Source organism: Heptranchias perlo, chromosome 10 (assembly GCF_035084215.1).
Source record: "Heptranchias perlo isolate sHepPer1 chromosome 10, sHepPer1.hap1, whole genome shotgun sequence".
NCBI classification, from domain to species: domain Eukaryota; kingdom Metazoa; phylum Chordata; class Chondrichthyes; order Hexanchiformes; family Hexanchidae; genus Heptranchias; species Heptranchias perlo.
In genome coordinates, this window is record NC_090334.1 from 59,210,007 (window position 1) to 59,493,826 (window position 283,820).

Genomic DNA, 283,820 nt, shown 5'->3' on the forward strand with positions numbered 1-283,820 from the left:
CAGTGCCTCCAATTTAAAATTTTCATCCTCATGTCTAAATCCCTACATGGCTTTGCCCCTCCATATCTCTTCTCCAACCTAACAACCCTCTCCAGAACTCATCATTCCTCTGACTCTGGTCTTTTGTGCATGCCCCCTCCATTTGCCCCCATCATTGGCGGCCGCGCCTTTAGCCGTCTAGGCCCCAACCTCGGCAATTCCCTCCCCTTCCTTCTCCTGATTTAAGACTCTCCTTAAAACCCACCTCTTTGACCAAGTTTTTGCTCACCCCTCCTAATATCTCCTTATTTGAGTTGCCCCGTCATTTTTCGATTGGGCTTCTGTGAAGTGCCTTGTGATGTTTTTATACATTAAAAGGCGCTATGTAAATGGAAGTTGTTGTTGTAATAGCTGTGAATTATGTCAGAAGTCTTTACATTGATGAGAGCAACCCTTTAAAAATGGACATCCTGCAAGAACCCCTTAAAGTGCTCTCCTGCTTCTCAGCAAAGATGGTAGAAAAGGGATAAAACAGGTGACCAAACTAGAACCAAAAGATTAAAAATAATTGAGAAAAATAAAGAGCAAAAAGAGAGATGGCAACTGAGCTGGAAGCAAGGACAAGCCAGAAAATAAATATCTGGCAGTTGATAATACATTATAGCTGTAAAAGCGGAACAAAACTAGATTTCCAAGGCTTTTTTTAAAATCAGGTTGCAAAATATAAACAAAGCACACATAATTAATTCACTCCAAACTCAGTTCAGAGAAAATAACTATATTGCCAGATACTGGTTTGAACTGGTTCTAAAGCAAATCGATCCAATTTAGGCTACTATAATCAGACTGACTTGCAATCTTATTGGTCTGCCAAGCAGATGAGAATATCAGGACAAGTGCTCTGACATTGTGCAATGTAGGTTATTGTTAATTACAACGCTAAGTGTAAATGATTTTTGGCTTACACAAATGTAATTCATATTTCTCAGAATACATTTACACACAAATAGTGGGGTTTAATTTTGTAAAGATATTTTTCAAATTGTTTCTAATTACTATATATATTAAAGATATGTTGCTGTCTTTTAAGTTTTTCTTCCCCCCATGAACAAAAATTATAATCAATTAAACACAATGGGGCAGGAATTGCTCGGAGCGGCGAACCAACACAGCTCGCCGCTCCATAGATTTACACTAACCCAGTAACTTACTCTTTTCGTCGGCTACTTCTGGGAATAGGAAGCAGAGAAGAGCCCTGCGTCAGCTCAAGTGAAGCTAGGACCCTGGGAGAAGGGAGAGGAGCGATCTCTCCCCTCGACCAATCAGATCGCAGCATTTTTGACCGCTGCGTTCACTGTCTCTGCAGGCTTGAATTGTTAAACCAGGAAGTGAAAGGTACAACATTAAAATCAATGTAAAAACAGTTACAGATTGCGAAAAAAAAAAATTTGAATTAATAATAGAGGCAAGAACTCCAGGTGCCACATGCTAGGCCAGTTAGGGAGAAACAATTTAGAATGTCAATACGTGGCTCGACCGATGATATCTAGATCATGTGTGTTTGTTACAAATTTAATTTTGAGGTACGTTATAGTCCAGTAGATGGGGAACAAATGTGGTCAGCCAAAAACTATTAAAAAGAGCAACGAGACTCCACATTTTTAAAAGTTAATTTTTAGTTGTTTGGCAATCATTAAGACTTACCACGCTGTTAAAACTTAATTTAGACCTGTATTTTTAAGCGTACCTGTGTTTTGCGGCGTAATTAGTTACTTTTCAGCTGGGCAGATAAGCAAGTTTGCACTTTTTCAATGATTTCTCTGATTGCAGTGTGTGATATACTTTTACTTCGAAGCTGTCATATCACCGGTGAACCAATGGGAGCTAGTTCCGGATTTCCGCAGCGCGAATGCCGGAACTTGCTCCTCCATTTCACCACTAACAGAGTGTGCTGTTGAGCTCTCCGTTATTTCACGAGTGATTTCTGCCCCAATACTAGGTAGGAAACTGCATTCATATTGCAGTGGAAGTGGGAGGTTACCTTTTGCATTTAGGTTCTGATTCAGGAAAGGATGTCCAACTAGAAAAAAGGTGAAGATATTCAGTCAGTAAAACAGTTATATGTGACTAAACATTAATTTTTGTCCACGGTTTCTCCTGTTTACATTTACTTTTAAATAGCAGATTTAACACCACACTCAAAATGGAGATTATACCTACATAAAAAGTCAACAAGTTTGCTTGAATACTAGATGTCTGCATAGAATGCAGGGTCAGGAGACACTTCTCCAATTCAATTATTTCCAGCAGGCATGTGTGCCACTGTAGGTGCATCTTGGGTGCCTACCAGAGCAGGGAGGGGCGGGGGGGTTAAGGATGAAAATAGCAACAGAGATAAATGTGTCCAGAAGACTCAGGCCAGCAGTCTTTGAAATGTGGCCTACTGACCCACTTGTAAAGGGAGCCAATTTCTAAATAATGCCAGCCTGAGTCTTTGGGGATCCAAGCTAAAGCACAGGCCTGGACACACAGATGGGCTCCATTTCACTGCCGGCAAGGCCAGTACCTCTTTCTTTCAGCGTAACAGCCACCCAGTGGATCCCAGGCCAGGTCCAAAGAAACTCCCACCAGCCACATCCCCAAGGTGACTTGGTTTGGGGCGCCCAGATGCTTTGCCCCAACCAAAGTGATGAAGGTCAGGACCTGGATACGCCGGGTTCCAGCCTACGTCCCAGGCCTTTCACCTCAGTCCCGCCCAATTTACGGTTGGAAAGCCCAGAGAAATTTATTTTTGAGAATTCATCTGAAGTTCTGCAACAATGTCTGACTATTTTGTTTGATTAGTCCCTTGTGAACTGCTTCCATTCCTCTTGACAGTGTTCGTTACTCCAGAAGTTCATACTGTAAATAGAATTTTATCTTAGACAATTCATGTCATAGTTGTTAAATTTAAAGTATAATTTACCATGTTGCACATTGGGAATAATCTTATTATCCGAGTACTTTTTCAATATATTTAATAATAATAAGCTAATCGTGAGCCAACCCACTTGGAACTTGTCCAGCAATCCTCAACAGTCTCTTGGGATGTATCTCCAAACTGTGTTCCATTCATGACCAAGAACAGAACAAAATGTCTGAAAGGAGCCTGGAAACCAGTCCTAGGCTGACCACTAAGGAACGAGGAAAGGCAAGGGGTATGGAGTCAGACCCTAAACATGACCAAATGCAGCAAAACGCATGAAGGCCAACTGAAACTCATATCCCATATACCGCACCTGGCACAGATTTCACTCCCCCCACATCAGGGCCTGTGGTTGAAAGGGCACGCTCTTCACATATTCTAGTCATAGAATCATAGAAATTTATGGCACAGAAGGAGGCCATTCGGCCCATCTTGTCCGTGCTGGCCAAAGAAAAGCTATCCATCCTAATCCCACTTTCCAGCACTTGCTCCGTAGCCTTGTAGGTTAAGGCAGTTCAAGTGCATAACCAAGTACTTTTTAAAATGTGATGAGGGTTTCTGCCTCTACCACCCATTCAGGCAGCGAGTTCCAGACCCCTACCACCCCCTGGGTGAAAAAAATTCTCCTCAGCTCCCGTCTAATCCTTCTTCCAATTACTTTCAATCTATGCCCCCTGGTTATTGGCCACTCTGCCAAGGGAAATAGGTCCTTCCTATCCCCTCTAGAAAGGCCCCTCATAATTTTATACACCTCAATTAAATCTCCCCTCAGCCTCCTCTGTTCCAAAGAAAACAATCCCAGCCTATCCAATCTTTCCTCATAGTTAGAATTCTCTAGTCCTGGCAACATCCTCGTAAACCTCCTCTGTACCATCTCCAGTGCAATTGCATCTTTCTTGTAATGTGGTGACCAGAACTGTACGCAGTACTCAAGCTGTGGCCTGACTAGTGTTTTATACAGTTTTAGCATAACCTCCCTGCTCTTTTATTCTATGCCTTGGCTAATAAAGGAAAGTATCCCGTATGCCTTCTTAACAACTTTATCTACCTGTCCTGCTACTTTCAGGGATCTGTGGACATGCACCACCAAGGATCCTCTGTTCCTCTACACTTCTCAGTATCCTACTATTTATTGTGTATTCCCTTGCCTTGTTTGTCCTCCCCAAATGCATTACCTCACACTTCTCCAGAGTGAATTCCATTTGCCACTTTTTGCCCACCTGACCAGTCCATTGATATCTTCCTGTAGTCTACAGCTTTCCTCCTCACTATCAACTACTTGGCCAATTTTTGTATCATCTGCAAACTTCTTAATCGTGACCCCTATATTTAAGTCTAAATCATTGATATATACCACAAAAAGCAAGGGACCTAGTACTGAGCCCTGCGGAACTCCACTGGAAACAGCCTTCCAGTCACAAAAACACCCGTCGACCATTACCCTTTGCTTCCTGCTACTGAGCCAATTTTGGATCCAACTTGCCATTTTCCCTTGGGTCCCATGGGCTTTTATTTTTTTGACCAGTTTGCCATGTGAGACCTTGTCAAAAGTCTTGCTAAAATCCATGTTGAGACTAAGTCAAATGCAGTACCCTCATCGACCCTCCTTGTTACTTTCTCAAAAAATGCAATCAAGTTAATCTGACACGACCTACCCTTAACAAATCCATGCTGACTGTCCTTGATTAATCTGTGCCCTCACATCCAGCCATTCTGGACAGCAGTCCAGGAATTCACGAGAAACATTACCATTCTTACAGTCCCGGGGATCCAAGCTCAGTGCTTGCTGAACCTGCCCGCTGGAGAAGAAAAGGCTCCCACAATGGGCAGGCTAGCACTATTCACATTACTAGCAACAAGATGTTCTCCTCCAGGTGGGGAATTATAGCCCACCCACAACAAACATGTGGCTGAAATGCATATTAGCAATTGAGCCTAGGAGCATAGGAACAGGAGTAGGCCATTCAGCCCCTCGAGCCCGCTGCACCATTTAATAAGATCATGACTGACCTTATGGAGCAGTTTCCAATCAGAAGTGATGTTTGACCTCTGATTGGCACTGGGGAAAAAAAATCAGGCAGTCTGGGGCCCATTCTTCGAGATTAAATCCACACAAACTATCCCCTCAGTGCAGCAACCCACTCACTGGCCATGAGGGGCACCAACCTAACCAACACGACCACCAGTATGCAGGGGCCCCTCCATCAGCCCATAGCCTACAACCTCTTCGAGCCCAAGGTTGAACAAGCTATCTTTTCCCCAACCTGAGTCACTCCCAGCGCAAGTACACTCCTGTCAAGATGCCCAGATGTGGTGATACATTTATCCCGCAGGCACCATGCAATTAGAATGTACAGTGACTTCATAAATTATATGGGAAAAGTACACTCTCATAACATAAGTGTGTTAACGTACAACTAAATATACAATGACCTCTAAATATATATGTGAATGTACCCTTAAATCATAAAAAATAAGCCGAACAAGCTAAACTAGTAATGAGCAGATAAAAACAAAATACATTTAATGTCATTTTTTGAACCCGGAGATTTTTATGGTTATTAAAGCCACAATCTGCACATCCCCCTGTGTATGTCAACTTACTTTGCAACTTTTATGTTTGATAAATGAATATTTCAGGTGACTGGGTGGTATAGTAGTTATTCATCTCTGGTACCTGGATTCACATCCAGCCCAGAATGATGGGTTGAAAGTTTCCATTGTCTGCTGGCTATAACCATCCTATGTGAAACCAAGTTAGGCAATCTCAATTCAATTCCTATCGTATATAGGTGCACAGCACAGAACTGACCCTAATTTGCAATAGTCGGCATTAAATCAGCAATCTCATGCAGTGAAATGGACATGGACATGATATGGCGGATGTTCTTTTGGGTGGGCCTTTGGTACATTGTTGAGGCAGAGCAGAGGAAGCTTTACCTGACCTGAGAATGCTTCATGTTGACAGAATGGGAAAAAATGTTCCATTACATGCTCATCATGACCATCTTAAAAATTCAGACACGCATAAAATGTAAAGAGTATTTCAGTTTATTAATGTTCTTCAGAATCTTCATTTACATTTTCCTTTTGCTATCATTTTTACCACATAATGTGGGAGGTCCAGTTTCATTGCAGATTTAAGCCAAGGTTTGAAGCTTTTGATCAGCTTACCACTGCCAATGTGCAATGAAGGGGAACTGAGGTTTGACTATCTAAATAGTCAGTTGATGTATTTGAACAGCATCAGATATTTACTTATGGGCAAGAAAACTAAAATTGTTGTATTTCAACATTTTTGTATCAAAAGGACTACAAAATAATAGTTTTAGCAAGCTTGTAAACAGATACAATTTTGGTACTCACAGACCTACTATATTAGTGTCTTTGGAGTCGTCCCCAATAATTCTACAGTTCCCTGCAGATCAACAAATTGAAACTGCCAGTTAAATGAATGAATATCATGAAATATCAAGAAAATTGTAGTCAAGTTCAAATATACTGAAATAATACAGTACCATTAGCCAGTGCTTTGAAAAGCAATGACAGTTACCTCTACAATATTAGTGAACAATAGTCTTTTGTTGTATTCACTTTTTCTAAATTTACTGGAAGCAAATTACAAAGAAACAGTGAAGATGGATGCAACTGTCTATATGCTTTCAGGTTTTTAAACTCAAAAAGGAAAATGCATACTTTGAGAACGGTAGTAAAACCTTTGTATTGTATTCCATGAGGGGAAAAACAAACACACACCAAAAGTAAAATATGTCCAAGAAATAAAATAACTTTCGTATGTTCCTGCAGTGATCTAATGGAAAACAACGGGAGCAGATGGCACACCATGTTGGTCCTGTAATGTTCATGAAATGACAAGACAGTTTCATGAATTTGAAACTATCACCGAGAAACAGGTTGACTTGCTATCAATTGGAAATTGTGCTTGGTATGGAGAGGAGGAATTTAAGAGGGAGACAAAACAACATTGTTACCTATGGCAACAAGCAGAATACATAAAAGCCCATTCAATCGCTGTAATGTCAAGCAAAGCATAATTATTTGCTAAAATTAGGTCAGACCCAAACACAGTTTTGTTGTGCATTACATCAAAACCACAATCCAGCATTCAGAAATAGTCACTGTAGGATCAACCCATAACAGTGAGGTAATAAAAGGCAATTCCTGGGAAAACATTGCAGTGGTAACATGAGACATATAGTACATTTTAATTTTGAATTCTTTTGATGAGATAGCTTATTTTAGAGGCTTAGTGAAGATATACAGAATAACAGACAAGTATGCAATCCCAAGTTGTTTTTTTGCCTTACGGTAAAAACCAACACGAATCACACGTAGATCTGTACTTCATCTACTTGTCATTTCTGTTCCTCAAAAGTGACTGATGTCTCAATCAGACATGCATTTTCAGAGTTTAAGTCACTGCTCATAGTCAGTATGCAAAGTCTATTTGTTTCCAGATGATAGGTAAAGAATGTTTCACGTTATTTACGAAAGTGTTCCTGTATCAGGAACAGGAGATTTTACAACAAAATAATGAATTACGGTTAATTTTATCTTAGATATAGAAAATTATTACAGAACACTTAGATGCAGTCTTAAAAAGGAATCAAGAAATTTTTAACTCTTCAAGTGCGAGTTGTGACATTTGTTGTATGTTGCATTAACTGTCTGTGAAGTTTACATTCAGTAGTGTACTCATTTTATTCAAATCTGAATCTTATTCAGCCAGTTCAGTTATCAATTCAATTTTGTGATGATTGGTTCCATAATTAGTGCTGCTAAATACATCTATAAACCCAATGGCAAAATTCTCAAATGAAGTTCTCCCTTTAGATTCAGCAGTGACCGAAAATCACTTAATGCACGGATCTGACAGATTCCTTTTTCCTTATGAAGTGATTTCTCTATAAAAGCACACAGTAATACATTTTAGGCAGAAGCAGACCATCTAGCCAGTCCATCCAATTATCCCCCTTCTTTCCTGTGAAGTAATGGGGCAGATTTTTGACCTTTCCCCAAAATGGGCATGGAGGTGGTGGGGCAGCTGTGCTACCAGCCTGAAGCCGGCATTAAGAGGCCCAAACCATTTTCAGGTTCAAACTTTATTTGAATGCAGCTGGCAAACTGCGGATGCCAAACAGGCACTCTGCTGCAGCTCGCCGGTTGTGGGAGTGCAGGAAATTCTTTGGCTCCTACGCTGAGCCAGCCAGCAGGTCGGACCTAGGGGGGTGAAGCGAGGGGTGGTCGATCTTGGAGAGGGGCAAGGACGAGCCAGCAGCAGGCCGCAGTATTTATGTGGAGCCAGGAGAAACAAGAGTGCCATTCCTGGCTCCACAAAAATAAAAGAAAAAATGGTTTGGGGCCTTTTTGTGGAGCGGCCACCAGCAGTACCTTTAAGGACCGCTGATTAGGCCGCTCACTCCCTGGTATGTAGCATGCGCAACGCCTGAAAATTGTATCATGTGGGCCTTGGGTATCCAAGGGGTGACTGCGGTGCCCTCCCCACCCCATTTCAAACTGCCTGCCACCTATTTTTCAGGCGAGGAAAGGGTAGGGGGTGGGTGGCAGTTGAAAATTGTCTCAAAATCATTATCATTTATAAAACTTAAAATAACCATGAATCTCAAACTTGCTTGAGTACTTTACCTGTACTTGTTAAGCTACATTTTCAGATGTGCAGCACCTACTGGTATCTACGGATTTTGAAATACAATTTGAAACCATTTTATGATTTCTAACTAAGTAAAACTTACATTTAACCAGCTGAAAATAAAAGAACATGTAATAATATTTTAGAAGAACTTTGTCAGCTTACTTATTTTTAGTTAGGTCAAGTTATTATTCACTCATTCTGTAAAGGGTAAGCTAACCTAAAAGAAAAATGACCTCAATTATAGAGCCCCAAGGTCACAACATACTCTAAGGAGAGTTGCTATGATATTTAAGTTCTATGCATGAGGAAAGTAGAACATTTTACTGACAAGTTGGAGAGCTTGGAAGATCATTTTGTGTTGGAAATAGCTCTCTGCATTTTAAACAGTAAAAGAGGGAAAGCCACACATATTGCGTCATACAAGGGCAGGAGAAGATGCTTTAATTGGTAGCTGACAAAAAACATTTGAGGTGTTATAAGCAGTATTTAAAATCCAAGGAATGTACAGTGACACCCTCTGATTATATTGAATTTGTCAACTTAATCTGTGATTAAAAAAGGCAATAAATGACACTAATGGGGAAATAAACTGAGAACAAACAGTGCATGTTAACCACTTCACTCGTGAATTTCTTCCACTACAATTTATTTTTTGAAAATTGGTTCCTTGCAGCTCTGCATCATAACTGCAGGTTAAGGTAAGGACTTAAGAAAAAGGTCCTTCTGGGTACTCAGATTCTTTTGTTTATTTTACCACAAAACCACATATTTATTTTATTACATTACATTTAATTTGGAATTGATAGACATATAAGAAAGAATATCCCATTCAGATATTGAATAAACTGATATATTCTGACATAAACTGATAGTTGAAGAATATATAGACAGTGAACTCTGCGATCAGCTAGATGGTCCACAATGGTCTTTTCTGGTGCTGTACATTCCTAATATAGAACTGGGCTTGATATGATGCCCCTGTGATAAAGTAGCCTGGCGACAATCATGGTCAAGATTCACACATGGAAAGTGGCCACGAACGAACTGGCAGCCACTGAGCCATACCCCAGCAAAGAATCAACAGATTCAGAAGATGAAGTGGGGAGGGGAGATAACTGGCAGAAAAAGAAAAAGGAAAAAAAAAATTGTATTAACTGAAACAGAAACAAGGAACAAGATTCTGAAAAAAATGAGGAAAAATCATATTAAATGCAATAAATAGCTTCTTCATGTTTAATAATGGTCAGTGAAAAGGAAGTGGGCTGATTCCTGATTTGAGAGAATAAAAGGCATACATAATGTTGAGGCAACCAGAAGATTAAAATCATCTTTGTGGTAAGGACTATTCAACCTGCGGTTTTTAAATCTACTTGCTAATTTTCTTATATTCCCACCACGCTCCTCGCTGACCTAGTACAAACTTCAAACTGTATAGGCTATTTATAGCTTTATCAATGCTACTTTCTGCAAGACGAATATGGCTTTTATTTGCTACCACCTTCTGAAGACTCTATGCGGTAATAGTTTATAGGACATATATATATAAAATCATAGAAACAGAAAATACTCATCAAACCTTAATGAATCTGCCATAGTGTTGCTCGCAGATCAAAAATTAAAAATAAATAAATGTGCCCTTCCCACACCCTGGTTGGATGAAGGAATACATCTGTGCCCTGAATGACTCCAGTTACAAAACTAATTGTTTCCTTCAACGGCCATTGCATCTTGTTATTTAATTAGAAACAGAATTGAAAAATACAGAATACACAATACATCACATTACATATAAATATTAGAACTACAGACAATATTAAAAATTAGAAATATATATTTAATTTCATATATTCACCATACCTATCCACACTAATAAATTAAGTCTGGTATATGTGGCAATTTCCTATGCCACATTTACATCCTGTAACATTTTTTGGTCATCCCCATATCTGTCATGCTGTTTCCATCATGAGTAAACAAACCTATTCATTTTATTTATCTCTGATTGAGACCTCTGCAAGGTAAGTGGTGCTGTAGTGTACTTGCCTCAGACCTCCCAGCTGTGCCTCTGAGAGGTGGTGCAGTTGAATAATTATGTTGAATAAGCACAACCAGAATTGAAGCTCTCAAAACTTGACAATGGTCCGTTGCAGCCTGCTCTCCCTGCTGTCATCTCTCATAGATGCCGTTTCCTCCTGTCATGATCTGATGCTGCCTGCCATTCCCCCACCCTGCTTTGGCCAGGGTCTCCAGCCCCCAAAACCAGACCCTGAATCTGGGCTCCCCAAACCCACTCTTTGCTGGGATCAGACCAAACCCGGACTCTAAGCCTAGAGATTTTCTTCCCTTACCCCCCACGAATGTGGTTGAAGATGATTCCTTAAAAGGGTGTTCCCAGCCAGGTAAGGGCACCATTCCGAACTGAAAATGAGAAATCCGGTTGAGTGGAGACTTCAAGCAGAGATTGGATCAAGGTTGGAAATGTAGTGTAGCAGTGTGAGGGTGGTAACCAAGCAGTGAGCAAGCTATGTGCAGAGTCGGTATGCAAATAGGGAGAGGGGAGGGGGCTATAAAATTGGGCGACGAGTGAGCAGTGAGAAGACTGGTTACAGAGTTAAGTAGTAGCAGGAAAGTTGGTGTGGATGCTTTGAAATGGTCTTGAATTTGACTGGTTCACGTTCATCATTTGACCACATGAGATTTGAGCAAATCAGACTGCACAAAAAGGAGAAATATTTTTTAATAACATAGTTGACCTTGAAATCTGTTTTATAATCATCAATAGGAAGATGCCGCAGCCAGGACTAATAACTTAAAAGATAAAGACCATGAGTTACAATGTATAGAAATCATTTCTGATCACTGTGATGCATATTTGTGATTATCTTCCCTAGAAATTCATACTGGGTTTGGGCACAGACATGAGCTGAGGCTATAACATAACTGTAAGGTTGCATCATCTCATTCTATTGAGAATTAGCACTTTAAAACATGATTGAGTGCTCATCCAGATTAGGAATTAAATGGGTGAACATTTGGCTAATTATATTCTGATTCTTCCAATAGCACTTCTTCTCAAAAAACTTGGATACATGTAGAATCAGTACTAGAGAACACAAATACTCACTGTGATCAATTATTCATAAACTATTGTAATGTTTTTATTACCTTTGTAACATTTCACCAGCAGAAAACTATATATTGCATTTGGTACAAGAAGATCGATTCTTTATCCTCGAGAAAGAGCTAATTAATTAACTGATGTATCTAAGAATGTACCTCAGCAGTGCTATTTGAGACTAATAAAAATATTTTTAAAAGATAAAATTAAGGCAAACTGGGCCTTTCATCTCTGGAGCCTGAGTTGGAATTGAACTCACACTGGTAAGGTAAAACTCTTGTTGCTCTGCCAGCAGTTAGGGTTGCTATGTGAAATTAATTATTCACAGCATAATACTGCCATAAGTTAGCACAAATTGTCAATTTCATTCAGAGGACACAGGAAATAAAGTATTTATGCAGGCATAGTGGAAACATGCATTCTGGTGCAGAAGAGAGAGGCAATCCATAATGAGGAGCCATGAAATATGGTGTCTGACAGGTGGGCAGAACTAATAATTTAAGAACAACTGTCTTGAGCTATGGCCAGTGTCAGAAGTGGGATATGAGTCATATTCCATGGATCATGTACACTGTTCTTAACACAAGTAAAATATTTTAAGCGATATCCTAACATCACAATGAAATCTTTCTTCTCATTGCCAGCATCTCCATTAAATATGAAAATACAAAAAGTATTTCCCGGAGATAATGCCATCATGCCTGGGTACATAAATCTTTATTCTGCATTTGGCCTTTGCTGGTGCTTGATACAGACGTTAACTGTAGAAAGCAGACTGGTATTCCATTCTAATATTTACATTGCACATTTGAATTTTGTGTAGCAACTGACCTTCTATTTTAACAGCATTTACATTTTTTCCTCTAAAATCAAGTCAAAGGCCAAAAAAGTACATAATTTCTTGTTCTGGGACTCAATACAGCATACATTCCATTTTGGGTTCAGGGAAATCAGTAAATTTTGCTCGTCACTCAGGAAGACTGCTGATGAGCTGTGGGGTTGATGAGAAAGGGGAAATCATTTAGTTACTATTTAGGGTAGCTTTGTGGTTTTTACATATTTAGATAGATATTGGGCTGCAGGAAAGAACGTGATTATAAGTTAAACTAGTTTACGTAGGAGTTGAAAATAGTACTGGTCACAATCTTATTTCATGAGTATCCACAGAACATCTTCTAATCCATGCGTTTAAAAGGATACACAAGTTGTATAAATAGAGTTGATGATGCAAATGAGATAGCATATAAAAAATATCTGCTTCTATCTGCTGTAGAAGACTACAAAAGAAGCCACACTATAAGTTCTCATGAAATGCCTATGACTCATAGTATCATAGTAGGATACAGCACAGAGGGAGGCTGTTCGGTCCATCATGCCTGTGCTAGCTCTTTGTAAGAGCTATACAATTAGTCCTATTCCCCTCCTCTTTCCCTATAGCCCTGTAAATCTTTTCCCTTCAAGTATTTATTTAATTCCCTTTTGAAAGTTACTACTGAATCTGTTTCCACCACCCATTCAGGCAGTGCCTTCCAGATCATCACAAAGTGCTGCCTGAAAAAATGTTTCCTCATGTCACCTCTGGTTCTTTTGCCAATCACCTTAAATCCGTGTCCTTTGGTTACCGACCCTTCTGCCACTGGAAACAGTTTCTCCTTATTTACTCGATCAAAACCATTCATAATTTTGAACACCTCTATCAAATCCCCTCCTAGCCTTCTCTGCTCTAAGGAGAACAACCCCTCGAATCTCTCCGCATAACTGAGGTCCCTCATCCCTGGTATCATTCTAGTAAATCTCTTCTGCACCCTCTCCAAGGCCTTGGCATCCTTCCTAAAGTGTCGCGCCCAGAATTAGACGCAATACTCCAGCTGGGGCCTAAAACAGTGTTTTATAAAGTTTTAGCACAACTTCCTTGCTTGTGTACTCTATGCATCTATTTATAAAGCTAAAGATCCCATATGCTTTTTTAACAGCCTTCTCAACTTGTCCTGTCACCTTCAAAGATTTGTGCACATACATCCCCAGGTCTCTCTGTTCCTGCACCCCTTTTAAAATTGTACCATTTAGCTTATATTGCCTCTCCTCATTCTTCCTACCAAAATGTATCACTTCACACGTCTCTGTTAATTTTCACCTGCCATGTGTCTGCACATTTCACCAGTCTGTTTACTACATTTCCAAGTTTTGTGTCATCTGCCAACTTTGAAATAATACCCTATATACCCAAGTCCTTCTCATTAATATATATCAAAAAGAGCAGTGGTCCTAATACTGACCCCTGGGGGACACCACTGTATACTTCCCTCCAGTCTGATAAACAACCATTCACCACTATTCTCTGCTTTTTGTCCCTTAGCCAATTTTGTATCCATTCAGCCACTGTCCCTTTAATCCCATGAGTTTAATTTTGCTAACAAGTCTATGATGTGGGTACTTTATCCAATGCCTTTTGAAAGTCCATATACACGACATCAACCCTCTCCGTTACTTCATCGAAGAACTCAATCAAGTTAGTCAAACATGCATTTCCTTTAACAAATCTGTGCTGACTTTCATCTATTAGCCCATATTTTTCCAAGTGCCAATTAATTTTGTCCTGGATTATTGTCTCTAAAAATTTCCGCACCACTAACGTTAAACTGAATGGCCTGTAATTGCCAAGTTTATCACTCTCCTCTCTTTTGAATAGGGGTGTAACATTTGCAATCCTCCAGTCCTCTGGCACCGCCCCATATCGAAGGAAGATTGTGGCCAGAGCCTCCGCAATTTTCAAGTGTACTTCCCTCAGTAACCTAGGATGCATCCCATCTGGACCGGGTGACTTTTCTACTTTGAGTACTGCCAATCTTTTAAGTACCTCCTCTTTATCTATTTTTATCCTATCCAGTTTCTCTACCACATCCTTCTTTACTGCTACATTGGCAGCATCCTCTTCTCTGGTGAAGACCGATGCAAAGTATTCATTTAATACCTCAGCCTTGCCCTCTGCCTCCAAGAAGATCTCTTTTTTTGTCGTAATCGGCCCCACCCTTCTTTCGACTACCCTTTTACTATTTATATGTTTAGAAAAGACTTTTGGGTTCCCTTTTATGTTAGCCGCGAATCTATTTTCATACTCTCTCTTTGCCCCTCATTTCCTTTTTTAGATGTCCTCTGTACTTCCTGTATTCAGCTTGGTCTCTACTTATTATGAACCTTACATTTGTCATAAGCCTCCTTTTTCTGTTTCATTTTAATCTCTATATTTTTAGTCATCCAGGGAGCTCTAGCTTTGGATGCCCTTCCTTTCCCCCTTGTGGGAATGTGTCTACTCTGTACCCGAACCATCTCCTCCTTGAAGGCCTCCCATTGTTCAATTACTGTTTTGTCTGGCAATTTTTGATTCCAATCCACCTGGGCAAGATCCCTTTTTAACTCACTGAAATTTGCCCTCCTCCAGTTAAGTATTTCCACATTTGATTGTTCCTTGTCCTTTTCCATAACTATTCTAAACTTAATGATATTATGACCACAGTTCCCGAAATGCTTCCCCACTGAAACATGGTCCACTTTATTCCCCAGAACTAGATCCAGCACTGCTTCCTTCCTCATTGGGCTGGAAACACAATGATCAAGAAAGCTCTCTTGTACACATTTCAGGAATTCCTCCCCTCTTTGCCCTTTACACTGTTACTGTCCCAGTCTATATTGGGATAATTGAAGTCCCCCATTACCACTATTCTATAGTTCTTGCATCTTTCTGTAATTTGCCTGCAAATTTGCTCCTCTGTCTCCTTCCCACTATTTAGTGGCCTATCATTTAGACCCAGTAGCGTAATAGCTCTTCTATTGTTCCTTAATTCTAACCAAATAGATTCTATCTTTGACCCCTCAACTACATCATCCCTTTCCAGTGCTATAATTGTTTCTTGGATCAATACTGCCACCCCACCTTTCTTTCCTTATTACCTTATAGCCAGGAATATTAAGTACCCAATCCTCAACCCAAAATGTTAATCCGCCTTTTCTCTTTGCAGATGCTGATGGATCAGCTGTGTACTTTAAACTGTGTCTAGAATTATAATCTTCATCTCTTCCAAGTATTTTAATTGGTATATAATGTCTGTGCCTCCAGAACAGTGTGAGGTCATTCCCTCCCCCCCCACCCACCCTGCCTCACCCGGGGATTACTTTTGCCCGTCATGAACTTCCACGTGTTCAGGAGTCACACTGCTCCTATCACTCTCCTTTACAGTCAAATTTTAGAAGAGTTGAGTTTTTCTTTTAATTTAATGAAATTAAACATATGGAAAGGTCATACAAAAGTAATCTTTAAACCTCTTCAATTCTAGATTGTAGAGAACCTAAACATAACAGCAAGTGTACTGACTCCCATTGTGATCAAGTATTGTTAAATGACACCATATATATGGTTATTAAAATCTGAGCAGCATTACTTGATGTGGAGGATATATATATTTACTAGGCTCTCCACACCTAAATGTTTTTCAAATTTTAATTACTAATACTCAATGCAAAATACTCCTGGAATCTTAGTGTGATACCTTTCTTTCGCCCTCTCAATGTGTTTCTCATTGAAGGCAGTTATTCTACAAAGAACAGTTCCATGGGAACTCTTGTACCTTACTCAAGTAACTGATCTTCATATAAGATTAGACAAGTGTTAACAGGATTTTCAAGATTAAACAGCATCAAATCCAAACTCAATACTGTTCTATCCTGATGTCCACAGTCATATTTTCCCTCAGGTGAAAGTTGTAGTACCCAAGAGACGCTATAAACAGAACAGAACACATTAGCATTGCAATTAAAATTATAGAAAATATATGTGAAACAGAGGACCTTCTTTACAAAAGGAAAATAGGGGTCATGAGTCAAAGGAAATCTCTAGACACATGAAACTGTAAATCACAAATGCTTCCTTTAAAAAAGGCAAATTACAATCCTGAAGCTCTCTTTCCTGGCACAGTAATTTATCAGAGCAAGCTATTTATAAAAGTTACAGAAGAAGACATACAGACTAGTTTAAGTTCTGGGTACGAGTGCTCATCTCTAAACTGTGGAGATGCCGGTGATGGACTGGGGTTGACAATTGTAAACAATTTTACAACACCAAGTTATAGTCCAGCAATTTTATTTTAAATTCACAAGCTTTCGGAGGCTTCCTCCTTCGTCAGGTGAACGATGTGGACATCGTTCACCTGACGAAGGAGGAAGCCTCCGAAAGCTTGTGAATTTAAAATAAAATTGCTGGACTATAACTTGGTGTTGTAAAATTGTTTACAATCATCTCTAAACTGGTTACGTTCTTGTCTGTACAAGATTATATTTATTAGAAATACAGATAATTTGGTAGCCATATTGGTCAAGTAGTAGAAACTGGTTTAGAATACCTAAATTAAACTCACTTTTTTTTCAGAAAAGTCAAAACTGATTCTCCTAAATAGGTATCACTTTTAGATGAATCCCACCATGACAGCAAGCAGGAAGAAAAGAAAAAAAAATCTTTGTATAAATGACAAATGAGTTAAATGCATGTGATTCTTCATTGGTCAGGGGCTTGTTTGTACATTTATGGCATTACCATGCATACATATTCTTGCCCCAAACCAGAACTGAATATACATCGAGATTCATCCATATCTTATTTATCAGATCAGCAGTACGGAATATAGCCTAACCTTTCTAATTACCAGGGTAGTCTTAACTGAAGTACAGACATTTTTGGCTGCACATTTTCTGTTTGAGACTTCAGCAGAAACAACTGGAGAGGAACAAATGCTGCAAAATGCAAGAGTTAGTTTAGTTTATTGTAAAATTATATTTTGAAAAGCAGCAACAAATACAACCATACCCAGAGTACAACACTTCAGCTGCTTCAAGATGTTTTGCAGGAAAAAGCAGTAGTTACTACTGCAATTTGTCACTTTTAAATACAACTAAACAAGAAAATAGCTAAACAAGACAACCAGACAGAGAAAACTAATGGGCATAATAATAAATTAGTAAATAGACATAAATTTTCTATCACAATGTTATCATACAAAGTTTCCTTCCATCAGTATGAATTTTATTGCTTTCCTTCTCAGAGTGTTGTAGCTTACTTTAAATAAACCAAGTCGCCTGCCCCAACCCTTCCTTGACAATAAGGCATCAGGGGAATGGGGAAACCTCAGTCAAGATAACTTTTTTAAATGTTCCAAATTTAACTCAACATTGAAAAGTGCTTAGCAAAATTAACAGTGTAGGCTGTCTAGGATCTAAAATTAGTCTTTTGTTCCACGAGTGTTTATTCTCAAGCCCAAGCATCACAGTGGGGAAAAAGATTATGCATTGTGAATGAATGGAATATGCTGTTTTTGCTCCTTGGACTATAAAACATTTTCCCTGTGGTCAGGGCTTTCACTCTTGTGCATTAATTATGAGGGAATCAAAACAGAAAGCATGAACTAAGTAAAGATTATTCAACCTATCATGCTTGCTTCTTCTACTGACCACTTATATTTTAAGCTAGAAGAGACTCAATTCTATCAAATTAAAATTTCCTGATCACCAAAGACAATCAAGTGAACTCCAGAAAATCTATCCACCATCAGATCCCTATGATCTATCTTCTCTTTATCCAGATACTTGGTAATTTCATCCTTAATTAAAGACTCTGAATTTTTTCCCCACCACAGATGTGAAATTAACCGGCTTATAATTACCTGGATGAACTCTGTTTCCCTTTTTGAAAATGGGTACTACATTGGCCACTCTCAAGTCCTTTGGCACACATCCACATTCAATAGAGCCCTGAAATATAATATCTAGGGCATCGGCAATTTCCACCTTCATCTCCCTCAGGATCCTATGATGTATCCCGTCAGGCTCTGCTTTTTGTCTTTCTTTAGCCTAACTTATCTAAAAATTTTCCTTTTACCCATCATATCGCTCATTTTGCTCTCAATCACTTCAGGATTCACCTCTGATATCCTTCTTGGCCTATTCCTTTCTCAAAACAGTGGCCTTTTAAATTGCAAGGAATGCATAAAACTCCAGGAAAAGTGCTACAAATAGTTCATCATACAGTTTCCTCTTAAAATACACAGGGCCTTAACAATAACAAACCAATTCATATTTTAAATTTTACTAACCTGTGGTAAGTGTCCTAATTGAAGCTGTCATTGTTATTATTTTGGAGAAGTTGGGGCATGGAGAGCTAATTTGTTACTAGAGAAAAAAAATATGGCTTGTGGAGAAAGCCTGATTTTCTTAAGGATTGGTAAAGTCTTTTTTTTATTGCCAATTTGAAAAACTTTTTTTTGTTTTGGTTTTCACCTTTAGGTTTTATTTTACTAAAAAAAGAGAAAATCAGTTGGAACAAATTGGACTCAAAAAAATTTGGATAATTTTGGAAACAGTAAAAAAGTTTTTATTTTGAACATTGCTAAAACTTAAAAAAAAATCAAGGGACTTAAAAAAGGTACTGCCAAGCTGCATGAAAACCCACAATTATGTACACAGTTTACGGACACCACTTTTATGGGTCTCACCATCAGATTCTCACTTAACCCCTAGATTGTTTTATTTTTAAAAAACTGAAGAAACTATCATTTTGTTATGGCTTCAACCACTTACCTGACACTCTGATGGGGGGATAATAAAAATTGTTGGAGCGAATCCACAGGGATGGTCTTGCTTTTAAACAAACACTGCCTTGGTGTGTAACCGGTGTTTCATTGGTGATCTCAGGTTTCAGAGGATGATCAGTTTGCTAACTGTGTCAGTGCACTGTTATCCTTGCATATTTAATGCAGTATATAGAATATAGTCCTTACAACCAATGCCTAAAGAAGTTCCATGTCCCCCTTAACAAGATACAAATTGCACAGCCTTCATTTCTTTTCCTGCCCAAATCAGATCCAGAGATGCTTTCATATCATGTACATGATGTTAGTATGGCACGCAATGTGTACACTAACAATATGGATGCAATGTGCGCACACCTCTGGTCCTGATTTTTGGTAAGAAAACAAATTTTGGAGAACACTGCTTTTAATGATCGTAAGCACATTTATAGCTCAATCTGACCTGAATAGGGGAGGTAAAACCTGGGTGACAGATTTGACTGGAGTGGGCTTGGCCTGCCCCGTTAGTTCGACTTTTTCATGCAGGTTTAGGTTTTAACATTTTTTGTCCACAAAAAGTTGCTGGAAGTGCAAGCTGATAACGGCGCAGCGAGGGGAAACAGGGCATCATCCCAGCTGTAGTGCTGAAGACTTGTGCTCCAGAACTAGCCGTGCCTCTAGCTAAGCTGTTCCAGTACAGCTACAACACTGGCATCTACCCGACAATGTGGAAAATTGCCCAGGTATGTCCTGTCCATAAAAAGCAGGACAAATCCAATCTGGCCAATTACCGCCCCTTCAGTCTACTCTCAATCATCAGCAAAGTGATGGAAGGTATCGTCGACAGTGCTAACAAGCAGCACTTGCTCACCAATAACCTGCTCACCCATGCTCAGTTTGGGTTCCGCCAGGACAACTCGAGTCCAGACCTCATTATAGCCTTGATCCAAACATGGACAAAAGAGCTGAATTCCAGAGGTGAGGTGAGAGTGACTGCCCTTGACATCAAGGCAGCATTTGACAGAGTGTGGCAACAAGGAGCCCTCGTAAAATTGAAGTCAATGGGAATCAGGGGGAAAACTCTCCAGTGGCTGGAGTCATACCTAGCACAAAGGAAGATGGTAGTGGTTTTTGGAGGCCAATCATCTCAGCCCCAGGACATTGCTGCAGGAGTTCCTCAGGGCAGTGTCCTAGGTCCAACCATCTTCAGCTGCTTCATCAATGACCTTCCCTCCATCATAAGGTCAGAAATGGGGATGTTCACTGATGATTGCAGTGTTCAGTTCCATTCGCAACCCCTCAGATAATAAAGCAGTCCGTACCCGCATGCAGCAAGACCTGGACAACATCCAGGCTTGGGCCGATAAGTGGCAAGTAACATTCGTGCCAGATAAGTGCCAGGCAATGACCATCTCCCCTTGACATTCAATGGCATTACAATCGCCGAATCCCCCACCATCAACATCATGGGGGTCACCATTGATCAGAAACTTAACTGGACCAGCCATATAAATACTCTGGCTACAAGAGCAGGTCAGAGGCTGGGTATTCTGCGGCGAGTGACTCACCTCCTGACTCCCCAAAGCCTTTCCACCAGCTACAAGGCACAAGTAAGGAGTGTGATGGAATACTCTCCACTTGCTTGGATGAGTGCAGCTCCAACAACACTCAAGAAGCTCGACACCATCAAGGACAAAGCAGCCCGCTTGATTGGTACCCCATCCACCACCCTAAACATTCACTCCCTTCACCACTGGCGCACTGTGGCTGCAGTGTGAACCATCCACAGGATGCACCGCAGCAACTCGCCAAGGCTTCTTCGACAGCACCTCCCAAACCCGCGACTTCTACCGCCTAGAAGGACAAGGCCAGCAGGCACATGGGAACAACACCACCTGCACGTTTCCCTCCAAGTCACACACCAAGCAGACTCGGAAATATATCGCCGTTCCTTCATCGTCGCTGGGTCAAAATCATGGAACTCTCTACCTAACAGCACTGTGGGAGAACTTTCACCACACGGACTGCAGTGGTTCAAGAAGGCGGCTCACCACCACCTTCTCAAGGGCAATTAGGGATGGGCCAATAAATGCTGGCCTTGCCAGCGACGCCCACATCCCATGAATGAATAAAAATATTAATCTGGGACCTTGGTGAACAACGGGACAAACAGGGTATCACCTTAACCAATGAGATTAAAGGTTTTGAGAAATAAACAGAGGAAGGATTAAGAAGGAGGGTGAATTAGTGTGGGTGAATTCAATGTCAAATCAGTTTCAGAAAGAGAAATAGAGAAAGAAAGATTGGATTAAGAGAGAGAGAGAGAGAGAGAGAGAGAGAGAGGAAAAAAAGAGACAGAAAGGAAAAGAAAGTAAACTTTAAAATTTAACATTTGATATTTTTAAAATCTCCTAAAACAATTCACAATCTGAAGGAATGAGACTCCACGCTTGTAATTGTTTCCTTTCTGGGCAAGATAGGTTGATTGGCAATTAGTAACAATTATCACGTTGTTAAAAGGGTACTTACGCTATTCATTACTAGGCTTATCTTTATGTGATGAGTTTAATGGGCAATTAATGTGCAAATGCAGCAACTTCATGAAAATCACGCAATTAAGCGCAAGATGCCATTTTTTTGCAAAGCAAATCGGCTGGCAACTTGTGGCAATTCACAATTCATGGAGTATCTCTTCCTCGCTACAAGTTGCTGGCCGATTTACACATTAAAATCAGCATGCATCGTTCATACGCCGCTATTTCTTTAGCAAAATCTGGCAAAAATATATTTTTCCCCTACCCTAATCTGAAAATTTCATTTTATTTGTGTTTAGAGCAGCTAGCCACGTACAAAAATATTATATAGTGATTTTTTTTAATACCACAAAGTATGTATGAATAAATTCACCAGAGTTTGAGTAAAAATTACTCTCATTTGTAGATGTTGGAATATTAATTCATTCCCCTTTGTTCAGTTTGAAGCTTGTAGTCGACGTATATTCTGTTAAGTTGTCCTTCACTAAAGAAACTGAATACGGGAGGACTGGATTTTATTTCCAGAAATAGTTCATTAGAATTACACAGATCTTAAATTATGCTGATTTCCCTTTGGAATAGATCAGCATTTTCACATAGATGAAAATCTCTGGACACAATGAGACGAACTTATTTAATTTATTTTTGGGTGGGGGAGGGGAAGGTGGGGAGGGGGGGAAGATTTGGGTCTTTCGGCTGCTATCAGGAGAATAAAAGTAAGCATGGCTTTTAGACACAGTTAGGCAGCAAACTTTTTCTAGGTCATTCACACTACAATGTTGAATTATTTTACTTTGCAGCATCAGTAATCCTTTGACTTGGGAATATTTCAGGGAGCCCCCAGACCGATCAAGGCACTGGATCCTTAGTTTCAAGATGCCAATGGTGTGTTCAATGATGTTCCTGGTGGTCCCATAGCTATTATTGTATCTGTGATACTCGGGCATGGTGAAGCCGTGGAGGGGTATCATCAGCCAAGTATGTAGAAGGTATCCCTTGTCCCCTAGCAGCCATCCTTTGACATTCCTGGAGGGGTGGAATAATGGGGAGATGGATGCGTATCTCAGGATGAAATCATTGCGGCAGCTACCAGTAAAACTGGCATAGACTTGCATGATCTTTCAACTATGATCAGACACCAGTTGGACATTGATGGAATGATAGCCATTCCTGTTGAGAAAGGCTCCTGGCTACATGCACGCAGTGTACACGAGGGAAAGCAGCCACTGCTGAAAATCCCAGTGTTCTCTCATTCTGGCTGTTAGCTTCCAACCGGGAAACTAATGTACTCACTGGCTCTGGTTAAGAGGGCATTGGTGTCCTATTTGACCCCAAGATGAGCTTCCAACCCCATATCCGCTCCGTCACCAAGACCGCCGACTTCCACCTCCGTAACATCGTCGATCTCCGTCCCTGCCTCAGCTCATTTGCTGCCGAAACTCTTGGCCATGCCTTTGTTACTTCTAGAGTTGACTATTCCAATGCTCTTCTGGCCGGCCTCCCACCTTCCACCATCCATAAACTTGAGCTCATCCAAAACTCTGCTGCCCGTATCCTAACTCGCACTAACTCCCGTTCACCCATCACCCTTGCGCTCGCTGACCAGCATTAGCTCCCGATCTGGCAACACCTCGATTTTAAAATTCTCGGGGGTTAAGTTCGATAATCTCCGCATCCGGGTGCGGGGGTGGCAGTGCGCGATTAACCCATGCCCAGTCGTTCCAGTGCAGGCAACATGTGAGATTCGTACTGCCTGCTCATTTACTTGATTCTAGCGTGAGCAGCCAGGCCTAGCCATGTTGTTCAGTGACTTCTCACCATCAAGGGCGCCTGATATTGCGTGAGTGATTCACACCTCTTAAAAGGCAGCCTACACTTCTCATGTGTAAAATATAAGATACAGGTCCACATGGAGTCTGAATGGAGATTCGACATTGCACGTGTAAAACACAGATGCAGGTCCCATCCCTATATTTACAAACTGATGAGTCATGTTAAAACATTCAATAAAGGTTGCGCACTACTAAATCCCACATCTTCCAATCTGCACGCCAGACCTCACCAATCCTCCGATCCAAGTTTGTACCAGGCCTGCGAGAGAGTGTGCACCAAGGTTCTCTGCTGATGCACCAGAGGCCTTGGTGCAAGAGGTGGGCAAAAGGAGGGGCATCCTATATCCACAGATGGGGCAAGAGGCCCTTCAGACATATGCTCAAGAGGCAGTACGGGACAAAGTCAATGCCAGGCGCATAGCATCATGAATATGGATTCAGTGCAGGAAGAAGTTCAATGCTTTGGCACGAGTGGTCAAGGTGAGCGAGGTCAACTGTCAAGTGGCATCTCTTACCAACTGCACCACGAGCCGCATCCACTGCTCCACACACGACACCCCCATCACCCACATACCAACAAACTCTTTCAATCAGTACTCAACTCTTCCAATCAGATGCTTCCCTTCACCCTCACACATTACCTCTGTTACAACCCACACACCCACAACTCACAGGTCACTCACACTGGCAGCTGTTCAACCATGACAGGCATATCACCCAAATATCCTGCAGGACACTCACCGACACACATCCCGCTTTTTTGAAGGAAAAGGTGGCACATAATAGGAGGCAGCAAGTGGCAGTGGCATTTAGCCCCTTGAATCTGTTCTGTCATTCAACGACATCATGGTTGATCTATGACTTAAATTCATATCCCTTAATACTCTTGGTTAACAAAAATCTATCCATCTCAGACTTAAAATTAACAATTGAGCTAGCATCATCTGCCATTTGCAGAAAAGTGTTCCAAACTTCTATCACCCTTTGTGTGTAGAAGCGTTTCCTAACTTCACTCCTGCAAGTCCTGGCTCTAAATTTTAGGCTATGTCCCCAGTCCTAGCAGTCAAGTATAGGAGACCTCCAAAAACAGGTGCAAATGCATCGGCAGCCAAAAACAATAATCCAGCCACTAACCTATAAATCCTGCTTGGTCCCTTTAAATAGCGCTGGTGGGGGATCCGCCAGGCCGTCTACGACATGTTCAGCTGTTCGTGGTTAAGACAGTTCATTGGTTGGAGCGTTGAGTGCCAAAATGGTATCTATCCCTTTAAATCAGCGTTGAACACTCACCTAACACATAGGGCTCAATTTTGAAATGGTGGCGGGTTGGCAGCGGGGGCGTGAAGATGCGCGTGGCAAACCTGAATTAAAAAAAAACTTACCGTTGCCGACGCGATCACAATGTAATTGATGGTGATTAAAGTTCTTTCCGGGTTTTACACCCAGCAGCCAACCGAGGGGGGGGGGGTGGGGGGGGAGAGAAAGAAAGAGAGCGAGACTTCATCCGCGCTGGAACGGAAGATCAGAGGGGAAGATCGGGGGAGGAAGAGAAGAGAAGAGAAGGGGGAAGATCGGGGGAGGAAGAGAAGAGAAGGGGGAAGATCGGGGGAGGAAGAGAAGAGAAGGGGGAAGATCGGGGGAGGAAGAGAAGAGAAGGGGGAAGATCGGGGAGGAAGAGAAGAGAAGGGGGAAGATCGGGGAGGGAAGAAGAGAAGGGGAAGAGAAGAGAGAAGATCGGGGGGAAGAGAAGAGAAGGGGGAAGATCGGGGGAAGAGAAGAGAAGGGGAAAGAGAAGAGAAGGGGAAAAAAGAGAAGGGGGAAGATCGGGGGGGAGGAGAAGGGGAAGAGGGGTAAATCGGGTGGACGTTGTATGGGGGGAGGGGGAGAAGAGGGGGAGATCGGAGAGGGAGAATCGGACATCGGAGCAGGGTGGAAAGGTAGGTTGATTTTGTGTTTTAATTTTGTGCAATGGTTTGTTATTTAATTTATTTTGTTTCTTTTTTGCCTGATCCGACGTGAATCAGAAGCTGTAGGAAAGCCGCCCAGGTAAGTGAAAAATCGTTCTAACTACCTAATGTGTCACAAGTAAAGTGCCTTAAGTACCTTAATGCGGTATATTTGGTTCCATAACTATCATCCCACCGGCTTTAATTGCTGATGGGACTTCCGGATTTGGGACACCTGCGCGCACACACGTGCGTCTGTGGGAAACTCGGAAGTCGGCGGGATGGAGCCGGCTCCTGAACCCGCTCTGCATTTCTGCAATTTTTACAGACCACCCCCCCCCCCCCACCGCCCCCAACTTAGGTTTAAAATTGAACCCATAGTCTCCTTACTTTACATGGTACCAATGTTTGGTTGCGCAAATGCCTTTATCAAGATGGCGTCCAGTGCACGTCACGCTAGAAGCATGCATGCGTATTCCAGATGCCATTTTGGGACCTTAGGAGGCGCCTAAAAAACAGGCGCTACACAGCCCAATTTATAGCTTCTCATCTTTGTGTTCAAATCCCTCCATGGCCTTGCCCCTCCCTATCGCTGTAACCTCCTCCAGCCCTACAACCCTCTGAGATCTCTGCCCTCCAATTCTGGCCTCTTGCTTACCCCGATATTAATCATTCCACCACTGGCGGCATTGCCTTCAGCTGCCTAGGCCCTAAGCACTGGAATTCCTTTTCTAAACCTCTCTGCCTCTCTAACCTCTCTCTCCTCCTTTAAGACACTGCTTAAAACCTACCTCTGTCCTAATATCTCCTTATGTGGCTCGGTGTCAAATTTTGTTTGATAATGCTTCGGTGAAGCGCCTTGGAATGTTTTCATTACTTTAAAGACACCATATAAATGCAAGTTGTTAGTGACCTGCTTAATACACTGCAGACTGAGAGATGCGGGCGATGTCTTATGTAGCAACCTGAAAGGAGCCTGAGGTGAAAAAGCTCAAGATGATAGTGAATTTGATGGCCACTGGCAAAGCATGGCCCCCTGGTCCAGGAGACTGAAGGTCCTCTGGCAGGAAGCTAATCAGATCTGTAGCAGACTACCCTGTGAAGCGCAGTGTCCTGACTGCTCCTCAGATGTCTGGAAAAGTGACTTTAAGCCTACAGGCCCTGTGGGCTGGGTAGAGCCTTCTATCAGCAGTTCCTCTTACCTTTTGAGTTCTAACAGGCCCAGCTGCATGTATGGAGGAGGAAGTCCAAGGTTTGAAAAGTGGGACAAGGGATGTGAGAGCATTGAAGGGCCCAAGATCTGCCACCATTGGGTCAGATATGAAGGTCCGGTAGCACTAGGGAGGCTGAGGTCCAACAGTGTAAAGGGAGGGGGCAAGGGACTGGTAGGATTTGAGGAAAGACTATTTCACTGACTGGCCCATGAATATCTGGTAAGTTCTTTATGAAGAAATGTGAGCAGATTTTTGGTGAGGGGAAGACAGCTTACAAATTTGCAAAGGAGACAACAATTATGGCACCAAAAAAATGAAGGAATCACCAGTGACTCAGGAGAACATGACCAAAGGTCCAAAAAAGTTGCATGACTTAAACAGCACAAAGACAAGACATGACTATTACAGTAGCAGCATAGGGCATTTATGGACAAGAAGAAAAGTAATAGTTTTTAAAGATCTTTGTGACAGAATAAAATATTGAAGTCAGTGGAAAGGAATCCAGGTGGGCAATGTGATACCACCCGTTTTGCACCTCCACTGAAGTTGAATGTTACCCCCAGTGATTATACCTATGCACATAGGGAATCCAGGTGAATTAAAGTTTAAAAACTTAACCCCACCAAGATCAGACATCCATTGAGCTACTGTACTTGGATTGTTGCACCGCATTGTTATTTAATAGTTACTACCTCACTATTAAACTGTCCAAACAACAATTGCTCTTGCTCACTAATGGGATCTATAAAAGAGGGAAAAAACAACCTTAGATATCTTCTACAAAAACAGGCCTTTGTGGGTAATTTACAGACATTTAAGGGGCATGTAATTTTATTAATAGTGTGTAGATTTACCCAAAACCAAACTGGGTCCCACATACATCTGTAATTCACTCCCTTCTTCTGCACTATTGCTCAATATTTGATAAGGGTCCAGAATCTCTTAAATTGTGGTTAAATTTTGTCCAGATGATGGCGGATGGAAATGTTGGAAAGCCAAGAAGACTGCAATCTGTTAAATGTGCTGCTGCATGTCTTGGAAAGGCCACATATCCATCTGGTCACCAGATGTGTTCGCCAGCCAAGCAGACAGGAGCTACGATCACTATTGAGGAACATAGGTTGGCAGAGTACTGGCCCTGGCATTTAACTTGAACTTCTGTAGTTATAGTAGATGCCAACATGCTGGGACAAATTAACTAGCATAGAAGGGGAACTTTGGCACATACAATGAATGCATCAGCTGCCCAATGCCCTGGTCTTCCTGATGGGAATGGTAACAGGAAGATATGTAAACTGACTTGCACGTTTTTTAGCCTCCAGTGCAAAGAATCACTGCTTCATTCATACTGCATTTTATAAATCACTTCGAGTTGAGTAGCTTGCTTTTCATGGATCCTATAAAATCATCGAAATTTACCGCACAGAAGGAGGCCATTCAGCCCATCGTGTCTGTGCCAGCCAAAAAAGAGCTATCCATCCTAATCCCACTTTCCAGCACTTGCTCCGTAGCCTTGTAGGTTACGGCACTTCAAGTGCATATACACGTACTTTTTAAAATGAGATGAGGGTTTCTCCCTTTCAGGCAGTGAGTTCCAGACCCCCAACACCCTCTGGGTGAAAATATTTCTCCACAACTCCCTTTAATCCTTCTACCAATTACTTTAACTCTATGCCCCCTGGTCACTGACCCCTCTGCTAAGGGAAATAGGTCCTTCCTATCCACTCTATCTAGGCCCCTCATAATTTTATACACCTCAATTAAATCTCCCCTCAGCCTCCTCTGTTCCAAAGAAAACAACCCCACCCTATCCAATCTTTCCTCATAGCTAAAATTCTCCAGTCCTGGCAACATCCTCATAAATCTCCTCTGTACCCTCTCTAGTGCAATCACATCTTTCCTGTAATGCGGTGACCAGAACTGTACACAGTACTCAAGCTGTGGCCTAACCAATGTTTTATACAGTTCTAGCATAACCTCCCTGCTCTTATACTCAATTTCTCGTGATGTGGAGATGCCGGTGATGGACTGGGGTGGACAAATGTATGGAGTCTTACAACACCAGGTTATAGTCCAACAGCTTTATTTGAAATCACAAGCTTTCGGAGCTTTCACCTGACGAAGGAGGAAAGCTCCGAAAGCTTGTGATTTCAAATAAAGCTGTTGGACTATAACCTGGTGTTGTAAGACTCCTTACATTTACTCAATTTCTCGGTTAATAAGGGAAAGTATCCCATATGCTTTTCTAACCACCTTATCTGCCTATCCTGCTACCTTCAGGGATCTGTGGACATGGACTCCAAGGTCCCTTTGTTATTCTACACTTCTCAGTATCCTCCCATTTATTGTGTGCTCCCTTGCCTTGTTTGCACTCCCCGCTTCTCTGGATTGAATTCCATTTGCCACTTTTCTGCCCACCTGACCAGACCATTGATATCTTTCTGCAGTCAACAGCTTTCCTCCTTTCAACCACACGGCCAATTTTTGTATCATCTGCAGACTTCTTGATGCAGCCCCCCACATTCAAGTCCAAATCATTAATATAGCAAGGGACCTGGTTCTGAGCCTTGCAGGACACCATTGGAAACAGCCTTCCAGTCGCAAAAACACCTGTCAACCATTACCCTTTGCTTCATGCCACTGAGCCAATTTTGGATCCAACTAGCCACTTTCCCTTGGATCCCATGGGCTTTCACTTTTTTGACCAGTATGTCATGTGGGACCTTGTCAAAAGCCTTGCTAAAATCCATGCTAAAATCCACGTACACTACATCAAATGTGCTTCCCTCATCAACTCTCCTTGTTACCTGCTCAAAAAATTCAATCAAGTTAGTCAAACACGACCTTCCCTTAACAAATCCATGCTGACTATCCTTGATTTATCCGTGCCTTTCTAAATGACGATTTATGCTGTCCCTCAGATTCCAATAATTTGCCCACCGCTGAGGTTAGACGAATTGGCCAATAATTACTCAGTCTCTTTCTCCCTTTTTAAACAACGGTACAACGTTAGCAGCGTTCCAATCCTCTGGCACCACGCCTGTAGCCAGGGAGGATTGGAAAATTATGGTCAGAGCCTCTGCTATTTCCTCCCTTGCTTCTCTTGGCAGCCTGGGATACATTTCATCCGGGCCTGTGAATTATCTACTTTCAAAGATGCTAAATCCCTTAATACTTCCTCTCTCACTATGTTTATCCCATCCTATATTTCACACTCAACCCCCTCTTTTGTGAGGACAGATGCAAAGTACTCATTAAGAACCATACCCGCATCTTGCGCCTCCACACATAGATTACCTTTTTGGTCTCTAATAGGCCCTACTCTTTCCTTAGTTATCCTCTTGCTCTTTATATATTTGTAAAACATTTTTGGTTTTCCTTAATTTTACTTGCCAGTATCTTTGCTTTCCTAATTTCCTTTTTAATTTCACCTCCGCACTTTCTATACTCCTCTAGGATTTCTGCAGTATTGAGCTCTCGATGTCTGACGTAAGCTTTGCTTTTTTGCTTTATCTTGCCCTGTATGCTCCTTGTCATCCAGGGGGCTGTAGATTTGGCAGTCCCACCCTTTTTCTTTGTGGGAACATGTTTACTCTGAACTCAATGAATCTCCCCCTTGAATGCCTCCCTCTGATTTACCTTCAAGTAGCTGTTTCCCTAAATCACTTCTCAGCTTAGTAAAATTGGCCTTTCCCTAATTGAGAACTTTTACTCCTGTTCTATCTCTGTCCTTTTCCATAACTATGCTAAATCTAACTGAATTATGGTCACTATCTCCAAAATGCTCTCCCACTGATACTCCTTCCACCTGCCCAGCTTCATTCCTTAAAACTAAATCCAGAACTTCACCTCTCTTGTTGGGCTTGCTACGTACTGGCTAAAAGGTTCGAGTGCAATTTAAGAATTCTGCGCCCTCTATACTTTTTGCACTGATTGTATCCTAGTTAATATTAGTGTAGTTGAAATCCCCTACTATTACTGCCCTATTGTTTTTGCACTTCTCAGAAATTTGCCTACATAGTTGCTCTTCTATCTCCCTCTGACTGTTTGGGGGTCTATAGTACACTCCCAGTAGTGTAACTGCCCCTTTTTTGTTCTTTAGCTCAACCCATATGGCCTCATTTGATGATCCTTTCAACATATCATCCCTCCTCACAGCCGTAATTGTTTCTTTAACCAATATTGCCACCCCCCTCCTTTTTTATCCCCCCTCTCTATCTCGTTTGAGAACCGTGTAACTAGGAACGTTGAGCTGCCATTCCTGCTCGTGTTTAAGCCATGTTTCTGTAATAGCTAAGATACTGTACTTCCACATGTCTATCTGTGTCCTTAGCTCAACGTATTTTACATACCAAACTATGTTTCTTAATTGCTCATAATACAGTAATATAAAAGGACAAAGTTTGAATTTGCAATGTTAGAAGCTAATTTTCAATTGAAGTGTACCGTTATCATTATAAGATTTTGCATCAGAATCACTCAGTTCACTCTTGACCATCAAAAGACTGGAAAGCATTCAGGAAGATGCTGTAGAAAGGCACTTCTGTCCAAAACTAAAAGTTGTGTTCAACACGATCAGAAAAGAACTTGCCAAATCTTTCAGAGAGCTTTAAAAAAAAGTGATAAGGAAGCAACATGAAGGTCCATCACAGTAGTAAGGTAGCATCAAAATTAAAAACTGCAAAAATAAGGCTCAGGAAGATCTTTGACATTTCCACATGCTTAAAATGACTTTTGTCTTGTGTTTGGTGTTTCAGGTAAATGTAACTTTCTCTTGTATCATATCATTCTGCTAATGTGGTTACTGGTAAGACACAGAGTGGTTTTGAATAACTGGAAGAATCGTTCACCCATTCAACTTTTTGACTGGTGTCATTCTTCATCAGGTTACTTTTCTGGCTTCCTGCAAAAGCAGATCAGATCTGGGCAAGCTGAATAGAGCATATTGATGATCTGGAAAAATCTCCAGGTAGGTAACTATTTGATGGCTCCCTGTAAATCATTATTTACATGTATTGGATAAATAAAAAAAGCAAGAGGTAAACTACATTTTTTTTTCTAAATATATGAGAATGACGCATTGTTCTGCTGTTAACCTTAAACATTGGTAAATTCACTGTAACACTCCCTGATGTCTTAATGATAAATGCAACACATTATATCACATTGAGGCACACAGACCAGGTGCGATTTCTGGTCTGTGCTCAGTTGGAGTAGTGGTGCAGCTACTACAATTGGTTTCAGTGTTAAAAAGAAAAAGACTGACTTGCATTTATATAGCACCTTTTATGACCTCAGGATGTCCCAAAGCACTTTACAACCAATGAAGTATTTTTGAAGTGTAGACACTGTTGTAATGTAGTAAACACAGCAGCCAATTTGGACACAGCAAGCTCCAACAGCAATGAGATAATAACCAGATAAACTGTTTAAGTGATGTTAATTCAGAGATAAATATTGGCACGGTTCCGGGGAGAACTCCCCTGCTTTTCTTTGAATAGTGTCATGGGATTTTTATATCCACCTGTTAGGGCAGACAGGGCCTTGGTTTAACGTCTCAACCGAAAGATGGCACCTCCAACAGTGCAGCACTCCCTCAGTACTGCACTGTGTCAGCCTAGGTTAAGTGTTCAAGTTTCTGGAGTGGGACTTAAGCCTACAACCTTCTGACTCAGTTCAAGTAGCACTCTCGCCTCTAAGGAGGAGAATACTAGATATGGCTCTTTTACCCAATTACTGTCCAGTAAGTGCTACTTGGAAGTGCATTTTTGTAGATTTTTGACAAGAACAGAACCAAGCTTGACAACTGTGTGCTCCACGTTTGAATAGCCTACTAACGCGCACATTCTAGGCTCATTCATGAAGAATGGCCACTTGGATGAAATACTGAATGCATTCATGGAACCATAATACAGGATAAGGCACTGCCTTCACAGAGGAGTATAGTGAAGAAACTCAGTCCCTCCACCCAAAAAAAATCGTGACAAGTATACAGAAAAGCAAAATTTTCCCAGACGCTAGAATAAAATATAGAATTTGATGACCTTAAATACATTGGTCTTGAAATTATACTGTAATTCAATAGGTACAAATGATTAACATGTTCATTTGAAATTCCTGTCTCTCTGCCATTTTAGTGAAGGCGTTAAAACAATTTATTTTGAACAGGTTAATGTTTTCATTAAATAACAGACAGCAGAATTTCAGATGAATGTCTATTATCCCATGACATAATTTCAAAGCCATTCAACACTCAATTTGTTTTATTTAATTAGGTGGTTAAAATAAACACCTTCAGAACAAACAATAGTACTGGTTAAAATCTAACAGCTATGAAGCAGTTAAAGCAAAACTCTAAAAGCACTTACTTTTGTTCAATATCATTCAATCAGCAATAAAATATTCATGATCTCCTATTCCCACTTTCACAAAGTCACAGAAGCAAAAATGGAATTTGTAATGTTCATTTTGCATGCAATTTTAAAACTATAAATAGACTTAATACAGACACAAGGGGGAAACAGGTTCAATACTAAATGTATGAATACTGTACAGACATGCAATGATTCATTAAACATAATTTTCTTGATTTTTATGAAACTTGAATAAACTAAAATAGAATTCCTTTATGTAGTAACTAATGTGTGGTAGAGGAACATAAAGAATGCAATACACAAAGATGCTCCACTATAAAGGAACACATATAGGAGACAAATCAGATGTGCCATCAATATTTTGCTGTGGCAAAATAAATTGACTTCTGTGGCAGGTCATCTTCCCAGTAAAAGCTAATCAAAGAAAGCACTTTTCCATTTTAAATAGCTCAGAACTTTAATCTGTAAAATAATACTTCACTAACAAACTAATGAGAAGGCAAATGGAGACTGAAATTATAGACAAGGGACGAGCAGTTCAAAGTAACAGGAAACTTTGGTGGCAAGTCTTGATCGATACTCAGTATTTATTGTTGCTTGTAAATTGACTTTGTTAAAGAGGAAATGCACTTAAGGTGTTTTTCCCCAGTCCTTCTCCTCAGTCTGTCTTAGACTTCATTCTAATGTTCACTGATGGCTGCTGAATGTCAATGTCGGACTCTAAGGTTGGAGATGGTCTCGTGCCAGGTTAGTATGTAGCTCTATAATAGGCAGTACAGGGATTTCTATGATGGCTGCTTAGGCCAAAATACACAGCTGTAGTCATTTGAGTCTGGTAGTTGGGAGCAACAGATGTGGTATCGCTCCAAGACACATCGCCATCAATTGTGCTAGCTCCTGCCATTCTCTTATTGGTGGACACCATCATCGTGGCCAGAGATCTGTTCAAGCTCTGCATTAGCTGGTTTCCCCAACATACCACATCCAGACAAGAAATTCTGCTGCAGATTGGTACTCTGGAGATCTTGAGCTTCAATCACAGCATTCATGATGAAAACAGAGTCTATGCTCAGCACCTTGGCCAAGCGAGTTTCTGCTGCAGATAATCAGACAGTGGCCACACTCTTCACAGTGGTTTGCAACTCAGTCAAGTGGTTATGCAGCATCCTTAGGATCAGCAGCTAAAAAAGCCTTATAAATTGGTCCATTGCCAGCAGGTTACACTTAAATGCTGCAATGTTTGCCTGCGTGTGAGGATTGCACGAGTGCGTGAATAGATATATTAGCCAAGAGCTTGGGGGACCACCAACCTCACCCGTTCTATTGCTCCAACACCCATTATCTCCACAGCCCTCTCCTCATAATGAGTCAAGGATCATTTTGGCGACTCCCCTCCTGTCAGCATGCACTGCCTTTTGTTATATGCAGCCCTCTTCTACAAGCAAATAGAAAAGGAACACATGTTGGACAGGGTTTGAGAGAGTACCTATATGCCACCCAGGGCACAAACCATCTTCTGGGAGTGTATGAATATGTAGTATTTAGTATAGTTAGTGCTTGTTACTTGCCACGTGCCATATATAATGGGCCACAGGGTCAAATAATGTGATGACATTATATAGTGCCCATGAACAACATGAGTATTCCAGAGCAGTTAGAAAGATGATCAGTTGGCAAAGTGCAGTGCATTTGCCCCTTATGAAGGTGCAGCAAATTTACAGTATCATTCAGATTCAACGTAAGGCAACATTGTAAGAGTTTGTCACATGTCAGCCCACTTATCTTGGTGACCTTGTGTAACCCAGCAATTACCTTTCTCACCTGCTCCCAGGACCAGGGCACAGGTGAGACAGCATTCACTTTCTCTTTCACCCCATCCATGCTGCCCAGCTGCTGGTCTTTATTGTGGAGTGGTGCTCTCCTCCAAAATGAGGCATCCTTCTCTGTAACGCTTTTGAAGTTGTGTCACTAAGTGGTACAGTTCTCAGCCATTGTCTACCTTCAGCCAAATTCTCCCACAATTGCAGTACAACTTTTGAGGATGTACAGCAGCCCTTTGAGAGCTGTTGGCAGCCGTAATAGACTACTGACCCCAAGGTGGACCCAGTGCAACATGCACTCAGCACCCAATATTTATTTCAATGAACTGACCTTGCATTATGATGTGAGGTTAGCATTATGCCTGATGTGCTTTTTTGGGGAAGGGGAAGAGATCCTTGTGGCACACAGCTAGGTTGGGAACAACTTTACAAAGAGTCCAGGACACACAAAAGAATGTACATTCTTTAATTCAAGAAATTCACAACTTTTATCCAAAGCACAGTAAGTTGTCTGTGCCCAGACCATATCATCATAGTTAATTTATACAGGCCCTATTGCCAAAATAATTGATAGATGTTAATAACTAAATGATGTAAACAAATCATGGTGCAACAACTTTAATAAAGCTTGATTGATTGTTTTGTCTCGTATGCATAAGGATGTCTCTGACATGATTCCAACTAGCGTGGTGTTTATATCTCTAGAACAAATCTATGCAATCAATCTTAAGGGATGTTTCAGTTTTACCATTACAAGTTTACAAATCCCCCTAACCATATTTGATCCCATCCAAAAAATGTTGGCATTTATTTATCTTTGTCTCAATTAGTTTTCAACTGAATCAAGCAGAGAGGATTAAAGTTACAGGAACTAAGAACATTTGCTTGCTATTCAAGATTTTCATTGGCCTTCAAGCAGTTAAGTGTACAGATCATTTCTCCTCTACAGTAATTGCCAGTCTACCCAATTAATTAGGCAATTCCCAATGTTAATTAATACATTTTGCCATATGAGTACCCCCATCAAGAGGAAGCACAACTCTCAAAAGAGGTAACATGCCTGATCGTACTCATTTAACTGTACTTAAAACAGGTCATTTATTGCCTACCTACCAGGAGGATGACTATCTTTATAAGATATGGGGAGGGGCAATTTTGATTTGGGTGGGCTTCCGGCTGCTTACCAAGTCAATGGTAAGTCTTTTTAAATATTGTCTCGCTCTGAGAAGTGGGGCAGTACTGAGACAAAAAATCACCCCCATGGTCTCCATTACAGGACAAATCCTGGTCCACAGTTCTCCAATTTGTGTAGCTCTCCATGACAGACCTGGACCTGTGCAAACTAAATACTAGAAAAGATTAAGAGCTGTATTGTTATGTAATGCTACAGCAGATGCAGAGGAGGGGCCAAGAAAGGGTCATCTGGGGGCCAGAACATTTTTGTGGGCCCCGACGGAGCTCTACTTCTCCTCCTGGCCCCACAAAAGTTTTTGGGGTTTTTTTTTTGAAAGATTTAAGATTTGGGAGTGGCATCCAGCGGACCCCTTTGGTGCCAAATGCAACCTAGCATTCGTTACACCTAGACTTAAAAAAGGACAAATAGTGGGAATTTAAAAAGGTTCTTCTGATTAAGCAGTTCCTTGGTATAAATCAAATGCTGGTCCTTTAAGAGATGATGCTATCTTAGATTCAACAAGTGGGGTGACTTTACACAGTCCAAACAATTTAATTTCTTAGTCTTCTATGAAAATATACAGTTTTGCCTCATGTTTATACTTTGCTAAGATCTCCAGAAAATCTAAAGCCAGCCCTACTCGCAATTTATTTTGTAACAATGATAAAGAAAATAGTGACATTACTCAGCTAGATATGCAATCCGTGGTTTAGATTAGTCCTCCATAAAATTTACATTTAACCTTTACCATTTTAGTGTTCATAACACAGTAAAGTCCTGTCAGCATTACATGAAAATCACTTACATAGAATGTACAGCCCAGAAATAGGACATGTGTCACATTTGGTCCACGCTGGTGTTTATGCTCCACACAAGCCTCCTCTAACCCCATCAGCATAACTTTCTATTTATTTCTCCCTCATGTGTTTGCCTAGCTTCCCCTTAAACGCATTTACGCTATTCGACTCAACTACTTGAGGGTGCAGGTTCCAGATTCTAACCACTCTCTGGGTAAAGAAGTTAGTGTAGGGGAACTTCTAGGCAATTGCAATCACAACATAATAAGGTTTAAGATAAAGACTGAGCAGGACATAAGTAAGACAAAGACCAAAGTAATAAACTGGGAAAAAAAGCTCATTTTCAGGGGATGAGAATGGAACTAGGGAAAATAAACTGGAAAAATTCACCGATAAACAAATAAATAGAACAGCAGTGGGAAACATTTAAAACGGTGATCGAGAGTCCAGGAGAGATATATCCTACTAAAAAGCAAAAACAAGTTAGTTAGCAAGTAATGATACACCATGGATGAATAAAGAAATAAGGGCAAAATTGAAACTAAAGAAAAAAAAACATACACTGAGTACACAGACAACAAAATGGAATACGAAAAGGTTAGGAAAGAAGTTAAAAAGTTAGGAAGGAGAAGAGAAACTAGAAAATTAATTAATCAATGAATATAAAAAGAAACAGTAAAGTATTCGACAGACACATAAATAACAAAGAAAAATCAGGATAAGGACAGGGCCACTAAGGGATACACACGATAAACTCACAGGTAATGACAGCGAAATGGCAGAAATATTAAATAATTACTTTGCCTCAGTGTCTACCAGGGAAACCTTCATGGTGGGCATGACATTAGAAAAAAATTTTTTAAAAAGATAAAGACATTTAAGATAGAAAGGGAGAGATCAAACTTAGAGAGGATAAAACCCCTGGTCCAGATGGATTGCATCACACATATTAAAAGAAGTTAGGGAAGAGATAACAGAGGCACTATTACATATATATATAGAAATTCATTAGAAAAAGGGAAAAGAGCCAGAGAACTGGCAGACAGCTAATGTGAATTTGATATTTATAAATGGGAGGTAGAACCAGGGAACTATAGACCAATTAGCTTAACGTTGGTGGTGGGAAAGATAATGGAATCCTCACTCAAAAGATGTAATAAAAAAACATCCAGAATCCAAAAGTAAAGAATACTCAGCACGGATTTCAAAAGGAAAGGTCATGCTTGACCAACTTTATTGAATTCTATGAAGTAGTAACAGAAAGGGTAGACAAGGGTAGTGCAATAGATGTAATATATTTGGATTTTCAAAAGACCTTCAAAAAGTACTGCATAGCAGACCCATGATTAAGGTCAGAGTATGTAGAGTCAGGGGACTTGTAGCAGAATGGATAGATAGCAAGCTGGTTATAAAACAGAGAATAGTGGTTAAGGGTAGTTACTCGGACTGGCAAAAAAGGTAGGAACTGTGTTCCACAAGGATCAGTGCTGGGGCTACTGTTCACCGTTTACATAAAATGATTTGGACTCAGGATTCGGAAGTACAATTTCAAAATTTACGGACGACACCAAATTGGGGGGTATTGTTAATACTGAGGAGGACTGCAACAAAATACAGGAAGACATTAATAAACTTGCAGAAGGGGCATGTAATTGGCAAATGACTTTTAATGTAGAAAAAAGTGTGAGGTATTACATTTTGTTAGGAAAATTAAGGGGGCCACATACTGATTGGATAATAAGAGTTTGAATGGGGTAGAGGAGCAGAGGGATCTGGGGATACAGATACACAAATCACAAACTAGCGACGTAAGTTAATAAGGCCATTAAAAAAAAGCAAACCAAGCACTGGAGGTCATTTCTAGAGGGATAGAATTGAAAAGCAGAGAAGTTATGTTAATCTTGGATAGACCACACTGGGAGTACTGTGAACAGTTCTGGTCTTCATATTATGAAAAGGATAAAGAGGCACTGGAGAAGGTGCAAAAAAGATTTACTATGATACCACCAGAACGGAGAGGTTATACCTAGCAGGCTGGGGCTCTTCTCTCTAGAAAAAGAGAGGACTGAGGAGTAACCTGATAGAGATCTTTAAGATTATGAATGTGTTTGATAGGGTAAACGTAGAGATGATGTTTCCACTTGCAGGGGATGCCAGAACTAGGGACCATAAATATAAGATAGTCACTAATAAATCCAATAGGGAATTCAGGAGAAATTTCTTTACCCAGAGTGTGAAACTCACCACCACAAGGAGTAGTTGGAGTATTAGTGACTACCTTATATTTATGGCCCCTTGTTTTGATCTCTCCTACAAGTGAAAACATTTTTTTTACGTCTACTTAAAGACCTCTATCAGGTCACCCCTCAGCCTTCTCTTTTCTGGCGAGAAAAAAAAAGTCCCAGCCTGTTCAATCTTTCCTGATAGTTGTAAACAATTTTACAACACCAAGTTATAGTCCAACGATTTTATTTGAAATTTACAAGCTTTCGGAGGCTTCCTCCTTCCTCAGGTAAATGTCAGGAACTGATACTTGTAACCGCTTCAGTTCTGGTATCATTGTTGTAAATCTTTTTTGGGCCTTCTCCGGTGCCTCTATATCTTTACCTCAATTTAACATTTGCTTACAATACAGGTTTCAAAATGTCATCTTGCAAGAAAGCTTTTTCAAATCATCACCATTTCTTTTCAGTTGTACAATGCTGCCTGTGCTTGGCCCTTTTGATTTCACAGCACACCCAAGTTATCAATTCAAATTGTATCTGCAGTTTTTTTTAAAACAAATCCAGCAAGTTAATTGCATGGTATATTCACTTTTAGGCAATTTTAATGCATGGTTAATTTTTCTCCTTCATATGCTTCATTGTGCCATCTTAGATTTATTATAATTCTGTGCATTTTGTTAGTACATCAGAACATACCGTGCCCCTGAAAATAATGACTTCTTTCCATATTAGATTTTACCCTTTGCAACTATAATTCAATAGATCAATCTTCAAGTAGTTTTTATGATTCAAAAAAAAAATCCCCCTCTACCCCAATAAATGGCTAAGTACAAATGACTACAGCCACTTATACATTATTTTTTTAAAATCCAATTGAAACTCAATTTGAAACTCCAAATTCAGATCAAAATTTTTTTTTCCGATTGATTCAGGTCAGCAACCGCTGGATTCTGCTATAACAAGATTTGGAATATTCTCCTCGGCCTGGAGAGAGTGCTCCATTCCCCAGTACTGAAATCCCTCAATTTGATGAACATTAAAATTTGCAATCCATCCTGTACAGGGAATTAGTTACTGAGTATGTTGCATTTCAAGCCCTCTCATAACCATCTCCAAGTCAACCAGTTTGAAGAACCATTATTGGACAATCTTGCTTTATTCAATACTATTTTTATAGAACTAACTTGTTGGGGTCTACTTTTTTTGTTCTATGTCTGTGTTGACTACTTCCACACTCAAAAGGTGGGAAATCTTTTTTGTCATTCACCATTATTTGGATTCCAAAATAAATGCTTTCCACTATAAAACACCCTCCCTCACACTGTTACCTCTTGAATCCCCCAACATTCGATCCTTGGCCACCTCCTGTTCTCATCTGCATACTGCATCTCGTCGACACCATCCAAAGACATGGGCCTGGATTTTTACTGGGCAGTGGAGAGGATTTCAGGATGGAAAACCTGCAAGTATGGATGTCCCGACATCCTGGCAATTTTGACATCAGGGCATCTTAAGATTGTTCAGCATGTTTTCCGCGCGACAGCCACGTGATATGCTGGCTGTCTGTTCGAAAGCAGCCGGGGAGTGGATGCCAGGTGAGTCGGACATTGGGGTGGGGACGGCGGTGGGGAGAGTTGGAGACATGGGAGTGCAGAAAGATGGTCGGCCGATTGTGTAGGTCGGATGGCGGCAGGCAAGCTTGTTGCACCTACAGCAAACACTCCTACTCCTCGTGGCCCACAGGCAGTGCAATAAAGGCACTTAAGGGCTGATCCAGCCCTTCTCGCCTCCTAGTACGTGGTGAGAATCAGAAAGCCCGGGAATCCCGGATCCTAGGAGTTGAAAATAAAAAAAGCTAGTGAGATGGATTCACGCAGCCTCCTTAAAAGATTTTACTGACCAACCTGCCGCCTCAGAGCAGGGTGGTCGCCTGCAACCCCCCCCCCCTGCCAAAACTGGAAGACGGCTGATTGGAGGAGAGTTGGGGTCAAGTTTTACACTTTTACCTTCCCACCCATCCCCAACCCATCCGTCCTGGAGTTAAAATTACCCCCATGGAGCCAGCTTCCATACGTACCCTGCTCTACCTCTCCACCATCTATCTCGACCCTTCTAATACCTCTATTGTCAGTATTGACTGTCCAACATCCAGTTTTGGATGATTTCCTCCAGTTAAATATTCAGCAATCTGAAGCCATCGTCTTCAGCCCCCATCACAAACTCGATGGTCACCGTCTCACATTGAGCAAGATTGTTCATAACCTCATCATCCTATTTGATTCCTAGCTGAGCTGCTGACTCCATATCCTCTCCATTACAAAGACTACCTACTTCCACCTCCTTAACACCGCCCACCTCTCCCTCCACCTCAGCCCATCTGCTACTGAAACCCTCATTCATGCCTTTATCAGTTCCAGACTCAACTATTCCAATATTCTTCTGGCTGATCTCCTATCCTGCAACCTCCTTAAACTTTAGCTCATCCAAAAATGATGTCTGCTATCCTATCCTGCATCAAGTCCTGCTCACCAATCACCCTTGTCACCACTGACCTACATGGGGTACTAGTACTCCAACACCCATAATTTAAAATTCTCATCTTTGTGTTTAAATCACTTCATAGCTTTGCCACTCCCTACCTCTAATGTTCTACAACCTCTCCCCCCACCACTCTGCATTCCTTTGACTCTGGCCTCAGCTGTCTAGGCATACAATTTCCCCCCTAAAATCTCTCCGTTTCTCCATCTCACTTTCCTGCTTTAAGATCCTCTTTAAAACCCACCTCTATTACTGATCTTTTGGTCACCCCTCCGAATATCTCCTTCTTTGGCTCAGCACATGTCTGATTGCAATTTAGTGAAGCGCCTTGCGATGTTTTTCTGCGTTAAAAAGGTACTAAATAAATACAAGCTGCTGTCGTAACTCACAAACCTGAAGTTACTATTCCTGCAGGCATTCTGGAGGACACCCACAGAGTTCAGAAAGTTCACTGCTTCACTCTCCTCTATATTACATGAGAGAGAGAGAGAGAGAGAGAGACCAGATTATGATTTACTGTAGAAGATAGCCTTCACCAATGGAAGTGACTGAAGCAACATCAGAGCTGGTCAAAAAATGTCATATTAATGCATACAGGAACCAGACCTCCAAGTACAATAGTACAGTTTTATGAATGCTTGGTTGAGTTCAAGATAGTTCAAATTCATTCCTTTCTCACTGATTCTTACAGCAATTTCTGCTTACCAAAATCTAGTATAGGGAAAAACTACTGTATACTTAAACTCACTGAGCAGGAAGCATGTCATCTAACTTTAATCACCGCAAGATGGAAATAGATTTTACCTGCATTAAGACCCAATGTAAATGTCTTGATCTGCTTTTAGCACTGCAGCTTCTCAACAAAGGCAACACAGCAATAATCCACTGCACAAAATCACCAGGGAACATGTTATAAATGACAGAAGATCAAACTAATCCTAATATAAATCTTTCTAATTTATCACAAGACTTCACGACGAATCAGTAAGTAGAAAGGTCAATTATCCCAGGTAACAAATGTTTCAATACATCTTAATTTTTGTTTAGTCATTGCTTAAAAACTGAATGTCTAAAGTATTGTGCAGTACTATCAATACAAGACAGCAATGTTAACATCCACTGTACCTAAAGCCCTCTCATCAAATAAATATTGTATACAGCAGTATCCAAACACAAAATCAGTGCATTCATGAAACAGTGTGAAAGGCTCATTTTAAAATTGTTTAGATTTGTACCCTGTTGAAGTTCTCACAGTGTTTCAGCATACATTAACGAATTCCAGGGCATCTACCATAGAAACATGCAAAATTCTGCCATTCAAAAAAGGATGTTTTTGTTTCCGACTTGAAAGGCTGAATGATGAATCGAACGGCAAACAATAGGCAAAATGATTTAAACAGCAGTGTTGCCTCATTCTATGATTAAGGCCAAAACCCAAACTGCATTTTCTGGCTTCCTCCACTACTAATTTTACATAACAAAGTTCCCAGCAAAATAGGTATTTTAAGAGTATAAAGAACCATCAACATTGTACACTGAGAGCCTCTAGGTTTACATGGATTTGTCTATGTAAATAAGATCACAAGATAGATACAGATGAGAAAAATAAATTTACTCTATCTTAGCCCATCCATCTAGAACGACCCTACAGATCCCCCATCATGGCATCCAAAATTTACTCAAATGATTCCAGGGTTTTTGCCTCCATATGAAAGACATTTCTGGATAAGATATTGATCACTCTGAAAAACTTCCTGAAGTCCTATGTTGGCCTTTTACTAATTTAATAGGTGTCTGCTTGTCCTAATATCACGGTTTAGTTTGAAGTGGTGTTTCAGATCTACCTTTACTATATATCTCTAAGATCTCTTTTTAGGGCTGAACAGGCCATGTTTCCTTAGTTTCCTGTCACTGGGGATCAGCTTTGTGCATTTTCTCAACCATCTCCAGGGCTTCAGTATCTCCCTTAAGTCTTGATTGAACTAGCTGACCACAGCACTGTACAGTTTGACTATGACATCCTGACTTACAACCCTACTTGGTTGCAGCATTTAGAATTCTATTTATTTCAATTGCTGCTCCACAGTCATGTTAAGTATCAATATTATTAAAGTTCCTAGATCTCTTTCAACTCATCGTTGACTATTTCACACCACTTATGGAGTACTTTTAGGCTCCATTTTTTCTTCCCATATACAGTTCCTTACACTTGTCTGTATTAAATTTAATCTGCTATTGTTCCACGTGCTTTCCTGAACTGCCTCCTCTGTATCAGCTGTCTCTCCTAATTTGGTACCATCTGCAAATTTGACTAATTTGCATTGAGCTTCTGAATCCAAGTCTAAACGTAAATTTGAAACAGAAGCATCCAAACACCAATCCCTGGGGCACTCTGCTAGCACTTATCTCCAATGAGTAACCACAGTTTTCTACCCTTCCGCCAATGTCTTACCTATTTGCAGGTTTTGACCGAAACTGAGTTTAAATAGTAGCTTGTGTGCAGCTTTGTCAATTTTTTTGGAAGTCAAGCTACATCACATTGTAGGGCTTTCCAATCTGGAATTGGAAAATTGATCTGTAATATTGTTTTATCCCAGCATCGGACCACTAGGCACCGGACACAACAAAGGCAAACCAAGCCCAGTCGACCCTGCAAAGTCTTCCTCACTAACATCTGGGGACTTGTGCCAAAATTGGGAGAGCTGTCCCACAGACTAGTCAAGCAACAGCCTGACATAGCCGTATTCACAGAATCATACCTTTCAGCCAACATCCCAGACTCTTCCATCACCATCCCTGGGTGTGTCCTCTCCCACCGGCAGGACAGACCCACCAGAGGTGGCGGTACAGTAATATACAGTCAGGGGGCGTGGCCCTGGGAGTCCTCAATATTGACTCCGGACCCCATGGCATCAGGTCAAACATGGGCAAGGAAACCTCCTGCTGATTACCACCTACCGCCCTTCCTCTGCTGATGAATCAGTCCCCCTCCATGTTGAGCACCACTTGGAGGAAGCACTGAGGGTAGCAAGGGCACAGAATGTACTCTGGGTGGGGGACTTCAATGTCAATCACCAAGAGTGGCTCGGTAGCACCACTACTGACCGAGCTGGCCAAGTCCTGAAGGACATAGCTGCCAGACTGGGCCTGCAGCAGGTGGTGAGCGAACTAACACGAGGGAAAAACCTACTTGACCTCGTCTTCGCCAATCTACCTGCCACAAATGCATCTATCCATGACAGCATTGGTAGGAGTGACCACCGCACAGTCCTCATCTATCCATGACAGCATTGGTAGGAGTGACCACCTCACAGTCCTCTTCGTACTGAGGACACCATCCAACGTGTTGTGTGGCACTACCACCATGCTAAATGGGATAGATTCAGAACAGATCTAGCAGCTCAAAACTGGGCATCCATAAGGCGCAGTGGGCCATCGGCAGCAGCAGAATTGTATTCCAGCACAATCTGTAACCTCATGGCCCGGCATATTCCTCATTCTACCATTACCAACAAGCCAGGGGATCAACCCTGGTTCAATGAGGAGAGTAGAAGAGCATGCCAGGAGCAGCACCAGGCGTACCTAAAAATGAGGTGCCAACCTGGTGAAGCTACAACTCAGGACTACATACATGCTAAACAGCGGAAGCAACTAACGGGAGGAGGAGGCTCTGTAAAAATCCCCATCCTCAACAATGGCGGAGTCCAGCACGTGAGTGAAAAAGACAAGGCTGAAGTGTTTGCAACCATCTTCAGCCAGAAGTGCTGAGTGGATGATCCATCTCAGCCTCCTCCCGATATCCCCACCATCACAGAAGCCAGTCTTCAGCCAATTAGATTCACTTCAAGAAACGGCTGAGTGTACTGGATACAGCAAAGGCTATGGGCCCCAACAACATCCCAGCTGTAGTGCTGAAGACTTGTGCTCCAGAACTAGCCGCGCCTCTAGCCAAGCTGTTCCGGTACAGCTACAACACTGGCATCTACCCGACAATGTGGAAAATTACCCAGGTATGTCCTGTCCACAAAAAGCAGGACAAATCCAATCTGGCCAATTACCACCCCATCAGTCTAGTCTCAGTGATGGAAGGTGTCGTCAACAGTGCTATCAAGCAGCACTTACTCACCAATAACCTGCTCACCGATGCACAGTTTGGGTTCCACCAGGACCACTCTGCTCCAGACCTCATTACAGCCTTGGTCCAAACATGGACAAAAGAGCTGAATTCCAGAGGTGAGGTGAGAGTGACTGCCCTTGACATCAAGGCAGCATTTGACCAAGTGTGGCACCAAGGAGCCCTAGTAAAATTGAAGTCAATTGGAATCAGGGGGAAAACTCTCCAGTGGCTGGAGTCATACCTAACACAAAGGAAATGGTTGTTGGGGGCCAATCATCTCAGCCCCAGGACATTGCTGCAGGAGTTCCTCAGGGCAGTGTCCTTGGCCCAACCATCTTCAGCTGCTTCATCAATGACCTTCCCTCCATCATAAGGTCAGGAATGGGGATGTTCGCTGATGATTGCAGTGTTCAGTTCCATTTGCAAACCCTCAGATAATGAAGCAGTCTGAGCCCGCATGCTGCAAGACCTTGACAACATCCAGGATTGGGCTCATAAGTGGTAAGTAACATTCGCGCCAGACAAGTGTCAGGCAATGACCATCTCCAACAAGAGAGTGTCTAACTAGCTCCCCTTGACATTCAACGGCATTACCATTGCCAAATCCCCCACCATCAACATCCTGGGGGTCACCATTGACCAGAAACTTAACTGGACCAGCCATATTAATACTCTGGCTACAAGAGCAGGTCAGAGGCTAAGTATTCTGCGATAAGTGACTCACCTCCTGACTCCCCAAAGCCTTTCCACCATCTACAAGGCACAAGTACTTGCCTGGATGAGTGCAGCTCGACACCATCCAGGACAAAGCAGCCCACTTGATTGACACTCCATCCACCACCCTAAACATTCACTCCCTTCACCACCGGCGCACAGTGGCTGCAGTGTGTACCATCCACAGGATGCATTGTAGCAACTCGCCAAGGTTTCTTCGACAGTACCTCCCAAACCCACGACCTCTACCACCTAGAAGGACAAGAGCAGCAGGTACATGGGAACAACACCACCTGCATGTTCCCCTCCAAGTCACACACCATCCTGACTTGGAAATATAACACCATTCCTTCATCGTCACTGGGTCAAAATCCTGGAACTCCCTTCCTAACAACACTGTGGGAGAACCCTCACCACACAGACTGCAGCGGTTCAAGGCGGCGGCTCACCACCTTCTCAAGGGCAATTAGGGATGGGCAATAAATGCCGGCCTCGCCAGCGACGCCCACATCCCATGAACGAATAAAAAAAATAAAACCCTTCTGAAACTATATTGGCTGCTGTTTACTAAATAATAAAATACTTAACTGAAAATGCTGAAGGGTACACATTTGGTGCCAATTTCAGTTTGTTTTCTTACTGAGCCACAACATTCAAAAACTAGGAGATGACATTTTGTGAACAATGCATCTTTAAAAGTTTGCATTCGTGGTCACTTCTGTGGGACTCATTTGACACTTCAAATATTCATCCATATTTTTCTAACTAACATGATAGAACAAAGGACTCCCCCATGAATTAATGTGCCAGCTTAGCTTTACAAATAGCCTATATTGTATGTTTTACTCTCTAATCCTAGAGAGCTAAAATTACAAGTGCAAAGCAGCAATACATTCCATTAACCAACTTTATACTAGTGGCTGAATTTCAAACATTGGACATCTAAAATAAAAAGATTAAAATCCCAATATTTAATTAACTCCTATGCTGCCAGTAATACTATAAAGATTCATCAGATGCTGCAACTTAACTCCTGTTTGGAACAAGTTTTAAAGTCGACTTCAGTCTGTTGTGAAAATCTGACTGGAGGATAAATGCCAACATTTTTTGTAAACAAAGAATCCAGTGAATCCATGCCAATTTCTACACGGGGGAGGGGATACGTCTGCAATATTAAAAACCATAAATATTGCATTCTATGTATCCAAATTTTTCAGAAGTCAATACTTCAAACAAAATTAGCATTAAAGTACGATTTAGCTAAATCACTGCATTTAAAAGCGAACTGAACGACCTCATTTTAAATCTTGAGATTCACTACATAAGCGCATCTTTTTCTTAATGCGATCTCCAAAGCATCTCTGCATCTCAGTGCATTTCCACCCCCCCTTACCTGCGGATGCAGTTGCCTTGGCAACAGGCTGTCCCCTGGAGTCTGGTACAAGCGGCTGCTTCACCTCGGCTCGCCAGCTCTCGGCTGCAGCAGCTGCATCCCCGCCAACAACGCCCGCCCCCGCCTGCGGACTGCCACTAACACCAACACCACGGTCCGTCTGCTCGGGGTCCTCGCCTCCGCTCCACTGTCCCTTTGCAAATGGCTGGACGAAAGGATTGCTCGCCATGATGGATGGATTGATTGCGAGGAGATGCGTGGTTTTTTTTTTAAAAAAAGAACTTGGTTTCTTTGTGCAACTGTTTTCTCTCCTACACTCCGCTTCTCACTCTGAAGCCTGTACGCATGTGAAAATGGCTTGTTTGGTTCAGTGTTTCTACCCTGACGTCACATGTGGGAGGATGAACTAAAAAGATTGAGGAGGCTGATGGGAATCATTCCGATTACAGCTGAATGTAAATGCTTATATATTAGAAAAATCAATAAAATTATTACCTAGACAAGTTTTTGAAAAAAAAAATTTAAACGTTAAAAGCATTCACTATTTATAAAATGCATATTTTATAAACATATAATTACACCCTGGAGTCACTGCAAGAAGTTGTTTATACGTGAATTATTTAAAACCCATGTCTGATCTGTATTCACATATTGTTTCCCTAACCGAAGCCTGAGTAATAATGTTTTATTTAGCGTCCTCCCCCCCTTGGGCTGAAAAGTCGCCCTTAAGGTTACGTGTGGATGATAAAATCTATGTCCCACCCAGTGAGACTGGTGGAATTTTTGACCGGAATGAATGGTTCCATATGATACCGCCTTTCTAGTTCCTTTTGTGCATGGCAGAGTTTTTCTCATCACATATCTAGGTACAAAGTACAAAAAAAAAATGGATATCTTTTGCCTTCAGCTCGGGTAGTCTTAATTTTCATGTATATTTATAGATCTGATTATAAGCAGTAAAAACTTGAAGCAGTTTATTTGTAGTACACGCCTAGCCCCAGATTTTGGATATAATGTTTGGAGATGACGACCACAAAACCGGCAATGATACGCTGGTAAAAGTGAGAAACTGTTAATGCCAATGTCACATAACAGGTAATTTATTTTTTGCTAAAAACAAAACAAGGTACATTAGACCAGTCACATAAAATGCCTCTATTGTGGAAATAGGTTGACAAAATTCTCTCCTCCCTAAACCAGAAAGCTTTAGGTACGAAAATATAGTACTTCACAACAGTAAGGTAACTTATTAGTACAGGACCAAATGTACTCACCGAGATTATTTTTAGGTTCGCTATTTATATCAAAATGAATGAGAAGGTAGAGACATCAAATCAATTAGAATCATTTATAATGGGAACAAATGGTGCTCAAGAGCAGGCACAAGGTAAACAAGAAATATTTTTTCAGATAACTGCAGAAAGATGATTTTACAAAATTTACAAGAGACTCTGTTGATCTAAACTAGAAAGAGAAATCACCAAATACTGGCATTAAGTGGACCAGCATACAACTTTTTAAACAATACTTGTATTGTGGCAGTACATTCTCAAAAGACATTAAATCAAAGGGAAGCATCTGCTAAGGTCTGAAACTAAGTACATACTACACATTATACAAAGCCCTACATACCAAAATACTTAACAAAATGTATAATACTCCAAAAAAAATCTTTCCTGAATTGATACTCATCAAATATTGCATGGAAGTGTAAAACTGCAGTAGAATACTGCTACACCATTTAATAAAATGCCTCAAATTGCTTCCCTTCTGTCAAAGCAAAGGATGCACATACCTTATCCGCAGTGCCTTCTAAAAACATCTGACTTTGTAGTTTATTAGTAGATACTGAGTGATTTTAAAGAACTTGAAAAACAGACCACAAATAATTTTGAGTACTGCTTCCAAATCTTATTACATTGTCCTTCAGAAGAGTCAGCACAATTCTTTTGAAGGCAACACTTAGTATAGTACAGATAAAACTATCCTACCCGTCAGCTGTAATACTTAGTAGAGAACCTTGAAGAAAAAAAAATGCATTTATATTGCACCTCATCATGTACTTGGGATGGCCAAAAGCAGTTTCACAACCAATAAATTACTTTTCAAGTGCTATATAGTTATAAATACAGCAACCAATTTTGCACACATCAAGTTCCTATAAACAGCTGTTACATGTTTAGGGTTCTGCTTTAGATATTTTTCTGAGTACAGCAGCACTAGTCACTTGTTTAAATAGTCTCAGCATCTTACAAGCAGGGATGCACCTGTACTGCCTAATATCTAACTATGCTATCATGTAATCCAGAGGTGTAACATTAACCCCCCTTATTACCTTAATTGGATGTGTTCTTCACACATACCCCCAGCTGTCTCTCCAATCTCTTCAAAGCTAGACTGAAAAAACACCTTGTAAAATGAGGCCAGATATGAATTTTTAAGTGGCTTTATTTCACAGCAAGTGAACATACAGAGCAATACTTATGATTAGATTCACTTAATTCAATCAACACAACTTGTCTTTGGAAAATAATGAACACACTATGCTTCCCCACATCAGTGGGTCATTTTGCTTAATTTAAAAAACATCCTTACTACACTTCCGCACTCTCATTGAACCTAGCAAAAGTTTGACCTTACAACTTTTTATTTTAAAAAGCTGACTAACTGTGCCCCTACTCTATTTTTATCTCCCAGTGTTCACAGCCAGAAAGGAAGGCTAACTAGAGAACACCTGCTGATCAGGAACCTCCTAACACAATGACAGGCTAACAAATTAGCCTAGGGGATCATTTTAACCTAACCCACCTGATGGGAAACTGACAGGATTGGGTCAGCCACCTTTAAAAATCTATTAAACATATAAATTAACCCAAACAAGCCAAATTACCATCAAAAAATACATAAAGAAACTACAACACAAAACACTAGACAGAAATCCTTACAATTTCCAGAAGTAGTAGTAGTAGTAGTAGTAGTTGTTGTTGTTGTTGTTATTAATGATCAATGAATTCTAATCATTGCAGTTATTTATCAGAATTTTAAATAAAAATGTCTGAAGGCCATTCTCCTCGGGCTTTTCCTCTGTTGTTATCTCTGGTTCCCTTGCGGGGGAGGCAGAGGAAAGCTGGTCAGAAGGATTTATGTCATTTATGCCTTCTACTTCATGCTCCTCCTGGTCCGTTATGTCCCACAAGTTCAGAATCACAGTAGCAGCCAAGCCATCTGTTAGGAGCAGAGATAACTTTCATATTAATACTATAAATACACACATTTATCCAGGACCTCAACACGTAACATATTACATTGTTATTGTGTATTCATATTAATTGAATATATCTGTTTGATATTACAGCATGTGATCAATTCCCTACAGCTAGGTGAATATACTGCATGATGTGGTAATTGGCCAAAAAGATTCCAGATTTAGTCCCTAGTTTTTGTTCAGCTGGCTATTCTCAGTTGGGAATACCAGGGGGTTGTACTTAGCCACACTGTCCATCGGGTAGGGAAGGAAAAAAATAGCTATGTTTCACCCTTGTGATCATGATTTAATAACACTTGTATATATGAGCATGTTTGGAAAAACAGGATTGTGCTTGGCTGGGATGGCCCCATTGTTGAGTAGCCCACTAATACTTATTGTTTGGATTTATACATGAAGGGTGGCCACTTAAGCAAGGTACTAGATGGTTATTTGTATTCATGGTGTGGAACTTCGCACTTCGGCAGGAGCGTAAAATGGGCGGTAGCAGAACGGCTGCTCGTTATACACCTGCCCGATTTTCTAAACCATTGAAACACCGATCCATTGTTGCCTGTTTTATACCCAGCTGAAGTTGAAAGTTCCGCCCATGGAACTCACATGAGTCACAGCTTTCATAAGAGGGGAAAATATTGGAAAAAAGAAAACATTTGTATGTGTTTTCACTTAGCTGACCTAATTTGCTCACATTTATCTGAATATTTCAAATTCATTGAATATTGGATAAAATTTGTGATATTATTACAGAAGAATTGTTTTCCCCATTTTGTATCTTCAGATGCAATGGAAATAATCAATTTTACAGTGTGTGTAGTACAGGTTTTGGATTTGAACAGTGACCCCTGGAGGAATTTTCCAGAACTGTTTTGTTCAAACTTGAAAACTGCACCATTGTCCCTGTTGGGTTTATAACAATACATAGTTATAAGCCAGTTATGTATAATGTAAGGAAAAGCCAGAAGTGGGAATGTTGAGTATGAACAAATAGAGGGGAGTCAGTGCAGACTGCAGGGGACTGGTCATGAGGATACACCAGACTGGGGAGATGGATAGAAGCCTTAAGAAAAGGACCTCTGTATAAAGGGGGTGAATTTCAGTGGGGCTCCCGCTCGTTCCCCACAACTTCAGTAAAAGAGCCACAAAAATCCTGGAAAAACTGCACTGTCAGAGTTGTCACAAGTCTTTTGTTGAAGTCATGATGGATTTTTTAATATATTTCCAAAATAAACTTTATTCATAAAATTTGTAAAGGTATATACAAACACTTCAAACAATACAATACAGGTCATACAATTTGCAACAGTACATTCGGCACAAATCAATGGTCCCGGTACAATCAATAGTTACGCACCATACATTGTAAATACAGTTCTTGGCACCCTAGGGTGCCTCCTTGCATTACAGTCGTTACCGGTTACCGATACAGTACATTTCGTTACGTTCATTTTTCATTTTACATTCTGCTCAAGGGGGTTTTTCCCTGATTCCAGCACCTCGGTATACAATGGCGGGAGGGCTCTAAACGGTCTCCTTTCCCCATAGAGCCTTTGCGTAAGTCTCACCTCGCCTCAGTGCATCCCGCAGCATATAATCCTGTACTTTCCAGTGTGCCAGGCGGCAACACTCGGTCATGGACAGCTTCTTCAGCTGGAGGACCAGCATGTTTTGGGTGGACCAAAGGGTCTCCTTCACTGAGTTGATGGTCTTCCAGCTGCAGGTGATATCTGTTTTGGTATGCGTCCCACGGAACAGTCCGTAGAGCACAGCGTCCTGTGTTGCCGAACTGCTTGGTATGAACCGGGACAGATACCAACGCATCTCTCTTCACACCCTCTGCGAAAAGGGGCAGCCCATCAGGAGGTGGAGGACGGTCTCCTCCCTGCCACAGCCTCGAGGGCAGCTCGTGGTGGCATGAGTTTCCATGCATGTTGGAAGGACCGCACTGGGAGGGCCTTTCTCACCACCATCCAGGCTACATCCTGGTGCCTGTTGGTCAGTTCCGGCAACGAGACGTTCTGCCAAATGGCCTCGACCGTCTGGTCGGGGAAGGAACCAATCGAGTCCACCCTCTCAGCTCCTTGCAGGACTCCGAGAACGTTTCGTGTCGACCACTGTGTGACGGCCTTGTGGTCAAAGGGATTCCTCCTCAGGAAATTCTCCACCTGGGACAGGTGGAGGGGGGGGTGGAAACGGTCCAACTGGATGGGACTTCCTGTGCCTGCTCGGCCAGCGTGGCCAGACCCAGCTTTCTCAGTGTGTTGGACAGGTAGAAACCCAGCATGCAATGACACTTTGTGTTTGCATACTGGGGCTCTACACATAACCTGAGGCAGCCACACACAAAGGTGGCCAACAGGATCAGAGCGGCATTGGGGACGTTTTTCCTCACTTTGTCTGGGGTCTTGTACATGGTGGTCCTGCGGACGCATTCTACCTTAGACCTCCAGACAAAGTGGAAGAAAGCTCAGGTGACTGTGACAGCGGAGTTGTGGGGAATGGGCCAGACCCTGGCCACGTAGAGCAACACCGCGAGTACCTCACACTTATCACCAGGTTGAAGTTACGGTGGATGAGCGGGAGAACCCCCACAGAAATTCGCACCCCAAGTATTGTTGGTGTTAGAATGTTGTCCCTGAGTCTATTCTAATAGTGCCCTAACACAATATCCCCCACGATGACGGCATCGCTGCGACAGCATCAATACTCAACACCAACAACAGCCAATCTCCGGACGCCATCCTACAACTCATCCGCTTCATCCTGGATCACAATGTCTTCACCTTCGATAACCAGTTCTTTACCCAAACACACGGAACAGCCATGGGGACCAAATTCGCACCCCAATACGCCAACATTTTCATGCACAAGTTCGAGCAGGACTTCTTCACTGCACAAGACCTCCAACCAACACTATACACCAGATACATCGACGACATTTTCTTTCTATGGACCCACGGCAAGGAATCACTAAAGAGACTACACGATAACATCAACAAGTTCCATCCCACCATCAAGCTCACCATGGACTACTCCTCAGAATCAGTTTCTTTCTTGGACACACGAATCTCCATCAAAGACTGGCACCTCAGCACCTCACTCTACCGCAAGCCCACGGACAACCTCACGATGCTCCACTTTTCCAGCTTCCACCCTAACCTCGTCAAAGAGGCCATCCCCTATGGACAGGCCCTGCGAATACACAGGGTCTGCTCAGACGAGGAGGAACGCGATGGACACCTACAGACGCTGAAAGACGCCCTAGTAAGAACGGGATATGACGCTCGACTCATCGATCGACAGTTCCGACAGGCCACAGCAAAAAATCGCATAGACCTCCTCAGGAGACTAACACGGGACGCAACCAACAGAGTACCCTTTGTCGTCCAGTACTTCCCCGGAGCGGAGAAACTACGCCATGTTCTCCGCAGCCTTCAACATGTCATCAATGAGGACAAGCACCTCGCTATGGCCATCCCCACACTTCCACTACTCGCCTTTAAACAGCCACCCAACCTCAAACAGACCATCGTTCGCAGCAAATTACCTAGCTTTCAAGAGAACAGCGTCCACGACACCACACAACCCTGCCACGGTAACCTCTGCAAGACGCGCCAGATCATCGACACAGATACCACCATCACACGAGAGGACACCACCCACCAGGTGCATGGTTCATACTCCTGTGACTCGGCCAACGTTGTCTACCTCATACGTTGCAGGAAAGGATGCCCCAGAGCATGGTACATTGGCGAGACCATGCAGACGCTGCGACAACGGATGAACGGACACCGCGCAACAATCACCAAACAGGAGGGTTCCCTCCCAGTCGGGGAACACTTCAGCAGTCATGGACATTCATCCACCGACCTTCGGGTAAGCGTACTCCAAGGCGGCCTTCGAGACACACAACGCAAAATCGTCGAGCAGAAATTGATAGCCAAGTTCCGCACCCATGAGGACGGCCTCAACCGGGATCTTGGGTTCATGTCACGCTACACGTTACCCCACCAGCGAACAAATGTTATCTGTTTTTAATATAACGGGTCAGTTGCTGTCTTTTCTATGTTTCTACCTCTCTATCTCTGTTTTTTTTTGTTTGTTGTTTTTTTTGGTGATTTGTATATTCTGAGACCTGGCAGGTAACACCTGTCTGTCTACACACTGATTGCCTTGGCAACGGGCAGTTGAAAAAACTGTCTGTAATCAACAAGCATTGTTCTGTGAATTATAAATGCGATTTCATTTCGAGGATTTCATTTTCACATCGTTCACCTGACGAAGGAGGAAGCCTCCGAAAGCTTGTGAATTTAAAATAAAATTGCTGGACTATAACTTGGTGTTGTAAAATTGTTTACAATTGTCAACCCCAGTCCATCACCGGCATCTCCACATCATAACACAATATAGTGGAAGTATGCTCCCAAGCAGAACTGCATGTACTATACATATTGAGCAGTCACTGGAGAAACAAAGAACATGTGATGGAAGTGGGTGATTTCTAGAACACCCCAGACCTTCTGCAAGCATGTTCTTTTAGAAATGCAAATTGACATAATTATCAGTGCAAGGAATATTTCTAGGTGTGTACTGGAAAGCGATGGTTGTTGGAAACATTTCAGAGGAGGACAAGAACATGTACAACATTTCTGATGATAGGAAGGAAGGGAGAAAACTTGTGAACAGTAAAACCAATACTTTGATGTCTCTGTAAAAGCCAATTCACAGCATAACAAAAAAGAAATGGGACAACTAAGAAAGCCAAATAAAATCCTACGTCAATCAGGGCATGAATTAAAGGCGTGAATTTTCAGCATATTTCCAGTGTTTCCGCCAAAGTTGCAGTGAACAATCGGGAAAATCCCTGTGGAAATTCACCCCTGTAATTCTCTAGAGGTCCAAGGATGGTTCCAAAATTCCCTGTCCTAAGTTAAAAAAAAAGTGCAGCAAGAAATATATGTAGTAAGAGAGCTTAGACATGTACTACTAGGGCATCCTACTGTACAAGCCCTTGGACTTATATCCCGGATAGATACATTAAAAGTAGAAGTAGACCTCAAGGTGGAATTTCCTAATCTTTTTAAAGGCCAGGTAAGTTCTCAGGTGAGTGCCACATAAAATTCAAACCTGATGCAAAGCCCCATTTTGTATCAGATGGATTCCTATTTCATTGCAAGGATAGAGTAGTTGGTTGTGGTTTCAAGAGTGGAGGAGTCTATGGACTGATGTGCAGGAATAGCTGTAGTCCTAAAGCCAAATGCCCAAGTTTGAATTTGTGTGAACTTAACTAAATTAAACAAGCATGTAAGCTGGGAAAACCAAACAATGCCATCAGTCGTTCAGATACTCTCAGCTAGGGAAGGCAAATCATTTTCCAAATGAGATGTCAATTCTAGACTCTGGTACATCCTTCTGTCAGAATCTTCCATGTTTGCAACCTTCATCAGACCCTTTGGATGTTTCTATTTCAATTACTTCTATTTGGTATCTTTTCAATTCCAGGACATTTCCATAGGTATATGTCAACATTCTTCACCAGCAACAACAACTTGCATTTATATAGCACCTTTAATGTAGAAAAACATCACAAGATGCTTCACAGAGGCACAATCAGACAAAAATGAATCTGAGCCAAAAATTGAGATATTAGGAGTGGTGACTAAAAGCTTGTCAAAGAAATGGGTTTTAAATAGAGTCTTAATGGAAGAGAGGGAGGCAGAGGAGGTTGGATTACAATTTCCAAAGCAGCTTAAGGAAAGGCCACTAATGGGGGGGGGGGGGTGAAGGGAGAGGGGAATGCACTAAAGGCCAGTGTTAGAGAATGGAGAGGAGGGGTTGGAGGGTTGGAGGAGGTTACAGAGATGGGGAAGGGGTGGCCATGATGGGATTTCAACATGAGGATGAGAATTCTAAATTGGAGGTGTTGGGGGACCAGAGACTAATGTAGGTCAGCGAGAACAGGAAATGAAGCGTGAACGAGACTTGGTGCAGGATAGGATATGGGCAGCAGAGTTTTGGTTGAGCTGAAGTTTATGGAGGGTGTAGGATGGGAGGTCAGCCAGGAGAACATTTCTACAGTCGAGTCTGGAGGTGACAAAGACATGGATGAGAGCTTAGATGAGCTCAGGTAAGGGCAGAATCAGGAAATGGTCTTTGTACGGAGAGGGTATGGAGTTGGAAGCTCAGCCAGGGTTAAGTAGGATGCCGAGGCTGTGAACAGTCTGGTTCAGACAGAGTCAGTACCTGGGGTTGGGGATGTAATCAATGGCAAGGATACAGAGCTTGTGCCAGAGGCTGAAGATGATGGCTCGAGTCTTTCTAATATTTAGCTGGAAGAAATTGCAGCTCATCCAAGATTGCCAAAGGGACGATATCCTTATATAGGGAGAGACCCAGTTGGAACACATCAGATATCTCTGGATTGAAAGAACTACCAGAAATTACATTGAATAAGGGCAAAATCAAATTTCTGGGGCAACTAATAGATTCTGCAGAGGTGAAGGTGGACCCTGACAATCCACCCACAAATGTGAATACAGTTCATTGCTTCCTGGGAATGGTAAACTAGACAGACAAGTTTTCTTTACACTTGGCAGAGAAAATTAAACATTTGAGCAAAAACAAAACATGGATATAGAGAAGTGACCAAGAGAAACCATTCCAAGAGATAAAGAACCTTCTCAATGGCAACTAGGAATGGGCAATAAATGCTGGCCTTACTAGAGACGCCCATATCCCAAGAATGTAAAAAAAACACTCAGTACTTCCCCTTACAACATTACTCCTTTAATCAGTACCTGTTGTTTTCTACCCTTCAGCCAGTTTCTTATCCAAAACCAAGTTTAGTCCTGAATCCCCACAGCATTGCACTTAAATAGTAATCTTTTGGAAGCCCAAGTACACAATATTGTAGGGTTTACCGTGGTGGACTTGGGTTGTCACTTCCTCAAAGAAATCAAGAGGTTGGTCAGGCAGGATCTTTCTCTATCTAAAACAGTGTTGATTGCTATTTACTAGGTTGTTGTCCTGATAATCAATTCCATTATTTTACATGCATTTGAAGTAAGACTAATGGGTCTGTAGTTGCAGGTGTGCGTTTTATTTCATTTTTGAACATAGACACCGTGTCAGCCTGTATCCAATCTACTGGTACTTCCCCAGTGTCCATAGATTCCCTCATAATGATTGTCAGTGTTTTGCAAATCTCCTTGCTAGTCACTTCTGCACTGTGGATAAATACCATCCAACCTGGGGATTTATTTGTTTTAAGCCCTTTCAGTTTGTTTAGAACGTCCATCTTATTTATATATCAGTCTTGATGCCCTCTTTTGTGGGAGGGTATGTCGTTCATGTCTTCCCTTGTAAATACTTTGAGGAAATAATCATTCAGAATATTTATTATATTCTGCTCATCATCAATTTCAAGCTCATTTGCATTTTTTAATGTTCTCACCTCTTCTCTGACAGTCCTTTTTCTACTGTAGCATTGAAAGAATTTTCTAGTCATGTTTTGGCTCTGCAGCCAAACTTTTTTCTCTTAGCCACTCTGATCAATATTTTTATGTGTTTTTGCAAGCTTCTACATTTGTTCCAATGAGTTTCTTCCCACTGCTCTCTTGGACAGTCTTACTTCACCCACCCTCCATGAACTTCCGCTTAACCAAAACTCCGCTACCCTTATTCTATCCAGCACCAAGTCCTGCTCGCATATCAACCATGTCCTTACTCCTGATTGGCTCCCGTTCCCCCAATACCTCTAATTTAAAATTCTCATCCTCATGTTTAATTACTTTTATGGCCTTGCCCCTCTCTGTAACCACCTCTAGCCCTAGAACCCATCTCTGTTCCTCTGACTCTGGCCACCTGTGCATTCCCTCTCCATTCGTCCCACCATTGGTAGCTGTGTCTTCAACCACCTATCCCCTTCCTAACCTCCGCCCTCTTCCTCTCCTCCTTTAACTCTCCTTAAAACCTGCCTGTCATCCCTCTTAATATCTCCTTATTTAGCTCCGTATGTTTTTTGATTACGCCTCTGTGAAACACTTCGGGATGTTTTTGTACATTAAAGGCACTATATAAATGCAAGTTGTTATTGTTGCTTCTGCACAATTGGTAAAGTTAATTTTTCTTCGTTCTTTCACTTTTCATTTGTTTGTTAATCTATTTACGCTCACTTGTTTAGTCTGAACTTCCTGATATTAAGTACGTACTTATCTTGCATGTCCAATATTATTCTTTTAGAGGTGTCATTGTCTTCTACTAAAATGTTGACAGATATTTTAAACATTTAAAAATCTTAAATTCATTTCCAACCTCTGGATTTAGGCATCTTGGATACAGGCTGTAAAAAATGAAAGATAACTCATTTTGGTATTTCATTGTAAAAATATAACTAAAATTGTTCCTCTGTGGCACTTTTTTCCCCTTATAATGTTTTACTGATGACAATGTTACGTCCTTGGTAATTTTTTTTAAAGTTGTAAATACAAGATACTTAGCCAAGCTAAAACTAAATGGTGGTGGTGGTGGGTGAGGGGTGGGGTTTGCAGAATATCAGCTTGATTTCAGGTATTTTCTTTTCTGATGATAAAGGACTTGCATTATATAGTGCCTTTCATGACCACAGGATGTCCAAAACTGCTTCACAGCCAACTAAGTCCTTCTTTGAAGCATGGTCATTGTTGCAATGTAGAGATAACCCAGCAGCCAATATGCACACAGCAAAGTCCTACATACAGCAATGAGATAAATGACCAGATCTGATTTTGGTGGTGATGGTTGAGGGATAAATGTTGGTCAGGACACTGGGAGAACTCTCCTGCTTTTCTTCAAATAGTGCCATGGAATCTTTTACGTTCACCTGAGAGAGTAGATGGGGCTTCAGTTTAACATCTCATACAAAGATAGCACCTCTGGAATACAAATTAAAAGCCTTACTAATCTTAACAACTAAGCTCCTTAGTTGCCTTCACATTAGGAGTAGAAATAAACAATAACAGATGATTTCTATTTTTAAAACTAGACCTTTGGTGTCGAGTTATCTTTCAGAAGTTTCTACATTGGCCATCTTTAAATTTCAGGTGGCAATCCAAACAGACTGTCCAAAACAAAGGAATATTTCACAATGCACTGCCTGAAAGGGTGGTGTAAGCAGATTCAATAGTAACTTTCAAAAGGGAATTGGATTAATACTTGAAGGGAAAAAATTACAGGGCTATGGGGAAAGAGCGTAGGAGTGAGTCTAATTGTCTCTTACAAAATTGGCTCTATCAAAGAGCTGGCACAGGCACGATGGGCCAAATTACTTCCTTCTGTGCTGTATCACACTATGATGATCTGACACTGTGAATTGTCTTTTACTTTCTGATTATTGTCTGCAGGTCTGCTTCTATTAATTTTACTGCAGCAAAGATAGCTAAAAATTCAGATAGTACCATTATTTTGCTATTATATTATGCAAAGTTTATTCTTAGCTGATCCTTTAATTTTACCAAACTATCTACAGAAAGTATGCGGGGTGTAAAGAACACCAAAGAGCAAGAATTGTCTGAAAACAAAATCAGAAAAAACTGAAAGTACTCAGCAGGTCAAACAGAATTTGTCAAGAAACAGAAGTTAATCAGACGATGTTTCAGCTACCTGACTTGCTGAATATTTCCGTTTTTGTTTTCAGATTTCCAGCATCTGCTGTATTTTGCCTCTTGTTCAGCAAGGATTTGCCAACTGGCCCCATAACCTTTAACCTCTGACTTCCCCATGGAAACCAAAATGGCTCCTGGACAACAGAGACGCGCAACAAGTTAGAATGGCCGGTCGGCGAAATGGGCTGTAAACGAGGGAACCGATAAAACATCCGGGCAGGCGACAAGTGGAAATCGGGCGGGGAGGTGTGTCACAGGCGAGGTTACTTTTAATCCTCTTTAATCTTTTGATGTCGATTGAAGCGCTGGTTACTCAGGAGGGGCCGCGAACCCGACTCCGCCCGATGACCCGATACTTGCACTGCGTGTGAGGCCGCCGCCGATTACAAGTGAGAACTGAGTCCGTGCAGATTACAGCCTTGCCATTTACTGTGGGCCCGATCTCATTTGAAATGTCGTGTGGTGAGTTAATTATTCTCGCGGTAGTTTCCTTAGGCTTGAATCAGTGTTTTCAGACTTTATAAAATGGGAGTCTTTTCTGTATGGGGCCCCTCTGCACACAACTGAGCACAAACAACGCACAGACCTCCAGACACAGTGGCGCTCGTCGCCTGGCTCCGACGCCAGGATTCTTCGATGAGTGCGTTGGCCTCCTAGTATTTATTCCCTTGTGGTCTCAGACCCACCTATTCATGGTTTAAATAAAGTGACTATTTGACTTTTTAAAAACTGTCTTAAAAGCCTCATTGTTTGCCCCAAATTTCAACATGTTCGCAGGCTGCTTCCATCCTTTTCCGATTGGTTACTACTGCGGCAAATTAGTCATTTGCTAAGCCAATTGGCTCCTTGTGAGGACCCTCCTTGTGAGATACGGTCCCATAAATGAGGTTTCTGTGGTATGTCATCTCATTGTTTACAGATTGTATGTTTCTATACACATTTATGATTTAAAAAAGTTGAACTCCTGTGGCATTGTACCCATGCAATACTATATTTATTACATTTTCTATGTATTGTATTATATATGTTCCTTAATATCTATTGCTCATCTCTATGTACTACATTTCCAACAGTAGACAGGTATTTACATAATGCCTTTAACATAAGGTGCTTTTACAATGGGGGAAATTGGATACCAAGCAGAAATTGGGAGAAGGTTGGGGGAAATGATTGAAGGTGTGGTTGATGACATAAGTTTTGTTGAAGTTTGAAGGTAAGGAACAGGAAGGGTTTAGGAAGGCAATACCAGTACAGGGCAGTGATAACTGATGCTCTGGGGGAGCAGATGGAGGGGAGAATGCACAGCAATCCAAACTCAGGAGTGTTGGAGGCTGCAAGATGGTTTTAGGGCTGAAGGAGGTTGCAGAGATAGCGTGGAGTGAGACTGCGGAGGGTTTTTTAAAAGGGATGAACATTTTGAAATTGGTGCACTGGGAAACTGGGAGCCAGAGGAGGATGGCGAGGACTGAGGTGATGGTTGAACAGGAAAGAAAGTTGGTGCCATTGGCTTACATAGGGAAGCTGACCCCATGATCACAAATAATGTAACTGAGATGCAGCATTTATATGAGAAATAAGAGGCGGCAAAAAATGAAACCTTTGGGCATAGAACTCCCACTGGTAGGAATGGAATCATGAAAGGCACCGTGCCATGGAGAGGTGATAGAGCAAGATAGCGTGGTCAACTGTATTAAAGGCCATGGAAAGGTTGAGAAGGGATAATGGATTGTGGTCACAGCCATACAGAGTATTGTTGGATTTGATGTTGAGAGGTTTTGGACATGGAAAGATGGACACAGATTTAGGTGGGATGACTTGATTAAGGAGTTTAGAGAAGAAGAGGAGATTAGAAATGGGGTCGGAGTTGCAGAGCACAGAGGGATCGAGGGTGGGCTTTTAATGAAGGCAGTTTTGAAGGTAGGAAGAGCAATGCCTGAGGAAAAGGAGCAGTTCATAGTATCCAAAAGCACTGGGCAGGGACAAAGTAGTGAGTGGTCAGAACTGGAGGAGATGATTAAGGCTTTTGTGCAAAGTTTCCTGAATCGGTTTAATTGAATAGCTAATAGAAAATCAAAATGAATATTTTGATTGGTGTTTTCAATGTTTAACACATTCTATCACTTGGCCTGCAAATAAAATTATTCTAGGTATTATGAACAAAGAGAAATATACCTACAGATGCAATTATGCAAGATGGTGTCTGCTGGATGTATAGTCAGCAAACCTTTGTTATATTGCAGAATGAACTCAGTTTGACTTGACACTACGGTGTAATAACAATGGATTTTGCATGTGAATCATAGAAGTTTACAACATGGAAACAGGCCCTTCGGCCCAACATGTCCATGTCGCCCAGTTTATACCACTAAGCTAGTCCCAATTGCCTGCACTTGGCCCATATCCCTCTATACCCATCTTACCCATGTAACTGTCCAAATGCTTTTTAAAAGACAAAATTGTACCTGCCTCTACTACTGCCTCTGGCAGCTCATTCCAGACACTCACCACCCTTTGAGTGAAAAAATTGCCCCTCTGGACCCTTTTGTATCTCTCCCCTCTCACCTTAAATCTATGCCCCCTCGTTATAGACTCCCCTACCTTTGGGAAAAGATTTTGACTATCTACCTTATCTATGCCCCTCGTTATTTTATAGACTTCTATAAGATCACCCCTAAACCTCCTACTCTCCAGGGAAAAAAGTCTCAGTCTATCCAACCTCTCCCTATAAGTCAAACCATCAAGTCCCGGTAGCATCCTAGTAAATCTTTTCTGCACTCTTTCTAGTTTAATAATATCCTTTCTATAATAGGGTGACCAGAACTGTACACAGTATTCCAAGTGTGGCCTTACTAATGTCTTGTACAACTTCAACAAGACATCCCAACTCCTGTATTCAATGTTCTGACCAATGAAACCAAGCATGCTGAATGTCTTCTTCACCACCCTATCCACCTGTGACTCCACTTTCAAGGAGCTATGAACCTGTACTCCTAGATCTCTTTGTTCTATAACTCCCCCCAACGCCCTACCATTAACGGAGTAGGTCCTGTCCCGATTCGATCTACCAAAATGCATCACCTCACATTTATCTAAATTAAACTCCATCTGCCATTCATCGGCCCACTGGCCCAATTTATCAAGATCCCGTTGCAATCCTAGATAACCTTCTTCACTGTCCACAATGCCACCAATCTTGGTGTCATCTGCAAACTTACTAACCATGCATCCTAAATTCTCATCCAAATCATTAATATAAATAACAAATAACAGCGGACCCAGCACCGATCCCTGAGGCACACCGCTGGTCACAGGCCTCCAGTTTGAAAAACAACCCTCGACAACCACCCTCTGTCTTCTGCCGTCAATCCAATTTTGTATCCAATTGGCTACCTCACCTTGGATCCCGTGAGATCTAACCTTATGTAACAACCTACCATGCGGTACCTTGTCAAAGGCTTTGCTAAAGTCCATATAGACCATGTCTACTGCACAGCCCTCATCTATCTTCTTGGTTACCCCTTCAAAAAACTCAATCAAATTTGTGAGACATGATTTTCCTCTCACAAAACCATGCTGACTGTTCCTAATCAGTCCCTGCCTCTCCAAATGCCCGTAGATCCTGTCTCTCAGAATACCCTCTAACAACTTACCCACTACAGATGTCAGGTTCACCGGTCTGTAGTTCCCAGGCTTTTCCCTGCCACCCTTCTTAAACAAAGGCACAACATTTGCTACCCTCCAATCTTCAGGCACCTCACCTGTAGCTGTCGATGATTCAAATATCTCTGCTAGGGGACCCGCAATTTCCTCCCTAACCTCCCATAACGTCCTGGGATACATTTCATCAGGTCCCGGAGATTTATCTACCTTGATGCGCGTTAAGACTTCCAGCACCTCCCTCTCTGTAATATGTCCACTCCTCAAGACATATTTATTTCCCCAAGTTCCCTAACATCCATGCCTTTCTCAACCGTAAATACCGATGTGAAATATTCATTCAGGATCTCGCCCATCTCTTGTGGTTCCGCACATAGATGACCTTGTTGATCCTTAAGAGGCCCTACTCTCTCCCTAGTTACTCTTTTGCCCTTTATGTATTTGTAGAAGCTCTTTGGATTCTCCTTTGCCTTATCTGCCAAAGCAATCTCATGTCCCCTTTGTGGTTCAATGCATGCACAAATCTTTGCTCTTTTCACAGCTTATTTTTAATGTTACAGCACAGTGGGGGTATCTGCTTTGTCCTAACATTAAGGATATTGAATATGGCATTTTTAAAGTTCCCAGTAGTCCAATGGACCACTTAGGCACTTCTAAAATGTGGCATTGGAACAGGTTGGAGTTAAATTTGCAGCCAGTGCAAAGTCAGATTGATGTGTAATTGCTTCCTTGGAAAGCATCTCACTTGGCTGTGATGTGCTCAGCTGTCAGATGAGGACCCAACATGCATTACGTTGATATTTTATGCATTGAAACACACTTAAAATTGCTTTGTGTCAATGCAAAAGTGGCGGTATAAGTGCACCCTACAAATCATTTGCTTCAATATATATCTTTGTTTCGATTTCTAATTGCTAAAACATGCACAGGTCAAGCAACCATATGCTGATTTCCTTCACTGAGAACCTGCAGTAGCAATAACTTTCCTGCTCCCAGTAAGGAATTAATTGAATTCCTGAACAACACACACAGTATAGATTATCCAAAAAAATAACCAGAGAGTGAGGTAAAGATAGTTGCTTCACTTCAGGAGTTTGGATGAGGTTGTAGATAAATGTTGTGTAATGCATGTGGGTAGGGCTAATCATAGAATCACAGAAATTTACAGCACAGAAGGAGGCCATTTGGCCCATCGCGTCTGTGCCAGCCGAAAAAGAGCTATCCAGCCTAATCCAACTTTCCAGCTCTTGGTCTGTAGCCTTGTGGGTTAAGGCACTTCAAGTGCATATCCAAGCACTTTTTAAATGTGATGAGGGTTTCTGCCTCTACCACCCTTTCAGGCAGTGAGTTCCAGACCCCCACCACCCTCTGGGTGAAAAAATTTCTCCTCAGCTCCCCTCTAATCCTCTATCAATTACTTTAAATCTATGCCCCCTGATTATTGATTTCTCAGGGAAATAGATCATTCCTATCTTCTCTATTTAGGCTGCTCATAATTTTATGCACCTCAATTAAATCTCCCCTCAGCCTCTTCTGTTCCAAAGAAAACAACCCCAGCCTATCCAATCTTTCCTCATAGCCACAATTCTCCAGCCCTGGCAACACCCTCGTAAATCTCCTCTGTACTCTCTCTACTGTAATCACATCTTTCCTATAATGTGGTAACCAGAACTGTATGCAGTACTCAAGCTGTGGCCTAATTAGTGTTTTATACAGTTCTAGCATAACCTCCCTGCTCTTATATTCTATGCCTTGGCTAATAAAGGAAAGTATCCCACATGCCTTCTTAACCACCTTATCTACCTGTGACGATCCGGATTCTTTCCCCTCAGTCTGGTTCAGTAATAACTGAAGTCGAATACATTTTAAAGTTCAGCACAACTTTAATAGCAGGGTTCTTAGTCTGCAGCATTGATTTGGACTCCTGATAGAGTCCCTCTATGCTGGCAGAGCAAGAACAAAAACATACAGAAATCCACACGTTTTTATACAAATCAATAGGGTTGGAACATACTTAACGAGGGTCAACACCAATCATAAGCCGGGCACAGGTTGCCATGCGGGGTTACATTATTTCCGGCCAATCATAGATAATCATGTGCTGACCATGTTGCTGTTAGACATCAAAGGGGATACTTCCTCACTTTCCAACTTGGAATGTTCTTCCCTGTTCCTTCTGTTCACTCCAAGGCCACTCTTCCTCTACACCTCTCAGTATCCTCCTATTTATTATGTATTCCCCTGCCTTGTTTGTCCTCCCCAAATGTATTACCTCACACTTCTCTGGATTGAATTCCACTTGCCACTTTTCTGCCCACCTGACCAGTCCATTGATATCTTCCTGCAGTCTATAGCTTTCCTTCTCACTATCAACTACACAGCCAATTTTTGTATCATCTGCAAACTTCTTAATCATGCCCCAAAAAGCAAGGGACCTAGTACTGAGCCCTGCGGAACCCCACTGGAAACAGTTTTCCAGTCACAAAAACTCCCGTCGTCCATTATCCTTTGCTTCCTGCCACTGAGCCAATTTTGGATCCAACTTGCCACTTTCCCTTGGACCCCATAGGCTTTTACTTTCCTGACCAGTCTGCCATGTGGGACCTTGTCAAAAGTGTTGCTGAAATTCATGTAGACTACATCAAACCCGCTACCCTCATCGACTCTCCTTATTACCTCCTCAAAAAATTCAATCAAGTTAGTCAGACATGACCTTCCCTTAACAAATCCATGCTGACTGTGCTCGATTAATCTGTACCTTTCTAAATGACAATTAATACTGTCCCTCAGAATTGTTTCCAATAATTTGCCCACCACCGAGGTTAGGCTGACTGGCCTGTAATTACTCAGTCTATCCCTTCCTCCGTTTTTAAACAACAGTACAACGTTAGCAGTCCTCCAGTCCTCCGGCACCACGCCTGTAGCCAGAGAGGATTGGAAAATGATGGTCAGAGCCTCTGCTATTTCCTCCCTTGCTTCTCTTAACAGCTTGGGATACATTTCATCCAGGCCTGGCGATTTATCTACTTTCAAAGTTGCTAATCCCCTTAATACTTCCTCCCTCACTATGTCATACTCCTCCTTCTTAACTACAATGTCTGCATTGTCCCCCTCTGTGTGAAGACTGGCGCAAAGTATTCATTAAGAACCATACCCACGTCTCCTGTCTCCACACACAGGTTATCTTTTTGGTCTTTAATAGGCCCTACTCTTTCTGTAGTTATCCTCTTGCTCTTTATGTATTTATAAAACATTTTTGGGTTTTCCTTGATTTTACTTGCCAATATTTTTTCATGCCCTCTATTTGCTTTCCTAATTTCCTTTTTAATTTCACCCCTGCACTTTCTCTACTCCTCTAGGCTTTCTGCAGTATTGAGCTCTCTCCATCTGACATAAGTTTCCCCTTTTTGCCTTATCCTACCCTGCATGCTCGTTGACATCCAGGGAGGCTCTAAATTTGGGGGTCCCACCCTTTTTCTTTGTGGGAACATATTTGCTCTGAAACCTCACTTTCTCCTCCTTGAATGCCTCCCACTAGTATGACACTGTTTTACCTTCATGTAGCTGTTTCCAGTCCACTTTTGCCAAATCACATCTCAGCTTAGTAAAATTGGCCTTTCTATAATTGAGAACTTTTACTCCTGTTCTACCTTTGTCCTTTTCTATAACTACGCTAACTGTAACTGAATTATGATCACTACCACCAAAATGCTCTCCCACTCCTTCCACCTGCCCAGCTTCATTCCGTAAAACTAAGTCCAGAACTTCCCCCTCTCTTGTTGGCTTGCTACGTACTGGCTAAAAAAGTTCTTCTGAATGCATTTTAAGAATTCTGTGCCCTCTATACCTTTTACACTGATTCCATCCCAGTTAATATTAGGGTAGTTGAAATCCCCTACTATTACTGCTCTATTGTTTCTGCACTTCTCAGAAATTTGCCAAATATTTGCTCTTTTATCTCCCTCTGACTATTTGGGGGTCTATAGTACACTCCCAGCAATGTGATTGCCCCTTTTTTGTTCTTCAGTTCAACCCATATGGCCTCATTTGATGATCCTTCTAACATATCATCCCTCCTTATTGCTGTAATTGTTTCTTTAACCAATATTGCCGCCCACCCCCTCCCTTTTTATCCCCCTCTCTATCTCATCTGAAAACCCTGTAACCAGGAATGTTGAGCTGGCATTCCTGCCCCACTTTAAGCCATGTTTCAGTAATAGCTATAATATCATACTTCCACATGTCTATCTGTGTCCTCACTTCATTATTCTTATTCACAAGACTCCTTGCATTGAAGTATATACCACTAAGCACTGCCAAACTTCTTTGTTGTCTATTTTCTAGCCTTTGTTTCCCCTGCTTTCCAAACTCGCTTACTAATTTTCTGCCTTCCATTTCCAGCTCTGCTGCTCTCCCTTCTGAATCTATGCTCAGGTTGGCTAATGCCAATCAGAGCTCTGAGTTAAAGTCCAGTGAGAGAGAAAGAGACCTGGTTTAACTTTCTTTTGTGTTATTGGACACCACATTTAATCCAACATAATTAATGAACAAAATAGTTGTGAAGACAACATAACTAATGAACAAAATAGCTGTGTGTGAGTTATCATCTTCTCTGAAGATTAAATAAAATTGGTAACTGATACGTTCTACGACTTGGTCCTCTGTGCACTTGGAATAGAGTGTTCTGAGGGATCATTGAAACATGATAGTGAAACACAAGTAGTTAATCATATGAACATACAAAGAAGACCAGCATATCCATCAAGTCTGTCCCATTTATCCATGTTGCAACTTGGCAACACAACTCCCAATTCTACTTGCCCTCCAGCAGCATGTAGTCTTCTGGGATGCAAAAAAAATGATTTAAAAAGAAATCTAGGCCAATTCAGGGTAAAGAATTCTGGGAAATTCCTCAGTCTCCAAAGGCAATCAAAAACGAGATCCAGGAGATAACAATGACCACAAGGTACATTACCCATCATCCCACCTGTTATGATGCATGTCTCGCAAAACCCACGACCAATGCCAGAGACTAAGCAAAAGTAAATGGAGTATAAGATGTTTGGCTGGGATGATCCAATATAAAATGAAGAGCACTATAATGTCCTTGCACAAGAATTTGGTTAGGCCCCAGCTAGAATACTGAGTCCAGTTTTGGTAATGTCATATGGTGAGAGATAGATGCCCTAGGAAAGGTTCACAGGAGGGCCACTGGATTAATACCCAGTTTAAAAACCCTTAGCTATCACGATAGGCTCAGGGAGCTGGGTCGTTTCACTCTAGAAAAATGTAGACATCAGGAAGACTTAATTTTAATTTTGGTATTTAAAATGATGAAGGGACATACGAATATATGAAAATGACAGGCAGGAAAAGACCAGCTGATCCATCAAGCCTGCACCACACTTATGATGCCTGGAGCATCATGACTAAACGTTTCCTTATCCGCCCCCCGCAGCTCTGTATTCTCCTAGGAGAGGCAAAAAGTAGACCAGGAACTCGAGGCCAATAAAGGAAAAAAAAACTCTGTGTACGTGTGGAGAGAGTATTTGAATTAGATAGGTTAGGGGAGAACGAGGCAACATGCGTACAAGCTACATAAACGTAGAACTAGGTTAGATGTCAGGATGCTTTTCTTTTCCCAGAAGGTCATTGACCCTTTGGAATAGTTTTCCTGTTCGTGCAGATTAACTGCAAACATTCAAAAGGGAGCTAGACAAGTTCCTGGAGGAGGCAGATATTGCTGTGTACAAAAGGTAGGTGGGATGTTGGCGAATGCACATCGTGGTCATTTTTATCTCCTAGAACTCGTTTTTGATTGCCTTCCCTGAATTGGCCTACGGTTTTTTTTAACTGTTGTTTGCATCTAATGGACATCTGCGTGGGTCCTGGTGGGTGAGAAGTATTGGGAGGCTAATAGAATCATAGCATCTTACAGCACGGAAGGAGGCCATTCGGCCTGTCATGCCTATGCCGGCTCTTTGAAAGAGCTGTCTAATTTAGTCCCACACTCCAGCTTTTCCCCCATAATCCTCCAAATTAGTTCACTTCAAGTACATGTCCAATTGCCTTCTGAAAGTTCCTATGGAATCTGTATCCACTACCATTTCAGTTAGTGCATTCCAGATCTTAACAGCCCTCTGTGTGAAAAAAAATTCTCCTCATTTCCCCTTGGTTCTTTGGTCAATTATTTTAAATCTATGACCCCTGGTTACTGACTTGCCAGAGGAAACAGTTTCCCCCTACTTGCGCTATCAAAACCCCTCATAATTTTGAATACCTCTATAATGTCTTCCCTTAACCTTCTCTGCTCTAAGGAGAACAATCTCTCCACATAGCTGAAGTCCCTCATCCCTGGGAAGATCACAGTGCATACTTCTCTCCAGTCAGAAAAACATCCACTCACCAATACTCTTTGCCTCCTATCCTTTAGCCAATTACGTACCCAAATTACCACCATTCCTTTAATCCCATGTGCTTCTATTTTCCGAATAAGTCTGTTATGTGGTACTTTATTAAATGCCTTTTGAATGTCCATACATACAACATCTACTGCACTTCCTCCATCAACCCTCTCTGTTACTTCATCAAATAACTCAATAATAGTACAAAAGAAAATCAAGCCAAGTATTGAAAATATAGAGGGGAACCAAAAAACTTAGAAAAGCTAAGAGACGGTGTGAGGAACGACTGGCAATTAACTCAAAGGGAACTAGCAATGAATTTTATAAATGGATAAAAAACAAAAGAATTGTTAAAGAAAGAGTAGAGCCAATCAAAGATGAAACAAGCAATCTTATGGGGGATGAAAAAGTGGCAGAGATACTAAGTGAGCACTTTGCTTTGGTTTTTACAGAAGAGTACATTGGTACAGGAGGAGGATAGGATAACTATAGGAAAGGAAGTAGTGCTGAAAAAAATGGTGAAGCTCAAGGTGGAAAGGGCACCAGCCCTACTGGCATGCGTCCTAGAATGTTCAGGGAAATCAGAGAGCAAATATCAGAGGCTATGACCACAATCTTTCAAACATCCTCGAAATGGAGGTTGTGTCAGAGGACTGGAGCGTTGCCAGTATAACACTTTTGTTCATAAAGGGAGACACCAGGTAACCATAGACCAGTCAGCTTAACATTGGTTCTGGGTAAGCTTCCAGAGGCTACAATATGGGATAAAATCAGTATTCACCTACAAAGGCATAGTTAATTGAGGACAGTCAACATGGCTTTGTAAAAGGCAAGTTATGTCTGATAAATGTAATAGTTTTCTGAGGAAACAACAAAGGGGGTAATAGAAAGGAAGCAGATGGGAAGAAAAGAGGGAGATAGGAGGGGACAAGGGAAGCAAGAGAGGGTAGAAGAAAGGGCGGAGGAAAAGTGGGGTAGAGGGAGAGAGGAGGAGGATGTGAGAAGGGTGGATGGTGGAATAGGGAGCCGAGAGGAGCAGAGAACAGAGGGAAGAAGAGGATACAGGAAAATAGGAGCAAATGCTGAGAAATTATGGCATTAGCAGGGGTTGCAATGAGCTGCCCTTATCTTCCATAGGAGTAGATTTCTCTTAAGGCGGCGGGGAGAAACTTAGATTTTCATCTGTGAGGGGGATGGAGCTCTAACCAGAGGGCCTTCTTTGTTAAGTGGGGGCCAGAGGCCGAGGGGCCATTTTATTTGCTTAGGGGAGGGTCTTTTCTCTGCTATGTGTTTTTATTGCTCACAGGGTGGGGAGGGCAAGGGTTATGATGCCCTGTAACAGTCAAAGAGCCTATTGTAGGTTTGAAGAATGAGCATCAATGAAGAATATCCATTCCTAATTTTAAGCACAATACCGGAATCTGCTGTCAGTATAAGGAATTCGGTAGCTTACCTGTCCGAATTTGCACTTAATTTAAATATTGTTGAAATAATACACCCACGGTAAATTGTGCATTTGATTTTACTATGTTTCTTTTTGTCTTTAGTGGCTAATTTGCATGCTGTAACTTAACAAATGGATCATTTTTAATGAATTGGACAATGACCCAAAGGGAGAGGCAATTACAGAACGGAACGGAAGAAATTTTCAGAGAGTTGGTAAGTACTCCTCTTTCATTTCGCTCATTCTTTGACTTGTGCTGATAGTAGATGATGCCAAATTGTAAATTAGCCTTTTTCCTCTAAAGTATGTGACTTTTATTTATTATTTTCATCCATTTGTCAGAGGTTAACATGATTGATGTTCCAGAAGATACAATATGTAAAATTTTCTTTTTTAATTTAATAATGTAAATGTGCTATTAATACATGTTGGTTTACGTTAAAAAATTTTCTTACTTACCATTTGGAAGCCCAGCAATAATAGCATCCAATAGACTTTACAAAAGGATAGAACCATGGTTATGGTCTGAAGACTCCACAACTGTGCATCACCCATAAATATTGTAAAGGGACTGTTATAATAGAAAACACATTTTGGGCAGCACAAAACACAATGGAAGGAATACTCAATATCCTGAAAGAAAGGTGACATTATTTGGATCACCCCAGAGGTCCCCACCAGTATGTACATAAGAAAATTTTTGTATTATGTGTTGCATTCTCCACCGCCTACCTATATACAAGGGTGAAGTTTCTGAAGAGAGAATGGGAGTGATTTTGAATGCTGACCTGAAACATCTGTATCTATAAAAAAATGTCCAGGAACATTTTGCCTGAAAAACATGTTGAAAAACCTTTAAACATTTGCTATTGAGGACCTCTTAAATCCTGATGAGAAAAAAAACAGGTCAAAGGTGAGAAGTTTGAAAACCATCTAAAACAACACTGCAGCACGAATCTTTGACATGATTATCATAATAGAAAGAAGATTATATCCTGCTGTCCTTAGCAGCTGCTGTAGTAATTATGTGACTTTTGACAAAATGCCTTGAAATTTCTCAATGTGTGCATTGCTCGGTCGCTGTGGTGTGCAATTAAGTTGCTCCTTTAAATTGGTTTTAATACAGCTATTATAATACTTGCATTCACATCACACTTTTCACATCAAAATGTTTCAAAGCACTTTACACACTGAATTACATTTTGAAGTGCAGTGGCTGTTGTTACATGGCAGCCATTATGCACCAGCAACATCCCACGAACAGCCATTGAATGACCAATCTGTTTTTAGGTGGTATTGGTTGATGGAAGAATGTTGATCGGGTCAGTGAGGGAATTGGCTGCTTTTCTTTGAATAGTGCTGAACAATTTAACATCTCACTCAAAGGATGGAACCTCTGGCAATGTAGAATTCACTCATTCCTCCCTGGAAGGTCAGCCTAACTTATGCATTCAAACCCGAGTGGGGGCTCAAACCCACAACTTTCTGAAGAAAGCTGATACTTCACTATTTACTGGCGGTATATAATAACATTCAGAAAGTTGATTGTAACTGATAAATCCTATTGTTTAATTTAATGTACCTGTGAGCCGTTTTCATTACCTGCTCAGTTTGGTTTATCTGTCACCATACAGAATGAAAACTAGGGACTTTAATGGGACAGTGCCACTTTCTGTGGTATCTACTTCAGGGAGAGCAAAGGCTTCTGATATCTTACTAAATGGCTAAATGAATCTTGTCATGCCTTCTAATGATGTCTTTGGGTTTGACAGCATCACAGGTACTACATTTACCCTCATCCTGCTGAAATGCTTCCAAATAAAACTCTACAGGCATCTGGTGGACACTCTGACTGGATCCAGTCTGGGTAACATCTCAAATGTTTCTTGGTTCTTCACAAAGCAAATCAGATGCTTTATCTGAAGCAAACTAATAGTCACAGAGTTGAAATAAAAACAGAAAATGCTGGAAAAGCTCAGCAAGTGAGGCAGCATCTGTGGAGAAAGAAACAGTTGACGTTTCAGGTCGAAGACCTTTCGTCAGAACTGGAAGATGTTAAAGTTTTTAAGCAAGTTCAGAGCCAGGGAAAGTTGGGGAGGGGGTGAGGGGAGGAAAGAACAAAAAGGAAGGTCTGTGATAGGGTAGAGGGCAAGCGTGATTAAATGACAAACGGGATGATGGTGCAAGGCAAGGAGGGTGTTAATGGGACAAGTAAAGAAACAAAAGATGGGTCTAGAGTAGCGCTGAATAGCAATTGCAGAACCATTACCAGCACTTGCTGTCCGAAAAAATGGGAGCAGTGGTTATGGTCTGAAGTTATTGAAATCATTGTTGAGTCCGAAAGATTGTAACGTGCCGAAACGAAAGATGAGGTGCTGTTCCTCAAACTTACATTGTGCTTCATTGGAACAGTGTAAGAGGGCAAGGACAGAGAGTTCAGATTGGGAGTGGGACGGGGAATTAAAATGGCAAGCGATTAGCCAATCAGGGTCATGCTTGCGGACAGAGCGGAGATGTTCAGCAAAGCGATCACCCAATCTGCGTTTGGTCTCCCCAGTGTAGAGGAGACCACATTGTGAGCAGCGAATACAGTATACTAACTTGAAAGAAGTACAAGTAAACTGCTGTTTCACCTGGATGGAGTGTTTGGGGCTCTTTGCAGTGGGACGGGAGGAGGTGAAGGGGCAGTTGTTGCATCTCCTGCGCTTGCACAGGAAGGTGCCTTGGGGACCAGAGCGGACGTTGGGGGTGATGGAAGAGTGGACCAGGGTGTCGTGGAGGGAGCAGTCCCTTTGGAATGCTGAAAGGGAAGGGGATGGGAAGATGTGGTTGGTGGTGGGATCGCGCTGGAGGTAGCGGAAATGGCGGAGGATGATACGTTGAATGTGGAGGCTGGTGGGATGGAAGGTGAGGACAAGGGGGACCCTATCATGGTTCTGGGAGGGAAGGAAAGGGGTGAGGGCAGAAGTGTGGGAAATAGGTCGGACACGGTCGGGGGCCCTGTCATCTACAGTGGAGGGGAATCCTCGGTTGATGGAAAAGGAAGACATATCAGAATTACTGGTGTGGAAGATGGGACAGAGTTGGAGAAACTGGGAGAAGGGAATAGAGTCCTTACAGGAAGTGGGGTAGGAGGAAGTGTAATCAAGGTAGCTGTGGGAGTCGGTGAGCTTGTAATAAATATTGGTTGACAACTCATCCCCAGAAGTCGAGGAAGGGAAGAGTCGGAGATGGACCATGTGAAGGCGAGGGAAGGGTGGAAATTGGAAGCAAAGTTGATGAAATTTTCCAATTCGGGGTGAGAGCAGGAAGCAACACCAATACAGTCATCAATGTACCAGAAAAAGAGGTGAGAGAGGGGACCTGAGTAGGACTGAAACAAGGAATGTTCCACGTATCCCACAAAAAGGCAGGCATAACTGGGACCTATACGGGTTCCCATAGCGACACCTTTTATTTGGAGGAAGTGAGTGGAGTCAAAGGAGAAGTTGTTCAACGTAAGAACAAGTTCAACCAGGCAGAGGAGAGTGGTGGGGGTTGGGGACTGGTTGGGACTCCGTTCAGGGAAGAAGCGGAGGGCCCGCAGGCCGTCCTGGTGGGGGATGGAGGTGTAAAGGGACTGGACATCCATGGTGAAAAGGAGACGGTTAGGGCCAGGGAACTGGAAACTGTTAAAGTGCGGAGGGTGTCAGAAGAGTCGTGGATGTAGGTTGGAAGAGACTGGACAAGGGGAGAAAAAAAAGAGTTGAGATAAGAGGAAATAAGTTCCGTGGTGCAAGAACAGGCTGAAACGATGGGTCTCCCAGGGCAGTCCTGTTTGTGGATGTTGGGAAGGAGGTAGATGCGGGCAGTGCGGGGTTGATGGACTATGATGTTGGAGGCCGTGGAGGGGAAGATCTCCAGAGGAGATGAGGTCAGTGACAGTCTGGGAAACTATGGCTTGATGTTCGGCGGTGGGGTCATGGTCCAGGGGGAGGTAGGAGGAGGTGTCGGAGAGTTGGCATTCAGCCTCTGCAAGATAGAGGTCTGTTCGCCACACAACAAGTGAATGCATTGCAGTCTTTATGCCAGTGAAACCAGATGCAACACAGGGTGTATCAGATGCAACACAGGCTATCAGAACCAGTAGTGAGAGTCGATTCTCTCAGCCCCAATGTTGGTTATGTTAACCTATGTTGCTGGCTCCTCTTGCAGTCTTACTGCTTGGAGAAATCTGGACTGAATTCTTGAGTTTATGCCAAGTGGGAATCCGATACATTTTACAATCTAATGATTACTGTGAATCTTGCATGGATCCTCAGGATGATTCCAATGCAGATGTTGCCACTGGAATTGCTAGTGGTCTAGCATCATCTGCAGAGAGAAATAAAATGAAATTGAAGTATCTTTAGAATATAAAAATGAACACTTTTTATATATCCATCTATATATATGTGTGCTTTACACATGTGGCAACATTGTCTGCACTTTCCCCCCTCGTCGTTCTCAACTTCTCTGCAGCCTTTGACGTGCTCGACCACACCATCCTCCTCCAATGACTCTCCTCTATTGTGGAACTGCCCTTACCTGTTTCCACTTTTGCCTATCGGATAATAGCCAGAGCATGTTTAGCAATGGCCTGTCTTCTACCCCGCACAGTCACCTTGGGGGTCTCCCAAGGATCCATTGTTGTCCCCTCTTCTTCCTCTTGCCTCTTGACAATATCATCTGCATACACACAGTCAGCTTCCATATGTATTGCTCATGACATACAGCTCTACCTCTCCACCATTACCTCTGGTCAGACTGCTCATCCAACATCCAGTCTTCGATGAGCTGCAATGTCCTCCAGTTAAACATTGGGTAGACCAAAGCCATCATCTTCAATTCCCACCACAAATTCCATACCTTTGCCACTGAGTCCATGTCCCTCCCTGGCTGCTGTCTCAGGCTGAGCCAGACTGTTTGCAACCTGAGCCCAGTTTGAGCCTGTGCTGGACTTCTCCTGGGTGGCTCCCCTCCTCTTCCCTCTGTAGGCTTCAGTTCCTCCAAAATTCTGTTGCACATATCCTATTCTGCATCAAGTTGCACACCCATCAGCCCTTTTCCTGTTTAGCTACACCAGCTCCTGGTTCCCCAGTGCATCTGATTTAAAAGTCTTATCTTTGTATTTAAATCCCTGCATGGTCTTGCATCTCCCTATCCCTGTCATCTCCTTCAGCATTACACACTCAAACTCTCTGTACGTCTGGCTCTAGCCTCTCTGCATTGCTCCATCCCTACTGATGGCTGTGTTTCGATTAAGAGGGGAAAAATAGTATGAGCGTAAACTAGCAGGGAACATAAAAACTGACTGTAAAAGCTTCTATAAATATGTCAAGAGAAAAAGATTAATGAAGACAAATGTAGGTCCCTTATAGTCAGAAATGGGGGAAATTATAATGGGGAACAAAGAAATGGCAGAACAATTAAACACATACTTTGGTTCTGTCTTCACAAAGGAGGACACAAATAATCTCCTGGAAATGTTAGGGAACCAAGGGTCTAGTGAGAGGGAGGAACTGAAGGAAATCAGTATTAATAAAAAAATAGTGCTAGGGAAATTAATGGGGCTAAAGGCTGACAAATCCTCAGGGTCTGATAATCTACATATCAGAGTACCAAAGGAAGTGGCCCTGGAAATAGTGGATGCGTTGGTGGTCATCTTCCAAAATTCTATAGACTCTGGAACAGTTCCTACAGATTGGAGGGTGGCAAATGTAACCCCACTATTTAAAAAATGAGGGAGAGAAAAAAACAGGGAATTATAGTCCAGTTAGCCTAACATCAGTAGTGGGGAAAATGCTAGAGTCTATTATAAAGGAAGTGATAATAGAACATTTGGAAGGCATTAACGGGATTGGACAAAGTCAGCATGGGTTTATGAAAGGGAAATCATAATAACAAATCTACTGGAGTTTTTTGAGGATGTAACTAGGAGAATAGATAGGGGAGAACCAGTGGATGTGGTGTACTTGGATTTTCTGAAGGCTTTTGATAAGGTCCCACACAAGAGGTTAGTGTGCAAAATTAAAGCACATGGGATTGGGGGGAATATACTGGCATGGATTGAGAATTGGTTGACAGACAGGAAACAGAGAGTAGGAATAAATGGGTCTTTTTCCGGGTGGCAGGCAGTGACTAGTGGGGTACCGCAGGGATCAGTGCTTGGGCCTCAGCTATTCACAATATATATCATTGATTTGGATGAGGGAACTAAATGTAACAGTTCCAAATTTGCAGACGACACAAAGCTGGGGTTGAATGTGAGCTGTGAGGAGGATGCAAAGAGGCTCCAATGTGATTTAGACAAGTTGGGTGAGTGGGCAAGAACATGGCAGATGCAGTATAACGTGGATAAATGTGAGGTTATCCACTTTGGTTGCAAAAACAGAAAGACAGATTATTATCTGAATGGTGACAGATTGGGAAAAGGGGAGGTGCAATGAGACCTGGGTGTCCTTGTACACCAGTCACTGAAAGTGAGCATTCAGGTGCAGCAAGCAGTTAGGAAGGCGAATGGTATGTTAGCGTTCATTGCAAGAGGATTTGAGTACAGGAACAGGGATGTCTTACTGCAGTTGTACAGGGCCTTGGTGAAACCACATCTGGAGTATTGTGTGCAGTTTTGGTCTCCTTATCTGAGGAAGGATGTCCTTGCCATGGAGGGAGTGCAACGAAGGTTTACCAGACTGATTCCTGGGATGGCAGGACTGATGTATGAGGAGAGATTGGGTCGACTAGGCCTATATTCACTAGTAGCCATGATGTGGAGATGCCGGTGATGGACTGGGGTTAACAATTGTAAACAATTTTACAACACCAAGTTATAGTCCAACGATTTTATTTTTAATCCCACAAGCTTTCGGGGGCTTTCCCCTTCCTCAGGCAGTGTGGAAAAGATTTTCATTCGAAATTGTCTTTTCCACACTGCCTGAGGAAGGGGAAAGCCCCCGAAAGCTTGTGGGATTAAAAATAAAATCGTTGGACTATAACTTGGTGTTGTAAAATTGTTTACAACTATATTCACTAGAGTTTAGAAGAATGAGAGGTGATCTCATCGAAACATATAAAATTCTAACAGGACTAGACAGACTAGATGCAGGGAGGATGTTCCCGATGGATAGGGAATCCATAACCAGGGATCACAGTCTCAGGATACGGGGTATGCCATTTAGAACCGAGATGAGGAGAAATTTCTTCACTCAGAGGGTGGTGAACCTGTGGAATTCTCTACCACCAAAGGCAGTGGAGGCCAAGTCATTAAATATATTCAAGAAGGAGATAGATATATTTCTTAATGCTAAAGGGATCAAGGAATATGGGGAAAAAGCGGGAACAGGGTACTGAGTTAGACGATCAGCCATGATCATTTTGAATGGCGGAGCAGGCCCGAAGGGCCGAATGGCCTGCTCTTGCTCCTTTTTTCTATGATTCTATGAGTTGCCTCGACCCCATGCTGTGGAGCCTGTTAAAAGTGGCATCGACTGGGGATCCTGATCGCACCTTCTGCAGTGCAGTGCAGGGTGTAGTTGTGGGGTGAGTATCAGTGGGTTATAGGATTGCTACTAGTTACAGGTAGTATATATCAGGGTGTTGCACCTGTTGCTACCAGTTACATATAGGCTAACGGTGAGTTAGCTGTTGGATATGAGAAGAATATGTGTGTTACCAGTATTAATATTAGTTATCGGTGCAATTTCAGTGAGTTGCTATTAGTTACTGGTGGAATCAAAGTTCCTCCCACCTCTGGTTTTCCATGCGAATCGCGCCCCCCACCTTCGGTTTTCCTTCTTCCCCGCCCTCGGTTTCCCTTCTTTACCTGCTCATGAGTGGTCTCCTGGTTCTCGTAACTTGTTGCACAACAGCTGCTGAAACGAACCACGAGCAAAGATACTCAACTATAGGGGACCCAATATTTATAAGGTAAATGCAATAACATTGGAAACGTCATGAAGTTCGACATCGTATGTTCAGAATGTCATGTGATCAAACCTCCAGGAATGCCTCCAACAAGAGTTGGCAACCGTAAATTAAATGCATGTTTGAACATTATGCTATGAATCGTATATTATGCTTCACAGTTGGTAGATTAGGAGGTACATAAATATAGACCCCAGATTCAGTGATGGTCCTTCCTATGTCACAGTCTCTAGCTCAGAGTATTACATTGAAAAACATCCAAGATGTTTGATCCTTCAGCACGGATGGGCTTCCGCCTGTGGCAGACCAAATTAAATAGCTTACCTGCAATTTAAAGGCCATGTTGATTTGGCTCCTGCTGTTATAAACGTAACTTTGGAAATACACTACTGTGGAAGTGTTGGAAAGATATTGGGCTGGAACTTGCTCCGAGCAGCGTGGTGAGGCTCTCCATACATCCTGCAGGTAAAAAATACGAATGTACTCACTGCGTAGGCCATGACGTCCATTTGCTAAATTTTGAAATCTTCTCCCGTGGTGCGCTCCGAGATCAGTGCAGGCCATGTGCGCATGCAGAGACTGTGGGAATGCAAGCTCCGCCCACAAGCAGGTAGGTAATACACATTCATTTAAAGTGACATTCCCTATGTCAGTCTAAATAAAAATTTAACATAATAACATACCTTATTAAAAAAAGGCAAGGAGATGATTTATAATGTACAGAAATTAAAAGTTTTTAAAAAATTATTTAACATTTTTTTTAATGATCAAAATATATTAATAAGAATAATTAGACATTCCACATTTTTAAAATTTAATTTTTTGTTGTTTTGCAGTCATTATAAGTCACCGCGCTTTTAAAAAGTAGTGTAGGGCTGGTATTTTCAAGCCTACCTGCTCGTGGCGTAAGTATCTTCATTCCAGCTGGCCAGATGGGTAAGTTTACGGATGTTTGCTGATTGTATTGATTGTAGCATAGATAGCCCTTTAATTCATAATTGTCAAAACGCCGTTGAACCAATCGGATCAAGTTTGCAATTTTGGAGTTTTACTGTGCATGTGCGCATTCATGAACTTGCTCCGATGGATTCAACGGTGGTTGGAATGGACGCCATTACAGAGTGGCGTCCAAGGTAAATAAGTTCTGGGCCAATAAATATGCTGAATCTCACTTCTACTGCAATTAATATATTTTTTAAATGTTTTCTATTTGTCAGTGCACATGTAATGGATTATCATATGAGAAGATTGCTCAGGAAGGACCAGCAGTCACTGTACTGGAAATGTTTTTCTCAGGATATCCTCGAATGGTGGGACTGCTATACTTTCCAAATTTAGTTGTTCTTACATTAGTGAAGCAGAATATCAGTCGAATTGAAGGTTTGGATGCATGTCCTTTGCTTACTCAGCTATGGATTGTTGAGTCCCAATTAACAGTGAGTTGCATGTTTCAGTGGAACTAAATGAGAATTCTTGCCATTGATGGGCAGTAGACGTTTCTATCATTCTTTTCTAAATAGCCTTTTTGTTAAAATATGTCAAATACTATTAAATGAACCCTGTGAGCACTGTGAACACTGAATGGCCTTTGCAGTTTTCTAATTATATTGATTTCCCTTAACATAACATCTGTAAATTACACTTTTATCTAATTAACCAAAGATTTAGATAAGTTATAGAGACATGCAATATTTTCACAGGCTACAGCATTCTTTGAAAAAGTTAACATTATAACCTTGTTTAAGTTTTTGCTTGGTACAAAAATGTTATCCCAATCCCAAGGAATTACTCTTGACTTTATATATTTTGAAACCTCATTATCTTTGCATTTCTAAAGTCATAGCAAAGAGCTAGAGAAAGGCAAAATAAATAACATCAAAGACAAGATGGCAGCAAGTCTGCAATAGTAGTACTAAGTTGCTATTAGTGGTACTGCTGAGAATAGTATGCAGCGGCTCAACATTGCCACCAGCAGGCATTTGTAGAAGCTACAGGTGTTAAAATTTTTTTTAAAACTGGTTACAGTTTTGAAAAGTCCTGTAAATTTGTGGAGATATATAGTGCAGCATTAAGACAAATAAAAATTCTTTTCAAGGCTGTGTTACTTAAAGATTGCTAAAATATTGCGAAGATCACCTGAAGGTTCTGAATTTAAGTGGTCTTCACAATGCAATGTATTGAGTGTACCATAAGGCTGTGGAGTATGAAAATGGCATTGATTACAAAATAACTTCATTATTTTTCTAGGAGATTGAAGGATTAGACTATTGTAAGAATCTTCAAAAGCTCTACTTGTATTACAATAACATCACTAGGATTAAAAATCTGGAAAATCTGAAGAGGTTGCAGATTCTTTGGTTGAATAATAATAACATTAAAGTCATTGAAGTAAGTATGTTTCTTTGATCCTTAAAACTCACCTTTTTGACCGAGCCCCTCCTAGTACCTCCTTCTTTGGCTTTGCCTCTATGAAATGCCTTGTGACATTTTTCTACACTCAGGGTGCTATATAAATACAAATTGTTGTTTCCTCAATAGCTATGGAAGTTATCTGGTATATTATTCTCTTCAAAGATTCCAGTCAGTCATTTAAAAAATGTGACTGATAAATACCCCTGAACTTTGTGAATTGAAATACTTGTCTGATAAATGCAAAAGATTGCCAATCTGACACATATCTGAACAATTCAAACAGCATGTTTGTATTTGAATTAAATGGCTTAGTGTCTCCCTCTACCACACAGTCCTCACAATTTAATTAAGCTGGAATATAATTTCTGTGAGAAGCTTTTTTTCGGCCATCTCTTCCCCTGCCTTAGCCCATCTGTTGGTGAAACCCTCCATCCATGCCTTTGTTACTTCCAAACTTGACTATTCCAACGCTCTCCTGGCTGGTCTCCCATCTCTCACCCCCCTTAAACTTTGGCTCACCCAAAACTCTGCTGCCTGCATCCTAACTTGCACCAAGTCCCATTCACCATCACCTCTGTGCTTGCTGACTACATTGGCTCCAGTCCAGCAACGGCTCAAATTTAAAATCCTCATCCTTGTGTTCAAATCGTTCCATGACCTCTCCCCTCTCTACCTCTGTAACCTCCTCCAGCCCTACAACCCTTCAAGAACTCTGGGTTCTGTCATTTCTGGCCTCGTGCTTCGCTGATTTCCTTTGCCCCACCAATGGCGACTGTGCCTTCAGCTGTCGAGGCCCTCAGCTTTGGAATTCCCTCCCTGAACCTCTCCTCTCTCTACCTCTCTCTCTTCCTTTAAGACGCTCCTTAAAACCTACCTCTTTGACCAAGGTTTTGGTCACCTGTCCTAATCGTCGAGTCTACAGCACAGAAACAGGCCATTCGGCCCAACTGGTCGATGCCAGCGTTTATGCTCCAGAGGAGCCTCCTCACTCCCTACTTCAACTAATCCTATCAGCATGCCCTTCTATTTCTTTCTGCTTCATGTGCTTATCTAGATTCCCCTTAAATGCATCTATGCTATTTGCCTCAACTACTCCTTGTGGTAGCCCGTTGCACATTCTTACCACTCTTTGGGTAAAGAGGTTTCTCCTGAATTCCCTATTGGATTTATTAGTGACTATCTTATATTTATGACCTCTAGTTTTGGTTTCCCCCACAAGTAGAAACATTTTCTCTATGTCTACCCGATCAAACCCTTTCATAATCTTGAAGACCTCTATCAGGTCAGTCCCAGCCTTCTCTTTTCTAGAGAAAAGAGCCCCAGCTTGTTTAGTCTTTCCTGGTAAGTATATCCTCTCAGTTCTGGTATCATCCTTGTGAATCTTCTTTGCACCTTCTCTAATGCCTCAATATCCTTTTTATAATATGGAGAACAGAATTGTGCACAGTACTCATAAGTTTAGTCTGACCAAGTTCAATAGAAGTTTAACATAACTTCTCTGCTTTTCAATTCTATCATTTTAGAAATGAACCCCAGTGCTTGTTTTGCCTTTTTTATGGCCTTATTAATCTGCATTGCCACTTTTAATGATTTGTGTATCTGTACTCCGAGATCCCTTTGCTCCTCTACCCCGTGTAGACTTACTATCCAAGCAATATGTGGCCTCCTTATTCTTCTTACCAAAATGCACCACCTCACACTTATCTATATTGAAATTCATTTTGCCAATTACACGCCCATTCTGCAAGTTTATTAATGTCATCTTGCATTTTAACGCATTCTTTCCTTGTATTAACTACAGCCCCCAATTTCGTGTCGTCTGCAAATTTTGAAATTGTACTTCCGATTCTTGAGTCCAAATCGTTGATGTAAGTTGTGAACAACAGTGGTGGAACACCACTTCCCACCTTTTGCCGGTCTGAGTAGCTACCCTTAACCCCTACTCTGTTTTCTGTTTTATAGCCAGCTTGCTATCCATTCTGCTACTTGATCCCTGACTCCACATGCTCTGACCTTAGTCAAGAATCTACAATGTGGTTCGTAATCAAAGGTCTTTTGAAAATCCAAACATATTATATCTACTACATTACCCTTGTCTACTCTTTCTGTTACTTCTTCAAAGAATTCAACAAGGTTGATCAAGCATGACTTTCCCTTCTGAAATACATGCTGACTACTCTTTATTATATTTTCATTTTCTACGTGCTTTTTTATTACATCTTTGAGTAAAGATTCCATTAGCTTTCCTATCACCAATGTTAAGCTAACTGGTCTATAGTTCCTTGGACTTGTTCTATCTCCCTTTTTAAATATAGGAATAACATTAGCTGTCCGCCAGTTCTCTGGCACTATTCCCTTTCCTAATGAATTTTTATATATATGTAATAGTGCCTCTGCTATCTCTTCCCTAACTTCTTTTAATATGTGCAGATGCAATCCATCCAGACCAGGGGTTTTATCTTCTCTAAATTTGATTAGTTTATCAATTATCTCCCCCTTTTCTATCTTAAATGTCTTTATGCCTTTTTTGATCTCTTTTTTCTAATGTCATGCCCACTTTGTTAAGTCTTGCTGTTAAATACTGAGGCAAAGTAACTATTCAATATTTCTGCCATTTCGCTGTCATTACCTGTCAGATTATCTTGTGCATCCCTTAGTGGTCCTATCCCTATCCTGATTCTTCTTTTGTTATTTATGTGTCTGTAGAATACTTTACTGTTTCTTTTTATATTCCTTGATAATTTAATTTCATAGTTCCTCTTTGCGTTCCTAATTTTTTTTTGACATCCTTCTTAACCTCATCGTATTCCCTTTTGCCATCCTCTCCTTTATTGTCTATGCTTTAGAGTATGCCTTTTTCTTTAGTTTCAGTTTTACCCTTATCTCTTTATTCATCCGTGGTGTTTCATTATTGGCTAGTTTGTTCCTGTTTTTAGAGGAATATATTTCTCCTGAATTCTATTGATCATTTTAAAGATTTCCCATGCTGTTCTATCTCTTAGTTAACTTTTTCTTTCCTGTTTACCTTCCTTAGTTCTGATCTCATCCCCTTAAAATTAGCTTTTTTCCAATCTATTACTTTTTTCTTTGTCTTAATCAAGTCTTTCTCAATCATTACTTCAAACCTTTATTGTGTTATGATCATTATTGCCTAGATGTTCCCCTCTGCTTACTTCTCTTATCTGCTCTGGTTCATTTCCCCTCACTAGATCCAGCAGTGATTCCTTTCTTGTTGGGCTTCTCACATACTGGGTAAGAAAGGAGTCATGTATACACTGTAAAAACTCCATTCCCTTCTCCCTGCCCCTTGCCAGTTTATTCGGGGGTAGTTTGAGGTGAGAGTGACTGCCCTTGACATTAAGGCAGCATTTGACCGAGTGTGGCACCAAGGAGCTCTAGTAAAATTGAAGTCAATGGGAATCAGGGGGAAAACTCTCCAGTGGCTGGAGTCAAACCTAGCTCAAAGGAAGATGGTAGTGGTTGTTGGTGGCCAATCATCTCAGCCCCAGAACATTGCTGCAGGAGTTCCTCAAGGCAGTGTCCTAGGCCCAACCATCTTCAGCTGCTTCATCAATGACCTTCCCTCCATCATAAGGTCAGAAATGGGGATGTTCACTGATGATTGCACAGTGTTCAGTTCCATTAGCAACCCCTCAGATAATGAAGCAGTCCGAGCCCGCATGCAGCAAGACCTGGACAACATCCAGGCTTGGGCTCATAAGTGGCAGGTAACATTCGCGCCTAACAAGTGCCAGGCAATGACCATCTCCAAAAAGAGAGAGTCTAACCACCTCCCCTTGACATTCAACGGCATTACCATCACCGAATCCCCCACCATCAACATCCTGGGGGGGTCACCATTGATCAGAAACTTAACTGGACCAGCCATATAAATACTGTGGCTACAAGAGCAGGTCAGAGGCTGGGTATTCTGCGGTGAGTGACTCACCTCCTGACTCCCCAAAGCCTTTCCACCATCTACAAGGCACAAGTCAGGAGTGTGATGGAATACTCTCCACTTGCCTGGATGAGTGCAGCTCCAACAACACTCAAGAAGCTCGACACCATCCAGGACAAAGCAGCCTGCTTGATTGGCACCCCATCCACCACCCTAAACATTCACTCCCTTCACCACCGGCGCACAGTGACTGCAGTGTGTACCATCCACAGGATGCACTGCAGCAACTCACCCAGGCTTCTTCGACAGCACCTCCCAAACCCGTGACCTCTACCACCTAGAAGGACAAGAGCAGCAGGCACATGGGAACAATACCACCTGCACGTTCCCCTCCAAGTCACACACATCCCGACTTGGAAATATATCGCCGTTCCTTCATCGTCGCAGGGTCAAAATCCTGGAACTCCCTTCCTAACAGCACTGTGGGAGAACCTTCACCACACGGACTGCAGCGGTTCAAGAAGGCGGCTCACCACCACCTTCTCAAGGGCAATTAGGGATGGGCAATAAATGCCGGTCTCGCCAGCGACGCCCACATCCCATGAACGAATGAAAAAAAAGTTGAAATCTCCCATGATTATTATTCAATGTTTTTTATTCATTTCATAGATTTGCCTACGTGTTTCGTCCTCAATTTCCCTTCCACTATTGTGTGGTCTGTAGAATATGCTTATTAACATGATCGATCCTATCTTATCCTTTGTCTCAATCCATATGGATTCTGTTTCTAAATGTTACTTATGTCCCTTTTTTCTATTGTCATTATGTTGTCTCCAATTATTACAGCTACTCCATCCCCCTTCCTTCCCTATCCTTTCTAAATACGTATATCCTGCAACATTTAACTGCCAGTCCTGATCTTTTTGTAGCCATGTCTCAGTTATCCCAACTGCATCTGGTTCATCGCTACGAATTATTGCCTCCAGTTCCCCCGTTTTGTTTCAGATGCTATGGACATTGCTGTAAAGACAATTTAAGTTGACTTTAATAATTGTTCTCCTCACTTTATAGAATCATAGAATCAGAGAAGTTTACAACATGGAAACAGGCCCTTCGGCCCAACATGTCCATGTCGCCCAGTTTATACCACTAAGCTAGTCCCAATTGCCTGCACTTGGCCCATATCCCTCTATACCCATCTTACCCATGTAACTGTCCAAATGCTTTTTAAAAGACAAAATTGTACCCGCCTCTAATACTGCCTCTGGCAGCTCGTTCCAGACACTCACCACCCTTTGAGTGAAAAAATTGCCCCTCTGGACCCTTTTGTATCTCTCCCCTCTCACCTTAAATCTATGCCCCCTCGTTATAGACTCCCCTACCTTTGGGAAAAGATTTTGACTATCTACCTTATCTATGCCCCTCATTATTTTATAGACTTCTATAAGATCATCCCTAAACCTCCTACTCTCCAGGGAAAAAAGTCTCAGTCTATCCAACCTCTCCCTATAAATCAAACCATCAAGTCCTGGTAGCATCCTAGTAAATCTTTTCTGCACTCTTTCTAGTTTAATAATATCCTTTCTATAATAGGGTGACCAGAACAGTACACAGTGTTCCAAGTGTGGCCTTACTAATGTCTTGTACAACTTCAACAAGACATCCCAACTCCTGTATTCAATGTTCTGACCAATGAAACCAAGCATGCTGAATGCCTTTTTCACCACCCTATCCACCTGTGACTCCACTTTCAAGGAGCTATGAACCTGTACTCCTAGATCTCTTTGTTCTATAACTCCCCCCAACGCCCTACCATTAACGGAGTAGGTCCTGGCCCGATTCGATCTACCAAAATGCATCACCTCACATTTATCTAAATTAAACTCCATCTGCCATTCATCGGCCCACTGACCCAATTTATCAAGATCCCGTTGCAATCCTAGATAACCGTCTTCACTGTCCACAATGCCACCAATCTTGGTGTCATCTGCAAACTTACTAACCATGCATCCTAAATTCTCATCCAAATCATTAATATAAATAACAAATAACAGCGGACCCAGCACCGATCCCTTAGGCACACCTCTGGTCACAGGCCTTCAGTTTGAAAAACAACCCTCCACAACCACCCTCTGTCTTCTTCCGTCAATCCAATTTTGTATCCAATTGGCTACCTCACGTTGGATCCCGTGAGATCTAACCTTATGTAACAACCTACCATGTGGTACCTTGTCAAAGGCTTTGCTAAAGTCCATGTAGACCACGTCTACTGCACAGCCCTCATCTATCTTCTTGGTTACCCCTTCAAAAAACTCAATCAAATTTGTGAGACATGATTTTCCTCTCACAAAACCATGCTGACTGTTCCTAATCAGTCCCTGCCTCTCCAAATGCCCGTAGATCCTGTCTCTCAGAATACCCTCTAACAACTTACCCACTACAGATGTCAGGTTCACCGGTCTGTAGTTCCCAGGCTTTTCCCTGCCACCCTTCTTAAACAAAGGCACAACATTTGCTACCCTCCAATCTTCAGGCACCTCACCTGTAGCTGTCGATGATTCAAATATCTCTGCTAGGGGACCCGCAATTTCCTCCCTAACCTCCCATAACGTCCTGGGATACATTTCATCAGGTCCCGGAGATTTATCTACCTTGATGCGCGTTAAGACTTCCAGCACCTCCCTCTCTGTAATATGTCCACTCCTCAAGACATCACTATTTATTTCCCCAAGTTCCCTAACATCCATGCCTTTCTCAACCGTAAATACCGATGTGAAATATCCATTTAGGATCTCACCCATCTCTTGTGGTTCCGCACATAGATGACCTTGTTGATCCTTAAGAGGCCCTACTCTCTCCCTAGTTACTCTTTTGCCCTTTATGTATTTGTAGAAGCTCTTTGGATTCACCTTTGCCTTATCTGCCAAAGCAATCTCATGTCCCCTTTTTGCCCTCCTGATTTCTCTCTTAACTCTACTCCGGCAATCACTATACTCTTCAAGGGATCCACTTGATCCCAGCTGTCTATGCATGTCATATGCCTCCTTCTTCTTTCTGACTAGGGCCTCAATTTCCCGAGTCATCCAAGGTTCCCTACTTCTACCAGCCTTGCCCTTCACTTTATAAGGAATGCGCTTACCCTGAACCCTGGTTAACACACTTTTGAAGGCCTCCCACTTACCAGACGTCCCTTTGCCTGCCAACAGACTCTCCCAATCAACTTCTGAAAGTTCCTGTCTAATACCATCAAAATTGGCCTTTCCCCAATTTGGAATTTTAACTTTTGGGCCAGACCTATCATTCTCCATAGCTATTTTAAAACTAATGGAATTATGATCACTGGTCCCAAAGTGATCCCTCACTAACACTTCTGTCACCTGCCCTTCGTTATTTCCCAAGAGGAGGTCAAGTTTTGCCCCCTCTCTAGTCGGGCCATCCACATACCGAATGAGAAATTCCTCCTGAATACACACAACAAATTTCTCTCCATCCAAGCCCCTAATGCTATGGCTGTCCCAGTCAATGTTGGGAAAGTTAAAGTCCCCTACTATTACCACCCTATTTTTCTTGCAGCTGTCTGTAATCTCCTTACATATTTGCTCCTCAATTTCCCGTTGACTATTTGGGGGTCTGTAGTACAATCCTATCAAAGTGATCTCTCCCTTCTTATTTTTCAGTTCTACCCATATAGACTCCATGGGTGAACCCTCGGATATATCCTCTCTCTCTACTGCCGTAATGTTCTCCCTAATCAAGAACGCAACTCCCCCTCCTCTCTTACCTCCTGCTCTTATGTTCTTATGTTCTTATGTTCTATCTTTCCTATAGCATCTGTACCCTGGAACATTGAGCTGCCAGTCCTGCCCCTCCCTTAGCCATGTTTCAGTAATAGCTATAACATCCCAGTCCCATGTGCCCATCCATGCCCTGAGTTCATCTGCCTTGCCCATCAGACTTCTTGCATTGAAATAAATGCAGTTTAATCTAGACTTCCCTTGGTCTTTGCCCTGCTTTCTCAGACCATCTGTCCGGTCATGTTTTGTACACTCTCCCTTACTGCCTTTTGTTTCTGTCACCACTTTACTTCCCACTGACTTCCTGCATCGGTTCCCATCCCCCTGCCACTTTAGTTTAAACCCTCCCCAACAGCACTAGCAAACACTCCCCCTGGGACATTGGTTCCAGTCCTGCCCAGATGCAGACCGTCCAATTTGTACTGGTCCCACCTCCCCCAGAACCGGTTCCAATGGCCCAGGAATTTGAATCCCTCCCTCTTGCACCATCTCTCAAGCCACGTATTCATCCTAGCTATCCTGTCATTCCTACTCTGACTAGCCCGTGGCACTGGTAGCAATCCTGAGATTACTACCTTTTTAACAGTCATTTTGTACTTATGTTCTATAACTTTATTTGTTCTCTGACCGTTTATGTTGCCCTTTTTTTCCTTATCTTGGTCTGACCTTTACTTTCATCTTCTATTTTATCTTGAGACTTATGTTATTTTCACCAAATTAACAAAGATAATAACCAGCTAAATATTAGACACCAATGCTTCAATTTTGTCACAGGGAGTGGGGCGGGGGTGGGGGGGGGGGGGCGGTGGGTGGAGAAGGTTATCGGGTGACTTGAAAAGAGCTCTTCAAGATTATGACTGGTTATAATAGTGTAAGTGGTGCTAGATTGTTTCTACTGGTTGTCAAGACAATAACAATAGGGTGCAAATATAAGATGATCACAAGAAGAATTAAAGGGGAGATTAGAAAAAAAACTTTACTTACAGGGTAATAAACAAAACAGCAGCACAGTTTGGATGGGCTAAATGCTTGTTTCTGTGTCGTAATATTCTGTGATTGTGCTTGAAATTAGTTTGGGCACTGTCATAGTGGGACGAGACTGGAACGAGACGAAACTGAAGTAGCATTTCACTTGAAGAGATCACAAGGATGATGGAAGAGGTGCAATAAAAATATTTCAGGGTGATGCAGTTCAGTAGTGGATGATCATCTGAGTTGACGCATGTTTGGGGAAGAGTACAGGGAGTTTTACTCTGTCTCTAAGGGTGCATTCACATTATAACTGTAGCGTTAGTACAAAGTGGTTTTGTCTCACATTGAGGCTGCGGCTGAAGTGAAAATGCAGCTTAAATGCAGTTACAAGGCTCAATCTGACACCAGAACAAAGTAGTGTGAGATACTACTCCACTTTGCTTCTGAGTCAGTTCAGATCTTCACATCAGTTCACACTCCAAGTTTTGTGTTGGTGTGAAGCTGTTTTGTTCACAGCAATGCTAAACTTGTTGGGTGTGAATGCACCGTAGTTCTGCTATATTTTACCTGCAAGTGCTCAATGCTGATACTTAGGCTAGGATTTTAACCTGGAGTCGGGGTCAAATCGCGGACATGAAACCCGGAAGTACAGGTTTCCTGGACGTCCTTACGATTTTGACGTAAGGACATTTTTTTTGTCGGTTTTCCCATCTGACAGGCCAGCCTGATTGACAGGCTGGTCTCAGTCGGACGGGAGCAGAGCAAGGAAGAGGACGTTTTCAGGTAAGTGTTCAGGTAAGTCTTAGATTCTATGGATGGGGGGGGGACATGGGTGGGCACGGGGGCATCGGCATGGGTGGGCAGCAGGAGATGGGGGCATCGGGGGGCATGGGGATCACTGGGGGCGGGGGGGGGGTCAATCATGGGGGAGGTCAGTCATCAGAGGTCACTCATGGGGGTTGATCGGTTGATCGGGTGTCAGTCACCGGGGGGGAGGGGTTTGATGGTCATGGGGGGTGGAGGGGGTCAGTCAGTGGAGTGGGGGGTGCGATCGGGTGTCAGTCACAGGGGGTCAGTCACCGAGGTGGGGGGGGGTCGGGATCGGGGATCATCGTGAGGGTCCGCAATTGCTGGGCGTGGGGTCCGCGATTCCTGGGAGGGTCTGCGATCGTTGGAGGGGGCATCAGCAATCCTCTGGGGGAGTCGCTGCAGGTAGGCTTTTTGGGTCTGGGGAAGGACTCCCGCTCCTCTGGGCCCACAAGCTGTGCAATAAAGGTACCTATCTGCAGTTGCGGGCCTTCTTGCCTCCTCTCACGTGGCGTGAAGGAGAAGGCCCGGGAATCCCGGCCCCCAGAGATTGAAATCGCGAAACCTGAAAAAATGGAGGCCTGCAGCTTCCTTGAAAGGTTTTAGTGACCAACCCGCCTCCTGACAGTGGGTTGGTTGCCCACCCCAGTGAAAACCGGAAAACGGCGGGTTAGAGGCGGATTGGGGGCAGGTCTGAAATTGTTGCAATTTTCAATGCCCTCCCTTTTAAAATGCGTTCCCTTTTAAAATCCTGTCCTTGATCCCTGAAATGCGAATGCGTTTCATTTAAAACTATTATGAGGAACTGGAACATCACCATCACCTTAAAATGTATACTAAAATGCTGTAGCTGGCAGTTTGCCAAATAACTGTTATAATGAGGGCAATGTTGTAACTGAGGGTGCTTTCATTGAGTGCATAAGATTGTCACTGGAGCTTTAATAGGATAGATAGTCTTAGTATCACAACAATATGAGGCAAATTGGTAAGAGGTATAGAAAGGAAAAATGAGAGTAGATAAATTCCATGACAGTAGAAACAGTATAAACGTGCTTCGGACTGTAATTACTTTTTACTTTTTTACTGCAGGGACTAAATACATTGAAGCATCTGAAGGAGCTGAATCTTGCTGCTAATTTAATTGATGAGATTGGTAAGTACAAAACAATTCTATTACATCTGTTATTACGTGTAGAGACTAATTTTAAATATATTTGGCTTATTTACGGACCAAGAATCTGTTCTAAGTGATTCCATACTTCTTATGATTTTAGAACTACAAAGGTTATATGGTATCTTTTTAGAAAAGTAAACCTAGAGTAGATTCTTAGTGGAATAAAAGTAAAATCCTTACTTGGGTACCTGACATAAATATTTCATTTATTTACAATCTTGTTAGTCAGATTATTATCTTTTTTGAAACTTCAATCTGCAACCTTCCACTGGATGATAATACAATCAACTAATTAATTACTGAGCCCAGTCCATTTTAAATGGTAGGACTATGATCAAGTTTTTTTTTGTTTGATTTTGTTTTCTTTTATAATAGTGTTGCTAACCTTGTTTACTTAGTTTATTTACAATTACAGGGATAATTGTTATAGTTATGAAAAAAAGCTTGAAATTTGGGGCGTTTTTCACTGAAGGAGAGAATTAAGATGGAATCTAATAGCAGTTTTTAAATTATGAAAGACTTTGAGACAGTAAATAGTGAAAGATTGTTTCCACTGGTTGGTGAACCTGTAACAAGAGGCATAAACTCAGGATTGCCACTAGAAGATTGAAGGGGGAAGTTAGAATAATTTTTTCCACTTGGGTGTTTATAAGATTGTTGAATGATTTATCACTAGTCACTATTGAGGCACATGCTATAATTTCTGTAAAAAGAAATATATATACGGATGTAGGAAAGGGTAGGGAAATGGAATTTGAGTAGATAGCTCCAGTTCAATAGCTGCAAGTCGGTGATAGAAATTACAGCACAAAAGGGACTATGATAATTTGGCTCAGTTGTTAACGCTGTTGTTTCTGACTAAAAAGGTTGGGGGTTGAAGCCTCAAGACAGGACTTGAGTTCATAATCTTGGTTGTAACATCAAGGCAGTACTGAGAGGACTATATTGTTCTTCAGATGAGATGTTAAACTGTGATATAGCCCTCCTGTTACAGTGGATGTTAAAGATCACATGGCACTATTTGAAGAGGAGTAGGGAGTTCTCTCTGTGCCCTGGCCAAAATTCCTCCCTCAAGCAACATCACCAAAAACAGACTAACTAGTTATTTGTCTGTTTTTTGTTTGTGGGATCCTGCTGTGTGTAAAATGACTATCATGTTTGCCTACATAATAATAGCCATTAAACTTCAATGTAATTCATTGCATGTGAAGCACTTTGAGGCGCTGCATAAATGCAAGATCTGCTTTCTGTTACTATGCTGAATCCTTTTTTGTTTTCTTTTTATTTTATCAAATACAATTTTATTTTAAATGTTTCAATAAAATAATTCTTCGTGTCAACCTTTTAAAACAATGTTTTAAATTTCAGGTAACTCTTTGGACTTCAATGTTCAGCTAGAGTGGCTCAACCTCTCGGGAAACAAAATATACTCCTTTAAGGTACATATTTCACAACTTGAGCTCATTTTGAATTGATAACAGTCTCTTTCTGCTTTTAAACTTGTTGTTTGAAAGATGGGTTTTGGTAGTACAGTCCCCACCGCATATGGTGGTTCGTGCTAACACGATTTGCCCGCTATACGTGGTGGATGGTAAGTACTTCCGGCTCCTTAGTGCAAAACAAAACTGGTTATTAAGTTTCGTGTGTTCGGGTCTCTGTTAGTATCAATGGTCATGTCATTCATATCACTCTGAGAAAATTACAAGACAGAAATAGAACTAATTAACATAGCCGTAATGTAACTTTGTTTTATAGTTAACATATTACTTTGATGTATGATTTTTGAACACTGAGTCTGTTATACTTATGCTGTCCGAAATTGCAGTTTATGCCTTTTGAACATAAAGTTATCAAACTAGTACATTTCAAAGGGTGACTGTTCAATCTGTAACATAACAAGGCAAGGGATTCACTTCAACTTCTAATCAAAAATCGACTGTAATAACCCCGTAGAATTGATCAGCCGGAGTAGTGAGAAAATCATGTTGGTTTGTGAAAGTGAAATCCTTCCGGTTACAGACTATATGTAATATCGAGTATGCTTATTGGTAAAATGTATTGATTCTTTGGCCCCTCAGTTTTGGATAATGAGTTATTTAATCAACAGATCATCTGTATTTAGCGAACAGCTGATTGAAGCTGCCTGAAGTCTCCATCAGCTGTTTGCACTGTTAACAACTATGGGAGGTAATCAGAAAGTGGAGACTTCAGGGGCTCGATTTTAGGAGCGTGTTTCCGGCGGGTTCCCAGCGGGGTGGCCCCGAAAATCCCGATCTCCGGTCACGTGACCGGATCGCGACGAAATCCCGGCCACTTCCGGGTACCGCGCTGACGTGCGGGGCTGCGCGCGCAAGCCCCGCTGGTGGGAATCCCGCAGGCAATTAAAGCCAGTGGGGTTCCACTTGAGAGTACTTAACTTGCTCGTTGTGGTCAGTTAATGAGCTGAAGCAGCTGTCAAAAGAGGAAGTGTGGGATTTTAGGTTCAAGGCAGTGAGTTTCCCACACTGGGGGAAACAGTCTCCCTCCAACCAGGCGTGTTGCAGCCTGTGGCAGGTGCCAAGGTGTGCTCCACGGGGGAGAGCCCTCACCCACGCAGGAGGCCACCGCGTCACATAGGGCAACCCCTGCCCTCCACCACCCCCCGCCAAGCCAGAGGACAGACCGACACGAAACCGCAGCCCCAGTCCGAGGAACCACACACCTACCCTGCACAACCCCTCAGACCAACACCTGCCAGTTGGGTGGTGTGTGGACACCCTCGGAGGACGAAGAGCATGACCAGCACCAGCAGCCTCGCAGTCCACGCCGTCCGCCTCAGAGACGTGGATCCCCCCAACACGGTGTTGTTGCACGCCCACCTGCACAGCAGGAGGGAGGGCTACCGCAGAGAGAGACGCGTCGCAGAGGGCACTACCCTCGCCACAGGGTCCACAGACCGAGGCGCAGCTCCCCGGACCTCTCCGAGCAGCAGTGCACAGGGAGGCGCAGATTCGCTCGACATGTAGTCGTGGAGATCTGCAGCCTCTTTCATGCCGAGCTGCTCCTGGCTGGCCCCAGCACCAACTGCTTACCTGTCGCTGGCAAAGTCACCACTGCCCACCACACCTTCTCCTCCGCATCCTTCCAGGGTGCAGCCGGCTACACCGCCGATGTCTCTCAGTCGTCTGCGCGGACGAGCCCTGCAAATACACCTGCACCTACTCTGCAGTAACACGATGGGTGGCATCAGTGGTGGGTCCTCATAGTGATACCCAGGAGCGGGCATTATTGGACACAACGGACAGGATTCGCGGAGACATGGCAGTGGTGGTGTCAATATAATGTGTGCTGTTTGTTGCTCTGAAATTCAATATGGGTAACACCCATGACAAACCCTCAGACACCCTTGTGCACCCCCTTCATGCTGACGAGACGTTTGCCTTACGCTGCCTACTGCACATATGTGATGCATGCCCTGTGGCTGCAGCACAGGTGGTGGCAGGTTGAGTGAGGCTGGCCGTGAGGGAGATGCACGAGAGGGTGAGTATGGGATGGAGCCATGAGATTGTATGAGGATTGGGTTGCGTGTTAGTGGCAGGATGAGTACTGGCGAGGTGAGTAGGTGGAGGTAAGATGAGGATGGGGTGTGAGTGGGTATGAAGGGTGATGTGACAGAATAGTGTTGGCGGTGCCGAAGGAGATGTGGGGTGGGGGCAGTGTTGTGGCAGACTGAGTGTAGGGGAAAGACTTCGTGTTCTCACTGTGGCGGACCTACTGCGGTCATTGCAGCGCCTCCTGCACTGTATGCAGGTGGGCGATATGTTGGTGGCGCAGGTGACCCCCTCTGCCACCTCGAGCCAGGCCTTCTTGGTGGCAGAGGCAGGCCGCTTCCTCCCGCCCGCCGGGGGGAAGATCTGTGTCCTCCCCCTCCTCCTCACCCCATCTGATGATACCTGGGGTGAGGCATCATTAAACTGGGAGCAGCCTTCCCCCTGGGCTGCTCCATGCTGCAATTTGTCCCATTGGTTGCAGCATCTGTCAGTGGAGGACTGCCCCTTTAACTAGAGAGCCTCCAGCTGACAGATCGTACTGCGCATGCGCAGCCCGACCGACGTGCAGGCCAGCGCCGTCGACCCCGGAGGAGCAGGTAATTGATTCCTATTAGTGTGTTGCCTGCTACGATCGCGTGGGCAACCCACTAATTTCGCCGTCCGCGTTTTCGACGCTCCCGGAGGACCACCCGCTGGGAACCCAGAGGCCTGCTAAATTCGAGCCCCAGGCAACTTCAATCAGTTGTTCCTGGGGCATTAAAAACAAATAAAATGGGTGGACAGCACTTTCAATAGGCAAGATTTGTCAAATGGATTTATTTTTTGCTGAAACATTTTGCAGTACAGTGGCACTACAGTACTGAGGCACTCAGCTCCACAGGTGAATAGTTAACGGTACTTAGTCGCACTTTAATGAGGTGCGAAAAGCTTATTGAATTTCCCGATGCAGCCACTGGCTTAATGTGTTATAAGCAATGCCTTTTGAAATTGAATTCAGTGGTAATGGCAAATGGTTAGTGTCATTTGCCTGATATGGGTAGCTGTCAGCGATAAATGTGAATGATATAAGTGGTGGGGACTGTATTAGAACAAAATACAATTGAAAGCTATTAAGTGGGTGTTACAAATTCAGGTCCACCATAGAAACTTTACTGCTTCAGCGATGTCAGTTACTCCTACAAGTGGATCCCATGCCCCCTATGTGCCAGAGTAGACTCATGCTACCAAATTTTACTTATATGATAGCTTAACAGTGATGTTAGGTGAATTGGATATTCATGTCTTTTGCATTTGCCACCACATGCCTGTTCAATCTTTTCAAAGGCAAACTGAGAAAACACTTGGTAAGATGAGGCCAGAAAAAAATTATTAAGCTGCTTTATTTCACAACAAGTGAACATATAGAGCAACAGTTATGATGAGACTCAGTCCTTAAAAATAAGGACTGAATGTAAGACCTTAAGATGGGGACTGAATTATATTTGTGTGCCCTGGTCTAATTAATCCTTGCCATATAATCCTTCACCTGAAGGCTCGGTGGTTTTGCAATGCTACACAAGATTGAATAGTAACATATTACATTTGCTACCTATACTGGGCACTCCTTACTCGGCCATCATCTGTGATTCTGTGATACACAGTCATACCTGCAGCTGCACATTTCTATCACTAAATGGAGTTTATAATCGCCTTGAGACGTTTTTCTATGTTAAAGGCGCTATATAATTGCAAGTTCTTGTTGTATTTCATAGGTATATATACCACAATTTTCATGTGGTTTGTTAATATGCACAAAACATAAAACACAGAACAAAACTAAATGCATCAGAAATGTAACAATATTTGAGCCTACTTGTGGGTAAAACATAATGTTTACAATACCATGACCAGAAATTTTTTAATTTGTCAGATTCTTCAATACTCGATTTTGTATGTTGTCCTTATAAATTAATTTTTTTGTGTGTGTAAGGAGGAAGGAAAATGTTTTCATCGATCCCAACTTAAACGCATTATCTTGTCCTTGTCTCTAGTATAAATCATTATAAGTCAAGTAAGATTTTGCTGTAGTAATTCAATCATACATGGCAGTATACATTTTCTGAGAAATAATTGCCATTCTTTGTGTAGCATGGAATAACATGTGTAAGAGAAGTTATTTGACTTGGATATTGTTTACATGAGTTCACATTTAAGCTTCACTGTTATAATTTCTAGAAGGTGAAATAAATGGCACAATCTCGAAGGTTTTCCTTTCATGACCTCAGGGCATCCCAAAGCTGCCTGTCCTTTCAGTCAGGGGAATGGTGTGGGAAGGTGGAGGGAAAGAAAAGAGGAAATAACAAAGGGCAAGTTACGTAAAGAGGGAAGTTAAACTAAATGTCTGTTAATTATGGAATTGTTCATGTCACCCACCCTGTCTCACTGTTATTAAGGATTAAATTTGTAGTATACAGCTACATTTAGTAATTGGCATTGGCATCAAAATGGATGTGATTCTATGCTCCAGCCCATCTTCATTATCATTGGTCACCAGCAGAGAGATTCCCATAACTTTTTTTTTAAATGGAAGGCTTTTATAAAGTCTTAAATCTATTATGCCTTTGCTACCTTGCCTTTATCTGTCCTGGTGGCTTAAGGCTCACAAGGTCTCAAGTTTAGTCAATTCATTTAAGTTATGTATTTTGGCATTGAGATACTTGGCAGCCTAGTTACTTTGACATTAATGGTTCAAGTTTAGTGTCTATTTATACTTTCTCCTAGCTTTTCACAATATTGTGTATTTTGCTGTCTGTAAATGGTGACCAGTCTAGTCTTATTAATAAAACATTTGATTGATATTATGCTTCTCTAAACAATTACCATTTGTCATAAACCTCAAAGTATCCTAGCTCAATTTATTCAACCCAGCTGAATATAATGGCAACATGATGCCAAAAATAAAAGATCAATGTTCCAGTGAGATTAGCTGGGGTTTATTAGAAAGCTCTCTGATAGTATTACTGAATTGTGAACCCATCTGAAAAATTAGGCTTTTGTTAGCCTTGAATTCTGGCACTACAGACTTAAACACGCTTCCACAGAAAGTGCACTTATATTTCTTTAAAACATCTGGGATATTATATATTTTATTCAAAAGTAAGAACAACTCAGTTGGTCGCACCTTCGTCTTTGTGCCAAAAGTTCTGGATTCAAGCCTTGCTCCAGGAATTGGGCACGTAATCTAGGCTGATAGTATTTTGTAATACTGAAGGAATGCTGCAATGCCAGAGGTGCTGTCTTTTGGGTAAGATGTTAAACTGAATTCCCATCTGCCTGTTACGGTAGTTCAGGTGATGTTATCCCATGCCACTAATCAAACAGGAGTAAGAAGTTCTCCCAATGTCCAAGACAACATTCCTCCCTCAACTGGCACCACCAAAAAACAGATTAATTGATTGCTTACCTCATTGCCGCTTGAGGGATTTTGCCTATATTACAACAGTCACTAAACTTTAAAGTAATTCATTGTATATGTATTGATTTTAGACATTTTTTGAGAAATATGTGCTCTATACATGCACGTCTTTCTTTTATTTTATTTAATTAGTCCTATCTATTGAGCATGCAATAATAATAAGAAAGATCCCAAGTGTAATCCCCTGTCTGCGCTGAGTCACTTCATCAGCACGTGAACACTACAAATTGTCTCACTTTTCACTTTTACTGGCGGGTGGAAAACAGGCGATAGCGGATCAGCCGCCTATTTTAGACCCCGCACGATTTTGGTTTCCATTGACTTTAGTGGTGGCTAATCTGCACGTTTAATGCCCAGCAGTAAAAATGAAAATTTGCCCCAGAAAATGGTTACGACTAATTTATTTTGCCGAAGAACCTTCTGAGACTTTTAAAGCTTGTGTGCACTATAAAAATGTTAATACACAATTAACTACACCAGTGTTACATACACAGCATTAACTATAAACGTTTAACCCTGTTAAGGACATGATACAGAAGTGTTTCATTAGACCTCTTGAGAGTTTATGTTCCTCCTAATTTTTTTCTCTAGGAACTCACTAATTTAGCAAGACTACCTGAACTTCAAGTGTTAAGTCTAAAGGATCCTCAGTATGCTCCAAATCCTGTGTCTCTCCTCTGTAACTACTCTACACATGTAGTGTACCACATTCCAACGCTTTTGAGACTAGACACTTGTGATGTATCCAGTAAACATTTGAAGGACTTTGCTGAGGTAATGAAGTATTTAATAGCCTGGTTTCAGTGAGTATTTCTTCTCTTTCTCTTGGCAAGATAAGAACATTTTCAAAATAGGTGTCTATATCTGCAGGTGTGTATAACAGTTTGGTATTATACAGGAGTCTTTCTGACCATGTGGTCCTCCCAACCCCCATACACATATGGCCTCATTAAAGAAACATGTCTTCGTTCTTCTACTGTTCATTCTGTTCCAATGTACCAGAATAAAACTTCTTCATTGTTTAACGTTTCCACTTTACATTATTTGACTTTCAAGGTGGAGTAGTCCTGAGGCTGAATTCAGACTTCATCTGAAAATTGTACGTGACTTTCATACTTCTCAAGAACTTCACGTCCAAAGAAAAAATGCCATTTTGCTGATGTAAAGCTTTGAATGATATTTCAGAAATAGTCTCATAAATTGCTAAAAAAAATCTTCCGTTTGGCTCTTTAAATCTACATGTAACTATGACATCCTGTTACAATGTCAACAGGTCGTTACGGGTGCAAAAAGACGATGGAGGTGGCTGACCGGGCTCTTGAATCATTGAAATATTCAGGAGTTTTATTATCATATTTAAATCAGGAGCTTTATTCACCTACCTTCCAGCCCGCTGATAAATGGGACAGAAACCCAGCATTACGGGTTTTTGCCCCTTTTTTCTTTCCCTAATGCCCTGGGAACTTGCACACATTAGCGAGATGAAAATCAGCCTCCTGTTCTTTAGAATCATAGAATGGTTGCAGCACAGAAGGAGGCCATTCGGCCTGCCGAGCCCGTGCCGGGCTTTAGTTAAACATGTGTAATAAAGAACATCAAGTGAGACGTATATTGAGAAGATCTAGGTATATTAAGATATACCTGGAGCACATCAAAGCAGCAGATATATACTGTCATTCTGAACCCAGCCCCAACTGTACAAATACTTCTCTCTTGAGATTGTGATTCTGAAATTGCAGAATACCACAGGAAGGACCACAAGATTAGCATTGCTCCTATTTAACACCAAACTCTTAGGACAAATGTTCTTCTCTTTTATTCGAATGTATGTTTGTATATGGAAGTTAAATGATATTAAAACAAATATAGCACACTGAAGATAGATAATCTGATAATAGCATTTTGAGAAAAAATAGCAACTTAAAGCATATAATTACAAAAATTAATTATATATGTCCAATGTTTCTACAAATATCTTTATATTTTTAAATGAGAAAGGTGATAAGGGTAGGGATGTAAAAATATCATGCTTTTAAATCAATCTGTTTAACATCAGAAATCTTTTTCGGTGTCAAGATGAACATAAAGAATGATTCAGTGGATTACTTTTTTCCTTTACTGTAGTCAACTGTGATGAAAAAGACAATGTATTACAGCATGCGCGTTAAGACCATCCGTCAGCACCTAGCTGAAATTGTAGAAAGGCTGCAGAAACAACGGAGTGCCAAGCAGGAGATACCTAAGGAGCGAATAAAAACTATCAGCTTCTTCATAAAAAACGTAAGTACAAAAACTATGGACGTTGATAACCTTAAAAAAAAAATTCAGCCTCAACTAAAAGACCTTTTTGCCTATGCTCATTACTCAGTGTTACTAATGCTTAAAATTGTGCAGTCATCTTTCTTTTTTTGCTGGGGATCTTTTAAAGCTCCTGCAAGACTTTACAGTGACAGAAGTCAGGCTGTCTCGAAAACAAATTACTTGATTTAATATTGATGTACTCTTTCAAGCTCATTCAGTTAAATATCCTACTATACATGTACTTTTATATTGAGTTGACTTTCATCATAGGGCCCGTGGAGTCTTAACGCTGCAGTCAAGGTGAGTTGGGTGTACCTTTCCCCATGTTTTAAAACTGACCAATGATTCAGTCCTTGTTGGTGTAACCAAGAATGCAAATTTATAGTGGGAGAATGTGCAAGCTATCATCTTAACATCATCTCATACACCCTAAAATAAATTAGATTTTAGTTTTCCTTTTCCTCCACTCCTGTTGAATTATATATAGTGTGTATATTAAAAATCTTGCATTGAGAACATGCTCCTTTTCCACAATTCTTTCCTCCTGTTGTCACGATTTTTGGTCAGAGTTTTGTCAACTTTTCCCATTGTAAATTGTAGTATGTCAACATTTTCCAATTTTCCTATGTCAACTGACACAATGCAATTACTGTTTTTTTTTCATGAAAGTGGCTCTGTTGAGCCATTTGCAATTTCTGAAACATTTCCTCCAATTGTGTCACCACCTTGTTTTTCTCTTTTGGGTAAGTAATACGTAAGTCATTTTAAACCTTATTTTAAGCTTTTAACATATTTTAAAATGTATTTAAACTTTTAGTTTTTTTCTTAATATTAAATGTCTTGAATTTGGTGATTTTAATGATTCTCAGGTCATTCTGTATCTCTTTCTTTGCAGGCCTCATCATGCCATTCTCCTTCCCTGTGACATTCTCCTGTTTCCCAATGCCTGGCCATTGTGCTCTTCCTGCCAATGGGCTCCCTTTCCTTTCTCCCTGCTTGCAAGCCTCTTGTCTCGGTCTGCCATTGTTGTCCCCACCTCCGACCCCTTTCCTTTCTTCCTGTTTATTTTATCAATGGGCCATGGGCCACCCGAGCCCCCTCCTCATAGATCCTGTTTCTTTGGCCACTGCTGATGTATTGTTTGTTGCCCTGCCATGGCTTCCACTTCTTTCTTTGCCCACTTGCAGACCTCCTCCCAGTGCCTCCCCCACCACTGCCATCCCCACAGGTGGCCTCTTCTTTCTTTGCCCAGTCGTGTGCCTCTTCCTAATGCCTCACCCATTATCTTCATCCTGTCTCCTGCCATTATCTCCCAATGCCTCCCCTGCCATCGCTCCTTCCCTGTGACATTCTCCTGTTTCCCAATGCCTGGCCATTGTGCTCTTCCTGCCAATGGGCTCCCTTTCCTTTCTCCCTGCTTGCAAGCCTCTTGTCTCGGTCTGCCATTGTTGTCCCCACCTCCGACCCCTTTCCTTTCTTCCTGTTTATTTTATCAATGGGCCATGGGCCACCCGAGCCCCCTCCTCATAGATCCTGTTTCTTTGGCCACTGCTGATGTATTGTTTGTTGCCCTGCCATGGCTTCCACTTCTTTCTTTGCCCACTTGCAGACCTCCTCCCAGTGCCTCCCCCACCACTGCCATCCCCACAGGTGGCCTCTTCTTTCTTTGCCCAGTCGTGAGCCTCTTCCTAATGCCTCACCCATTATCTTCATCCTGTCTCCTGCCATTATCTCCCAATGCCTCCCCTGCCATCGCTGTTTCATCCTCCACCTTCACCTTCCCACTTGCACCTGAAAAACAGACGTGGCACCATTAAATTTTCTATGCCAGTGTGTTTCTTTTAGTCTCTAATAAAATCTATTTGGTTGTTTTTCAAAATTATTTTAAGAGCTAGAGGACAAATCTAAAAAGCTTTATTCAGCTAAAATTAATATTGAGTTTTTTTTTAAACTGGTGGGTGAGCGAGAAAGAGGTAAAAGAGAGACTATACTGATTACACACCTGTTGTTGATTTAGTTGCTATTCAAATTATTTGAGAGAGAGATCGACAGTCTTCATCCTAACGTGAGTTTTTTTTTAAAAATGTGATGAACTTTAAAAGCAAACAGAGCTTTTAATTATTACCTTATTATCACCTCTGTTTCATTGAAATGTTAACATTTTCTAATTACTGCTACCTGTGAGACTCAGAGAGACATGAACAACATCAACTTGCATTTATATAACCTCTTTAATGTAGAGATACGCCCTAAGGTGCTTTACAGAGGCATAATTGAACAAAAATGGAGGTCATAATTGAACAAAAAAAGTCAAAGGAGGGATGACCAAAAGCTTGGTCAAAGAGATGGGTTTTGTAGAAAGAGAGAGGCAGATAGACAGAGGAAATAAAAGAAATAAAGCCAGAGTTACATTTCCAAGAACCAATCACAAAAGACACAGTTTGCAGAGATCTCAGAGTTGTGAGTGCTGCCACACCCAGGACCTCTCCCCCTGTGTTGTCAGACCAATGCCCTCCCCACTGCTGACTAACACCAGTAATCCACCAGAGAGTCAAACCCCACATTCAAAACATTTGTGCTAAACCTCTCCACAGTTCTCCCAAACCCAGATTCCCCGTCCTCAATAACGCCAAACCAAAGGATCCTCCAGGCTGCCAAAACCCAGCTGCCCCACTGCATTGCAGCCAAACTCCAGAACCCCCATCCATAGCCCAGGACCATTACCCGGTGCTACATAAGCACAGGACTGCACCCTCCTGTAGGGAAATAGCTACTTACCCAGTGGTCTGTGGTCCTGAACAATAGCAGTCAAAGAAAGTCGCCCTTACACAGTACTTTCGTTAAACAAAAGTGATTATTTAATGATTTAAGAATTCATACAAACATGCATGAAGCGAAGCAAGCATGCATACAACCATAAAAACCAAGGATTTCAGCATCAAGGCAGTTCAGAAGTAATGAGTTTCCCGTGACTTGAGGTTCTTTGTCTTCTTCTTGATGAAGCTTCGCCTGGAAGAAGAAACTCCGTCAAGCTTCTCTGACTGCACCGCCTCCGACTGTTGACTGTTGAAGCTGCAATGATGTCCGATCTTTACATTATTTTTTGCAATTAGGGTGTGTTCGAAGTTACGAGAAGTCCCACTTTGGCCACTCACCCACGTTGCATTAATGATGGATGGTTGGCTGGACCACTTAGAAACTGTGTGATCCATACTGTATCTTCTTATCTATGTGAATCCAGGTGCAGTTATCTTTCTCAAGGATTTCTTGTTATGAAACCTGATGTACACACCTTATCTGTGTGAATAAAGGTGCAGTTATCTTTTTTAAGGATCTCTTGTTATCTCAGCACTGTTTTTCCAAGTTAATTGTTATGAGAACCAAAGTTGCTTTTGAGAGTCTTTATATTGTTGCGAGAACCAAAATTGTTTTTTTGAAGCCTCAATACAGCTGTCGTTCTTATCAGTTGTTATTGAAAACTGAAGCTTGTTGAATTTTTCTGCACATTTGCAGTTTTAAACTGATGTCCGAATGTCCAAAGGAGCAAGTTAAATTCACAATGTCCAAAAACGGGCTCAGTTAACATTTCCTTCAACTGTAATGTCCAGATACTTTGAATTCACAATATTCAAAGGGATTTTAATCACAATGTTCAAGGGGTTTTAGCCCCTGCCCTACACACACCCCCACGCCCCACCATGCAGCTAAACCCCACTTCACACACACATCAAATATCTAACTCCAACTCGTACATCTTGCAGACCACCTTGCTGTGTATTCTCAGCTTTAAAATTGGTAAGGGATAAATATTAAATGCATACAGGTAAAGATATATTTTTTTTTATATTCGTTCTTGGGATGTGGGCGTCGCTGGCGAGGCCGGCATTTATTGCCCATCCCGAATTGCCCTTGAGAAGGTGGTGGTGAGCCACCTTCTTGAACCGCTGCAGTCCGTGTGGTGAAGGTTCTCCCACAGTGCTGTAAGGAAGGGAGTTCCAGGATTTTGACCAAGCGACGATGAAGGAACGGCGATATATTTCCAAGTCGGGATGTGTGTGACTTGGAGGGAAACGTGCAGGTGGTGTTGTTCCCATGTACCTGCTGCTCTTGTCCTTCTAGGTTGTAGAGGTCGCGGGCTTGGGAGGTGCTGTCGAAGAAGCCTTGGCGAGTTGCTGCAGTGCATCCTGTGGATGGTACACACTGCAGCCACTGTGCGCCGATGGTGAAGGGAGTGAATGTTTAGGGTGGTGGATGGGGTGCCAATCAAGCGGGCTGCTTTATCTTGGATGGTGTCAAGCTTCTTGAGTGTTGTTGGAGCTGCACTCATCCAAGCAAGTGGAGAGTATTCCATCACACTCCTGACTTGTGCCTTGTAGATGGTGGAAAGGCTTTGGGGAGTAAGGAGGTGAGTCACTCACTGCAGAATACCCAGCCTCTGACCTGCTCTCGTATTAATATGGCTGGTCCAGTTAAGTTTCTGGTCATTGGTGACCCCCAGGATGTTGATGGTGGGGGATTGGGCGATGGTAATGCCGTTGAATGTCAAGGGGCGGTGGTTAGACTCTCTCTTGTTGGAGATGGTCATTGCCTGGCACTTACCTGGTGCGAATGTTACTTGCCACTTATGAGCCCAATCCTGGATGTTGTCCAGGTCTTGCTGCATGCGGGCTCGGACTGCTTCATTATTTGAGGGGTTGCGAATGGAACTGAACACTGTGCAATCATCAGCGAACATCCCCATTTCTGGCCTTATGATGGAGGGATGGTCATTGATGAAGCAGCTGAAGATGGTTGGGCCAAGGACACTGCCCTGAGGAACTCCTGCAGCAATGCCCTGGGGCTGAGATGATTGGCCTCCAACGACCACTACCATCTTCCTTTGTGCTAGGTATATATCGCGACTCATTTCAATTTGCAGAATACCCATCTTGGATGATCCATCTCGGCCTCCTCCCGAAATCCCCACCATCACAGAAGCCAGTCTTCAGCCAATTCGATTCACTCCACGTGATATCAAGGAATGGCTGAATGCACCGGATACAGCAAAGGCAATGGGCCCCGACAATATCCCGGCTGTATTGCTGAAGACTTATGCTCCAGAACTAGCCGCGCCTTTAGCCAAGCTGTTCCAATACAGCTACAACACTGGCATCTACCCGACAATGTGGAAAATTGCCCAGGTATGTCCTGTCCACAAAAAGCAGGGCCAATCCAATCCGGCCAATTACTGCCCCATCAGTCTACTCTCAATTATCAGCAAAGTGATGGAAGGTGCTGTCGACAGTGCTATCAAACGGCACTTACTTACCAATAACCTGCTGACCGATGCTCAGTTTAGGTTCCGGCAGGACCACTCTGCTCCAGACCTGATTACAGCCTTGGTCCAAACATGGACAAAAGAGCTGGATTCCAGAGGTGAGGTGAGAGTGACTGCCCTTGACATCAAGGCAGCATTTTACCGAGTGTGGCACCAAGGAACCCTAGTAAAATTGAAGTCAATGGGAATCAGGGGCAAAACTCTCCAGTGGCTGGAGTCATACCTAGCACAAAGGAAGATGGTAGTGGTTGTTGGAGGCCAATCATCTCGGCCCCAGGACATTGCTGCAGGGGTTCCTCAGGGCAGTGTCCTAGGCCCAACCATCTTCAGCTGCTTCATCAATGACCTTCCCTCCATCATAAGGTCAGAAATCAGGATGTTCACTGATGATTGCACAGTGTTCAGTTCCATTCGCAACCCCTCAGATAATGACGCAGTCCGAGCCCGCATGCAGCAAGACCTGGACAACATCCAAGCTTGGGCTGATAAGTGGCAAGTAACATTCGCGCCAGATAAGTGCCCAGGCAATGACCATCTCCAACAAAAGAGAGTCTAACCACCTCCATTTGACATTCAACGGCATTACCATCACCGAATCCCCCACCAACAACATCCTGGGGGTCACCATTGACCAGAAACTAAACTGGACCAGCCACATAAATACTGTGGCTACAAGAGCAGGTCAGAGGCTGAGTATTCTGCAGCAAGTGACTCACCTCCTGACTCCCCAAAGCCTTTCCACCACCTACAAGGCACAAGTCGGAAGTGTGATGGAATACTCTCCACTTGCCTGGATGAGTGCAGCTCCAACAACACTCAAGAAGCAAGACACCATCCAGGTCAAAGCAGCCCGCTTGATTGGCACCCCATCCACCACCCTAAATATTCACTCCCTCCACCACCGGTGCACCGTGGCTGCAGTGTGTACCATCTACAAGATGCACTGCAGCAATTCGCCAAGGCTTCTTTGACAGCACCTCCCAAACCCACGACCTCTACCACCTAGAAAGACAAGAGCAGCAGGCACATGGGAACAACACCACCTGCACGTTCCCCTCCAAGTCACACACCATCCTGACTTGGACATATATTGCCGTTCCTTCATCGTCGCTGGGTCAAAATCCTGGAACTCCCTTCCTAACAGCACTGTGGGAGAACCTTCACCACATGGTTCAAGAAGGCGGCTCACCACCGCCTTCTCAAGGGCAATTAGGGATGGGCAATAAATGCTGGCCTTGCCAGCGATGCCCACATCCCATGAATGAGTATAAAAAAAAAGAATAATGGCAAGTAAAAATCCAGCATACCGTTTAATAAATATGAAATTTGATTTAAATAGTCATTGTCAATTGGTGGCCCTGATGTTATCCCCTGCATGGCTTAAATACCCCTATTGTTATAAAACCGTTGTCTAATTTGGGGATTTCTGGTACTTTGGCCACAGAACGAGTTTGGTGTAATTTATATTAAAATAGTGACATTAAATTAAACGGCATACAAGTGATTAATCCACAGAGCAGCCAAGGGATGAGGATGTGAATTAAATCTAGACAAAGCAGTTTGTCAAGTGGTGCCTCCCATATTCCACTTCAAATTGAGACAATGGAAGTCATTTGGACCATTCACACTCATTATGTTCGGATCCATTTGAGCTCAGCAGGAGCTAGTTTCAGGGAACACCCACACTAGGGTGGCAGCAGCCCATTTAATTGGCAGCTCAATGGGTCAATCCCTGGTCAAGGAGAGCTGGGAGAATGTCAGGGGTCAAGCTACTGGCTTCCTGTCCAGTTGGGCATAAAGGATAGGTTCTAGATCAATTAGATCCATTGAAGGAGACAGAAAAGGAGAGAGCTGATCCTTCTCAAGATAGAGCTGAGGTCAGGAGCAGCATTGGTCAGAAAAGTTATGTTTCGTCTACTAAAAGGGACAGTGTGAGGGGGGAAAAATTGCATAAGTGTCCATTCTGGGCGATGCGCTAACATCCCGCGCCCAACGGACCCCGGGCAGGCAAGACTCAAGTTTGGTCCCAAGGGCGCACTTACCTGCAATCGACGTTCCTTTCCAGGCCTTGCACGTGGAATGAATGCAATTCGCACTTTTCACCACCAGAGGGAGCTCCATCTCTTAAAGGGAGGATGTTTCTTTGAAATCACTTCAAGGTAGCTTATATCTGTTATTTGCTGAAAATAACAGTGTACTGACTGCATGGAGTCTGAACAGAGATCAGACATCGCACACATAAAACATAGATGCAGATTCCATCCCAATGTTTACACACTGATGAGTTATGTTAAAACATTGAATAAAGGTTGTGCACTACTAAATCTCACATCCTCCAATCTGTACGCCAGACCTCACCAATCTGCCGATCTGAGTTGGTACCAGGCCTGCGAGAGTGCATGCACCAAGGTTCTCTGCTGATGCGCTAAAGACCTTGGGTGCAAGAGGTGGACAGAAGGAGGGACATCCTATATCCCCGGGGGCTGCTGGCGGGGGGGGGCAAGAGGCCCTCCAAACATATACTCAAAAGAAGTGGGAGGCAGCAGGGGATGAAGTCAATCCCAGGCACACAGCATCATGAAGTTGGATGCAGTGCAGGAAGAAGTTCAATGCTTTGTCATGGGTGGTCAAGGTGAGTGCGGTTAACTGTCAAGTGGTGTCTCCTACCAACTGCACCACGCACGACACCCCCCATCCCCCATATACCAATAAACTCTTTCCATCAGTACTCAACTCTTCCAATCAGATGCTTCCTCTCGCCCTTACACATTACCACTGTTTCAAGCCGCCCACCCACAACTCATAGCCCACACACATTGGCAGCTGTTCAACCATGTCAGGCACATCAGACAGGCACATGTCCCGCTTTCTTGCAGGAGAAGGTGGCACAGAGCAAGAGGCAGAAAGTGGCAATGGCATTTAGCTCCTCGAGCCTGTTCCACCATTCAGTGAGATCATGGTGGACCTATGACCTAACTCCATATACTCGTCTTATCCCTCAATACCCTTGGTTCACAGGAATCTATCAATCTCAGATTTAACATTCACAAGTGAGCTAGCATCAACTGCCATCTGCAGAAGAGTGTTCCAAATGTCTCCCACCCTTTGCGTGTAGAAGCATTTCCTAACTTCACTCCTGCACGTCCTGGCTCTAAATGTTAGGTTATGTCCCCGCGTCCTAGTATTGAAGTCTAGGAGACATCCAAAAATAGTTACAAATGTCTCAGCAGCCAGGGGCAATAATCCAGTCACTAAGCTGTAAATCCTGCATGGTCCCTTTAAATAGTGCCGGCGGTGGGTGGGGGGGTCCTCCAGGCACGCTAAGACATGTTCAGATGGTCGGGGTTAAGACTGTGCGTTGAGTTGAGCCTTAAGTCCTAAAATGGCGTCCATCACTTTAAATCAGCATTGCACACTGATTGAAGCCATTTTCTCCCTACTGTACATGATTCCAGCGTTTCTTATCTCCTATACCAAGATGGCGCCATCTTGGATGTCGGAGAGACTGTGTAGCGCCGAAACAAGGGGCGCTACATGGCCATATTTAGTGTCCAGTGTGTTTTGTTATTTTCTGATAGGCACAGTGTCACTGAATTATGTTAAAGTAAGTTGAGATTTACTACAGTTGTTATTCTGCTCATTCACTTAGTGACTGTAAAATGAACCAGCTTGTTGATTTATATTTGTACTCATCTCAGTAAAAGTATTAATTAGTCCACTTTTCAGAAGGTTAGAGATGCACATGTGCCGGCATGTGTGAGATTACAGTATTCAGTTCATATAACAAGAAGTTTTAATTGTTACAGGGCTCTTATTCATGCTATCCTATGGCTAGATATAATGTAAACTTCAGATAGTAAGCAACACAGGATCCGCTTACAGGAGAGACTTTCAAAATAGGAAAGTTTCTGTTTGATGCTTAGAACAAGTAATTGCTGAAGAAAAGTTTGAGTTGGCTTTTTTCCTGCTCTGTGATACTAGGAAGAAGTAGAAAAAGCCTACTATAGACAATCGTATCCAGAAGTTTTATATAGAAATTTGTTGTTCAGTGAAACATAATGGGCCTGAAATTGCTGGAAACTCACGCCATAATAATGACACACTATGCCATTATTAATATGTAAAAATTCCAGGAGATAATGGAGTAAGTTACGCCATGAGTTGTGTTGTGCCATAGTTTCCCGGCACATTTGCGCCCCTCCGCCTTTAACCTCGCCAAAGCCAATAAAAGTTTATTCTTGCTGCTCAGTCCTCCATTGTAGTCAATGGTGATTGCCAGTTTGCTGAATTTATGCCATTGTTTGCACTGCAGCCAGCTAGACTGAAAAATAATGGTGTGGTTGACCTGGTAATGACATGGTTTATGGCCATCCCATGCCTGTCAGCCTGGGAGGCCAACAAAGGAACCATTAAAGCTGTGGAGCCTCACCCCAGCAGTTCTGCAAATTGTACTAAGAGTATTTTTCTCTTAACTCTCTCATTATTCTTGCCAGCTTTGCCATCCAGATTGCTGTTAGTGTCTGAAGGCAATTACTTTCAGGGCCATCACCTATTTCTACGTGTAAGGAAGGTGAAAGCACTGTAACGACCTATCCACTAGGTAATTCCCTGTAACTGATTATTATGGACGACCTGGAGGAGGAGCAAAGGAAGCAGGCGCGTCGCTTGAGGCACCAAGGCCAGAAATTAAACCTATCTCGCTACTACCCCCACACAGAGTGTACAGAGAATGGATGTCATTTGAAACACTGTCGGAGGAGCTCTGCGTGCACAGACTGAGCTACAGCAAGGACGTAATTGGCCACCTACGTGAGATGCTCCATGAAGACCTAAAGCTCCCACAGGGCATTGTCAATGGCCCTGAAGGTGACAAAGGTCCTCAATTTCTACGGCACCGGTTCCTCCCAGTTAGGAACCGGAGACCTCTAATATCAGCCAAGGTGCTGTGAGGACCATCATTCAACAGACTGTCTTGTGCAGGGCATCTGACTTCATTAAATACGACATGTCCTCTGTGCAGCAAAGAGACAGGCTTCCCCAGGGCACAGGGGGTTATCGATGGGACCCATGTGCCGCTGAAGGCTGCACTTGAGGAACCTGTCATTTTTATTTACAGGAAGGGTTATCACTCGCTAAATATGCTAATTGCGATGCCCAACTGAGGATTCTGCATGTCAACTTGAGCATAGAGGAATCGCTCACGACGCCTTTGTCCTTCAACACTCCAACATCCATGACTTATTAAGCAGTGATGGACATGGAAATGGATGGTTCCTGGTGGATAAGACCTACCCACTGAAGCTGTGGCTGATGACACCATTCTGCATCACCAATAACACAGCACAGGAAAGATTCAATTATGCATACGCAGCGACCCGGCAAGTGGTAAAGAGCACCTTTGGGATGCTTAAGTACGCTCGGGGCCTGGACATTTCAGAGTGTGTCCTGCAGTATGCCCTTGATAATATGTTGAGGATTGTACTGGTCGGCTGCGCACTACACAATTTCGCCTTCCTCACCCTTGATGTGGCAGACAAGATGCCATGGACCCGGATGATTCAGGTTGGCAGGCTGTAACGAGTGGGGTGCCACAAGGATCAGTGCTGGGGCTTTAGCTATTTACAATCTATATTTATGATTTAGATGAAGGGACGGGGTGTAATGTATCCAAGTTTGTTGATGATACAAAGGTAGGTGGGAAAGTAAGCTGTGAGGAGGACACAAAGAGTCTGCAAAGGGATATAGACAGATTAAGTGAGTGGGCAAGAAGGTGGCAGATGGAATATAATGTGGGCAAATGTTATTCATTTTGGTAGGAAGAATAAAAAAGCAGAATATTTTTTAAATGGTGAAAATCTATTAAATGTTGTTGTTCAGAGAGATCTGGTTGTCCTCGTACAAGAAACACAGAAAGTTGGCCTTTATTGCAAGAGGGTTGGAGTACAAGAGTAAGGAATTCTTGCTACAATTGTACAAGGCTTTGCTGAGACCACACCTGGAGTACTGTACATAGTTTTGGTCTCCTTATCTAAGGAAGGATATACATGCCTTAGAGGTGGTCCAACGAAGGTTCACTAAATTGATTCCTGGGATTGGAGGGTTGTCCTATGATGAGAGATTGAGTCAAATGGGCCCATATTCTTTGGGGTTTAGAAGAATGGAAGGTGATCTCATTGAAACATAAGATTCAGAGGGGGCTTGACAGGGTAGATGTTGAGAGGTTGTTGCCCGTCTGGAAAGTCTAGAACTAGGGTTCATAGGCTCAGGATAAGGGGTCGGCCATTTAAGACTGAGATGAGGAAGAAATTCTTCACTCATTGTGAATCTTTGGATCTTTGTGAATCCTCTTCCCCAAAGGGCTCTGGATGCTGGATTGTTGAGTATATTCAAGGCTGAGATAGATAGATTTTTGGACTCTAAGGGAATCAAGAGATATGAGGATCAGGCAGTAAAGTGGAGTCGAGGTCGAAGATCAGCCATGATCTTATGAATGGCGGAGCAAGTTCGAGGGGCCATATGGCCTACTCCTGCTATTTTTTGGGTTTTTGTTTCCTGACCCACATGTCCTTGGGCCCATGGGTGGTGGCAGAGGCCAGGGGGCCAGAGATCAGCTCATGGCTCAGGTGTTTGGACAGTGATTACCCGCCACCTGGACTCGCCACTTCCTCCCTCCCACCAGCAGAGCAGAGGTGCATCAGTAAGTATGGAGTGCTATTTCTGTAGATTGATCCCCACGGTGACAGGAACACAAAGAAGGACCAGCAAGATTTTAGCAAACAATTGAACGTTTATTAAATACAACATTGCAATGACCTACAGCCTTTAAAGAAGTTTTTAAACTGTAATTAACTTTTTTTTAAGTTGATTTAGATTGATTTCAGAAGTTGCAGCTCACTCACCTCCCAGTGCTACACCTCAACCTGCCTTATGGCTTCAGTGTCCAGCCATTTGTAGTGCCCCGTGGTTGGTCAGCTGGGTAATCCATTGGCTGTGCCGTCCATGAGGTCCCTGATTCGCCATTGACCTCGTCACACCATAGGTGGATCGATGTTTCAGGCCTTTTGTGTCTTTCAAGTATGCTGGCTGAATAAGTATTGTACATTATTTGCTGTTGATTCTAGCCCAGAAATTACACTACATTGGCTGAAGCAGTATACCATATTTCTATAGCACAGAATATTTCCTTGGCACTGATTGGTTATTGGCCTAATACTGATAATGCGCTGGGAGAAATGATTGGTTCACATTTTGTAATGTATTGGAGCATTTTATGAAGATATGCTCAGTTAAACTGTGCTGCCCTCATTCAAGTCTGAAAGTAGTGTATTCACCCTGTTAGAATGCAGTGTTTCAAACAAATTGCTAAAAGATTGAAGATTTTGACAAGAAATGTAATAAATAACAAACCAATTTTCTTGAAACAGCTGGAATCTGAGTTGACAGTGCTCCAGTTGAGCAAAAGGCACAATTCTGTACTGACCGCTCTGAATGGGTTGAAGAATAAAGATGGGATGGAAGGAATGCATGGCAGTAGCAGGTCTGTTAGGAAAAGCACAGAAGATTCTAATGCAGAGCAGAAAATGTCCCGAAAACTGGATGCTCTGAAAGAAAGACTAACATTTTGGAACACAAGGCTAGAAGAGTGAGTAAACTAGTTTGTGATGTACATTGTATTATATTGCCAAAGCTGCATAATTTCTAAAACAATGCTTTTATGAAAGAGGTCTTTAAATTTCTTGGAAAGGTATAAAGCGTAATGAATTTGAGATTGTGGCATCTCAATAAGAACAGCACTTTTTTCAAATCTGTTATAGAAAGTAACAATTTGTGTGTATAGCCCCTTTCATAGTCTCAAGACATCCCAAAGTGCTTCATAGTCAATGAATTGCTTTTTTGGAAGTGTAGTCACTGTTGTTTTGTAGGCAAACGAGAGAGCCCATTTGTGCATATCCTGGTCCTGCAAACTCCCCAATCTGTCCTGAAGGATAAATGTTGGCCAGCACACCAGGAGAACTCCCCTGCTCTTCTTTGAAGAGAGCCATGGGATCACTTGCATCTCCCTGAACAGACAAATGAGACCTCAGTTTAAGATCTCACCGGAAAGACGACACCCCATTCCCTCCGTACTGCACTGAAGTATCTCCCTAGATTATGTGCTCAAGTCCTGGAGTGGCACTTGAATCCACGTCCTTCCGACTCCAAAGCTACCACAGGGCCAGGCTGACACTTAACCAATATTAAATGGTAACTCAGTATATTAAAAATGACTGCAAACAGAAATTATCCTCGGAAGCATGCACATTCATTGAACATTTCTCATAATTATCAGCAAACCTATAAGGCAATTTACAATAGGGTCATTTACAAATGTAAAAGAATTACTTTATAGATTAGTTGATCTCCCATGAATTACTCATGGACAAAATGTAAAAATGGTGTCTCTTTTTTTACTGTTTTCTATTGTCTTCCTTTTAAATTCTTAGTCACGCTTTCACTGCCTATCTCCTGCTCTCTAACCCTGCTTTACCTAAATAATGCACTTGACCTTGACTCCCCTTGTGCAACGTCATGGTAGATCAACTAGTATGTTTTATAAATGTTTTTAGTGATACAGTAGTGGGATAGGTATGAAAACGGTCATGGCAGCTGTGTGACCCAGAATTATTTTTAATAGAATGGTTCTGTGATTTAAAGTGACTAATCAGAAATGACAGTACATAAATAGTTCTGGGATCTGATTAGTTGAAGGGACAGTGGTCTCTGCATCAGCTTTCTAATCCTGCAATCTTATTGGTTGAACAATCCCCGCAACATTATAGTGCTGCATTCACGCAGGCACAAAATGTTAATAATACAGATGGCACAAAACATGTATTCTCAACAATGTGAGAATATGGAAAAATATACAAGATAATGTGTTAACAGTAAAGAAGAAAAATAATAGGTTAACATGATATCAGATACAAATATTAATTTTGTCACACTGAAATGAAATCATTCCATTCTGTCCTTTTCACAGAACTGAAGCAAGCTATCAGATGGAAGTAGAGCCAACCACTGAGTTCTTTAATTTGAGTGTTCTATTTCTGTTAATTGAACTGGAAACTGTCGGGAATATTCGGTTTGAAGAAGGCACTCCCTCCGATGTGTGGTATGGTGACAACTACAAAATTCATAGAAAAAAGCCTTGTGTTACTTAATGATAACCAAATTTAAAATATTATTCGTAACAGTAACAACTAAAATGCTGAACAGCATCATTCCTAGACTCTTGCATCTTGAGGTAAAGATATGCTATTCCTAGCAAAAGTAGTAGTATATATTTTACCAGATCCCCTGGAATGACAACAGTCTTTTCGCCTTTAATAGGATATAATTGCACTTTTAATTCTAACCAGTGGATCTGCCATGGCATTGCTCATACTGAGTAATAGGATACCAATTTTTCTAATAATACGAGCTTTATACCACATAGTGTAGTATTGTTTAAAATACAGCCGCTATGAAATGGGCTCTGCAGGCATTCATGTTCTCCAAACTAACTGAACAATTCCAAAATGGATGACAATTGAAGGTCATAATAAGGAAACTGGCAAGTCTCTCATTTCAAATAGGACATGGCAACTTTACAAAACTCAATTACACTAATTCCCAAGAAAGCACAGCCATTCTGGAAAGTGTGTGGTTAGGGTTAGGGTGGTTCCATGGAGCCTTGTTTTTAATCTTTATGTTCTTGAAACTGATTAAACCTTTCTTAGGGTAAATTTACACTTCCCCATGTGAAATGAGACTAAATGACTTTTGACTTTGTTAAGAGAGCTGCTTCTCTGAGCCCAATCTCAATTCCCATTTGACATTCTGACATAATTTTCGTCTGTGTGGTGAAATTATGGCACGCGGGAGTGCATGTACACAAGATCAAAGAAACTGTTATTTAAAGCCATTTGTCATTTCAGAAAGGAAACTGTTTGGAAGTAGCTTTGGCATAATCTTTTCAATCACTGAAGCAGAGTATGGCCACCTTTAAAGAAATAAAAACTTTAGCACTCTTAAAGTTTAAATTCTCTCATTGTTGGCCCAAACAGGTGGTGAAGAATGAATGAAATTATGTATCTTCTTCTCATAATGATCAAGAATAATACTTATATGATGGGTCAGATGTTGGAAAGATGCTGGTACGCCCAATAGTTGAGGTTCAAATATACTCCAGTTATAGTTTGGTGCCAGAAATGGAAAATGAAAATCATAATACAATACATTGTTGCCTTGCGAGAAACACAGGTCACTTGTGAAGAGATTCAATTTGGTGCGGACTGTGTCAAAAAATCTATATATGGAGGAAAGCACTGAGAAGGGATTCTTACCTACAGATGAGATGGACATTTCTGAATGAATAAAGAAACATTCTTGTTCTTTGTAGATAAAAGTACATACCCATGTATCTTGTGCAGATACCACTTTTTCTTGTGCTGCTTCAGCCAAGGTCCAGTTGACTACAGTGACTGGGAACGTTATGAGTTCTGCATACTTGCAAATTTTTTTGTTGTTGTGCTGCCTACTATATGTGGAATTTTATGCAAAGTTTGCACAGCGATTGTTGAGTTTATCAAAGTGCCACAGGGAGAAGTAGCCAGCCTAGTAGCTGGTTTTGAAAGTAAAACTGGCCCTGCCACAAACAGCAGATGAAACAGATAATAGAATCTGAATTCCAATATCCGCACCACATTGGGATCGGGTGAATTTCTACAATCATAAGGGTTGATATTCAAAAGAATGTGCCAAGAGTGGGGTTGGAAAGACACAGGAAAGATCCATACAAGCAAAGTCGTGAAAAAATAACAAAAAATAGAGCTGATCTGAAATTAAAATGCAGGAAACGTGGTGGATCTGCATCCACAAGAGAAAAAGCACAGGTCCAAACCAATGGCTGTCAGTGTCCTACCCTCAGGACAGCGACAGACCCCCACCACCCCCTGCCACTCCCTACATCACAAGCACCCTCTGCTGTGAAGAAAATTGAGGGTGTAGCTATGGTCTGAAGTTACTAATGTCTCTGTTCAGACCAGTGGCCTACAGAGTTTCTCGCAGAATAATGAAATACTTTTCCTAAGCTTGTTTGCTTAGTTGGAACAGTGTAGAAGACCAAAGTTGGGAGGTTAGAGAGGAACTGGGAGAGGAGAATTAAAGTAGCAAGTCATGGGGAGGTGGGATACCCTTTGTCAGAACACAACGCTGTCAAGGGTATGAGTCCTTGGTGTGAATCTTTTTTTTTCCTCTTTTCGTGGCGAAAGAATCGACCATGTTGCATTTTGTGTTTTTGTTTTAGGTCTGCTGTATTTGATCCTGATCTCTGCAATATTTGCATTCTTTTACCTTAATGTCTCTGCATCATCTCACTGATGATCTTCACAATGGGCCGAATGGCCTCCTTCTGTGCCGTAACTTTCTATGATTCTATATCATTTAAGAATTTTCTATTAAACACACACACTTATCTACATTGCCTACGTGCCTCCCCTTTGAATGTCACTCCATTTTGCAGGTCATTTAGGCCATTATGTCTTTGTGGTTGACATATCTGTTGATTCTCCCCATTTCGCCCTGTATTTCTCTCTCTTTTTTCCAACCTTACTAAAATGCTTGTTTATCTTTCAGTCTTCAGCTTTGAAATGTAATGACCTGTCTTTTCTCTTTACAGATGGTGACTAATCTTTGTAATTGCAGCAAATTCATTTTTTATTTTAAAAGCGGCTAATGTTTCTCAGTCTGCCTCAAATCCCCAACATCAGCAAAAGTGCACAGAGCCTTTTTGTTTACTATTTACAACTTCACAAACAAGATTATTGCCTCCTGGCCAAGAAAACTGATGGCCATCACAAAGGGCCATTAACAAAGAAACATGTGATATGCTGCTGTTGTTTGCATTCCACTGTTCCATGTTGCTTAACTCTTCATTTGCCAGTTTAGTGTTCATTGTTAAAACCTTCCAGCGTTTGTCAGTGACACTAGTGCTGGTTTCCCCTTTGGAGGATTACATAGTTCTGGAAATAGAATACTATATTTATATTGCATACATTTACATTGCTTCCAATAATTTTTTTTAAAGTAAGTGATTGTACTCCTCTCAATTTGTGCCTTTCATAGGGTAAATATTAATGAAAGAACAACAACCACCACAGTCTGCTGCTACTCCAGCCTCCTCCACAGCTGTAATTTAGCCCCCTTAGTACGCACAATTAATTATGTAGAATGCCTGCCTGGCCCAAATCCTCTTTTCCTTTACAGCCCTCTAAACACACACACTTATCTACATGGCTTACTTGCCTCCCCTTTGAATGTTATTCCATTGCCCCTTCCTGCACGTGCTACTGAAATGTTCTGCAATTAACACTGCTTTAAGAGTAATAGATGAAGTGTAAACATTGTAACTTACACTTAAAATATTTATCGAAACGGCAAAAAAGGGAATCAGCACAACATCCAAAAATGGCACAGTATAATGCAATAATTCAACCAGAAAAATATCTTAATAGAAAAACACCATGGGCTAGAAATTCGGCCTTGTAGCGCCCGTTGTATCGGTGCTATGCGGCCTCCCGAAGTTCCAAAATGGTGTCTGGAATGCGCGAGCATGCTTCTTGATGTGCCACAGATGCCATCTTGATAAAGGGTTTCGTGCACACACAGGTAACGAACGCCGGCAGCATGTGAAGTATGGAGAAAATGAGTTAGATCAGTGTGCAACGCTGATTTAAAGGGATAGATACCATTTTGGCACTCAACCCTCCAGCCAACGAACTTTCTGGATTATTGCGACTGGCTGCTGGTTGTATGTGTATGTGTATGTGTATGTTGAAGCTTCCTATGCTTGGATAGTGTTGCTATAGTATATAAAGAGTGTTTTGGCAGGTCGTGCATTACTGTTGGTGTCAGTTACAACAGTTTTTTTTATTCGTTCATGGAATGTGGGCGTCGCTGGCGAGGCCGGCATTTATTGCCCATCCCGAATTGCCCTTGAGAAGGTGGTGGTGAGCCGCCTTCTTGAACCGCTGCAGTCCGTGTGGTGACGGTTCTCCCACAGTGCTGTTAGGAAGGGAGTTCCAGGCTTTTGACCCAGCGACGATGAAGGAACGGCGATATATTTCCAAGTCGGGATGGTGTGTGACTTGGAGGGGAACGTGCAGATGGTGTTGTTCCCATGTGCCTGCTGCTCTTGTCCTTCTAGGTGGTAGAGGTCGCGGGTTTGGGAGGTGCTGTTGAAGAAGCCTTGGCGAGTTGCTGCAGTGCATCCTGTGGATGGTACACACTGCAGCCACAGTGCGCCGGTGGTGAAGGGAGTGAATGTTTAGGGTGGTGGATGGGGTGCCAATCAAGCGGGCTGCTTTATCTTGGATGGTGTCGAGCTTCTTGAGTGTTGTTGGAGCTGCACTCATCCAAGCAAGTGGAGAATATTCCATCACACTCCTGACTTGTGCCTTGTAGATGGTGGAAAGGCTTTGGGGAGTCAGGAGGTGAGTCACTCGCCGCAGAATACCCAGCCTCTGACCTGCTCTTATAGCCACAGTATTTATATGGCTGGTCCAGTTCAGTTTCTGGTCAGTGGTGACCCCCAGGATGTTGATGGTGGGGGATTCGACGATGATAATACCGTTGAATGTCATGGGGAGGTGGTTAGACTCTCTCTTGTTGGAGATGGTCATTGCCTGGCACTTGTCTGGCGCGAATGTTACTTGCCACCTATGAGCCCAATCCTGGATGTTGTCCAGGTCTTGCTGCATGCGGGCTCGGACTGCTTCATTATTTGAGAGGTTGCGAATGGAACTGAACACTGTGCAATCATCAGCGAACATCCCCATTTCTGACCTTATGATGGAGGGAAGGTCATTGATGAAGCAGCTGAAGATGGTTGGGCCTAGGACACTGCCCTGAGGAACTCCTGCAGCAATGTCCTGGGGCTGAGATGATTGGCCCCCATGGTTGCCGAACAAGATTCCTGGCAACCATGGGTGGCCTGCTAGGGCTCTCGCTGGGCATAGAACACGACTGGTAGCATGCAGAGAGGCCACGCAGAGCAAGTCACGCTGCGAGTAGAGGGAGGAAGAGAAGGAGGCGGCGCAGGTCACTGAGCAGGAGGCTATTTCCCATGAGGGCCTTTTGGGAACAATACTCTTACCTCAATATGAGCGAAGATCAGTGCATCCGACGGCTGCGGTTCACCAAAGAGGTTGTGTCAGAGATATGTCAACTGCTGCAACCACAACTGCAGCCTCAGAGCAGGACAAGGACAGCATTGCCTGTGCCTGTCATGGTAACCGTGGCACTGAACTTTTACGACTCTGGATCCTTTCAGGCTTCTGCTGGCGATATGTGCAACATCTCACAGTTTGTAATGCACTGCTGCATAAGGGAGATCACCGAGGCACTGCACGAGCTGCTCAACAGGTTCATCACATTCCCTCTTGACAGAGAGAAGCAGAACGAATGAGCACGAGGGTTTGCTCGCATTGCAGACTTCCCCATGGTGCAGGGTGCCATTGACTGCACGCACATAACCATGTGTGCTCCACATCTCAACTCGTCATCTTTATGAACAGAAAGGGGTTCCACTCCCTCAACGTGCAGCTAGCGTGCGACCACATGCAGCACATCATGTAGGTCAATGCCCACTACCCTGGCAGCAGTCATGATGCCTTCATTATGCGGCAGTCCAACTATCTTTGCACCGGCTCGGCAAGTCAAAGGTTGGCTACTGGGTGACGAGGGCTATCCCCTCATGCGGTGGCTCATGACTCCGGTCAGGCACACATGCAGAGCAGGCATACGAGAGCCATGCGGCCACATGGAACGTCGTCGAGCACACCGCAGGCCTCCTGAACCATTCTGGTGGAGCCATGCAGTACTCCGCTGAGCGGGCATCAAGATTTGTTGTGGTATGCTGCATGCTGCACAACCTCGCCCTTACAACAGTGTGCCAAACAAGATTCCTGGCAACTATGGGTGGCCTGCTAGGGCTCCCGCTGGGCATAGAACACGACTGGGAGCATTCAGAGAGGTCACACTGAGGAGAGGGAGGAGGAAGCGCAGGTCCTGAGCCTCCTATCAACCAAGATCCTGAGCCAGAGGAAGAGGTGGAGGAGGTAGAGGCTGAGGAGGAGGGGGAGGAGACGGAGGAGGAAGTAGAGGATGACGCAAGGGGGCAACAAGGTGCACAGGCCCTGTCTGCCAGGGCTCTGCATGCTCACCTTATTCGTGAGCGATATCACTAACCGCAACGACACCTCCCAAGTCAACAACAATCCTATACTCCTCACCTGTCCTCTCCCACATGACCATCAAATCGCCCTCCAGATGATTGCACATTGCCTCCTCCCGCAGCTCATCGCATAAATAAAACCCACCACCTACTGTGACTTCAAATCCAAATTTATAATATAACTCATGTACTCAAGTATCAAACATTAGACTATTCACCCCTGTGCATTCCCTCAGTGCCTGTCGTTCATGTGCCCTTTGCCTTTCCTAGTGCTCCTACGAGCTGCATCCCCAGTGGCTGGAGCATGGGTGATGGAAGGCTGCTGGCCTTCAATTGAGGAGCGTGCAGATGGCCTTGGAGGACGACCGTGAGCAGCTCTGAGCCGGGAGGGCCTGGCTTCCGACTGCACCATCTTATCATGGGCTGCAGCAGTCTGGCCTGGCTGGCTGACAGGCAGCAGCACGGGCACTGGCGGAGTGGCAGGGGTGGGAGCAGGAATGTTGTTGGCCTGAGAGGACAGCAGGTTCGACTGCCAGGGCGCCACTGCCACTCGCATGGGGCAATGCCTCAGCGCTCCTGGTGATCAGCTGGAGAACAGATTGCTTGAGTGCTGTGACGCCCTGGAAGCCCCGTTCCACAGCGGTACCCAAGGCTACGATAGCAGCAGTGTGAGCTGCCATAACAGCTGTCTGAGCGTCAACTGACGCATGCAGACCTCTAATGACATCGGTCTGTGTTGCAATGGAAGCCGCGACATTGATCATCAGATGCTGCATCATGGTGGGTTCCACAGGTGTGCTGATGGAGCTGACCACCCGTTCCATGTGGGTAAGGATGGGCTCCAAGCTCTGCGCAAAGCCCTGTGCCAAGTTGGAGCTGGACTCCTCCACGTCACTTAACATTGTGTGCAGGCTTTCTGGCAGGCTTTCCAGTTCACCAAGCATTTGGTGGTGTACACCCATCAGCCGTCTTCTGTAGCCTGGTCCATCAAAGTCATCATCTGACCCCTCAGCAGCAGAACGATTGTGCGACCTCACCCTCCGGCGAGCTGGCACCTACGGTATCCATTCCTCCCATCCCGGCTCCTGTGCACTTGTGCCCGAAGTCTCACCACATGCAGATCTCTCCTCTAACCGAGCCTCTACACTACGCGCAGTGTCAGTCTCTGAGCTGGTGGATGCGAGTATCAGATCTAGTGATGGTGCGGCTTCATTCTCGGTGTCCTCCTCCTCCTCCACCTCGAGCGGTGTCGACTCTAGTTCTTGGGCACCTGCAATGACAAAGGGAAACGGGTTAAGTTGTGGAACGGGAATAGGAGCAAGTAAGACGTGCGTCAGAAAAGATTGTGGGATGAGAAAGATGTGGGAAACAAGAAGGAGGATTAGAAATTCAGAGACACCCCTTCGTCGGGACCTCCAATGCCGCCAGTGGCCATGGCCGCTGCGACGTTCCGCCCAATGATGCGCAGCACGGTCTCCTCCAAGGGATGAGGACGTGTAGGCGTTCATGTGTTCCTTCGGGTCTTTCAGTCTGCCGGCTATTATGTGCCACCTTCTCCTGCAAGACAGAAGGAAGTGTGTCAGTGACTGTCCTGCAATGTATTTGGGCGATGTGCCTCTCATGGTCGAATAGCTGCCAGTGTGTGTGACCTGTGAGTGGTGGGTGTGTGGTTTGCAATTGTGCTACTATGTGAGGGTGAGATGCAGCATCCGAAGTGCAGCATTGCTTACGGATGGGCAGCATTTGTTGGTGGGTGGGTGAGGTGGGGGGTTTGTCGTGTGTGGAGCAGTGCTGCAGTTGGTAGGATGTGCCACTCGACACTTGCATTCACTTACCTTGACCACTCATGTCAAATCATTGAACTTTTTTCAGCACTGTACCCATGTGCATGGTGCTATACTCCTGCCATTCATCTCCAAGGCCAGTTCCTTCCACTGCCTCCACAGCTGGTGTCTGGAGGGTCTTCTGCCACCCTGTGGTTACAGGATGATTCTCCGTTCCTGCACTCCCTCCACTAAGGCCTCCAGTGCGCTGTCAGAGAACCTCGGAGCACACTCTCTTGCTGCTCCAGCCATTCTGCCTGCCATCCTGCACTGCTTCCATTGACTGTGCACCTCCCCTTTAAGAGGTACAGGCTGCCTTTACCTAGTGTTAGCCACGCCACATATTGGGCCTCCTGCTGGTGCGTGCAGCCACTCAACGGTGCGGAAAGCGCTGGCTGCACATAGGAATCATGGAGATGAGGTTGCAGCAGGAATGTCTCGTGCTGCCTGCATCGCTAACACCAGGCAGTGGTTAACTGCGTACCGTGACCCCCGCGCCTAGTGTCGGGCCTCATCCAATTTAACCCCTCATTTGTCTTCTGAACAACAACAATCCACATGTTACGCAATGGCAGCTAAGAAAATAATCAAACATAATTATGTTGGACACTGGAAATGCACATTCGAATGCTTCCAAAACTTTTAAGTATGCACAACAATTTTGCCATGAACTTTTCTTACCTGTAGCTCAATTAAGGAATTTTTTCACCTTCCTAATTTGCAAAACAGTTCCAGAAATTCCAGGATATGTTTCTTCGCTGACAGATGTAATCTTTTAAGCAAACCTTTAGCAGTGTTGCTGGACATACTTTTAATTTTCTGCAATGCATCTTCCGGTGCATCGGATGGGTTTTTACTGAGTCCGTTTGTAGATACAGAAAGATCTTTCTGGAAAGGTATTTCATTGAGAAGCATTCAAAAAGAAAAAAATACTAGTTCCAAATTCAAGCTGAGCAAATACATTAGACGGAACAGGCAGGAATTTAAGGAGCCAGCTGCCATTACGGATGAAGTAACTCGGTCAGTTCCTGCTGTTATTAGCAGGAGTACAAAATATCTTAAAAAAAACTAATGGAAACACCAACAGTGATCTGAAAGCACATTCTAACAATCACACTTAGCAGATTCAAACATAATCAACATGATCTGACAGTGACCAAATTCAAACAGACCAAGCAAATGGGTGGAAAATTAATAAAAAACAATAGTATTGCATGGTCCAAGGTTCAAATATGTGGGGAATTTTCAACTGAAGTAAACTCAAATAGGCATAATGGTATTTCAGCCCTTTGGAAAAACTCACATTTGCAGTAATTTGGTTTGTAATGATTTTGGTTTCTTGTACATGCAGCTGATTCTTCAACAGACATTGGGCCTAAATTCATTAGCACATCAAACTGAGCACAATTCCGCCGTTGCACAGAGGCCCAAGGACCAACCTAAATTCGTCCTTGGGCCTTATAATAATGCAGGAGCGCTGCGGGCACCAATCAGGCAACCCAACACAACTCGCTTATCTGGGCCCATACATTATCGACCGACACTGAGGCTCACAGGTAGGTCTGGGAAGGGGGGAGGCGATCGGGAGGGGGATGATGGTGGGCCTGCAGTGCCTCACAGTTCTGTGGAGCCAGGGGGAGCTCTCCTGCTCCTTTCAACTCCACAAATACCACATTCCTGTAAGTTTTAGGGCCTTTTTTTTTGAGTGGCCTCCAGTGGTTCCTTTAAGGGCTAGTCGAAACTAATTTAACAATCCAGGTGAATATTGAAATGGGGCCTGCACTCATTTCAGGTGGCTGCTAGTACTGCTTTAAAAAAAGTCTCCAACCAATTTAGCAGTGGTCCAAATGCCTGTGCACATAGCCGAAGGCCTCTACCCCGATTAAATTGGTTATCAGTGTGCCTGTTTAAGGCCTATAAAACATGTGCAACAATGTTGAATTTAGACTCCAGCATCCTTACAAACTGATGAAAAGACCCCAGTGTCCTCAAACCTACAATTCGTGGATGTAGGAAATGACACCTTTGCCTCCGTGAATTTCAACGGCTTATCCTGTCTCAGAATATTAATTACACAAGGTTCGTTACCTGACTGAGGTGGAAAAGTGGAGCACGGAGCAGGAGAGGCTGGACCCAATCCATGGGAGACTAATATAGAAGAGCACAGGCAAATGCCCAGTGCAGTTTGTGGAATGGAGAGGACCCTGCAGAGGGGTGTGAGTGGTGAAGCTGGACTGAAAGCACTGGAAAGGCTGGCAAGAGCAAAGGTGGCTAAAAGAGTAAAAAATAAAATAAGTCAATCCAGAGGCTGGATGTGATGCACATGAGCAGACACTGCAAACAGCTGGCATTGTACATTCACACAAAGAGAGAAAGAAGCTAAAGGAAGATCCTGAGCTGGTGAAGGAAGCCTGAGGGAAAGTATCCTGATTCCTGAATTGGGTTCAAAAACTAACCTGCGGCCCCTGAGAATGGGGTAGGCCTACACAGATGAAAATTATTGGAGTCAGTTTTAGTATAGGTGACTTTAGTGATTTTTTTTGTCTTTGTTATCTTAATTTTTGAACATATATTCTCGATACAATGGGAAATCAAGATGGCCACTGAGGTCGCTTGAAAAATCTATTGAATGATTTCCATTGGCCTTTTGCTACTTACTGGTTATTGGTAGTTTTCTGATGCTTGCTTATTGGAAGCTTTTTTTGTAACTTAGTAGTTTATCATTAATAGTTTAACTACTTTTTTGATTATATTTAAAATATTTGTTCAGTTAACAAAGATTCATTATTTGTTGCTTCTTTGATTTGAGCCAATCAGGATTTTTTGTCCACGGACACTTGCAATTTTGACATTTGCCATTTATGATGGACACTTTGCAATTGTGTCATACATAGTGTTACACATTTTTGGTTTTGCATTGAGCTTAGTACTGTGCTAGTGCTGCCGGCTCTGGGTGTGGAAGCCTCACACAGCCAGTGGCAGCACCAGAATAAACTTAGCAGACTCACTAATGCTGGCCACTAGGAAGACTCAGTTTTAAAAAATAATGGTTCGTCCCAGCAGCTGGCCTCCATGAATCTGGCAAGTATTTTTCTGGAGCTCCTGCTAGCTTTGTGAGATCCACCTGTCAGTAGATGGTAGCTGTAATATTCCTCTAAGTACAATATAAAAACAGCTTTTGAGTGCAGTCATGCATTAGATGCAAGACCTTTAATTATACAGATACATGTATAATTTATTTAAAGATTGTATAGGCAAGGTGCTCATTTTAAAAATAAAAGTATTTTGCAATTTCAGGATTTCTAAGAAAAAAATATTTTCCTGTATTTCAATTTTAGAATTAAAATTGTCCTAGAAAAAAAATCCATAGAGTACTGATGACTTATTTTTAACATGTTTGTTGTAGCATAGGTTAAAAATTATGTTTTGCATTCTGTAAATAAACTTAAACAAATGTATGAATTCTTCAAGATAATTACATACAAACAAATGTAATATTCCTTCCACTGACAGGTTCACTTCCTGCTATGATGTAATCTTATCTCGATTCTGTGCGTGGGACTTCAAAAAATTTGGAGTGACAGGGTTAAAAATAAATCGCATAATCAGAGTTCATAATCGAATTCTAAGGCTGAAGTATGAGGAAAAGATCCATTCTATTTTGAACAAAGAAGGATCATCAAATAAATCACAGTGAGTTACTTTAATTACGTGTTTCTCTCAGTGCAAAAAATGTTACTTACAGCTCTAACAAGATTGATCTTAAAAAGTCCTCCTAATTTAGAACAAAGCGGCAATTTACAACATGTGACTATATGAAATAAAGAACTTACATTTATATAACTCCTTTCACAACCTCAGGACATCCCAAAATGCTTTACAGCCAACAAAGTACATTTGAAGTGTAGTCACTGTTGCAATGTAGAGAAACAATACTACACAGTATACCTTTTTAGATCCAATAAATCATATTAATAAAAATGTAACATGTCTACCTCTACATATTCTAAACTTTTTCTTACAGTGCAATAATAATATGGAGCCCTTATTTCAGTCCTGTAATGATAAATATGGTGTTACATTTCCTAGCAACAAAAGAAATGACAATCTTTTAATATACTAATGGATCTCCTTTGGTATTGCTTATGGTAAGTTGCAGGATATGCTGTCTTGCTTACCCATCTTTGATTTCTTCATGTTGTTCTCTATCTCTCTAATGCCACTCTTCTGGTTGTCTCTCACTCTTTCTCTTTTGTTCAAGTTCTCTTTTCTCTTTCTCTCTCTCTTCTCTTCTGCTTCTTTCTCCTGCTTTAATTTTCTCTAACTTTGTGTTATTTTCTAATTATTTTTCTATTCCCTCTCTCTGTCTTTTCTTATGTCAGTAGCAGGTAGTAGGTGAGGTGGTCAGGAGAGGGACCTGGCCAGTCCCCACAGATTGGCAGATTGCAGAACTTTGTATGGTCATGCATAATGGCTGGTGTACAGGAGATGTATCTTGGCCTCAGGCCACATTTTCCAAGGTGCTGCTTAGGTGAGAAAACTGGCATGGGGCTGTGGATAGCAGATGGTGGGCACCTTTTATGCTGCAGGTGCAGGGGGAGAAGGATCCTGGTCTCAGGCTACATTTTTCATTGCAGGGGTAGGTTGCCAGTTGGGGGTGCGCAAGACAATTGCATCTGGGTAAAAATGCAATGTGAAGCGCAGAGCACCACCTACCTTAGAAATACAAGTCTTAGGAACTGGGAGGACTGAAAGGTAAGTACATTCTAACTTTGTGGGAGATTCAAACTACACCAGCTTAAATTTAACACCTAGCCATGAAACTCAGCCATTACAGAAATAGCAAAACATGTCCTTATAAGCACAAAGTGCTTGCTACATGAAAACTTTTAAGATATTATAGCTGATATCCTGTGGCTTTGTTCACAATGAGTCAGAGGTTTTAAAAGAAAAGGGCATTATGCCAAGTAGTATTTATCAGTATTCGGGGTCTCCCTGGGCTTTTGAAGCAGTCTCTGTGCTTAGTGGTCCTTTTTTAAAAGTTTGTTCTTGAGATATGAGCAACGCTGGCAAAGCCACATTTATTACTCCTCCTTTATTGCCCTGAGAATGTGGTTGTTGGCCTGCTTGAACCTCTGCAGTTGAACCTCTTGTGGTGATGGTGTTGGGAAGGGAATTCCATGAAGTTGATCCAGTAACAATGAAGGAATGCTGATTAATATCCAATTCAGGATGGTGTGTGATTTGGAGGAGAACTTGGAGGTGATACCTTGGTAGAGGTTGAGTGGCAGGAAGGCTCTGTCAAAGTAATCTTGGTGATTTGCTGCAGTGCATTTTGTACATTGTACACACTGCAGCCACAGTGCACTGGTGATGGAGGGGGTTGATATTGAGTCCAGTGGAAGGGGCATCGATCAAGTGAACTGCTTTGGCCTGGATGATGTTGAGCTTCTTGAGTATTGTTGCGATTGGACTTATCCAGGTGAGTGTCGAGTATTCCATCATAATCCTGACTTGAGCCTTGAAGATGGTGGAGTGGCTTTGATGGGCCAGGAGGTGATCCGCTCACACGAAGTACCCAGCCTCTGCCCTGCTTTAGTCACTATAGCATTTACATGGTCGGTTCAGTTAAGCTTCTGGTCAATTATAACCCCAAGATGTTGATGGTGAGGGATTCAGTAATGGTGGTGCCATTGAAGATGGCTGGGCTTTCTGTTGTTTGAGATGGTCATTACCTGGCACTTAAGTGGTATGAATGTTACCTGCTAGTTGTCTGCCTAGGTCTGGATGTTGTCACATCATGCTGTAAGCTACCATAGGCTGCTTCATTATCAGAAGAACTATGAATGGAGCTGAACTATGTGGGACTATCAAACATTCCTGACCGTATGGTGGAGGGAAAGACATTGATAAAGCATTTGAAGATGGTTTGGCCAAGAACATACTATTTTAGGGGTTCTGAGATCTGAGGGCACTGTATTGGGGCCCCAGGGTCTAGGGGTACTTTGCAGGCAGGTTTTGGGAACATTGAGGCAGGTTCTGGGATCATTGGTAGAGTGGTCCTGTCATCTGGGAGCATTGCAATCGGTAATGGAATGAGAGAGAGAGTAGCCTTGAGGTTTATGAGAATAGGTTATGATTTACTGGAATCTGGGAGTGGGGGAGAAGTCCTCAGGAGGGAGAATTGAGGTTGAGGAGGGCTGGGGAGGAGTGTCTGGGAGTATTGGAGGTTCAAGATCTGGCAGTATTGGGGGGGTTACTGGGGTATAACAGAATTGGGGATCCAGGGTCTGGAAAGTGGAGGCGGGCCCCAGAAAATGGAACCGAACTGCCTCTAAGCCTTTTTGGACCATGTGACACCCTACACCACATTGCCACCTGTCAGCCTCTTCTCTGACCCATCCATGGCTGCTGGACCATCGTGCACCCTTTCTTGTCAGCCGGTTCTTGCATGTAAGTTCATGTCTTAAAGCATTTCGCACTCTATTTGTCTGTACTTATATAGTCTTTAATGGACACAAATTTATAAAATCAAACAAAAATTATCGCATAAAATGTTGACAAGTTCAATATTTACGTAGTGTCTCAGTTTTGATATACGATCAAAATCCTGGAATAGTACTATTAGGAATTCAGAACCGTTCTTTAAACTGATGTGCAGTTAAATGAAGTACTGTAATCTATCCAAATCTGCTGTGCTTTTTTGCTTCTGTTTAATTTTGCATCTTAAGTGTAAGAGGAATTTTAGTCTGAGGTATGGATCTGACAGTAAGGTGTTTCCCATTAGTCAGAGATGTCAGGAGTGTATGGTGGTATCCCATACTATGTCTAGTCCATACCCCAGTGGTTCATTATTCAGCCTGTGACCACTATCCTAGATGTGTTGTGACAAGGTCAAATTCTGATTCATAGCAAGTACATAATTGCCTGTGGAAATTGACTTTTATATTGAGAACAAGAAACATGTATCTGGACTGAGGCTAAGGGCTCGATTTTACAATGGTGGTGGGTTGGCAGCGGGGGGGTGAAGGTGCGCGTGGAAAACTCGCATCAACAAAACTTACCGTTTCTGACGCAATTGTATGTTGATTGCTGATGATTAACGTCCTCTCCGGGTTTCGTGCCTGGCAGCCAGCCTGATTGACAGGCTAGCTGCCGTCAGGAGCTGCAACGCGAGGGGTGGGGGGGGCAAGAAAGAGAGAGAGCAAGATGTCATCCAGCGCTGGACTGGAAGACCAGGGTGGGGAGGGGGAAGATCAGAGGGGGGGTGAAGCGGGGGACATCGGGGGGGGGTGAAGAGGCGGACATCGGAGCGGGAGACATCGCACATCAGAGCAGTGTGCAAAGGTAGGTTCATTTAGTGTTTTCACTTCCGTCTATGGTTTTGTATTTAATTTATTTAGTTTCTTGTTCCCTGATCTGGCCCTTCACGCCTTCACCAGGCGTGAATCAGAAGCGGTGAGCAAGCCGCCCATGTAAGTTAAAAATCTTTCTAAGTACTTAATCTGTTACAGGTAAAGTGCCATAAGTACCTCAATGAGATACATTTGGCTCTTTAACTGTCAGCTGGCGGGATTTCCGTTTTTGGGTCACCCGCGCACACACAGGTGGGTCCCTGGGAAACTCGGAAATCGGCAGGTTGGAGCTGGCTTCTGAACCTGAACGGATTTCCACGATTTTCGGAGCCCACCCGCCCCCAACGTAACGCAATTGCCTCTTAAAATCACCCCCTAAATCTTTACAAAAGGGTCACATCCAAAACATTTTCTTTTTCAAATGCTGCTTGGCCTGCTGTGAATTTCCACCCTTTTTGGTTATAGAATTGTATCATAGCTGTACTGGTCTATACAATTGCAGTAAATCATTAAATACCATACAGGGCCACTGGAAAATCACCAATATGTTTTTATTGTGAAATCTGGAAAAATCCTGCTGCCTCATGAAAATTATGCCAGCCACTTCCCCAACGTTTCCTTCATGGTTTCTGCTTGGTAATGTTGCTTCAGGGGAATGAACTCTGATAAATGCTGTGGATTGGATTTTTTGATATCATGATAGATTTGCAATATCAGGAATTCCTGTTCACAGTGTACAGCACAGTATGATCCCCCAGAACAGCAGCAGCATCATGTGGGAGCTGTGGTGGTGGTAAATTGGGGAAGACTGACTCCATGAACTAGAAGGCAGTATCAACTGAGAGGGAGGAAAAAGAATGCTCGCATGAAATGTGGGGCGGGAGAGAAGAGTTGCTTAGTGAACTGGGAAGGGAGAGGGAATTGACAAAAGGTTTTAAAACAATCTCATATTTAATTTAACAAATTTAACAATCAGTTTTAGAAACAGAGTGGCAGTATAATTCACAATAACCTACAATTCCTCCACAAGAAATGAGGGAAAATCCTAACAATTTTCACTACAACCTTTTGTCATTTTCCAGTGGCCATAGTGATGTGACAAATGTGCTGAGAGAACATTTAGATTCAGTGCTTTACATTGATTAGGTGCTACTTGATTTAGATATGTAAATTTAGCACTTCAATATTAATGGCCTGTGTTTTATTTTTAACTGATTGTAAATTTGCAAATGGCAGCCTCCACTCTCTCCCCTCCCTCTAGTAATAATCAAAGCTTTGATAGTTACTGGAAAACTTCAGGTACGAATTATGAAACTGGTAACCACAGGAGAGGAAGAAAGTTGCAGAGAGAATAATTTTAAATTATCCACAAATCTTTTAACTTTAGGTTGAAGCTGCCATAATTAAAACAGAGCTAAAGTTTTAATTTAGTGATTGTTAAATGACAGCTTAAAAGTGTTTACGATGGGTTCTCTTGTTATTAATCTTACTATTTTAAACAAATATTTTGTATCTGTCTTCAAAGTAGAAGACACAAAAAACATACCAAATATAGAGGGGAACCAAGGGATAAATGAGAGTGAAGAACTTAAAACAATTAATATCCTAGAGAAAAAGTACTGGACAAACTAATGGGACTAAAAGCCGACAAATCCCCTGGACCTGATGGCCTATGTCCAAGGGTTCTAAAAGAGGTGGCTGCAGAGATAGTGGATGCATTGGTTATGATCTTCCAAAATTCCCTAGATTCTGGAATGGTCCCAGTGGACTGGAAGGTAGCAAATGTTACCCTGCTATTCAAGAAGGGAGGGAGAGAAAAAACAGGGAACTACAGGCCAGATAGCCTGACATCGGTCGTCGGGAAAATGCTGGAATCCATTATCAAGGAAGTGGTAACAGGGCACTTAGAAACTCATAATATGATTATATCATAGCAGAGTCGACATGGTTTTATGAAAGGGAAAACGTGTTTGATTTACTAGAATGATTCCAGGAAAGAGGGATTTTAGTTACGTGGATAGACTGGAGAAGCTGGGGTTGTTCTCCTTGGAACAGAGACAGTTGCGAGGAGATTTGATAGAGGTATTCAAAATCATGAAGGGTCTAGACAGAGTAGATAAAGATAAATTGTTCCCATTGGTGGAAGGGTCAAGAACCAGAGGACATAGATTTAAGGTGATTGGCAAAAGAACCAAAGGTGACATGAGGAAAAACATTTTTACACAGTGAGTGGTTAGGATCTGGAATGCACTGCCTGAGGGGGTGGTGGAGGCAGATTCAATCATGACCTTCAAAAGGGAACTGGATAAATACTTGAAAGGAAAAAACGCTGGGCTACGGGGAAAGGGTGGGGGAGTGGGACTAGCTGGATTGCTCTTGCATAGAGCCGGCGCGGACTCGATGGGCCGAATGACCTCCTTCCGTGCTATAACCTTTCTATGATTCTATGACAAATTTATTAGAGTTTTTTGAGGATGAAACTAGCAGGATAAATAAAGAGGAACCAGTTGATGTAGTATATTTGGATTTTCAAAAGGCATTCGATTAGGTGCCACATAAAAGGTTGTTACACAAGGTAAGGGCTCATGGGGTTGGGGTAATATAGTAGCATGGATAGAGGATTGGTTAAAGGACAGAAAACAGAGAGTAGGGATAAATGAATCATTCTCAGGTTGGCAGGCTGTAACTAGTGGGGTGCCACAAAGATCGATGCTTGGGCTTCAGCTATTTACAATTTATATTAATGACTTAGATGAAGGGACCGACTGTAATGTATCCAACTTTGCTGACGATGCAAAGCTAGGTTGGAAAGTAAGCTGTGAGGAGGACACAAAGAGTGTCCTCATATAAGAAACACAAAAAGTTAGTATGCAGGCACAGCAGGCAATTAGGAAAGCAAATGGTATGTTGGCCTTTATTGCAAGGGGGTTGGAATACAAGAGTAAGGAAGTCTTACTACAGTTGTACAGGGCTTTAGTGAAACCTCCTCTGGAGGACTGGGTACAATTTTGGTCTCTTTATCTAAGGAAGGATATACATGCCTTAGAGGCGGTGCAACAAAGGTTCACTAGATTAATTCCTGGCATGAGAAAGTTGTCCTATGAAGAGCGGTTGAGTAGAATGGGCCTATACTCCCTGGAGTTTAGAAGAATAAGATGTGATCTCATTGAAACATATAAGATTATTAGGGGCTTGACAGGGTAGATGCTGAGAGATTGTTTCCCCTGGCTAGAGAGTCTAGAACTAGGGGACATAGTCGCAGGATAAGGGGTCGGCCATTCAAGACTGAGATGAGGAGGAATTTCTTCACGCAGAGGATTGTGAATCTTTGGAATTCTCTACCCCAGAGGGCTGTGGATGCTGAGTCATTGAATATATTCAAGACTGAGACGGATAGAGTTTTGGACTTTAGGGGAATCAAGGGATATGGGGATCGGGCGGGAAAGGAGTTGTGGTCGAAGATCAGTCATGATCTGATTGAATGGTGGAGCAGGCTTGAGGTGTCATATGGCCTACTCCTGCTCCTATTTCTTATGTTCCTTTGTAGCAACAGAACAGATAAATCATTGTGTACTGTAATCAACAATTTCTATCCTTGTTTAGAAACTACAGAAAGATGCTGGAATACCTGTTTTATGTATTTGATCCAGAATTATCCAGTGGAAAGAATGAAATTCTACATATTCTTGAAGATGGCTTCAAAAAAGCAGAAATGTATAAGGTGTGTACTTAAAAATTCATTAAATTAAACAATAGCTCATTGTTTCAGTTCATAACATTGTGTAGACAAGTCCTTGTTTGAAAGGGAGCTATACCCCAAAACTGGTCATCCTTTATTTTACTTTCCATTCCTTTACAAAAATGATTTTTAATGTTCTCTTTTGCTTATTATCCCCAACACATTTTTCTCCATGCCAATATTGTGCATTTATCCAGAAATTGCAGAAAAATTATATAACTGAGGCGTGTTCTTTCCTGTCTCAAAATTGGCAGCTTTGTTATTGCCTCAGCTCTGTTTGTTCCTACTCCATATTTAATTCACTGCGTGCTGTAATGTAAAAATAAAATATTTCTTATGGGGGAGGGGTAGAGAAGGAGGAGAGATGCAATCGTCGCCTTTTTTGTCTACTTTGGTGTTAATACTTCATAGTTATGTCAGGACTATATATGTATTCTATCGTTTTGCAGCACAACTTTCCATAGGAGTCCATATATCAAGGAATTTATCTGTTTTGAGATGTATAACATTAAATTAAAGCAAGGGCTGAGTATTTTCAAGGTATTTAAAATTATTAGACATATATTTATCAAAATTACATATTCATAATTAATTTTATAGAGCACTTGCTCTTTTATAGTGCCGCATTATTTTAAATTTTAAATTATTCTCTCTGCAGCTTGCTTCCTCTCCTGTGATTACCAGTTTCACAATTCTTACCTGAAGTTTTCCAGTGACCATCAAACCTTTGGCTATTACTGGGGGGGAGGGGAGAAAGTGTTTAGGTATCATTTGCGAATTACAATCAGTTAAAAATAAAGAAGCACAGGCCATTAATGTTGAAATGCTAAATCCAGATTAATTCAGTTAGCATGTAAGGTTTTGTGTAGTTTCTTACTATAGTAATTCACTTCAGTTGTCTTTTTCATAGCTTCAAGCAATAGGAGGATAAGTGTATATCCACCACCAACTTTTTTTGACATGGCTTCTGTTCTACCTCTCTCCCGTTTCAAATTCCAAAATTGCCCCAATTTTCCTCAGCCCCAACTTTATACATGGCTAAACATCTGGTCTATTTCTATTGTCAATTTATAAAGCTCAATTCAACTTGTATCCATACCAATTGTCTAATTGGGGCTTGTCACAGGTTGCTGTGTTTTTTCTATACATTATGATAATTTTTCATTATTACATCTTCTTTCCCTTGTGAAGCAGAATATCGGCCATGCATTTGTGGTGCAATTCCCATCGAGCCTGGGAGGGGAGTGGAATTGGCATATGTTGAGTGTAATAAATTGTGATTTTGCCTTTTGTGTTTGATGTAAGGCACGTTCTATGATGACACAGAAGAAGTTGTAGCTGCGCACACAAGTGAGATTACTCCTTGAAGAAACAATTGCTGAGCAAAGGGGCATTGCAATACTTTTAGATAAGACATAAAGCTGAGAGTACCAATGATGAACATTTCCCAGCTTTTGCCAACTTACTGTTGACACCTCACCTCTCCCGCTTCTCGTAGTAGTAGTAGTAAGAGTAGGAGTAGTAGAAGATTAGGAACTCGAGCAAGTTCTGCTGTCTGCCTGCCCACACTGTGGCTCCAGCAGCCTACTCTTCCTGTGCGATTAGGGCAGAGATTCCCAAACTTTTTTTGCTGAGCCCCACTTTGGAGATTCATGTCCCATATGTGCACCCTGTCCAATATTGCACCAGCCCAAATCCAGCGAGCTGCATCGGAACATCTGTTTGAGGTGTGCAGCTTGCCGGTTCTTATTTAAATGTGGCCCGGGCCTCAAAATGGCTCCTGCCTCTTTGCTGCTGGAATGGACAGGCAGTCGAGGTATTCTGCTGGTCATTTAAAGGATATGTGTATGTCAGTTTTGCAGCCTTGCAGTATTTTTCTTTTATACCCATTTTTTCTTTCCATATTCTCTCCCCTTGTCTCCTGCAGACATTGACACCTTGCTCAAGTAGTTCGTCCAACCTGCCTTTATACAAGCATGAAAAGAAGGGGAGATGAAAGACCATCAGGTTCCTTAAGTCCGCCACATTCAGACACAGTACGATCACGTACACCATTGACATATTCTCTAACCATGCAATCTCCTGAAAGAGGGAATAAAGCAGAAAAAAATCTGGCTATTTTAGGAAAAACTGCACAATTCCTCTGTGATTCCCTTACAGAATCAATCAAGGTTCCAGGAGACCAGAATAGCCTATAATTCCAGCTAACTGGTAACTTCCCCTTTATAACTGGACAAATGTAAGGAATCTTACAACACCAGGTTATAGTCCAACAATTTTATTTTAAAATCACAAGCTTTCGGAGATTATCTCCTTCGTCAGGTGAGTGACTCACTCACCTGACGAAGGAGATAATCTCCGAAAGCTTGTGATTTTAAAATAAAATTGTTGGACTATAACCTGGTGTTGTAAGATTCCTTACATTTGTCCACCCCAGTCCATCACCGGCATCTCCACATCATACTTTATAACTGGAAGTGTCGTCTTCATGCAGGAACTTCTTTAAAGAAGAGCTCCATGTCTGCTGCATATTTAGGTAGTCTGACCTTAAGTGGCGGTTCACTGCTGACTCTGGCTTACCTATATCCCTCTGATGGATTCAGATGGACTACTTGATTGCAAAAAGACTAGCTGAAATATAATTTCAAAATTTGACGAGGATAAAACATTATACGCGCATATCCTTTAAACTCAAGTACAGCTGCTAGTCAGACAAAACCCTCAGACACCTGTGGCAGAATTAATATCTGTTCTGGGGCTGATGTTTATCAAAACAAGCTGGACTATTTTCATGAGTGAACCTGGCTTTTAACCACCTATGTATTATAATAGAAAGAAAGGAGCCAATACCATGATACATCATTGCCAAAAGCATTTTCTCAGTATTCACTGATTCCCTCCAAGTGACTAATGCTGCACAAATCTCATCCCATGTTCCTTTAAATGCACTGGGGTTTTGTTCATTCATCCCAGGAAACTTAATTGTTTTTCAGCCCCTACAGGCTTTCTACAACCCTGCTTTGTTAGTGACAAAGTACTGCAGCACACAATATGTGTGTTTGATATCGGATTGACTATTGCTAGTATCCTCCCAGGTAAAAAGCCTCCAAGGCGTAGTCATTAGTATGTCCACTATCTTCTGGTTAATTCAACATGGATTCCCCCTTAGGTTTTAAGTTTCTCCCAACTACTCTCTTACTCAATATTAAACAGAAATTACAAATGTTTCACACAAAAAATGTGACTGGTCCTTATATTTTTGTTCATCTTTACAGCTTCTAGGTCGTGATGAGGCAGTCCCTCTCTGTAATAGTATGAGCTTATGTGAACAGCCCAGAATTGAATACTTGCAGCGACAAGCTAAAGCCTGGAACAGAAATGATATTGACCCGTTACCTTTCAAATATGGTAAAAGAGATTTGTCTATCAGCTCTGATCAGTTTTTTTTCTTGGGTATGCTGTATTGTTTTCTTAAGATTTATGTTGTCATTATTGTAGTATTATTCAAAAATATAAGTTAAATATAATATAGCTTGATGGAGTCTACCAAAAGTAAAGGTTCATGTTCAAAAATAGGAAACAAACCTACTTTACCTTCGAGAAATACTGATAAATTCAGTAATTAATCTGTTGAAGGAACAGAAACAACTTTTTCCTCAAATTAAATGACGAAGTCATAGGGGTAGAAATTCCTTTTGAGTGCATTTTAGAGGGACGGATGGATATTGCACTTGAGGTAGGCAGAAAGAAGACCCCAAATTTGTGGGACCTGATTAATTAAAAGAAAATAGGGGGCTGCAGTGCAATTGATTGGCAGCTTACCTGATGGGGTGGGGGGTGTCAATTTTATGCATTCCTGACACAATTTAAAGGCAGCCTGCACCTCTTAAAGGGGAGGTACACTCTGGCTGCAGGCATCTATCACAGAGGATTGAGGAAAATGGCAGGCTGCAAGGGCATCCCAGTTTACAGACACTACTTTGAAGGTTTTGTTGGAGGAGGTTTGCAGGAGATGGGTGATCTTCTATCCACCAGGCAGCAGGAAGATTTCCAAGCAAGCTGCCCAGCATGAGTGGGCAGACGTGGCACAGCGCATCAGTACGAGGAGGATTGCGCTCAGGACATGGCTGCATTGAAGAAATAAGTTCAATGACCTCACGAGGATAGCTAAGGTAAGACTCCAAATTCGTATCTATCATTACTGTATGATTAGACTTGAACTACCTGTTGCTCCAGCACTCACCACCCTTCCCCCCCTCAATTACCAGCACTCTTCTACAATCACTGCAACACACTTCACTCTGGCTCCTTCAGCTCCTACTGCATTACTCTGCACCTGCTGCTCTCCTCACGATTACTTCTTTCACCTCCTCACACCTCTGCCATCTTGCACACGTCAACAACATTATTGTATCCTGACAAGCACATCCTCTAAACTTCTCACTATTCTGACACACTTCCTTCTTGCTTGCAGAGCAAGGTGGCACACAATAACAGGGAGGAGGGCCATGCTTCATCGATGTGCCCACTTAAAGAACAGATCATGCACATCGTGGGCAGAGGACATGTCACGAGCATGGCCTTTGGCGGAGCTGGAGTACAAGTCCTGTATCTTCCATTCAACCATCTTCCCCCCCCTTCCCTTCTCAATTAAATTTCACACTTACACATGATGCATGACAGATTGCAGTTGCTTTCAAAAGCCACTTATCTGTCTTTGCTTTCCCATGCCACTAAATGCTAACTCTTCTCCCTTTTTTATATTTCACACCCAATAGATGTGCACAGTCCTCAGGGAGAAGGGAAAGAAGAAGAGGGCAGCACTACAGAACACAAAGCGTCACTCGACCTTACACTTCCAGATACTAGCTCGGAGACTGGTATTGCATGTAGTTCAAAGGATAGGCAAGGTCTGCACGTGGAGATTCACCCAGCTCAAGTATGCAGGAGCAAGGGCAACGGAGAGGACAGCCCAGGATGTAACTTGCTGGAGGGAGAGCTTGCGTCCTAGCCCTGCTGCACAGGATACAGATGAAGACATTGGAGCCCAGATAAGAAGGCTAATAGCAATCCACACTGGCCTTCTAAGTGCACTGGGCTGCATGCCAGCGAGCTTGTGCACAATGTCAGAGAGCATGGAGGAGTCCAACTCCAACTTGTGTGCTGTCTTCGTGCACGGCATCCAGACTGTCCCAGCGGAAGCCAAATTCCAGCAGTCTGCAGCAGGCTCATCAACTGCCAGAGCTCCTTAGGGTCGTCCACCAAGGCCATCTCAAGTGCCCTCAGTGGAAATTCAGCAGCATTCCACCTCCCAAGCTGTAGCCACTGGGGAATCACTTCGTAGGAGCGCTAGAATTGGTAAACGAGCACCCAAGACAGACACTAAGGGATTGCACAAAGTTGACTTGTAGATAGGCATCAGTCATGTAAGCATTTGCCAAATCAACAATGGAGTTTGCCAGAGTAGTGAAATAAAAGGTTTTGTTTGGTATACTTGTTGTTCTTCATAACTTTATTGATGTAAGAGGAACAGAATAGTTGCTCAGTTTGAGGGCATTAATATGGTGGGTGTGAGGACTAGGTCAAATGAAAGGAGGGACTGTTAGTGCTGGGGGCAAGGGAGGGATTGATCAGGAGATTCTCTCCTCAGTAATTTGCTGCCTTACCGTTCTGGCAACTCACTGCACTGAAGGGCCTTGCTCTCCTACTTCCTCCAGCTCTTCATTCTCTTTATCATCTTCTTGCTCCACCTGTTCCTCTTCTGGAATCTTCAAGGCAATTCCCCTTTGAATGGCTACATCACGGCGCATGCATCTAACTGTGATAAACTGTGAAACTCTTTCTGGGCTGTACTGAAGGACCCCTCCAGCTCTGTCCAGACAGAGGAACAGATGCTTTAGGACGCCAATAGCTTGCTCAATGAGAACCCTTATTGATGTATGGCTCTCATTATATTGGAGCGCATTGTCTAAGCCCGGGTTCCTGAGAGGAGTCATGAGCCAGTAGATTAGAGTATATCCCTTGTCCCCCAGAAGCCATCCTGCCAGCCGACAGTCTGGTTGAAACAGAGGGAGTACTGAGGACTGGCGCAGTATTAAAGCATCATGACGACTGCCAGGAAACCGAGCACAGACCTGCATGACTCGCTGCCTATGGTCACAATCAAATTTCACATTAAGTGAAGGGAAGCGCTTTCTGTTCAGACACAGAGCTGCTTCATGCTTGGGAGCATGCATTCGGTGATGCCCTGCACTTGCGGAAATCCAGCAATGTGGGCAAATCCTAGTGCTGCTTCTTCCTGCTTGTCGGCCTCCATGGGGAAGCTATAGCCTTGAAAACAGTGCATCAGTAACCTGCTGGATCGCTGTGTGCACAGAAAATTGACTGATGTAGCTGATGTCCCCAGAAGCAGTTTGGAAGGAATGAGAGGCATAAACATTTAGAGCCACGGTAACCTTCACTGCCACAGTCATGCCCTGGTGTTGGGCTCCAGTTCTCACTGCAATAGGTGGCACAGGTACATAACTGTCTCCCTGGTGAAACGCAGCTGCCTTAATCACTACTGTTCTGTGAGGTGCAGGTTTGATGATCGGTTCCTGAAGATCTGCATGCTTGAAGGCCTCCAGCGCCCTTGCTTCCTTCGCCCTCTTCTTGCAACCTGTGTAGGTCTTTTCTGCCATCCTTGCTGTTCCTGCTCTTCCACATTTAGGAGCATCAAGGGTAAGCCCAGCAGCATGCCCCTGTTAAGCTATTGTGAAGAAGAAAAATTCAGTGGAACAGTTGCAGCCCTCTATAAACTCTCTCTTCCAAATGGCAACTGGCCTGTTTCATGACTTAAAATTCCAAATATAAGACCATGGGGTAGAAATTGCGATGCCAAACAGTATCTAAAACAGCCAAAATCTTGCCCCAAAACCCCCCTAGCAGCCTACAATGATTAACCAGAGACTTAGCTTAATGGAGGTGAGGATCCCCTAAAATACCGCTTCTGAAAGCTGCTTCCCGACTATTCCCTCCATGATGTGCTGGACAGGTTAAGGAGATGACATTTGAGGCACGCACGAACACCAAATTCAGGAAAGAGCCAGGATTCAGGTGCAGGACCTTGATTATAATATTTAAATTATGCCTACATCTGCTGTAGGCGGCTGCTGGTGACATCTATCGAGCACACAGACCAACATGGTGTCCCTCGCTTTTCTGGCACGTTACGTTGCGTTCCTGAATTGGACTTAATAGCGCCCTTCCTGGACCCCGGAAATGTGCAAGATGCATTGCAATTTCTACCCCATAATCTTTTATTTGGAATTTTAAGACATGAAACAGGCCAGTTGCAATCTGGAGTACTGAGTTCAGTTTTGGGCATCGTACCACAGGACGGATATATTGGCCTAGGAGGGGGTGCAGCGCAGATTCTGCAGAATGATACCAGGACTTAGAGGGTTAATTTATGACAACAGGTTGCATAAACTTGACTTTTACTCCCTTGAGTATAGGAGATTGAGGGGCGATCTGATCAAGATGTTTAAAACTGCTAAAAGGATTTAATAGGATTGATACGGAGAAACTATTTCCTCTGGTGGGGGAATCAAGTACAAGGGGCCTTAATCTTAAAATTAGAGCTCAGCAATTCAGGAGCGAAATCAGGAAGCACTTTTTCATATAAAGGGTAGTAGAAATTTGGAACTCTCTTCCCTCAAAAGGCTATGGATGCTAGGACAGTTGGAGCTTTCAAGACTGAGATATATTTTTGTTAGGTAAGAGTGTCAAAGGATATGAAGCAAAGGTGGGAAATTGGATTTGAGGTGCAGATCAGCCATGATCCAATTGAATGGCGAAGCAGGCACAAGAGTCTGAATAGCCAATCCTGTTCCTTATGTTCCGAGGTAAGTCTTAGATTTGATCCCCTGTCTAACTGAATTCTGCTGGAAGCTCGGAGCTCTACAATTGGCCCCAGTACATCTGGATTAGGAAGGAGAAAATTTGGTGTGTGTTCTTGCTCCTGACCATAATCTGATAGCCCCTGTTAAAGGTGCACCTGTATAGATGTTGGCTGAGGATCTGGCTCAGCTCTGCAATGGTAAATTGCCTGATGACTTTGTGTCTAAGCTCCTACATGAAGAGTGACACCTGGGTAAAGTACAAGATGGCGCCTGTGGAACAGTGTCCCAGCAAAGAGTCAATGCATTCAAGAGAGGTTGGAGAAGTATCAGAAAAAAACATATATAAATGAGCTGGATATCTAAACTGGGTGAATGTTAAGTAGATAAACATAAGAGATTGTCATAGATGCCTGGAATACAATGGCTGTCCCCCTGTTGAGATTATAGAAATGTAATCTGTGGAATGCAATTGATTGGGGTTGAATAATATAATTTGTATAGCTAGACTGATATTCTGTCATCTACAGAGATTGGGGATTGATTTCAAAAAGATTTATTTTCTTTGCATTCTAGCTGTGATTCTTTACTTCCCTCAGGACATTGCACAAATTGGTTGGAGTCCATGACTGCAAATTACATATGGTTTGTTGGAAGAAATGGGAGGGATGCTCCAGGCTGATTATTCTTTGCTTATTCCATATTAATGCTATTTTATATACACACTTTCCACATCAAACTTGATAGAACATAGAAGTATTCAATTTTACAAAAGTTATTGAAACAAATTATTCAACTTTGCTTTTAGGTCAGCTCATCATTGCTAAAGCCTTCCTTGGTCACAGTGTTCAGGCCCTTGATTTAGAACCTGTCGAACAGATGAAGTACCCTCATGCAAATTCTGTCTATAGACCTCAAAAAGTGGATACCATATCTGCAATTGATAAAGGTAACAAAGTGTGTAGTACATTGGTATTGCTTTTCAAAAATATTAAAAGGTTTTTGAATAATTCTATTGCCAGGAAGGCAAAACAAAAAATCAGGATTCTGGAATAATCTTCTGTGCTTATTGCTATTGCTCAGCAAATTCAAGATTTCAGTAAGGTGCATCCAAACTTCAGCAGGGATTCTGTATCTGGATTCATTGATAGGAAATCTGGACTGTCCAATATATTTCTAAAGTAACCCCAATTCCAACTTCCCAAATGCATTGGACAAATTCTATGTAGCGCAACATGATGGATCTTAAGAATGTGATACGGATGCTACAGGCAGCAGCTCAAAACTCAACTCTTTTGTCAAGGGTTCCATATACATAAATCAACTACATCACACTTAATGTGCACGTATGACTTTCTAATCAGGTCATCTGGCTCCCTTCTATGGCCCTGGATATATGTGCTAAAAATACAATTTGAGAAATGTATGAGAATTGACAATATTGTAATTAAATAAAATGATTATACTTCACATTTACCCAGGAAACCATGAAGACTATTTTAGAGCTTGTGTCTTAAGAATTATCCTCCCCACAAAACAAGGCAAGCCCCATAACTTATAACAGAGCGTTTTATACATAAACAAAGCATTTTCCTAGTCAAGATTGAATGCCATAATTACAGGCCAAATTCTCCACATAAGTACAGAAAGCCAATGTTTATATCGGCCATCTGACCGCCCTAAAAGATAATCCCTTAATTTTAAGAGTCCAAAGGCATTGTATCAACCATAATCTTGCAGAATTGCCTGGAAACAATGTATCATCAAAAGACAAAAACTGGACATTACCTCCTTCACAGGTAATACCTCATTGCCAAGATAAGAATGGGCTGCATTTCAGGTCATTTCACGTAAAGTCCGTGCTGCCTGCTTATTATAATTATTTGTGCATGCAGTCAGCGCTCTTCGTGCTGTTTATTGACTGCACGACTCTCGGTGGTGGGGGTGGTGATATTGGGAGGCTAGGACACTGCTTAAAGAGCCAACGCCCCTTACAGGGGAGATGGATTCTGGCTTCAAGGCCTTTGCTGCAAGTAATGGAAATGACTGAAGGAGGGAGAGAGCAGGCACCAAGGTTTTCTGATGCTGTACTGGAGCCTTGGTGCAGGAAGTGGGCAGGAGGCTGGATATCCTTTTTCCCCCAGTTGGCAGGAAGCCCTCCAGGCATCTGATGAGGAGGTAGTGAGAGGAGATTGCTCATGAAGTCAATGCCAGGAGCATTGCACCAAGAACATGGCTGCAATACAGGAAAAAGTTCAATTTGAGTTGTTAAGGTAAGAACACTTTCTCATCATAGTGGCAGCACTCAGCCTCATTAATTGCAACACCCACAGCACTCACACCACTCCCCTCCCACACCACTCTGCATTGTAATCAGTGCAGAATACTTCACTAAACATTCTCCACCTCATCCTCACACACGGCACTATTACAAACTTCACACCCACAAGCCAAATTCCCCAAATATCTCATAAGACTCTCACTAACACAATTCCCTCTTTCTTGCAGGAGAAGGTGGCACACAACACCAAGCAACACGCTGCCACCGGAGGAGGAAGAGCACACCTGCACCACCCCCCCCCCCACCACCTTGAAGAGGATATCCTGGCAATCATGGGAAGGGGCAGTGTGGAGGCCGTGGCCATTGGCGAAGCTAGAGGAGATGCCGAGCAGGGTTTCTTTATACCTCATCCGCTTTGCCTCTTCGTGACAAGCTGCAGATGCTTTCAACACTCATTTCTTTCTCTCTGCCCATCCTCACAACACAACCTAACACTTGTCCCTTTCTTTTATTTCATCTCCTGAGAATGTTGACGCCCCTCGGCCAGTGGAGGAAGATCAGCGCAGTGTTCATGATGATGCTCCATCACTTACTCTCACTTGCAACCAGCAGATCAGATACTGACACCACATGAACTTTAGAGGTTAGATTAGAGGAGGGATCTGCATGTGGTGACTCACCAGACATAAGTTTTTTTTTATTCGTTCATGGGATGTAGGCGTCGCTGGTGAGGGGGGCATTTATTGCCCATCCCGAATTGCCCTTGAGAAGGTGGTGGTGAGCTGCCTTCTTGAACCGCTGTAGTCCGTGTGGTGACGGTTCTCCCACAGTGCTGTTAGGAAGGGAGTTCCAGGATTTTGACCCAGCGACGATGAAGGAACGACGATATATTTCCAAGTCGGGATGGTGTGTGACTTGGAGGGGAACGTGCAGGTGGTGTTGTTCCCATGTGCCTGCTGCTCTTGTCCTTCTAGGTGGTAGAGGTCGCGGGTTTGGGAGGTGCTGTCGAAGAAGCCTTGGCGAGTTGCTGCAGTGCATCCTGTGGATGGTACACACTGCAGCCACAGTGCGCCGGTGGTGAAGGGAGTGAATGTTTAGGGTGGTGGATGGGGTGCCAATCAAGCGGGCTGCTTTATCTTGGATGGTGTCGAGCTTCTTGAATGTTGTTGGAGCTGCACTCATCCAAGCAAGTGGAGAGTATTCCATCACACTCCTGACTTGTGCCTTGTAGATGGTGGAAAGGCTTTGGGGAGTCAGGAGGTGAGTCACTCGCCGCAGGATACCCAGCCTCTGACCTGCTATCGTAGCCACAGTATTTATATGGCTGGTCCAGTTAAGTTTCTGGTCAATGGTGACCCCCAGGATGTTGATGGTGGGGGATTCGATGATGGTAATGCCGTTGAATGTCAAGGGGAGGTGGTTAGACTCTCTCTTGTTGGAGATGGTCATTGCCTGGCACTTATCTGGCGCGAATGTTACTTGCCACTTATGAGCCCAAGCCTGGATGTTGTCCAGGTCTTGCTGCGTGCGGGCTCGGACTGCTTCATTATTTGAGAGGTTGCGAATGGAACTGAACACTGTGCAATCATCAGCGAACATCCCCATTTCTGACCTTATGATGGAGGGAAGGTCATTGATGAAGCAGCTGAAGATGGTTGGGCCAAGGACACTGCCCTGAGGAACTCCTGCAGCAATGTCCTGGGGCTGAGATGATTGGCCTCCAACAACCACTACCATCTTCCTTTGTGCTAGGTATGACTCCAGCTACTGGAGAGTTTTCCCCCTGATTCCCATTGACTTCAATTTTACAAGGGCTCCTTGGTGCCACGCTCGGTCAAATGCTGCCTTGATGTCAAGGGCAGTCACTCTCACCTCACCTCTGGAATTCAGTTCTTTTGTCCATGTTTGGACCAAGGCTGTAATGAGTCATAGAGTCATAGAGTCATACAGCACGGATAGAGGCCCTTCGGCCCATCGTGTCCGCGCCGGCCATCAGCCCTGTCTACTCTAATCCCATATTCCAGCATTTGGTAGCCTTGTATGCTATGGCATTTCAAGTGCTCATCCAAATGCTTCTTGAATGTTGTGAGGGTTCCTGCCTCCACAACCCTTTCAGGCAGTGAGTTCCAGACTCCAACCACCCTCTGGGTGAAAAAGTTCTTTCTCAAATCCCCTCTAAACCTCCCGCCTTTTACCTTGAATCTATGTCCCCTTGTTATAGAACCCTCAACGAAGGGAAAAAGCTCCTTAGTATCCATCCTATCTGTGCCCCTCATAATTTTGTACACCTCAATCATGTCCCCCCTCAGCCTCCTCTGCTCCAAGGAAAACAAACCCAATCTTCCCAGTCTCTCTTCATAGCTGAAGTGCTCCAGCCCTGGTAACATCCTGGTGAATCTCCTCTGCACCCTCTCCAAAGCGATCACATCCTTCCTGTAGTGTGGCGACCAGAACTGCACACAGTACTCCAGCTGTGGCCTAACCAGTGTTTTATACAGCTCCATCATAACCTCCTTGCTCTTATATTCTATGCCTCGGCTAATAAAGGCAAGTATCCCATATGCCTTCTTTACCACCTTATCTACCTGTTCCGCCGCCTTCAGGGATCTGTGAACTTGCACACCAAGATCCCTCTGACCCTCTGTCTTGCCTAGGGTCCTCCCATTCATTGTGTATTCCCTTGCCTTGTTAGTCCCTCCAAAGTGCATCACCTCGCACTTTTCCGGGTTAAATTCCATTTGCCACTGTTCCGCCCATCTGACCAACCCATCTATATCGTCCTGCAGACTGAGGCTATCCTCCTCTGGAGGCCTGGAGCCAAGTGGTCCTGGCGGAACCCAAACTGAGCATCAGTGAGCAGGTTATTGGTGAGTAAGTGCCGCTTGATAGCACCGACGACGACACCTTCCATCACTTTGCTGATGATTGAGAGTAGACTGAAGGGGCGGTAATTGGACGGATTGGATTTGTCCTGCTTTTTGTGGACAGGACATATCTGGGCAATTTTCCACATTGTCGGGTAGATGCCAGTGTTGTAGCTGTACCAGAACAGCTTGGCTAGAGGCGCAGCTAGTTCTGGAGCACAAGTCTTCAGCACTACAGCCGGGATGTTGTCGGGGCCCATAGCCTTTGCTGTATCCAGTGCACTCAGCTGTTTCTTGATGTCACGTGGAGTGAAGCAAATTGGCTGAAGACTGGCTTCCGTGATGGTGGGGATATCGGGAGGAGGCTGAGATGGATCATCCACTCGGCACTTCTGGCTGAAGACGGTTGCAAACACTTCAGCCTTGTCTTTTGCACTCACGTGCTGGACTCCACCATCATTGAGGATGGAGATGTTTGCAGAGCCTCCTCCTCCTCCCGTTAGTTGTTTAATTGTCCGCCACCATTCACGACTGGATGTGGCAGGACTGCAGAGCTTTGATCTGATCCGTTGGTTGTGGAATCGCTTAGCTCTGTCTATAGCATGTTGCTTCCGCTGTTTAGCATGCATGTAGTCCTGAGTTGTAGCTTCACCAGGTTGGCACCTCATTTTTAGGTATGCCTGGTGCTGTTCCTGGCATGCTCTTCTACACTCCTCATTGAACCAGGGTTGATCTATTTACATGGGTAAGATGGGTATAGAGGGATATGGGCCAAGTGCAGGCAATTGGGACTAGCTTAGTGGTATAAACTGGGCGACATGGACATGTTGGGCCGAAGGGCCTGTTTCCATGTTGTAACTTCTATGATTCTATGATTCTATGATTGTTGGTAATGGTAGAGTGAGGAATATGCCAGGCCATGAGGTTACAGATTGTGCTGGAATACAATTCTGCTGCTGCTGATGGCCCACAGTGCCTCATGGATGCCCAGTTTTGAGCTGCTTGATCTGTTCTGAATCTATCCCATTTAGCACGGTGGTAGTGTCACACAACACGTTGGACGATGTCCTCAATGTGAAGATGGGACTTCATCTCCACGAGGACTGTGCGAAGGTCACTCCTACCGATACTGTCATGGACAGATGCATTTGCGACAGGTAGATTGGTGAGGACGAAGTCAAGTAAGTTTTTCCCTCGTGTTGGTTCGCTCACCACCTGCCGCAGGCCCAGCCTGGCAGCTATGTCCTTCAGGACTCGGCCAGCTCGGTCAGTAGTGGTGCTACCGAGCCACTCTTGGTGATGGACATTGAAGTCCCCCACCCAGAGTACATTCTGTGCCCTTGCTACCCTCAGTGCTTCCTCCAAGTGGTGCTCAACATGGAGGAGGACTGATTCATCAGCTGAGGGAGGACCGTAGGTGGTAATCAGCAGGAGGTTTCCTTGCCCATGTTTGACCTGATGCCATGAGATTTCATGGGGTCCAGAGTCAATGTTAAGGGCTCCCAGGGCCACTCCCTCCTGACTGTATATCACTGTACCGCCACCTCTGGTGGGTCTGTCCTGCCGGTGGGACAGGACATACTCAGGGATGGTGATGGAAGAGTCTGAGACGTTGGCTGAAAGGTATGATTCTGTGAGTATGGCTATATCAGGCTGTTGCTTGACTCGTCTGTGGGACAGCTCTCCCAATTTTGGTACAAGTCCCCAGGTGTTAGTGAGGAGGACTTTGCAGGATCGACTGGGCTTGGTTTGCCATTGTTGTGTCCGGTGCCTAGTGATCCGATGCCGGGTGGTCCGTCCGGTTTTATTCTTATTATGACTTTTCGTAGCGAGATTTTACAACTGAGTGGCTTGCTAGGCCATTTCAGAGGGCAATTAAGAATCAACGACATTGCTGTGGGTCTGGAGTCACATATAGGCCAGACCGGGTAAGGACGGCAGGTTTCCATCCCTGAAGGACAAGTGCACAGGAGCTAGGGCATGGGGATGGGACACCACAGGTGCCAGGTCACCAGACAGCGAGGTAGTATACTAGTTTTGCTACAGAGGACTCGGACGTAGACTTTAATGGGCTTGGCTACCGAAGAAGGTTACACCAGGACATTCTTGGTGCACTGGGCAGCCTGTTGGAGAGCTTGCGCACAATGTCATGGAGCTTGGAGGAGTCCAGCTCCAACTTGGCACAAGGTTTTGTGTAGAACATAGAGACCATTCTTTCCAATGTGGACCAAGTGGTCAGCTCCATCAGCAACACATTATAACCCACCATGATGGAGTGTCTCAGGACAAACCTGACAGCATCAATCGCAGCACAAACTGCTGCCATGGAAGTTTAGATGGCTCCCATCTTGGCTTTGGGGCTACTGTTCAAAGGGGTTTCCAGGCATTACATCACTCCAACATTCTGTTCTCAAGCAGAGCCCTATGAGTACTGAGACTCCGCACCAGGAGAGTGGCTCCATGGGAGAGACACTTGTTGTCCTCCCTCAGGAGGACAGCACACTTGCTCCCCAGCCAGATTGTCCGCCAGTATCCTTGATGGTGCCAATCGTCAGCCATGTCGAGATGCTGCAGTCTGCAGCTGGGCCCTCTAGGCCCAGAGCTGCTCGAGGTCGTTCTCCAATGCCATCTGAGGTGTCCTCACCTCCCAAGCTGTAGCCACTGGGAAAACACGGACCAAATGCTGGAATATGGGATTAGAGTAGACAGGGCTTGATGGCCGGCGCGGACACGATGGGCCGAAGGGCCTCTATCCGTGCCGTATAACTCTATGACTCTATGACATCGTTGGAGCAATGAGGTCGGGAAAGGAATGCGCAAGAGAGGCAATTGGGGCATGCACAAGTATGAATAGTAATTTTTTTTCTGTAAATGATATCACTTGTTTGCTAAATTTGTTTTTGGATCTGGATTTGGTGTTGGTATTGTCTTTGTAGTGAAGTGAGGACAAGACCAATAAGTGTGGAATGAAGGAAGGCAATGTGATGGTGGTTGTAAGAAGAGAAGTAAGAATTGTGGGACTGTTGGCGAATGAGGAATGGGAGGACTGACTTAGTTAAAGTACTCCTCGATGAGCTGGTCTCAGAGCTCAGGCAGGTACGGGCTCTGGTAGTCACTGCTGCTCCTTCTCTTCCCCCTGCTCTTCCTCCTCGTCCTGTTTCTCTTGTACTTGTTGGTTCCCAGGTGTTTGTAAGGGCTGGTTCCTCATGATGGCGAAGTTGTGGAGCATGCAGTACATGACTACAAATTTAGATAGCCGCTCGAGTGTATTGCAAAGCTCCTCCGGAACGGTCCAGGCAGCAGAAGCGTTGTTTGAGCACGCTGATTGTTTGCTCGATGATGTTCCTTGTGGCAGCATGGCTCTCATTGTAGGCATGCTCTGCAGCTGTGCGCAAGTTCCTAACTGGAATCGTGAGCCACGACCGGAGGGAATAACCCTTGTCACCCAATAGCCAGCCTGTAACTTGGCAGCCTGGTTGGAATAAAGATGGCACAGAAGATTGGCACAGAACGAAAGAGCCATGACTGCTGCCAGGATAGTGGGCATAGACCTGCATGATGCACTGTCTGAGGTCACAAACCAGTTGTATGTTGAGGGAGTGGAATCCCTTTCAATTAATAATTATTCAAGGCTCGTTATAGGGAGCACACAAGGCATTGTGCTTGCAGCCAGTAGCACCTTGCACCATGGGGAAGCCTGCCATGCGACCGAAACCTCATGCTTTATCGTCCTGCTTCGTTCTGTCAATAGGGAAGGAGATATAAGTGTTTCTCCTGGTGTAGAGTGCCTCAGTGACCTCCCTGATACATCAGTGCACTACAAACTGAGATGTTGCTGATGTCACCTATTGCAATCTGAAAGGAGCTTGTGGCATTAAAGTTAAGGGCCACAATGACCTTGACAACTAAAGGCAGTGCTTTCCATGCCCTGGTTTTAGGCTGTAGCTGATGCTGAAGCAGATGACATAGCTCAGTAACAGCCTCCTTGGTAAAGCGAAGGCGCCTCATACATTGTTCCTCAGTCAAGTTGAGGTAGGAGGCGTGCTCCCTGAAGACCCTCTGTGGATCTGGCCTCCTGTGCAGTGCCCTCCTCTTTCTCCTCTTCCTCCTCCCTCTTCTGGAGGCGTTTCCTGCTCTCTGGTGTCTTCTTTGCTGTTTCCAATTATCCTCCATTTCAAAAGCAGCTCTACCAAACCACCCATGTCTGTAGCCGGACAATTTATCAAGCAAAGAGCAAAATGGTGCAAAAGCAGCAAAACCTCTCTCTCTGTAGACAAAGTGAACTTTCATGAGTGCTAGAACTCAGCAAAAAATGCCCAGAAGTCAAACAGTAGCCAGAAATTGTAAACATCATGTTGTGCTGAGCGAGGTCAGCATGTGACGGTTGAAATGCTGGGATGGTCTGAAATGGAGAACGGGTCATGCACGAAGCACAGGACCCTTATTTGCGTACATTATTTTGAACTTTGAATGCTGCTGGCGTGCGCTCCTGAAGCAAGTGGCACCTCTCTACTAATATGGCGGGTGGTGAACTTCCGGTCGGAAGTTTATGCATACTTCCTGCCTGCCATTTTGAGGACCTAGTAGGCAACGTAGTGCTTGAAAAACAGGTGCTACATCGCCTAAATTCTAGGCCAGAGAGTGCCCATCTATTCAGACTTTAGAAAGCTCCAGTAGGGTACACAAAAAAGCCAAATTAAAGCTGACCATAATCACAGATTGTAAGATAGAATACCCAGTGAATTGTTTTTGGACTTAAAAGACATTTATTTGCTTACAGCTTACAAGCGTAGCTACATATTTCTCACATACCATGTAATGCACATACTACTAATATAGGGGAGTTGCCCTTTGGCTAGGTTTCTGCCTCATGATGTTTACAACGTCTTTGTAAATAATTACTGCAATACTACCAAAGTATTTAAATGTTTAATTGTTTTTCTTTTTCAATGCTTTCCATGTTTCATGTACCTGCAAGGATACACAAGTTCCTTAAAACTCCATGGCAGCTGTGATTGCAGTCTTCGTCAATATGAGTGGTTTGTGTTTGACCATGAACTTGTCGTGCCTGAATACCTTATCGACTTTGAATACACAACACAGGTATGGATAATAATGATCTTGAAAAAGGACATTTAGCAAACTGTGGGATATTTAGTTATATAATATCTTAAAATGCTGCAAGGGATCATTCCTATTCACCTCTTCAACTATTTCAGTACAAATATAGTATGCAATCCTAGATGCCTATTGGTTTCCTTGGATTAAAGTGCACAAATTCCAGGATCTTGGGTAGGGATCAGGTTTAAGATTCACCATAGGATGACAGGAGGGTTGATCTTGACTTTGTGTGATATTGTAAAACAGGTGATAACGAGTCGGCAGCCCATTTTACATCTCTCCCAATCTTTATTTCCATTGAAGTCTTAAATATAAAAATGTCATGATGGTGAAACAAAGTTCATAAATCCATGACCCTTTCAGCACCCTCCTGCTGTAAGTCTGGCAGAAGTGTGCTGGAAAGGTCAAGCATTAGGACAGGACCTGGATGCACCCAGTGGAAATAGTTTTTCCTGATTTACCTTCCCTAAACCCCCTATAATTTTGAGCACTTCTGTAAGATCTCATCTTAACCTTCATCTTTGTTCTAATGAGAAAAGACCCAATTTCTTTCATCTCTGCTCATAAATAAAGCCTCTTATCCTTGATATCAAGTTAGTTTATCGCTTCTGCACCCTCTCCATGGCTTTGACATCTTTTCTAAAGAAAAGCACCCAAACTGGATGCAATATTCTAACTGTGGCCTAATCAATGATTTATATAGGTTTAGCATTATCTCTGCTTTTGTACTCTATACCCCTATTGATAAAACCTGGGATCCCATAAATTTTATTTCATACCTTTATCAATTTGCCCTTCCACTTTGACATTTGTGTATCTAATCCTTTAAATCTCTCTGCTCCTCTAGTTCTATTAACATTTTACAATTCAGTGTATATGTCCTCTCTTTATACATCCTCCTAAAATATACCACCTTCCATTTGTCCACATTAAATTTCATCTGGCATCTATTTGACCAATCTACTAACCTGGCTGTGTTCTCCTGAAGTCTTTTACAGTTCTCTTCACAGTTAGCCATGCTCCCTATAGAAACATAGACTGGCCATTCGGCCCTTCGGGCCTGCTCCGCCATTCAAAATGATCATGGCTGATCATCTAACTCAGTACCCTGTTCCTGCTTTTTCCCCATATCCCATGATCCCTTTTGCATTAAGAAATATATCTATCTCCTTCTTGAATATATTTAATGACTTGGCCTCCTCTGCCTTCTGTGGTAGAGAATTCCACAGGTTCACCACCCTCTTGAGTGAAGAAATTTCTGCTCCTCTCGGTTCTAAATGGCATACCCCACATCCTGAGACTGTGACCCCTGGCTCTGGACTCCCCAGCCATCGGGAACATCCTCCCTGCATCTAGTCTGTCTAGTCCTGTTAGAATTTTATATGTTTCGATGAGATCACCTCTCATTCTTCTGAACTCTAGTGAATATAGGCCTAGTCGACCCAATCTCTCCTCATACGTCAGTCCTGCCATCCCAGGAATCAGTCTGGTAAACCTTCGTTGCACTCCCTCCATGGCAAGGACATCCTCAGATAATGAGACCAAAACTGCACACAATACTCCAGATGTAGTCTCACCATGGCCCCGTACAACTGTGGTAAGACATCCCCGCTCCTGTACTCAAATCCTCCTATTTTTGTGTTGTCTGCACATTTTGATATTGTGCTTCCCGTACCAGGGACGGTTAAATAATTGTGAGGGGATTGTTCACTTCATCACTTTGCCCCCCTCCCCACCCCCCAGAAAAATTGTGAAATATATTTTGTGCCTCCTTATTCTCCTGTTTCATTGCACAATGTCTCTGGATATATTCATGTAGACCTTTAACATATTTTGTAATTGGCTTTTTATGTAATTTTATTCCAAGTCCAATCCATTTGTATGTATCGAGAAGAGCAACGTCCCATCAGCGATCCCCTGGGGGCCCGCCACTGTTTACATCCCCCCAGTGTGAAAAACATCAATTAACCACAGCTCTGTTTTCTGTGCTTTAACCAATATGCTATCCATGCTGCCACACTCCCTTTAATACCATAAGCCTTAATTTTATCAACAAGCCTTCTGCGTGGCGCCTTATCAAATGCATTTTCAATACATAACAGCCACTGCATTTTCTTTATCAATACACTCATTTTTGACAAAAAATCATCAGACACAGCTTGCCTTTTACAGATCCAGGTTGATTGTTCTTAATTAATTAATTTTATCCCATATTATGTCCTCTCGAAGCTTATCTCCTACCAATGTTGAGATAACTGGTCTTCTGTTACCTGATTTTCAGTCCCTTACTTCCTTTTACATTGGCATTGACATTGAATATCAGGAAACAATGACCATTGCAGTGATTTTTCTATTTACGATAAAAATTCTAAATATTTATTTACCTAAATATGTTTATGCAACTAAGCCTCATTGTAACATGTTGTTATTACACACAATCATTACAACACTCCTAACCTGATCTTTGCTCAATTTCCATAATGGTCAACATAGAAGCTCAAAGCTTTTATAATGTAAAAATCTGATAAAGGAACTATTTTGTCAGCCCTCATGAGTTTACAGTAATAATTTGTGACTAGTTTTAGCTAGAACAGCAAGTATACTATAACATTTTTAAAGGAACTCCAATATAAATTATTCCCCGTCTATCAAATATAAAAAGTGATGTTAAACAGTCTGCCACTTCAGGCCTCTCCTCGACCAGGCAGCTGCCCGAGCTGATGTTAGTTATTGATGCATCAGAGAGCAGCTGCATAATCTCAAATGACAGTATCCAGCATCAACTTGGATACTTAGCAGGAGCTATTTAAATCTGGGAAAAGCTGGGTACATTGATAAAGCATCAATACCCTAGGTGTCACAGGAACAGGGTCATGCCAATTCTAACGCCTCTGTGGAGTAAGTTTAGGAAATAATGGGAGAAGCACACCCAGTGATTAATCGTTCTCTTACGGGTGGACAATTTTTATCTGTACTCCCAGAACCAATTTCAATATTTAGTTAGGGTGGTCAACCATGTGGTGGGGCAGCTGTTTCCTGGTGCTAATTTGGCAGTTGAATCCATGATGTCTGTGTTCGACCCTTATCCCAACACTCATTATTTGTGCTCACCACAAGGTAGCTGCTATAGACAGGCCCACCCGCCTTTGATCTGGAATTTGACTTTATACGGGAAGTGACTGGGATAGATTGGTGGTACAATCTACCCTTGTACCACCAAGGTATATACAAGAAGTAACATGGGATATCCACTGTATACTTTCGATCTCCTGATAGGTGGAAAAACAGCACATAAACAGACCATACATTTCATGCTGAACTGCAAAGTGTGTTTATTGGAAGATATAAATTTATACAGAAGCAAAATAAATCAGTAGATAAAGAACAATTATAGTACTTAACTTTCAGTGATACTTTAAACAATTTTCTGAAATCAAGGTAACAAAAGTTTGAGTTCTCAAAGACCTTTTGAAAGTCTTAGATTCTACATGGAGCACGCTGCTGTCTCTATGGAGTTCCGTCTCACTGTAGTTACATGGAGATATGGTTGAAACAAGTGAATTAAAGATATGGCAAAATGCAACAGTAAATATACCTGGTCCAGGCAGTTTCTGATGCTTCAAATCAAGGCAGTTTTTTCACAATAGTCAGACATCTTAGAGGAAATCCCAAATCCTTTCTCAACAGGATGGTAATCAATATTAATTATTTCTATCAAATGAGTGGATGAGCAGTAAAAAAAAATAACTCCCCTCATTCTATGGAGAGTTTCTTATTATATCATACTTGAGACATCATTTATTGGAATATTACATCTGATATTTTTGTAAAACATTCTGCCTACACAAAGATAAAAGGAAACCCTAGCAGCCATAGCTCCCGTTTGCTGTTGGACACTTTGTCCAACAATCCCATAGCAAGCAGTTTGTAGTTCATGGAGTCAATAACTCATTCATCCATCCTCCCATTTAAAGTTTGATGAATAAAGAAGGGAATTAAAAACATCTAATGGAAAATAAAGACACCATTTTGCAAAGTGTTTAAATGAATGTGTTTAATCAATTACAATTTTTTTTTGACAAACTGAATTTATTTAGAATGATCTGCAATCATTTTATGATGCTTTTTCTGAAAATACAACATCTCAAAGGAAGTCAACTAAAGCAGAAATAGTGATCACACACCGTGGCAAGGCTCTTGATGAAGAAGTTGTAAAAATGGATCCTATTGTGAAGCAAAAACCTAAAATCTTAAGCCTGGACGAGATGACATTACTCTCTATAGCTAGAGCTTCAGTATTGAGTCAGATCACAGTGAGTTATTTCCAGTCAAGTATATATAAAGTTGTTAAAGATTATAGCCAAATCACTTGTTCGTCACAAAAATTGCCATAGATTACCTTGTAGGATGCTCAACATTCTTCAAATTGAAACATTCTCAATCTGCTGCAAGAGTAAGACCAAGTTATGAATGGACATTGTCCCTTTAAGATGTCTTGATGGTGATAATATCATGACATTAGATACATTATCCACATGGATTCTGTGGCATATAAAGGAGATTTCTCCAATGATAATGATTTAGTTCTTTACTTCAAAGAACCAAAATCGAACTCTAGTTGCAATAACTACATATGTAAGGCTAGTTGTGTGGAATCTTAGTACGTGAGGAAGGCTGCTTACATTTGAAAAATGACAAAGATCTTGCAGGATTTTTCATTTCAATATCCCGCAAACATTACAGGAGCCTGTTCAATCATGCCCAAGAGGAGGAAAGAGCTATCTTATGCTAGATAATCGGCAGGAAAAAACAAATCCTCTTAAATCAAAAAGACCAAAGTGTAGTATTTGGTGTATGTTTGTGGGTTGTTCAGATAGCAGCCCAACACGATGATATCAGTGTGAGGCCCAGGCCATTTTAACTCCCGGGCCTCATTTAAACAATCCAGGACAGTTTCCCTCCTGAAACCGGAAAGACTGACGTCAGGGCCGGTGGACGGGAACACGAATCGGGTCCGGAGCCTTAGGATGCTGGGGACCCAAGGGAACAGTCCTTGGTATAAAGTTAACACGGGGCAAGAGCTTTGGCAGCCGATGCCAGGACTGAGAGGGAGAGGCAAGGCTAGGGAGGCCCAAGGACTCTTTGCGGGGCCTGAGGGAGCACTCCTGCCCCTCCTGGCCCACAAGGATTTCACAGTAAAATAATTTTTTTTTCAACTTACCGTGACCTCTTCTGGCCAGTTGCCACTTCCCACCATGGTTCAGCTGTCGGGGTTAACCTCATGCAGGCCTCTCGAATCCAGAAGTTAAAATGGCGTCACGACGCGAAAACGTCATTAGGCCTCGACTTTTAAATTTTAATTAGGCCCTTGCTTGTCTGCAGCGGGAGCCTCACCAACTTCAAAGTCGGTGAAGATTAGATGTCGACGAACGAGAAAGGTATGGCCCAAGGCCAGTAGGTTGACTCGGCCTGATCTTAACCCCTCCCATGCTGCACTCTCGCTGGACAAAGGGGGTTAAAATTGACCCCATAGTGTGGGATTGAAGACACCAGCTTTGTTGAATTCAACTTCACAACTTGCACTGGTTGGATTTGAAGTCACAACCTTACCGTATCTTTTTTGATATAGTCCAGAGCTCTTGGTGCAAATACTCTGAATGAGTCATGAAACCTTTCATAGATGCATCTGTTAACATTATTGATTATCATTATCACTCTGTTCCTGGGATCATCACTGGAGTTTCCAAGCCAAGTTGCCACAACTGGAGTGATGAGGAGACCTTTGGATGATGAAGCTCAACAGCAGTTATCTGATGAAGAGTTTTGCACCTAACACCATAAAGATAACTGCCACAATCAGACCAAAAGTAGCATTCTGCTGTTGCTTGTATGCTCTTCTGATGCTCCCAAGTATAAGAGGTCATGCACATTGATCTATCTCTTGATACCAACTCTTTAAAGCATCTCCCTATGCTGGGCTTCCTATTAAGCAAATTATTTTTATGAAAGTAAGAAACAATTGCAAAATAAAAGAGATAATCTAACTTCATGGTTTCCCTAACAAACATCAGTTATCAGTCCTTCCACTCAGTTACCAATCACTACAGGTAGTATACAAAATTGACGGGCAGGAAAAGACCAGTTGGTCCATCAAGCCTGCCCCACACCATAATGACCAGAGCATCATGACATAAGAACATAAGAACATAAGAAATTGGAGCAGGAGTAGGCCAATCGGCCCCTCGAGCCTGCTCCGCCATTCAATAAGATCATGGCTGATCTGATCCCAACCACAAATCTAAAGAACACAAGAAGTCGGAGCAGGACCCGGCCACATAGCCCCTGGGACCTCTCCGCCACCCACAGGGCATTGACCGATCCGAACTCAGCTTCATGTCCAATTTCCTGCCCGCTCCCCATAACCCCTAATTCCCTTTACTTCTAGGAAACTGTCTATTTCTGTTTTAAATTTATCTAATGATGTAGCTTCCACAGCTTCCTGGGGCAGCAAATTCCACAGACCTACCACCCTCTGAGTGAAGAAGTTTCTCCTCATCTCAGTTTTGAAAGAGCAGCCCCTTATTCTAAGATTATGCCCCCTAGTTCTAGTTTCACCCATCTTTGGGAACATCCTTACTGCATCCACCCGATCAAGACCCTTCACAATCTTATATGTTTCAATAAGATCGCCTCTCATTCTTCTGAACTCCAATGAGTAGAGTCCCAATCTACTCAACCTCTCCTCATATGTCCGCCCCCTCATCCCCGGGATTAACCGAGTGAACCTTCTTTGTACTGCCTCGAGAGCAAGTATGTCTTTTCTTAAGTATGGAGACCAAAACTGTATGCAGTATTCCAGGTGCGGTCTCACTAATACCTTATATAACTGCAGCAATACCTCCTTGTTTTTATATTCTATCCCCCTAGCAATAAAAGCCAACATTCCGTTGGCTTTCTTGATCACCTGCTGCACCTGCATACCAACTTTTTGATTTTCTTGCACTAGGACCCCCAGATCCCTTTGTACTGCAGTACTTTCCAGTCTAAACGAAACACTTCCTCTCCCTTCCTTGCCCGCGCCCACCCCCCCACCCCACCCCGCTGCAGCCATGTAATCTCCTGCATCCTCTAATTCGATGCCTTGTGGAGAGTGAAGAAGAGTTTCACTGGTGGGTGATTGAGAGTTGCAAGCAAAGGTTGGACTTTTTACATTCTTTCTACTGATTTAGGTTGGACCCTTGATATGGTATTCCCCAGCCTTGGCTGGGAATTTGAAGAGGACTACCACAGTTGCCATGTTTTGACCTGCAAACTGCATAATGCCTACTTTTGCTTGTTATTTTGATAGATTATTAATGTTTCTTAATGTTTTTGAGACCCTATAAGTTCTTAATATTCCATTTTTGATGGTGTTCATTTATGATCTTTGACCAGTGCTGCCTGTATCAGGGCTGTCCAGCTTAGTATTATATTGGCTGCTTTTTATTTCTTACTCCTTACAAAGCAAAAACAATAGAAGCAATATCTGCCAGTATGTAGTTGCAGATGCCTTTCTACCAGCATGCGTTGCAGAAGCTATTTTGAAGGTAGTCCATTTCTTGGAAGAACCAATTTTTTAGCTACGAAATACATTACAGATGAAAACCTATAAACTATGGAAAAATAACTCGCACTTTTGTCACAGCAGGAGCAAAATATATGCAGATGGATCACTCGAATCTAAGCCCACTGAGGTAGACATGCTTCTTGTGGAGCTCCATTCCCGGTCTGGCTTGCCTCCAATATTTAAATAGTCCCATGGCCAGAAGATTGGCCTGGGCTAGGGATTCAACTATGTGCTAGGCAGGAGGCCCATCTCGTCGGAGAGACGCCCCTATGGTACAACAGCAGAAGATCCAGGCTTTAGAATTTACCTCCCTCTTGGGTCCCCGGGCATATCTGACTTATTTGACATTGTTAAAAATGATGGTACAAAAGCTCCATACGGTTCCCTGAGCTGCTTCAATTCAAGCTGCGCTGTGAATTGCAGGAAAAATAGATGTGTATGTATAGAATGTACATCACAGAAACAGGCCATTCGGCCCAACAGGTCCATGCCGGTGTTTATGCTGTACATGAGTTTCCTCCCTCCCTACATCATCTAACCCTATCAGCATATCCTTCTATACCTTTCTCCCTCATGTGTTTATCTAGTTTCCCCTTAAATGCATCTATGCTAGTTGCCTCAAGTACTCATTGTGGTAGTGAATTCTACATTCTAACCACTCTCTGGATAAAGAAGTTTCTCCTTAATTCCCTATTGGATTTATTAGTGACTATCTTATATTTATGGCCTCTAGTTCTGGTCTCCCTCACCCTATCAAACCCTTTCATAATCTTAAAGACCTCTATCAGGTCACCCCTCAACCTTCTCTTTTCTAGAAAAAAGAGCCCCAGCCTGTTCAATCTTTCCTGATAGGTATAACCTCTCAGTTCTGGTATCATCCTAGTAAATCTTTTTTGCACCTTCTCCAGTATCTCTACATCCTTTTTATAATATGGAGACCAGAAACGTTCACAATACTCCAAGTGTGGTCTAACCAAGGTTCTATACAAGTTTAACATAACTTCTCTGCATTTCAATTCTATCCCTCTAGAAATGAACCCCAGTGCTTTGTTTGCTTTTTTATGGCCTTATTAATCTGTTTCGCCATTTTAGTGATTTGTGTATCCGTACCCCCCCCCCCCCCCGCCCCGATTCCACTGTTCCTCTACCCCATTTAGACTCTTATTTTCCAAGGAGTATGTGGCTTCCTTATTCTTCCTACCAAAATGTACCACCTCACACTTATCCATATTGAAATTCATTTGCCAATTACACCCATTCTGCAAGTTTATTAATGTTTTCCTGTATTTTGTCGCAGTCCTCCAGTATTAACTATACCCCCCAATTTGGTGTCGTCCACAAATTTTGAAATTGTACTTCTGATTCCCGAGTCCAAATCGTTTATGTAAATGGTGAACAACAGTGGTCCTAGCACCGATCCTTGTGGAACACCACTTCCCACTTTTTGCCAGTCTGAGTAACTACCTTTAACCCCTACTCTCTGTTTCCTGTCTTGTAAGGAATCTTACAACACCAGGTTATAGTCCAACAGTTTTATTTGAAAATCACAAGCTTTCGGAGATTATCTCCTTCGTCAGGTGAAAGTTGAGTGAAAGGTTCTCAAATCGCATATCTTACATTAGGCTGGGACACGATTACACCAATCAAAGGTGTCGTTGGTGTGATCGTGTCCCAGCCTAATATAAGATATGTGATTTGAGAACCTTTCACTCACTCACCTGACGAAGGAGATAATCTCCGAAAGCTTGTGATTTTCAAATAATACTGTTGGACTATAACCTGGTGTTGTAAGATTCCTTACATTTGTCCACCCCAGTCCATCACCGGCATCTCCACATCATGGCTCCTGTCTTGTAGCCAGCTTGCTATCCATTCTGCTACTTGCCCCTGACTACACGTGCTTTGACCTTAGTCATGAGTCTACTATGCAGTACCTTATCAAAGGAACTTTTGAAAATCCAAATATATTACATCTACTGCATTACTCTTGTCTACCCTTTCTGTTACTTCTTCAAAGAATTCAATAAGATTGGTCCAGCATGACCTGCTAACAATGAGGAAAAGAACTAAAAACTTTATCATGCAAGAACCCTTTTGTGGCTTGGAAAGGGAGGATCACTGGACAATCCCCAACATCATGTCACAACTTCTTAAAGATGCAACATTCTTTTGACAATGTGGACTTACTCTTGCGGTATTTGGAGGATGCTGAAATGAAGAAAAAGAGTTGTTTTTTTTTTACAAATTTAGTAATATATTTTTAATTATTCTTGGCATGTTTTTTAAATCTGCTAGTATGTGAACCCAGTTGCTCTCAATATTGTGCTACAAGTAAGGGCTGCAGATGTTTTTTCAATTTATAAATGGGTGTTAATAAGTTCAAAGTAATATAGCCAATGGATTTACCTTCCAAAATTTGCAGTGAAAATCCTTCAATTGTTCAAATCTCTCCCTATTTGTGAGTATGTGAAAAAATGTGCTGTCGTTCAAGGTAGAATATGAAAACATAGGAGTCTGTCAATCATGAAATCAGCTACCTAATGTAAAATAGGTAAGAATTCTTGCTGCTAGATTTAATTCGCGAACATGTGTTTTGTTTATTTTTCATGTTTGTCCTTATACAGATTCTGAATTTACATGGAAATAGTCTGAGTAAGTTAAAGGGTATCTCCAAACTGACAAATTTGCAGAAACTTTTTGTCAGCTTCAATGAACTTGTACAGCTAGATGACCTTACAAACCTGGTAAGAATTTATAAGCTTTTAGTAAATAATATGTAAATTTGTTTCCAGGCTATAAATATTTTCAGCATGGAATTAACCATTAATGGCTGTGCTGGCTGGTGTCTGAAAGGTAATGGCGGCAATAGGGAAAATCTTCCGTTGCTTTACACCAGCAGGGGTGGTGCAAAGTCAGTGTTGACAACTGGAAGTATGGCAGAGATTGGCAACTCTGATTCCCTATTCATCTTGCACTAAATGACCACTTCTGGTCCGCCATCAAGACAGCACTCAACACACTGGCTGTAACCTGACAAGATGCTGATTTCAATATTGCATTAAAATAAACAGGATAATGAGCTGGTGAGGGTAGTGCGTGTATCTCCGTGTTGCGCACAAAAAGTAAATTGTGTTTAAATGTCACCTGTTGAAGTTGGCTGTCCAACATTTTAGAAAGTATAACGGGAGCACAGACTTCCATTGAAAGTGGCACTTCCCAGTACAACGGGTTTGAACAGTGTAATTTGGAAAGTGTTTTTGTGCAAGTTGTCTTTCTGTTTGTCTGCCTTTCAGAAACTTTGGTAGGGGCTAGTGCATTGTTTGCATCTTACTTTGAAATTGCAAGCATGGGGTTCCTGGAGGAAGAAGAGGAGGCATGCCCAGGAGGTCAGGTTGCTCCCCAGGCATATTTACTGCACCATCAGCCACCTTCCATATATCAGCTGAGGCGATTGTACTTTAATATGTCGAAGGACCAGTGCCTCAGGAACACTCAGGCGGCTCTGGTTCAGCCAAGAGGGTATGACAGAATTGTGCTGTATGTTTGAAGCAGACAAGAAGCTATGCTGCAGTGCAGATACAACAATGCCAGTGGCAGTGAAGGTGACTACTGCTCTCAATCTCTGTGGATCCTTCCACGCACCCAAAGGAGAAATCATTCCCCGTCTGCAAGTCCATGACCTACAGAGAGCTAGCATCCTCCTCTTTGCTAGCTCCAGCCATTTTCCTGCTGTTGGCCCTGGGTCATCATGCCCACTTAATTTGCATGACAGCAGAACCGATGGCACCAATGAGATCTGTGAAGCCCATGGTGATGCTTTGCTGAATTAGCTGAGAAGGTGGCTCGCTTACCAGCTGAATCCTTTGAGTGGTAGTCACTCCGTATGCAAATTTTCCCGTTTACAATTGGCTGTCTTGCTGAATCCCAATTAGCAAAAACAAGTGTTAGGGAAAATTCCCAGCATTCATCCACTTCTGATCAAAGTTAGTTTCTTGCTTTTACTGAGAATTATTGATACCTGTTTGCTCAGGACAACAAGGAATTTGTTACATAAATTGCCATTAAGACACAATTATCCACTTCATTTATTGAATTATTTAAATACAAAATATTTGCATGTGGTGGATGGACAAATGGGGAAGAATGTTAGATTATCTATTTTGATATGGTAGAAATCTTTGAATATGGTCCATTGTAATATATAAACCTCTCTCCGATCTTACTGTTTCTTTTCTTTCTCTCTATCTCTGAGTGCATGTAGCTTTATATTGCTTCATGTGCAAGTTTTCATTATATCAACTTGGTCTCTTCAGCTGCCTTCATCAAAAGAGGGAGATAACATCACTCAGAAGGCTAGCACAAGAGAACAATCTTAAAAGGTATAATGTCCTCCAATCTCCCCTTTTGGAAGGTGGCCTACTTGTTTGCCAAAAGTAAGTAATCTAACATTTCCTATTATGGTCTGGGCAGATGGCCAAGAATAGATTTAGCTCAATCTTTGATCTAACTAAGCAAAATTTTTGAATTATATTTTAAACTTGCTGCTGACACACACTTGGGTACCTGAATACAGACTTGAATTAAAGTCGATTATTTTTCAGCTTAATTGCTTTACATTTGGACTTAGCTTTCTTTAAGGGCAGGAGCCTATTTTCAAAATAATTAGTTTCTCTTTTCTGATATTATTTTATGGTATAGATCCTGAGAACCCCACCACTCCCAAATCTTATTTGTATCTGCAAAAATTGTCTTCAGTGGCAACAAGTTTTAAACATAAATATTTTGCCTTTAGGATTAGGGATATTTATGCATCTTAAAGTTATGCATCCCTTTAATGTATGATGGCACAATCTGCCCAGTGCCAATAGTTATTCTGGGTGCTGGCACAAAAGCTCAATATGCACCAGTAATAATGCAGATTGCAATTTTTCCATTGTAAAAATCCTGGACCTTGTTTCTTTCTTATAGTCAAGGAGCCACTGTGTCGGTTTGTTCTTATGATTCTGAATCCAGTGTTTTAAAATCTGCAGCCACACCTAGAATATTTGGATGTAAGCCACAACCATTTGGTCACATTAGATGGATTCAAAGGAGTGGAAAACCTGAAATATTTGGATCTGAGTTGGAATCTGCTAACTTTTATTAAAGAAGAAATAGGAGTCCTTCGTAAACATGTATTTGACCTTCTTACACTTGATCTCCGTCACAATCCATGGAAAAAGGTACTCTCAATTGAGGTAGAAATCATGAAGATTAACAACTTTAAACAAGAGAATATGATTTCAGACCATTTTAAGTTACACCTTAAAAGACTTTTCATCTTATTTATAGAGTACATTTAAACAATGCATGGACCCAACTATTTAAAACACTTGAGCGATGAGGTCCTGAATCAGTTCCATACGTTGTTTAACATTTATAGACAGCTGGTATTTTTCATACATATGCCCTTTCCTCAGACGCTTTGATACAAAAGCATGTATAATTTAATGACAACTCATCACATTGTAGTATGAAGTATATAATGAATGTTCAATATCATGACAAGTTTCAAAGCCAGAATGGTGCATTAAATAATAGAATCTATGTGGTGAACTATGCTTAAGAGTGTAATGAACCCATCTTTTTTACACTGTTTGACTTCATTATCTATTCCCATTTTCAAAAGGTGCTACTGAAAGGAAGGTTGGTTCATTAGGGCTCCAATTCATAGCATTGTGGGAACGGAGAGATGCAAGTTTAAGCCCCACTTTTCCTGAGTCCCCAAGCTCGAGTACATGGAAGAGCAGAAGCTATATTAGTTATATTTGTATTTTTATTTGAATAATTAGACAGTAGGAATGCTAATCCAGATTGCCTTATGATCATCAAATAGTAGCACAAAATTAGCTTATATTTGAGTAAACTGAGGTTCTGCATGTGGTCCAACAAATATGATAATGCTGTGTATTCGGCCATCTTTTCTGGCTGGTGGAAACTGGCATGGAGACCTATAATCTGATAAAGAGCCATAAAAATGACAGTTCACCAATTAAAATATTAATTCAGTTGCACAATGTCACACATTCCAATGTATGTTTTAATAATACATGTGTCAATATAGTTCTACTTTAAAAATTTTTACTGTAACTTAATTAACTCCAGAAGGCCAAATCATTCTTTTTACCCATGATATCTTCAAATGTTTGAACAGCCTGCATTGTTACGCCCGATCGTCATTGGCCAGTTAAAGGCTCTCACTTATTTGAATGGGTGCATTGTAACGGAGGAAGAAGCTGCAGCAGCCCTGCGTGTCACTGCTAGATCTAGGCTTACACAGGTATGACGAGTGTTGATGCTAATGTCTCCTCTGATTTTCTTTTGACTGCTTATAATAAAATTGGAGCAAATTTGTCTTCAATCAATTGGGCTTTCCTGTTTGGGCTGTGCCCCTCCATTATTTTGTTGAATATCATTGGACTTTTTTTTTGCCAAATTTTTTTTGTTGACAGACTGCTTAAAACATTAATACTCCAAATACCATTTGCGAAATAAAAATTCGATATTTCACACATAGACTTAAGGTGGATATGACACCTGTGAAATGGTCCTGTTTGGACAAGAAGGCAGAAATGACTTGTGGACTATCTTTATTATTTTTTATTACTATCATTTCTATTGAATTTCTGACTTGCCTTGCGGTCACATTTGCCTGAATTTGGTAGAGACTTAAGAATAGCAATTTTGATTGTGCTAGCTCTAACCCTGTCGCCATGTTTCACTTAAGGTCAGACAAGCAGTCTCAATAAACTATTACATTACATTTTATCTGCATTAGTTGCCATGGAGGGGAAAAAAATGTTTTTTATAAAATGAAATACAGTATATGCTTATATTTATTACATACACAGACCACTCAATGTGAAACTGGAATATAGAATTTATTCAGCTTTTCATCACTTGTGACATGTCTTCCTCGCTTGTGGAATAAATTTAGTATTTAACAATATTACACTGAATAATGATCACTTGAGCAGCATTGGTATGTTGAATTGTTTTGCATATACTATACAATTATACATTCAAATCTATTTTCCTGTGAAATGGTCCTGTTTGGTCATTTGTATTGTCACTAGTCTAAATAGAATTCTTAAAAAGCATTTGTGACCATTGTACACATGTTAATGTTACACTATAACATTAAACTTGTACGTTGTGACAGGATAGTTTGTCATGCATTATAGCAACTTATATTTATATCGTGCCTTTAACATAGAAAAACGCCCCAGGATGCTTTACAGAAGCATAATCAGACAGAAATTGACACTGAGACAAAGAAGGCGATATTAGGAAGGGTGATAAAAGCTTAGTGAAAAAGGTGGGTTTTAAGGTGGGCCTTAAAGGAGGAGAGAGAGTTGGAGTGTCGCAACAGTTCAGGCAGGGAATTCCAGAGCTTGTGGGGCTAGATGGCTGAAGAAATGGTCACCAATGGTGGGATGAAGGGAGTGGGTGATGCACAAAAGGTTAGAGTTGGAGGAACACCGAGTTCTTGGCGGGTTATAGGGCTGGAGGTGGTTACAGAAATAGAGCGGGGCAAGGCCATGAAAGGATTTGAGCATGAGGATGAGAATTTTAAATTGGAGGTGTTAGGGGACTGGGAACCAGTTTAGGATAGTGAGCACAGGAGTGATGGGTGAGCAGGATTTGGTGCAAGTTAGAATACAGGAAGCAGAGTTTTGATGAGCTGGGGTTTATGGAGGGTAGAGGATGGGAGGCCAGGCAGAAGAGCATTGGAATAGTCAAGTCTGGAGGTGACAAATGTATGGATGAAGGCTTTGGCAGCAGATGGACTGAGGTAAGGGGGGAAACGAACGATGTTACAGAGGTGGAAGTGAGCAGTTTTTGTGATGTAGAGGATATAGGGTCCGAAGCTCTGCTTGGGATCAAATAGGATGCCGAGGTTGCAACCCGCGACAGTGGCTGGGAAGGGGGAAGGAATCTGTGGCAAGCGTATGAAATTTACAAACCTATATAACAAGTCTATCCGAGTTATTACATTTAACTTAGTTTTCATCACTTAAGATATAATCCTTTTCCTTTTCCTGCCAGGTTTCTTTATTAGTCCATTCACGGACTGATGAAGAACACCCTCGTTACCTCAGTTTATTGACCTCTGCTCAGATCCTCACTCAGTTCAGCAAAAACAAGCCAAATCCATCTATCGACCAAGGCATAACCTGGTTATCTAAGGTTTGTATTAACGCTTGAAGTGTCACTCATTAAGGGTACAGTGTTTTAAAAAAATAAATATGCATCATTACAAAAAGTCCCTGCTGGTGTAAGATTTGGTTCCAGAATAATGGCCTTTTAATTTAGACTATCCATTTAACTTAGATTGAAATGTATTGCTTCAATCAGTTGGTTGTTAAAACAGCTTAATGAATAGCAAATTTGTAAATAAAATTCATTGCAATTATCTAATAACTTATATCACCTACAGTATTAATACATACATCAGAGATTAACAAGATAATAATGTCCTATCAGAGAGTAACAAGGGACTACTGCCCTAACACTCATCAAGAAATCTATACAAACCAAATTCTTATTACCATCATGTGTGTGTCACTTATTCATATGATCTGTTCATTGCAAAGCATCTCGATGTTTTACATCGAGTTACATCGAGTCTACAGCACAGAAACAGGCCAATCGGCCGAACTGATCTATGCTGCCATTTATTCTCCACACGAGCCTCCTCTCTCCCTGCTTCATCTAACCCTAATGGCATACCCTTCTATTCCTTTCTCCATTGTGCTTATATAGCTTCCCCTTAAATGGATCTATGCTATTTGCCTGAACTACTCCTTCTGATAGCACGTTCCACATTTTTACCACTTTTTGGGTAAAGAAGTTTCTCCTGAATTCCCTTTTGGATTTATTAGTGACTATTTTATATTTATGACCCCTGGTTTTGGTCTCCCCCACAAGTGGAAACATTTTCTTTACATCTAGCCTATCAAACACTTTCATTATCTTAAAGACCTCTAGCAGGTCACCCCTCAGCCTTCTTTTTTCTTGAGAAAAGTGCTCCAGCCTGTTCAGCCTTGCTTGATAAGTATATCCTCTCAGTTCTGGTATCATCTTTGTGAATTTTTGCACCTTCTCCAATGCCGCTATATCCTTTCTATAGTATTGAGACCAGAACTGTGCACAGTACTCCAAGTGTAGTCTAACTGAGGTTCAATACAAGTTTAACATAACTTCTCTGCTTTTTAATTCTATCCCTCCAGAAACAAATCCCAGTGCTTGGTTTGCCTTTTTTATGGCCTTATTAACCTGCATCCCTACTTTTAGTGATTTGTGTATCTGTACCCCTGGATCCCTTTGCTCCTCTATCCCATTCAGACTCTTATTATCCAAGCAGTATGTGGCCTCCTTATTCTTCCTATCAAAATGCACCACTTCACACTTATCTATATTGAAATTCATTTGCCAATTACACGTGTAAGTTTATTAGCGTCCTCTTACATTTTGACACATTCCTCCTTCATATTATTTACACCTCCCAATTTGGTGTCTTCTGCAAATTTGAAATTGTACTTCCAATTCCCAAATCCAAATCATTAATGTAAATTGTGAACAACAGTGGTTCCAGCACCCATCCTTGTGGAACACCACTTCCCACCTTTTGCCAGTCTAAGTAGCTACCCTTAACCCCTACTCTCTATTTTCTGTTTTGTAGTTAACTTGCTATCCATTCTACATGTCCCCTGACTCCACATGCTCTGACCTTAGTCATGAATCTACAATGCGGTACCTTTTCAAAGACTTTTTGAAAATCCAAATACATCTACTACATTACCCTTGTCTACTCTTTCTGTTACTATTCAAAGAATTCAGTGAGATTCGTCAGGCATGACGTTCCCTTCTGTAATCCGTGTTGACTATTCTTTCCTATATTTTTGTTTTCTAGATATTTTTCTATGACATCTTTGAGTAAAGGTTCCATTATCTTTCCTACCACTGATGTTAAGTTAACTGGTCTATAGTTCCCTGGACTTGTTCGATCTCCCTTTTTAAATATGGGAATAACATTAGCTGTCCGCCATTCCTATGGCACGTGTTTTGACCTTGGAGTGAAATAAAATTATTGCCCTTTGCATCTGTACATGTTAGTTTAGATTCTGATAAAAAGGGTAACTAAGTCATAACATATCTATTTCCTTTTATATTTTGATCTGAGTTTTGTTTGCAGATTACTACTCTAAATTTAGATGGACAGAATCTTTCACGACTCACTAATCTAGAGAAGCTAGAGAATTTGCGCTGGGCTTCATTTAACAACAACATCATTCGTAGATTTGAAGGCTTGGATCACTGCCTCAAACTTGAAGAACTTTCTCTGGAAGACAACTTTATTACTAAACTTGAAGGTAGTAGTTGGATTTTCACATGTAATTTTTGCAGATTTTAGGTTTCCTTCCCTCTCTTAGACCATACTACCACTAGGCAAACAGAACTTTACAATTCCAGCATAAAACTAGCAGCTTCTATGCTCCATAACGCTACAGGTTTTGCAAGTAACCAAATATGTCAAGACTTGTGCTTTTGCAGGTCAAGAATAACATCACCCCTCTTTCATATAGACATGTACGCAAAGTCAGCTAAGAGAACCCGAAACTAGCTGCTAGGTTGTCAATTAGAAGTGGATATAATACTGTTTTCTACTGAGACATGCAATGCGACATGGATACCGGCTGTTCCGTCTGCTGGTGGTGTGATGTTCAATTGCACTAGCAGAGTGATGGACATAACCTAACCACAGATCTTCACTATTATTTACTCTGAGCTTATCACTAGCTACTTGAACCAATAGATCATAAAATCATAGAGTATTATAGCACAAAAACAAGCTATTCAGACCATCAAGTCTGAGTAATTGGTTTTCTCCACATGCATCATTTACTCTAATTCCACTCCTCTTTATCTTTCAATATTCCTCCACCACCTACATACCGTGGCTACAGTGTGCACTATCTAGAGGACACACTGCAGCAACTCATCAAAGCTTCTTTGGCAGCACCTCCCAAACCCATGACCTCCATCGCCTAGAATGACAAGGGCAGCAGGTGCATGGGAACACCACCAACTCCAAGTTCCCCTCCAAGTCACAGACCATCCTGACTTGGACATATATTGCCGTACCTTCATCGTTGGTAGGTCAAAATCCTGGAACTCCTTGCCTAGCAGCATTGTGGGAGCACTTTCATCACATGGACTGCAGTGATTCAAGAAGGCGGCTCACCACTATCTTTTCAGGGCAACTAGAGTTGGGCAATAAATGCTGGTGTTGCCAACGCATCCACATCCCAATAATGAATAAAACAAAACTCTATCCAATTCCCTTTTAAAAGTACTTGTAGACTATGCATCAACAATGATTTTAGGTTGGGAATTCCACAAACTAACCACGATGTGTGTAAAGAATTTTTTTAACCCCCTTTAATTCTTTTTGTGGTTATCTTAAATTTGTGTCATCTTATTACTGTCTCACCAACCAATGGAAGCAATCTCACTATTTATCCCATCGTAGCCTTTCATAATCAGGTAACTTGGAAATATATCGCCGTTCCTTCATCGTCGCTGGGTCAAAATCCTGGAACTCCCTTCCTAACAGCACAGTGGGAGAACCGTCACCACACGGACTGCAGCGGTTCAAGAAGGCGGCTCACCACCACCTTCTCAAGGGCAATTAGGGATGGGCAATAAATGCCAGCCTCGCTAGCGACGCCCACATCCCATGAACGAATAAAAAAAAAACTTCTTAACCTTCTCACCTCCAGTGAAAAAAGCCCTAACTCCTCCTGTCTCTCTTCATAACTGTAACCCTTCATTCCTAGTGAAGCTACACCTTTTATATCCTTCCTATAATCAGGTACCCAAAACTCCAACTGTGGCCTAACTACGGTCTTGTTAAGTTCAACATTATTTTCTTGTTTTTGTATACTATGCACCTGATATAAAACTAATGATTCCATTTGCCGTTTTGATGACTTTATTGAGTTGTACTGTTACCTTTAATGACCTGTGTATCCCCACACCAAGGTATGTGTCATTCTGGACAGAATTTGTGTAATAACGTCCCCTTTGGACAGTATAATTGCCCATTTTTTTCCCTTTTTACCTCAAGTATGAAACGGTCAAATTATCTCAAATGAAATATGCAGTATGGTTTCAGGTAATTTACTGAGGCAAGAAAAGTCTAATTCAGTTGCACTTCAAATGCCATTTTACTTATCTAGAATTTTGTTTAAGGTTCCTTTTCGGTATCAATGTGCTGGTACAAAAAATCACAATGAATGTTAAGTGTGACACTGTAAGTCTCTGCAGCCAGTTTAGTTGTACATTTACTGAATACCACACATCTACAAATAAATCTTTAAACAAAACATGAAAAACTGCTTTTGCATTTATGAAACCTTTGTGAATAGGCTCCATAAAGATTGTAACCTTAATTGTCAATTGTTATCTTCATTGGCTTAGAGGTAGCACTCTTGTCTCTGAGTTAGAAGGTCATGGGTTCAAAATCCCATCCAGAACATGAGCACATAATCTAGACTGACCCTTTAGTGCAGCACTGAGGGAGTACTGGATTGTTGGAGGTGCTGTCTTTTGGATGAGACATTGAACCTACAGCTTGCACAGGTGTCACTATTTGAAGAGAAGGAGAGTTCTCCTGGTATCCTGGCCAACAATTATTCCTCAGTCAACATCACCAAAACAGATTATTTGGTCATTTATTTGATGGCTGTTTATGGGACCTTGCTATGTGCGAATTGGCTACCGCATTTGCCTACATAACAATGACTATATTTCAAAAGTAATTCATTGGCTGTGAAGTGCTTTGGGACATCCTGGGAATTTGAAAGGTGCTGTATAAATGCAAGTTCTTTCTTTCTTGGCCTCTGCCAGATTTTTTATTTAATTTTTAATTTTTAAATTTTTAATAGGGATTTCAAAGCTGACCAAGTTGACTCGACTGAATCTTGGTAATAATCAGTTGAAAAATTTGGAAGACTCTGGTCTAGATAAGTTAACGCATCTCCACTATCTGTCACTAGAAAGCAACAAAATTTGTTCACTACGCAGTTTGCAGAAAATCTACACCCTAATTGAACTCTTTTTGGGAAACAACCTCATACATAACAATTGTGAAATCTACCATTTAAAGGTAAATATGATTTTTACTTTAATAGACAATTTACAGCATAGAAGATGGCCATTTGACCCACTGCACCTGCATTCTCTGAAACAATGATCTACTCAGCCCCATTACCCAGCCTTTTTCGTTAATCTTTTAAAATTTTCTTTCAAATAGTGTGAAGTGATGCATTTTGGAAGGAAGAATGAGGAAAGGCAATAAAAACTAAATGGTAAAATTTTAAAGTGGGTGCAAGAACAGAGAGACCTGGGGGTTTAAATACAGAAATTTTTGAAGGTGGCTGGACAAGTTGAGAAGGCTGTTAAAAAACATATGGGATCCTGAGCTTTATAAAAAGAGGCCTAGGGAGTGATTTTAACCCCCAAGAATGGGTGGGTTGGGGGCGGGTTGGAGTTGAAAATAGTTGTTTTTTTGGGTCGCAACTGCAAAATGTTCGGACTTTGCATTCATAGTGGGAAGCCTGTACTTTTACGCGCCTACGTTAAACCCGGAAATGAAGCCGAGTTGCGGTCGTGACCCAAAAAACAACTATTTTCAACTCCCACTTGCCCCCAACCCACCCATTCTTGGGGGTTAAAATCATCCCCCTGAAGTACAAAAGCAAGGACGTTATGCTAAACCTTTATAAAACACTGGTTAGACCTCAGCTGGTGTATTGTATTCAATTCTGGGCACCACACTTTAGGAAGGATGTCAAGGCCTTGGAGTGGGTGCAGAGGAGATTTACTAGAATGGTACCAGGGGTGAGGGACTTCAGTTATTTGGAGAGACTGGAAAAGCTTGGGTTGTTCTCCTTAGAGCAGAGAAAGTTAAGGGGAGATTTAATAGAGGCATTCAAAATCATGAAGGATCTTGATAGAGTAAATAAGGAGAGACTGTTTCCAGTGGCAGAAGGGTGGGTAACCAGAGGACACAGATTGAAGGTAATTGGCAGAAGAACCAGAGGTGAAATGAGGAGAATTTTTTTTATGCAGCGAGTTATTATGATCTGGAATGCACTGCCTGAAAGGGTGCTGGAAGCAGATTTAATAGTAACTTTCACAAGGGAGTTGGATAAATACTTGAAGGGGAAAAAATTGCAAGGCTATGGGGAAAAAGCAGGGGAGTGGGACTAATTGGATAACTCTTTAAAAGAGCTGGCACAGGCACAATGGGCCAAATGGCTTCCTTCAGTGCTGTAAGATGCTATGATTTATGCACTTTTAAAAACTATTATGGATTCTGCTTTGACCATTGTTTCTTGTAGGGCATTCCATAATGTAACAACATTACGTATTTGTAGAAGACCATTTCAGATCTTTTAAATTGCGACACACTTTGATTTCTTTAATGAATTTTATGTTTTTAGGGAATGGAGAACCTTATCATATTGGACTTGTATGGAAACCCATTGATCAGTAAACAGGAGCATTACCGTCTCTTCATCATCTATCACCTGCCTGCATTGAGGGCCTTTGATGGAAATGTAGTGGTCAGTCTGTGCTCACTTGCCATAAAAATGTTTTCTGTATTATTATAGTGCAAGTTAAAAGTACTTCATAACACTGACACAGATGTCTGCCCTGATCGTCCAACAAGTTTAGCTACCGAGCAGCTGAGCCCTGCAGATTAAGAAGGTCCCAGATTTTGATCCCCAGTCTGAATTGAGTTACCTAATCTCATTGGATGAGGACAGGATTGGATGTGGCTATTGTGTCCTGTGGTCATGTCGTCTACTGACATTTATTGTCAAGGCTAGAACATGAATATTCATGAGGTACTGGAGGGGCAAACAGCACCCATGGAAATGTACCACACCAAGGAGCCTTCAAGAAACGACGGGAGATGAAAAAAACAGTCACATAGCTTGTAAAATGTGGAAATTCAATTCTTGTTTCCTTTTTAGTGATATGCTAGTTCAATAAGTTTGAAAAATACTTGATTTCTCCATAATGGCAAAGGTTTTTTTTCCCTCAAATAAAAACAAAGACACACAGAAGCAAACTCAGTACCTGAAGGAAAACACTCTAATCTGAGTTCCTATGAAATGTTTTGGGAGCTAAATGGAAAAAAAGTTACTGGATCAAACATGAAGAGAACATTTTTTTTAAATTGTAGAAATGCAAAATTTAAAAGTTAAAGACGTCAGGGTAGACATTCCAGTATTTAGTCAGTGAAGGCGTCGGAATTTGGGGTAGAAATCGTAACCACCAGGTTTCTGTCCCATTCACTGAGCCACACAAAATTTTGATCCAGAGGGTTGGGAGCTTCTTCTGCCTACCCTTCCCCCTCCCCACCCCTTCCCTAGTGTCCTAACAGCAGTTTAGGATTGTGTCTGGGAGCATTCCCGGGATTCCTGAAAGATGCAGCTCTGATAAGACCAATGCTACTCACATCTCCTGAGAGTAAGGTTGGGCCGAACGTGGGACCCACAGTGACCATCGCAAATGTCAACTGATCCCAGAGAGACCAACAATAGTTGCATTGCTGGTCTGTCAGTTTTGGATCAATAAATAATCCCATAAATCTACCTGTTTTCTTTGGTCTGACCAGGCTACGGTTTCCTCTCTGAGAGCAGCTCTGAAGGTGCCACTTTGAAACTCCAATGGGCACACTAGGTGGGCATCACCCCTCATTGAAATGACCTCATCCTTTGGATTTGGGACAGGGTCATGGCAGTGCCAAAGTGGCAGGCGGGACTTATTCTCCGATGTACTGACTTTTGGATGAGATGTTAAACAGAGGCCCCATCTGCCTTTTCAGGTGAATGTCAAAGGTCAGGGAATTGTTAGAGGGATGTTGGCCAAGACACTCACTTAGCCAATAACAATAAGAGATTAACTGGTTATTTATTTTGTTTGTTTTTTGTGGGAGCTTCCTGTGCCCAAATTGGCAGCATCTTAACAATGACTGCAACCATCTTCAGCCAGAGGTGCCGAGTGGATGATCCATCTCGGCCTCCTCCCGATATCCCCACCATCAGAGAAGCCAGTCTTCAGCCAATTCGATTCACTCCACGTGATATCAAGAAATGGCTGAGTGCACTGGATACAGCAAAGGCTATGGGCCCCAACAACATCCCAGCTGTACTGCTGAAGACTTGTGCTCCAGAACTAGCTGCGCCTCTAGCCAAACTGTTCCAGTACAGCTACAACACTGGCATCTACCCGACAATGTGGAAAATTGCCCAGGTATGTCCTGGACACAAAAAGCAGGACAAATCCAATCCAGCCAATTACCGCCCCATCAGTCTACTCTCAATCATCAGCAAAGTTATGGAAGGTATCGTCGACAGTGCTATCAAGCGGCACTTACTCACCAATAACCTGCTCACCGATGCTCAGTTTGGGTTCCGCCAGGACCACTCGGCTCCAGACCTCATTACAGCCTTGGTCCAAACATGGACAAAAGAGCTGAATTCCTGAGGTGAGGTGAGAGTGACTGCCCTTGACATCAAGGCAGCATTTGACCGAGTGTGGCACCAAGGAGCCCTAGTCAAATTGAAGTCAATGAGAATCAGGGGGAAAACTCTCCAGTGGCTGGAGTCATACCTAGCACAAAGGAAGATGGTAGTGGTTGTTGGAGGCCAATCATCGCAGCCCCAGGACATTGTTGCAGGAGTTCCTCAGGGCAGTGTCCTAGGCCCAACCATCTTCAGCTGCTTCATCAATGACCTTCCCTCCATCATAAGGTCAGAAATGGGGATGTTCGCTGATGATTGCACAGTGTTCAGTTCCATTCGCAACCTCTCAAATAATGAAGCAGTCCGAGCCCGCATGCAGCAAGACCTGGACAACATCCAGGCTTGGGCTCATAAGTGGCAAGTAACTTTAGCGCCAGATAAGTGCCAGGCAATGACCATCTCCAACAAGAGAGAGTCTAACCACCTCCCCTTGACATTCAACGGCATTACCATCGCCAAATCCCCCACCATCAACATCCTGGGGGTCACCATTGACCAGAAACTTAACTGGACCAGCCATATAAATACTGTGGCTACGAGAGCAGGTCAGAGGCTGGGTATTCTGCGGCGAGTGACTCACCTCCTGACTCCCCAGAGCCTTTCCACCATCTACAAGGCACAAGTCAGGAGTGTGATGGAATACTCTCCACTTGCTTGGATGAGTGCAGCTCCAACAACACTCAAGAAGCTCGACACCATCCAAGATAAAGCAGCCCGCTTGATTGGCACCCCATCCACCACCCTAAACATTCACTCCCTTCACCACCGGCGCACTGTGGCTGCAGTGTGTATCATCCACAGGATGCAATGCAGCAACTTGCCAAGGCTTCTTCGACAGCTCCTCCCAAACCCGCGACCTCTACCACCTAGAAGGACAAGAACAGCAGGCACATGGGAACAACCCCACCTGCACGTTCCCCTCCAAGTCACACACCATCCCAACTTGGAAATATATCGCCGTTCCTTCATCGTCGCTGGGTCAAAATCCTGGAACACCCTTCCGAACAGCACTGTGGGAGAACCGTCACCACACGGACTGCAGCGGTTCAAGAAGGCGGCTCACCACCACCTTCTCAAGGACAATTCGGGATGGGCAATAAATGCCAGCCTCGCCAGCAACGCCCACATCCCATGAACGAATAAAAAAAAACTTTGAAAATAATTCATTGGATGTAAGGTGTTTTGGGTCATCCTAAGGACATGATAAGGCACTACATAAAAGCAAGTTGTTTTTTCTTTATATTGTTATGCACATTTCAGTTGTCATAATTTTCCCATTATAAATACTATGATTATTGTGCAATCACCTCAACATTGAATCCTTTCAGGAGAGACTGAGCTATTTTGTACATAGTAGTGTTATAATCTTCCTGCTATATTGCCATTTGATTATTGTTTCCTGCCACTTAAATCTCCGTGAATTGGCTGTTAGCCTAGTCCTATTCTGACTTTTTTTACTAGTCTGAACCTGACAGTCATAGTCCCATAGGAGTCTGGACATGAAATGAATTGTATCATTGGTCATATTGGATCGGGCTTCTCCGTAAGATGTTCAAATGAATATTTTGTCTCCATATTCACAAAGGATAGGGATGATCCGGACGTAGTAGTTAAAGAGGAGAGGTGTGAAATATTGGATAAGGTAAACATAACTAGAGAGGAAGTATTAGAGGGACTGGAATCCTTGAAAGTTGATATGTCACCAGGGCCGGATGGATTGTTTCCTAGGCTATTGAAGGAAGCCAGGGAGGAAATAGCGGATGCTCTGAGGATCATTTACCAATCCTCACTAGATACAGGGGAGGTACCAGAGGACTGGAAGACTGCAAACTTAGTACCATTGTTTAAAAAGGGTACGAGGGAAAGGCCGAACAATTATAGGCCGGTCAGTCTTACCTCGGTGGTGGGCAAACTATTAGAATCAATACTGAGAGATAGGATAAACTGTCACTTGGAAAGGCCTGGTTTAATCAGGGATAGTCAGCATGGATTTGTTCAGGGAAGGTCATGCCTTACAAATCTGATTGAATTCTTTGAGGAAGTGACAAGGAGGATTGACGAGGGTAGTGCAGTGGATGTTGTCTACATGGATTTTAGTAAGGCATTTGACAAGGTCCCACATGGCAGACTGGTCAGAAAGGTAAAAGCCCATGGGATACAGGGAAATGTGGCGAATTGGATCCAAAATTGGCTCAGTAACAGGAAACAAAGGGTAAAAGTCGATGGATGTCTTTATGAATGGAAATCCGTATCCAGTGGTGTGCCACAGGGCTCAGTAAAAGGAAACAAAGGGTAAGAGTCGATGGATGTCTTTACGAATGGAAATCCATATCCAGTGGTGTGCCTCAGTGTTGGATCCCTTGCTGTTTGTGGTATATATTAATGATTTGGACTTGAATGTAGGGGGCATGATTGGCAAATTTGCAGACGACACAAAAATTGGCCATGTAGTTGATAGTGAAGAAGATAGCTGTAGACTCCAAGAAGATATCAATGGGTTGGTGGAGTGGGCGGAAAAGTGGCAAATGGAGTTCAACCCAGACAAGTGTGAGGTAATGCTCTTAGGGAGGGCAAATAGTAAAAGGGAATACGCAGTAAACAGGAATAAATTGAGAGGGGTAAAGGAAGTGAGAGACCTTGGAGTGCATGTGCACGGGTCCCTGAAGGTGGCAATACAGGTAGATAAGGTTGTGAAGAAGGCATACGGAATGCTCTCCGTTATTAGCCGAGGTATAGAATACAAAAGCAGGGATGTAATAATGGAACTGTATAAAATGCTGGTAAGGCCACAGCTGGAGTATTGTGCGCAGTTCTGGTCACCACATTACAGGAAGGACGTAATTGGTCTGGAGAGAGTGCAGAGAAGATTTACAAGAATGTTGCCAGGGTTTGAAAATTGCAGCTACGAGGAGAGATTGGATAGGCTGGGGTTGTTTTCCTTGGACAGAGGAGGCTGAGGGGAGACTTGATTGAGGTGTACAAAATTATGAGGGGCCCAGATAGAGTAGACAGGAAGTACCCGTTTCTCCTAGCAGAGAGTTCAAGAACTCGAGGACATAGATTTAATCTGATTGGCAGAAGGATTAGAGGGGACATGAGGAAAAACTTTTTTACCCAGAGGATGGTGGGTGTATGGAATTCGCTGCCCGAATTGGTGGTAGAGGCACCTCAACTATTTTAAAAAGTGCCTGGACCTGCACCTAAAGTGCTGTAAGCTGCAGGGCTACGGACCGAGTGCTGGAAGGTGGGATTAGAATGGGCGCCTGGTTGTTCTTCGAGCTGGCGCGGACATGATGGGCCGAATGGCCCCCTTCTGTGCTGTATCTTTTCTATGGTTCTATGTCAAGAGCGCATACTAGAGCTATGTAAAGTAATGAATAACATGTTCAAATTGGAATCCTGCGTTTCTTGGAGGACCCTAATTTCTGATTTTGGTATGCCCCAGTGCCTGACTTACCACGCTAAACTCGCCCAGCAACTTGTGGCGCTAATAGGCGGGTAGGACCCTTCACTAGTGCTATTTAAAGGGATAATGCAGTACTTGCAGGTTAGTTGCTGATTTGTTATTTCAGGCTACTGGTTAACTTCTGGGTGTTTTTTGGAGTGATTTCTGACTCTGAAAAGTTCAGTTTGACTGCTGAGAAGAAGATTTTGCAGGTGTTGCACTGTTGTTGGCTGCCTTATAAAAAGTTTGACTATAGTCATGGGTGGTTTGGAAGGGCTGACTTCGGGACTGAAGAAAGAGGGGGAGTAGGCAGGCACACAGGAGGAGCAGCTGCCAAGAGGGAGGAGGAGGAGGAGGAGGAGGGCACTGCGCAGGAGGCCATATCCACAGCAGGTATTCAGGGAGTGCTTCTCCTACATGAACTTCACTGAAGAATAATGTATGAGGTGCCTTTGCATCACAAAGGAGACTGTCACTGAGCTATTTCACCTGCCGCCACATCACGAGCATCGCACCAGGACAAGGACATCACTGCCTGTGGCTATCAAGATCACCATGGCCCTTAACTTTTATGCCATGGGCTCCTTCCAGGCCACAACGGGTAACATCAGCGACATATCACAGTTCGCTATATCAGGGAGTTTATCGAGCCTCTACACCAGGAGGAATACCTGCACCTTGTTCCCCATGGTCAGTGTGAAGCAGAACGAGAGAGCCATTGGCTTCAGCTGCTTGTCAGGTTTCTCCAGGGTGCATGGTACAATAGGCTGCACCCACATTGCCTATGGTGTTTCCCAGCACCAGCCTGGCATCATTATGAATAGAAAGGAATTCCACTCCCTCAACGTACAGCTGGTTTGTGACCACAGGCAGGCATCATGCAGACTTGTGCCTGGCATCCTGACAGCAATCATGACTCTTTCATCCTGCGCCAGTCCTCTATGCTGCCTTTGATCCAACCAGACTGTACAAGTTACAGGCTGGCTACTGCGCGACAAGGGTTATCCCTTCCGGACAGAAGCGGGGGATGGGAGTGTTGTGAAGCTGGAAGCAGTGGAGGTGTGAGCAGAACATAAGAGAGCAGTATTCATACCTTGAGAACTCTGGTGAGGTCATTGAACTTCTTTCAGCATTACATCCATAGCTTTGGAGGTAAACACCTGGTATTGACCTGCTCAGCGACCGTCTTTGCACTGGTGGTGGAGTTGTTGCCTGGAGGGCTTTCTTCCCTCCCTCTTCCTGTCCACTGACTGCACCAGGGCCTTCAAGGCAGCATCGGGAAGCATGGTGCCCTCTCAGTACTTGTTGCAATAATATCTGGCCCTCCAAGTGTTTCCTTGTTGTTTGCAGCCAGAGTGCACCTCCGCTTTAAAAGGTGCTGGCTGCATTTAAGTGGTGTCAGAGAGGCCTGATATCTGGTCCCCAAATGGGCGTTTAGCCAATAAGTAGCCTGGGTAACGCTGGCTGCACACCCGACTCATGAAATTAGCAGGCAATATGAATATGTGCAGCCTGGACCAACACTAACAGGCAGTGCGCACCCTGTCCCCCCGTGCCCGTGTATTTCTAGGCCACTATGTACTAAATTAGTTGTATATATTTATAAATTAACAAATAAGTTATTTCCAGCAACTTATATTTGAAATCTTATTCGTGTCTGAGTACAGTTAAGGCCCTATAAAAGCATTATCTGAAGCTTTGTATTTCTATGCAGGAACCAGCAGAATGTGAAAATGCAAAAGATGTGTTTGGTGGTAGACTCACCTCTGACATGGTTACAGAGAGATTGGGACATTCAAACTTTTCAGAGCTCTTAAAGTTGGATATGCCTGAATCTGCGATCAGGTAATGTATAATGATATTAGTGCTAATAATGAAGCATTGAGTCAAAATAGAATTCTTTGATTTGCTGAAATCCTTCTTGCGGTAGGACAATTATATATTTATACCATAGTTGTAATCTTTCAAGTCGTTGCATACATCAAGTTTTGAACTTTCTCAACTGTACCAGCCCAAGAGTGCTGTGATGAATGGGAGTTTTGCCACAGTTTAAATCATATAAAGTGTATATATTTTATTGTCTATTTATGAAATGTGGTTGGCAATTTTAAATTTGTTTTCCCCATCCTGGAAAAGAAACACGTTGTTGCAGAATGTCACATCAAAGATGTTTTAATTGGAAAGTAAATAGAAACCACAGACTGTTTATGTTGTTCTAAAATCGAGATAGAGTGCTGCGGAGAACATGCAAATGGACAACTATCTCACATCTGAATGGAGTTCAGAAGATCGTTGTGTTAATTTGATAAACTTGGTTCAACGATGGAAGGTACCTTGTTGTTTGCTGTATCACAGTTTTAAGAACATAAGAAATAGAAACAGGAGTAGGCTATATGACCCCTCAAGCCTGCTCCACCATTCAATAAGATCATGGCTGATCTTCTACCTCAACTCCACTTTCCTGCCCTATCCCCATATCCCTCGATTCCCTTCGTGTCCAAATATCCATCGATCTCAGTCTTGAGTATACTCAACGACTGAGCATCCACAGCCCTCTGGGGTTGAGAATTCCTAAGATTTCAACTTGAAAGGCTACGAGAGTTTTATTCCAGGCAGCATACTGCCATCTCATCAGCTCTTCTTGTACCATTGTACTACAGCCTTTGTGGAGGTGGTGTATAGAGACTCTAGTGATAGATGAAACCTCATGTATAAGTTTAACAGATGCTGCTCCAGGTCAAGTATTATCAAGAGAGTTAGCAACGTATTACATTTTTTTATTTAAGGAGATATAAGTTAGAAATTATGTAACCAAGTGAAATCTGCTGATTTTGACCAAGTTATACCTTAAATCATGATCTGATGGTGTTTTTCCCCACTATCAAAGGACTAGGAGACCACGTCAATTCATTAAACTATTGTAATAATAAGTGTTCCAGTTCACCCCTAGGCAATGCTACATCAGATATTGTGGGGTAGAAATTGATCCGCGCCCATTTTTGGGCACTTAATCAGCACTGTGCATGCAGCCCGTGCCTGAACATGTGGGCGCCGTTAAGTAGAGAAATTGGTCCCTGTGCCTTATTAACATTGAGCTGCCAATGCCACTTGCGCTGTTCATTGGTAACTCACCTAATCGGGGCCTGAAAATGACGTGCCTATGACGCTATTTAAAGGCAGCCTGCACCTCTTAAAGGGAAGGTGCACAACACTAGAAACTGCCATGGACATTTCAGACATGCCTGAAACAGCTGCTGTGACTGAAACAGCTGCTGTAAAGGTCCCAAATTCTTAGTTGTTGCACTGGGGGTCCTGTTGGAGGTGGTCCATAGAAGGAGTGATGTGCAGGGCCGAAGAGTCTCCAGACAGGTGGCCAATCAGCAGTGGCAGTAAGTGGCAGAGAGGGTCAATGCCAGGAGCATTGCACCCAGGACATGGCTGCAATGCTGCAAGAAATTCAATGATCTCACCAGGTTTGCTAAAGTCCTACCTCAGATCTAACATTACTCTTTCCTCAGCTCCGCACTACCTATAGCCCCACTACTCACAAACCTTTCCTCCCCCGCTTCCCTTCACTCTCCTACAGTCACTACGCCACACTTCACCCAACCTCCTTCTGTTCTTACTCAAATACTCGTATGAACTTGCTCGTGTATCCTTTTTGAGGGCTATGTTTTCCTCTCTTTTTGTGAAACAGGAGAAATTACTATTTTTCATCCAAGTTCATGGAAATGTGCATTTTCAAAGAATATGATTTCCTTTCCAGTAATAATTTGTTTATATTTCTGAAGTAACTAACAAGCCTCTCTCAACCATATGGTAGGTACCGTAGGGTTTTTAACATCATTGTGTTCATACACGCTGATGATAACCATATAATACTGTATGTAATAATAATGATAAGTGTACTCATAATGTCCCATCTGCTCAGTAGATGCATGTGTCCAAATCCAGGTTGCTTTACAATAGCCACTTCTCTCCAGCACTCTTACAGCAACCACTTGTCTTGTGTTCTGTGTGGTCCAAGCTCTTTATCTGTTCCCTTATGGTCCCACATGTGGAAGAGCAGAGGGATTTGGGCCTTCAGGTTCATAAGATCTTAAAAGCAGCACCTCAAGTGGATAAGGCTATTAAAAAAGCTAATGGAATACTGACTTTTATGGCAAGAAGTATAGAATATAGAAGTGGAGAGATTTAGGACAGAGAGCAGGTGCAGATTTTTTACACAGAGGGTTGTGAGGCTGTGGAATGTACTATTGAAGTTAGTGACTGAAGCAGCATCTATGTCAACACTTAAGAATAGGTTAGATAGGTGGTTGAAGCAAATGGGAATAAAGGGATATAGGAACAGGGTGGGCACATTGGATTAGGACAAATGCTCATGTGGAGCATGAACACCAACACGGACTGGTGGGGTAGAACGGCCTGTTTCCGTGTTGTAACTTCTATATAATTCTATGTAAATACATTTTCTTTTTCATACTTCTTACCAGGTCTGTAGATCTTGGACCTTCAGAGAAATTCGGACGTTTACAAAGAATTAATTTGGAACGCAATAACCTCACGTCTTTCAGTGGTCTTATCTATCTCCCTCGTGTCAAAGTGAGTATTTTTTTATGGCTGTCTGCAGATAATTTCCATTGTTTTTTTTTCCAAATCTTGGTAACAAATTGTAAATCATAATAGTGATGTTAAAGAAGTACTGCACAACCATTTTCTGTTCCTCACTGTCAGCGTTAGAGTATATGCACTTGTTTATAGAAGTCACGTGGATTACTTCCAACTCCTAAAGTATTTAGTTATCTTTACTGCAACTAGTATTACATTGGATAGCTCAACTTGCCCTCAAAATCGGAACATAATGCTGCAGTATCTCAATGATAAATAGGTACTGCTCAAATTTTCAGATACCCCATGCAATGAAATATCGATCCTTAAATCATATTAATAAATGTATTTATATACCCCATGCAATGAAATATCGATCCTTAAATCATATTAATAAATGTATTTATAATGTAATATTACTGGTTCCATTGAAGGGGTTCACTCAATGCCCAAGGTGTGTTACTCCTATCACCCTGTTCAGTCCTAAGAACGCCAGAATTTCCTGTTGCGGGCAATTAAAATGGCCTGGGGACCCGCCCTCTGGCAGGGCCCAGCACTGATGGAATGGACAGAAAAGCAAGCTGCCTATTAGGCCAGCAGCTGCGTATTGAGCCTCAGAGATCTCGACTTTCAAGCTGCTGGTAAAGATTCGGCCTGAATACCCTTGGGGAGGCGGGGGTTTAAAACTTCAAAAAAAAAATTCTCCTACATTCTTTGGCTTGCCCCGGGATCCCTGTGGAACCTGCAGTCAGTGGAGGATCCGAGGCAGGCCCCAGCGCTATATTCATCTGGGCATCCCAGTACAGGAACACCCAGCCAACGATCCAGCAACAAAATGAGACAGTTGGGAACTCCCTCTCCCATCTTATTTACGTAGTTCCAAGAGGTCTGCTTCTAGGCGCAGGCCCAGCTCTGTACTCCCAAGAGAAACCCTAGAAATCCCAGAGTTGCCTAAAAGAGACAGAAACCCAATAATACAGGTCTCCACTCATTTTTTCTGATCTTTGCGCTTGGGAATTTGTTGTTCCCATGACAAAAAAGCCAGGAAAATTGGTCCTGCCATGTCTTGAAAGATAGGTCACAGACATTTTCCTTCCCTACCCAAGTGAGTTCCATGGCTCTCTTGTGCACCTCCTAGAGACCAACTGAAAGCAACAAAGACTTGGTAAATAAATACAGTAACAAAACTGAAGTCTGACTTACAGTAAAAGAAGTTTTAATCTTTTGCTTATTATGAAGGTACTGTATTTAAACCATAACCACATTGAGACCATTTTGCCGAGACAAAAGCCTCAAATTCATTTGACCAATAGACAGCTTCTTCAGCAGAAGGTGTCTTCCAGTGGCTATGGACAGCCAGGACTTTCCAGGGGCAACAGGTAAACCACCAGTCTCTCTGATTGTAGTAAACTTCTTATCACCATAAACAAATCAGTGACGTAGATTTTCTTCTTGTGTGTCAACTAGCACCAGCAGCAGATTTAATATTTTCCACTTCTCTCCATTGTCAGTAGTATAAAGCTATCATGAGTTCTTGTTCAAGGAGGGAGAGAAGGATAGACCAGATAACTAAAGTCCAGTTAGTCTAACATCAGATGTGGGAAAACTCTTAAAATCCATAATACAATACAAAATTAGTGAACATTTAGAAATGCATGTGTTAATCAAGAATAGCCAGCACAGATTTGTTGAAGCCAAGTCATATTTGACAAATTTAATAGAGTTTTTGTAAGAAGTGACCAATTGGATATATAATGGAAAGTAGTAGTTGTAGTGTATATAGATATTTAGAAGGCGTTCAATGAGGTGTCTCACAAGAGGCTTGCTATCACACTGAAAATCAGCCAGAAATTACTTTACCTAATATGTAAATTATCTTGGCGACCCACCCACTGCTTGCAGAAGAAAATACAAGTTTCAATAGGAGAATTTTGTAACTACCCCATTATTTATACTACTAAATAAGGGGGAAATCAGGATCTGTGTTTTATCTTAACTAAAGCAATAGACCAAAATTTTAAAAAGTTACATTTTTTAAATTCTCTCACAAACCAACTAGAAGCAAGCTTCTTAAAATTCTATGAGAACTTTAGAATACCTTATAAAAACCATAATGTCCATAGTTGTTTCTCCTGGGCTTTCTATTGTACTTTGTCATATTTCCTCCCTCAGTTGAAAGGATGAGATGATTTGTGTTGCACCTTCTTTTTTCTTAATAAGGATACTTTACAATTTAAAAAAAATTATAGTCATCTTCCCTTTACTGTGGTCTGCTGGAGGTTGAGTGGGCCACTAACTCTCTGGTATCTGCCAGTTGCATTCATAGCTAACCTTTGTTTGATGCCTCCCATGCAGTGCGGCTATGGTCATGAACTTGGCAGCGTGAAAGTCCAGACCTGCATCTCTCTGTTTTGCATTGCTGCATATTACTCCTCCAATACACAGTACACTGCACCAAACCACTCTACATTTTTCAGCAGCTACCATTTGTAATTTGCTGATGGGAGATATCCTCCCTAGTGTGGGACCAGACTCCAGTCGAGTGGAGGAGTCCTGCTGACAGAAGTGTAAATTCATTGCTAAATGTCTTTTTTTTAAAAAAAATTAAGGAACATATCTGATTTTCGTTTTTAAATCTAAATGTTGAAATTTTTAATACTTGACTCTCAGAATGTTAGCTTCACAGTTCATTTTCTGAAACCTTTTTGTGTTCACCATATTTATTTAAACTTAGTTTTGTCTTATGAAATTATTTTTTATTGCTTGCAATATTGGCAATGTACAAATAAAAATAATACAAATGTTATTTTGAGAAATTGCTGTGTTCAGATGTTATGTGTATATATAATATTAAGAGGGGATAAATTATTAAATCCTATTAGCCGCAAGAGTTTGTATTATTGCATGGTAAATGCCTGTATTCCAAGATCAACAACAACAACAACAAGCGCAGTTGTTGCATCTCAGTAGCTGAACCATAAAGTGCCATAATAAACAATGCAGACAATCAATAAGGAAACTCAGCTCCCTGACAATTCCATAATGCAACATTTATTGTCAATACACAATTCTGGAAATTGCCACTTATGCACTTTTATTCACCCATATATTACAATTTTAATGCACAATTATGAATTTTACTGCTTTATTGATAATTTCTAACTAAAATTTTATTTTGTTGCATAATTAACCACTGTGATTCCCCTCTGACAGTAGAGATACAGGAGGTTATGAAAGCCTTCCTCCGGTTATGGAAAGCTTGGAAGTACTTCATTTAGGCTACAATGGCATCTCTAGCCTGGCTCAGCTACAGTTGAGTAGACTGATAAATTTGAGAGTGTTGTATTTGGAAGGTAAGTAGCAATTTACCCGCATACTAAACCAGCAGGGAAAGCAAATTTGCTTCTGTATTATTTCTCTCAGCTGCAATTTTATGCCTTGTCTAAGTTTCAATATGTTATTGTACTGTGAAACCTTTGCCTCTGACTTCACATGGTTTCCTAAGGTGTTTAATATGTTGACCATGGGCAGCATGTTTCCCCTGAGTCTTGGCAGTCTGGCCCTCAAAGCCGAGGCAACTCAGTCCTACTTGTACCTATATTTCTTATTCACTGGTTTGTCCCGTGAATTTTGTGGGGCTGAAGGTTTAGAAAGTGCTGCTGTCAGTGCTGTTGTCTAATTGGTGAATAAATCCTAATCAGAACACTAAGATCAATTTGAGATATATGCAAATACTTAGGAACATGGATTTAAATTTGTTTTAAAACAGATTTTATGCATTAACTATCTCATATACTTCTCAGATGCCTCTTTTCCAAGCTGAAAAACTTGTCTATCCAATCATAACTCAGACCCCTGATACTGACGATCAATTTTTTAGTTCTTCTCTGCACTGCCTCCAGATCTTGAATGTATCTCTTGTTGCTTAATGACCAGAATTGGTTGCAGTATTAAAGGTGCAGTCTGACCAATCATGAGCTAAGAATATTTCTTGCCTGAATCTTAGTCTCAGTTATTTCTAAACCACCATTTTTAGTGTCAAATGTATTCCTGATTTGATACAAACACACAAGATCAAGAAAATACCAATTAGTCCATCCAGACATGTTGTAGCCTATGTCCGGGAATCTGCAGTAACTGATATGACCAGTCACAGCTAACCCCACCTACTTTCTATAACTCATGATGTTGATTACATGAAGCAACTTGTCCAGTTTCCTTTTGAAGAACTGTAACAATTCCATACTCACCGCATGTTCTGGCAAGAGGAAGATGAACATAGTAATGGAACATAGGAACAGGAGTAGGTTATTCAGCTGCTCGAGCCTGTTCCGCCATTCAATGAGATCATGGCTGATCTGTATCCTAACTCCATCCACCCGCCTTGGCTCCATGTCCCTTAATACCCTTGGCTAGCAAAAATCTATTAATCTCAGATTTAAAATTATTAATTTTAATTTAATTTTATACATCATTATTATTTTGTGGGAGAGAGTTTCACACTTCTACCTCCTTTGTGTGAAGAAGTGTTTCCTAACTTCCTAAAGTGTTTCCTGAATGACCTGGCTCTTATTTTAAGATTATGTCCTCTTGTCCGAGACTCTCCCACTAGCAGAAAACGTTTCTCTCTATCTACCCTATCAATTCCTTTCAAAATCCTAAAAACCTCAATCAAATCACCCTTTAACCTTCTATATTCTGGCAAATACAAGCCTATTTTATGTAATCTCTCCTCATAATCTAACCCTTGGAGCCCTGTTAACATTCTGGTGAATCTGCGCTGCACTCCTTCCAAGGCCAATATATCCTTTCTAAGGTGCAGTGCCCAGAACTGTACACAATACACCAGATGTGGTCTAACCAGGGCTTTGTATTGCTATAGCACAACTTTCTCCCCTTTTTATTCTAACCTTCTAGATGTAAAGGCTTTCCATTAGCCTTTTTGATTATTTTTTGTACCTGACCACTACATTTTAGTGATCTGTGTATATGGACCCCTAAATCTCTTTGGAAATCCACTGTTCCTAGCTTTTCACCACTAAAATCGTTAAATGAAAATGGTCTGAGTGTCCTGAGTGAAACTTAACAATTGGGGAAACTGGATTGGCTGGATCCAGTCCTTCCTATCCCCGTAGTTCTTAAGGAATGAATTTGTATCTGAGTAGATGCACACATTTTTATATCTGCATTAGACATGGAATTTGACTCATTTCAACTCTTTCCATTGTAGGCAATTTTATTAGTCAGATTGAAGGGCTTGATCGCCTTCAATACCTTGTTGAATTATCACTGGAACGAAACCGGATCAGAATGATTCACGAGAACTCATTTTTGGGGCAAAGCTCTCTTATTGAGCTCCATCTAGAGGAGAATAGGATCCGTGACCTTAACAACCTATATCCACTGATAAAACTGCAGCGACTTTTCCTTGGCGGAAACAAAATCCAGGTAAAGAAAGAATTTTCATTTATACAGTGCCTTTCACAACCTCAGGATGTATCAAAACACTTTACAGCCAATGAAGTATTTATTAAGCGTAGTCACTGTTATTATGTGGGGAAACGCAGCTGTAACAACAACAAAATAAATGACCAGATAATCTGTGATGTTATCCCTCATTGTTGGCCAGGACACAATAAGAGCTTCCCTGCTCCAAGTGGTGCCATGGGATCTTTTACATCCACCTGAGAGGGCAGATCAGGAGGCCTTGGTTTAATTAGTACTGCACTGAATTGTCAGCATATATTATGTGCTCAAGTCCCTGGAGTGGAGTTTGAACCCACAACCTTCTGACTCAGAGACAAGAGTGCTACCACCAAGCTGAGGCTGACACCTTATGTAATGTAATAATTTATATTACTCTGCAAATAAAATAAAATTCAAATTCCTTCAATTTTGGGGAAGATATTTTACTGCAATTTTGAAAAAATGATTTGGTCTGAAATAATTTTTCATGTTTCTTTCCATTGCATTGCATAATTTTAATTTTAACTTGCATTATTTTGATGGCATGTCAACGTATACTGAAGTATCTTTATTATCCATGCGCCACCACATGCATGCTCTCGACCTCTCTCTTCAGCAGCATTGATTCACTCTATTTCAGAGTTGTCCTGTTCCGCAGTTCTATTTCATTCTTCGCTTTCATCCGGCACTTTAACAAAAAACCTTTTTTCTTCCTTTCAGGCATCAAGGACCGCAAGCTTCAACAACTCTTCGATACCAACGACCCTCCTGATCCTTCTTCCCCTTCACTTTCCTCTGACCCCTTTCCTCATTTCCATCTTACCCTCTGTCGTGTTCTCACTTTCCCCTCTGACCTTCCCCTCTCTGACCCCAAACAATCAGTCCTCAGCAAAGGCCTCAGCTTCATCCCATTATGCCCCCAACTCAATGAATTTCGAACTCGACGTGATGCTAAGCTCTTCTTCCGCCACCTTCACCTCTGTGCCCACTTCTTTGGCCAGGAGTCTTCCCCCTGCACAGCAGACCCTTTCTTCTGTCTTCAGAATTCTCATTCCACCTGGACCCCTCCCTCTGGCCTCTTACCCTCTCTTGATCTTTTCATTGGGAACTGCCGGCGTGACATCGGCCTTCTCAGTTTCTCTACTCCCCTCACTCACTCTAACCTACCTCCCGCTGAACTTGCAACACTCTGTTCTCTCAGGTCCAACCCTGACATTGTCGTTAAACCTGCTGACAAAGACGGCGCTGTGTTTGTTTGGCGAACAGACCTCTACCTTGCGGAGACTGAACCCAACTCTCCGACACCTCCTCCTACCTCCCCCTGCACTATGATCCCACCACCGAACATCAACCCATTGTTTCCCAGACAGTCACTCCTCTGAAGATCTTCCTCCCCACAGCCTCCAACCTCATAGTCCCCCAACCCCGCAAAGCCCACTTCTACGTCTTTCCCAATAATGAAGCAGTCCGAGCCCGCATGCAGCACAACCTGGACAACATCCAGGCTTGGGCTGTAATGTGGCAAATCACTTGCGCGCCAGACAATGACCATCTCCAACAAGAGTGAGTCTAACCACCTCCCCTTGACATTCAGCGGCATTACCATTGCCGAATCCCCCACCATGAATATCCTGGGGGTCACCATTGACCAGAAACTTAACTGGACCAGCCATATAAATACTGTGGCTACGAGAGCAGGTCAGAGGCTGGGTATTCTGCGGCGAGTGACTCGCCTCCTGACTCCCCAAAGCCTTTCCACCATCTACAAGGCCCAAGTCAGGAGTGTGATGGAATACTCTCCACTTGCCTGGATGAGTGCAGCTCCAACAACACTCAAGAAGCTCGACACCGTCCAGGACAAAGCAGCCCGCTTGATTGGCACCCCATCCACCACCCTAAATATTCACTCCTTTCACCACCGGCGTACTGTGGCTGCAGTGTGTACCATCCACAGGATGCACTGCAGCAACTCGCCAAGGCTTCTTCGACAGCACCTCCCAAACCCACGACCTCTACCACCTAGAAAGACAAGAGCAGCAGGCACATGGGAACAACACCACCTGCACGTTCCCCTCCAAGTCACCCACCATCCTGACCTGGAAATATATCGCCGTTCCTTCATCGTCGCTAGGTCAAAATCCTGGAACTCCCTTCCTAACAGCACTCTGGGAGAACCTTCACCACACACACTGCAGCGGTTCAAGAAGGCGGCTCACCACCACCTTCTCGAGGGCAATTAGGGATGGGCAATAACTGCTGGCCTTGCCAGCGATGCCCACATCCCATGAACGAATTTTTTTTTAAATCCAAAAACAGGACTGCCCCGGTAGATCCATCATTTCAGCCTGTTCTTGCCCCACAGAACTTACTTCTTCCTATCTCGACTTTTTTATCCCTTGTCTAGTCTCTTCCAACCTACATCCGTGACTCTTCCGATGCCCTCCGCCACTTTAACAGTTTCCAGTTTCCTGACCCTAACCGCCTCCTTTCACCATGGATGTCCAGTCCCTCTACATCACCATCCCCCACCAGGGCGGCCTGCGGGCCCATCACTTCTTCCCAATCAGTCCCCATCCACCACCATCTTCCTCCGCCTGGCTGAACTTGTTCTTACATTGAGCATCTTCTCCTTTGACTCCACTCACTTCCTCCAAATAAAAGTTGTCGCCATGGGTCCTTGCTATGCCTGCCTTTTTGTGGGATATGTGGAACATTCCTCATTCCAGTCCTACTTGGATCCCCTCCCTCACCTCTTTTTCCGGTACATTGATGACTGTATTGGTGCCGTTTCCTGCTCTCGCCCCAAACTGGAAAACTTCATCAACTTTGCTTCCAATTTCCACCTTTCCCTCGCCTTCACGTGGTCCCTCTCCTACTCTTCCCTTCCCTTCCTTGACTTCTGACTCTCCATTTCTGGGGATAGGCTGTCAACCAATATCTACTATAAGCCTACCAACTCCCACAGTTACCTTGATTACACTTCCTCCCACCCCGCTTCCTGCAAAGACTATTCCATTCTCCCAGTTTCTCCGTCTCCATTGCATCTGTTCTGACGATACCACCTTCCACACCAGTGCTTCCGATATGTCTTCCTTTTTCCTCAACCAAGGATTCCCCTCCACTGTGTTGACAGGGCCCTCAACCGTGTCCGTCCCATTTCCCGCACTTCCGCCCTCACTCCTTCCCCTCCCCCCGAGAACCACGATAGAGCCCCCTTGTTCTCACTTTCCACCCCACCAGCCTCCACATTCAACGGATCATCCTCTGTTATTTCACCACCTCCAGCACGATGCCACCACCAAACACATCTTCCCAACCCCTTCCTTTTCAGCATTCCGAAGAGACCATTCCCTCCGCCACAACCTGATCCACTCTTCCATCACCCCCAATACCCGCTCCCCTTCCCACGGCACCTTTCTGTGCAAGCACAAGAGATGCAACACCTGCCCTTTCACTTCCTCCCTTCCCAAAGTCCAGGGCCCTAAACACTCCTTCCAGATGAAACAGCAATTTACTTGTACTTCTTTCAAGTTAGTATACTGTATTCGCTGCTTACAACGTGGTCTCCTTTACACTGGGGAAACCAAACGCAAATTGGATGATCACTTTGCTGAACACCTCCGTTCAGCCCTCAAGTGTGACCTTGAGCTTCCGGTCTCTTGCCATTTTAATTCTCTTTCCCACTTCCACTCTAACCTCTCTGTCCTTGGCCTCCTACACTTCCAATGAAGCTCAATGGAAGCTCAAGGAACAGCACCTCATCTTTTGAATAGGCACTTTTCAACCTTCTGGACTCAACATTGATTTCAATAACTTCAGATCATAACCACCATTCCCATTTGTTCAGACAGCAGGTGCTGGTAACAGTTGTACGGTTCTGATGTTGCCATTTACAGCTCCTCTAGACCCATCTTTTGTTTCTTTACTTGTCCCATAACCACCCTCCTTGCCTTGAACCATCATCCCTTTTGTTATTTAATCACTCCTGCCCTCCACCCTATCATACTCCTTCCCTTTTGTTCTATCCTCCCCTCCCCTTCCTCCCCCCTTTCCTCGATTCTGTATTTGATTAAAAACTGTTAAGTCTTTAACTGCTTCCTGTTCTGGCAAAAGATCTTCGACCTGAAACGTTAACTCTGTTTCTTTCACCACAGATGCTGCCTGACTTGCTGAGTATCTCCAGCAGTTTCTGTTTTTATTTCAGATTTCCAGCATCTGCAGTATTTTGCTTTTTATCTTTATAAGCTGTTACATAGATCATACAGTTGTGCAGTTTCAGAGGTCAATATGTATAATATGTGCACTTAGTATTCTTTTTATTGAGGTAGGAAGGGGGTTGTAAAAACACATTGGGGGAAAAATTCTAATAGAGCCTATTATTGGGCGTAGGTAACATGTTTCACTATAAACCCGCACCCTATGGCCCCTGCGCAGGTAGGATGAGAATTTTGTCTGTCCTGAGTACTCAGTGTCAATCTGCGTTGAAATCCAGGCCTGGTACGTTGATTTTGCACTTTCTACCAGCAGGGGGAGCCCCAATCTCTCAAAGGGAGGATTTCGCTTCAAATCTCTTAAAGGTAACCAGTACCTGTTATTTGTTAAAAATAACAGTCTGCTGTCTGAACGGAGATCAGACATCACACACGTAAAACAAAGATGCAGGTCCCGTCCCTATGTTTACACACTAATGTTATGTTAAAACATTGAGTAAAGGTTGCGCACTACTAAATCCCACATCCTCCAATCTGCATACCAGACCTCACCAATCTGCCGATATTAGTTTGTACCAGGCCTACGAGAGAGCGTGCACAAAGGTTCTCTGCTGTTGCACTAGAGGCCTTGGTGCAAGAGGTGGACAGAAGGAGGAGCATCCTATACCCACTAGGGGTGGGGGGTGGGGTGGTGGTGGTGGGCAAGAGATCCTCCAGACATATACCCAAAAGGCAGTGCAATGGGAGGCAGCAGGGGACGAAGTCAATGCCAGGCGCACAGCACCACGAACATGGATGCAGTGCAGGAAGAAGTTCAATGCTTTGACACCGTAGTGGTCAATGTGAGTGAGGTCAACTGACAAGTGGCATCTCCTTCCAACTGCACCACCAGCCGCATTCACTGCTCCACGCACTATACCCCCCTCATCACCCGCATACCAACAAACTCTTTCTATCAGTACTTAATTCTTCCAATCAGATGCTTCCTCTCACCCTTACACATTATCACTGTTGCAAGCCGCCCACCCACAACTCACAGGCCACACACACTGGCAGCTATTCAACCATGACAAGCACATCACCCGGACACACATCCCGCTTTCTTGCAGAAGAAGGTGGTGCACAACAGGAGGCAGCAAGTGGCAGTGGCATTTAACCCCTCATTCCTGTTCCGCCCCAAGAGATCATGCTGGACCTGTGACCTAACTCCATATACCCGCCTTAGCCCCATATCTCTGAATACCCTTGGTTCACAGGAATCTATCAATCTCAGATTTAGAATTCACAATTGAGTTAGCATCAACTGCAGTTTGCAGAAGAGCGTTTCAAACTTCTCCCATCCTTTGTGTGTAGAAGTGTTTCCTCCTTCACTCCTGCACGTCCTGGCTCATAATGTTAGGCTTTATCCCCGTGTCCTAGTATTCAACATAGAGACCCCCAAAAACAGTTACAAATGTCTCGGCAGCCAGACGCAATAATCCAACCACTGTAAATCCTGCATGATCCCTTTGAATAGCGCTGGTGGGGGTCCTCCAGGCACTCTAAGACACATTCAGATTGTTGTGGTTAAGACTGTGCGTTGAGTTGAGCGTTAAGTGCCAAAATGGTGTCTATCACTTTAAATCAGCGTTGCACACTGATTGCTTCCATTTTCTCCTTACTTTACATGCTTCCGGCGTTGAGTATTTCCGCATGCACTAACTCCTATACCAAGATGACGTCCGGCGCACATCACGCTGGAAACGTGCGTGTGCAGGCAAAATGCCATCTTGGATGTTCGAGAGGCCGCATAGCGCCGTAGCAACGGGCGCTACACGGCCCAATTTAGCGCCCATTGATCTTAAAGTCCTCTTTAGCTTGGGCATTTGGAGCTTATTGAGTAACATTTTTTTAACTTCTACTTTGAAACAAAATATGAGTTCATTTTACAACAATAGTGGCAAATTAAATGAGGAATGTTTGTTTAAAAATATGCTTGGAAACTCTAGATGATTTGTTTACTCCTGAAGAAGACTTAACTATTTATGAGTTGCTAAGCCCTCACTCATAGAATAAATTGGATGCTCCGCTGCCTATATTGAATATTCCTCATTGTGTTTGTGAAACATCATTTTAAAATTTTCAATGATTCTTTTCAAAATCTTAACTGTTATCTCTTACTTTATTTTGAGAACACTTAAATACTTCTCCTTACTGCCTGTGCAATGCCTCCTTTCTGTGTTTGCTCTGCTTCTGCACCAAGGAATTATAAATGTAATTATTTTTCAGCAGATTAACAAAATATTGGTAACCATTTTTAAGAAGAAAAACAAAGATTTACTGTTTAAAAAGTATTTTATGAAATACAGAAAAGTGCAAAATAATATGTTTTTCACCAAGCTAAACTTCGGTAAGACTGATGTTTGGCAGACAGAGTCAGACAAGTGATGATAAACTGGTGCCCTGCTAAAAGTAACAGCAGTGTCAGGATTTTTCTTAAAAACGCAAGAATGCTTTTAATGGAATAAATTCAGCAGCAGTTTTCAAGCAAAGTGAGGGGTGGTTGGCTGCAAGTGGAAAGATCTGGGTCACAGTATACACTGCACAGGAAAGCAGACAGTGCATAAAAATTTGTTAGGTGCCCATATATTTTTGACATGTAAATAATCATGATTCTCGCACATATAGGGGCAATGTCAGCAATGGATTTTCAGACCCGCAGTGCAACAGTGTGTACAATTTAACCGGGACTGCTCCCAAGTTATGACAATATGAATTCAAGAGTGGGTGATATTATTCTTAAAATTTCTATTAATGTGCTGCTCAAGGATTAACTGTGGGTTAGTAAAAAGGTAGTAGTTTTCAACCTGTGGGCTAAAATGTGGTCTATAATCTCCCACACTGTGGATCTCAGCCAAAACAATGGGAGAGTGCTATTCCTTTTAATTAGCTATGAATTGCAATTAGAAGACAGTTAACCACATAAAAGAGCACTAGCAAAACATGTTTAATTCACAAAATTGCTGTAGAATTGGCTTTCAGAGTGAAGAAAGCCAATTTATTAATTCTGGAAACTCTGGTCAGGCACTGCAAACCCAATTGCAAGAGATTAGAGAGAGCCACAAAATTTATGGGACCGATGGGTATCCCATCCTAAGAAGTGCCTGATGTACCAGGCATGGAAGGAGGTGATGAAACCAGGCAGCATAGTCCTGAATGATGCTGATTCATATGTAGGGCCCTCAGAATACATAGCCCAAGGATGTGTAGAGCCACTAGAATCCTAGTAGGGTGCCATCCATGCACTTATTCTTTCCTTAAGAGAATCACTTCGAAAGAATGGTAAGTTAGGTGGCACACATCTGAAACCAAGCATAATCACCAAGGGGCAACAGTGTGTCAATTTGAGCTGTCAACATTTACATGCTACATATTAAAGGAAATAAGTGCACTGCATTTGATTTGAACATTGTGTCATATATTTATTTGACATGAGTTACAATATAGCAGTAGTCCAGCATAAGCTGGCATTAGATGGCATTTGAAGAACTAAGCATGGAAGTGTAGGACAAGATGGTTTGAACATAGTTGCTTGGCAGATGTGGTCTGCTCCTTTGAGAAATGTCATACCTATGACACTCTTTGAAAGACTTCTGAAATTGAACTGAACGCAGTCCACATAATGCATGGAAACCTAGGGCTAGAAATTGGGCCGTGTAGCGCCCGTTGTTTCGGCGCTACGCGGCCTCTCTGACATCCAAGATGACGTCTTGGATGCGCACGAACGTTTCCTGCGTGACGTGCGCCAGACGCCATCTTGGTATAGGAGTTAGCGCAGGCGCAGATAACGCACGCTGGAATCATGTAAAATAGGGAGAAAATCTCTTCAATCAGAGTGCAATGCTGATTTAAAGTGATGGACACCATTTTGGGGCTCAACTCAACGCACAGTCTTAACCCCACCATCTGAACGTGTCTTAGAGTGCCTGGAGGACCCCCCCCCCCAGCGCTATTTAAAGGGACCATGCAAGATTTACAGGTTAGTGGCTGGATTATTGCTTCTGGCTGCGGAGACATTTGTAATTGTTTTTGGATGTCTCCTAGACTTGAATACTAGGACGCGGGGACATAGCCTAACATTTAGAGCCAGGACGTGCAGGAGTGAAGTTAGGAAATGCTTCTACACGCAAAGGGTTGGAGATGTTTGGAACGCTCTTCTGCAGACGGCAGTTGATGCTAGCTCACTTGTGAAAGTTAAATCTGAGATTGATAGATTTCTGTGAACCATGGGTATTAAGGGATAAGACGGGTATATGGAGTTAGGTCACATGTCCACCATGATTTCATTGAATGGCGGAACAGGCTCGACGGGCTAAATGCCACTGCCACTTGCTGCCATTTGATATACGCCAAATTCTCCTGCAAGAAAGCAGGACGTGTCTCTGGGTGATGTGCCTGTCATGGTTGAATAGCTGCCAATGTCTGTGGCCTGTGAGTTGTGGATGGGCGGCTTGAAACAGTGGTAATGTGTGAGGGTGAGAGGAAACATCTGGTTGGAAGAGTTGAGTACTGATGGAAAGAGTTTGTTGGTATATGGGGGATGGGGGTGTAGTGCCTGGTGCAGTTGGTAGGAGACGCCACTTGACAGTTGACCTCACTCACCTTGCCCACTCATATCAAAGCATTGAACTTCTTCCTGCACTGCATCCATGTTCATGATGCTGTGCGCCTGGCATTGACTTTGTTCCCCGCTGCCACCCACTGTCTTTTGAGTATATGTGTGGAGGGCCTCTTGCCCCCCCCATCCCCCTGCGGATATCGGATGTCCCTCCTTCTGTTCACCTCTTGCACCCAAGGTCTCTAGTGAATCAGCAGAGAACCTTGGTGCATGCACTCTCGCAGGCCTGGTACCAACTCAGATCGGCAGATTGGTGAGGTTTGGCCTGCAGATTGGAGGATGTGGGATTTGGTAGTGCGCAACCTTTATTCAATGTTTTAACACAGCCCAAAAATAGCCCCATCCAATTTTTCGCCCCTAGTCTGAAAAGACAATTTAGATGAAGACACCAGATTTCTTACTGCAACATCTCCAGCAATGCTTGTACCAGTTGAGAAAAATAATCTGTCGAACATGTTGCAATATTGGGCAATTCACTGATAAGTGCTTACTCTGCCAACTTAATCGCTCTGACTGCATGGATGGATCGCATTAGCTTTGGCTCTACAAAACTTTATACAATAAAAATATTTCTATCCTCCTGTCAGAAGTTTTGTGCAGATTTTTCTTGGTTCCCAGTGGTGTCCAACCCACAGATTGATGGCCGTATCTTCTCCGTGTGGCTGAGAAATCTAGCCCACGAGTCCTAGGCTTAGGAAAACTCACTTCCATTTGTGCAATGGCAACATTTACAAGTGAAGATCACTTACCAATACGTTTGCCCTGCTCTTTCCCTTCAACACCAGATATGGCGGCCATTGCCTACTGCCTACTGGTACTCCTTCCCCAACTCCTGTACTGACTCTACATGCAGCTTTCATTCTGCCCAAAACCTCCCCGCTACATGAGTGCCACGCCTAAAACCTCACAAGCAATGCTACAGGAGACACAGTAATTTATTTTAAAAGTATTCAGTATTTTTGCTTGGGAGCTTTAATTTACAAATGGGAGTTTTTGGGGATAGATTTAGTTTTCGGATTAGGGCAATATTTATCCACTAAGACAAATCCCAAATACTGGAAGTAATGAAGGAACCAAAAATAATGATGTCAATATTCCCCTTTAACAATAAATAATATTTTTGACTTTGATTTACATGATGTATCTTCAGGGATTCAAATTAGTTACTGTATTAGCAATTCACATATCATTAAGTACAGAATGTACTCTGCCATCTGTGTACACTGTATACTTGAAAACATGTAACGGCTATATTATCATCACCTTGAAATATGCAAAGCCAAACATAGGACAATATTTCTTTGAGAGCCACAAGCAGACAGAAATTTTCTGTACCCCTCAAACATAATAAAGTGTACTACTGGCTGATTATGTGATGGTGCAGTACATTAAAATTCCAACATGCTGGCACCAGCAGCAGTAAGATATGAGTTCACCCCTGTGATAACCCACATGGTAAATTCATTAATTCAATCATGCTGTCAAAAGGAGATGCCAAGTGGAGCTAGACATTTCCCCCACAGGAAAAAGAGAAAATTGAAGTCATATACCCACCTGCACTGGCATGCATCCAATCAGACAGCTGTTGGGTAACATTGTTGGAAGCCTAGAATCCGGTCTGAACTTTGTACTCTTGGCCCGGACAGTACTTAGCATAGAAAACTTTCAAAAGAGTAAAGGGGAAAAACATAGGAAACAAAAGTGTATTGCTTTTTGTTTATAAAAGGTTTTTAAACCTGCATAAGTGCTTACCGATTGAGTACCCTTATGCTTTTAGTTTATTTTTAAAATACTCAATTTTAGAAATTACTTTTGTTTACGGGCAACATTGTTGGAACACAGGAACAGGAGTAGGCCGTTTCGCCACTCGAGCCTGTTCCGCCATTCAATGAGATCCTGGCTGATCTGTGACCTACCTCCATATAACCGGCCTAGCCCCGTATCCCTTAATACCTTTAGTTAACAAAAATCTGTCAATCTCAGATTTAAAATTAACAATTGAGCTAGCATCAACTACTGTTTGCGGAAGAGAGTTCCAAACTTCTACCACCCTTTGCGTGTAGAAGTGTTTGCTAACTTCATTCCTGAAAGTCCTGGCTCTAATTTTTAGGCTATGTCCCCAAGTCATAGACTCCCCAACCAGTGGAAATAATTTCTCTCCATCTACCCTATTAGTTCCCCTTAATATCTTGAAAACTTCGATAAAATCACCCTTTAGTCTTCTAAATTCCAGGGAATACAACTCTAGTTTGTGTAATCTCGCCTCGTAATTTAATCCTTGGAGTCCAGATATCATTCTAGTAAATCGACGCTGCACTCCCTCCAAGGCCGATATCTCCTTCCTAAGGTGCAGTGCCCAGAACTGAACTCCAGGTGTGATCTAACCAGTTGTAAACAATTTTACAACACCAAGTTATAGTCCAGCAATTTTATTTTAAATTCACAAGCTTTCGGAGGCTTCCTCCTTCGTCAGGTGAACGATGTGAAAATGAAATCCTCGAGATGAAATCGCATTTATAATTCACAGAACAATACTTGGTGAGTACAGACAGTTTTTTCAACTGCCCGTTGCCAAGGCAATCAGTGTGCAGACAGACAGGTGTTACCTGCCAGGTCTCACAGAATATACAAATCACAAAAAAAAAACAACAAACAAAAAAAAACAGAGATAGAGAGGTAGAAACATAGAAAAGACAGCAACTGACCCGTTATATTAAAAACAGATAACATTTGTTCGCTGGTGGGGTAACGTGTAGCGTGACATGAACCCAAGATCCTGGTTGAGGCCGTCCTCATGGGTGCGGAACTTGGCTATCAATTTCTGCTCGACGATTTTGCGTTGTGTATTTCCACATCATGATCTAACCAGGGCTTTGTATAGCTGGAGCATAACTTCTATTCACTTGTATTCTAGTCCTCTAGATATAAAGGTCAGCATTCCTTTAGCCTTTTTGATTATTTTCTGTACCTGTCCATGACGTTTTAATGATCTATGTACATGGATCCCTAAGTCTCTTTGGACCTCCACTGTTTTGAGCTTTTCACCATTTAGAAATTACTCTGCTCTATCCTTTTTAGGTCCAAAGTGGATAACCTCACAATTGCCTACATTGAGATCCATTTGCCACAGTTTTGCCCATTCAATTAATCTATTCACATCTCTGTAATTTTATGCTTCCATCTACACTGCTAACAATGCTGCCTATCTTTGTGTCATTGGTAAACTTGGATATGTGGCTCTCATTCCGGTCATCTAAGACGTTAATAAATGCAGTGAATAGTTGAGGCCACAACACAGATCCTGTGGGATACCACTAGTCATATCCTGCCAATTTGAGTACCTGCCCATTATCCCTACTCTCTGTCTCCTGCCGCTCAGCCAATTTCCTAACCAGGTCAATAATTTGCCCTCAATTCCATAAGCTTCAACTTTAGCTATAAGTCTCTTACGAGGGACTTTATTGAATGCCATCTGGAGTTGGGTTCGGTTCTATAATTAACCATTTGATTCACCACTCAGTGAAGCTGATGCACTAGAGTCACTTAAAGTAGGAGATCCTTTTCAGTACACTCGCTCCATGCCTTTGGAGTTGTTTGCCATTCTTATTAGAGAGCAATCAGCTATTATCTGTTGACCTAGAGAAGCATCTCGATAAATAGATCATTTAAAAACTGATCTTTTTTAAACCAAAACTGTGGAGGTATTCTACCAATAAAACCTGGATATGATTTATTAGGGGAGTATTTCACCTTATCCGCCTACTCTGAACTCTGAGGTGAGAGTCTTTTTTTTATGTTCACCTTCACTTACTTGTTACATTTTACCCGTCCTATTAAATCTAAACTACTTCCCAAAATAATCAGCATCCAGATCCCTATATTTGCTGAAGAATACTAATGAAAAGGTCATTGGCAATTCCAAAGATTAACAAATACAATCAACCATGTGTGAGTGACAAGTGTCATTGAAGAAAGGGCTCCAATCTGCGATGTATGTATAGAATCATAGAAAATTTACGGCACAGAAGGAGGCCATTCGGCCCATCGTGTCCGCGCCGGCAAGTAGGCATGTAGTCCTAGTCATGGTCACGTAGTTGATTGATAGCTCCAAATGTAATCCATTGAAAGGTACTTACTGCTACAATATCTGCATAATCATTAGGAATTAATATTATTTTGGAAAGCTCTTTAGAATTAAAGAAAATTGCCTGATCATGCAGCTTTATATACCAATTATTTTCTGGATACATAAGAAGTTTTATTAACTGCTGTGCAAAGCACCAAGGGAAATGCATATTTGGAACAATTTAAAGCTTGAAAGTAAAAAGGTGTAAAACATATAGACCAAAAGGCCATAAAAGTAAAAGTACGGAACAGGTGCTGAGTTTAAGTGTGGCAAAATATGTATATACACGTTTGACATGTAGTACTTTGCAAATCCATCAAGTGGCAATGTGAGGAAGCTTGTTTAACTGTATATCAACCCAAGATTTTATGATTTTGGAATGCTGTCTTAGTAGCCATGATACCAAAATGTCTTTTTATTTCTAATACCAGTATTTCCAAAATAAATATTCTATTTTGCACAGGATATAGCTGAACTGGAAAAACTTGATTCACTTCCAAATTTGACAGAACTTTCGGCTGTTGGAAATACTGTAAGTATTATGATTTTGTGTGTTTGTATAATTTACAAATTTATGAATTAAAACTCTTTTGCAGCTACATCTTCTTTCAATAAGCACCTTACTTCAAATATAGAATCATGGGTACCTGTGATACTAATGTGATTACTAGCAATGATTACTAATCAGTAAATCGTCAAAAGCTAAACTTTGGTTATATTCACAAGAGATGAGAGCTCTGAATTTCTTCATGGCCTGGAGCAAAGTGCTGGCATAAAAGGGACAGGAGAGGACAAGCGGGGATGAAAAAGGGTGGGTCTCAATAATACCAGGTCTCTACCCCAAAGACCATTCTAGGAGCGGGGCAGGCAATAGTTCCATCTGCACCACTGAAGCTTGATAAGAACATAAGAAACAGGACCAGGCGTGGGCCATCCGGCCCCTTGAGCCTGCTCCACCATTCAACAAGATCATGGCTGATCTTCTACCTCAACACCATTTCCTGCGTTATCTTCATATCCCTTGATGCCTTTAATATCTAGAAATCTATCGATCTCTGTTTTGAATGTACTCAATGACTGAGCCTCCACAGACCCTCTGGGGTAGAGAATTCCAAAGATTCTCCACCCTCTGAGTGAAGAAATTTCTCCTCATCTTAATCCTAAGTGGCCTACCCTTATTCTGAGACTGTGACCCCTGATTCTAGACTCCCCCAGCCAGGGGAAATATCCTCCCTGCATCTTCTCTGGCGAACCCTATAAGAATTTTGTATGTTTCAATGAGATCACCCTCTCATTCTTCTAAACTCCAGAGAATACAGGCCTAGTCTACTCAATCTCTCCTCATATGACAATCCCGCCATCCCAGGAATCAGTCTGGTGAACCTTCGTTGCACTTTCTCTATGTCAAGTATATCCTTGCTTAGGTAAGGAGACCCAAATTGTACACAATACTCCACGTGCGGTCTCACCAAGGCCCTATATAATTGCAGTAAGACATCTTTATTCTTGTACTCAAATCCTCTTGTAATAAAGGCCAACATACCATTTGCCTTCTTAATTGCTTCCTGCACCTGCATGTTAGCTTTCAGTGACTCATGTACAAGGACACCCAGGTCCCTTTGAACATCACCATTTAAAAAATACTCTGCATTTCTGTTTTTCCTACCAAAGTGGATAACTTCACATTTTCCACATTATATTCCATCAGCCATGTTCTTGCCCAGTCACTTAGCCTGTCTATATCCCCTTGAAGCCTCTTTGCATCCTCCTCACAACTCAATTCCCACCTAGTTTTGTGTCATCAGCAAACTTGGAAATATTACATTTCCAAGATTACATTGATATAGATTGTGAATAGCTGGGCCCCAAGCACCGATCCCTGGGGCACCCCACTAGTCACAGTCTGCCAACCTGAAAAAGAGCCATTTATTCCTACTCTCTGTTTTCTGTCTGTTAACCAATTCTCAATCCATGCCAATATATTACCCCCAATTCTATGTGCTCTAACTTTGTTCACCAACCTCCTGTGTGGGACCTTATCGAAAGCCTTCTGAAAATCCAAACATACCCCATCCAAAGGTTCCCCCCTATCCATTCTACTAGTTCCATCCTCAAAGAACTCCAATAGGAGTTGAATAAAGAAGTAGTTAGAACGGGCGAAATTGCACATTCCACTGCTCTCACCTCCTCTGCCCGGGATGAACTGGATGCCGGTAAGATACCAGGGTCCAGTTGGATCATGGCCCGGAATACTCTGAAAGATAACCAGCTGCCTAAGTGAAATTTGGCTTCTTGTGAAGGGGACTGATTTCAAACTCCAAATATGTTTTAAGTTAGTCCTGCCAGCACATGGTTGGCAAACACTGCATTTTACTCCAATAGGTTGTACCATAGAACATACATTTGTCCTCAGCCCTGAGTTTTTAATCTCAGCCACCAGCCTGGTAAGTGGGGAGGGTTGGAGCTGGGGCGAGGGAGGGGGAGAACAGGGGAATGGAACCAGAAGGAAAGTCATAAACGGTAACTCACACACATCTCCAGCAATGGACTTGGAACGACATTGGCAGAGGCCTGAGAGTAAGCTGCACTCCTGCCCACTCAGCCACAGTAATGTATGGGCCAAGAGACCAGGCAAAACGGAAGTCGCAAATCATTTGAAAACAGATATTCAGCCTTCATGGGGAAAATAACGAAAGCTAACATAAATAAATGGTCAGTTGTTGCTGTGCACTGTTGTCTTTGGAAATTTTTTAATAAATGTTTATGGCTGACCTTAAGCACAAGAACACTCCACTCAGTTAATGCGCAACAAAATTCTCACTGAAAGACTAAATGTACGATGAAATCTGTACGGTTACTGGAATTATATTTCAAACGAATTAATGAGAAATAACACTTTTAAATATTACAAAGAAAATTACATAAAATGTACAGCACATAAACAGGCCATTCGGCCCAACAGGTTCATGCCGGTGTTTATGCTCCACATGAGCCTCCTCCCTCCCTACTTCATCTAACCCAATCAGCCTTTCTCCCTCAAGTGTTTATCTAGCATCCCCTTAAATGCATCTATGCTAGTCGCCTCAACTGCTCCTTGTGGTAGCAAGTTCCACATTCTAGCCACTCTCTGGGTAAGAAGTTTCTCCTGAATTCCCTGTTGGATTTATTAGTGACTATCTTATATTTATGGCCCCTAGTTCTGGTCTCCCCCGCAAGTGGAAACACCTTCTCTACGACTACTCTATAAAACTCTTTCACAATCTTAAAGACCTCTATCAGGTCACCCCTCAGTCTGCTCTTTTCTAGAGAAAAGAGCCCCAGCCTGTTCAGCCTTTCCTGATAGGTATAACCTCTCAGTTCTGGTATCATCCTAGTAAATTTTTTTTGCACTTTCTCCAGCGCCTCTATTTCCTTTTTATAATATGGAGACTAGAACTGTTCACAGTACTCCAAGTGTGGTCTAACCAAGGTTCTGTGCAAGTTTAACATAACTTCTCTGCTTTTCAATTCTATCCCTCTAGAAATTAAACCCCAGAGCTTTGTTTGATTTTTTTTTTATTCGTTCACGGGACGTGGGCGTCGCTGGCAAGGCCAGCATTTATTGCCCATCCCTAATTGCCCTTGAAAAGGTGGTGGTGAGCTGCCTTCTTGAACCGCTGTAGTCCGTGAGGTGAAGGTTCTCCCACAGTGCTGTTAGGTAGAGAATTCCAGGATCTTGATCCAGCGACGATCAAGGAACGGCGATATATTTCCAAGTCAGGATGATGTGTGACTTGGAGGGGACGTGCAGATGGTGTTGTTCCCATGTGCCGGCTGCCCTTGTCCTTCTAGGTGGTAGGTCGCAGGTTTGGGAGGTGCTGTCGAAGAAGCCTTAGGGAGTTGCTGCAGTGCATCCAATGGATGGTACACACTACAGCCACGGTGCACAGGTGGTGAAGGGAGTGAATGTTTAGGGTGGTGGATGGGGTGCCAATCAAGCAGGCTGCTTTGTCCTGGATGGTGTCGAGCTTCTTGAGTGTTGTTGGAGCTGCACTCATCCAGGCAAATGGAGAGTATTCCATCACACTCCTGACTTGTGCCTTGTAGATGGTGGAAAGGCTCTGGGGAGTCAGGAGGTGAGTCACTCGCCACAGAATACCCAGCCTCTGACCTGTTCTTGTAGCCACAGTATTTATGTGGCTGGTCCAGTTAAGTTTCTGGTCAATGGTGACCCCCAGGATGTTGATGGTGGGGGATTCGGAGATGGTAATGCCGTTGAATGTCAAGGGGAGGTGATTAGGCTCTCTTTTATTGGAAACGGTCATTGCCTGGCACTTATCTGGCACGAATGTTACTTGCCACTTATCAGCCCAAGCCTGGATGTTGTCCAGGTCTTGCTGCATGCGGGCACAGACTGCTTCATTATCTGAGGGGTTGCGAATGGAACTGAACATTGTGCAATCATCAGCGAACATCCCCATTTCTGACCTTATGATGGAGGGAAGGTCATTGATGAAGCAGCTGAAGATGGTTGGACCTAGGACACTGCCCTGAGGAACTCCTGCAGCAATGACCTGGGGCTGAGGTGATTGGCCTCCAACAACCACTACCATCTTCCTTTTGTGCTAGGTAGGACTCCAGCCACTGTAGAGTTTTCCCATTGACTTCTATTTTACTGGGCTCCTTGGTGCCACACTCGGTTAAATGCTGCCTTGATGTCAAGTGCAGTTACTCTCACCTCACCTCTGGAATTCAGCTCTTTTGTCCATGTTTGGACCAAGGCTGTAATGAGGTCTGGAGCCGAGTGGTCCTGGCGGAACCCAAACTGAGCATCGGTGAGCAAGTTATTGGTGAGTAGGTGCCGCTTGATAGCACTGTCGACGACACTTCCATCACTTTGCTGATGATTGAGAGTAGACTGATGTGGCGGTAATTGGCCGGATTGGATTTGTCCTGCTTTTTGTGGACAGAACATACCTGGGCAATTTTCCACATTGCCGGGTAGATGCCAGTGTTGTAGCTGTATTGGAACAGTTTGGCTAGAGGCACGGCTAGTTCTGGAGCACAAGTCTTCAGCACTACTGCCGGGATGTTGTATCCAGTGAACTCAGCCTTATCTTGATATCACGTGGAGTGAATCGAATTAGCTGAATGATGGTGGGGATATTGGGAGGAGGCCGAGATGGATCACCTACTCGGCACTTCTGGCTGAAGATGGTTGCAAATGCTTCAGTCTTGTCTTTTGCACTCATGTGCTGGACTCTGTCATCTTTGAGGATGGGGATTTTTACAGAGCCTCGTCCTCCCGTTAGTTGTTTGATTGTCCACCACCATTCACGACTGGATGTGGCAGGATTGCAGAGTTTTGATCTGATCCGTTTTTTATGGCCTTATTAGCTAGCGTTGCTACTTTTAGTGATTTGTGTATCTGTACTCCCAGATATCCCTCTGCTCCTCTACCCCATTTAGACACTTATTATCCATGCAGTATGTGGTCCCCTTATTCTTCCTACCAAAATGTAATACCTCACACTTATCTATATTGAAACTCATTTGCCAATTACACGCCCATTCTGCAAGTTTATTAATGTCGCAGTCCTCCTCGGTATTAACTATAGCCCCCAATTTGATGTCGTCAGCAAATTTTGTAATTGTACTTCCAATTCCCAAGTCCAAATCGTTTATGTAAATGGTGAACAACAGTGGTCCCAGCACCGATCGTGGTGGAATACCACTTCCCATCTTTAGCAAGTCTGAGTAACTACCTTTAACCCTTCGTCTCTGTTTTCTGTCTTGTAGCCAGCTCGCTATCCATTCTGTACTTGTCCCCTGACTCCACATGCTCTGACCTTAGTCGTCAGTCTACTATGTGGTACCTTATCGAAGGCCTTTTGAAAATCATAAGGTCAATGTTATAAACAGTAGCTATCTAATTTGTCACAGTACAGTTTATGTTGTGATTCAACACCTTCCGTTGTCAATCACGAACGTTTTTCTTGTGAGTGAAAATTGACTGAACCAGGCAATTTGACATTTAATGCTTTACATCCAAAGGGACACTTTGGCCACACAATGTGTGAACTAGCAGCAATTCAGACAGTCCCCTGACAATTCAGCTTTGACCTTTGGAAACTTTTCAGAATCTGTCAACATTTAAACAGAAAAATGATATTGCGTGATCACTTATCGAGCTTGATGGATGTTTAAGAGATCACACATCTTGTAAAAATCCAGTAGTTTTTCTTTCTTTCACATTCATAAATGTGTCTTACACAAACTGCTGCACTTTAAAATAAATCTTTCACACCAGGTTTGCTACTCCGGTAGGTCAATGCTTTGGTGCAGAAAAGTGCTATGCTGTACTATTCTTCATGTCAGTTTTCATCTGTGATTTTCCCACCTGATGAGTTCTTGGTGGCTGCCAGGTTTCATAAGATAGAGACTCTTACATGTGGGGAGAATAAACAATGGGTGAATCATGCTGAGTATCGTGCAACTTTGAGTAGCAAGGATGTCGGAGGCTTGTACCAGATCACTGCCAACTCTTATTACCAGTGAATGGTGCATGGCACATGACTTAGAGAGAGAGAGAGAGAAAGAACTTGTATTTATATAATGCCTTTCATGACTTCAGGACATCTCAAAGCACTTCACAACCATTGAAGTAGTTTTGTAATGTAGGGAAATGAGGCAGCCAAATTGCGCAGAGCAATGAGATAAATGACCAGATAATCTGTTTTTGTGATGTTGGTTGAAGGATAATTGCTGACCAGGATAGTACCATGGGATCTCTTACATCCACCTGAGGGGGTAGACAAGCCTTAGTTTAATGTCTTCTCCAAAAGCCAACACCTCCAACAGTGCAGCACACCATCAGTACTACACTGCAGGGTCAGCCTACAATATGTTCAAGTCTCTGGAGTAGGGCTTGAACCCATGACCTTCTGACTTAAGAGGCAAGAGTGTTACCACTGAGCCAAGGTTGACAACTAAGTAGGTTTAAGGACAGTTCCCTGAACAATGAAAGGATAAAAGCCATTTTCTAATGTTAGCACATAGTGCAAAGTCTTATATGAAGTTACATAGGCAAATTTCTTCATCCTCCATTATCTCATCCAGGCAGCCATTTTTATGTACTCGAATATGGTACTGTAGTGATTATGTAACTGGACTAGTAATCCAGAAACTTGGACTAATAATTAAGAGAATGAGAGTGCAAATCCCACCATGGCACTTTGAGAAATTGAATTCAGTTTTTAAAAATCTGGAAATAAAAAGCTGTTATCAGTAAAAAGAGACCATTAAGCTGTTGGATTGTCCTAAAAATCCAACTGGTTCACTGACGTTCTTTAGGGAAGGAAACCTGCCGTCCTTACCTAATTTCGTCTCCATGTGACTCCAGTCCCACGCCAATGCGGTTGACTCTTAGCTGCCCTCTGAAGTGGCCTAGCAAGCCACTCAGTTGTATCAAACCAGCCTTGCCAGTGATGCCCACATTCCGAGAATGAATAACAAAAAACTTTGTCGCAATCGGGTTTCGTCTGTCAAAGTGTAAAATATTACAAAAATTACAATTTTAATTATTTGAAAATTATAATTTTTCCACAATTTAAATAATTGCTCGTTGGTTACTATATGGTGTTGAGAAAAGCTTGGTATGTGCATGTCTATTCAGTCAGTGTATTCAGAAACCAAGATGTAGATCAAGCTTTACCTTTTAAAGAGTTATTTAAGTGTCCTACCAGCAACTACATTCAAATTTCAGCTACGTAACTGAACAGGTTCTCTATTTCATGGTTAGATTTCAAAATAAAATGTGCCATAATTACTTTTCACTTACTTTTCTGGTGCTTGTATACCAATTCCATATAGCAACTCCAGTAGTGTCACTGACACACAAACTGTTCCTCGCACACTTCACAATGTAGAGAAATGATTAAGGAATACATACTGCAGTATAAATATGAGGACCACTTCCACTATCACCATAAGAGCCACAGTTGCAGCTTTCTCTATCTGTAAAGCTTTTGTAAGAAATGCCTGAACTTCCTAAGATATCAATCATCACTAGAGGTACAGAAAAATTAGTGTGTGCATTTAATTTTTTTCCTCCCCTCTCCTTTTCTGAAGTCATTGACTTCTTGCTGGGTGTTGTCCCACAAGTGCCAGCATCCTCCAGTATCTCATCCAGATAACCATTTTTCATATGTGAGCCTTTTCTGCAAGTGCCAACAGATATCACAATCAAGTTCTCAATTACATGTGCATGGGATTGCTGACTGGCAATCAGGAAGGGGAACTCTTGATGATTTTCCCCTTCTTAACTCCCAGCACTGAGGTTAATTGTAGTTCCCTAGCATTGCCCCAGCTGAGATCAACTAACTCAGGACAGACTAGGGATCGAACCTGATACTGTTACGATCTGTGTGGCTTAGACTGTTATTGAATAAACCCCCTAAGCTATCTGAGAAATTCAGGTTACAGTTCTTAAAAACCAATCACTTAATCATTTTGTATTGTGTGCAAAGATTTGGATCATCATTGAACGGGATTACAAGTTACAAGTAAGAGCAGTTCAGCAAGCTATTGATTTGAAGACCCTGTTGTTATTAATACTTCACAATATAGGCAGCTCTAAAATTAATAAAATGTGTGAAATACTGAACATGTTTGATGTAGTATGTGAGTCTACTATCTCACCTGATGGCTTTTGTGAGTCGCGACACTCTGAAGCCTTAAGAGGATGAGGAATTGAGGCTTTTATCAGATGACCAAAGTACTTTTTTTGCAGGTATCTCGTAAAATGTTGTACCGTCCATTCCTGGTGTTCCGAATGATGAGACTCCAGATATTAGATGGTGTACCAATCACAGTGGATGAGAAAGAAAAAGCTGAAATTCTATTGTCTGAGCAAAATGTAAGAATTTTATTTATTTAAAGATAGAGCACATCTCCTGTGGCATTGCTCACAGTGATTTGAACAATACATTGTTTTATAACAGGGATGGTTATACCATGTAGGGTATAACATCATGGTCACTGATTTCGGGTGACTGAATTAGTCAAATTCCATTTTTAATGACATGGTATTCTGGGATTTTAACCAGTGCTTTGCGTGGTTGAATTCCATGACTCTGTCTATTATTCTGTGAATATCATAAATGAATGGCTTTTATTTTCTCTACATTCCTTTAGTTATGAATTTCAATTTTAATCCTTTACTGTTTTTAATATTGAAGATACACAGCAAGATGGAATATAAGATGGATCAGCCAGAGGTAGATACCTGGGGCATGATTTTAGCCTGAAAAAATGGGTCGGTTGGGTGCAGGGAGGGGGGTAGTAAAAATTGCAACAATTTCGAACCCCCCCCCCCAACCCGTTATCACGGGGGCGGATCGAAGGGTGGGCAACCAATCGGCTCTCAGGTGGCGGGTTGGTCCCTAAAATCTTTCAAGGGGGCTGCAGGCCTCCATTTCTCAGGTTTTGTGATTTCAGCCTCTGGGGGCCGGGGTTCCCAGGCCTTCTCCTTCATGCCACGTGAGAGGAAGCAAGAAGGCCCAAAACTACAGGTAGGTGCCTTTATAGCATTGCTTGTGGGCCAGGAAGAGCAGGAGTGCTACCCCCATGCCCAACAAGCCTACCTGCAGCAACCCACCGACCAATGATCACCTACACCACCCCCTCCCCCAATGATAGCGAGCCCCCCCAACAATTACCCCCGAACCCGACATCCCCCCACCTCGGTGACAGGCCCCCCCCCCTCCCAGTGACTGACCCACGATCCCCTTCCCGCTGACTCCTGATTCCCTCCCCTCCGATGACCCTCGATCTCCTCCCCCTGATGACTGACCCTTGATGACTGACACCCCCCCCACCCTGGATGACTAACCGTCCCCCCACCCCTGTGACTAACTCTCCTGGTGACCCCCGTGCCCCGATGTCCCCCCCCATCCATCCAATCTAAGACTTACCTGAACACTTACCTCTTCCTTGCTCTTCTCCCGTCCAACTGAGGCCAGCCTATCAATCAGGCCGGCCTGTCGGGCAGGAAACAATAAAAAAAAGACGTCCTTACGTCAACATCGTAAGGACGTCAGGGTAACCTGTACTTCTGGGTTTCCCGTCCGCAATTCAACCTCCCTGCCTCCTTCCCTGCTCTGGGCTAAAATTATGCCCCTGGTATTTAGCAGTATCGAGGAGAAGGGAATACTGGGGATGATCCTGGGCTTTGTTATTACAGGGGTTTGACAAAACTGGGATGGGGTGCTGGTGTTTGACAGCATGGATGGGGACTTGGGAGGGGGAACCTTTGGAAATGGCAGAATAGGTGGGTGGAATATAGGTTTTGGCCAACTGGTGGATTCCCAGGGTCTATCAGTGAGGGAGGGGGAGGGCATGGGCCTGGCAGCTCTGTGAGGAGGGAGTCACAGGTCTGAAAGATCTCTACAAACATTGAATTCTGTTTCTGTAGTTTGTTTTTTGACTTATGTCTGCCCTTTATCTGACTAATCTCTGTCTGTCTCTCTGTCTCAATTGTATTACTAATTAGAATGTTTCAATTTTGCAACTATCAACAAAACACAGATGAAAGTAATCAGAGCCTTTATGTTGCCCTGAAAATTTTTCAAAATTCATTTGGTTCGTGTTGAGAAAAGAACAAAGAACTCAAATTAAGATCAGGAAAATAAAACGTCTGTCTCTTTTTTTTTTCCTGTGCCTGTGTCTCTCCTTGTCTCTGTCTCCATTTCTCTCTTGCTCACTTACTCTCACAGCTTGACACTCTTTCTGAACTAAAAAAGTGAAAAGCTATTATTCAAAAGATTAATGTGTATGGCTGTGTAGATGTGTGTTTGTGAGGGTAAGAGAGATAGAAAGAGAAAAAAAATCAGATAACCATTTCAAACATGACAGACTATACTGACTACATGCCTGTAATAGCTTTAGCTTATGTTTGAATTATAAACATTCTATTAATTATTTTTCTCGGTGGAAAATTCAAATTGTGTTTCTATGTATAACAATATTTCAATTTATGTTTTTGAAAATGATTTGAATATAAGTTAGATGATGAATTTGAGCAGTCTTCCTCTCCATTGGACCCCTCCATTGCCTTTTCGTCGTCAGGCACAAAGCTAAACATCGGAGAGACTGAAGCCGTCATCTTTGACCCCTGTCACAAACTGCTTAGTCTTGCCACCGATTCCATCCCCCTCCTCAATCACTGCCTCAGGTTGAACCAGACTGTTCGCAACCTCAGCATCCTATTTGACACTGAGCTGAGTTTCCAACCCCATATCCTCTCCATTACAAAGACTGCCAACTCCCACCTCCATAACATCACCCGCTTCTGTCCTTGCCTCAGCCCATCTGCAGCTGAAGCCCTCATCCATGCCTTTGTCACTTCCAGATTCAACTATTCTAATGCTCTCCTGGCCAGCCTCCCATCCTCCACCCTAAACTTCAGCTCATTCAAAACTCTGCTGCCCGTATCCTATCCCACACCAAGTCCTGCTCACCCATTACCCTGTCCTTCCTGACCTACATTGGTTCCCAGTCCTGAAACGCCTCAAATTTAAAATTCTCATCCTGGTGTTCATTCATGGTCTCCCTCCTCCAAATCTCTGTAACTTCCTCCAAGCCCTTCCCTGAACTCTGCATTCCTCTGAATACATTCTGTTGTTTTTACTTCACTTACTAAAGCTACAGTTCGGTGCAAAAGGTCCAATTAATTATGGCCTTCAATTTAGTCAGAGTTATCATCATTGGTCAGCTGATATTATATTCTATGTATACAAGTGAGATAGCGCCAGAAAATAAATTGTTTCTGTACTTTTCTTTGAGTCATTGCTCTCTAAGACTGAATTTTTTTAAAAAACAACTTGCAGTATTCATTACCTACTGTTTACTTTATTGTTGCTTCTCACCCTTCCCAAGTGCTTTGTATTCCTTTGTTCTTTGTCTTCCTGTTCTTTTCCTTCTCTACCTTTTGGCTTTATTTCCTACTTCTTCTGCTGTTTCCTCCTTTTCTCTAGTTCTCTCCATTCTGTACCTTTACTTTCCTCTCTGATAGAGTAGCTACTGTCCCAGACCCCATGACTATTGGTACATGTGAATGTATTGCAGTGAGAGTCAGTGAATATTGCTGGGTGGCAGAGCTATTCCACTCTCACCTGAGGTGAACCTGATATATTCTTGATGGTGATATCCTACAAGAGATCCTAATGTAATCTAATTCTCAAAAGCTATTCATCTAAGCCTATTTCAAACATATAACTGCAACTTCCAATCCTACATTCTCTCAAAGGATGACTTTTTTTCTTTATTTAAAATTTTTCACTGATTTTCTCCCTCTCCTCCCCTCCTTTCCAGAATGCTTTGACTTCTTACGAGTCCTTGCGATTCTGTGAAGAAGCTTGCTGTCTGTTAACTTGTGATAATTTTTTATGTCTGAGCCTAGACAGGTTGGGTACATTTATTCAGAGTAACTCTTCTGTTCATATCCTACTGGACAGGCAATCAAAAAATAGAACATCTGAGTACACCTACCAAGCATCCTACAAATGCATATTGCATAATGAATGACCAGCAGTTCCTTGTATTTTTGCTGCACACAAGCTGGAAACTCACCACAACTCTAGGTTGGGAACAGCCACCTTTCCCATCTGGACAGGAAATGTTTGCAGTTAAAGTGATCATTTTCACTTTCAGTTATTTAGTAGTACTTCAGCTATAGATTTTAACATTTACCAAATTGATTGTTTTAATATTTTCTTTTGATCAATAGGCAATACCTTCAAATCCTCCAACGGAAACAGGGCTGTCTTCAATTATGCCATTGCTAACAAGGCCCAATCCATTGCGGGCGACTAATATTACTCTTCCTAAAGGGTTGCAGCCATTTGCAGCGCCAGAATTCAATCTTCCACATGGCTTTGGGGACTCAAATCCACAGGAAACAGCCAAAAGTAAGAAACTGTGATTTATTGTTCTTGTTCTGTCTTAAACAACAATCTGCAGAGATCATGTATTGCTTCCAGCAAATTCCCTTATTTATTTGTTCTGTCCACTTGTGCCAAGTTGCCTATTATTGATACTAAAAAAATCTGAGAATTCCAGTATCGCTGTGTTGGGGGGATAATTTCCAGGAATCAACACTTCAATCCACCTCCCTCTCCTCCTTTAAGTCCCTCCTAAAAATCCACCTTTTTGACCAAGCTTTTAATTACCCCTCCTAATAACTCCTTCTTTGGCTCAGTATTCATTTTATGTCTTGATTACGTTCTGTGAAGCACCTTGTGACGTTTTTCTATGTTAACGGCACTATATAAATGCAAGTTGTTGTTGTTAAAATATTGTTTCTTTATTACTGCCCAAGTATCCCTGTGTTGTGAAATACACCCCATTTACATCGTGAGGCATATTCCGCAGCTTTGGGACAATAGAAAAACAACTGCCCATACGCAAACTTTTGTTCTGCTACTGTACCCATCCCCATGGCTGAGGAAAGTTCATATAGGTCACTAAGCATAAAACTATATTATTGACCTGTACAAATAAGCTTAAAATCTGGTGACCTGTGCTTCAAGAGGTACTGTTCATGTTGCTGCAAGTAGTGTCACTGCCCCTAGAGATGCTGATTAAACTCACAGCTTTAGGTGGGTCTCACCTCCTCCAGAGGCTGCAGTCCCTTACAATTCAAGCCAACTGTGTTCTCATTAGAACCAATAGTGTGCCACATTGGCTAAGAGGAGCTTACAGTTGTGGAGTTAACTACCTCCAATTTGAAAGTTCTGCACAGAAATAAGAAACTACCGAGGGATTTAAGAGGAGACTACAAATTAGAGAGAATATATATTAAAGTGAATCTAAAGGTTGGGTGATTGATTTAGATCACTCTAAAGTAAAAATACTCAATTGGAGGAGGGCCCATTTCAATGGGATGAGAACCAATCTGGCCCGGGTAAATTGGAATCAAAGATTGGTGGGCCTGTAATTGAACAGTGGGTGGCCTTTAAGGAGGAGATGGTTCGGGTACAGTCTAGGCATATTCCCACGAGGCAGAAAGGTAGGGCAGGTAAAGCCAGAGCTCCCTGGATGTCAAAAGAGATAGTGAGTAAGATGAAATGGAGAAAAAGAGCATATGACAGATGTCAGGTTGATAACACAAGTGAGAACCAGGCAGAATATAGAAAGTTCAGAGGGGAAGTGGAAAAGGAAATAAGAGGGGCAAAGAGAGAGTATGAGCATGGACTGGCGGCCAACATAAAAGGGAATCCAAAAGTCTTCTACAGGCATGTAACAGTAGACGGGTAATAAGAGGAGGGGTGGGGCCGATTAGGGACAATAAAGGAGATCAACTCATGGAAGCAGAGGGGATGGCCGAGGTACTAAATGAGTAGTTTGCATCTGTCTTTATCAAGGAAGAAGATGCTTTCACAGTGTCAGTAAAGGAAGATATAGTTGAGATACTGGATGGGCTAAAAATTGATAAAGAAGAGGTACTAGAAAGGCTAGTTTTACCAAAGTGGATAAGTCACCCGGTCCGGATGGGATGTATCCTAGGTTGCTGAGGGAAGTAAGGGTGGAAATTGTGGAGGTACTGGCCATAATCTTCCAAACATCCATAGATACGGGGGTGGTGCCAGAGGACTGGAGAATTTCAAATATTACACCCTTGTTCAAGAAAGGGTGTAAGGATAAACCCAGCAACTATAGGCCAGTCAGTTTAACCTCAGTGGAGGGGAAACTTTTAGAAACGATAATCCCGAACAGAATTAACAGTCACTTGGACAAGTGTGGATTGATTAGGGAAAGCCAGCATGGATTTTTAATTTTTTTTTATTCGTTCATGGGATGTGGGCGTCGCTGGCGAGGCCAGCATTTATTGCCCATCCCTAATTGCCCTTGAGAAGGTGGTGGTGGTGAGCCACCTTCTTGAACCGCTGCAGTCCGTGTGGTGAAGGTTCTCCCACTGTGCTGTTAGGAAGGGAGTTCCAGGATTTTGACCCAGTGACGATGAAGGAACGGCGATATATTTCCAAGTCGGGATGGTGTGTGATTTGGAGGGGAATGTGCAGGTGGTGTTGTTCCCACGTGCATGCTGCCCTTGTCCTTCTAGGTGGTAGAGGCCGCAGGTCTGGGAGGTGCTGTCGAAGAAGCCTTGGCAAGTTGCTGCAGTGCACCCTGTGGATGTTACATACTGCAGCCACAGTGCGCCGGTGGTGAAGGGAGTGAATGTTTAGGGTGGTGGATGGGGTGACAATCAAGCGGGCTGCTTTGTCCTGGATGGTGTCAAGCTTCTTGAGTGTTGTTGGAGCTGCACTCATCCAGGCAAGTGGATAAAGGGGGCAGTACCAACATGGATACAGAATTGGCTAAGGGACAGGAAACAAAGAGTAGTGGTAGATGGTTGTTTTTCAGACTGGAGGGAGGTGTACAGTGGTGTTCCCCAGGGGTCAGTGCTGGGACCACTGCTTTTCTTGATATATATTAATGACTTGGACTTGGGTGTACAGGGCACAATTTCAAAATTTGCAGATGACACATAACTAGGAAAGGTGTGAACAGTGAGGAGGATAGTGATAGACTTCAAGAGGATATAGACAGGCTGGTGGCATGGGCAGACACGTGGCAGATGAAATTTAACACAGAAAAATGCGAAGTGATACATTTCAGTAGGAAGAACGAGGAGAGGCAATATAAACTAGAGGGTACAACTCTAAAAGGGGTACGGGAACAGAGAGATCTGGGGGTATATGTGTACAAATCGTTGAAGGTGGCAGGGCAGGTTGAGAAAGCGGTTAAAAAAGCATTCAGGATCTTGGGTTTTATAAATAGGGGCATAGAGTACAAAAGTATAGAAGTCATCATGAACCTTTATATAACACTGGTTCGGCCACATTAGGAGTATTGTGTCCAGTTTTGGGCACCGCACTTTAGAAAAGATGTGAAAGCGTTAGAGAGGGTGCAGAAAAGATTTACTAGAATGATTCCAGGGACGAGGGACTTCAGTTATGTGGATAGACTGGAGAAGCTGGAGTTGTTCTCCTTGGAACAGAGACGGTTGCGAGGAGATTTGATAGAGATATTCAAAATCATGAAGGGTCTAGACAGAGTAGATAGAGAAAAACTGTTCCCATTGGCGGAAGGGTTAAGAACCAGAAGTCATAGATTTAAGGTGATTGGCAAAAGATAGGCGACATGAGGAAAAACCTTTTTACGCTGCAAGTGGTTAGGATCTGGAATGCATTGCCCGAGGGGGTGGTGGAGGCAGATTCAATCATGGCTTTCAAAAGGGAACTGGATAAGTACTTGAAAGGAAAAAATTTGCAGGGCTACGGGGAAAGGGCGAGGGAGTGGGACTAGCTGGATTGTTTTTGCACATAGCCGGCGTGGACTCGATGGGCCGAATGGCCTCCTTCCATGCTATAACATTTCTATGATTCTATGATTCTTCTATGAAAATATTCTGGCCTCGAAATTCCAGGTCGTGAGTTGTGCTGGATCTGTGCCAATGGGTCAGGAGTTGCCCCAGCCCATGCTCTACAAAACTGAATTAACCAGAACTTCATGAATCGACTTATTTGCATATCCATTGAAGGATCTCCAGTGCAAACCACATAAAGCACAATGTGTTGGGGGTTCTTGGAAATTAGAATACAGCCTTTAATAAGCCAAGTCTGGCTGAAGATTGTAGCAGCAGGTAAGTGGGAAAGTGTTTGGATCACTGAATTAACTGTGAGGTAGCTGCACTGGATGATTTTATCCCATTTTCAAGAATATCTTCCACTGGAGGATTTGGTACAAACACTTGAAGCAGGGACAACAAAGGCAATACAAGGAGGAACAGAAGAGGAGCTCACAATTTCAGCGACACTAACCCCCCCATTGAGGAGAATGAACACAGGAGGGGTAGACTGCTTGGCATGCTTGGGAGGAAACATCAGAAAAATGTCTCTAATATCATGTGGAGAGAGGTGGCAGCGGCGCTGAGTGCCAACTTTCTCATCCCCAGAACAACAAACCAGTGCTGCAAGAGGTTCAATGACCTGATCAGGGCAGGCAAGGTAATACATCGGTCACTCTCCCTGTTCTTACTTGGGCACCCTGGGTGCCAGTACACTCTTCACCCTTTAAAATTAAGAACAACACAACAACCCTTTCACACCACTCTGGTTAAAGGGGACTCTAACTAGGGGTGTTACAGTATTATAACCATCTCCCCTAATAGCACTTAGAAACATAGAAACATAGAAAATAGAAGCAAGAGTAGGCCATTCGGCCCTTCGAGCCTGCTCCACCATTCAAAATGATCATGGCTGATCGTCTGTTCCCGCTTTCTCCTCATATTCCTTGATCCCTTTAGCATTAAGAAATATATCTATCTCCTTCTTGAATACATCTAATGACTTGGCCTCCACTGCCTTCTGTGGTAGAGAATTCCACAGGGTTCACCACCCTCTGAGTAAAGAAATTTCTCCTCATCTCGGTTCTAAATGGCATACCCTGTATCCTGAGACTGTGACCCCTGGTTCTGGACTCCCCAGCCATCGGGAACATCCTCCCTGCATCTAGTCTGTCTAGTCCTGTTAGAATTTTATATGTTTCGATGAGATCATCTCTCATTCTTCTAAACTCTAGTGAATATAGACCTAGTCGACCCAATCTCTCCTCATACGTCAGTCCTGCCATCCCAGGAATCAGTCTGGTAAACCTTCGTTGCACTCCCTCCATGGCAAGGACATGTTTCCTCAGATAAGGAGACCAAAACTGCTCACAATATTCCAGATGTGGTCTCACCAAGGCCCTGTACAACTGCAGTAAGACATCCCTGCTCCTGTACTCAAATCCTCACAATAATTCATTGTATGTGAAGCACATTTCTGATTACGAGGAATTTCTGACAAGACTGATAGATAAATACAAGTCTGTCTTTCTTTCTTCCTAATTTCAACCATACCATCTTCCCATTACAGGCTCTAAACTCATTCTGTGAGTCCAGTGTACTGGTCTTAACCACTTTTCCTGTCACTGCTACTGATCGCCCTCCTTCCAGTAAAACCTTCTCCATGTCTTTTCCAAACACAACTTTAAAACCCCACCCTCCTTTTAACACAGTTACACTACGACATTTCTTGCATCATCTGCTCAATGCCACCTAGGAAACAGTCCTGAATTGCCACCCTTCACCTAATTCACTCAATCTTGTTGCAGGAGAAACTTGTGCACAATGTTCATGAGAGGCAGGGCACCAGAGAAGGCATCCTCGACATCAAGCGGCTCACCCTCTACTAGGAGCAGGCCGTGGAGCTGACTGGGAGGCACTTCACTCTTGCCATGGGAGATGTTGAAGTTGGGGTGCCTACACACCCACACAGTTGCCATGGCACCCTTAAAAGCAGCACACAGCCACGAGCTTCCTCCCCTCCCCCATGTCCCTAATTCCAACTAATCACGTTTTCTTAGCTAGCACCCTCCTTTCCTGTAGATGCACCACAGAAATGGAGGGGAAGAGGAGGAAGATGATGATGAGGAGGAGGAGCAGGAGACACAGAACTTCTTCCTCGTTGAATCATAGAATCATAGAAAGTTATGGCACAGGAGGCCATTCGGCCCATCATGTCCGTGCTGGTCAAAAAAGAGCTATCCAGCTTAATCCCATTTTCCAGCGCTTGATCCGTAGCCCTGTAGGTCATGGCACTTCAAGTGCACATCCAAATACTCTTGAAATGAGTTGAGGGTTTCTGCCTCTACCACCTTTTCAGGCGACAACGCAAAATCGTCGAGCAGAAATTGATAGCCAAGTTCCGCACCCATGAGGACGGCCTCAACCGGGATCTTGGGTTCATGTCACGCTACACGTTACCCCACCAACGAACAAATGTTATCTGTTTTTAATATAATGGGTCATTTGCTGGCTCTCTCTGCCTTCCGGATGTTTCTGCCTCTCTCTGTTTTTTTTTCTCTGTTTTTTTTTTCCCTGTTTGTTTTTTTGTTGAATGTGTATTCGGGGGTTCTGCAGGTGACACCTCTCTGTCTGAACACGGTGATTGCCTTGGCAACGGGCAGTTGCAGGGGCAGTCTGTAAACACCATGTATTGTTCTATATGTATAAATGCGTAGGCTTCAAGGAGGTCCTGAAACATTTACCTGAGGAAGGAGGAAGTCTCCGAAAGCTTGTGAATTTAAAATAAAATTGCTGGACTATAACTTGGTGTTGTAAAATTGTTTACAATTGTCAACCCCAGTCCATCACCGGCATCTCCACATCATGACCTTTTCAGGCAGTGAGTTCCAGACCTTCACCACCCTCTGGGTGAAAACATTTCTCCTCAGCTCCCCTCTAATCCTTTTAAATCTACGCCCCCTGATCACTGACCCTTCTGGTAAGGGAAATAGGTCCTCCCTATCCACTCTATATAGGCCCCTCATAATTTTATACACCTCAATTAAATCTCCCCTCAGCCTCCTTTGTTCCAAAGAAAACAAACCCAACCTATCCAATCTTTTCTCATAGCTAAAATTCTCCATCCCTGGCAATATCCATGTAAATCTCCTCTGTACCCTCTCTAGTGCAATCACATCTTTTCTGTAATGTAGTGACTAGAACTGTACGTAGTACTCAAGCAGTGGCCTAACTAGTGTTTTCTACAGTTTTAGCATAACCTCCCTGCTCTTATATTCTATGCCTTGGCTAATAAAGGAAAGTATCCTATATGCCTTCTTGACCACCTTATCTACCTGTCCTGCAATCTTCAGGGATCTGTGTACATGCACTCCAAGGTCCCTCTGTTCCTCTACACCTCTCAGTATCCTCCCATTTATTATGTATTCCCCTGCCTTGTTTGCCCTCCCCAAATGCATCACCTCACACTTCTCCAGATTTAATTCAATTTGCCACTTTTCTGCCCACCTGACCAGTTGATTGATATCTTCCTGCAGTTTACAGCTTTCCTCCTCACTATCAAGACTATGAGGATGTCAAATCAATGAATAGGATGATGAAGAGGGAGAGGAAATCGAGCTCAACCCCACCCATGACATCAAGGCAGCATTTGACCGAATGTGGCACCAAGGAGCCCTAGTAAAATTGAAGTCAATGGGAATCAGGGAGAAAACTCTCCAGTGGCTGGAGCCATACCTAGCACAAAAGGAAGATGGTAGTGGTTGTTGGAGACCAATCATCTCAGCCCCAGGACATTGCTGCAGGAGTTTCTCAGGGCAGTGTCCTAGGCCCAACCATCTTCAGCTGCTTCATCAATGACCTTCCCTCCATCATAAGGTCAGAAATGGGGATGTTCGCTGATGATTGCACAGTGTTCAGTTCCATTCGCAACCCCTCAAATAATGAAGCAGTCCAAGCCCGCATGCAGCAAGACCTGGACAACATCCAGGCTTGGGCTCATAAGTGGCAAGTAACATTCGCGCCAGATAAGTGCCAGGCAATGACCATCTCCAACATGAGAGAGTCTAACCATCTCCCCTTGACATTCAACGGCATTACCATCGCCGAATCCCCCCCCATCAACATCCTGGGGGTCACCATTGACCAGAAACTTAACTGGACCAGCCATATAAATCCTGTGACTACAAGAGCAGGTCAGAGGCTGGGTATTCTGCGGCGAGTGACTCACCTCCTGACTCCCCAAAGCCTTTCCACCATCTACAAGGCACAAGTCAGGAGTGAGTTGGAATACTCTCCACTTGCTTGGATGAGTGCAGCTCCAACAACACTCAAGAAGCTCGACACCATCCAAGATAAAGCAGCCCGCTTGATTGGCACCCCATCCACCACCCTAAACATTCACTCCCTTCACCACCGGCGCACAGTGGCTGCAATGTGTACCATCCACAGGATGCACTGCAGCAACTCGCCAAGGCTTCTTCGACAGCACCTCCCAAACCCGCGACCTCTACCACCTAGAAGGACAAGAGCAGCAGGCACATGGGAACAACACCACCTGCACATTCCCCTCCAAGTCACACACCATCCCGACTTGGAAATATATCGCCGTTCCTTCATCGTCGCTGGGTCAAAATCCTGGAACTTCCTTCCCAACAGCATTGTGGGAGAACCGTCACCACATGGACTGCAGCGGTTCAAGAAGGCGGTTCACCACCACCTTCTCAAGGGCAATTAGGGATGGGCAATAAATGCCAGCCTCACTAGCGTCGCCCACATCCCATGAACGAATAAAAAAAAATGAGTCCCTCAACCAACATCCTGTCCTTTGTTCTTCTCCCACAACCCCCTTGATCTCACCCCCTGTGTTACTTGCTTTTTCACTCCCAGCTCAGGTGGGAGGGGGGTGGCGGGAGAGTGAGATTATACATTATTAATGAAGATAAGGTGATTTATAGACAATGAGGGAACTGAAGGAGTGGGGAGTGGGTGAGGATGTACCACCCTCCCAGCAGAGACAACAAGAAGGCTTCCATGGCTTTGGAATTGTGGGACCCAAATCTCATTGGTATTTACTAAACAAAAGGATATTCGAAGAGCATGACACCTACGTGCAGGCCCTTAAGTCAGTATCCAAGGATGTGCAGAAACTGACAGCTGTGATGGGAGTCTATAGCCATCATTTGAAGCAACATTAGGGAAGCTGTTCCTTTCTTGCAGATGTCAATGGAGCGTGTAAGAAAAAATGTCAAAATACTGCAGATGTTGACTTGGCTAATAAAGTAAAGTATCCCGTATGCCTTCTTAACCACCTTAACAACCTGTCCTGCTACCTTCAGGGATCTGTGGACATGCACATCCTCCCATTTATTGTGCATTCCCTTACCTTGTTTGCCCTCCACAAATGCATCACTTCACACTTCTCCGGATTGAATTCCATTTGCCACTTTTCTGCCCAGGTATGACAGGTAAGCTGGAGAACACTTGCTGGTGGGGTGAAAGATGGACAAGTAAGGGTGGGGGGTAAGAACAGAAGCACAGGAAATAGGACGGTCTCAGTCGAGGGCCCTGTCTATGTACCAGGTCCAACCTATTTCCAATGCTTCTGCCTTTTCCCTTCCTCCCCCTCAGAACCTCATTTTCCACCCTACCAGTCTCCGCATTTCACATATCATCTTCCCATCTTCCCACCGCCTGGAAGTACATTTTCCCATCCCCTCCCCTCTCAGCTTTCCAAAGGGACTGATCCTTCTGAGATACCCTGGTTCCTTCTTCCATCACTCCTACCCCCGAATCTATGTAAACACAGGAGATGCAATACCCACCCATTCACCTTCTTTCACAGCACTATCCAGTTCCCCAAACACTCCTTCCAAGTGTGACAGCAATTTATGTGTACTTCCTCCAACCTAGTATACTGTATTTGTTGCTTACAGTGCGATCTCCTCAACATCTGGAGCACTAAATGCAGATTAGGCAGCTGTTTTGCTGATACCTCCATTCCATCCAGAAGTGCCACCACAACCGCCCTGTTGCTTTCCACTTCATTTCTTCGTCCTACTCCCACTCTGACTCTGACCTACTCCACTGTCCCAATGAAACTCAAAGCAAGCTCAAAGAGCAGCATCTTATCTTTCTGCCAGACGTTCTGGCCATAAAAATTGACTTTAACAACTTCAGTCCTTAACTATAGCTCCCATTTTCTCTCTAGCAGGATGTACTGGCAGTATGGGGTGGTTGTACAGCGTTTTAGGGGATGGGGAAGCAGCGGGGTTGGTGCTGGGGTTGGTGACACCCCCCTCAGAGCACCGTGCTGGCCGGGTGTCTGCACCCTTAGTGTCGACCTACTTTTTTCTTCGTCCAGGCTTCTCTGCCAATAGAGTTGGCTATTTGCCGGTTTTTCATGTTTCCCTTTTACCAGCTTATCCCACATCCCTTTAGTTGTTCTCACACTCTCTGTCTCAAATATGTCTTTTAACCATCTCTTGTTTTCCAGTTAAACACTTTGCAGGTCATTGTATTTCCTGTGTGTGTGTATTTGTGTTTTACCCCTCCCCCTTCCCCTTGTTCTGTTCCTTTTTAAATGCTGGTTATCTGTAATACCTTCCAGTTCTGACGAAGGGTGCAAGCCTGAAACCTTTCAGGATCTGGTGGCTGTCATTGGACCGGCCAGCCCACTGATCAGTGGGGACACCGATCCAGGGCCCAGTCCAATGGCAGTGTCTGGTACAGAGCTGCCTTAGTCTGCCATCTCTCAGTAGCACATACTAGGCTCCCAGCCTTCCCCCTCACACAGAATACCAGTGGCACACAAAAATTGACAACAGACCGACTGGGTACAAGCCCTCGAGATGCACCCAGCAGCATCTCCCTCTCAGGAGCAAGCTGCCATGAGAGGAGGACCCACCTTACTCCCAGTAAGCAGTAATGGCTGCTATTTTTGTAATATAGCAGCAGCCAGCCATCTCTCACAATATTGGCCCTCAGGTTCCATCTAGTAGAAGCACTAGAATAAGAGAAAGAACGGCGCAATTAGACACCAAGTGGAAGCACAATGTTAGGTAATAGTAGGTTGGCTTCTGTTCTTGGAATTTGTTGTATTAAAGGGAATTGTGCACTTCTATTGTGCACTGTTATTCATAGAGATTCTATTCATATAGGGAAAGGTGCACTTGTTTTGTGCTGATGTATTAAATCAGGTAATTATTATTGGTGTAGTCATGTAGCGGCAAAGAGGTTTGATGTATTGTAATGTTCTAGGATGGGTACTGGATTGAAGGATTGGCCCTTTATTTGAAAGTGGGGGAGAAGGAGTTACGGTAGTGGTGACAAAGGTAGACTGCTTAAACAGAAAAGAAGACTTCAGTGATCAGTTGTGCTCTGATGCCTCCTGCAGCAATTACTGACTGAGGAGTCCTCCATGTGACAGTCATCCTGATGCTCTTCTCCATGTACTTCTGCCTTCAAACAGCTGGGACTACCTCCCCAGGAAAGCCCATGTCCAGATCTTTTTAGACAGTCAAGTTGTGCAAGGCACAGCAGGCTAAAACACTGCAAGACACACAAAGTGGAGCAAAGGCATACCCATAGGAAATCTCATACCTGCTCTTGTGAAGTACTAACTGGGTAGGGCAGGGGGACAAAATCTTCCAATGGTCTCTCACTGCCACAGGCAGTTAGAAACACGTCCAAGGCTGTGCAGGCAAAAAACAAAATTTGTTCGCAGCTGCAGATTTTGCTACTCAAACATTCAGCAATCTTCAGGCTCAAAAACTGCTTACTTCTGCCAGCCTCGGCTGATTTCTGGCAACAACTGCACGTTATGATTCTCATTCTAACTTAATCTCGTTTAGAAAATTTGGGGATTGATTTTGGGGTAGAAAACTGGAAAAAACAACATCTGACCCAATTTGCTGCACAGGAAAAGTACTTGCCCCAATTTTATGCTAACAAAATGCAGAAAACGGAATGGAATTTCTGAGCCTATATATTGCAAAATCAATAAAAAGTGAGAAAAAATCATCACAGCCACGATGATTGCTATCAGAACTAATATGGATAACAAAGCATGCTATGTGAAGAATATATTTTAAAATACACAGTTCTGACTTGCAAGCTATAGATATCTTACTTAAAGTAATAATTTACATTGAAACAGATCTCAGAACTTTCTTATTAATATATAAACAATGTTGCAGATAAGAAACACAAGCATTTGGGAGGGAACCTACCTAGTACTCACAGCATACATCCAGACATTGTTTGCAGGCAGATGAGAAGTGGAGCAAACTATCAACCTTCTTATATGCAGCAGCAGAGGGGCAGTTCTCGCAATATGCAAACTTTAATGCGCAGCCAAGATCAAGATAGCAGGTATGCAGTTAGTATGGTTTGAATTCTATGTTCAGAATTGCTTCATAATTAATGTATTTTATGGAATATAAGTTGCAGACTCTAATTAATTTTTCCAGAGTACAACTTGTATTCTGTAAATGGACAACAGCCCGTCCATCAGAGCAGTCTTACCAGACTGAAGCTTTGCTTATTTAATGACTGTCAATGTAACTGTCAATCTAATAAGGTACCCTCGTTTGTTCATTGAAAAATTAAATGTAAATGCATTCAAAAATGAAATTGCAATACCATTCTGTGCATCTTAGAAAAAAACTTTAACAAAAGGTCTCAACAAAAGCCTGAGAAGCAATTCATTTTGAAATTGAAAGAAATGTTGAACATTTTTCATTTGAATTATGTTTCTTTTAAATATACAAAGAGTACTTTCTTTTCTAAAATAATAAAATTATTATGGAGGGATATAGAAAATCACACTTCACTTGAATTCCCAAATCCACATCAATATTTATGGCTGCTCACAGAGTGGCACCTACTAAATGTTATATATCAATATTTTTAGTTCGACAAAATGGATCCAATCAGTAGTTTTTTGTTTTGAGTATTGGATTTTGAGAGTGTAGTAAAACATATTTAGAAGTTATTTAATTCCACATGCAATGATAATTAAGTAGGACACATATATATATAATTTAATGGCATTATTGCCATATTATTTAGGTCCCAGATTAGTAACTATCACCTATTTTCAAAATAACAGAATTATGAGAGAAGCATTCCAGTAAAAGTATGCTACAACATGCGGCTTTGTATTCAATATTACCTCCCCAGATTATATAAATAATACACCACTGTGATTTATTTTATTTTGCTTTGTCTGTGGGAATTGGTTCAATTTGATGATTTAGTTGTGCATATTCAATACATGTAGTTCAGAGATGAGCCTGAATTAAATGATAATGCAGTATGTTCTAATTAAAATTAGGACATTTTAGATTAAATTTTTTAAAAATTGCTCATAAACTTGGATTAAATTGAAGAGCGGATTCAAATCTTTGTCAAAGCAGTTTGTTTTGAAATGTTTACTTCTATATAATCCATTGTCATACTAATTGGACACTTAAGATAATACAATTAAAATAGTTTAGGCACAGCTTACTCTGGAAAAGATACTATTTTTACTTAATCCAATGCTGCTATTAATTTTAAAGGAACAAATTATAGATGATTGTTGCAAAATTAGTTCAAACATTTCTGTAGCATATTATTTCCTTTCATCAAAAATTTTGCATTCTCTGAATATTCAAGACGACTTTGTTTTTTTAAATGATAAACAATAATTTATGAACATTAATTCATTAGCTGAGCTTTTTAATTCATGAAAAGTGAAACTGATTGCTGATGGAAAGGTTTCTTCCAGGGTACACAACAATAGTGCTCCAAAGCCATCTCGAATGTGACAAATTCAAGAGCTGGAAGGAAAGCAATACGGTCAGCTATGTATTCCTTTCTGAAGAGGGAGGTGAACAACTTTCGACAAGCACCATTTGTCCTTTAACTTTATACGTAGTTCATGATACATCCATTCAGGCATTTACTTTCAAATATATTTTACATTTCTAGGGATTAGTAATTTTCTCCTCCAAAATAACATTGTAGTATTTTGTAAACACTCTATAAACCTATTTAAAACACAGTGGTTGTTTTATTTATTCCTGCATTGCTTGTCAGTTTCGTCTTAACACTCAGGTATACTGAATTTAACATTTTGGATGAATTGAGTATCATGTAAATTGTCTAACTTTAAAAGACTTACTTCAAAACAAAGTTGGTACATACCACAACCCTCTCACAGAGGTAAGGATATTTGAGATAAATTTATTTAACATGCCAATAGTAATACTACACAAATTAAATACCATCTATTGTGTGCATTGGTACATTACTTAACAAGAACTGGCTTTAAAAAGATAATTTTTCTGAGAATTTTGTTGACATAACTTTCATCCATCAAAGAAATTTGATTTAGGTGGGGTGTAGACTTTATTTACTTTTATAATTCAGTCTGAATTAAAATGCTGGTGATTCACATCACATCTTATATGAGCAACGATAACTCATGCTGAGCTAATACAATAGCACATAGAATTTTGTGTAAAATACTCAATTGAAACAACGTTGGTTGACTGTCGAATGTTATTATATCATGCTGCAAATTGAAGCAATTATAAAATGTATTACTTTTATTGGTTACTATGTATAGATAACTTAAGGTTTATGTTGAACTAGTTTCAGCAAACATTTACAGTTCTGCATTCTTGTTAACATTAGGGATCATTAACAAATAATTGATATTGCTCAGTACAGTCTATTACATGAAGTACTGTAGTAGTTTTTGATAAACTAGTTATTTACTTGCATTCTACAATATATTATTTTAAATGCCCTGTAAATGTAATCCTGTATTAATTCAGATGTACAGAGATGGATTTAGAGCTGCATTTTAAAAAGATAGCTTACATTAACCTTTTTAATCACAATTTATTGTGTATGTTTTCAAGTGTGCCTTGACTATGTTTTAAAAAAAACTTTGTTCTATGTTTCTCAAAAAATTGCAAAAAACATATTTGTAAATATTATATTTTTTGTATCCCTAATTTGTATTTCTGTTGCAAGTTGTTCCACAGTAACAGAGTAAAAGTTATTGAACTTTAGTACAAAATTGAAACTATCAAATGTCCTTTACATTCTATTGCATTTTTTAACTTTAGAACTAAATTACATGCTATGAATATTGTAATTTCAAAGAATACCACAAGATGTCCTCATTGTCCAGTCAAACGTGCCCAGTTATTTCACTGGATCATATTCACAGAGTATTACCCACACCCAGGGGCGTTCCTTTTGTATCAATTCTAAAATTTTCTTTTCTTCAGAATTCAACTTTGAAATGCAAACCGTGTAGATGGCTATCACTGGAAATACAATTTAATAGTAATATATCTACACCTAGGCATATGGTGGGTCTTGCTGAATTTCATCTATTTTTATTTGAAATAGTTTTTTTTTATCCCCATGCAACATCTAATGTCAGATGGAAAATCACTTAGAAGCACAGCACTACCTTTCAGGATCATTTAGTTACAAAATGTATTTGGAATGAATGCATTTGCAATTAATAAGATGTTTCAACAACATAGAACTAGACCATTTCACCATGCATTAAATTAGTTAAAACCTGGGTAAAATCTTGTTTTCATGACTTTTAATGGTGCTTGTGTTTCCATCACTCTTTGTAGGATATTCAATTAATTTTGTAGAGCTCATGCATTGAACAGTAGTTAACTTGAAGCACTTGAGTTTTTTGTTCATTTTTGAGGATATAAACATTATAGAAAATTGCACTATTGTAGTTATTTGAGCCCAAGCTGAAAATTGCAGTATTTGAAATGCATTATAAAAGAGTCAGCATGTAAAATGCTGCAAACAAATATTAATATTTAAACCAGTTAATGTAATATGTCATCCATGATGGTGAACTATCTGTTCATAGGAAATAAAGACAAAATTCTGTAAATACACAGCAAGTCAGTTATCAACCATAAAGAGAAAAGACAGGTTATGGTGTTTTGGGGATACCCCTTCATCAGATGAGTAGATACCAGAAATGTCATAACCTATCTTTTCTCTTTACATACATTGGCTCATCTGTTGTGTATTTCCAACATTTTCTGTTTTAGTTTCAGATTTGCAGTATTTGAGGTTTTCCCTATTTATTTTACTGTTCAAATGGGTTTATTTTCATTTATTTATTAAGACAATATTCAATATTAAACTATAAAGAATTTTGAAGATGGGTTTGGCGAGGTTGTTTTCTACCGTCATCATCAACAATGCTTTGTGATTAGCTGAGTCTGGTCTTGTCAGTTTTTCTTCCTCTGTAAAATGTAAAAATATTATTTTAGAATGTTCATAACTGTAGCCTTAAAGATTAAATCTACAATAATAAATAGTGTGGCTCCATTTTGAGGATTCTTACTGACTAGTAATAATCATGTGATCTTTTCAAGTGTTATAATGACTTTTAGCAATCTAATTAACCAGTAGTGATCTTGTGAGCTTTCAAATATTATCGGAAATCTTGTTGGCCAGTTATCATGACCTCTCAAATGTTATGAACAATGCCATGGGAGGTCAGCTGGTAAATAGTAAAAACTATTTCCTGGGGAATTGGGTGGTGCAGTGGGTTACATACAAAAAAGGACAGGAAAAGACCAGCTGGTTCATCAAGCCTGTCCTGTCTCACATGGTACAACCAGCTCCCACCATTAAACCCAATTCTTCTGCAGCCACTCAATCTCCTGGGAGAGGCAAAAAAACAGAGTTAGACACTAGCCATTCTCCTCTGGGACGTGGGTTCAAATTCAGGATGAAAGTCTCCTCTGGTGGGTGTCTGTAAAAGTCCTATGTGAAATGAGTTTGGACAGTCTTAATCTAGTTCCTCATAGGCATACTGTCCCTCATTGGGCACCAATTGGCAATGTCACTCGAGTTCACAAAATCGCTGGCGTGGAAAATGTGGGAACATATGCTGCATTATGGGTGCTCTTATGAAGTTGGAGGCTGAGGCACATTCAAGGGGCAGAGTAGAGGGAGTTTTACTCTGCATCTGACTGTTAGGAATATAGGAACAGGAGTAGGCCATTCAGCCTCTCGTGCCTGCTCCGCCATTTGATAAGATCATGGCTGATCTGTGATCTCCCCAACTCCATTTACCTGCCTTTGGCCAATATCCTTTAATACCTTTGGTTGCCAAAAAGCTATCTATCTCAGATTTAAATTTAGCAATTGAGCTAGTATCAATTGCCGTTTGCGGAAGAGAGTTCCAAACTTCGACAACCCTTTGTGTGTAGAAATGTTTTCTAATCTCGCTCCTGAAAGATCTGGCTCTAATTTTTAGACTGTACCCCCTACTCCTAAAATCCCCAACCAGCGGAAATAGTTTCTCTCTATCCACCCTATCTGTTCCCCTTAATATCTTATAAACTTCGATCAGATCACCCCTTAACCTTCGACTGTTATCCATGACTTGGGAGTGCTTAATGCTGACAGTGATTGCCTAAAATGGGAAGAATCCATTCCCCAGCACGAACATCATTTCACCTTGATGAGCACAAAATAATTAAAGAGAAAACATTTTCATTAAGGGCAGCCACAATGAGTGTCAGTTGTTTTGTCATTAATATGATAGACTAGCCTTTTTTGATGTATTTTTCATTTAATAGTGCATGATGTGATTTTATTAACCTTCAATAAACAAAAGCTGATGTAAACAGTATAATTTTTAACGTTACCAGAAGAATTTTTTGCATAATACATTGTTGATTCAAATGACTACTAGAAATGACACAAGTGAAAGTAAAGATTCATAAATATCATGATACAAAAATACTTATGTATTTAAAAAAATCACTATTTTCATTTGGTCAAGAGATTTTGAATTCTCCATTTTAATTTTGGCATCTGTAACATACCAATAATTCATTGCCAATAATGTTAATGTAAATTTCACCAATAATTTATTTGTTTGACATAAAATTAACATAATTTCTATTTATGCCTCACCCAATAAGCATCAGTGTTGGTAAAAATGCTATTTGCATAAAAGTAATGAAATATTAATGGTGCTGTTTGAGATGGCACAAACATGCAATGCAGCAGTGGCTTTTTGAGGTTTCCAATGTGCCTAACACAATTGGCTTGTACTGTAACTTAATGGGATGGAAAGTGACAGGCAGTGCCTATATTTTTATTATGCAATAGAACTCATAGTTTCAGTGACCTTTTTACCTGGTTGTTGTACAAAAAATTATATTGCTCCTTGATTAATCACCAGTTTTCCTGCTTATCTAGAAACCCAATGTCTTGCACCTCTGTTTAAAAAATCTCACATTAGACAATACTGTGTTAATACTTTCTAATTGAAGGAAATCCTTGCTTCTTTGTATGCTTAATACTGGGTACAATATTTTTTTTCTTCTTGCAAGGGGTGTCTTTCAAAGATCATGCAAGTTTCATTGAAAACGTTATCACCAAAGGGTCCAATTTTTTTCCTTTTTGCACCATATGCAGATGATTCATTTATATATTTAAAGAATTTGCTTCACTGAGTGTGTTCTGGTTTGGACCCTGTCAACTCTTTTGTTAAGAAATTCAGCTAAGGTATTTTCTACAAATAACCACCCAGTTCTTTTCAAATTATTTCTATTTTTTTTACAATTGCTGATGTGAAACTATTTTTAACAGTACATTTTTACCAGTCTTAAAAATACTCTGAATTGAATTTAGATAGAAATAACCTTTCAGCATTATTGGACCAGAAATTGCTCCAAGCGGTGAGCCAGCAGTGCTCGCCGCTCATTAGATTTAAAGTCGCCCACTAAGTTACCACATTTTTTTTGGCAGCAACTTCCTTGAACTGCGAGTTCAAATAACATCAGCGTTCTTTCCCGGGCTGTGCGAGTGGTGAAAGAATCTCTAAGGCCCCTCAACCAATCAGCTTGAAGCAAGCCACGTTTTGAGAACCAGGAAGTGCAGTTCATAGACAAACAGCGCAAACTAAAAACCCAGATGTGCCCGTTATGATATAAAGTGCCATAGAGAAAGCGAAATAAAGAGAGGATAAGATTAAAAGACTCAGATAAAAGAGACAGAGAGAAAAAGTTTTAAAAAATTTAAGTTAAAAAAACATTTTTTTAAATGTCCAAAAACTATTAAAATCAGGAGTGATGAGACTCCACATTTGAAAAAGTTAATTTTTAGTGCCAGAGAGGTTGTTTGGCAGTCATTAATACTTGCCATGCTGTTAAAACTTAGTTTAGACCTAAAAAAAACTCAGCTTAGCTCTTTTGTGGCGAGATTAGTTCGTTTCCAGCTGGGAAATGCCGCAAGTTCCCCAATATTAACTGGGATACTCAGAGTGTAAAAGGCTTAGAGGGTACAAAATTCTTAATGTGCATCCAGGAGAGCTTTTTGAGCCAGCATGTAGAAAGTCCTACAAGAGAGGGGGCGGTACTGGACCTAATTCTAGGGAATGTGGCCGGCCAAGTGGAAGAAGTGCTCGTAGGTGAGCACTTTGGTGACAGTGACCATAATTCGGTGAGATTTAAGGTGGTCCTGGAAAAGGATAGGGAGGGGCCGGAAATAAAGGTTCTAAATTGGGGGAAGGCCGATTTTAATAGGATAAGGCAGGATCTGGCCAAAATGGACTGGGATCAGCTGCTTGTAGGAAAATCCGCATCGGAGCAATGGGAGTCTTTCAGAAGGGAGATTGAGACCATACAATGGCAACATGTTCCCGTAAAGGTCAAGGGTGGTTCCAAGAACTCCAGGGAACCTTGGATGTCAGGGGATATACGAGAATGGATTAGGAAAAAAAGGAGGGCTTTTGGCAGATACAAAAGGCTAAAGACGGAGGAAGCCCTAGAGGAGTACAAAAAGTGCAGGGGGATACTTAAAAAAGAAATTAGGAGATCAAGGAGGGGCCATGAAATAACACTGGCGAGCAAAATAAAGGAAAATCCTCAGATGTTTTATAAGTATATTAAGGGTAAGAGGATGACTAGGGAAAAAATAGGGCCCATTAGGGACAAAAATGGCAATTTGTGTGTGGAGCCGGCAGATGTAGGAGGGGTTCTAAATGAATTTTTTGCATCTGTTTTCACTATGGAGAAGGACGACGTAGACATAGAAATACGGCAGGGGGACTGTGATATACTCGAACATATTAACATCGAGCGGGAGGAGGTATTGGCGGTTTTAGCAGGCCTAAAAATGGATAAATCCCCAGGCCCGGACGAAATGTATCCCAGGCTACTGTGTGAGGCAAAGGAGGAGATTGCGGGGGCTCTAACACATATATTCAGAACCTCTCTGGCCACAGGGGATGTGCCAGAGGACTGGAGAACCGCTAATGTAGTACCATTATTCAAGAAGGGGAGTAGGGAAAAACCGGGGAACGACAGGCCAGTGAGCCTAACATCAGTGGTAGGAAAATTATTGGAAAAAATTCTGAAGGACAAAATTAGTCTCCACTTGGAGAAGCAAGGATTAATCAGGGATAGTCAACATGGCTTTGTCAAGGGAAGATTATGTCTGACTAATTTGATTGAATTTTTTGAGGGGGTGACTAGGCGTGTGGATGAGGGTAACGCAGTGCATGTGGTATACATGGATTTCAGTAAGGCCTTCGATAAAGTCCCCCACAGGAGACTGGTCAAGAAGGTACGAGTCCATGGAATCCAGGGTGCCTTGGCACTTTGGATACAAAACTGGCTTAGTGGCAGAAGGCAGAGGGTGATGGTCGAAGGTTGTTTTTGTGACTGGAAGCCTGTGGCCAGTGGGGTACCACAGGGATCGGTGCTGGGTCCCTTGCTGTTTGTGGTCTACATTAACGACTTGGATATGAATGTAAAAGGTGTGATCAGTAAGTTCGCTGATGATACAAAAATTGGTAGGGTGGTAAATAGCGAGGAGGATAGCCTCAGTCTGCAGGACGATATAGATGGGTTGGTCAGATGGGCGGAACAGTGGCAAATGGAATTTAACCCGGAAAAGTGCGAGGTGATGCACTTTGGAGGGACTAACAAGGCAAGGGAATACACAATGAATGGGAGGACCCTAGGCAAGACAGAGGGTCAGAGGGATCTTGGTGTGCAAGTTCACAGATCCCTGAAGGCGGCGGAACAGGTAGATAAGGTGGTAAAGAAGGCATATGGGATACTTGCCTTTATTAGCCGAGGCATAGAATATAAGAGCAAGGAGGTTATGATGGAGCTGTATAAAACACTGGTTAGGCCACAGCTGGAGTACTGTGTGCAGTTCTGGTCGCCACACTACAGGAAGGATGTGATCGCTTTGGAGAGGGTGCAGAGGAGATTCACCAGGATGTTACCAGGGCTGGAGCGCTTCAGCTATGAAGAGAGACTGGGAAGATTGGGTTTGTTTTCCTTGGAGCAGAGGAGGCTGAGGGGGGACATGATTGAGGTGTACAAAATTATGAGGGGCACAGATAGGATGGATACTAAGGAGCTTTTTCCCTTCGTTGAGGGTTCTATAACAAGGGGACATAGATTCAAGGTAAAAGGCGGGAGGTTTAGAGGGGATTTGAGAAAGAACTTTTTCACCCAGAGGGTGGTTGGAGTCTGGAACTCACTGCCTGAAAGGGTTGTGGAGGCAGGAACCCTCACAACATTCAAGAAACATTTGGATGAGCACTTGAAATGCCATAGCATACAAGGCTACGGACCAAATGCTGGAATATGGGATTAGAGTAGACAGGGCTTGATGGCCGGCGCGGACACGATGGGCCAAAGGGCCTCTATCCGTGCTGTATAACTCTATGACTCTATGACTCTAAGTTGGTGCTGGTCCATTGATTGCAGTCGGGAGATCCCTTTATCGCGAAGCTGACAGATCACCGGTGAACCAGGAGCACTGTTAGGCCCACCGTAATTTTAAAAGCAAGTTCCGGCCCATTATGATCTTCAAATTGTGATACATTGTTAACAATTTCAAAAACCAAAAGAATTAGTTCTATAGAAATATAGAAGTTTACATCAAAGAAGGAGGCCAATCAGCCCTCGTCTCTGTGCTGACTCTTTGCCAGAGCAATCCAAAACTAATCCTGCTACACCACCCTATAGCTAAATTTTACCTTGAAAGATGCATGGTCCATAATCCAACAGCTGCATAAAGAAATCTCTCCTAAATACTCTCCTCACTCAGTGACAATTTTAAATTGATAACACTTTATCACCGACTCTCAACTAGGTGAAATGTTCTTTCCCTATTCATTCTATCAAAATCCTTCATAATTTTTTTTCTAAATCTCATTAAATTTCCTTTTAACCTTCTCTACTCCGGTGGAAATAGTCCTAGTGTCTCAAGTCTCTCTTCATAACTATAGTTTCCCATCCTTGGCATTAACTCGGTCAGTCTACACTGTACTCCCTTTATGGCTTTAATGTCCATTCTTTAATGGGGTACTAAAAACTGCACGCTGAACTCTAAGCTGTATAATAAGTCTTAAAATTTGGGAAACACAAACTGCCACTTTCTTTGGGTATTCGACCTTTTTCAATCTTGTGCTCCTTTAATCTAGAAAAATTTAGTTCCATGATTAATATTTATGGAGGAAATCTAATCAAATAATTATGGAACACTGCAGTCATAATAATTCAACCAATTTTACAGTTGGAAAAGGTAGATTATCATTTTAGTTGTGTCTGCCTAGATATCAAGGTATTGCGGTACTTAGCAATCACTTTGTAAATTTTCTTCAATAATATGTCAGTATTTCTGCTTTATATTCTGGATGTGGAGATGCCGGTGATGGACTGGGGTTGACAATGGTAAACAATTTTACAACACCAAGTTATAGTCCAACAATTTTATTTTAAATTCCACATGCTTTCGGAGGCTTCCTCCTTCCTCGGGTGGTGTGACGAAGGAGGAAGCCTCCGAAAGCTTGTGGAATTTAAAATAAATTTGTTGGACTATAACTTGGTGTTGTAAAATTGTTTACCATTATATTCTGGAGGCAAAGGTAGTGATCTCAGGATTACTACCAGTGCCATGTGCTAGTGAGTATAGGAACAGGAGAATAGACCAGATGAATGCGTGGCTGCAGGGATGGTGTAAGAGGGAGGGATTTGGATTCCTGGGACACTGGGACCAGTTCTGGGGAAGGTGGGACCTGTACAACGGGACGGGTTACACACGAGCAGGACCGGGACCGATATCCTTGTGGGGGTGTTTGCTAGTGCTGTTGGGGAAGGTTTAAACTAGAATGGCAGGGGGATGGGAACCTGAGCAGGGAGACGGAGGAGGGGGTAACAAGGATAGAAATAAAAGACAGAAGGGAAGAAGCAATAGTGGAAGGCAGAGAAAACAAGGGTGAAAAACAAATAGGGCCATAGTGCAAAATAAAACTAAGATGACTAGCAATCTTAAAAAGACAAGTCTAAAGGCATTGTGTCTTAATGCACGGAGCATTCGCAATAAGGTAGATGAATTAACAGCGCAGATAGATATTAACGGTTATGATATAGTTGCGATTACGGAGACATGGCTGCAGGGTGACCAAGGATGGGAACTGAACATCCAGGGGTTTTCAATATTTAGGAAGGACAGGCAAAAAGGGAAAGGAGGTGGCGTAGCGTTGTTAGTAAAGGAGGAAATCAATGCAATAGTGAGGAAGGATATTGGCTTAGAAAATCACAATGTGGAATCTGTATGGGTGGAGCTAAGAAACACTAAGGGGTAGTTGGTGGGGGTTGTCTATAGGCCCCCAAACAGTAGTGGAGATGTAGGGGAGGGCATTAATCAGGAAATTAGAGACGCATGCAAGAAGGGTACAACTATAATCATGGGTGACTTTAATACACATATAGATTGGTCAAACCAAATTAGCAATAATACTGTGGGGGAGGAATTCCTGGAGTGTGTACGTGATGGATTTCTAGACCAATATGTTGAGGAACCAACTAGAGAAGAGGAGATCCTTGACTGGGTATTGTGCAATGAGAAAGGATTAATTAACAATCTTGTTGTGCGGGGTCCCTTAGTGAAGAGCAACCATAAATGATAGAATTCCTCATTAAGATGGAGAGTGAAGTAGTTGAATCCGAAACTAGGGTCCTGAATCTAAATAAAGGAAATTACGAAAGTATGAGGTGCGAGTTGGCTATGATAGATTGGGGAACTTTACTAAAAGGGATGACGGTGGATAGGCAATGGCTAATATTTAAAGAACGTGTGCAGGAATTACACAATTATTCATCCCTGTCTGGCGCAAAAATAAAACAGGAAAGGTGGCTCAACCATGGCTTACAAAAGAAATTAGGGATAGTATTAGATCCAAAGAGGAGTCATATAATATTGCCAGAAAAAGCGGCAAGCCTGAGGATTGGGAGCAGTTTAGAATTCAGCAAAGGAGGGCAAAGAGATTGATTAAGAGGGGAAAAATAGAGTATGAGAGTAAACTAGCAGGGAACATAAAAACTGACTGTTAAAGCTTCTATAAATATGTCAAGAGAAAAAGATTAGTGAAGACAAATGTAGGTCCCTTACAGTCAGAAATGGGGGAAATTATAATGGGGAACAAAGAAATGGCAGAACAATTAAACACATACTTTGGTTCTGTCTTCACAAAGGAGGACACAACTAACCTCCCAGAAATGTTAGGGAACCAAGGGTCTAGTGAGAGGGAGGAACTGAAGGAAACCAGTATTAGTAAAAAATAGTGCTAGGGAAATTAATGGGGCTAAAGGCTGACAAATCCCTAGGGCCTGATAATCTACATCCCAGAGTACGAAAGGAAGTGGCCCTGGAAATAGTGGATGCATTGGTGATCATCTTCCAAAATTCTATAGACTCTGGAACAGTTCTTACAGATTGGAGGGTGGCAAATGTAACCCCACTATTTAAAAAAGGAGGGAGAGAAAAAACAGGGAATTACAGGCCAGTTAGCCTAACATCAGTAGTGGGGAAAATGCTAGAGTCTATTATAAAAGATGTGATAACAGAACACTTGGAGGGCATTAACGGGATTGGACAAAGTCAGCATGGGTTTATGAAAGGGAAATCATGCTTTTTGAGGATGTAGCTCGTAGAATAGATAGGGGAGAACCAGTGGATGTGGTGTATTTGGATTTTCAGAAGGCTTTTGCTAAGGTCCCACACAAGAGGTTAGTGTGCAAAATTAAAGCACATGGGATTGAGGGGAATATACTGGCATGGATTCAGAATTAGTTGACAGACAGGAAACAGAGAGTAGGAATAAATGGGTCTTTTTCCGGGTGGCAGCCAGCGACTAGTGGGGTACCGCAGAGATTAGTGCTTGGGCCCCAGCTATTCACAATATATATCTTTGATTTGGATGAGGGAACTAAATGTAACATTTCCAAGTTTGCAGACAACACAAAGCTGGGGTGGAATGTGAGCTGTGAGGAGGATGCAAAGAGGCTCCAGTGTGATTTAGACAAGTTGGGTGAGTGGGCGAGAACATGGCAGATGCAGTATAACGTGGATAAATGTGAGGTTATCCACTTTGGTTGTAAAAACAGAAAGGCAGATTATTATCTGAATGGTGATAGATTGGGAAAAGGGGAGGTGCAACGAGACCTGGGTATCCTTGTACACCAGTCGCTGAAAGCGAGCATTCAGGTGCAGCAAGCAGTTAGGAAGGCGAATGGTATGTTGGCCTTCATTGCAATAGGATTTGAGTACAGGAACAGGGATGTCTTACTGCAGTTGTACAGGGCCTTGGTGAGACCACATCTGGAGTATTGTGTGCAGTTTTGGTCTCCTTATCTGAGGAAAGATGTCCTTGCCATGGAGGGAGTGCAACGAAGGTTTACCAGACTGATTCCTGGGATGGCAGGACTGACGTATGAGGAGAGATTGGGTCGACTAGGCCTATATTCACTAGAGTTTAGAAGAATGAGAGGTGATCTCATCAAAACAAATAAAATTCTAACAGGACTAGACAGACTAGATGCAGGGAGGATGTTCCCGGTGGCTGGGGAGTCCAGAACCAGAGGTCACAGTCTCAGGATACGGGGTATGCCATTTAGAACCGAGATGAGGAGAAATTTCTTCACTCAGAGGGTGGTGAACCTGTGGAATTCTCTACCACAGAAGATAGTGGAGGCCAAGTCATTAGATGTATTCAAGAAGGAGATAGATATATTTCTTAATGCTAAAGGGATCAAGGGATATGGGGATAAAGCAGGAACAGGGTACTGAGTTAGATGATCAGCCATGATCATTTTGAATGGCGGAACAGGCCCGAAGGGCTGAATGGCCGACTCTTGCTCCTATTTTCTATATTTCTATGCAGTGGGATGGAAAGTCATTTCACCCTGTTTTCGGGCCTGAAATAGGAGGCTCACTGCGAGTGCCTGAGGCTCACTCGAAATTGGGGCCTGTGCCTCAACAGCATATGGCCGATGAGCTGTGGACACCAATCGGGCGACCAGAGGCAGCTCGCTGGTTCCACACGGACGAAGTTAGGCTGGCTGCTTTCCCAGAAGTGGCCCTCAGATAGGTCCTGGGAGGTGATCAGGAGTGGGTGAGGCAATCGGGAGGGGCTGAGCGGGGGCCGGCAATGGTCTTCAAGACTACTGTGGAACCAGGAGGAGCATTTCTTTCTGCTCCTCCTGGCTCCACATTCAGGTCAGTATTTATTTTTTAAAAAGGCTTACCTTCTTTGCGGCGGCCTCCAGCGGTACCTTTACGGACCGCTGTTTAGGCCGCATGTAGGCACTGTTATCCTGAACACAGCAGAGGCCGGGCCTGCTGCATTCAGGCAGCTAATTTAGGGAAGGGGGTTTCAAACAGGCATTAAGCCCACTATTATCATATGCAAAGGGCCTAATTCCTGTTTTTAGCGTGGGCCCTCGATGCCAATATTGGAGCCTTAACCAATATGGTGGACTGTGCACTTCTGGTGCAGGATGTATGCTCACACGACACCCGCCATGTTGGATGCTTAGGTTCCCTTCTTACGCTGTAAAATAGGCGTGTTATCAACAAATTTCTTGGCCAGTGCCTCAACTGTCCAAATTTCATCTAATTCAGCTAATCGTTCCTTATAGAAAGAGAAAGAACTTGCATTAACATAGCATCTGTTTACTCTTCATGTTTTTAGTAATTTAACAAAGAAATTAGTATTTCTTCTACAAATTGCATCCTCCAGACAGGCCATATTCATTGAGAAAAGTCACATTTAGATCCTCATAACTTTTTTTTGATCAACCATTTGTCTGACATGTGCAGAAACCCATCACTGTGTGCAAGAGTCCCAAACAAAACTACTGAGAAATCTATACAAGTAGAGTTTCTGTTTGGCAGACATGGGGAGGCATGCTCTGCTTACCAAAATCCAGAGAGCTTACTCACAGATTGGCAACAGCCAAGGCTTTGGGACCCTGAAGTGTGCATAAGGGTATTGCTAGAGTTTAACTAGCTAAATCACCATCATTTTCCAATACAGAGCACAGGCAAACTTCCTACTGCTTGTCAAATTAGCACCACCCAAGCGATGAGGACATTGGATTGCAAGGTTGTCTGGAACTGAGTGGGAAGAATCCCAGCCTCTAGTTACAACTGAGCCAGGTTGGCTGGCTAATCATCAACATGGCCATGGAGTACTGAGGACCTGTCTGGCTCAAATATCATAAACATTCAAAAAGGCTATTAACACTGCCGCACCCCCCACCCCCACCATTCGATGGTTCAATCTCGTACACCAATCATCCTAACTTGCTAACTCCTGGGGAGACGAAAAAGCCTGACAGCTAATTTCTGGCTCCCATACATAATCAAGCAACTCAGTTCTGACAAAGGGTTATACCTAAAATCTTAAATTGTCTTTTCTCTTTGAAAGTGTTGACTGATGTGCTATGTATTTCCAACATTTTCTATTTTTATTCTGAGACCCATTTCGCAACATTATACATACTTAAACAAATCCCTGCTGCTATGCCTCAATTTTCTTTGGAAATTAGAACTCAAGATGACTATGTCCATCCCTTGGGCTGATCACCTTTCGTATCACAGTTTACCTCTGATATCCATCAATAGCCCTGTCTGTCAAAAAATTATTCATCACCCTCTTAAAATTTATAACATCCTCCACTTCTATTGCCTTCTTGCATAGATTATTGCACATGTTTGCCACCTTCTGCAAGAAAAAGTTATATCCTAACTGCGTGTTCATGTGCCCGTGTTCCAGACATGGGGCTCGATGTTAACAGGGCTGCGGGTTCGCGGCGGGGGTAACATCGCGTGGGTAACGCGCCCGGTGAAATTAGTCTGCCCCCCGCGCGATCGCAGCCTAATTGGATCCACTTACCTGGTCTTCCGGGTTCCCCACTGCTGATCTGCGCGTCGGGCGGGCTGCGCATGCGCAGTAAGGTCTGTCAGCTGGAGGAGCTCTATTTAAAGGGGCAGTCCTCCACTGACTGATGCTGCAACAAATAGAAAAAATTACAGCATGGAGCAGCCCAGGGGGAAGGCTGCTCCCAGTTTAATGATGCCTCACTCCAGGTATCATTACATAGGGTGAGGAGGAGAGGGAGGACAGAGATCTTCCCTCCGGCGGGCGGGAGGAAGCGGCCTGCCTCTGCCACCAAGAAGGCCTGGCTCGAGGTGGCAGAGGTGGTCACCTGCACCACCAACGTATCACCCACCTGCATACAGTGCAGGAGGCGCTCCAATGACAGCCAAAGTGAGTACACTTACTCATTCCCCTACACTCCATCTGCCACATCACCGCCCCCACCCCACATCTCCTTCTGCACTGCCAACACTACTCTGTCACATCACCCCTCACACCCACTCAAAGCTCATCCTCATCTTACCTGCACTTACGCACCTCGCCAGTACTCATCCCGCCACTACCACTCAACCCAATCCTCATACAATCTCATGGCTCTATCTCATACTCACCCTCTGATGCATCTCTTTCACAGTCAGCCTCACTCAACCTCCCACTACCTGTGCTGCAGCCATAGGGCATGCATGACATATGTGCAGTGGGAAGCGTAAGGCAAACGTGTCGTGAGCATGAAGGGGATGCACAAGGGTGTTTGAGGGTTTGTCATAGTTTTTACTGATATTGAATTTCTGACCAACTCACATTATATATTATATTGGCACCACTACTGCCACGTCTTTGCGAATCTTGTCTGGTTTGTGCAATAATGCCCTTTCCTGAGGATCACAATGAAAATCCACAACTGATGATACCCATTGTGTCACTGCAGAGTGGTGTATGTGTATTTGCAGGGCTCTTTTGTGGAGACGTCGGCGATGTCCCCGGTGGCACCCTGGAAGGATGCGGAGGAGAAGTTGTTGAGGGCAGTGGTGACTTTGACAGCGACAGGTAAGAAGATGGTGCTCGGGCCAACCGGGAGCAGCTCGGCATGAAGGAGGCTGCAGATGTCCACGACTACATGTCGAGTGACTCTGAGCCTCCGTGTGCACTGCTGCTCAGAGAGGTCCAGGAAGCTGAGCCTCGGTCTGTGGACCCTGTGGCGAGGGTAGTGCCCTCTGTGACGCATCTCTCTCTGCGGTTGCCCACCCTCCTGCTGTGCAGGTGGATGTGTCACAGTACTCTGTTGTGGAGCTTCACGTGTCAGAGGAGGACGGCGTGGCCGGCGAGGCTGGTGATGCTGTTCGCCCTCCGAGGAGGTCATGACTGCAGCTACGGTGGCCCCCATCCGGAAGGTGTACATCTGAGGGGGTCCGCAAGGTAGGTACATGTCTCTGGACCCCGGGGTAAGTGTGCAAGTTGGTGAATTTTCTTGTCAGGAGGAGGGTGGTGGAGGCCAAACTTTGTCCCAAGTGACAGAGTAGCCTCCTGCAATGGGTGAGGGTCTCACCCCCCCCCCCACCTGTCAAATGGACCTTTGCAGCTGCCACAGGCTGACAGCTGCAACACGTCCATTTCAACTGGGAGTGTTTCCCCCAGTATGGGAAACAGTCCCAGTTGTTTGTAAAATCCCACCCCTCCTCACATATTCACTTAATCAGGTCTGTTAATGACCTGAAATACCTAGATAAATATTGTCAAGTGGAACCCCGCTGGCTTTAATTGCCTGCGAGATTCCCACCTGCGGGGGCTGCGCGCGCACGCCGGCGCGTCAGTGGGGAACCCGGAAGTGGGCGGGTTGGAGCCGGGCTCCGGACCTGCTCCGGGATTCCCCGATTTTCGGAGCCCCCCCCGCCAGGAACGCACCTGATAGCGGGTGCTAAAATGAAGCCCATGGTGTTAATTAGGATCCAATTCATCTATTCCCTTGAAGATTTCAACTACCTCAATAAGATCACCCCTAATCCACTTTTTTTTTCCAGTGTAAATATTCCTAGTACTTTTAGTCTTTCTGCATAGCTGAAGTGATGAATCCCATTTATCAACTTAATTGCCCTTCCTTATCCCCACGGTGGCACTGTGACCAGAAATTTACACAATACTCAAGTTTGGGGATATCAGAGTGTTGACTTGGTTCCAAACATCAATCACCATGAGCAGGATTTTATCATGGCGGCAGGATGTAAGCGGGGGGAGGGGGTCAATGGGCACATGGGAAACCCGGCAAAAAAATTCTTACCTTCCTCCACGTGAATGCGACTTCATTGAAGGCCCTTAATGTGGCTTCCGGGTTTGCCGGCTGAAAACTGCGCAGCGGGTGGACTGCACACCCGCATTACAGTTACTGATGCGGGTGTGCAGTCCACCCGCTGACAGCTGGAGTATTTAAAGGGCCATTGCAAGCATGGATTTTGTGGAAGAAAGAAGAAATTTCAAAACATGGAGTAGCAGAAGAAAAAGTCTGCACCCTGGTTCAGTGACTCCGCACTTGAGTTACTATTGGCCAGGGTGAGGAGGAGGAGGGAGACTCTGTATCCAGCTGATGGGAGGAAGCGTCCTGCCTTTGCCACCAAGAAGACCTGGCTCAAGGTGCTAGAGGGGGGGACCAGCAGCAGCACCATCTCTTGCAGTTGGGTCCAAAGTAGGGAGGGCTTCAATGACCTGATCAGGTCAGCAAAAGTGATTACAGTTACTGATTCAGCTGCTTTCCATGGTACACATCACCCCAGCCCCCACCCCCCCCCCCCCCCAACCCCAACCCTCAACCCCTCACACTCTGCCCTGCGAAGCATTGAAACATAAAAAATAGGAGCAGGAGTAGGCCATTCGGCCCTTCGAGCCTGCTCCGCCATTCAGGATGATCATGGCTGATCCTCTATCTCAATAGCATATTCCCGCTCTCTCCGAATACCCCTTGATGCCTTTTGTGTCTAGAAATCTATCTAGCTCCTTCCTAAATATCTACTCCATCACATCAGTCCTCACACCCACTTAAGGCTCAGTGTCAACTTACCTTTACCTTTACTTTCTGTGCACTTCCTCATCTCCCCATTTGTGAACCCAACACTACCACTCACCCCAAACCTGATGCAATGTGATAAATGTGTTGTGTAGTCACCCTCTGATGCATCTCTTTTTCATTGTCAGCCTCATCCAAAGCAATTCAACCATCGACTGACCATTTCACCCTCACTCACACGTCTATACTTTCTCCCCTTGTAGGAGAAGAGAGCTCAGAATGCACGGGAGAGGATGAGGACTGGAGGGTGGCTACCACAAATAGTGGCCCTCACAGAGGCAGAGGAGGAGGCGTTGCAAATTAGCCGCATGGTCGAGCGCCTGACCCTCGGGGATGCCGAGACTGGCAACCCGCAAACGTCTGGTGACAGAACTTTAAAATCCCTAACACACAACATGGATTGATGTTATTAATGATTGACATGTTGCACACCTCAATATGCTCATCACAACATTACATCTGTGATGATTCTTAAGGCTGCCTTCTGTTCTCTTCCAGGCCCTTCAAGGACAGAAGTTATGGAAGAGGGCGAATCCTCAGATGGGATGTGGGCATCACTGGCGAGGCCAGCATTTATTGCCCATCCCTAATTGCCCTTGAGAAGGTGGTGGTGAGCTGCCTTCTTGAACCACTGCAGTCCGTATGGTGAAGGTTCTCCCCCAGTGCTGTTAGGTAGGGATTCCAGGATTTTGACCCAACAACAATGAAGGAACAGCGATATATTTCCAAGTTGGGATGGTGAGTAACTTGGAGGGGAATGTGCAGGTGCTGTTGTTCCCATGTGCCTGCTGCCCTTGTCCTTCTAGGTGGTAGAGGTCGTTAGTTTGGGAGGTGCTGTCGAAGAAGCCTTGGCGAGTTGCTGCAGTGCATCCTGTGGATGGTACACACTGCAGCCACTGTGCGCCGGTGGTGAAGGGAGTGAATGTTTAGGGTGGTGGATGGGGTGCCAATCAAGCAGGCTGCTTTGTCCTGGATGGTGTCGAGCTTTTTGAATGTTGTTGGAGCTGCACTCATCCAGGCCAGTGGAGAGTATTCCATCACACTCCTGACTTGTGCCCTGTAGATGGTGGAAAGGCTTTGGGGAGTCAGGAGGTGAGTCACTCGCCACAGAATACCCAGCCTCTGACCTGCACTTGTAGCCACGGTATTTATATGGCTGGTCCAGTTAAGTTTCTGGTCAATGGTGACCCCCAGGATGTTGATGGTGGAGGATTTGGTGATGGTAATGCCGTTGAATGTCATGGGGAGGTGGTTAGACTCTCTCTTGTTGGAAATGGTCATTGCTTGGCACTTGTCTGGCGCGAATGTTACTTGCCACTTATCAGTCCGAGCCTGGATGTTGTCCAGGTCTTGCTGCATGCGGGCACGGACTGCTTCATTATCTGAGGGGTTGCGAATGGAACTGAACACTGTGCAATCATCAGCGAACATCCCCATTTCTGACCTTATGGTGGAGGGAAGGTCATTGATGAAGCAGCTGAAGATGGTTGAGCCTAGGACACTGCCCTGAGGAACTCCTGCAGCAATGTCCTGGGGGTGAGATGATTGGTCTCCAACAACCACTACCATCTTCCTTTGTGCTAGGTATGACTCCAGCCACTGGAGAGTTTTCCCCGATTCCCAGTAAATTTTACTGAGGCTCCTTGGTGCCACACTCGGTCAAATGCTGCCTTGATGTCAAGTGCGGTCACTCTCACCTCACCTCTGAAATTCAGCTCTTTTGTCCATGTTTGGACCAAGGCTGTAATGAGGTCTGGAGCCGAGTGGTCCTGGCGGAACCCAAACTGAGCATCAGTGAGCAGGTTATTGGTGAGTAAGTGCCGCTTGATAGCACTGTCGACAACACTTTCCATCACTTTGCTGATGATTGAGAGTAGACTGATGGGGCGGTAATTGGCCGGATTGGATTTGTCCTGATTTTTGTGGACTGGACATACCTGGGCAATTTTCCACATTGTCGGGTAGATGCCAGTGTTGTAGCTGTACTGGAACAGTTTGGTTAGAGGCACAGCTAGTTCTGGAGCACAAGTCTTCAGCACTACAGCTGGGATGTTGTCAGGGCCCATAGCCTTTGCTGTATCCAGTGCACTCAGCCGTTTCTTGATTTCACGTGGAGTGATTCGAATTGGCTGAAGAATGGCTTCTGTCATGGTGGGGATATCGAGAGGAGGCCAAAATGGTTCATCCACTCGGCACTCCTGGCTGAAGATGGTTGCAAACGCTTCAGCCTTGTCTTTTGCACTCACGTGCTGGACTCCACCATCATTGAGGATGGGGATGTTTCCAGAGCCTCCTCCTCCTGTTAGTTGTTTAATTGTCCACCACCATTCACAACTGGATGTGGCAGGACTGCAGAGCTTTGATCTGATCCGTTGGTTGTGGAATCGCTTAGCTCTGTCTATAGCATGTTGCTTCCGCTGTTTAGCAGGCATGTAATCCTGTGTTATAGCATCACCAGGTTGGCACCTCATTTTTAGGTACGCCTGGTGCTGCTCTTGGCATGCTCTTCTACACTCCACATTGAACCAGGATTGATCCCCTGGCTTGTTGGTAATGGTAGAGTGAGGAATATGCCGGGCCATGAGGTTACAGATTGTGCTGGAATACAAATCTGCTGCTGCTGATGGCCCACAGCGCCTCATAGATGCCCAGTTTTGAGCTGCTAGATCTGTTCTGAATCTATCCCATTTAGCACGGTGATAGTGCCACACAACACATTGGATGGTGTCCTCAGTGTGAAGACGGGACTTCGTCTCCGCAAGGACTGTGTGGTGTTCACTCCTACCAATACTATCATGGACAGATGCATCTGCGACAGGTAGATTGGTGAGGATGAGGTCAACTAGGTTTTTCCCTTCTGTTGGTTCACTGACCACCTGCCGCAGGCCCAGTTTGGCAGCTATGTCCATCAGAACTCAGCCAGCTCAGTCAGTGGTGGTGCTACGAAGCCACTCTTGGTGATGGACATTGAAGTCCCCCACCCAGAGTACATTCTGTGCCCTTGCTACTCTCTGTGCTTCCTCCAAGTGGTGTTCAACATGGAGGAGGACTGATTCATCAGCTGAGGGAGGGCCGTAGGTGGTAATCAGCAGGAGGTTTCCTTGTCCATGTTTGACCTGATGCCATGAGATTTCATGGGGTCCAGAGTCAATGTTGAGGACTCCCAGGGCCACTCCCTCCTGACTGTATATCACTGTACCGCCACCTCCTGTCCTGCCGGTGGGACAGGACATACCCAGGGATGGTGATGGAAGAGTCTGGGACGTTGGCTGAAAGGTATGATTCTGTGAGCATGGCTATTTCAGGCTGTTGCTTGACTAATCTGTGGGACAGCTCTCCCAATTTTGGCACAAGGCCCCAGATGTTAGTGAGGAGGACTTTGCAGGGTCGACTGGGCTTGGTTTGCCTTTGTTGTGTCTGGTGCCTAATGGTCCGATGCCTGGTGGTCCGTCCAGTTTCATTCTTATTATGACTTACATGCACCAGTAACCCTCTCTGTTGAGTGATGTTGTGCAGGATGCAACAGATGACTATAATTCTACCCACTCTCGTTGATGAGTATTGAAGAGCTCCCCCAGATCAATCTAGCCATTGAAACCGCATCTGGTGGCAATGTGACTGTCATTGTACCGATGCTGTGCCTCACTGGTGGGGTTTCTCACAGGTGTCATGAGCCACGTCTGCAGGGGGTATCCCTTGCCTCCAACGAACCAGTCCTTAAGTCTTTTTTGTGCGTGAAAGAGGCCAGGATGTTGGATTTGCTCAGAATGAAGGAATCATGGCAGCTGCCAGGGAATCTGGCACACACCTGCAGGAAACTTGTCCAGTGGTCGCAAACCAACTGCACATTGATAAAGTGAAATCCTTTTCTGTTGATGAACATTCCTGGCTCATGTGGAAGTCTTTGGATTGCTAAGTGTGTGCAATCAATTGCGCCCTGTACCCGTGGGAAGCCAGCCAGAGAATGGAAACCCATTGCCCTCAATCTGGTTGACATAGTCGATGGGGAAGTTGATGTAGTGGGACCCCCTGCAAAACAATCCATCCATGACCTGTCATATACACTTATGTGCAGGCGACTGAGAGACCCCGGCGATGTCACTGGTGATTCCCTGGAAGGATCCGGAGGCGAAGAAATTGAGGGCAGTGACTTTAACTGCCACGAGCAATGCGATGCTACCAGGCCCAGCTGGGAGCAGCTCAGCATGAAAGAGCGCACAGATGTCTGCGACCACCTGGCGACTCACTCTGAGCCTTCGTATGCACTGCTCCTCAGAGAGGTCCAGGAAGCTCAGCCTCTGCCTGTAGACCCTCCCATGCAGGTAGTGCCTCTTGTGCGTCGGACCCTCCGTTGTTCCCCTCTCTGCTCTTCTGCACGTCCTTGTGGCGCACCTATATCTTGTGGAGCTGCAGGTCCCGGAACTGCATGCTGTGCCTGCCGCAGATGGTGATGTGCCTCCTCCTCAGATGTACTACTGAATACAACCATTGCGCGCCCCCCACCCACCCCCATCCTTATAGTGTCACAGTTTGTGGGGGTCCAAAAAGAAGGTCAATCGGTCTGAAGAGAAGAATTCTGAGTGTGAACAAAGAAAACTGAGTCTAAACACAAAGAACTCCCAGCCAAATGCTTGTCTGAGAGAACTGATTGCCTTGCTGCAAAAACTCACCTTTTATCCTCAGCTGTCAAACACGGATTTAAATGTTCAGATGGCTGCTGGCTGCAACTCGCCTCCGTTTCCATGGCATGTTTCAGAGGCCACAGGAAACATGTTGAGGCAGAGTTAAAATCCTATCCCTGCTTCAATAAAGTTAAGTACTTTAACAAGTTCAACTCCCTTAATTAGTGGCTTAAATATCAGCCTGCCGGCTTTAATTGCCGGCAGGACTTGCAGCTTCCTGAAGCGTGTGCCCAGATGTGTCTGGATCAAACACGGAAGTCGGCGGGCTGGAGCCGGGATTCGTTCCCGCTCTGGATTTCTCCGATTTTGTCTGCCCCCCCGCCCCCAACCCACCCGTACTTGGGGGCTAAAATTGAGCCCCATGTGTGTCTTAAGAACATAAAAATAGGAGCAGGTGTAGGCCATACGCCCCCTCGAGCCTGCTCCGCCAGTCAATCAGATCATGGCTGATCTTCGACCTCAACTCCACTTTCCCGCCCAATCCCCTCGAGTCCAAAAATCCGTCCGTCTCAGCCTTTAACAAATTCAATGACTCAGCATCCACAGCCCTCTGGGGTAAAGAATTCCAAAGATTCACAACCCTCTGCGTGAAGAAATTCCTCCTCATCTCAGTTTTGAATGGTCGACCCCTTATTCTGCGACTATGCCCCCTAGTTCTAGACTCTCTAGCCAGGGGAAAAAAATCTCTCAGCATCTACCCTGTCAAGCCTCCTCAACATCTTATATGTTTCAATGAGATCACCTCTCATTCTTCTAAACTCCAGACAGTATAGACCCATTCTACTCAACATTCCACTCTTCTTGGAGTGGCTTATTTCCTTTCCTCCCAAAAAAGTATAGTTATTAGTTGCCCATTAGACAACCTCAAAATGACTTATCTCTCCCAGCCCATAAGTGATCCAAGCATGCAAATGATTGATAAACTTTTCAGACATGTAGGAGTGGAGGGGGGGGACCATCAGCAGGGAGTTTGCTCTACATTTTTGATTGCACCTGCACAACTTTACACTGTAGTCCAATCCATTTGTTTGAGAAACCCTCAACTGGAAGTGAAAACAGACAGGCTTTCATGATCTGCATTGATTGAAGGAGTTTAGGAAGGTCAGGAATGGGCAGATTTTGCTCTAGGCCGAGTGGCTCAGCTCCTAACCCATTAAAGCCTCTCGACTGTCTATAAGGCCAAGTAAGGATGGGTGCAGCTGCAACAGCACTTAAAATGCAATGTAGAGGAATGCAAAGTGCTGCACATGGGGGATAAAAAAAATCCAGGGAAGTATTATTACTTAAATGGAAAGAAAATAATGTGTATGGAAAATGAAAGAGATCTGGGGGTCCTGATAATAAATTGAAGCTATCGCAACAATGCTCGGTGGCAGTGAGTATGACTGATCAGATGTTGGGTTGTATTAAATGGTCAATATTGGAAATCTGGCTAGGTCAATTAAAAATTTCAAAACTGAGATTGATAAGAGTTTTGTTAGGCAAATTATTAAAGATTACGAAACCAAAGGCGGGTAGATGGAGTTAAGTTACAGATCACCTATGATCTAATTGAATGGCAGAACAGGCTCAAGGGGCTGAATGGCCTAATCCTGTTCCTATGAGCCGAAATAGTGGGATAATCCTGCCACTTTATAAATCATTGGTGCAACTGCACATAGAATACTGTGTACAGTTCTGGTCACTGCAGTACAAAAAGGATATTGCAACTACTAAAAGGATACAGAAGAGAGCAACCAGAGTGCTTGAAGGGATGGAGAGATTGGATTATGACAAGCAATTATGTAAATTGGGCATAATGTCACTGGAAAAGAAAAGGTTGAGAAGTGATCTGATTGCTGTTTTTAGGATTGTAAAGGGACCAGATAATGTAGACCATAACGAGCTGTTTCACTTTGTCCAGAACAGTAGAACCAAAGGACACGGCCTGCGACGAAGGGGGAAAATTCAAAACTAAGCTGCGGAAATTATTTCAGTCAGTGGTAAATCGATGTAATAGGCTCCCTAGGGAGATGGTGGAAGCAAATAGTGTTGAATCATTAAAATGCAAATTAGATAGTTGTCTTTTGTGTGTTTGCGAAAGTGAGGGAGAAAGATGAAGAAAAACAGTCAGATAAAGAGAGAGAGAGAAAGAAGCAGAGAGGGTGTATGTGAGAAAAAGAGTGAGAGAGACGGAGTATAACAGTGCTGTGAGTCACTGTGGCCTGTCATCCGCTTCCAGACCTCAACCCCCTCCTCCTAGCATATTCCTGCCCATACTTACAAACTATACCCAGCTTTTAGGATCCATCTCCCCCAACCCATCCCTGGCCTGTTCCCAGCTGCCAGGCGGCCCTCTGCAATGCCGCTTGGAAATACAGTCAGCAAATACAATAACAATGGACTTTGTACCTAAAAATTGGTTTCAGGCCAGGACCTAGGCTAATAACCCACAAATTTGTGGAGTCCTGTTTGATGGCTGGGACTGGCCGGATTCTCCTGCTCTCCCTCCAGTGTTATCAGACACCCAAACCGATCATTAATGTGTAAGTCTTGGCACTGGGTGTTGGCAAGCTATTCAATCATAGGGGATATCACCCCCAAACCTGATCCTGTCCTCCCCTGACACCTATATATAGGCATTTCCAAAAGGGTTCATTGGATGGTGTTCAGGAGCAAGAACCCTCACCAATTTTCCATTCCCTAACTCAGGTGCGCTGAAGGCACTGTAGCACATCCTACTGCTGCTCTGAGATCAATTAACTCAGCACAGACTGGGGACCTTCCTAGTCTCTATGACTTTGCTACTCACTGGCTGAAGCATCAGGAGAGCTTTCCTTGTTTTCTATTAATAAGAAAGAGCTAAACCACTAAATGTGTACATTAATATCGGGGTTACTGAGTTTAAAACATCTACTGAGGCTAATCTAAGCATTTGGAGGGTTTAGAGATAGTGAAATGCTGATACAGAATAAAACAAAAGCAAAACAATGCTTTTTAATTCATAGTGTGTTTCAATATGGTGTTAGTTTGGGCCAAGATCAAACAGCCATCTTTATATTTAGGAAAATAAAATCACTGATGTATTTTTGTATTTTTCTAGACAGTTTAGTTTACGGTACAGTTACTTACTGCATTACCTCTTAATTGATTTTTTGTCTAATTTGTAAATTATTAATGTTTCAGAAATATAAACTAAGGTCACACCTTGTCTCAGAACCTTAATACATTATTGCTACTCAGAATTTGACTTCCAGCTAGCACTATAGTGGTGCTGTATATCAAAAGCTCTGCTTTCTTAATAACATATCAATATTGAATCAGCAGTCAGCTACCTAATGAGCAATGATGCTTTTAGTATTGCTGTCAAAAAATATTAGTAAGAAAGCTGTTTTAAAGAGGCACTGCCTGTGCTTTTTTTAAAATTGTGTTATCATTCTACAAATCGTCTGCAAACATAAATGAATTATATGCATATGCCATCTTGCTCAGTATCACACTAAGCAACAATAGGTTAACCCACTAAGCTATCAGAAAGGCTGTCTTCAATTTCTGTTTGAACTGTTTCAATCTTAGGGCTCTTTTATCACAACCTAGCAAATAGTTTCAAATATTAAACAATCAGGGGCGAGTCTCTGGACACATCAGCCAACTACTATTGTCTTCGCCCTTTGATGTGTGATGAACAAAAGAAACTCATAAGCCCTGATTTTAGCCCAGGGAGTCCGGTGGGAACGGTGTGGGTGTGGGGATGGGGTGGGGGGAGGGGGGGTGCTAAAATGGTGGCCGGGCAGAAGCAGCTGCTTTCCTGCTGCATTCCCGCCTCCCATCCACACTCCCCCTCCTCTGCCAATTTAACTGCTGGTATTCCGGCAGCATGGAGGCCGCCCGCCTGCCACAGGCAGGGGCCTAATTGAAGGGTGAAAGTCACCACACGATGACATCATTGGTGCTATAACAGGTTTTTAACAGCAGAAATTGGAAGGCCTGCACAGAGTGGCACCAGAGAGGCCAGAAGAAGCCTTGGTATTTACTTATATTAAATGTTAGTGAGAATCCTTGTGGGCCAGGGGGAATAAGTATGCTCCTCCGGGCCCTGCAAGGAATCCTTGGGTCTTCCCATCTCTGTCCTTCCCTCTTCCTCCTGCCGCCGACAGTTCTTTGGAAACGCTTCCCCCCCCATCAATAACTTTATGCCAGGGACCATTCCCTCGGGTCCCTGATGATGTCAGCCTCTTGCCCGGTTTCCCGCTCCCCCCCATTGCATCTTAAGTCATTTCCGCCAGCTAGGCCAGAGACACTGCAGAAAAATTTAATTAAGTCCCAGGAGTTAAAATGGCCTGCCCTCCCCCGAGAAGTTCATGGGTCACCCTGCACCCCACCCACCTCTGGTTAAAATGGGCTGCATATAGTGACCACTATTCCCGGCCAGAATGGAGATTATTGAGTAATTCCCCCTTCAATCATGCCTGCTGTAAATGTCTGGGATTAATTTTATGGACGATTTCTGTTTGCTGCATTTCTTAGAGACTCTTTTTAAATAGACTTTGTAAATAGACTTTGTTTGCTTTGCTGTGTGCTCTGTTTGCTGTAAAATTCACTGTTTGACTGTAAGTCCTGCCGGCCATATGTCCTGCCCCGCCTCCAACTCATTGGCTGACACAATGGTGTTAATAGTCACTCTGGTTGAAATCGGAGCTATATTGTCAATATTGCATACTGTGTTTCCTTCTGAATCTTCAGAACAACTGTATTTTCCTGTGTTTCAAATACTGTCCTTTTCAATCTATGTACCATGTTACTTCTTCAGCCTTCTAACCTCTGACCTACTGTGTTACAATTTTGCTGTCATTCATCATCTCAGAGCATTCTGTTCCAATCACCTTTATTTATTTACACTTAGCAAAAAGGAGATTGAACAGCAATGGAGTTTTTGTGGAGTCAGAATAGAGTAAAATCACGGTAGAGTTAAAACCATTATGTGCAAATCTCAGAAAGCTTGTTATTGTGCTTGCTTGTAGGAGTGCATTTTATTCAAGGCACTGAAGTTGATGTTAGTCTTGATTACCACTTACTTACAATAAGAAATCACACACATATCAGTGGCAATTTAAGGTTTTGAAAACCCTGCCATTTTTTGTCATCATTTTGCTGAAATGTAAGTGTTTTCAAACACAGATAGGCTAATTCACTGTGACCTTCGTGTTTTATGAAGTGTGCGTAGTGGAGAGCTCAATCAGCCCCGATAGTGCATTCTTGTGGTTACAGAAGCAGAATGAAGTCAACAAAGATTTTTGATGAGCAGAGGGGTTTATAAGGAACGGCCAGATTAAGATATTGCTAAGCTTTAAATAAAATCAAATAGAAACACAAGACTGACTCACAGAAATCAATGTTTACCAATAAGAATATTACTGAAAGGCAAACTGCAGCAAAACTGAATATGTACAAATGATTTAAGGCAGGAAAACAATGATAATGAATGTACAGGTTAAAACAATAAGGAATAATTTTTAAGTAACGTAGTATTTTAGTATATATTTTGGCACGTTGTAGAGCTTTCAATCGTTAAAATTTAATTCTTGTGAACAGACTTTCACTGTATTTAGACTTGTACATATCTATGTATCTAAGGAAAATGATTGAAGCATTAATATCTGTTAGTTACATTTGCTCCTTTCAGTGTTTTGGCAGTGGCATTGTAACAGCTATCTCCCATGATTATTTCTAATGTAATGCTCTTCCATGTTGTTGCCAAACCATGATACAGTACCCCAATATGGGAGTTATGATCATGTGACTCACTAAGAGTAACTGATGCAACTGAGTGGTGATGGGATAAATTATTACAATGAATGTGAAAAAATCTGTCTTTTCTCAACTCATCATTGAATGCTACTTATCATTGTTTCAATTCACTCTTTGAAATCAGACTAACTCTCCCTGAAAAACAATTATAATATTTTTTAAAGTTAGAAATTGTATCTAAATAAACATTTTATAAAAATTATGGTAATTTACTGTTATGAAGTGATGAAAATGAAGATATTTGAATAAAATCAAAAGTACAGTAACTTTGTAAATAGATAGTAGGCATATTTTAAGCAGTCTTTTGAAGCCATTAGAAGTAACACAACAGAGTTATACTTTAGAGAAGGCATTTACATGGGTTCTCTATTAGTGAGGAACAACAAAAAGGATGTGATATGCCAGAGTGCATTTTACAAAGAAGTAAAGTTAGTCAAAATATACTATAAAAGTTAGTTTTATTAATTTCAGTCTCACGTGAATGCTTTGAAAAGTTGTAGTGGTCTTCAAATATTATTTACAAAGAAAACATATATCATCAGCATGGAATTTCTTTTAAAAATGAATATGTTTTTCTTGGAGAACATCTCTGAGCATCCTTTACTGAAAAAGAAACAAAATGGGTATTAGTGACAAAGTTATCCTAATCCCAAAAAGAATATCTAGTGGATCAGTATAGAAGACATGTAGCTTCCTTCTGATCTGTTGCAGCAGATTTTTCCGGAGTATTAATTTGATATTAAAACAGTTATCTCTATTCTCGGGGATTTAACATGAAATGCTCACAATTTTTCCAAGCTGTAACCGGATTACAAGATATCATTTGACACAAATGTCTGATTTTTCTAGCCCAGGACATGATTCCTTGATTGCTCCTCAATGTAAACCTTCTGGTACAAAAACAAATATGATCTTCCTTACACCAATCTCTCTACTTCATTACTTTCATATTTATTATGCTTTGCTCGTATTCCAGTTAGATAATCATTCTGTTTTTGTAAAAAAAAGTGATTTAACTTGCCAGGAAATTTTACCTATAGAATATTATAACGGTGACAAACTATTAAAAAAGCATAGTGAGGAAAACAAAATATGGAAATGGAATGAATGCCATATCTTGGAACAGTGGGTGTAATCTGGTACCTTGTGATTCTCACAAGGATGATGTTCATGAAAATAAAAGCTGACAGTGAATTAAAAATTCTCTTCCAATAAGCATTTCTTTTTATTGTATAACTTCCAATATTTTGGGTTTGGGAGGAGCTGTCGATTTTGTACTTTATCGGTTTTTTTAATGTGTGAAATTTTAATCACATAAAATTCTAATTAATTGATAAGACTCCATTTTTTGGGTATTTTCCCCTTCTTCCCTTTCTTGGGTTTCTCCACACTGCACAGTAACCACAGCCAGAAGTGTGGGGAAACCTAGTTCAAGACCTCCACTGATGCTGCTCTAAAATTGTGAGATTGATCAAAGAATGATGACTCCTTTGCTGATTTTCTTTGTGGATAAAGCTGCAATAATTATGTTACAAAGCAATAACTCTCCAACCCCTACAGCAGTCAAGCAAAGTTCCAGGAGACCGCAGTAAATCCTTCTAATCCCAGCCACTGCATCATATCTTCTACAACTGGAAAATGTCCTCTTCACTCAGGGGCTTGTCCAGTTCCCTTTTAAAGGTCTGCAGGGAATCCATGCTCACTGCAAGCTTCAGTAATATGTTCTAGAGGCCAATGACTCTCTGTGAGAAGAAATTATTCCTAACATCTAATCATATCCTTGTCTATGTCTTTTTTTTTATTCGTTCATGGGATGTGGGTGTCGCTGGTGAGGCCAGCATTTATTGCCCATCCCTAATTGCCCTTGAAAAGGTAGTGGTGAGCAACCGCCTTGAACCGTTGCATTCCGTGTGGTGAAGGTGCTGTTAGGAAGGGAGTTCCAGGATTTTGACCCAGCGACGATGAAGGAACGGCGATATATTTCCAAGTCGGGATTTCCAAGGGAGGGCAACGTGCAGGTGGTGTTGTTCCCATATGCCTGCTGCCCTTGTCCTTTTAGGTGGTAGAGGTCGCGGGTTTGGGAGGAGCTGTCGAGGAAGCCTTGGCGAGTTGCTGCAGTGCATCCTGTGGATGGTAAAACGCTGCAGCCACCATGCACCGATGGTGAAGGGAGTGACTGTTTAGGATGGTGGATGGGGTGCCAATCAAGCGGGCTGCTTTGTCCTGGATGTTGTCGAGCTTCTTGAGTGTTGTTGGAGCTGCACTCATCCAGGCCAGTGGAGAGTATTCCATCACAATCTTGACTTCTGTCTTGTAGATGGTGGAAAGGCTTTGGGGAGTCAGTAGGTGAGTCACTCGCCGCAGAATACCCAGTCTCTGACCTGCTCTTGTAGCCACAGTATTTATGTGGTTGGTCCAGTTAAGTTTCTGGTCAATGGTGACCCCAGGATGTTGATGGTGGGGGATTCGGCGATGGTAATGCCGTTGAATGTCAAGGGGAGGTGGTTAGACTCTCTCTTGTTGGAGATGGTCATTGCCTGGTACTTGTCTGGCATGAATGTTACTTGCCACTTATCAGCCCAAGCTTGGATGTTGTCCAGATCTTGCTGCATGTGGGCACGGACTGCTTCATTATCTGAGGGGTTGCGAATGGAACTGAACACTGTGCAATCAACAGCGAATATCCCCATTTCTGACCTTATGATGGAGGGAAGGTCATTGATGAAGCAGCCGAAGATGGTTGGGCCTAGGACTCTGCCCGAGGAACTCCTGCAACAATGTCCTGGGGCTGAGATGATTGGCCTCCAACAACCACTACCATCTTCCTTTGTGCTGGGTATGACTCCAGCCACTGGAGAGTTTTCCCCCTGATTTCCATTGACAATTTTACTAGGGCTCCTTGGTGCCACACTCGGTCAAATGCTGCGTTGATGTCAAGGGCAGTTACTCTCACCTCACCGCTGGAATTCAGCTCTTTTGTCCATGTTTGGACCAAGGCTGTAATGAGGTCCGGAGCCAAGTGGTCCTGGCGGAACCCAAACTGAGCATCGGTGAGCAGGTTATTGGTGAGTAAGTGCTGCTTGATAGCACTGTCGATGACACCTTCCATCACTTTGCTGATGATTGAGAGTTGACTGATGGGGCGGTAGTTGGCTGGATTGGATTTGTCCTGCTTTTTGTGGACAGGACATACCTGGGCAATTTTCCGCATTTATATGCATGCATTGTTCTTCTGCCCTGCTCCATCTCAAATAATCTATCCAACTGGATAGAGTCTAATCCCTGAATCATTTTAGAAACCTCAATCATTTTTTAAAATTTGTTCATGGGATGTGGGCGTCGCTGGCGAGGCCAGCATTTATTGCCCATCCCTACTATCATATCATATCTACTCTAAGGTTACAATTCTCTAATGCAAATGACTCCAACTACTTGAGCCTAGTCTGATAACTAAGAACCGAAAGACTGGTTGTTATTTTAGTTGCCCTCCTGTGCTTCGATATTTGCCACTATTCATGGACCAAAACTGGGGACAATACTCCAAGTCCAACCGTACCAAGGCTTTGTACAGCCCAAGTATAGTTTTCATACTTCTTCACATAGCGAATGGTTAGGATCTGGAATGCACCGCCAGAGGGGGTGTTAGAGGCAGATTCAAACATGGCCTTCAAAAGGGAACTGGAGAAGCACTTGAAAGGGAAAAATTTGCAGGGCTACAGGGAAAGGGCGGGGTAGTGGGACTAGCTGAATTGTTCTTGCATAGAGCCGGCACGGACTCAATGGGCCGAATGGCCTCCTTCCGTGCTGTAACCTTTCTATGATTCTATATATGTGAGAACAGAGGGAAGGTAGGTGGAACAAATAATTAAATCTGTACTCTAGCAGAGAATAGAGCATATTATTCCATATATTTAAAAATATCTAAAATTAGTCGAGTTCATTTGGATTTATTTTTGTCATTTGCGTCTGCAAACAAAATTGCACAGTTGCATTGTTGTCATCTATCTTGGCACTATGACAGAACACTAGATGGCTCATGTATATTTTAATATATTGTTATTAACCTACAAAACTAGCAAGAGCAGCTTGCTATCTGACAATGTGTGTGCATCCCAAGGGGACTACAATTACTGAGAGAAAAAGGAATACATGAAACTAGTTGGGGGATACTAGGTAGCTAGACATATATACAGAAGATAGTTTTCCAGGGTTCTGTGACCTAAGCTTAATGTGAGACTTCATAATATCCTTGTTGAAGGGAGCGTTGAGATACTAATAAATATTTCAGATACTTATGAGTACTGTGTATCAAATGAATGCCAAAACTGCAGATCTGCTAAAATGAAGTAAGCCCAGTGTCATCTCTCCCTCCCCCCACACTCTCGAAGGATGTACACATGGGGATTCAGCAGTGCTGTCAGGATACATTAAATTTAAATGGTGTATTCTGTTGACAAAGAACAGCTCAGAAATGTCATAAGCCAGGGAAAGGAAACCATTAATTAAAAGTCTGGATGCATTAGTGTTATGCTCCCTATAGGGATTTTATCTACAGCGTAAGTTGCTTCTTTACTTCCTAACAGAGATGTGAAAAGTGAACCATTGTTTTCAACTGCCTAACAGTTTGTTTAAACATTGGTTTCCTGTGAGTTACACATTATCCCACAAAAAATTACACCATACCAGTGAAACAGAAAGTGATATTTTCACTAATATGGCACCCTATAAATTCCTAATCAAATAGGAATGGTCATATATGAAACTCACTTAAGCATTAGAACTCATACTAATTCAACTGGAGCAAAGGTATAAAAGAAGAAATCTAAGTTTTAAAAATACTATTGTGTCTTCTGGGAGGGAGAAATAAACTAATCTGCCTGCTACAGTGGTAAGAGCCTGCAATGCTCCCTAATTACACATTATGTGAATAACAATAGCCTGGATTTTTCTCTGAAAGGCTGTGAATGGGTTACTGACAAATCCACCTCACTAGTACTGCTTACCGTATTATTTTTCATTCTCTTTTCTTCCCTCCTCTCCTGAGGTGGCGATTACTCACGAATACAGTTCCTGAAGCACCAATAGCCCTCTACTACCTCACCCAGGAGGGCATTTTACAAGTGTTAGCCTAAGCAGTGAATATTAGTAGGCTATTTGATGGTGGAGGCCATCACAGTCAAATCCAATCCTGTCCTCACCCAACGTCCACATAGAATCATAGAAAGGTTACAGCACGGAAGGAGGCTATTTGGCCCAACGAGTCCCTGTCGCTCTATGCAAGAGCAATCCAACTAGTCCCACTTCCCCACCCTATCCCCGTAGCCCTGCAATTTTTTTCCTTTCAAGTACTTATCCAGTTACCTTTTGAAAGCCATGTTTGAATCTGCCTCCACCACCCCCTCTGGCAGTGCATTCCAGATTCTAACCACTCGCTGCGTAAAAAAGTTATTCCTCATGTCACCTTTGGGAAAAGCTTCTCTCTATCTACTCTGTCTAGACCCTTCATGATTTTGAATACCTCTATCAAATCTCCTCACAACAGTCTCTGTTCCAAGGAGAACAACCCCAGCTTCTCCATTCTATCCAAGTAACTAAAGTCCCTCGTCCCTGGAATCATTCTGGTAAATCTCTCCTGCACCCTCTCCAAGGCCTTCACATCTTTCATAATACTCCAGTTGTGGCCGAACCAGTGTTTTATAAAGGTTCATCATGACTTCCATACTTTTGTACTCTACGCCTCTATGTATAAAGCCTAGGATCCCGTATGCTTTTTTAACTGCTTTCTCAACCTGCCCTGCCACCTTCAAAGATTTGTAGACATATACCCCACATCTCTCTGTTCCTGTACCCCTTTTAGAGTTGTGCCCTCTAGTTTATATTGCCTCTCCTCATTCTTACTACCAAAATGTATCACTTCGCATTTTTCTGCGTTAAATTTCATCTGCCACGTGCCCATGCCACCAGCCTGTGTGTATCCTCTTGAAGTCTATCACTATCCTCCTCACTGTTCACACCTTTCCTAGTTATGTGTCATCTGCAAATTTTGAAATTGTGCCCTGTACACCCAAGTCCAAGTCATTAATATATATCAAGAAAAGCAGTGATCCCATCACCGACCCCTGGGGAACACCACTGTACACCTCCCTCCAGTTCGAAAAACAACCGTTCATCACTACTCTCTGTTTCCTGTCCCTTAGCCAATTCTGTATCCATGTTTCTACTGCCCCCTTTATTCCATGGGCCGCAATCTTGATGATAAACCTACCGTGCGGAACTTTATCAAACGCCTTGTGAAAGTCCATATTACACCATATTAACTGCAGTACCCTCATCTACCCTCTCTGTTACCTCATCAAAAAACTCTATCAGGTTAGTTAAACACGATTTGCCTTTAACAAATCCTGCTGGCTTTCCTTAATTAATCCACACTCGTCCAAGTGACAGTTAATTCTGTCCCGGATTACCGTTTCTAAAAGTTTCCCCACCACTGAGGTTAAACTGACTGGCCTATAGTTGCTGGATTTATCCTTGCACCCTTTTTTGAACAAGGGTGTAACATTTGCAATTCTCCAGTCCTCTGGCACCATCCCCGTATCTACGGATGTTTGGAAGATTATGGCCAGTACCTCCGCAATTTCCACCCTTACTTCCCTCAGTAACCTAGGATGCATCCCATCCGGACTGGGTGACTTATCTACTTTAAGTACAGCTAGCCTTTCAAGTACCTCTTCTTTATCAATTTTTAGCCCATCGAGTATCTCAACTATATCTCCCTTTACTGAGACTCTGCAGCATGTTTTTCCTTGGTAAAGAAAGATGCAAAGTACTCATTTAGTACCTCGGCCATTCCCTCTGCCTCCATGAGTAGATCTCCTTTATGGTACCTAATCAGCCTGACCCCTCCTCTTACTATCTGTTTGCTGTTTACATGTCTGTAGAAGACTTTTGGATTCCTTTTTATGTTGGCCGCCAGTCTATTCTCATACTCTCTCTTTGCCCCTCTTATTTCCTTTTTGACTTCCCCTCTGAACTTTCTATTCTGCCTGGTTCTCACTTGTGTTATCAACCTGACATCTGTCATACACCCCTTTTTTCCATATCATCTTTTTTTTTATTCGTTCATGGGATGTGGCCATCATTTATTGCCTATCACTAATTGCCCTTGAGATGAGCCGCCTTCTTGAACTGTTGCAGTCTGTGTGGTGAAGGTTCTCCCACAGTGCAGTTAGGTAGGGAGTTCCAGGATTTTGACCCAGCAACAATGAAGGAACAGCGATATAGTTCCAAGTCCTACTCACTATCTCTTTTGTCATCCAGGGAGCTCTGGCTTTAGTTGCCCTACCTTTCTGCCTTGTGGGAATGTGCCTAGACTGTACCCAAACCATCTCCTCTTTCAAGGCTGCATATTGTTTAATTACAGTTTTGCCTGCCAATCTTTGATTCCAATTTACCCCGGCAAGATCTGTTCTCATCCCATTGAAATTGTCCCTCCTCCAATTGAGTATTTTTACTTTAGAGTGATCCGTGTCCTTTTTCACAGCTATTCTATATATAACCCTCCCCCACCACCACCTTTCTTTCCATTCCTATCTTTCCTGAACATCTTGTATCCAGGAATATTTAGTACCCAGTCCTGCCCTTTTTTGAGCCAGGTCTCCGTTATCGCCACAACATCATATTCCCATGTGGCTATTTGCGCCTGCAGCTCACCAACCTTGTTTACCACGCTTTGTGCGTTTACACACATGCACTGAAAACCAATCTTAGACATAATGGATTTTCCAGCATGGGTCACTGAATAACCACAGTTTGAAACATGTAAAGGTATTTTATGGTATCACACATCTGGATGGTGGAGAACAGAACGATGCAATGAGTTACCACATTATTGTTTCACCTCTGGGATCAGGGTATCAGATGGGATGAACCTTGCTTTTCTGGCAGCTGGGGATAGGGCTACAGCATGGGGCTACAGCATGCTTATCCACAATTCAGTATATATTGGCAGTACATTTTCAATCTCACACTTAAGCCATCATGGTGGCCAGAACAAGAAATGGAAAAATTCTCATTTGTGCAGTAGTGGGATATCTTCTGAGTTTACAGCTATGATACATTGTTGGGAGCAGAGAAGGAATATATACCCACAATTAATCTGACCAAGGACTGCTTGAAACGACAGACAGTGAAGTCCATTTCACAGCTCTAACATTCCTCACTTTGATTAGCAGAAACAAAGTCATGAAAAATAATAGATAATGTAAAAGAAAATCCAGGGCAAGTTTTGAAATCAGCTTAGTATATATAGTTATTAATTGAAGTGCTGAACATAATAACAAGCTGAATATCTTAAAAATCTCACCATAGGCATGATACTAAACAATGTCCCTACACATGCAAGGGTTTTCATTCCATGACGTTCCATTGTAACAAGCTCCAATGAGCTATTGCAAAAAAATGGACTTAATAAAATATATGGTATTAAATATTCAGTGGTGACCAGCATATTCAGAACTAATAGAGAAAACAAATCAATAATATTCTTTTGCTTGTAACTAATTATATTTAACAAGGAGAGTCAGAAAGTGAACCAAGTGGCTGCTGGGGGTAGGGAGCGCCTCCCACTATTAACATCATCAATTGAAGGACCATTTGCTGCATTCAAGTGTTTGCTTTTCTGAAGGAATAAAGCTTTTGAAGCATGCCTGGTTGATATTCTATTATTTACTACAATCTTTCACCTGTTTCCTGTGCTGCTTGTTTTACATTTTCTATCAATCTTTTATGTGGCCTCCTTTTTGTCCCATACCTGTCATGTTAGCCTGTGAGATTGTTTTTAAAGATGAATCATTTTGTAAATGCATTGCATGCTCAAACCGACACAAGTTACAGAGCTCATCAGCTTTGATTTTATTGCAGTTTCTCCTTTGTTTATTTTAACTAAAGAAAATCCATTCTGTATCTATGGGTTTCTGTCAGAACAAATCGAGGTCACCATGATGCCATGTATAATTTATTTTCTATAATACAGCAATGGTCCACTCACAAAAGACAGACGTAGCTTCATACACGGCGCCTGTCTCCAAATTCACAACTTGTTAGATTAAAGGTGAAGAAAAAATGCAAATTCTTAAAATCTTATTTTTCAACAGAAATCCATAATATAATTAACAAATAATAAAAATCACTAACTGTGGCATGGTGTGCAGTATATTTCACTTCAAAGCAGAGTGCTACACGTCAGTCGACTGTGATTCCTCACATAATGAGTTTCTGATCCTAGCTTTGCCATTCTGAGAAGCTGGCAACCAGAGGGAGGGAAAGTCTCCTGGCAACTAAATATTGCAGGCTATAACATAATCAGAAAGGATAGGGAAGGAAGAAGGGGGTGGGGTAGCTGTACTAATTAGAGATAATGTAACGGCAGTAGAAAGAAAGGACATAACTAACAGAAGGTTAGAAATTGAATCCATATGGATTGAAATCAAATATAAGATGGGATCGATCTTGCTAATAGGGGTATACCACAGACCACCTAACAGTGGAAAGGAGATGGTGGAAGAAATATGTAAGCAAATATGTGAAATGAGTAAAGGACATAGAATAATAATCATGGGAGATTTTAACTATCCCCAAATAAACTGGCAAGAAGACATAGGTTAAGGGGTACAGGGAATGGAGTTTTTACAATGTGTGCAGGACTTATTTCTTAATGTAAAAAGCCCAACAAAAGAGGAAGCACTGCTGGATCTAGCAATGCGAAATGAACCAGAACAAGTAAGAGAAGTAAACGTAGGGGTACAGCTATGCATTAGCGATCACAGCATAATAAGGTTTAAGATAAAGATTGAGAAGGACATAAGTAAGACAAAGACCAAATTAATAAATTGGAAAAAAGCTGATTTTAAGGAGATGAGAATGGAACTAGGGAAAATAAATTGGAAAAATTCACTGACAAACAAAGAAATAAAACAGCAGTGGGAAACATTTAAAATGGTGATCATTGAGTCCAGGAGAAATATATTCCACTAAAAAGCAAGAACAAACTAGCCAGTAATGACAAACCATGGATGAAATAAGAGCAAAATTGAAACTAAAGAAAAAGGCATACATTAAGTACATAGACAACAAGAGAGAGGATGACAAAGGGGAACGAAAAGGTTAGGAAAGAAGTTAAAAAACAATTAGGAAGGCAAAGAGAAGCTACAAAATTAAATTATCAAAGAATATGAAAAGAAATAGTAAAATATTCAACAGACACATAAATAACAAAAGAAAAATCAGAATATGGATAGGGTCACTAAGGGATACAATGATAAATTCACAGGTAATGACAGCGAAATGGCAGAAATATTAAATAATTACTTTGCCTCAGTATTTACCAGGGAGACTAACAAGGTGGGCATGACATTAGAAGAAGAGTTCAAAAAAGATATAAAGACATTTAAGATAGAAAGGGGGGAGATAATTGATAAACTAATCAAACTTAGAGAGGATAAAACCTCTGGTCTGGATGGATTGCATCCACACATATTAAAAGAAGTTGGGGAAAAGATAGCAGAGGCACTATTAAAAATTCATTAGAAAAGGGAATAATGCCAGAGGACTGGCAGACAGCTGATATGATTCCTACATTTAAAAAGGGAGCTCAAAAATTAGTCCAGGGAACTATAGAGCAATTAGCTTAAAATTGGTGGTAGGAAAGATAATGAAATCTTTACTCAAAGGTGTAATAGGAAAACATCTAGAAACTGAAAATGTAATAAAGGATGGTCAGCATGGATTTAAAAAGGGAAGGTCATGCTTGACCAACTTTATTGAATTCTTTGCAGAAGTAACAGAAAGGGTAGACAAAGGCAATGTAGTAGATGTAATATATTTGGATTTTCAAAAGGCTTTTGATAAGGTGCCACATAGTAGGCTCATGACTAAAGTCAGAGCATGTAGAGTCAGTTGACAATTAGCAGAATGGATAGCAAGCTGGCTACAAAACAGAAACTAAAGTGTAGGGGTTAAAGATAGTTACTCAGACTGGCAAAAGGTGGGAAGTGGTGTTCCACAAGGATCAGTGCTGGGATCACTGTTGTTCACTACTTGCATAAACAATTTGGACTTGGGATTCGGAAGTACAATTTCAAAATTTGCAGACGACACCAAATTGGGGGGTATAGTTATTACCAAGGAGGACTGGGACAAAATACAGGAAGACATTAATAAACTTGCAGAATGGGCGTATAATTGGCAAATGAATTTCAATATAGATAAGTATGAGGTATTACAATTTGGTAGTAAGAATAATGGGGCCACGTACTGCTTGGATAATAAGAGTCTAAATGAGGTAGAGGGGTACAGATATACAAATCACTAAAATTGGCGACGCAGGTTAATAATGCCATAAAAAAGCAAACCAAGCACTGGGGTTCTAAAGGGATAGAATTGAAAAGCAGAGAATTTATGTTAAATTTGTTTAGAGCCTTGGTTGGACCATACTTGGAGTATTTTGAACAGTTCTGGTCTCCATATTATAAAAAGGATATAGAGGCACTAGGGAAGGTGCAAATAAGATTTACTAGGATGATACCAGAACTGAGAGGTTATACCTGTCAGGAAAGATTGAGCAGGCTAGGGCTCTTTTCTCTAGAAAACAGAAGACTGAGTGGAGACCTAGGAGCAGGGCTGAAGCTTGTTTTTCTCACCCAGGTGAAGCATGTGGCATGGGGAGATCTTTGAGGATAAAAAAGGAGAACAAAAAGGGCTGGAAAATTTCAAATATATAAAGAAAGAACTTGCATTTATATAGCACCTTTCAGGACATCCCAAAGCTGTATGTGGGGCAGTGTGAGGCAATCACCCGCCCAACCCATTGTGTGCTGACTCCACATGTATTCCTGAGGTATTGATTTGCATATTCTCAGGGAACTACCAATGTAGAAAACATTTGTGATTGGAAAATTGAATATTGGTGTAGGATCTAAACATCTGCAAACTTAAAAGGGCAGGTTTGCAAGGCAGCACTCTTCTTTTTGCAAATATGTCCGCAAGCAGTTCAGCAGGGAACAGAATGTACCACTTCTCTGATGGAGCCTCAGAAATTCTGAAGAAGGCTGTGAACCACAGCAGGGGGCCACTTATTCGGCACAGAATGCCTCAGAACTCCCAATCAAGTTTCCTAACAAGTACAGAAGGAGGTCGCAACCAGTGTGAATGCCATGAGCAACATATTGCATACCTGGCGGCAACGTAGGAAGGAGTTTAATGACGTCACCAAGCCAGCTGAGGTAAGAGAACCTACTGTTACCTCCTACTAGTTCAGTATACAAATGATCTAGGGCACTTACAATTATCTTTCCTCACACGGTCTTAAATTACTTTTAATGCTTGCCATGAATGCCCATTACACAAAAGTTACATTTAGCCTTCCATTGGTAATGCTTCTTCATTCAGATACTTGCATGCATTCAGGCTAAAGCAATTATTCCATTTATGTTGCTGCATGATGCATATACATGCCATCACTCCTACTGTGTGCTGTATTTGGGAATCTGTGTATTTTTTTTGATTCATTAATGGGATGTTGGCATCGCTGGCCCATCCCTAATTGCCCTTGAGAAGGTGGTAGTGAGCCGCCTTCTTGAACCACTGCAGTTGGAGTGTTGTTGGAGCTGCACTCATCCAGGCAAATGAAGAGTATTCCATCACACTCTTGACTTGTGCCTTGTAGATGGTGGAAAGGCTTTGGGGAGTCAAGAGGTGAGTCACTCGCCACAGAATACCTAGCCTCTGACCTGCTCTTGTAACCACAGTATTTATGTGGCTGATCTAGTTAAGTTTCTGGTCAATGGTGAGCCCCAGGATGTTGATGGTGGGGGATTCAGCGATGGTAATGCCGTTGAATGTCAAGGGGAGGTGGTTAGATTCTCTCTTGTTGGAGATGGTCATTGCCTGGCACTTGTCTGGCATGAATGTTACTTGCCACTTATCAGCCCAAGCCTGGATGTTGTCCAGGTCTTGTTGCATGCAGGCACGGACTGCTTCATTATCTGAGGGGTTGCGAACGGAACTGAACACTGTGCAAGCATCAGCGAACATCCCCAGTTCTGACCATATCATTATGACAATTGCATCCACTCACTTCTTATATTCTGGTTTTAGAAGAAGACATCAAAAAAGTATTTGGATGTAACCTACAGGGCTACGGACCAAGTGCTTAAAAGTGGAATTAAGCTGGATAGCTCTTTTTCGGCCAGCACGGACATGAATGGCCTCCTTCTGTGCCGGACTTTCTATGATTCTATAACAAAAGAGAAAGAACATGCACAGGAGGAGGACCTCATAACATTCATCCACTAACCATATATGAGGAAAAAACCCTACAAATCCCAAGGGAAAAGGCCTTTGAGGGAGCTGGAGATGGGGAAGTAGGAGGATTGGCCCCAGCTAAGGGTTTATACTAGCCGCTTTCTCCTGCTATTTCTTCTAATTCTACTCTCTCATTCACTTACAGGCAACAAACCAAATACTGAAGAACTTTAACCTGTCAATCCTTTTATTAGAAGCTACAATGATATCACTTCTTCCTTCTCAAGGTGTGGCAGAAAAAGCCAAGCCAAGCCTCACTAACATTTGGCCCACCCGTGCTCCATACCACACACCATCACTTGTTGCATCCTTCCAAAACACCAGCTCAGATACCTCTAGATAGTGAGATAGAGAGAGGTGCACTGGGTGAGACACAGAGCATGAGTGAGGAGGAGCAGCTGATGGTGGCAGAGGAGGTGCAGGAACCTGCTATCCAGAAAATCATGCTCATGGTTTCTCCTTAGCTGATGAGCCTAGGAATTATGTTCAAAAGAAAGATGATATTGTGTAATCACTGGGGATCAGGCCAAGCAACATGTTAAAGATGAGGCTCAGCTACACTAAATGGAACAATTACTTTGGTCTGAATGTATGCAAGGATGTGAGTGAAGAAACATTACCTGTGGAAAGCTACTGCTGCTAACTGTACATGCAAAACCTTGTATGATGGTTTCATAGCACTGCGGCCCTACATGGAGCATGTGCAACTCTGGGATATCTGCTGCAGAGTCTCCCCCCCACCCCCCACCCATGCCAGAGACCATTAAGCCAGTTGGTAATTTTCAGTCTGAGTGCTCAGACTGCTACCATAGAAGCCTGAGTTCCAGGGGGAATGGATCATCTTCTCTAGTTTCGATAGGCTTGGGGATTGTCTAGAAAAGACTAAGATGCATGTGTTCACTAATCTTATTGATGCCATTAGATCTGCTGTCATACCAATCGGTGATCAGGGTGAGACAGGGCTCAACGGGACATGGCTGGAATCTGTAACCCCATTCCACTTAAGAAACAAGAGGCACTCAAAGAAGAAGCAACGGGTTAGCGGCAGAGTCACACAGGCGGACAGAGGTTCCACCCTGCCACAAACCTGCCAAATGGAGGAAATCCAACCTGTTAGATTGATTGAGAAGGTAGTTTTGGACACCAGAGATAAATTAGTTTGTTGGTTTATTAAATATCGACAGTAAGTACAAACAAGTCCAAAGGTCTATTTACTCACAAGTAAGATTTGCATTGGATACTACAATTCTCAACCCTTGGTCTCACACCTCCCAGCTTCAGTATATTCAGCAGTCAGACCTAACACCTGAACTGACTGTTGCTTTTATGTTGATGTAGCTTGGAAATTGCCGCACAAAGTGGTTGCTTAAGTGGAACTGTGACAGGTTCAAATTCTGTTATTTGCGAAGAATGCTGAGAATGTCTAGGCCACTGGAGATTTAATCTGGAAGTAAGAACACTGAAAATCAGTGCATTTTCTGATGTCATCGACTGGTAAATGAAGCACTTATCTGTGTCACCTTAATTGTGTCTGATTGCTATTTGTGGTCCAAAGCCACTTTCACATCTCCAAATCCATCTTGAAGGGTCTGAGATTCTCTGAGTCATCCAATATTAATCAAGATGTGCAGCAAGAGACATGGCCATCATAAATTTGAACTACAGCCCAAAGGAAGTCATCACATTACAAGACTGAAATCTTGTTTATTTGATTGGCGCTAAGGAGTTTTCATTAATAATTAGGATGGCACTTCAAAAGGACTGGTTTATGCTGATTGTGATAATGCATTATCCAGGAGATTCATTTTTGTAGTATTTTTGTCAGTAACTGTGAGACGTAAAGTAAGTTATTTTGTTTCCAGAATACTTATTTTCTAAATGTAATTTATTGAGGGTGTTGTGCTCAAGCATCCTGATGTGTCCCAGAGTTCCAGTCACCTCCCAAAAAGCTGTTCTTCCTTTAAAGGTTAAACTGGTCAAAATGACTGTGTGCATTTAATTTGTTAAAGTTGCTTTCTTAACACAATGTAACAGCAAAAAATACAGATTTTTCTATTTCCATCTAAATGCTATTTTTTTCAACCCGAAGAATATACTATATTGTAACATAAATCAAACCGTTTTTTAAAATTAAAACATGCTTTGAGAAGTTAGATGTTTTAAAAGACATTTGTGATACTAATAAAATATTAACAAAGTGGTCATGTTTGATATAGAAGTTGTCAAAGTGACCAAAGATGAGAAAACTCTCTGATATCTTTACGTCTGTGTGCAGAAGGTACAGTAATATTTTAAACAACCCATATAATTAAAAGTCATGTCTGGTGTGTCACACCTTTCAAAGACATGACCTCAAAATATCACACCTTTATATGGCAGTAAAAATACCTATTGGCTAAAATGAGAAATATCTGTTAAGAATCAATTATTCAATTGTCCATGCATGGACAAATCAAAAGCAGCCGGTAAGTAACAATGAGGAACAAGTAAGCAGCATAAAACTGAGCAATCAAATTGCCCACTTTTTATGAAGCTACCAGTCCCATGTAGTAAGAAGCAATCAATCAAACTGCTAAAATAATTTTGTGAAGTTGCGTTCAGCCACCATTTTGAATTTTTTCCCAGCTGAAAATTTTCTGGTAAAAGTAACATTTATTTCATAGGAAACCCGTAAAAATTAAACAATTCAGAATAACTATTTATTCTTACTCACAAGTGGCCTGTAGTGTGTTACAAGTCTCTGGAAAACATCTTGGAAATGGGGCTGATAGCCTGAGACTCAATTTGGAGTCCTTGTCTGGAGATTCAATATTTCACTTGGGCTTTGCTGCAGTCAAAATAGACCTCGCAGCACGTGCACAATTTGGGATATGATAATGCATGCACACTTCATATTGTTACCATTTTCTGAAGTGCCTGTGTACTCACTTTCTTTCCAGTCGGTTTGGTTGTGGTTATTTTCTTTCCTGCCTGTGCTGCCGTGGCCGCTAAAGCAGGCTCCACCTCCCTAGTAAACTGTTCTCTTACCCCAGTGCTGCCGAACCTGGGGCCCAGCTCCAGTGTTGCCAGACACAGATATTCCTGCCCCAGGGCTACCAAACCCCACATTCTAACCCCCAGTGCAGCCCAGGCCAACATTCCACCCCTTGGTGTTGCTAAATTCTACATTCCCTCCCCCCAGTTATGCAAAAATGTGCTCCAACCATTCTGCCAAACCCCTGCGTTCCCTACCTACAGTAGTGCCAACCGCCTGCTCTTTAGTTGTTTTAAGCCCTAAGACCCCTCCTGTCATGCTGCCAAACCCCATAACCACCCATCAGTGGTGCCACAGCCCACATTTTCACCCCGCCAGTGTTACTAAATGCCAGGGCAACTCGAATGCAGCCAAATCTCAGGACTATCTCCAAGTTTGCCAAATCCCCAGTGTTGCAAAACCACTCCCTTCCTCACCACCAGCACCCCCCGCCCCCCCCACCGCCCCCCACAGTACTTCCAAACTCCAGGACCCCTTGAGCTGCAAACCACAGGACTTCTCCAATGCTCCTAAATTTCCCCAAGTGTTATCAGATCCTAGACCATGCTTGACCACTGTTAGACCTCAGAAATCCCCAGTGCTCCCATGCCACCTCTCTGCGTAAAATACTAACAGACCCCACATGCCAGTATCCTCCAGCACTACCCATTAAATGGTCTCAGATGCTATCTCATGTGTTTCTATGGGGTTAAAGGGATATGGGAAAAGAGTGGGCAAATGTGATTAGAACTATTTTCTCGTGTGGAGGGTAAAAGCTGACACGGACTGGTTGGATTGAATGGTCTGTTTCCGTGTTGTAATTTCTATGGTGCCTGCAGTGCACCCAAGACACAGCTGGACTAAGTGGTTCCAAACCCCAAATCACCCTAATCTACCCAGGTGGAAACCCCTACCAACCATGGCCATTGACTATCTCACCAACCCTACACCCCACCACTTGCTGCATTCTCCTGATGACTCCTAGCCTGAATGCAGCCCCAGCCCCTACTTTCTTTTTTATTTATGTGTGTTCCACTATTTCCTGTATAGCCTTTCCCTGCCTGCTCCTGATAACTACTACCAAACTGGTTGCTTACCATTTTACTGTGTGTGTATCTTGGCCTTAAAAAAGATGAGATCAAAATTGAGCACATAGATAAAACAACATTTGTGAGCCATAAATACAGATTGAGAGAGATATGAAAAGAAAGGGAGAGACCTACACAGATAGTCAAAAAATAACAAAAACATTTGGAGACAAATAGACACAATGAGAAAAGTGTCAGTGTTACAGAGGGAGAAAAAAGACAAACAGGAAGACACAGAGAGTGACACAGAAATAATTAGAGAGTAGGAAAGAAAGGGAGACGTTTGCGGGAATGAGATCATTTTGTTTTAATTTTTTTCCAGGAGCAATGGCACAGAATATCAACTGTATTATCTGTCAAATATTAAAAATATTGCATCTGTGTGCACTTCCTGTGAATTCCTGTAAATTTATATGTCCCCATTTATAATGAAAACTGCCTATGCAAACTTGTCACTGTAATAGCAACTCACTCCCAGTGGAGAGGCTGTCGTGGTACCACTGATGGGAGGCTGTAATTACTAGCAAGCAACAAAAAAGCTACCAATAGGAAATCAGAAAGGCAATAAAGTGGCTGACAGTATTTTTTGAAGTGTTTTAGGCTGTCATCTTGGTTTTTCAGTAACCTTAGAATAAAGTGCTGAAAGTACAATGTCTAACACTACAAATGCTTAAAAAAATTAATTATTCACAAAAAATAGTGAAATGTACCCTTTTCTATGTTTGGAATCTTTGCAATGTTTCCCTCTACAAGCCTGACCTTCTCAACAGGTCTTGAATTCTGCCATGTTCCAAGAGCTTGCATAGTTTTCTATACTGATATGGAGTCTCACCCAGGTAGCACCAGTGTCATGCTACATTATAACTGCAAGGGTGGGCTTCCTGTTGCAAATTCACATTTTTGGTAGCTTTACAAATTAAAATGCAGATTTGAGATTGGCCATGTGCTACATAAATAACTAACTACCTTGAGTGATGCTGGTACCACACGGCATTGTAGTGATTTCTCTCAACTGGCTGCAGTCCTTATCCTCAACAGTTGTGGAGGTTCTGTTAGGGCTGTACTGCTGATTTCTGCCTCCTCCAAAGATCTGATTGCCTGACCTGCTCCCTCCCACTTTAAAAACTATTAAGGAATTCCAGACCTGCTCCCCTCCACTCTCTGTCCTCTGAGGCGATCTATGCTGCTGATGTATCCTTGTCCTGCTCTGCTGAGACATCCCCAATCTATTCACTTCCTATTCCCCCAGTCTTGCAGGTGCAGCCTAGGCTGCTGAAGGCAAAGCGGCCAGTAGTGGGGTGAAGGATGGACAAGAAACTAGAGTTGGAGGAACGCAGGGTTCTCGGAGGGTGGTATGGCTGGAGGAGGTTGCAGAGAATGGGAGAGGTGAGGCTATGGTGGGATTTGAACACAATGATGAGAATTTTAAAATAGAGACATTCGGGGACCAGGAGCCAATGCAGGTTAATGAGCACAGGGGTGATGGAACGGAGATGGGGAATATTACGGAGGTGGTGGTAGGCAGTCTTGGTGCAAGTTAGGGTATTGGCAGCAGAGTTCTGGATGAGTTTAAGTTTATGAAAGGTGGAAGATGGGAGGCTGGCTGGGAGAACATTGGAGGTAACAAAAGTATGGATGAGGGTTTCGGCAGCAGATGGGCTGAGGCAAGGGTGGAGACGGGCGATATTAGGTGGAATAGGCAGTCTTGGTTGGAGAGGATTTGGGTTTGGAAGCTTAGGACAGGATTAAATAGGATGCCAAGGTTGCAAACAGTCTGGCTTAGCCTGAGACATTGGCCAGCGAGGGAGATGGAATCTGTGGCTAGGGAACGGAGATTGCGGTGGGAGCCAAAGACAATGGTGTTGGTTTTTCCATTGTTTAATTGGAGGAAATTCCGGCTCTTCCAGGACTGGATGTCGGACAAGCATTCTGACAACACAAAGGCAGTGGATGGGGTCGAGAGAGGTGCTGATGAGGTAGAGCTGGGTGACGTCAGTGTACATGCGGAACTTGATGTGTTTTCGGATGATGTCGCCGAGAGGCAGAATGTAGATGAGAAATAGGAAGGGCCAAGGATAGATCCTTGCAGATTCCAGAAGCAATGGTGCGGGGACGGGAAGAGAAGCCATTGCAGGAGATTCTCTGGCTACGACTGGATAGGTAAGATTGGAACCAGGCGAGTTTCCTTTTGGTGCTGCAGATCTTGGGAACCTACTCTGCATAGCTTATGAGCCAACCTAGGAAACTATGTCAGGTCTATGATAGGATGGGGAAGGGGGGAAATCCAGGCCTTTAAGTCATGAGGAAATCAGAAATTAGGGTGATTGGAACATGACATTAAAATGTGTGGGGGGGAGGACTGAGGAGTTATGCAACCTGTTGTGACTTGATAAAGATGAAAATGAATTAGTCTGGAATGTTCATATGTCATGCATAGTATACACATAAAAATAAAAAATACCAGTCCACTGCATGTTAATACCTGTACTTTTTGTATTACTTCTACTTTATGGTATGCCGATGTATTTAGAATGTTAATATTTGTTATTTGATTCCACATCAATGCTAAGGCATTGATTGTTGTACCCATTAAAAAGGAAATTGTTCTAAAATCCATTTACAACTTCAGCTCAGTATTTTAGTCCAGTATTGTAATCTGTAGGGTGAAGAAGGGAAAACAAATACTTCAGATTCGGTCAGAATTTGAAGTAGGCAATTTTTATGAATAGCAATTTTTCAGTCAGGTAGCTGCAGTAGATACTTTTCCAGAAGTATTATTATTTAATTCCTGCAACTCAGAAGTGGGTGAATTTGGAAATTGTCCAGGTGCAATTACATAACTAGTGACCACTCAACAGCAAAGACAAAACAGTTGCTAAAGTGTTGTTGATAAATTGGCTGGGAGTAACTGGGATCCTCAAATTTCAAGTTTCGCTATTGGAAACTACTGAGCTCAGCTGAATATTATTTATATTAATCAGGAAAGGAAATATTACACATCTATAAAGAAACAGTCCATTTTCTCTTGGCATGAGTTCCACTGAGGTCTTTAAAGGACGGAACTCCCAGTGAAGCTTGGGAACTCAACCAGACACGCCTCCTTGAATGGGGGTATGGGCAGAAATTCAGCCATACCACTCCCCCTGAAAAATGGATCTCTCTAAGATATGGAGCAGTATCCCAGCAGAACTGAATTGTGTCCCAGTTTCCAGCCCCTGTCCAGGGGTTCCATCACGGTTCCGCCTTGACCCCAATTAGAATTTCAGGGCCTATGTTCATTAACCAGTGTGCTGGTGTAGAGCATTTTCAATCTCTAATTGCCACAGTGGACTGGGAAACTCCAGTTCTTTGTAGCATGTAAGATGCATTACTGCAGCCTTGTTACAAATTGCCTCTTAGAGCTGCTTTCAATAACTGTATGTGCATTATTGCTATTCATTATTTTTGATCTCAAATAATCTGACCTCAGAAGCTCCAAGAGTTGTACTGGATACATTTTCACCCATGGACCTGAAGATGGCAGTGCTGAAAGGGATGCAGTTGATGGTATGCCTATTATAAGGTAAATAGAGCATACTCTGCTTGTAAACAAATGTTTGAATCAATGTTTATGATTAGCCCTGCAGAAATTAATTTATGAATATTATTGGCAATTTAAGTGTTCATTCTACAAGACTTATGTCCATTCAATGTTGCAGTATTGCAGCCTTGTTTGGCAATCTAAAAAGAAAATGTAACTCCTGTAGTTGAAAGTCATGTGGACAAGTGAACAGGATGAGGATAGCCTGCTCTATACTAAATCCATCCTCTACAATATCAGGGAGATTTGGTCAGCCTGTTTGTATTGCAAAAGATTAAAAGGTTGAATTTCCACAGGGATTCTGCTGCTCGTCTGTTTTAACTTTGGTCGAAGATTCACGGAAACCCCAGGGAAACAGCGTAAACAGCAACACAAGCGATCACCGGAGAAATACAGACAAGGAAAGACATTCAGCCTATCTTAGCTCATCCTTCCAGTAATGCCATATAGTGCCCCCATTGCAACATCCAACTGGCTGTTGATTGCTTTAAAGGTTTATGCCTCCACAACCCTACCAATAACTATATTCCAAGTGTTGCATACGTATAAAAAAATTCTACCTTACGTGACCTAAATTCATAATTTACCAGTTTGAATTTATGCAAATAGGAGTAGGTGCATTTAAATGAGACAGTAACAATGTCAAAGGTTCCATTTTATGTCATTACCCCCTCAATAACATTGGATATAGTTAATGCCTGGCTCTCTGATGCTGTCAACAAGAGACATTCGTGCCAATCTGATATGAGAGGCCTGTATTGACTACCACATCTGTCCATTGGATAAACAGGCCTGTCTACATCTCCCCCTTCCCATCTCAAATATGCCAGTAGCTACAGACCCTTTTCTGTGTGTATCAACTCATATAGCTCCCATTCATGCCACCTCATCCAAGCCACTTCCAAACCTTGCTAAAAACAATGTCTGTATGGACAGCAACTTTAGTGCAACTATAATTTTACTTACAATACATTCTGTGTATGAGCCTCCTTCTTCTTACCACTGTGTTACCCCTTGGTATTAGTGTTTAATGTTTGAACTCTTCAATATAATCTTGTGCTACCTGAACAGCAGACGTGTAATTGATAGCTGGCTGCTGCCTCTCAAAATGAGTCTTGGGACTGAGGTGGCCTTTGCCTCATGGCAACTAAGTCCTTTCTGCCACATGTGCAGGCATCTGAGCGGGCTGGTGGGAGGGTGCACATGTGCTGCTATCCTGAGAGACAGAAGCATCATGTTAGTTCATTCCTGTCATGTCACTAGTACTGCACCTGGCTTTGCCTGGCCACTGATCAGCAGGAAAGCAGACTGAATGATACTAATCAGACCAGCAAAGACCTGAGAGATGGTTGTCCGCAACACTTAAAGCGGAAGAGATGGCCATCTCTAGTCTGGGGCACCAAGTATCGATGACTGCAGTCTGAGCATCCATGCGAGAAGTTAAGACTGCTGTTAGGGTCTTTATAGTGGGGGTGTCCACTGCAGATTGGCCTGAAGCTGCCATATGCTGCAGGGTGACCTACAGTGCTGTGAAGCCATTCATCATGGTATTCTAGATGCTGGCTGTGGACTCCTCCACTTGTCCTGCCATCTGCTGCATATACTGGGAGACCATCCCAGTGCCTGCAGACATGTGTGATAGAATCATGGAAAGTTACGGCACAGAAGGAGGCCATTCGGCCCATTGTGTCCGTGCCGGCTGAAGAAGAGCTATCCAGCTTAATCCCACTTTCCAGCACTTGGTCCGTAGCCCTGTAGGTTACGGCACTTCAAGTGCACATCCAAGTACCTTTTAAATGAGTTGAGGGTTTCTGCCTCTACCACCCTTTCAGGCAGTGAGTTCCAGACCCCCCACCACCCTCTGGGTGAACAAATTTCTCCTCAGCTCCCCTCTAATCCTTCTACCAATTACTTTAAATCTATATCCCCTGGACACAGACCCCTCTGCTAAAGGAAATAGATCCTCCCTATCCAATCTATCTAGTCCCATCATAATTTTATATGCCTCAATAAAATCTCCCCTCAGCCTCCTTTGTTCCAAAAAAAACAACCCCAGCTTATCCAATCTTTTCTCATAGCTAAAATTCTTCAGTCCTGACAACATCCGCATAAATCTCCGCTGTACCATCTCTAATGCAATCACATCTTTCCTGTAATGTGGTGACCAGAACTGTACACAATACTCAAGCCGTGGCCGAACCAATGTTTTATACAGTTCTAGCATAACCTCCCTGCTCTTATATTCTATGCCTTGGCTAATAAAGGAAAGTATTCCGCATGCCTTTTTAACCACCTTATCTATCTGTCCTGCTACCTTCAGGGATCTGTGAACATTCACTCCAAGATCTCTCACTTCCTCTACACCTCTCAGTATCCTCCCATTTGTTGGGTACTCCCTTGCCTTGTTTGCCCTCCCCAAATGCATTACCTCACACTTCTCCGGATTAAATTCCATTTGCCACTTTTCTGCCCACCTGACCAGTCCATTGATATCTTCCTGCAGTCTACAGCTTTCCTCCTCACTATGAACCACACGGCCAATTCTTGTATCATCTGCAAACTTCTTGATCAAGGCCCCCACATTCAAGTCCAAATCATTAATATCTATCACAAAAAGCAAGGCACCTAGTACTGAGCCTTGTGGGACCCCACTGGAAACAGCCCTCCAGTCGCAAAAACACCCATCAATCACTATCCTTTGCTTCCTGCCCAAATTTGGATCCAACTAGCCACTTACCCTGGGATCCCATGGGCTTTTACTTTTTTGACCAGTCTGCCATGGGGGACCTTGTCAAAAGCCTTGCTAAAATCCATTTACACTACATCAAACACGTTACCCTCATCAACCCTCCTTGTTACCCGCTCAAAAAATTCAATCAAGTTAGTCAGACATGACCTTCCCATAACCAATCCATTCTGATTGTCCTTGATTAATCTGTGCCTTTCTAAATGACAATTTATGCTGTCCCTCAGAATCGATTCCAATAATTTGCCCACCACCGAGGTTAGACTGACTGGCCTGTAATTACTTGGTCTATCCCTCGCTTCCTTTTTAAACAATGGTACAACGTTAGCAGTCCTCCAAACCTCCGGCACTATGCCTGTATCCAGTGAGGATTGGAAAATGATGGTCAGAGCCTCTGCTATTTCCTCCCTTACTTCTTTTAACAGCCTGGGATACATTTCATCCAGCCCTGGTGATTTATCTACTTTCAAAGATGCTAATCCCCTTATTAATTCCTCTCTCACTAAGTTTATCCCATCCAATATTTCACACTCCTCCTCCTTAACTACAATGTCTGCATCGTCCCTCTCTTTTGTGAAGACAGACACAAAGTATTCATTAAGAACCATACCAACATCTTCCACTTCCACACATTGGTTACCTTTTTGGTCTCTAATAAGCCCTACTCTTTCCTTAGTTATCCTCTTGCTCTTAATGTATTTACAAAACATCTTTGGGTTTTCCTTTATTTTACTTGCCAATATTTTTTTATGCCCTC

The 283,820-nt window shown here is 42.6% G+C and overlaps 2 protein-coding genes across 5 annotated transcripts in view; one reads left to right on the forward strand and one right to left on the reverse strand.

The window, feature by feature from the left end:
- Positions 1-48,399, reverse strand: part of rtn1a (reticulon 1a) — a 176,135-nt gene extending 127,736 nt beyond the window's left edge. For all 3 annotated transcript variants that reach the window (XM_067991885.1, XM_067991884.1, XM_067991883.1), the window contains exon 1: positions 48,025-48,399. In XM_067991885.1, coding sequence (XP_067847986.1) covers positions 48,025-48,253 — 229 coding nt within the window. In that variant the 5' untranslated portion in view covers positions 48,254-48,399. The remainder of the gene's footprint in view (positions 1-48,024) is intronic.
- Positions 48,400-61,048: 12,649 nt separating this feature from the next.
- Positions 61,049-232,416, forward strand: lrrc9 (leucine rich repeat containing 9). Of its 2 annotated transcripts, XM_067991890.1 has the most exons (33): positions 61,049-61,389; positions 72,536-72,647; positions 81,591-81,809; positions 82,621-82,761; positions 93,346-93,409; positions 94,799-94,869; positions 101,006-101,188; positions 102,539-102,694; positions 115,457-115,674; positions 117,052-117,183; positions 128,622-128,801; positions 136,067-136,184; positions 139,478-139,610; positions 144,891-145,031; positions 154,206-154,330; positions 158,446-158,661; positions 164,579-164,698; positions 166,985-167,176; positions 168,148-168,273; positions 170,043-170,183; positions 172,192-172,369; positions 174,947-175,167; positions 176,507-176,629; positions 183,760-183,890; positions 186,539-186,647; positions 187,893-188,032; positions 189,867-190,006; positions 191,884-192,101; positions 205,577-205,645; positions 213,884-214,009; positions 217,880-218,060; positions 229,696-229,870; positions 231,270-231,390. In XM_067991890.1, exons 2-33 carry the CDS (start codon positions 72,579-72,581, stop codon positions 231,307-231,309), a joined length of 4,596 nt encoding a protein of 1,531 aa, XP_067847991.1. In that variant the 5' UTR covers positions 61,049-61,389; positions 72,536-72,578; the 3' UTR covers positions 231,310-231,390. The 2 variants fall into 2 exon arrangements, with proteins under 2 accessions (XP_067847991.1, XP_067847992.1); XM_067991891.1 differs by lacking the exon at positions 229,696-229,870 and having other exon boundaries at positions 231,270-232,416.
- The last annotated feature ends 51,404 nt before the right edge of the window (positions 232,417-283,820 follow it).

Bases quoted from the DNA above. Each gene is read 5' to 3' on its own strand.
- lrrc9 (XM_067991890.1), top strand. From the start codon at position 72,579: ATGAATTGGACAATGACCCAAAGGGAGAGGCAATTACAGAACGGAACG. The intron at 176,630-183,759 runs GTCAGTCTGTGC...ATTTCTATGCAG, and splicing joins CCTTTGATGGAAATGTAGTG to GAACCAGCAGAATGTGAAAA. The intron at 188,033-189,866 runs GTAAACCACCAG...CCCCTCTGACAG, and splicing joins GGACTTTCCAGGGGCAACAG to TAGAGATACAGGAGGTTATG.